We start from the raw sequence: 288,358 nt of genomic DNA, 5'->3' as shown, positions 1-288,358 counted from the left end.
ATTTGCCTCACGAAGTCCTCCTTGTTCGAGCAATAGTACATGAGACAGCCCTCCTTCGGAAGCGTGGCTGGCGCGGGGTCACCCGTCAGGAGCTTAAGTACCGGCGCAACGTCTCGGAAGGAAGCGCATTAACCTGGTGTTGGGGAACATAGTATTTCAAAAAAGAATCTACGATCACACAAGATCTAACTAGGACATGCATAGCAACGAGAGGGGAGAGTGTGATAGAAGGTGTACCCAACAGTTTCTTTTGGTTATCCTATGAAGACGCACTTCTCCGATTTGGGTTCGAGCTTATCAGGCTGAAGCTTTTTCACATAAGCATCACAACCCCACACTTTAAGAAACGACAACTTAGGTTTGTTGCCAAACCACACTACATACGGTGTCATCTCAACGGATTTAGATGGTGCCCTATTTAACGTGAATGCAGTTGTCTCTAATGCATAACCCTAAAACAATAGTGGTAAATCAGTAAGAGACATCATAAATCGCACCATATCTTGTAAAGTACGGTTTCAACGTTCAGACACACAATTACACTGTGGTGTTCCAGGTGGCGTGAGTTGTGAATCTATTCCACATTGTAACTCAAATATTCGCCTCCGCGATCAGATCGTAGAAACTTTATTTTCTTGTTGCGATGATTCTCAACTTCACTCTGAAATTCTTTGAACATTTGACATGTTTCAGACTTGTGTTTCATTAAGTAGATATACCCATATCTGCTCAAATCATTTGTGAAGTTCGGAAAATAATGATACCCGCCACGAGCCTCAACACTCATCGGACTGCATACATCAGTATGTATTATTTCCAATAAGCCAGTCGCTCGCTCCATTGTTCTGGAGAATGGAGTCTTAGTCATCTTGCCCATGAGGCATGGTTTGAAGCATCAAATGATTCATAATCAAGTGGTTCCAAAAGTCCATCCGCATGGAGTTTCTTCATGTGCTTTACTAGTATGTTGCACTATCATTATCAACTTTTGCACCAGGGGGCCTTCATGGAGACTGTGAAGGGATGGCAAAAGGAGTGGTTCTATGTCACAGAACCTCGTGACGCCACATGGGCCGCCACTCCTGAGTTCAAATCTGCGCCTCCAATGCGGCTCACATCGTGGGTTAAAAAGGGCGATTGGGCATCGTCCAATGATGTGATGACGCTGCAAAAGCGCATCAAGGGCATGATATAGAAGAACACGAGCCTCGCCGATGTGATCCAGGTGATGCTTTTTTGTCAGATCCTCCCCTACAACACCAGACCCTCCATATGTGGGAGTTCAATCCGGCCGACCCACGGACCCTGCAGCACTTCTTTGGCATGACGCATGAAGAAATCTGGAAGCTGCTTTTCAAGGCCTAGAAATCATGGTCGGGAACAACCGAAGACCCCGGCCTTGACCACGCTCACTCGTCCATTCCAGTAAGCTTTCAGATTTCCAAACATAACCTCTACTTGTAGATTCGAGGAGTATACTAAGCCTTCCTTTTCTCCTTCAGGTCTGGACGAAGAAAGCAGAGCAGATCAAATGTCCAGCTCCGCTGCCCGAAGACCCAGCTATTCCTCTGCTAACAAAGATGCTGGTTCCAGCGTCGTACCAAGTGCCGAAGAATAAGGCCAATAAGAAGGGCAAGGAGGCCAGAAGTTGCCTCCGCCGTAAAGGTACTTCAGACATCTTGTCAGAAGACACCGAGGTTCTCTCCTCCCACGAAGGAGATGAAGATTAGGAGGAAGAGGAGGAGAGCAATTCTCCCCTCAAGGGAGAGAAGAAAAGGGCGCCGTCCATGGACCTAGAATCGGATGCGTCCAAGAAGGGGAATATTTCTCTTTCAGAAGATTCAGATTCAGACACCGAAGTCATCCCCGAGCGGCGCCTTAGGCCGAAGCCCCTGGCCGAATCGTAAGTATTTAAAGATACTATACCTACATCTGGCCTTTTACAGATCATAGGATAACATTTTAGTTATGTATTTTCAGTCCGACCCGTGATATCCCCCAACAATCGTCGTCTTCAGGAAACTCATTGGCGCTGGAGATGATGGAGAGCGAAACGCCTCCGCGAACCTCTCCGCCACGAGCCGCGGATGACACCGAGGTGTTGTCCCAAAGGACTGCTCCCGGCCACGGGGAGGTGCGGAAGTCTGCTGAAATGGCAATAGATGGTAATGCCTCGGCTGCCGAAAACATGGGGGACACTACCCCCATGGAAACTGATGACGGGGGCCCAGATCAGTTCGGCCCCCAACTGAATACCACTTTGGGGACCCACATGGCTTTGGAGTCGAGCGAGCAGCCCCCTTCAAGCTAAGGGGGAGTGTCGACTCCACCGAAGAACTCTATCCAACCAGAGGCGCCGAATACATTGAGGGAAGCACTTCAACGTGCTTCCCTTGTGGAAGAGCACCGTACCCTGATGGGTACGGTGGTTGAGAAGGTTCAGTCCGCCAAAAGCGGTCTGAACGAAGCTTTCACTAGCATGTTAACAGGTTTTGAGGTAAGTGATGCCTGTATATAGATAGTAGCCCCTGAGACTCTATTTGGGTCTTTGGAAGAAGAGCCGGATAGAGGATCAAATAGTCACCAGAGATAACACATTCATCTATTTTGATAAACAGGCTTCACTATGAGGCCCAAGGTAAGGATGCTGAATTTTCCAAATTCCAGCAGAAACTGAAGCTGGCGGACGATGAGATTGACTGTATTAACAAGCGGTTCGATGAGGCCCAAGGTATGCCCTTTTTTGAAAAGACCCTTTTACATGCCTAAATCATAATGCCAACTCGGAGTTTAAGCTCATGCGCTACTATGTAAATGATTGTAGGCAACGCGACCGAGGTTGAGGCCCTCAAGAGTGCCCTTGCCGAGGACAAGAAGGAGGCGAGGGTGAGTAAAGAAGCCGTAGAGAAAACATCAGTGGATGTAGAGGCCAAAAAGGCCGTCCACATTCAGTATGAGGCAAGGGTGACCGATGTAGAGCAAGCGCTCCAGGAAGCCGCCAACAATTGTGAGTCCTTGGAGAAGAGTAACAAGGCCCAAGTGGCCGAACTCACCAAGGTTCTTCAAGCTGCGAAGGAGGTGCGGTCCGAGTCCCGGGTGGCTCATGAGGAGATCAAGCAAGCCGGACATATAGCGGCTAGTCATCCTTTTCTTTTATAGAGTATATTCGGCGGTCGAAGATATGCTTTGCTAAATCGACTGTGGAGTGCTCCAGATGCTTTTGCGAATCTCCCAAGGAGTGCTGCCGACGCCGCCGAGTATTTCCGGGCCCAAGAAGGGAATGCGATGGAGAAGCTCTTCTGGTCGAAGTATTTGGTGCCGGAGCGACCAGCGCTACTGAACAATCAGATGATGCAGGTGGCGGAGCTACATAGGATGTCGGGTTTGGCCATGAAGGACCCATCCTGAGCAGCTACTTTGGCCTGGTCAAGCGACTCAGCGACACCTTGCCCCAAATAGAGGTAGTGAAGCGCTCGGCGTGCATTGAGGGTGCGCGGATGGACTTTGCCCCTGTCAAAATGCATTGGACCAAGATGAAGGATGCCAGCATGGCCGTCGAAGGTCCTCCCGGTGACAAGGGTCACCGCAAGCCGAAGCGCTACTTCGACGATGTCTTTGAGGGTGCCCGTTTGATAGAGGGTCAGTGCTAGAAGGATATTATGTTTGAGTAACTGTATCCAGGCTACCCAGACATTGTATTATAGATCGAGGTTGTTTGTAATATATTTGTGCATGTTATCTTTAAATTGCTTTTTCTCCTGTGTGGTTTTTCTTCTTCTTAGGGTTTGCTAGTCGTCGGCTTCAACCCCCCACGTAGATACTACGAGGGTGTTCGGGGTAGCACCTAACCACACTTGACCCAACGTCTTGGTCCATAAAGGAGGTGTTAGTGCAGCGAACCAGGCAATCGGACTATGCGGCTTTATCACTCTCACTTAGCCATAGGAGGTTGACTATGGGACTGTAAGATAGCCCGTGGTGTGTCGGAGGCTATCTGAACTAGGTTGCCATGAACGCGTCACTGGGAAAAACCAGTCCTTCGTGTAATACAAAAAAAATCGCTAGAGATTTAATATGTCGCTGACTTGCTGACCAGCTCTCGCCGCATCACGACAGTCAGTTTTCGTCTTTCTCTACTGAGGTGCTTGACCGGGCCAGCTAGAAGCACAACCACAGTAGTTCTCCCTTTACTACCTTAGGCGAAAACGGAATGTAAGGCAGCAAGCACAGGAGCCGGGCAACCCAACTATTGACCAAAGACGTGATTCGGAGCCGATGCATATAATACGGTATTTGGGACACCGAACTCTACTCTGAGAGTGTTTGGACTTTCTATGGCTGAAGATATATAAATGGCTTGAATAGAGCCCCTCGCGATTTAAGTCGTATCAGGGTGTATATGCCAATTTTGGACGTAAACTGGGGAAACAGATTAAGAAGTAAGCCAATACTGAACAAGGTTGGACGAAACTGTTTCCATTACAGTCTGATTGGTACGTCAAAACGTATTTTTACGGAGGATGCCATTAGCAGGAAGGCCATTTGACATGCTGGGAACAAGGGAAAGCTATATACATGCCATTTTTGGACACTCTATCACACGTCTATGTTGCTTTTTCCTGTATTATATGGTGCTTTAAGAGGATCAACGGTTGAGTGTATATGAGGGGCCTAGGAAAGGACCCTGAGTACCATCGAAGGGTGGTGCGGTTTGTAAAGAACCTGAAAAAGAAAAACAAGGGAAAAGGAAGAATATGAGGGTCTGGTTAGGATCGAACCGTATTGTGGACCTTTATTTTCAGTAGGCCTCCATCCTTGCCCTTGGTATTTCTAATGCATAGTTATGTACGGGCGGTATGTATGACGCTATCAGGCTGGGGCATTGGTAGAGGCCGAATTGCTAATCTAGCTCTAGACAAGCCAGACTGACGTTCCGTAGGGTAGATCAGACTCGTTTAACAGTGTCCGGGGGCTTGACTGCTAGTGTGGTTTTCGGCTTAGCGAGGCCACCCTGCACTTTGGCCGCGAGGGCCTCGGTATGCTCCTCTGTACAGAGGGAGCGCTCCATGTTTCCATTGACTATTATAACGCCACGTGGTCCAGGAATCTTAAGCTTGAGATAAGAGTAGTGCAGGACTGCATTGAAACGGGCGAAAGTTGTTCATCTGAGTAGTGCGTGATAGCCACTTCGGAACGGGACAATATCGAAGATTAGGTCTTCGCTCGAAAGTTATTCGATGAGCCGAAGACGACTTCCAGCATTGTGGATCTTGTGCAACATGCCTCTACGCTGGGTATTACCCCTTTAAAGGTGGTTCTAGTGGGCTTGATTCTAGACCGATCAATGCCCATTTTATGAACGGGGTCCTGATAAAGCAGATTAAGACTGCTGCCGCCGTGCATAAGGACTCGCGTGAGGTGGAATCTGTCAATAATTGGATGAAGAACCAATGTGGCCGAACCTCCATGACAGATACTGGTCGGATGGTCTATACGATCGAAACTGATCGGACAAGCTGTCCATGGGTTAAATTTTGGGGCGACTGGCTCTCTGGCGTAGACGTCCCTTAATGCGCGATTGCGCTCCCGTTTGGGGATATGAGTGACGTAGATCATGTTCACCGTTCTTACCTCGGGTGTAACTTTCTTCTATCCCACTGTGTTCTGTGGGCGAGTCTCTTCATCGTCATACTCGCTGGGCGGCCCTTTCTCCTTGTGTTCGGCATTGAGCTTGCCGGCATGTTTAAAGACCCAATAATTTCTGTTGGTATGATTGGAAGGCTTATCGAGGGTGCGTGAATCTAGCAAGGTCGATCGAGTATTCTGTCCAAACTAGATGGACCATCTCTGTTTCCTTTTAATGGCTTCTTTCACTGACCGGGTTTAGAGCCACTGAATCCTGCGTGAGCCGCCGTGTCTTCGGTACCTTGGTTGTTGCTCTGACGCTTGTGCTTGTGGGTTGCCATTTCCATCCCTGGCTTCGGAGGTGCCAGGGTCGCTGGTGCTATTGCTTCTACGAGCTAGCCAGCTATCTTCTCCCGCGCAAAAGTGGGTCATAAGTGCGGTAAGGGCTTCCATGGACTTCGGCTTTTCTTGGTCGAGGTGTTGGGCGAGCCACTCATCTCGGATGCTGTGTTTAAAGACCGCGAGGGCTTCTCGTCCGGACAGTCCACAATTTGGTTCTTTTTAATTAAGAACCTGGTCCAGAGTTTTCGGGCTGACTCTCCGGGTTGCTAGACTATGTGACTGAGGTCATCGGCATCTGGAGGCTGAATATAGGTACCTTGGAAGTTCTCTCTAAAGGCATCCTCCAAGTCTTCCCAGCTGCCGATGGTGTTCTGTGGGAGGCTGTTTAACCAGTGCCGAGCTGGTCCCTTTAATTTGAGCGGGAGGTATTTGATGACGTGGAGCTCATCACCGCGTGCCATGTGGATATGGAGAAGGAAATCTTCGATCCATACTACGGGGTCTGTCATACCATCGTATGATTCAATGTTGACAGGTTTAAACCCTTTTGGGAACTAATGTTCCATCACTTCGCCGGTTAAGCATAGGGGGTGTGCAGCGCCCCTGTACCGGGTGATGTTGCGACGTAGTTTGGATGAAGTCTGAATGTGGTTCTCGGCTCGGGTGAGGTTGTGCTTGTCATGCCAGGCCTGATGGCCGTCCTCTCATGTCGGAGCACTCCCCCTTGACCCATAGATTGATCTTGTCTGACCGGCTCTATTGTTCATGTCCTTGCATAGGTCGTAGGTGTAGCCCGGGGCCGCTGTCTCCCTGCCCCGACAGCGGGGTGGCACGGGATGGTGTTCGGCATGAGTAGACGGTCTATCTCGTCCACGTGGTTGTCGGTTGGGCTCGTCAACAGTTTTGTGCTTTGGCGGTATTGGCTCAAGGTCCTCGTCGTCGTTGTGGTAATAGCTTGCGCTTCGGGTAACTCTTAGTTGTTCATTCGAGGCCATACTCCTTGGCTACCAGGACATTAGTCCATCTATCATTGAGTAAATCCTGATCAGCTTGAACCTGCTACTGCTTCCTTTTCAAGCATCTGGTAGTGGCGATTAGCCGGCGCTTAAAGCACTCTTGTTCGAGGGGTTCCTCCGGCACGATGAAATCTTGGTCGCCGAGGCTCACATCCTCTTTGGAGATCGGTAGGTAGTTACTATCCTCCGAGTCCTCGTTCCCGGCAAGATCGTCAGGGTTAACTTGCCCATACTCCCAATCATCATGTGCGGATGTTGTCTCGACCGGGGCTTCAGCGTCTTCGGCATTCTCCGGAGTGTTATTGTCTTCGGTGCCGGTATTGCTGTCTTTTTGGCGATGCGATTTTGAGCGGCGCCGCTAACGTCGACGCTTTGTAGGTGCTTCGGCAGGCTTGTCCTCAACCGGATCCTTCTTGCCGTTGTCATCATCCTCTTGAGGTGTATCCATGATGTACACGTCGTATGTGGAGGTGGTCGTCCAACGTCAGGTCAGCGGAGGGTTTTGGTCTTGATCGTCTCCGACATCATCGTCCATATCATCGATGTCTTCAGAGGCATAGTCCAACATGTCGGTTAGATCTTCGACAATGGCTATGAAGTGGGTGGTGGGTGGGACGTAAAAATTCCCCGCTCTCAGCCCCTAGTCTGGGCTGGACATAATTCGGAAGCGATTTATCTGTTATGGCGAGGGATCATATTAAGTCCAGAGACTCGTTTAGGAGCGAGGTTTGGTCTATAACACCCTCGATGCGACTATAGCTCCGACGTGTCGAGGCACGACTTAGAGACATAATCGCATTGAAGGCATATGTCGCAAGTTAGGCAATCTTCACAACATCCCATGTAATATGATAATAAAAGGGGAGATAACATAGTTGGCTTACACTCGCCACGTCAATCAAGTACATAAATAACATTACATCATCCAAAACACTCATGGCCCGACTACGGCGCCAAAATAAAGAGAACCCAACATGCGACAACGGTCCCAATCACCCCCAACTGGGCACCACTACTGATCATCGGGAAAGGAAACGTAGTATCGTTGAGAGTCTTCGTCGAACTCCCACTTGAGCTCATACGCGTCTCCTGGAGCGGAATCATCGGGCCCTGCATCTGGTGTAATAGTAATCTGTGAGCCACAGGGACTCAGCAATCTTGCACCCTCGCGATCAAGACTATTTAAGCTTATAGGTGTGGCAAGGTAAAATATGAGTGGAGCTGCAGCAAGCGGCTAGCAAATATGGTGGCTAACTTATTCGCAAAAGAGAGCGAGAAGAGGAGGCAAAGCACGAGCGAGAAACTAGAGAGCAACCTGCGCAAACATTACTCCAACACCGTGTCCACTTCCCGGACTCCGCCGAGAAGAGGCCATCACGGGAACACACTCAGTTGATTCATTTTAATTAATTAAGGTTCAAGTTATCTACAACCGGACATTAACAAATTCCCATCTGCCCATAACCGCGGGCACGCCTTTCGAAAGTTCAATCCCTGCAGGGGAGTCCCAACTTAGCCCATGACAAGGTCTCACGGTCAACGAAGGAATAGACCTCCTCCCAAGACGTTCCGATCAGACTCGGTATCTCGGTAACTCAAGACACTTCAATAGGTTAAAACAAGACCAGCAACACCGCCCGAATGTGCCGACAAATCCCGATAGGAGCTGCACATATCTCGTTCTCAGGGCACACTCAGATGAGACTAGCTACGAGTAAAACCAACCCTCAAGTTTCCCCGAGGTGGCCCCGCAGGCAGCATAGTTCGGACCAACACTCAGAGGGAGCACTGGCCCGGGGGGGATTAAAATAAGATGACCCTTGGGCTCCAGTAACCCAAGGGAAAAATAGGCTAGGTGGCGAATGGTAAATCCAAGGTTGGGCATTGCTGGAAAATCTTTAATCAAGGCGAACTATCAAGGGGTTCCCATTATAACCCAACCGCGTAAGGAACGCAAAATCCGGGAACATAACACCGATATGACGGAAACTAGGGCGGCAAGAGTGGAACAAAACACTAGGCGAGAGGCTGAGCCTTCCACCCTTTACCAAGTATATAGATGCATTTAAGATAACATAGCAATATAATGATAACCCAACAATTAAATAAAAGATGTTCCAAGAAGGAACGGCCTCCAATCTTCACCTGCAACTAGCAACGCTATAAGAGGGGCTGAGCAAAGCGGTAACATAGCCAATCAACGGTTTGCTAGGACAATGGTGGGTTAGAGGTTTGACATGGCAATTTGGGAGGCTTGCAAGCAAGTGGTAGGCATCGTAGCAATGGCATAGCAAAAGAGCGAGCAAACTAGCATAGCAAAGATAGCAGTGATTTCGAGGGTATGATCATCTTGCCTGCACAGTTGTCAGAGCTGGCTGGATCCTCAAAAGCAAACTCAACAGGCTCCTCGTTAGCGAACTCATCTCCCGGCTCTACCCAAACAAGATAAACAAGCAACAAGGATACAATCAACCACGTGCAAGCTCAAACAATAAGATGCAATGATGGTATGCTATGCGGGATGCGATGCGGGATGCAAAATGCAAGATATGACAGGAAATGCATGAACCTGGCCTCAACATGGAAATCCAAGTGTGCCAGTGGAAAGATGAGATGAAATCGCTTGAAAACGATATAAAGAACGCCGGAATCGGAGTTACGGTTTGGAAATGGCAAGCGATTCAAATATGACACAGGTCTGCGATTTACAGCAAGTAGGCATCTAAATGCAATGAAATGAACATGCTACAGCACCCAAACATGACAACAAAATACATGGCAGGGATGCACACAAGATTCTTAACAAAAGTCTAGCACTGATCTACGGCCAAATCATCCATTAATAGGTTCAAACAAGCATGGCAAAAACGCAAATGGTAAAACAGATCTCAAACTTGCTACAGGACCTGAACATGACAAAGAAAGACATGGCATGGAGCTACTCAACAAGCTTAACAAAAGTCCCTTAGTGACCTTGAGCCAAAAGGGATCGCAAAATATACTAACAAGCACACGAACATAGCAAAAACATAATCAGTTTTCAGACTTAGTGAAAACTGAGACATGCTGAAACATAACTCACGAAGGCATGTTTACGAGCTCGATGCACTCACCACGGTGCAAGTCATGGCAAGACAAGCATACATACTTTAAGAAGGCAAAAAATACAAGCTAGACATGGCAAGAACAATGGCATATCATGCACGGATCAACTAAAATAACATCGGCAAAATCGCAAACGAAGCAAAAGTAGAGCTCGATTGACTCAAGCTAGGGTGCTCCATAATTGCAAACAAAGAAATGGATTGATAGAGAACTACAAGATTAACAAAACTCCTTTACTGATCATCCTCAAAAGAGGCACGGATCACTAGGAAACAGCATGAACATATGGCATCATGAACTAAATAATCCCAGACTTAGTGAAAACTACTAAGTCCCTGAAAACAGATTTACCGGGTGCCTCACTTTGCAAGCTTGCACAAGTCACCACACACATCCTAAAAATGCATGGGTTGCACCTCTGGAAAGATAACAAGATGCTTAAGAAAACATATGAAGGACTCATAGGTATACCATGCACACAATAATCATGGCAAAATGACAAAAGTCTAAGATGAACTAGCAGATCTGACAAATAACTCACGAAGCCTCCTTCTAACAGCATTTCGGGCATCAAGATGAACTCAAATGAAAATGATGCAATGGAATGAAATGATGTGCTCATCGAGACGAACATTTTGAGATACTATATGTCCAAATCGGAGCTACGGATGCGGAGATATCACCGGTCAAAGATTGCATAAAAAATTATGGGAGAGGGGGAAAGTCAACCCTAGGGTTTTTTAGATTTGGATCTGGCGCCCGGTACTGTTCACGCACTGTTCACCGGCGGCGTGGAAGCCGAGGACGGCCGGCCGAAATCGAGGTCGCCGGAGCCGTTGGACGTCACCGGAGGAAGCGGGGCTCACCGGAGCTCGAGGAGAGGCCGGGCGGCGCCGGCGTGGAGGAGGAAGACGCGGGGCGGCGCGCTCGAGGCGGCGCGGGACGGCGGCGTGGAGGCGGCGGCGCTTGAGGCGGGGAGGAGCGGGGCGGCTCGGGCGGCCGGAGATGGCAGCGCGGTGGCGCCGGCCACCGGAGCCGAGGGAGGCGGCGGCGCGGTGTGGAGGGAGGCGCGGGGGCGCGCGTGGGCTTGCGAGGGACCCGGATCGGGCTCCGTGGGCTGGCGGCGGTGGGAGGCGGCGCCTGCCATGTGGCAGCTCGGGAGAGGGCGGCGGCGGTGTCCGGCTGGGTCGGACAATGTCCGGCAGGGCGCGGGGGCGATTTCTACGGTTAGAGGAAGGGGAGATCCGCGAATTTTTAGGGGGTGTATATATAGGCATAGAGGGAGCTAGGAGAGTCCAAATGAGGTGCGGTTTTCGGCCACGCGATCGTGATCGAACGCTCTAGAACATGGAGCAGAGTTTGGTGGGCTTTGGGCCAAATTGGAGGGGTGTTGGGCTACAACACACACGAGGCCTTTTCGGTCCCTCGGTTAACCGTTGGAGTATCAAACGAAGTCCAAATGATACGAAACTTGACAGGCGGTCTACCGGTAGTAAACCAAGGCCGCTTGGCAAGTCTCGGTCCAATCCGGAAATGTTTAATCCCCACACACGAAAGAAAGCTAGAAATGGCCACCGGAGGAGAACGAAGCACCGGAATGCAAAACGGACAACGGGGAAAATGCTCGAATGCATGAGACGAACACGTATGCAAATGCAATGCACATGATGACATGATATGAGATGCATGACAAAGACAACAACACACGGAGACAAAAATCGAACCCGAGGAAATAAATATAACTTAATGCCGAAAACGGCAAGAGTTGGAGTACAAATTGGGAAAGTTACATCCGGGGTGTTACATGGTCATAGAGCCGAGAGTCCACTGGGCCGACCGGGTTGAGGGTCTCCTGGCCGTGCCTGCATGTTCCGGCCCTTGAGAGTTCGCATTTAGAGTCCGAGGGAGAGTCTAGCTCTCTAGCCACAAGGGGAGTTCGGTTCGTCTTTGGGTTTGCTGACGACGGCGTCCCCTCTGGATCTCCAGTAGCGAGCTCCATAATTGTAGGGAGTACGGAGGGCTCCAAATCCCCATCTTCTGACCCGGTTTTCTGCTCTGGATCTAAGGCCGGAGCAGCGGTCAGGGATGCGAATCCTTCGAAGATCAAGTCTCCTCGGATATCGGAAACATAGTTTAAGTTCCCGAAACTAATCTGATGACGAGGGGCGTAGCTGTCGATCTGCTCAAGGTGGCCAATTGAGTTGGCACGTAATGTGAAGCCGCCGAATACGAAAATTTGGCCAGGGAGGAAAGTCTCCTCTGAAACAGCATCGTTGCAGATGATCGAACAAGCCATCGAACCTTCCATCGACAACATAGAGGAACTGTCAATGAAAGCACCAATGTCGGTGTCAAAACCGGCCGATCTCTAGTAAGGGGTCCCGAACAGTGCGTCTGAGGATTGAAGGTAACAGGAGGTGGGGGACACAATGTTTACCCAGGTTCGGGCCCTCTTGATGGTGGTAATACCATACTTCCTACTTGATTGACTTTGATGGGTATAGGGGTTACAAGAGTTGATCTACCTCGAGATCGTAATTGCTAAACCCTAGATGTCTAGCATGCATGATTGTGATTGCCATTACGGACTAAACCGTCTGGTTTATAAAGACACGGGAGGGACACAGGATTGTACATAGTCAGTTTATAGAGAAAGGAATCTTCATATCCAAGCGCCAAGCTTGCCATCCACGCAAAGGAGAGTCCTATTTGGACACGGGGGGAAACCTTCTATCTTGTATCTTCACGGCCCACCAGTCCGGCACATGTCATATAAACCGGACGCCCAGGGACCCCCTAATCCAGGACTCCCTCAGCCCCCGCTGCTTTTTAAGGCCCACATTTGTCGAGAATGACACTAAAGCGGAGCGATGCGACACCAAATGAACTCCTTCACCACCATTGTCACCGTCACCCCGAGCATCTTCAACCTGGCCAGTCGGCGCCAGACATGGGCGAGCTGATGGTCAACAAGCTCCACATGCCCACTGCCGGAGCTGGGTACGGCTGGCATTCGTGGAAGAAGGAGAAAGGAGCTTAGCACGCCGGCGTCCATGAACACCCACCGCTTCCGGAATCCACTTACAACTGGCGTGAGATCGAAGTCGATGCCCGAGCCGGCTGTCGCCGCTACGGCCTCAAAGGCCACGCACCCCAAGCGCTGGCGGCCATCGACCAGGTGAAGCAAGAAGAAATTGTGAAACAAGGCCACGGAAGGGGCGATGCCCACCATAGCCTCATAGAGGAAGGCGAAGACGGCAAGGAGGATGATAGATTGAGGATCCATACGCAACGCGTGGACTTGGTAATGTGAGAGTATGGCGTTGAAGAAATCGGAGAAAGGGGGATCAGGCCAGTCGAGAGGGCATGAATATGGATGGGGATCTCAGTGGCTGCCATGTTGACCATGGCCTGGGAAGTAGGCGAAGCCTTCGTCGCCTTACACTCATTGTAATCAGCATCGAGGGCCGGAAAGACCTTGTCCAGCCCCTCTTGGTCGACCACCGTCGACCGCTCGAGGGCAGGCTCGAAGCCTGGCTAGTGCCCGACCGAAGCGCAGGTTTTCCCCCTTCTTCTTCGACCGCGACGCCATAGTGGCAGGGAAGGACCGGCGCCAGTGTGAAATCTAGGAAAAGAACCGCTATTTCTCAGGAAGGTGAAGGAGCCAAGGGTGAGCATGAAAAGCAATGAAGCCAGGGCTGCGTTGGCAACGGACGGCCGCTAAGGCCAGCGAATATCAAGGTTGTGTGGGGAAGTGGGGACGCTCATGTCCCATCGAGCGCCACACGTTTATCAAGGCAGGTGGCAATTGGGCCCGCAGCGCTCCTGACTTGCCCTTTGGCTTCACCTCGAAGCCATGTTCGAGCGTGCCTTGGGCCCGGCGGCTACTGTCGGCGTCCTGGGAACGGGGGTACCAAGATTTGCCTGCCTACGGCCCATGGCATGACTCCATCGACGGCCGGGTATGACCTAGCTTCGACATGAACAATTCAAGACCCTCGCGAAGGGACAAGCCTCACGAGGCAGACGACATCGAGACTACCATGGTATGTGGTCTCCTCATACTAGATCCGGAGGAGTGGAGATTTCTATGCGAGGTTCACCTCACATCGTTCGGATGACATGAGCCATGACGATCAAGGCCAGGCGGGTGCTAGTGGGCGTACTGTACCAGTTTCCTCTTTGGTGCTAAGGAGGCAAGCGGAGGCGCGGAGTCCCGAGGAATCAACCAAAGGTTTCCATTCCGGTGCAACCCTAGAATTGCTTGTAAGTAATTGCATGAAAGCATTCATGTCATCATGTTTAAATTCAAGAAATGAAATTCAAATAGGGATTGATAAACTGTAGCAACAAATGAAATTCAACTAGGTCCAAAATTAAATCTTTTCAATGAACCCAAAATGGCCTTCAGAAAAGTTCATCAATTTTGGAAGGGGTGAAAACTTCTGGAAAAAATGATGCACACAATTTGAGGACATTTCTGGACTTTTGAATTAAACCTTAATGTATTTGAATTGGAGCTATTAATCCCTATAAATATTTGGTGGCTCCAATAATCTTGAAACTTGGTGAGGGCCACTGCAATAATTCAGAGAGTGCCCATAAAAAGTATCAGAGATGATAAAAATGGTTTGGTATTTGACCTAAATCAAAACAAATAACAAAAATAGAAAAATAGAGTAGAATAGGAAAAGAGACTTACCCTAGCCTTACCTGTGGCCCAGCTACTGTGTAGCCTAGCTGGCCCTGGCTGCCAGTCATCCGTGTCCTCGCTCCAGGAGGAAAGGGGAGTGTGGTCGCTATGCGCCGCCACACGCCATGGCCACCTCCTCCCTCACAGCCTACCTGGCTCGTCCTCGACGAGCCCGGACGATGCCACACACACCCTTGGCCGCTCTATCACTCTCCCTTGAGCTCATCCCCTTCCCTGGCTCTCTCCCTCTCCCGCCCCGAGCGCGCTCGCCGTCGCTCGTCGTTACCATAGCCACCACCTCCCCCTCGCTTCTCCGACCGGACCACGCGCTTCGCCGTCGACCTCTATGTCGTCTTCGTCGATACACGCGACTCGAAGACCATCGGAGTGCCGTCTCCGACCTCTTCCAGACCGTCGGCCGCTGCAGATCTCCACCGTTGACTTGCCACCGTCCGAGCTTCCCCGAGCATGCTGGCCATCCCTACGGCACCGCTGTGAGCCCCTGACCGTTTCCCCGTCTCCCCGTGGTCAACCTCTTCCTCAAGCCCGCCTAGCCACTGGAGCCGAGTGCTTCATGCCGCCGGCCATGGCGCCGCCGTGTCCAAACCTCGAACCAGTCGCTCCCGCATGCATCATCGTTCTCCTCGCCTCCCAGGAGCCCATAGCCACCACCAGCTCATCCCCATGTGCCCTACAACCACCCGCCTGAGCTAGCCCGACTTTGCCCGCTGCATGGCTCAACACTAGCGTCATTTCCAGCCACCCCAGCACACCCTGCCTACACCGTTCAACGCGCAACATCATCAGCAGCACGTAGTTGGCCTTGGTGGCCCTTTTTGCAGTGGCTCCCCACCGCGTTTGACCTCACCGGCGGCGAACTGCCGGCGGTTTGGCCCACTTTGAGCCAGGTTGGACCCCACCTGAGTCGATGATAGGTGGGGCCAGCCACTAACTAAAATTAGTTTAGGTTTAATTAGTGTTAATTACCACTGTTAGGGGTTAATCACCTCGCTAACTAAACTCTGTCTCACTGACGTGTGGGCCCCATTGAGGGAGTCCTAGATTAGGGGGTCCCCGGGCGTCTGGGCTATGTGATATGGGCCGGACTAATGAGCCAAGAAGATACAAGATAGAAGGCCTTCCCCCGTGCCTGGATGGGACTATCCTTTGCGTGGATGGCAAGCTTGGCGTTCGGATATGAAGATTCCTTTCTCGGTAAACCGACTCTGTACAAACCTAGACCCCTTCGATGTCTATATAAACCGGAGGGTTTAGTCCGTAGAGGCAATCATAATCATACAGGCTAGACACCTAGGGTTTAGCCATTACGACCTCGAGGTAGATCAACTCTGCTAACACCTATACTCATCAAAGTCAATCAAGTAGGACGTAGGGTATTACCTCGATCAAGAGGACCTCAACCTAGGTAAACATGATGTTCCCTGCCTCCTGTTACCCTCGATCCTTAGATGCATAGTTCAGGACTCCCTACCCGAGATCTGCCAGTTTTGACACCGACATTGGTGCTTTCATTGAGAGCTCCCCGGTGTCATCGACGAAGGATTCAATGACTCGTTCGATCATCCACAATGATGCTGTTTTGGGGGAGATTTCCCCCTGGGCCAAATTTTCGTGTTCGGCGGCTTCGCGCTGCGAGCCAGCTCGATCGGTCGCCTCGAGCAGATTGATAGTTACGCCCCTGGTAATCAGATTAGTTTCAGGAACTTAAACTATGTTGCCGATATCCGAGGAGACTTGATCCTCGAAGGGTTCTCGACCCCGATTATCGCTCTGGCCTTAGATCCAGAGCAAGCCATCAGGTCCGAAGACGGGAATCTAGAGCCCGCCGGACTCTCTGCACTTATGGAGCTTGCAACTGGAAAAATCTCCGGACACTCCGTCGGACTCTAAAGTCCGAACTCTCGAGGTCCATGCCAACTGGGCATCGCTAGGAGGCTCCAACTCCGGATGACCCCACGGACTATCGCTTCTCTGTCCAACCATCGCCTTTACATGAGGCTCTAGATTAACGCGATCACTTGCCATTGCAGAAGGATGACTTCCGAATTATGACCAACCCAGACTAGGGGCTGAGAGCGGGGAATTTTACATCCCACACACCACCCACTTCATATCCATTGTCGAGGAACTAACCGACATGCTGGATTACGCCTCCGAAGACATCGATGGTATGGACGACGACGCTGGAGACGAACAAGGCCAAAACTCTCCGTTTACCGAATGGTGGACGGCCACCTCCACATACGACGTGTACATGGTGGACACACCCAAAGAGGATGGCGATGATGTCAAAGAGAATCCAGTTGAGGACAAGCCAGCCGAAGAACCTCCAGAAGATCGACGTCAGCGGCGCCGCTCAAAATCACGTTGCCAAAAAGACAGCAATACCGGCACCGAAGAGAACAACACTCCGGAGAACGCCGAAGACCATGAAGCCCCTGTAGAGCCAACATCCGAACAGGATGATTGGGAGGATGGGAGGTAAAACCCAACGATCCTGTCGGGAACGAGGACTCGGTGGACAGTAATTACCTACTGATCTCCGAAGAGGATGTGAGCCTCGGCGATGAAGATTTCATCATGCCGGAGGAACCCTCCGAGCAACAGCGCTTTAAGCGCCGGCTAATCGCCACTGCAAGAAGCCTGAAAAAGAGGCAGCAACAACTTCAAGCTGATCAGGATTTTCTCAATGATAGATGGACTAACGTCCTGGCAGCCGAGGAATATATGGCCTCGCACCCCCAAAGAGCTACCCGAAGTGCAAGCTACTGCCAGAATTTAATGACGAGGGCCCGGACCCCATACCACCCGCGCGTAATGCGGCCGATGGACCTGACCGACCACCACGTGGCCGGGACAGAATGGCAACTCAAGCCGAACACCAGCACGCACCACCTCGCTGTAAAAGCATAGAAACAACAGCTCGGGGATACACATATGACCTATGGCAGAACCTGGAAAATAGAGCAGGTCAGACTAGATCAATCTACGGATCTCGGGGGCATGCCCCGGCATGAGAAGATGACTATCAAGCCTGGCGCGACAAGCATAATCATGCCCGGGTCGAAAACCGCATACGGACTTCCTCCGAACTGCGTCGTGACATGGCCTGATACAGAGGCGCCGCACACCCCCTATGCTTCAGCGATGCGGTAATGGAGCACCAGTTCCTAGAAGGGTTTAAACCCGTAAACATCGAATCATACGATGGCACAATAGATCCCACAGTATGGATTGAAGATTTTCTTCTCCACATTCACATGGCACGCTGTGATGATCTACATGCCATCATGTACCTCCGCCTAAAACTCAAAGAGCCCAGCACGACACCGGTTAAATAGCCTCCCAGAAAACTCTATTGGAAGCTGGGAAGACTTGGAGGATGCCTTTAGAGATAACTTCCACGGCACCTATATCCGGCCTCGAGATGCCAATGACCTCAGTCATATTGTCCAGTAGACCGGAGGGTTAGCCAGAAAATTCTGGACTAGGTTCCTCATTAAAGAGAACCAGATTGTCGATTGTCCAGACGCCGAAGCCCTAGCGGCCTTTAAACATAGCATTCGGCTCGGCCAAGAGAAGCCGAACTCCATGGCAGCCCTGACGGCACTCATGACCCTCTTTTGCGCGGGTGAAGACAGCTGGCTCACCCGTAGCGGCAATAGTACAAGTGAACCAGGAACTTCTGAAGCTAGGAATACCAATGGAAGGCCTCGACGCAACAAACACAAGCGCCGAAGCAACAATGAGAATACCAAAGACACGACGGTCAACACCGGATTCAGCGGCTCCAAGTCCGGTTAGCAGAAGAAGCCATTCAATAGAAACAGAGAGGGCTCATCCATCTTGGACAGAATACTCGATCGACCCTTCCAGATTCACGGCACCCCCGCCAAGGCTACCAATCATACCAACAAAAGTTGCTGGGTCTTTAAACAGGCCGGTAAGTTAAATACCAAACATAAGGAGAAAGGGTCGCCCAGCGAGGACGACGACGAGGAGCCTCGTCCACCGAACGCAGGGGGACAGAAGAAATTTCCCCCCGAAGTCAAAACGATGAATATGATATACTTACCCATATCCCCAAGAGGGAGCGCAAGCGCATGCTAAGGGACGTCTACGCGATAGAGCCAGTCGCCCCAAAATTCAACCCATGGTCAGCCTGTCCGATCACCTTTGATCGCAAGGACCATCCGACTAGTATCCATCACGTGGGTTTGGCCGCACTGGTCCTTGATCCAATCATTGATGGATTCCACCTTACGCGAGTCCTCATGGACGGTGGCATCAGCCTTAACCTGCTCTATTAGGACACAGTCCGTAAGATGGGTATTGATCCATCAAGAATCAAGCCCACTAAAACTACCTTTAAAGGAGTAATCCCTAGTGTAGAGGCCCGCTGCACGGGCTTAATCACACTAGAGGTTGTCTTCAGTTCGCCGGACAACTTCCGAAGCGAAGACTAGATCTTCGACATCGTCCCTTTTCACAGTGGCTACCATGCGCCGCTCGGATGAACCGTGTTCGCTCGTTTCAACGCGGTCCCACACTATGCCTATCTCAAACTGAAGACACCCGGACCCTGTGGTGTTATAACAGTCAATGGAAACATGGAACGCTCCCTCCGCACTGAGGAGCACACCGCGGCCCTAGGAGTGGAAGTACAGAGCGGTCTTATCATACCAAAAACATCGGCAGTCAAGCCCCCGGACATTATGAAACGAGTCAGGACTACCTCACAGCGCAACAGCCCAGCTCGTTAGGAGCTCAACTAGCAATTCGGCCTCCATCTCAGTCCCTACCAAATTGTGGCATATGTACCACGCGTACATAATTACGCACTAAAGATACCATGGGAAAGGATGGAGGCATAATAAAGATAAAGTCCACAATACGGCTAGACCCTATCCGGACACTCATATTTCCTTTTTCTCTTACTTTTATTTTTCCAGGTTCCTTACAACCCACATCACCTTTTCAATGGTACCAAGGCCTCTTTTTGAAGCCTATCATGAGAACACCGGTCGATGATCCTCTCGTAGGACAATACACCAAGGAGAAAAGCAGCGTAGATGTGGGGCAGAGTACCTAAAGGGTCTTTAAATATCAGCTCATCTGTTTTCAGGACACATACACAGCTTGCCCTTGTTCTCGGCATGTAAAATAGCCTTGTTGCTTACCGCACTACTTGTACCAATACATTTTGACGTACCAATCACACTATAATGGAAACAGTTTCTAGCCCAACCTATGTGGTACTGGCATACCTATCAATATGTATTTCGCTGTTTTTGTCCAATTGTCATGTACACCTCGGTACGACTTGAATCGTCAGGGGCTCTATTGAGCTACGTACATCTCTTAAATACTAAATAAAGTCTGAACACTTTTATAGTACAATTTGGCGTCCTGAATATAGCATTATATGCATCGGCTCCGAATCATGTCTTTGGTCAATAGTTGGGTTGCCCGGCTCCTGTGGTTATTGCCTTACGTTCCGTTGTTCGGCTAAGGCAGTTAAGGGAAAACTACTACGATTGTGTTTTTGGCTCATCCGGATAAACACCTCAGTAGAGAAAGACGAAAACTGATTGTCATGATGCGGTGAGAGCTGGTCAGCTATTCGGCGACTAACTACAAATCTCTTGCAATTTTGCCTGCATTATGCGAAGGACCAGTCTATGCCCGATCAGGCGTCTACAGCACCCAAGTTCGAATAGTCGAACAACACCAGGGGCTGCGCCTATAACCTCATCGTCAAACTCCTATGGCTAAGTGAGAGTGATAAAGCCACATATTCTGATTTCCTGGTTCGCTGCACTAACACCTCCTTCAAGGACCATGCTGGTTGGGTCAATTATGTCTATGGGCCCTTCCGAACACCCCCGTACTACATACGGGGTGGGGGGCTGAAGCCGACGACTGGCCAACTCTCAGATACCAATGTAAAACAAGCAACACATTATGCATAAGCCTTGTTTTATAATACAAAGTGCGTGCATCACAGGTACATTCATTCAAAGATAATGTCCTTCGAACACTGGCCCTCTACAATGTAGGAACCTTCCAAGAGTTCATCAAAATACCGCTACGGAGTACAGTGCTCCTTGCCTGCAGGTGGTTCCTCGGTTGCGAGCTTGATGGCTTCCATCTTCGCCCACTGCACTTTGACACGGGCGAAGGCCATCCGCGCACCTTTGATGCAGACCGACCGCTTCACGACATCAAGTCAGGGGCAGGCACTAACCAGCCGCTTCACGAGCCCGAAGTAGCTGCTGGGTATGGGTTCAGCAGGCCACAGCCGGATTATAAAATCCCTCATGGCCAATCCGGCCACCCTATGCAGTTTGGTCAACTGGTTAAGCTGATCGCTGAGGGACACGGGATGCCCAGGCGCAAGATACTGCGACCAGAACAGTTTTTCCGTCGAGCTCCCCTCTTTGGCTCGAAAGAACTCCGTAGCATTGGCAACACTCCGGGGTAGGTCCGCAAATGCTCCTGGAGAACTCCAAACCCGGGTCAGTAAGATGTATTCCCTTCTCACAAATTTGCTATGCATATTAAAGGCCTTGCCAACCGCTATCTGCTTCGCCTATTAGATCTCCCGGCAGGCATTTTGGGCTTCAACCCGGGCCTCATGTGCACTTTGGAGGGCCTTAGCAAGTTCAGAATGTCGATCCGCAACCTTGCGCTCCAAGGACTCGCATTTACTTATGGCGTCCTTGAGCTCTTGCTGGACTTCCTCCACCCTTGATTTGTGTTTTTGGCGGGCGGCTTATTCCTCTTCCGCCTTGTTCTCGCTTCGGCTAGCGCATTCTTGAGGGTTTCTACCTCAGACGGGTCGCCTAGGAGCATCATAACAACACGATCAGCAAGATAACACCACAACTCATATCATTTCAGATATGAATAGGTATTGCATACCTTGCTTGTCCCCCAGTTGTTTGTTGGCACGGATGAGCTCTTCATCGGCCCGCTCCAACCTCCGCTTTAGTTCGAAGACTTCGGCGGCATGGGAGGTTGTTGCTAGCATCGAAGCCTGTTTGTTCAAACAGACATATATGTTAGTCTCCTGTGAAAATTATTCGACCCTCTGTCCGGCCTTTCTTCGCGAACACCGAATAGAGTCTTAGGGGCTACTATCTATACACAGGCATTCCTTGTACATAGCTTAGTTATTACATTACACACCTCAAAGCCTCTCAGATAGCTAGTGTAGGCCTCGTTCAATCCGCTTTGAGCGGACCAAACCCTTTCAACCACCGTACAGATAAGGGTACAATGTTCTTCCACAATGGTGGCACTCTGAAGCGCTTCCACCAGAGTATCCAGCGCCTCCGGATTTATAGAGGTCGTCGGTGGGATTGGCGCACCCCCTTCTTTCGAAGGAGGCTGCTCACCTGATTCTGGAATCGTATGGGTCTCCGGAATAATGCTCGGTTGGGGGCCGAATTGGGAATGACCCCCGTCGCCTGTCTCCATGGGAGTCGGTCCTCCCATGTCTCCGACAGCAGAGGTATCGCCCTCTGGCGCCACCTCGACGGCTTCCTGCACCTCTCCTTGGCCCAGAAGGGTCCTTCGGGACAACACTTCGGCATTGTCCGTAGCTTTGGGGGAGGAGGCCGGTAGAGGCAACCCGCTAACCATCACATTCGGATCCAGCGAATTCCCCGAAGATGAGGATTGCTGGGAGAGGACGCGAGCCGGACCGTAGCACGCAATTCAGTATATTAAAATAACAAGACAGAAAACTGGATTGATATATATATATGTACAAGTGCCTTTGGGGTACTTACGATCCGGCCAGGGACTTCGTCCTGGGGCGGCACTCATCGGCGTCCGATTCAAAGTCATCCGTGAGGGAGATTCTCCCTTTCTTGGACGCCTCCGCCTCCAGATCCACGGAAGCCCCCCTTTTCTTCTTTCCCCCTTTAAGGGGAGAATTACTCTCTTCCTCCTCCCCTTCGTCTTCGTCAGGGGAGGAGTGAATCTCGGTGTCTTCAGTCACTACACCCGAAGCACCTTTACGGAGGAGGCCACTTTTGGCCTCCTTGCCCTTCTTCTTGGTCTTCTTTTCCTGTGCCTGATATGGCGCCGGAACCAGCATCCTCGCTAATAGAGGGATGGCTGGGTCTTCGGGTAGCGGAGCCAGACAGTGAATCCGCTGCACCTTCTTCGTCTAGCCCTGTGGGAAGAATGGAAAGCTTAGTATGCCCCTTGGATTTACAAATAGTAAAGTCATCATGAAAACTTATGGGAGATGTTGTGTGAGTACAGTCGAGGCCGATGTCATCGGTCATGTTCGGCCACATCTTTTGGGTCTTGAACAGTAGCTTCCACATGTCTTCGTGCTTCGTGCCGAAGAACCGCTGAAGGGTCCGGGGACCGGCCAGGTCGAACTCCCACATGTGCTAAGTTCGGCCTTGGCAGGGGACAATCCGACGAAAGAGCATTACCTGGATCACACAGGCAAGGTTGGTATTCTTTTCTACCATACTCTTGATGCGCTTCTGCAGCATCATCACCTTGTTGGATGACACCCAGTCTAGCCCCTTGTGGAGCCAGGATGTCAGCCGCAGTGGAGGCCCGGACTTGAACTCGGCAGGAGCGGCCCATGTGGAGTCATGGAGTTCAGTGACGTAGAACCACCCCTGCTGCCACCCCGTCACGGTCTCCATGAAGGTGCCTTTGGGCCAAGTGACGTTGGGAAGATTGCACACCATGGCGCTGCCGCACTTCGCGTGTTGACCTTCTACCACTTTTGGCTTCACATTGAAGACCTTGAGCCATCGGCCGAAGTGGGGAGGGATGAGGTGGAATGCCTCACACATGACGATGAATGCCGAAATGTTGAGAAAGGAATTCGGGGGTACATCATGGAAATCTAGCCCGTAATAAAACATAAGGCCGCTGATGAAAGGATGGAGGGGAAACTCTAATCTGCGAAGGAAATGAGGAATAAATTCAACTCTCTCATGGGCGATTTGGCCGGAAGCCAGTGGGCGATTTCCTTGGCTAAGTACCCTCCTTCCCGGAGCTCCTGGATGTTCTCCTCTGTAACGGAGGAGGCCATCCACTTGCCCTGAGCGCCAGATCCGGACATGGCTGGAGTGTTTCGTGGGGACGGAAGGAATTGAACTCGGGCGCTGGAGCTCAATGGCGGATGGGTTGAGGAAGAAGAAGGTGTGGGGTGAAAAGGTGGATTCTTATCTCCTTCTAAAGGCAGTGAATATCAAGCGCCCCCCACAAGCCTTAAAACTCGCTATTCCCAAGGGGTCGTGCTAACGACACGGTTGGGTTACCCAAACCCGTATTGATGAGAATCCCGTAATAAGGGGACACAATCTCTGTTTTGACAAGACGTGTCAATAAGGACCGCGCCTTAAAATATGAAGCGGGAGGCTAAAAATAGATCGAAATAATAATAAGGCAAGAACATAACGTCTCGCCGAAAAAGCTGTCCATGGACACAACTTATTTTGTTTAAGTGTTTTGCCCTTTTGCTTCAGGATTGGGACTTTTATACGGAGCCGAACATAGTTCTTTTGACTAACTGCTTTGGAGTATTTGGAGGAGGAACCCGCCTTGCAATCCCGAAGACAATCTGCGCGCCGGACACATCGTCATCGAAGCCTGGTTCAGGGGCTACTGAGGGAGTCCTGGATTAGGGGGTCCCCGGGCGTCCGGGCTATGTGATATGGGCCGGACTAATGGGCCAAGAAGATACAAGATAGAAGGCCTTCCCTCGTGTCCGGATGGGACTCTCCTTTGCGTGGATGGCAAGCTTGGTGTTCGGATATGAAGATTCCTTTCTCTGTAAACCGACTCTGTACAACCCTAGCCCACTCTGGTGCCTATATAAACCGGAGGGTTTAGTCCGTAGAGGCAATCATAATCATATAGGCTAGACATCCAGGGTTTAGCAATTACGAACTCGAGGTAGATCAACTCTTGTAACCCCTATACTCATCAAAGTCAATCAAGCAAGACGTAGGTTATTACTTCCATCAAGAGGGCCTGAACCTGGGTAAACATCGTGTCCCCTGCCTCTTCTTACCCTTGATCCTTGGACACACAGTTCAGGACTCCCTACCCGAGATCTGCCGGTTTTGACATCGACACCCATCCCTTAACTAATCTAGTTTAGGATTAAGTTTAGTGTTAACTAACTCTGTTAACTAATCTAGACATTGACATGCAGGTCCCATTGTTCAGGTTTGACCGGGACCGCGCCTGCTGACTTGCTGATGTCACACCAACGTCATGCTGACACAACAATGCTTTTTTGGTCTTTTCAATAAATCATTCAATGATTTATTTATTTCAGAAAATGTTTAAAACTTCTAAAAATCCTAGAAAATAATATATAGCTCAGAATGAAATAATTTATATATGAATAATTATCATAAAAGCACAAAGAATCTGTTTATGGCATTTTCATTCTTGTTTGTGCAACCCAAAGGTATTGTATATGACAATTTGAATTAATGGCATTTGAAACGCCTTATGTGGAGTTTGAATTTGAACCTTTGGTTCAAACCAACTTGACTTAATTGTGTTGCTAGTTGCAGTAGCTCAATCAACAGCATATTGCCATGTCATGATCATGCATCATATTGTTGCATTGCATTGATTCTGTTCCTTCTCTGTTGTTGGTGTTTGTCCCATCTCAGTAGACGTTGTTTCATCGGTGTGATCGATGACCCTGATGAAGACACAATGCTATCTTCAGAAGTGTGAGGCAAGCAACCCCCATTGAACGTTCCGATACAATCCCACTCTCTCACTCTTGCTCCCTTTTACTACATTATGACAACAACGTCTCAACTCCTACATGTTGTGGTAGTTGAACCCCTTTCCTTTGCATGACCTATCTTTGCCATAGTAAATAGTTGAAACCCACTAGCATGAGTAGGAGTTGTTCGAGCCATGATGTGCCTACTCATTCATGCTTGCTTGCTATGCCTGCTATGCTTAGAGTTGTGTTAGGTCTGATTCATCTCGGATGGATTGGAATGGTGTGAACATGTCCTACTGTGTGAGAGCTAAGGGTGTGAACACGATTTGGTAAAGGTGGCGATGAGAGGCCATGTAGGAGTACATGGTGGGTTGTCTCATTGGGACCATCCTCAGGAATTGAGTTATGTGTTTGTGATCCAAGACAGTTACTACCACACATTGGGCTCCGGGCACTCCAAGCTCTCTCGACTTATTAATTGCCTCGACCTCTGTCGAGGAGTTTTGCAACTAGTTTCTGGTATTTGTAGGTAGTGCTAGTAGTCTACCAAGTGGCACCCAGTACAGGTCGGCTTGGGATAGAGTAGGTGCAGTGACACGGTGTACGAAGTGGCACCCGGATGGTGGGTTTGGGAACCCTGCTCACATCATTTGGGGCCGTGATGGAAACCTCGGGCGGACTCCCTTGTGGATGGAAACCGAATAGGCGATAAACCTGGACTAGAGTCTTGCGTGGTTAGTCAGGTCATGGCCAACACCCTCGCTAGGCTTCCGGTTCAAGGTTGTTGAGATACATGACATGTACATGGCAGTAAGTGGCGAGAGCGTGTGTGAAAAAGTACACCGCTGCAAGGTTAACATGATCTATTCGAATAGCCGTGTCCGCGGTAATGGACTACTGGTGTCGTGGGGTTATCATGGCAGATGTGCTCGTGTAAGGACTTAGTCGTGGAGCCATCGCTACGGGTTAGCTTAATGGGGTTAAACCGGACAACGGACACAAGGGTTTTTATACTAGTTCGGCCCCTTCGATGAAGGTAAAAGCCTATGTCTAGTTGTGTTGGTATTGCTAGGGTTTCGATGACCAGGGAGTGAATCCGCTTTGCGTGGCTCTCGAGTTGTTGTCTGTCGTCCCTAAACCGCTATCGGGTCGTCCCTTTATATACATAAGTTGACGCCCGCCGGTTTACAGAGTCCCGAGGCCGGATCATAAACGTGTCCGGCTCGGTCTCTATCCTTCCTATCTTACAATGCAAGTTATATGATAAAGTCGGTTTACATCTACAGGTCTTAACTCGCCTTTGGGCCTTGGGCCTTCGTAAAGCGCCACCATCCTTACGTCTTCATGGGCTTCTGATCTTCTTGGAGTTAATCAGGCTACTCCTGGCCGGTCTACGTCCAGTAGTAATATCCCCAACATTAGGCCCCAGATTGATTTGAACTTGTTCCTGTCAATGTACAACACTTATAAAAAATTATTCCCTTGCATCTTCACCTTCATCTTGTAAACCATCGTGACGTCATACTCTAGGATCGTGCTAAATCGCCATGACGTCATCTTGTTATTTTAAAAATGATACATCTCACCTTTAGTTAACGAACCTCCGACAATCGAGGCGACCGCTCCTGTTAGGTATCCAATATTCTGGCCCCTCGATTCTCGCGCCTCTTACCTCCCCCCTTTACCTTATAAATAGGGCCAAGGGTCATTTCCTTTTTTTGCCTCCGTCTCTTCACTTCTTCTTCCTCCTCGCGATGACCCTGCACCCGAGCGCCGCCACCGTCGCTGAGCTCCGCCTCTGCATCTCCGTTGGCCGTTGCATCGACCTGGTTGCACCAGATAGCCGCGCCGTAACTCCGCTTGCTTCAACAACCACTGTAAGATCTTCTCTTTCCTCCTCTATGGATCTACCTAGGGTTTAAGTGTTCATGAATGTTCATCGAAGCTCCGGCAACTGTTCTTCCCTGTTCCTCCTTAGTCCATAGAAAAACCCTCAAGCTTGATGTATTCCATGTAGTAGCTATAGCGTTCCTTATATTTTGCTATCACAACAAACCCTTATGCATATAAAAACTGATCTGGACCTTTGTGAATTGCTTCGGGACCAACCTTTTTAGGTCTAAATCTTTTGCTTTTCCTGATCCAAAATTTCCATGTAATCTTGTGAAACCTATTTTACCTTACTTAGTCGTTCTTGCCTTAGATCTGTATCTTCTTAATTACATAGGCGGTTTATTTTTTGTAGAAAACAATCTATCACATACCATTAGTCCCCTTGTAAATAGGCAACCCCTTGATCTCCATAGTCATATTCCGGTTTAATAATACGTGTACATCTCTTTTCCCACTTATTGCCTTATCATTCGTAATTATATCATCCTACGGTTTACCAATTTCACATACTTAAATTCCATTGTTCTGTTGCACCTTATGCATCACTATGAATGAATTGTTAAACCGGCATTTCTTTCCAGCCTTTCACTTGCAATGGCCAAGCAGTTTTATTCCTGCAACTAGGCTCCTTCCCGGGTCACAAAGGAGCAACTGAATGGTATGGTTAAAATCGGCACCTTACCAAAGACGAATGAGATCCGTTGTCGAGTTCCTGGGCCGGAAAATCCTCCCACCCCTAAGCAGGGGGAGGTAGTGGTGTTTGTTGATCACATAGGCCGTGGCTTCAAACTCCCCGGGTCAAAGTTTTTCCAGGATGTGCTTGCCAGCTTTCAACACCATCCTCAAGATATTGGACCCAACACGGTATCCAATATATGCAACTTTCAAGTGTTCTGTGAAGTGTACCTACAAGAACAGCCAACTGTGGAGCTGTTCCGGGATTTCTTCCATCTGAACCGGCGCACTGAATTTGTAGACGGACCCAATACTGAACTCGGTGGCATCTTCATTCAAAAAAAGAAACGGGCCCCGTATGCACCTCAACTTGCCAAGCTGAGAGCCTTCTTGGCGAACGGTTTAACAGGTGTAGACTTTGTCCGTTATTGGATATCTTGGAGCATCTTGTTGTTAAGTCGTTGTTCTGGTTTAATGTGCGAATATACTGGTGAAGTAGAAGACTCCCAATGTCATATCAATATTCAGCTAACAGATGAAGAGGTCACTGAGGCCGTCAAGAAGATATTGAACGAATCGGAAGCTGACTGTTGCCAAACCGGTTTAGACCCTTTTTACACGAAAAACAAACCGCCTGATGTAAGTATTGTTCCTCTACTTTACACTTGATATCCTTAGACTGTACAATCCTTGAATACCCTTCTTTTTACCTTAAAACAGGGTGATGATCCGTTTTGGAAGAAGAAACCTCAAGAGAAAGCGGCAAAAACTGCCCGCCCTAAAACCAAAGCCGTCAAGAAAACCACAAAGCGGAAAGCACCTGAACGCATCAGTATGGAACTAGACGACAACCCAGATGAACTGGAAGTTGTGGTAGAACTTGATTCACATGGTTCCCTTTTCATGCATCTCATTGACAATGATACTTATCAGGAGGACGTGGAGGGCAGCCAAGCTGACGATGTAGAGGTAATTATCCTTTCCTCCGGTTCAGACTCTATGCCAACACAAAAAATCCGTCAAGCGGTCCGGAAAGTAAGCTTTTCTCATCCTCTTGCTCACTTGGATCCAACATCTATTTTGAAGACGCAGCAGCACGAGGCTCGATGCACAACCCAGCACAGCGGCCAAAAGGTCACTTCAGCCGGTTTACCTGACACCCCGGTTCGAAAGCGCCGATCTGAGGTCTCACCCACTTCTGACAATTCTTATCCCAAGGCAGGCTATTTCTGACAACCTCTTAATCCGTCCGATTCTAATTATCAGGTGACACCTCCTTCATCCTCTGGCGAGTCAACAGCGACCCAACTTCCCCCTCTCAAAACTGTAGCTGGGTAAGTACTTCAACCCCTTCTTCTGATGTTTTCATATGTTATATACTATGCTTAACTTTCGCATATTTTTCTGTTTTAGAGCCAAAGCCAGACCCAGCAAAAAGGCTTGGGTGAACAATCTGCCCGAAGACCAGGTGGTTCTTGAACCGGAGCAAACGGCTGAACCGAAGGGTCCAAATCCAAATCCTGAAGCTACCTTTGATGAACCACCCCCTCAAGATCACAATACTGATGAACAACCAGAAGTTGACACTGCTGTACCTGATGATGAACCGGCAAATCCCATTCGGGCTGACGATATACCTTCTAGTCCGGTGAAAGCTACTGACACCCCATCAACTCCAGAAAAGACTGCTGGAGACAAAGAAGGCGATGTTATCATTACCGGTATGAGCCACAAATCTCCGGGCCATCCTGTTATATTGGCGAAACATAGTGCCAAGGAAGAGGGTGCTGCCATGGAAAAAGGCAAATGGACCACCGACTTGTCAAGCTACGCCCATCTCAGTGCTCAAGAACTCCACTCCGGTTTTCTAAACCGTCTGCACTCAAACCGTGATTATGAAGCCGGTTTAGTGAACCTGATGAAGGAACGCTATGAGGTATTTTCATCCTAAGTAGCCCCCAAGGGCCGTTTTATGATGGCAATCATAAACCGGGACTTTGTAATATCTTAATCCTTGCATGCTGATCCTCCATATGTCAAGTGATCTTTGGAAACAAATCGGTACTTTATCATTGTATTCTTGTAGTTTTCATCGGTGTAGCCCCCAAGGGCCGGTTTATCTTTAAAAGGTAAACCAGGTCTTGAATCAATGCGTCAACTTTGAACAGATGTACATTAGCCCCCAAGTGTTAAGGATAATGCTTGCATTGTACTTGAGACTTGTGAAAAATATATTGATGATAGAGTAAATAGGCATTAGCCCCCAAGTACAAAGTGCGTAACTTGTTATACGCTTGGTACTTCATAACCTGTTTTTATGATATATCTCACCTTTGTAGGCTGAGCTGAATAAGAAGGATGCTCAAACCGCGGACCTTCAAGAGAATGTTAAATCTCAACAAGCAGAGGCTTCCAAAGCCAATGAAGAGCTGACCAATGCTTAGCAGCTATGGAGAAGCCGAAAGAAACCTTTGACAAAGAGCGTGCAGACTGGGAGACGGAAAGGCCGGTTTAAAAAAGAAGGCCGAGGACGCAAAGGCAGCCCTAAAGCCGGTGGTTGAAGAACTGAACGGCTTAAAGCGGCAGAATAACGCCATGACTTCTGCGGTGTTTGGTAAGTACCCTCTCGTGCAGTTTGTCTAATTCATAAGATCTTATCAATGACCGGTTTATTGATGCTTAACCATGACAGGGACCCGCATTGCTCATCTGGGCTCTGACATGCGGATGAAGCTTAAAGCGGCGTATACCTTGATAGAACAGTTGTTCTCTGGATCCCAGCGAGCCATTTGCACTATAGCGTATAACAAGCCTGCGCCATCGCTGATAAAAGAAACTATTGAAAAGCTGGCCATGCTGCCTGCCCGGATAAATGAACTTTAGAGATCAGCCGCAAGATCAGGAGTGCTGACCGTGCTTATCCGGGCCAAGGCGTGGATACCGGATCTTGAACCAGCAGATATCATCAAAGGGTATCCTGGTGTGAAAGAAGACGGCTCAGACTTCAATAACAACGATCTCCGAAGGCTAACAAAGGAGATGCGACCGATAGCAATCAAACTGGTGGAGGACACAGATCTATCTCATTTTCAACCAGTTTATGATGCTGAGGGAAAAAGACAGCCCGTGTTGATCCATAATGTTGAAGATCTTGTGCCACCAATCCATAAGCATATGTACGCTCCTGACATTGACCCCTCCAACCTTATCCATGAAGAGGCCATTTTTCAAGCCTGAACCGGAATCGATTGGTCAACGGTTGATTTCCAGCGTGTGGGGAGGGATAAAGACAATCTAACCGTGCAAGATGACCCTCAATCCTCAAGCCGTCCTGATGAGGAATCCTAAACCAGTGGCCGGTTTAACAGCTGCAGTCTGCCACTTCTTTGAAAACACTTATTCAATTTTGGGGCATTGAAAACGCCTTGTAATAGGATAGCATGAACACCTTATCTGCCATGCCATCGAGCATGTTTGTTTTGCTTGATACTGAAACCTTGTCCTGCCTTTGGGATCTATTTATGCATAGCCCATTGTGATATATGTTCCTGCATATAAGAACATGAAAATGCCCTAGTGGTTTACCACTGGATGGGTCATGATGCCCAAAAAATATATACATAACTTGGATGGATAACCAAGATTTGTATTAACTAGATATACAATAGATGATATCTGTGACATACCTCATTGGCTGACCAACTATTTGGATGGTAAGGTTACATCTTCATGGGTTTACATCTATTCCTGGCCGGTTTACGTTCAGTAGTAATATCCACAACAACTGGGTTGCTTATACAGTTCAAAGACAAGTGAAAGTGGATACTCTAAAATGCACAAGATAAGCGTGAGTGCTATGGATGGCCATCTCGTAGGGAGACGGGAGTGGATCCATAGTGGTGCATTGATACGGTGAATATGTGGACTCATGTGCGCCACCTCAAAGGAGTTACTTGCAGTCATAGTACAGGATAGCTACTGAGTCAAAGCTGGCTTGCTATAGTTAAACTCCACCACCCCGTTTGTTGACACAGATGCTTATGTAGCTAGTTCTCATGTAAGTCTTGCTGGGTACATTTGTACTCACGTTTACTTAATTTATGTTTTTGCAGAGAGACTTCAGTCTCACAAGTAGTTCCGCGTGGACTTTGACGTCTAGTTTGTTACCTCAGCTATGATCTTGTACCCTTGGGAGGGTCTTGTAGTTAGTTAGGCTTCTCAGACTTTTTCATTTGTAGTTGTCTATACTCAGACATGTTATGCTTCCGTTGCTTGTATGCTCTGTATGTGGGGTCATGTGACCCCTGTTTGTAATAAATGTTATGTGGCTCTTTTGGGCCTTTATCTATATGAGTTGTTGAGTTATGTTGTGATGCCATGGTGTACAACAAACACTTGCATTTTATGCGTACATGTAATGTGTATTGCTATGGGTGGGATCCGACAACATAGTTGTTTATTCTTAGTAGCCTCTCTTATGGGGAAATGTCTCCTAGTGCTTCCACTGATCCATGGTATCTTGCTACTTCTCTGGAACACATGGGATGATCGGCATGTGTCCTTCGTTGCTCCTGTGTATGTCCCTTCGGGGAAATGTCATGCGGTGTCTACTGGAGTCCTGTTAGCTTGCTACAGCCCGGATTCACTCGATGTTGAGCGACACGTGCATTGCTGGGTCATGTAAGCATGTCCCTGTAAGTTAGTGCCACCTTGGGTTTACGACTAGTCATGTCAGCCCGGGTTCTCTATCATACGGATGCTAGCGACACTATCATACACGTGAGCCAAAAGGCGCAAATGGTCCCGGGCCAGATAAGGTGGCACCCATGGGGATACTATGCGTGAGGCCGCAAAGTGATATGATGTGTTACATGCTAGATCGGTGTGAGTTAGGATCGGGGTCCCGATAGCTTTGGTGTCAGAGCCTGACTGCCTGTAGGATTACCAAGCCAAACTGGTCGAAGTCGAGTGTAGAAATGCTCTAGTTATATAAGGGAATTGATTGCGGAAGGAAACATAAGGCTCTTTTTACTCCTTTACCTTATGCCCTTCTGATCTGAGTCACCCTCTTCCTTTCTATGGGGATTAAGAACTAGGATTCCCATCTTTCTAGCAGGATCACGTGTTACTAATCCATGGACTTATAGGATTGATGGATTCAATTCTCGGTTTAGTTTCTACTTACCTCCATGTGTTAGCAGTTAGTCTCGGAACCTTGATATTGTGATGTTGAGTGGTTATGCCACCATTTTGTAGGAACTCTCAAATATATTGAGAATTTACAACCATTATGTTGTATGAGTCATCCCACGTTTCTAACTAGTCTGATGCATTTGAAAATCCCTTCTTCCTGCTCCTAGTGTTCTTTTGTGCCAGATTAACCACACTAATCGCCGAGTTGTGGTACTCCACTGCCTCGACTTATATGTTGAAGCTATTATTACGACACTAGGATATTTTATAGAACCACCTATTACTCTAGCTTGTCTTGTATTCTCAGTGTGATAATTCTGGCTATCATCCTCGAAAGCATACCGTGATGCCATTTATTTAGTAGGTATTCCATCTTTGGGTTCTTGAACCCAAGATTCACTCCACTTACTTCGGGTTGATAGTGTTTGCTTGTTCCTTTAGGATGTTAGTAACCTTTGTGACAATCTTCGAGGTCTGTGATATATCATTCTTTCAGATACCATGAACCATCCTTGGCAGAAGTTTTTAGAACAAAAAGATCACAACAAGATGAGTTATCCATTCTATATTGTGAATCTGCCAGTTCTACTTTTCTTCATGGGTTATCCGGAAGAAATATGTCGAACTCGTTCGACATGCTAATCTATGCATCCACACCTCAGAAAATCATATGTTCCTTTGAGTTGTCCCTCTTCAATTGTATTCTGACCTCCGTCTATCAATTGATAGTCAGGAGTAGCTGCACATTCATGTTCATCGGTGTCTATTATTCCTATGGTCTGTTGATGTCTACTACACAACCTTCTTCTTGTAGACATTGTTGGGCCTCCAAGTGCAGAGGTTTGTAGGACAGTAGCAAATTTCCCTCAAGTGGATGACCTAAGGTTTATCAATCTGCAGGAGGCGTAGGATGAAGATGGTCTCTCTCAAGCAACCCTGCAACCAAATAACAAAGAGTCTCTTGTGTCCCCAACACACCCAATACAATGGTAAATTGTATAGGTGCTCTAGTTCGGCGAAGAGATGGTGATACAAGTGGTATATGAATGGTAGATAAAGGTTTTTGTAATCTCAAAATATAAAAACAGCAAGGTAACTAATGATAAAAGTGAGCTTAAACGGTATTGCAATGCATTGAAACAAGGCCTAGGGTTCATACTTTCACTAGTGCAAGTAATCTCAACAATAATAACATAATTGGATCACATAACTATTCCTCAAAAAGCAACAAAGAGTCACTCCAAATTCACAAATAGCAGAGAACAAACGAAGAGATTATGGTAGGGTACGAAACCACCTCAAAGTTATTCTTTCCAATCAATCCGTTGGGCTATTCCTATAAGTGTCACAAACATCCCTAGAGTTCGTACTAGAATAACACCTTAAGACACAAATCAACCAAAACCCTAATGTAACCTAGATACTCCAATGTCACCTCAAGTATCCCTGGGTATGGTTATACGATATGCATCACACAATCTTAGATTCATCTATTCAAACCAACACAAAGAACTTCAAAGAGTGCCCCAAATATTCTACCATAGAGTCAAGACGAAAATGTGTGCCAACCCCTATGCATAGGTTCATGGGCGGAACCCGCAAGTTGATCACAAAAACATACATCAAGTGGATCAATAGAATACCCCATTGTCACCACAGGTATCCCACGCAAGACATACATCAAGTGTTCTCAAATCCTTAAAGACTCAATCCAATAAGATAACTTCAAAGGGAAAACTCAATCCATTACAAGAGAGTAGAGGGGGAGAAACATCATAAGATCCAACTATAATGGCAAAGCTCGCGATACATCAAGATCGTGCCAAATCAAGAACACGAGAGAGAGAGAGAGATCAAACACATAGCTACTGGTACATACCCTCAGCCCCAAGGGAGAACTACGCCCTCCTCGTCATGGAGATCACCGGGATGATGAAGATGGCCACCGGAGAGGGATTGCCCCCTCCGGCAGGGTGTCGGAACAGGTCTAGATTGGTTTTCGGTGGCTACGGAGTCTTCTGGCGACGTAACTCCTGATCTATTGTGCTCCCCGATCGTTTTAGGGTATATGGGTATATATAGGAGGAAGGTACGTCAGGGGAGCCACAAGGGGCCCACGAGGGTGGAGGGTGCTCCCTAGGGCGGTGGGAGCCCCCCTACCTCGTGGATCCCTCATTTCTTTCGTGACGTGCACTCCAAGTCTATCAGGTTGCTTTCCTTCCAAAATTAAGTTCCGTGAAGTTTCAGGTCAATTGGACTCCATTTGATTTTCCTTTTCTACGATACTCTAAAACAAGGAAAAAACAGAAACTGGCACTGGGCTCTAGGTTAATAGGTTAGTCCGAAAAATCATATAAAATAGCATATAAATGCATATAAAACATCCAGGGTTGATAATATAATAGCATGGAACAATCAAAAATTATAGATACGTTGGAGACGTATCAGCATCCCCAAGCTTAATTCCCGCTCGTCCTCGAGTAGCTAAATGATAAAAACTGAAATTTTGATGTGGAATGCTACCTAACATATTTATCCATGTAATTCTCTTTATTGTAGCAAGAATATTCAGATCCATAAGATTCAAGAGAAAATTTTAATATTGACATAAAAATAATAATACTTCAATCATACTAACAAAGCAATTATGTCTTCTCAAAATAACATGGCCAAAGAAAGCTATCCCTACAAAATCATATAGTTTGGCTATGCTCCATCTTCACCACACAAAAAATTTAAATCATGCACAACCCTGATGACAAGCCAAGCAATTGTTTCATTCTTTTGATGTTCTCGAACTTTTTCAATCTTCACGCAATACATGAGTGTGCCCCATGGACATAACACTATAGGTGGAATAGAATGGTGGTTGTGGAGAAGACAAAAAGGAGAAGATGGTCTCACATCAACTAGGCGTATCAACGGGCTATGGAGATGCCCATCAATAGATATCAATGTGAGTGAGTAGGGATTGCCATGCAATGGATGCACTACAGCCATAAGTGTATGAAATCTCAAAAAGAAACTAAGTGGGTGTGCATCCAACTTGCTTGCTCACGAAGACCTAGGGCATTTTGAGGAAGCCCGTCATTGGAATATAGAAGCCAAGTTCTATAAAGAAAGATTCCTACTAGTATATGAAAGTGACAACATAGGAGACTCTCTATCATGAAGATTATGGTGATACTTTGAAGCACAAGTGTGGTAAAAGTATAGTAGCATTGTTCCTTCTCTCTTTTTATCTTGTTTTTTATTATGTTTTTATTTTTTTATTTGGGCCTTCTCTTTTTTATGGCCTCTTTTTTTTATTTGGGCTTCTTTGGCCTCTTTTTTCGTCCGAAGTCTCATCCCGACTTGTGGGGGGAATCATAGTCTCCATCATCCTTTCCTCACTGGGACAATGCTCTAATAATGATGATCATCACACTTTTATTTTCTGACAACTCAAGAATTACAACTCGATACTTAGAACAAGACATGACTCTATATGAATGCCTCCGGCGGTGTACCGGGATGTGCAATGACTCATGAGTGACATGTATGAAAGAATTATGAATGGTGGCTTTGCCACAAATACGATGTCAACTACATGATCATGCAAAGCAATATGACAATGATGAAGCGTGTCATAATAAACAGAACGGTGGAAAGTTGCATGGCAATATTTCTTGGAATGGCTATGGAAATGCCATAATAGGTAGGTATGGTGGCTGTTTTGAGGAAGGTATATGGCGGGTTTATGGTACCGGCGAAAGTTGCGCGGTACTAGAGAGGCTAGCAATGGTGGAAGGGTGAGAGTGCGTATAATCCATGGACTCAACATTAGTCATAAAGAACTCACATACTTATTGCAAAAATCTATTAGTTATTGAAACAAAGTACTACGCACATGCTCCTAGGGGGATAGATTGGTAGGAAAAGACCATCGCTTGTCCCCGACCGCCACTCATAAGGAAGACAATCAATAAATAAATCATGCTTCGACTTCATCACATAACGGTTCACCATACGTGCATGCTACGGGACTCACAAACTACGACACAAGTATCTCTCAAATTCACAATTACTCAACTAGCATGACTCTAATATCACCATCTCCATATCTCAAAACAATCATCAAGTCTCAAACTTCTCATAGTATTCAATGCACTTTATATGAAAGTTTTTATTATATCCCTCTTGGATGCCCATCATATTAGGACTAAATTCATAACCAAAGCAAATTACCATGCTGTTTAGGACTCTCAAAATATTATAAGTGAAGCATGAGAGTTCATCTATTTCTACAAAATAAAACCACAACCGTGCTCTAAAAAGATATAAGTGAAGCATAAGAGCAAACGACATACTACTCTGAAAGATATAAGTGAAGATCAATGAGTAGTCGAATAATCATGCAACTATATGAAGACTCTCTAATATTTAAGAATTTCAGATCTTGCTATTTAATTCAAGTAGCAAGAAAACAAAATAAAATAAAATGACTGTGAGAGCCTGATTATTGGCCCTTTCTTTTTCTTTTGTTTTTCTGAGGTTTTTGCTTGAGTTTTCTTTTTCCGTGGCTTTGTGGTATGGAAAGTGAAGAAGATGCCTTCTTCTTTTCTTCTAGAATGGCTTGTCATACCCAAATCCTTCCCTAGACCCTGTCATTTTCATCCTAGCCCAAATCTCTATATTCTTTTCCTTGGGAATATTCCTTTTCTATTAAAGGAATAACCCAAATTGCCCTAGGTTGTGGCGCAACCTTAATTTCCATCACTCCTAAAATTCCCAAATAATCCTCATAAATTGTTTGGGTCATATCTTTCTAAAATATGGCAAAATATTTCATTTGTCATGTTTATCATCATGCTCAAATAATTCATTTCCTATTCTGCCCTAAATGGCAGAATGTGAAGCAAGTGCCATTTATCTTTTCCCAATTGACCTCAAACTCCTTGGACACCTTTTCCTGTCCATATCATTGCCACATGCCAAAGTGCAACCTCATTTGCCTAGTAATCATTTAATTATGATTTTCCAAAGTTCCTGTCTGAGGGAACTGGTTGTGAAGGAAGCACAAGCTAGACATATCCAAATGAGTTGCCATTTTGCATGATCTCTCATATCATCATATCATAGCCCTCCAACAAACAATAGCTCATGTCATGGATCCGTGTGAGCTCACCTTCAATTCTTTTATTCTGCCCAAAATTTTAGATTGTGAAGCAAGTATATTTTATCCTGCTCCATTATGGCTGCCAATTTTTCTAGGCCTTATTTTACCCATATAACTTACCTCCACCCATTTTGGGCATGTTTCGTCAAGCCATTTATCCGCTAGAATTTTTGCAAGTTTCTGGTCCGTGAAAATGTTTGTGAAGGAAGTACCATTTTTGTTTATCCAATTGGTATGAAAGCTTTTGTAGCATCTTCATATGGACAAATAAGCCTGTCTTGTCAAAGTTCAGCTCAAGTGGCTTGTCCATTTGAGAGCATCATCATGATCTTCATTCTGGACCAGATTTGGAAGTTGCAAAGCAACTCCATTAATCCTTGATCCAAATCCTCTCCAAGTTACCGGGATGTAAGTCCTTCTTACCCTGAACTTCCAAGACAACTCCATTTGACCCAATCACCTTGGACACCTTTTCCTGTCCATATCATTGCCACATGCCAAAGTGCAACCTCATTTGCCTAGTAATCATTTAATTATGATTTTCCAAAGTTCCTGTCTGAGGGAACTGGTTGTGAAGGAAGCACAAGCTAGACATATCCAAATGAGTTGCCATTTTGCATGATCTCTCATATCATCATATCATAGCCCTCCAACAAACAATAGCTCATGTCATGGCTCCGTGTGAGCTCACCTTCAATTCTTTTATTCTACCCAAAATTTTAGATTGTGAAGCAAGTATATTTTATCCTACTCCATTATGGCTGCCAATTTTTCTAGGCCTTATTTTACCCATATAACTTACCTCCACCCATTTTGGGCATGTTTCATCAAGCCATTTATCCTCTAGAATTTTTGCAAGTTTCTGGTCTGTGAAAATGTTTGTGAAGGAAGTACCATTTTTGTTTATCCAATTGGTATGAAAGCTTTTGCAGCATCTTCATATGGACAAATAAGCCTGTCTTGTCAAAGTTCAGCTCAAGTGGCTTGTCCATTTGAGAGCATCATCATGATCTTCGTTCTGGACCAGATTTGGAAGTTGCAAAGCAACTCCATTAATCCTTGATCGAAATCCTCTCCAAGTTACCGGGATGTAAGTCCTTCTTACCCTGAACTTACAAGACAACTCCATTTGACCCAATCACCTCCTTGTTGAGCAGCAATACACGATCAAGTTTACTGCAGTAAACTTCAGGTGTTAACTGCCATTGAACAGTGTCACTTTTAACCAATCTACCACCACGGTTGCAACCTCCCCATTAAGGACCAACCCCTAGACAGCAATTGCCTTCCATTTGGCTCTTCTTGATGCCAGTCTGTGCGGTGACCACCGTTTTGGCGTGCAATGGCTGCACCCAGAACGCTGTTTGTGCTGGACCCCCTACTCCTGTTGAGGTCTTCGAGCTCGTGAGCATGTCCATTGTCCTCCTCTCGTCGTCGCCGATCCCCTGGACCCCTCTCCCCCTCCGTCTGTTTGCTCACCGACGCAAGCCGCCGCGTGTCCATGAGCGCACAGTGCTGACAATGCATTAATGGCTTTCGGATCCTTCTCTCTGTGCTCCCTTGGTCTCCTCTGCCCCGTGAAGCTCTCCCCTGTGCCTCCCCCGTTGCCTTCCCCCAAGCTCGAGTGCGTGCACACGCGTCCGCGGCACCGGACATACGTCCGCAGCGGTGCCAGCTCGACCTCCTCCCCTGCTGGCTATTTAAGCCGTCCCCGAGCACCTCCGAGCTCAGCACCAGCCTCACAACCCTCCTTCGGTCCCGCCTAGCCATCCCCTCGAGCCCAAGGAGCTATCTAGAGTCCCCATTGCTGCCATGGCCACCGTACGGCCTCGGCTAAATTCGGCCGACCCGAGCCCTCTCCCTTCCTCCTGACCTCACCAGAGGACTGCCCGGACCCCATAGCTCCTCCCCCAACCCTCCATTCATCGCTGGAACCACCATGTCCGCGGGTCTCCTCCTACCCGAGCCCTCGCCCGCGCCCTCTGTTTCTGTGCGTCGCCGCCTCCCTACTCCTCCCCGGCGCCGGCTGACCCTCTAGATGGGTGCGGCAGGCCTCTGCGCACCCGCCGGTGCCATCAGCCAGGCTGGAGATGGCCGGAGTCGGTCGGGCCCTCGCCGGTAGCGCTCTGCCTCGCCTCGCTCCTATCCCCGATCAGGAGGAGGAAGACAGGCGCACGAGGAGAGAGAGATGACCCCGCGGGCCCCGCACGGCAGCCTCAGCAGCGTTGACCCCGGGCAGCCAGCGTGGATAAGTGATGGTCCCCACAGGCCGTGGGACCCGCCCGTCAGCCGCACAGCGCCGTGGCCCCGCCCTGCTGATTGGATAAGTGGAAGCGTACATCCCAGAAGTACGTTTTCATCTTTAGAAAGCGTATTTTCCTGTGAATACGTTTTCTTTTAGCGGAAGCGTATTTCCGTTCTTCTTCAGCCCCGAATGCATTTTCAGTTCAGTGAAAGCGTATTTCGCTGATTGTGCTTTCTGCTTTTCTGTCCAGGCCCAGATTTTGAAGTTTTTCATTACACATGGGTCCCTAGCAGAAAACACCTCATATCTTTTTAACCACAATCCAAATGAGGTGATTCCAAAGCCCATTTCTTCGTCTCGTCGAACCCGTTATGTTGGTTTCATTTTCACTATGGTTTGACACTGTGAAAATGACCTTTTTTCTCTTGCACGTAAACAGCCCCTCCGAGAGAGAACTGTTTCCGGCAAATCTTTCCGCGGCTTCACCGCACTTCTTCCCGGAGTATTCTTCATCCCCAGGCAAGCCACAATACCCACTTGCATGATAGTCATGCAGTAGCCATGGTTTTCAACTTCAATATTTATTAAATGATTGCTTGTTTAAAAGATGGTTATCATTGTTTCGGTAATGTTTCTGGGTTAGTGCTTACTTGTTTGCTATGTTTTTATGCACCTGGTTATCATGCCCTGCTAGTTGTTAGTATTACTTTCATATTGACATCCTTGATAGTAGTACATGTTGGGCTGGTCATGCTCTTCGGTGCATGACTAACGTTGGTTACCGAGTACTGTTAATAGGCATTGTTCCACTGTTGTTAGTTGGTTAAGTGTTACTCGGTGATGTTATTGATAAGTTCTTGCATGTTATTTATGGTTAATGCTAGTGGTCATGTTATGTTATACTATGAGTAGTGTTGCACTTGTAATATTTATGCTCGTCATTATGCCATGTTCAGTTTGAGATTGTTTCATAGTTGATATGATGGACAATTGTGTTGCATCCTGTGCTTCTGTTGATATCATGCTCATGCTTTGTAAATGCATCGTGTTATTTTATCATGGCTCAGTATATTGCATTGAAGTTTAACCAGATTTAATTGAACTTGAACAACTGTTGGCTGAGTCATGGTGCCGCCAGATTGAAACTAACCAGTGCAACCATGCTTACCATATGGGTAAGCTCCTAACTGGGTCTATTGTCATGCATCTCACCGGTGCCTCCAACTAGGGAAGGTTATGGGCGTGGGTACCCTGGCCCGGTAAGCAGACATAACCTTGTGCGCCCGTTGTATTTATAGATCCGGTCCCCGTGAGGGAGTTTGACCACGACGGTGGTCGGGGTGTCTTTGGTAGACACGGGGCCACCCAGGACTAACCCAGTTGGGAGTGGGTCGGAGTGGCCGGGAGAGTGTCATGACAATAGATCGGTTTTGTTGGAATGCCATTGGTCCACCCGAATGGGAGTGCGAGGCCATGGGTTCCGTGGTGTGGGTACAGTGTGCTAACCTCTGCAGAGTGTATATTAATCTATCAATAGCCGCACCCGCGGATAAGGGCCTAGTTCATGTCGGTCCCACCATGAGTCAACAGTATTAATAATAACTTGATTAATAACAACCCCGGTTCGAAGATGAGATACGTTGGTTGTGATCGCCGTAAGGATCACGGGCCAAATATTGGTTGTGGTTGTGATCACCGTAAGGATCACGGGCCAAATATTGGTCATGGTTGTGATCACCATAAGGATCATGGTTTGAGACCAAGTGTTGGTCATGGTTGTGATCGCCGGAAGGATCACGGTGGTATCGAGGATACCGAGTTGTTGGATATTCGTGATGTGCGAGAATCATGGGTAAAGATCAAGCTCCTTGTGGTCATTTAATGATTACTACAGTATTGTTTATACCAAGCTTGATTTGATCCCCAGATGATCGTGTGATGTGCGAGGTTGGTAAGTGCTGCATGTGATGGTTATGAGATTACCCGAGCAGAATAATTGGTGCATGTAGTGTTATCATGTTGCATGCTAGTATCATCAGATTCATATGTTCATGCTATGCTCATATTGTTCTAGCGGTATCATGTTCATGTTGCCTTTGGATTCATAGTGGCTATTATGATTATTTTTATGATGGTAGCTGGTATTATTTTTGGAGTACTACTTTGGATGTCATGTTGTTCATCTCATGTTATTATGAGGATCTCATGTTAATTCCTGCTTAACCTGTAATTTCCATGCTTTTGTTTGTCTTGAATGCTTCTGGTTTATTGTGAGCTTGCAAGTACATTCAATGTACTGACCTAGCGTGTCATGCCAGCTTGTAGGTCATGCCTGGATTGCATGCTTGTTTGCCGTGGATTCTTTGTTTGCGAGCTAGGATAAGCGTTCCAGCCAGAGTTCCTTCGGATTGAAGTTCACCACCGTCGTCGTTCTTCCGCTGCCATTAGTTTTTCCGCTGCTTCGAGTTATTCTGCTGCTTGCATAGAGCAACTGAGGATGGCGTAGTGTCGCCGTGCCGATGTTATTCATTGTAATATCAGAGACCTTGTAATCATATTCGTGTAATAATAGAAAGCTGGTTTCTTCTATGCTAAGCAGTGCCGTATTCCAGAAGACTTCTCCTCGATCTCTGGGCTGGAATACGGGGAGTTCCGGTTTTCTCTGAGCCAGGGTTCCACAATGATGCTCCAAGCAAAACACATATCATGTGGTGAATAAAAATATAGCTCCAATTAAAGTTATGGCAGGGTACGAAACCACCTCAAAGTTATTCTTTCTAATCAATCCGTTGGGCTATTCCTATAAGTGTCACAAACATCCCTAGAGTTCGTACTAGAATAACACCTTAAGACAGAAATCAACCAAAACCCTAATGTCACCTAGATACTCCAATGTCACCTCAAGTATCCGTGGGTATGATTATACGATATGCATCACACAATCTCATTTTCATCTATTCAAACCAACACAAAGAACTTCAAAGAGTGCCCCAAAGATTCTACCAGAGAGTCAAGACGAAAACGTGTGCCAACCCCTATGCATAGGTTCATGGGCGGAACCCGCAAGTTGATCACAAAAACATACATGAAGTGGATCAATAGAATACCCCATTGTCACCACAAGTATCCCACGCAAGACATACATCAGGTGTTCTCAAATCCTTAAAGACTCAATCCGATAAGATAACTTCAAAGGGAAAACTCAATCCATTACAAGAGAGTAGAGGGGGAGAAACATCATAAGATCCAACTATAATAGCAAAGCTCGCGATACATCAAGATCGTGCCAAATCAAGAACACGAGAGATAGAGAGATCAAACACATAGCTACTGGTACATACCCTCAGCCCCAAGGGAGAACTACTCCCTCCTCGTCATGGAGATCACCGAGATGATGAAGATGGCCACGGGAGAGGGATTGCCCCCTCCGGCAGGGAGCCGGAACGGGTCTAGATTGGTTTTCGGTGGCTACGGAGTCTTCTGGCGGCGGAACTCCCGATCTATTGTGCTCCCCGATCGTTTTAGGGTATATGGGTATATATAGGAGGAAGAGGTACATTAGGGGAGCCATGAGGGGCCCATGAGCGTGGAGGGCGCGCCCCCTACCTCGTGGCTCCCTCGTTTCTTTCCTGACGTGCACTCCAAGTCTATCAGGTTGCTTTCCTTCCAAAAATAAGTTTCGTGAAGTTTCAGGTCAATTGGACTCCGTTTGATTTTCCTTTTCTGCGATACTCTAAAACAAGGAAAAAAACAGAAACTGGCACTGGGCTCTAGGATAATAGGTTAGTCCCAAAAATCATATAAAATAGCATATAAATGCATATAAAACATCCAAGGTTGATAATATAATAGCATGGAACAATAAAAAATTATAGATACGTTGGAGACGTATCATCTGTCAAGCCATTCTATTCCGGAATGACTAGGAGAAACAAACTCCAGTACCTCATCCATATCTAGGATTGGGTCAAAGCAGTTGTATCCCGCAGATCAAAATCCCAGTCTAGCTTTTGTTCTGTTCTAACTCGGAGTATCACCCTCTTTCATAACAAGAGTCTCGTGAGAATTTCACACCCTCTTATGAAATTTTGATGTAGTGATACTTCTCTCCATCATCATTCATTTCTTGGCCCTGTGTTGTTGCAACTGGAATGCCGACAAGTGAACTATGATGTGTGAAATCAATACTTCTAGCAACTCCGTTGCTCGGTAGTTAATGGACAATGTTCTCATTCCTAGCATGTTGGTTATTGAATCATCATCCAAAGATTGATCGTGCTACCTAGTCCATATCTCCTAGTGCACTCTTCAATCAATGAGTTAGGATTGTTTCAATCCCTTTCTTATTTGATCATATCAACTAGCCTCGAAAGCAAGATTGTTCTCGAGCTTAATAACATATCGGTGGTTCGCGGTTTTTCAGATATCTTCCCGGAAGTATCATCAGGTTGTCCCTTGACTATTATGTTGAGCTCGTGATCAAGTTGGTTTCTTGTAACCACCCCTTCTCCACGGATCTGTGTTGGATACCCCTGAGCAAGTTGGTTAAGCTAAACAACAACTTGGAGTGTTGGAAGATAAAAGCTTGTCCGACTTAGTTCATCTCTAATGGATATCTTCTTTGTCTGTGTGTGTGTGTGTTGAAGAAAGATGATATCTTCGTCAATTGGTCCTCGTGATTAGTTATTGGATCTATTGTCTTGTCCAAACTTTGATTTGAGTGTGGGCTATCCTCAAATCAAATCATAACCAACAATGTTCATAATGTTATCTTACTTGTGGTTGATCCCTCGAGCATACACCATTACATCTTTTGTTCTGACCAATACTATCACCTTGTTCACATAATGGTGGAATTCCAGTGATATAGAAATTCCGATGAGTTGTTGTTGAGCCCATCAGCAGCATTTTGTCTCCTCCACGATTCATGTGAACATCAAGCTAGTGTTGGAAACTTTTATAAGCATTATCTTCGTGTCCCATTCATCAAGCCTATATTTGGATGAAAGAAGTGACTTCCTCTAATTCACGTGCATTTGGTGCAAGTTGCCGCCATGAATTCGAGAATATTAGTTTTGCTTCCTCTGGAATCCTCCCAAGTCAGTCATGCATGTGCGAAGTATTCCATGGTTTGATAGATTCGCTACCTCCACTCCATGTGTAATCCCTAACACCTCAAGCCACTGATTGATTTGTTCAAGGGAGAAGAAGTTCCTTCTGAAGAGCTAATCATGACTTAAGTAAGAACTTTGCTATCCTCGATGATGGTTCCCAACCTGAACTCGGTAGTGTTTTATTATAAGACTACTATGTGGTCATCCTTTTCTGGGACAGCGTGTTCACATCTGTGTACCATAGTCCATTTCTCAAGAATCTCGCAACATCATCTTGTCGATTTATTTTTCAACCTTTCCTTTTTAGACATGTTGTCTGAAATATCCTGTAACCAACCACATCTGAATCTAGGCATATATGATGGTTGGAACATTCCCAACATTTGCCTTTTGTTCCCAGCTTGCACCTCTATTGTGCATTTCCCATGGGCTACCCCTCTTGGTAATTGCTGTTCAGGATAATCTTCAGAAGTGGTCCTACCACGGGTCCCATCCATTTCCGATGATAAGAAAAAATCATCAATTGCGTTGTCTTCAACAAGGTAGTCCACATCATCCATTCTACTCTGATTATGCCATTTCTTTGAACTCTTTGAAACAATCAATTGTGATTTTCCTTAGGCTGGTATAGAGAGTTTCAATGATCTATGTATCAAAAGTAATTCTTTTTGCCACCTAAGGGAATAATTCTACGAGTCACCTCCCCCGAGGTGTCCCGTTATGGAATCATGGCAATTATCTCCTCGCTACTTTGAAACCATGCACCATCCTACTTCAGCGTGGAATTGTTGCCTACAAAATTGAACCTCCGTCATCTGTTTATTCCATCCCTCCCGATGTGTGTTTTATGTCCTAGCTCAAGAGATGTTTCAACGTCTCTCTCCATGAGTTCATATTGAGTTGCTCGATCTTAAGAAGATCGATTCCTGTAGAGTTTCTTTCTGTTGTCACTGTGTTGGACCAAGATCTCAAAAGCAAGGATGTCAAGATCAACATGATGCAAGTAATCAACATTCTTATGAAGAGCAATCTGGATAGAGAAGATTGTGTTATCCTTGTGTCCCCTATGCCTTCTTACCTCACGTCTTGAATCTCGGGACGAGATTCTTGTTTAGTGGGGGTGAGTTGTCATAGCCCTAGAATTGCTTGTACGTAATTGCATGAAAGCATTCATGTCATCATGTTTAATTCAAGAAATTTGAAACGGGAATTGATAAACCCTACCAGCAAATGAAATTCAACTAGGGTAAAAATTAAATCTTTTCAATGAACCCAAAATGGCCTTTAGAAAAGTTCATCAATTTTGGAAGGGGTGAAAACTTTTGCCAAAACTGATGCACACAATTCTAGGACATTTCTGGATTTTTAAATTAAACCTTAATGTATTTGAATTGGAGCTATTAATCCCTATAAAATATTTGGTGGCTCCAATAATTTTGAAACTTGGTGAGGGCCACTAGAATAATTCAGAGAGTGCCCACAAAATGTTTTAGAGATTATAAAAATGGTTTGGTCTTTGAACTAAATCAAAACAAAATAAAAAATAGAAAAACAGAAACGAATAGGAAAAGAGGCTTACCTGGCCTTACCTGCGGCCCAGCTACTATGCAGCCCAGCTGGGCCAGGCTGCCAGTGATCCCTATCCTCGCGCCAGGAGGACAAGGGAGTGTGGTCGCCATGCGCCGGCACATGCCATGGCCGCCTCCTACCTCCCAGCCTGCCTGGCTCTTCCTTGACGCGCCCGGACGACGCAACGCACACCCCTGGCTGCTCTCCCACTCTCCCTCGAGCTCATCCCCTCCCCTGGCTCTCTCCCTCACCCGCCCCAAGCGCGCTCGCCGTCGCTGCCGCTCGTAGTTACCGTAGTGTAACACCCACAATGCGACTATATCTCCCACGTTTCGGGGAACGACTTAGAGGCATAGCCGCATGGTAGGCATGTCGCAAGAGGGGCAATCTTTACACATCCCATGTACTGAATAAGAAAGGGATAAAGGGTCAGCTTAGAATCACCACTTCACACAATACATAAGTAGTCATACATCATCCAGAATACAATCAAGGTCTGACTACAGAACCAAAATAAAGAAAGACAACCCCAAATGCTAGATCCCCGATCGTCCCAACTGGGCTCCTCTAATGATCATGCGGAAAAGAAACATTGTATCGTCCCGAATCCTCGTTGAACTCCCACTTGAGTTCAGTAGCGTCCCCTCACTGGCATCATCGGCACTTGCATCTATTTGGAAGTATCTGTGAGCCACGGGGACTCAGCAATCTCACACCCTCGCGATCAAGACTATTTAAGCTCATGGGTTGGAAAAAAGGGTAGTGAGGTGGAGCTGCAGCAAGCACTAGCATCTATGGTGGCTAGCATACACAAAAGAGAGCAAGAAGAGAAGCAAAGCACGGTCGAGAAGCTAAAAGTGATCAAGAAGTGATCCTGAAGCTACTTACATTCAAGCATAACACGAGACCGTGTTCTCTTCCCGGACACCGCTGAAAAGAGACCATCACGGCTACACACGCGGTTGATTAATTTTAATTAAGTTAAGTGTCAAGTTCTCTACAACTGGATATTAACAAATTCCCATCTGCCCATAACCGCGGGCACGGCTTTCGAAAGTTCAAAACCCTGCAGGGGTGTCCCAACTTAGCCCATCACAAGCTCTCACGGTCAACGAAGGATATTCCTTCTCCCGGGAAGACCCGATTAGTGTCGGAATCCCAGTTACAAGACAATTCAACAATGGTAAAACAAGACCAGCAAAGCCACCTCATGTGCCGACAAATACCGATAGGAGTCGCACGTATCTCATTCTCAGGGCAACACCGGATGACTAGCTACGAGTAAAACCAACCCTCAAGTTACCCTAAGGTGGCCCCGCAGGCAGCTAGGTTCGGACCAACACTTAGAGGTGCACTGGCTCGGGGGGGTTTAAAATAAAGATGACCCTTGAGTCTGCAGAACCCAAGGGAAAGGTATATGGAGGTAGGTAGGAAAATGGTAAAACCAAGGTTGGGCCTTGCTCGAGGAGTTTTATTCAAAGCAAACTGTCAAGGGGTTCCCATAACACCCAACTGCGTAAGGAACGCAAAATCAAGGAACATAACAATGGTATGACGGAAACTAGGGCGGCAAGAGTGGAACAAAACACCAGGCATAAGGCCGAGCCTTCCACCCTTTACCAAGTATATATATGCATTAAAGTAAATAAGAGATAAGAATGACATCCCAACAATATCCATGTTCCAACATGGAACAAACTTCATCTTCACCTGCAACTAGCAACACTATAAGAGGGGGTGAGCAAAAGCGGTAACATATCAAACAACGGTTTGCTAGGAAAGGTGGGCTAGTGGCTTGACATGGCAATATGGGAGGCATGATATAGCAAGTGGTAGGTAGCGTGGCATAGCAAAAGAGCGAATAACTAGCAAGCAAAGATAGAAGTGATTTCGAGGGTATGGTCATCTTGCCTGCAATGTTCTCAGAGTTGTCGAAAGCTTGATCGTCGTTAGCGTACTCAACAGGTTCCTCGATCAAGTACTCGTCTCCCGGCTCTACCCAAGGCAAGAACACAAGCAAATGACCAACAATCAATCACGGTGCAATGCACAAGCAACATGATGCAAAACATGGCATGATATGCAAGACATGATATGCAATGCATATGCGTGCTCCGGAAGGGAAAGAATGAACAAGGCATCAACTTGGTAAACCAAGTGTTCCGCTGGAAAGATGAGATGATTTCGGTTGAAATCGATATAAAGATCACCGGAAACGGATGCACGGTTTGCAAATGGCAAGCGAAACAAGGATGGCACAATTCTGCGATTAACAGCACGATGCCACTTAGAATGCAACACGAAACTAAGCTATTGCACCCCAACATAACAACAAAATATATGGCAGTGCAGTACACAAGATTCTTGACAAAACATGGACACTGAGCAACGGCTAAATCTTAAAAGAGTAGGTTGAAACAAGCATCGCAAAAGTGCAAAAGATATCAGCTTCACATCAGGAAGCAATGTTTAGAGCAAGCAAACAACATGTTACAGGAACATATCAAAGACATACAAGGCATGGCATGATTCTACTAAATGCATAGATCAAAAGTCCCTTACTGATCATGAGCCAAAAGTGCACAGAAGATATCATGGCACCCATGTAAACATAGCAAGTTTTATTGACAGTTCCAGACTTAGCAGAAAAACAGAGCATGGCATAAACAGATTCATGATAGCAAATTTGCGAGCTCATGCTACTTACCAGAAAGCATTGCATGAAAAAAAATCATACTAATATCAATAAGACATGTTCATGAAGCTAACCCTGGCAAGAGAAAGTTAATAGCATGCATGGATCACTAGCAACAACCATGGCAAAATTGATTAACATGTAAACAGACTGCCAGGAACATTTTATAGCAAATGTAGAGCAAGATTAAGACATGCTAGGGCACTCCATAATTGCAAATAGGGGCATGTATGGATAAAGCATAACCATATGTTCAAAACATCCTTACTGAAGTATCTCAAAACAAGCATGGATCTCACTGTAGCATCATGTTTACATGGCATCAAAATAACAGCAGGAAAATGACAGCAAAATCCTAAGTCCCTGAAATCAGCAATATCACAAAGGCTATTTTGCATGCTTCTGCTAGTCACCACATTGATCACAAAAATGCAAGACATGCACTTCCGTAAATATGGAATGACATAGTTCAAAACACATGTAGAGCTCATGCCCATATGAATCACAAATCAAATGTGACAAAAATGATAAATCACCATAAACTGATAAGTAGCAGCAATAAACAGTTTATAGCACTCTTGCATCAATGATTAGGGCATCAAGATGAACTTAAACAAGCATGCCACAATGGAATTAAAAGAAGAGCATCTCACAATGAACATTTTGATATATCAGATGCATGAAACGTACCTACGGTCACCGAGATACGAGACAATGAATAGGGCATGAAAATGTTAGGGGAAAAGGACTACCTCTCAGATCTTGGGTTCGTCTTCTTGCATGCGAACCGAGGTGGGGCGCGAGCTCGCCAGAATTCCTCGCTGGAGAGGAGGGGGTGGTCGCCGGAGCTCGCAGACGAGGAGGGGGGTTTGCCGGAGGAGAGGAAGTCGCGGCGCGGGATCGACAGCGGATGGCGGCGGGGCACCAGACGCGGCGTGGGGCGGCGACCGGAGCAAGGCGGCGGCCCGAACTCCGGGCGGCGGCGCTGTGGTTGCAGGCGGCGGCGCGGAGCTGGAGCCGGGGCGTGCGGGCGGAGGGCACGGGGCTGGAGCCGGCGGGGACACGCGGGGGCACGGTGGTGGCAATGGGTCGGGCGGGCCCGATCCGGGCTCACCGGGTCGCGGCGGCGGGTGGCGGCGGAGATGCCACCTGGCGGCATGCGATAGGCGCGGGGCGGCGGCGGGGACGCGTCCGGTGTGGCCGGACATGTCCGGTGGCGGCGGGGGAAGTTTTGCTAGTGTTTGGACCCGAATTTGGACGGGGAGAGCACATATTTATAGGTAGGAGGAGGTAGGAGTGTCCAAATAGAGTGTAGTTTTCGGCCACATGATCGTGATCCAATGAAGGAGGACATGGAAGTGGTTTGGATGTGTTATTGGGCTGTTTTGGAGGGGTGTTGGGCTGCAACACAAAAGAGGCCTTTGCGGTTCCCTGGTTAACTGTTGGAGTATCAAACGGACTCCAAATGGAACAAAATTTGACAGGCGGTCTACCGGTGGTGTACCAAGGCCACTTGACAAATCTCGGCCCATTCCGAGAACATTTAACACCCTCTCACGAAAAGAGACAAGGGGGGGGGGGCGCCAGAGCATGTAGGAGTGTCGGATTGCAAAATGGACAATGCTACGTCCACTTTGCATCATGCTTTTATATCTATATTTATTGCATTATGGGCTTTTATTACACATTATGTCACAATACTTATGCATATTCTTTCTTATTTTACAAGGTTTACATAAAGAGGGAGAATGCCCGCAGTTGGGATTCTGGGCTGGAAAAGGAGCAAATATTAGAGACCTATTCTGCACAGCTCCAAAAGTCCTGTAACTTCACGGAAGATGTTTTCCAAATATATAAAAAATATTGAGCGGGAGAAACTCACCAAGGGGGCCACACCCTGCCCATGAGGGTGGGGGCGCGCCCTACCCCCTGGGCGCGCCCCCTACCTCGTGGGCCCCTTGGTGGCCCTCCGGTGGCCATGTTCTGCTATATGGAGTCTTTCGATGGGAAAAACATCATAAGCCATCTTCTCGGACGAAACTCCGCCGCCACGAGGCTGAACCTTGGTAGAACCAATCTAGGGCTCTGGCGGAGCTATTTTGCCGGGGAAACTTCCCTCCCGGAGGGGGAAATCATCGCCATCGTCATCACCAACGCTCCTCTCATCGGGAGAGGGCAATCTCCATCGACATCTTCAACAACACCATCTCATCTCCAAATCCTAGTTCATCTCTTGTATCCACTTCTTGTCTCCAAGTCCGGAATTGGTGCTAGTAGTGTTAATTACTCCTTGTAGTTGATGCTAGTTGGTTTAATTGGTGGAATATCATATGTTTAGATCCTATATGCATATTAATACCCCTCTGATTATGAACATGTTTATGTTTTGTGAGTAGTTACTTTTGTTCCTGAGGACATGGGAGAAGTCTTGCTATTAGTAGTCATGTGAATTTGGTATTCGTTCGATATTTTTATGAGATGTATGTTGTCTCTCCTCTAGTGGTGTTATGTGAACGTCGACTACATGACACTTCACCATTATTTGGGCCTAGAGGAAGGCATTGGGAAGTAATAAGTAGATGATGGGTTGCTAGAGTGACAGGAGCTTAAACCCTAGTTTATGTGTTGCTTCGTAAGGGGCTGATTTGGATCCATATGTTTCATGCTATGGTTAGGTTTACCTTAATACTTTTGTTGTATTTGAGGATGCTTGCAATAGAGGTTAATCATAAGTGGGATGCTTGTCCAAGTAAGGGCAGCACCCAAGCACCGGTCCACCCACATACCAAATTATCAAAGTACCGAACGCGAATCATATGAACGTGATGAAAACTAGCTTGACGATATTCCCATGTGTCCTTGATACGCCTCCGTCGTATCTACTTTTCCAAACACTTTTGCCCTTGTTTTGGACCCTAACTTGTATGATTTGAATGGAACTAACCCGGACTGACGCTGTTTTCAGCAGAATTGCCATGATGTTGTTTTATGTGCAGAAAACAAATATTCTCAGAATGACCTGAAACTCCATGGAACATCTTAGAAAAAATAAAAAAAATCCTCGCCAAAGATGAAGACCAGGGGGCCCACACCCTGTCGACGAGGGTGGGGGGCGCCCCCCCTTAGGGCGCGCCCCCTACCTCGTGGGCCCCCTGGATCCCCTCCGACGCCAACTCCAACTCTATATATTTGCTTTTGGAGAGAAAAAATTAGAGAGAAGAAATCATCAAGTTTTACGATACAGAGCCGCCGCCAAGCCCTAAAACCTCTCGGGAGGGCTGATCTGGAGTCCGTTCGGGGCTCCGGAGAGGTGGATTCGTCGCCGTCATCATCATCAACCATCCTCCATCACCAATTTCATGATGCTCACCGCCGTGCGTGAGTAATTCCATCATAGGCTTGTTGGACGGTGATGGGTTGGATGAGATTTATCATGTAATCGAGTTAGTTTTGTTAGGGTTTGATCCCTAGTATCCACTATGTTCTGAGATTGATGTTGCTATGACTTTGCTATGCTTAATGCCTGTCACTAGGGCCCAAGTGCCATGATTTCAGATCTGAACCTATTATGTTTTCATGAATATATGTGAGTTCTTGATCCTATCTTGCAAGTCTATAGTCACCTACTATGTGTTATGATCCGGCAAGCCCAAAGTGACAATAATTGGGACCACTCCCGGTGATGACCATAGTTTGAGAAGTTCATGTATTCACTATGTGCTAATGCTTTGTTCCGGTTCTCTATTAAAAGGAGTCCTTAATATCCCTTAGTTTCCGATAGGACCCCACTACCACGGGAGGGTAGGACAAAAGATGTCATGCAAGTTCTTTTCCATAAACACGTATGACTATATATGGAATACATGCCTACATTACATTATTGAATTGGAGCTAGTTCTGTGTCACCCTATGTTATGACTGTCACATGATGAACCGCATCCGACATAATTATCCATCACTGATCCGGTGCCTACGAGTTTTCCATATACTAGTTCTCGCTTATTTACTTTCCCGATGCTACTGTTACAATCACTACAAAATACCAAAAATATTACTTTTGCTGTCTTTACTTTTGTTGCTGCTACCACCACTATCATATTACTTTGCTACTAAACACTTTGCTGCAGATACTAAGTTTCTAGGTGTGGTTGAATTGACAACTCAGCTGCTAATACTTGGGAATATTCTTTGGCTCCCCTTGTGTCGAATCAATAAATTTGGGTTGAATACTTTACCCTCAAAAGCTGTTGCGATCCCCTATACTTGTGGGTCATCAAGACTAATTTCTGGCGCCGTTGTCGGGGAGCATAGCTCTATTCTTTGAGTCACTTTGGATTTATATCTGCTGGATACTATGATGAACTTGAAAGACACTAAGACAACAATTTATCCCTCAACTATGAGGGGAGGTAAGGAACTGCCATCTAGCTCTGCACTTGATTCACCTTATGTTATGAGTAAGCTAGCGACACCTAAACCTACTTCTGCTATTCGTTCCGATATGTCGCATGTTATTGATAATGCCACTTCTGCTATGCATGATACTTATGATGAAACCGCTTCTATGCCTGATACTATTGTGCCCCTTAGTGAATTTCTTGATGAACAAATTGCTAGGGCTAGAGAAAAAGAAACTATTGAATCTGAATACGATGATGAAAGTGATGATGAAAATATGCCTGTTATTCCTGAGGGCTATCTTTTTGATATGGAATCCTCTGCCGCTATTTTAGCTTGCAAAGATAGATATGAGAACAAGAGGTTATTCGTTAAATGGAACAAAGAATCACTTAGAGATAAAATGAAACCCGACCCTGATTTTGCTACTTCACCTATTTGTGTTCCTGATAAGGATTATGAATTCTCTGTTGATCCTGATATAATTACTTTGGTTGAATCTGATCCGTTTTATGGCTATGAATTTGAAACTATTGTGGCACATCTTACTAAGTTAAATGATATAGCTGCCCTGTTCACTAATGATGAGAGATCGTGTTACTTCTATATACTCAAAATATTTCCGTTCTCATTAAAGGGTGATGCTAAGATATGGTTTAATTCTCTTGATCCTGGTTGTGTGCGTAGTCCCTAGGATATGATTTATTACTTCTCTGCTAAATATTTCCCTGCTCATAAGAAACAAGCTGCTTTGAGGGAAATATACAACTTTGTGCAAATTAAAGAAGAGAGTCTCCCACAAGCTTGGGGGAGGCTTCTCAAGTTACTTAATGCTTTGCCTGATCATCCTCTTAAGAAACTCGAAATACTTGATATCTGTTATAATGGACTAACCGATGCTTCCAGAGATTACCTGGAAAATTGTGTTGGTTCTCTTTTCAAGGAAAGAACACCGGATGAAGCTGAAATTCTATTGAATAATATGTTAACAAATGAAAATAATTGGGCACCTCCTGAGCGAGCTCCTGCTCCAAATACTGAGCCTATTCTTAAACCAACTCCGAAGAAGAGAGGTGTTCTATTCCTCAGTCCCGAAGATATGCAAGAGGCAAAGAAATCTATGAAAGAAAAAGGTATTAAAGCTAAAGATGTTAAGAATTTACCTCCTATTTAAGAAATACATGGTCTTAATATACCGCCTATTGAAGAAACATATGATCTCAATTCTTTATTTATTGAAGAACCTCCTGATCCCGATATCCCGACACAGGTAGTAAAGGTAAATTCTCTCTATAGATATGATAAACTGAAGTTCCTCGTACTAAAATTGCTAGTCAGTGCATGGATGAGTTTGATAACTTTATGTTTAAGCAAGACGACTTCAATGCTTATTTTTGTAGACAATTAAAAGAAAATGCTTATATTATTAGACGCTTGGGTGATTATATGGCTAATATTAAAGGTGAACTTAAACTTGTTAGCAAACATGCTTCTATGGTTACCACTCAAGTAGAACAAGTGCTTAAAGCTTAAAATTAAGTGCTTGATGAAATGAATAGTAAGAAAAATGATTATGCTGTTAGAGTGGCTACTAGAACTGGTAGAATGACTCAGGAACCTTTGTATCTTGAAGGCCACCCTAAGAGAATCGAGCAAGATTCTCACAGAAATAATATTGATGTTCCTAGTTCTTCTAAAAAGAAGAAAAAGAAAAATGATAGAACTGTGCAAACTTCTAGTGAACCTATTGCTGAACCACCTGATAATCCAAATGATATATCTATGTCTGATGCTGAAACACAATCTGGTAATGAACATGAACCTAGTGAAAATATTAATGATGATGTTCATGATGATGCTCAACCTAGTAATGACAGTGATGTAGAAATTGAACCTGCTGTTGATCTTGATAACCCACAATCAAAGAATCAATGCTATGATAAAAGAGACTTTGTTGCTAGGAAACATGGTAAAGAAAGGGAACCTTGGGTTCAGAAACCCATGCCTTTTCCTCCAAAATCATCCAAGAAAAAGGATGATGAGGATTTTGAGCACTTTGCTGAAATGATTAGGCCTATCTTTTTGCGTATGCGATTAACTAATGTGCTCAAAACAAATCCTTATGCTAAATATATGAAGGATATCATTACTAATAAAAGAAAGATACCAGATGCTGAGATTTCCACCATGCTTGCTAATTATACTTTTAAGAGTGGAATATCAAAGAAACTTGGAGATCCTGGAGTACCTACTATACCTTGCTGCATTAAAAGAAATTATATTAAAACTGCTTTATGTTATCTTGGAGCCGGTGTTAGTGCTATGCCTCTCTCTTTATACCGTAGACTTGACTTGAATAAGCTGACACCTACCGAAATATCTTTGCGAATGGCTGATAAATCAACTGCTATACCTGTCGGTATTTGTGAGGATGTGCCTGTTGTGGTTGCAAACGTTACTATTTTAACGGACTTTGTTATACTTGATATTCCCGAGGATGATAGTATGTCTATTATTCTTGGAAGACCTTTTCTTAATACTCCAGGGGCTGTTATTGATTGCAACAAAGGCAATGTCACTTTTCATGTTAATGGTAATGAGCATACGGTACACTTTCCGAGGAAACAACCTCAAGTTCATAGTATCAACTCCATTGGAAAAATGCCATCGATCATAATTGGAGGTTTTGAATTTCCTCTTCCTACTGTTGAAAAGAAATATGATATACTTATTATTGGGGATGTGCATATCCCCATTGAGGTAACGTAGTGTTATTCGAAATTTCTCCGGTTTCATGATTATCGGAATGAGTTTGTTAACAAGACTTGATCAACCTTGTTAGTGGATTATTTTTGATGAGCATGAGATGGATGAAACTAGATGCACAAACTTCTGTACCCTCTCTATACTTTCTGTTAATTAGTAGAAATAAAGTAAAAATAGTAAAAAAAATTGTCTGTTTCCTGACTTATTCGTGCAATATAAAAATATCCCGAAAATAGAAGTCCTCAGAATGACATGCCAATTTAATATGATTTTTTCGGGAATATTTGAGGATTGACTATGCAAAAATTACCGCGGGAGGAGCTGCCACCTGGCCACGAGGGTGGTGGGCGCCCCCCCTCTAGGGCGCGCCCCTTGCCTCGTGGGCCCACGGTGGCCCTCCTCCACTTATCCCAGCACCCATCTTCTTCCTCTGTCTCACACAAACCTTAAAAACCAACTCAAGCACGAGTTCCAGCCACTTTTGCTGTGATTTTCGATCTCCTTGCTCAAAGCACCTCTCGCAAAACTGCTCGGGGAATTGTTCCTTGGTATGTGACTCCTCCATTGGTCCAATTAGTTTTTGTTCTAGTGCTTTATTCTTTGCAAATTTGTGCTGCATAGGTGACCATGTTCTTGATCTTGCATGTAAAATTTATATGGTTCCAAGTAGTTCTAATGCTTGATATAGGCTCTAGGCACTTGTAGGAGTAGTTGCTATCAGTTTTATTGAAGTTGGTTCACTTTTGTTTGAAGTTACTAAAAATTTCAGAATTTTTTAGAGAAAAAAATATGCTTAGGAAGATGTACCAAGGTGGTTCTTCTAAGTAGCAAGGACCCAGGATTGCTATGCACGATGCTGACGAGGATCCACCAAGAGACGCTCCAGTACGGCCTTGCGAATGGCCGTCGGAAAATTTTATGGACCGTGCGGGAATTATAGAAGAATTCAAAGCATATTTGCGCAATGCCAGTCTTGAGGATTTTGAGGCTAACAAATGCCCCCAGTATCATGATCTCACAAGTTCATTTGTGAGGAGGTTTGATTATTCATCTTCGCGTAATTCTCCTTCAGTCATGTTTGATCTCTATGACAAATCTTATAACTATAGACTTAGAGGATTTCACTTCTGCTTGCAAACTTCCATCATGGGGTAGTGTTAGGGATCCCCCTAAATCTGAATTTAGAAACTTTCTTGCTAGTATAACTGTGGGAGAATCTAGAGATATAACGCAGGCTACCATAGGGAGCATTCACTTTCCTGCTATACATTATTTTGCTCTCTTCATCGGTAGATGCATAAATGCTAAGGATGAAGCATGTCACATGTGTGTCCCTGATCTTAGCATTCTTAGGAGTGCCGTGTTAGGAGACCAATCTTATCATATGGGAGCCATTGTAGCTCGTAGGTTGCATCATAATAAACATAATGGAGATTTCTTTGGAGGAATTTATGAAACCCGCTTAGCTCATTTTCTTGAGATAGACATTCGCGAGGGTGATACGGAGTTGCCTCCTGCATATTTAGATTATAAATCTATGGCTTTGCACCAGTTTTATCCAGAGGCCTGAATCACGTCTCTTATATCATTTAATTTTTGATAAACGACGTGTTTTCCGTATTACTCTCCCTACTCCTGCCTTCTTTGATTCACAGATAAAAAGAAGATATGTTATTACCAGAGAGGAGGCAGAAGAGTACAAGAGGAGAGCGGAGGCAGCTCGACTCCACGCTGCAGCTCAGCAGGCGATAACCGCTGCACATCAGTATGATCCCAACTATTCTTCGTCGCAGTACGACCCCAGCTACACCTACGGGTACCCGCCAGGCTATCCCTGGCAATAGACCAACTTAGGCCAAAAGCCTAAGCTTGGGGGAGTACGTATTTCTCACCGACATTACATTTATGCTAACACACACTCATTACTAGATGTCGGTGCTCATACTCTTTCACTGTAATATCCATGCTAGTTTATTTTCTTTTTCCTGCTTTCTTCTTGTGTGTCTGTTAAACGTTAAGAAAAACAAAAAAATTAGTTGTAGTTTACTTTTCTGCTATAGTAGTAGTAATAAAAAAAAGAAAACCCAAAAATATTTCCCGTTCTTCTTTTGCTTGTTGGGAGCTTTCCCGTGTAAATAGTTTTTATTTCTTCTCTTTCCTTTGGGGGTCAGTAGGAGAAGACCATGATTAAATTGTTGAAGTGGCTCTTATATGCATTATTGTTGATTTAACCCAGAGCCCATATTGCCTTGTCTTCTCCTGTTTATGGAATGCTCGCAGATTCCAGCTTAGTCCAATGCGCCTACACTCTTATTATTATTCACACCCTTCGGTCGTGCAAGTGAAAGGCAATTATGATGATATATAATGGGCTGACTGAGATGAGAAAAGCTGGTATGAACTCGACCTCTTTTGTTTTTGTAAATATGATGAGTCCCTTGTTCTTGATTCAGCTTATTATGAATAAACATGTTTGCAATGACAATTAGAGATCATAGTTGCTTGTGCCATGCTTGATTAGCTATGAGTTATAATGATTTACCTTGTGTTCCAACATGCTATTGTGATGATTATGATGTGGTATGATGGGGTGGTATCCTCCTTTGAATGATTTAAGTGACTTGACTTGGCACATGTTCACGCATGTAGTTGAAACAAATCAACATAGCCTTCACGATGTTTATGTTCATGGTGGATTATATCCTACTCATGCTTGCATCCAATGTTTATTAATTTTAATGCATGTACATGGCTGTTGTCGCTCTCTAGTTGGTCGCTTCCCAGTCTTTTGCTAGCCTTCGCTTGTACTAAGCAGGAATACTGCTTGTGCATCCAATCCCTTAAACGCCAAAGTTATTCCAGATGAGTCCACTATACCTTCCTTTATGCGGTATCTACCTGCCGTTCCAAGTGAATTTGTATGTGCCAAACTCTAAACCTTCAAATAAACATTTTGTTTTGTATGCTCGAATAGCTCATGTATCAACCAAGGCTGTCCTTATCTTCCGTTTTAGGCGGGTTATTCTCAAGAGGAGTGGACTCCGCTCCTCACTCACGAGAAAATGGCTGGTCACCGGGATGCCCAGTCCCATGCTTTATGCAAACTAAATCAAAATTAATTGCCAACAAAACTCCCCCTGGGACCTGATGTATGTTGGAGACACTCGTTGTTTCGAGCAAGTCATGGACTAATGCTTGTTGTTGGAGGGTGAGTATAAACTTTACCATTCCGTTTGGGAACCGCCTATAATGTGTTTAGCATGGAAGATATCGCCATCTCTTAGTTGTTACGTTGACAATGAAAGTATACCGCTCAAAATGCAATTTTTCTCTATTTCAAAACCGAGCTCTGGCACCTCTACAAATCCTTGCTTCCCTCTGCGAAGGGCCTATCCATTTACTTTTATGTTGAGTCATCACCCTCTTATTAAAAAGCACTAGCTGGAGAGCACAACTGTCATTTGCATTCATCACTATTAATTTATATTGGGTGTGACTATGATTGGATCTCTTTTACCATGAATTACAATGTCTAGTCAGTCGTTGATCTTTAAAGGTGCTCTGCATTTATGTTTTGCGGTCTCAGAAAGGGCTAGCGAGATACCATCTTGTTATATCATATTATGATTGTTTTGAGAAAGTGTTGTCATCCGAGATTTATTATTATGGCTTGCTAGTTGATTATACTATTAATATGAGTAATTATGAGACCTAGGAATTATTGCAAATGTGGTTAGTTATGATATATGCTGAAAACTTGAATGCTGGCTTGACATAGTTACAACAACAAGAGCAAACAGAGTTTGTAAAAGTTTTTCTTTCTTTCTTTCAGTTTGTCAACTGAATTGCTTGAGGACAAGTAAGGGTTTAAGCTTGGGGGAGTTGATACGTCTCCGTCGTATCTACTTTTCCAAACACTTTTTGCCCTTGTTTTGGACTCTAACTTGTATGATTTGAATGGAACTAACCCGGACTGACGCTTTTTTCAGCAGAATTGCCATGATGTTGTTTTATGTGCAGAAAACAAATATTCTCGGAATGACCTGAAACTCCACGGAACATCATAGAAAAAATAATAAAAAATCCTTGCCAAAGATGAATACCACAGGGCCCACACCCTGTCCACGAGGGTGGCCCCCCCTCTAGGGCGTGCCCCCTACCTCGTGGGCCCCCTGGATGCCCTCCGACGCCAACTCCAACTCTATATATTTTCTTTTGGAGAGAAAAAAATTAGAGCGAAGAAATCATCACGTTTTACGATACGGAGCCGCCGCCAAGCCCTAAAACCTCTCGGGAGGGCTGATCTGGAGTCCGTTTGGGGCTCCGGAGAGGGGGATTCGTCGCCGTCGTCATCATCAACCATCCTCCATCACCAATTTCATGATGCTCACCGTCGTGCGTAGGTAATTCCATCGTAGGCTTGCTGGACGATGATGGGTTGGATGAGATTTATCATGTAATCGAGTTAGTTTTGTTAGGGTTTGATCCCTAGTATCCACTATGTTCTGAGATTGATGTTGCTATGACTTTGCTATGCTTAATGCTTGTCACTAGGGCCCGAGTGCCATGATTTCAGATCTGAACCTATTATCTTTTCATGAATATATGTGAGTTCTTGATCCAATCTTGCAAGTCTATAGTCACCTACTATGTGTTATGATCCGGCAAGCCCAAAGTGACAATAATTGGGACCACTCCCGGTGATGACCATAGTTTGAGGAGTTCATGTATTCACTATGTGCTAATGCTTTGTTCCAGTTCTCTATTAAAAGGAGGCCTTAATATCCCTTAGTTTCCGATAGGACCCCGCTACCACGGGAGGGTAGGACAAAAGATGTCATGCAAGTTCTTTTCCATAACCACGTATGACTATATACGGAATACATGCCTACATTACATTGATGAATTGGAGCTAGTTCTGTGTCACCCTATGTTATGACTATTACATGATGAACCGCACCGGCATAATTATCCATCACTGATCCGATGCCTACGAGTTTTCCATATACTGTTTCTCGCTTATTTACTTTCCCGCTGCTACTGTTACAATCACTACAAAATACCAAAAATATTACTTTTGCTGTCTTTACTTTTGTTGCCGCTACCACCACTATCATATTACTTTGCTACTAAACACTTTGCTGCAGATACTAAGTTTCTAGGTGTGGTTGAATTGACAACTCAGCTGCTAATACTTGAGAATATTCTTTGGCTCCCCTTGCGTCGAATCAATAAATTTGGGTTGAATACTTTACCCTCGAAAGTTGTTGCGATCCCCTATACTTGTGGGTCATCAGTCCTCGGGAGCGGTTTACAACATATAAGAGTTTGTCCAGGATTGTCCTTTGCTACAAAAAGGATTGGGCCACATTGGTGCACCTTATTTACTTTTGTTACTTGTTGCTCGTTACAAATTATCTTATCACAAAACTATCTGTTACCACTTATTTCAGTACTTGAAGAGAATACCTTGCTGGAAACCGTTTATCATTTCCTTCTGCTCCTCGTTGGGTTCGACACTCTTACTTACCGAAATGACTACTATAGATCCTCTATACTTGTGGGTCATCAAGACTCTTTTCTGGCGCCATTGCCGGGGATTGAAGAGCCTTTTGTAGGTGGAATTTGGTAAGGAAAAATTTATATAGTGTGCTGAAATTTACTGTCACTTATTACTATGGAAAGTAATCCTCTGACGGGCTTGTTCGGGGTATCTTCACTCCGACCAGTAGAGCAAAGAGTTGATCCTCAACCTACTGAACCTACATAAAATGAATATGAAAATGAAAATTCTTGCTTTTAATTTCTTGCGGGTACGATAGAAAAACTGCTAGCTAATCCTTTTTTAAGAGATGTAACAAAACATCCTGATGAACATCTGATATATGTGGATGAAGTTTGTGGATTATTTAAGCTTGCAGGTGTACCCGGAGATGTTGTTAAGAAGAAGGTCTTCCCCTTATCTTTGAGGGGAGATGCATCGACATGGTATAGGCTATGTGATGATATGAGGTCTTGGAATTACAAATGATTGAAATTGGAATTTCATCAGAAGTCAATGTTATAATTTTTGGCCTCGCGAAGGAGAAAGCATCGCTCAAGATTGGGGGAGGCTTAAGACAATGTTATATTCATGCCCCAATCATGAGCTCTCAAGAGAAATGATTATTCAAAAATTTTATGCTCAGCTTTCTGGTAACAATCGCACCATGCTTGATACTTCTTGTGCTGGCTCTTTTATGATGAATACTATTGAATTCAAATTGGATTTATTGGAAAGATTAAACGCAACTCTGAATATTGGGACCTCGACAATGGTAAGGAGTCAGGTATGATACCTAGTTTTGATTGTGTTAAATCTTTTATGGATACCGATATTTTTCGTAAATTTAGCACTAAATATGGACTTGACTCTGAAATAGTAGGTTCTTTCTATGAATCTTTTGCTGCTTATGTTGATCTCCCTAAGGAGAAGTGATTTAAATATCATCCTCCCATAGAAGTAAAAGTAGCTGCACCTATTAAAGTTGAAGAAAATACTATCACTTATAATGATCCCATTGTTCCTACATCTTATGTTGAGAAACCACCTTTCCCTGTTAGGATAAAGGATCATGGTAAAGCTTCAACTGTAGTTCGTAAAAGCAATATTAAAACATATACACCTCCTGAGCAAGTTAAAGTTGAACCTAATATTGCTATTGTTAAAGATCTCTTTCTGATAATATAGATGGGCATGTTATTTATTTCTATAATAAAACTGCTAGAATTGCTAAACCCTGTGATAAAGATAAACCTAGACCTATGGTAGGCATGCGTGTTATTTCTGTTAAAATAGGAGATCATTGTTATCATGGCTTATGTGATATGGGTGCTAGTTCTAGTGCAATACCTTATTCCTTATACAAAGAAGTTATGCATGATATTTGCACCTGCTGAGATGGAAGATATTGATGTCACAATTAAACTTGCCTATAGAGATACTATTTCACCAATGGGAATTGTTGGATATGTTGAGGTCTTGTGTGGGAAAACTAAATATCCTGTTGATTTTCTTGTTCTTGGTTCCCCAGAAGATAGCTTTTGTCCCACTATATTTGGTAGACCCTTCTTGAATACTATTAACGCTACCATAGATTGTAAAAGGGATGTTGTTACTATCGGTTTAGATGATATGACTCATGAATTTAATTTTTCTAAATTTAGTAGACAACACCGTGAAGAAGAATTACCTAGTAAGGATGAAATTATTGGTCTTGCTTCTATTGTCGTACCTCCTAGTGATCCTTTAGAACAATACTTGCTAGACCATGAAAATGAGATGTTTATGAATGAAAGAAGGGAATTAGATGAAGTATTCTTTAAACAGGAACCTATTCTCAAAAACAATTTGCGAGTTGAAATCCTAGGAGATCCTCCTCCACCCAAGGGTGATCCCGTGTTTGAGCTTAAACCGTTAACTGATACTCTTAAATATGCTTATCTTGATGAGAAAAAGATATATCCTATTATTATTAGTGCTAACCTTTCAGAGCATGAAGAAGAGAGATTATTGAAAACTCTGAAGAAGCACCGTGCTGCTATTGGGTATACTCTTGATGATCTTAAGGGCATTAGTCCCACTCTTGTCTACATAAAATTAATTTGGAAGAAGATGCTAAACCAGTTTGTGATCATCAACGCCGGCTGAATCCTAAAATGAAAGAAATGGTAACAAAGGAGATACTAAAGCTCCTTGAGGCATGTATAATTTATCCCGTTGCTGATAGTCAGTGGGTAAGCCCTGTCCATTTTGTCCCTAAGGGAGGTATTATTGTAGTTCCTAATGATAAAGATGAATTGATTCCTAAAATAATTATTACAGGTTATAGGATGGTATTTGATTTCCACAAATTAAATAAGGCTACTAAAAAAGATCATTACCCCTTACCTTTTATCGATCAAATGCTAGAAAGATTGTCCAAACATACACATTTTTGCTTTCTAGATGGTTATTCTGGTTTCTCTCAAATACCTGTGTCAGCCAAAGATTAATCGAAGACTACTTTTACATGCCCTTTTGGTACTTTTGCTTATAGACGTATGCCTTTTGGTTTATGTAATGCACCTGCTACCTTTCAAAGATGCATGATGGCTATATTCTTTGACTTTTGTGAAAAGGTTTGTGAGGTTTTCATGGACGACTTTTCCGTCTATGGATCTTCTTTTGATGATTGCTTGAGCAACCTTGATCGAGTTTTGCAGAGATGTGAAGAAACTAATCTTGTCTTGAATTGGGAAAAGTTCCACTTTATGGTTAATGAAGGTATTGTCTTGGGTCACAAAGATTCTGAAAGAGGTATCGAAGTTGATAAAGCCAAGGTTGATGCTATTGAAAAGATGCCATGTCCCAAGGACATCAAAGGTATAAGAAGTTTCCTTGGTCATGCCGGTTTTTATAGGAGGTTCATTAAGGACTTCTCAAAAATTTCTTGGCCTCTGACTAATTTATTACAAAAAGATATACCATTTGTCTTTGATGATGATTGCGTAGAAGCATTTGAAATACTTAAGAAAGCATTGATTTCTGCACCTATTATTCAGCCACCTGATTGGAATTTACCCTTTTAAATTATGTGTGATGCTAGTGATTATGCTGAAGGTGCTTTTCTAGGATAAAGAGTCGATAAGAAACTAAATGTTATTCAATATGCTAGTAAAACCCTTGACAATGCTCAATGAAATTATGCTACTACTGAAAAAGAATTCTTAGCAGTTGTATTTGGTTGTGATAAGTTTAGACCTTATATTGTTGATTCTAAAGTAACTATTCACATTGATGATGATGCTATTAAATATCTTTTGGAAAAGAAAGATGCTAAACCTAGGCTTATTAGATGGGTTCTCTTGCTACAAGAATTTTATTTGCATATTGTTGATAGAAAAGGAGCTGAGAACCCCGTTGCAGACAACTTGTCCAGGTTAGAAAATGTGCTTGATGACCCACTACCTATTGATGATAGCTTTCCTGATGAGCAATTAAATGTCATAAATGCTTCTCATACTGCTCCATGGTATGCTGATTATGCTAATTACATTTTTGCTATGTTTATACCACCTAGTTTCACATACCAGCAAAAGAAAAAGTTCTTCTATGATTTGAGGCATTACTTTTGAGATGACCCACATCTTTATAAAGAAGGGGTGGATGGTGTTATTAGACGTTGTGTACCTGAGCATGAACAGGAACAGATCCTATGCAAGTGTCACTTCGAAGCTTATGGAGGACACCATGCTGGAGATAGAACTGCACATAAGGTACTGCAATCTGGTTTTTATGGGCCTACTCTCTTCAAGGATGCCCGTAAGTTTGTCTTATCTTGTGATGAATGTCAAAGAATTGTTAATATTAGTAGACGTCAAGAAATGCCTATGAACTATTCACTTGTTATTGAACCATTTGATGTTTGGGGCTTTGACCATATGGGACCTTTCCCTTCCTCTAATGGTTACACACATATATTAGTTGCTGTTGATTACGTTACTAAGTGGGTAGAAGCTATTCCAACTAGTAGTGCTGATCATAACACTTCTATTAAAATGCTTAAAGAAGTTATTTTTCCAAGATTTGGAGTCCCTAGATATTTAATGACTGATGGTGGTTCACATTTTATTCATGGTGCTTTCCGTAAAATGCTTGCTAAATATGATGTTAATCATAGAATTGCATATCCTTATCACCCTCAGTCTAGTGGTCAAGTAGAATTGAGTAATAGAGAAGTCAAATTAATTTTGCAAAAGACTGTTAATAGGTCTAGAAAGAATTGGTCCAAGAAACTTGATTATGCATTATGGGACTATAGAACTGCATATAAAAATCCTATGGGTATGTCTCCGTATAAAATGGTCTTTTGAAAAGCATGTCACTTACCTCTCGAACTAGAACACAAGGCTTATTGGGCTATTAAAGAACTTAATTATGATTTTAAATTTGCCGGTGAGAAGAGGTTATTTGATATTAGCTCACATGATGAATGGAAACCCCAAGCCTACGAAAATGCCAAGTTGTTTAAACAAAAAGTTAAAAGATGGCATGACAAAACGATACAAAAGCGTGAGTTTAATGTAGGTGATTATGTATTGCTATACAACTCTTGTTTAAGATTTTTTATAGGAAAGCTTCTCTCTAAATGGGAAGGTCTTTACATTATCGAGGAGGTCTACCGTTCCGGTGCCATAAAAATCAACAACTTCGAAGGCACAAATCCGAAGGTGGTGAACGGTCAAAGAATCAAACATTATATCTCAGGTAATCCCATAAATGTTGAAACCAATGTTATCAAAACCGTAACCCTGGAGGAATACATAAGGGACACTTTCCGGAATGTTTCAGACTCCGAAAAGGAATAGGTATGTGGTACGGTAAGTAAACCGACTCCAAAACAGTTTTTAAGGCAATATTTCTCTGTTTTGGAATATTTAGAAAAATAGAATAATAAGCAGCAGTCCGGGAAGGACACGAGGGCTCCACGAGGGTGGACGGCGCGCCCTACCCTACTCGGCGTACCCCCCTACCTCGTGGGCACCTTGTGTGCTCTCCGGACTCCGTTTTCATACACGACACGTATTTTGGTCAGTAAAAATTGATTATATAATCTCCCGGGGGTTTTGACTCCCGTATCACGCAAAAATCTCATGTCTTTGTTTCGAGCTGTTTTTCTGACAGATCTAGATTATCAGGGCGTCTCCAAGTACTCCCAAGGACATTGCGCAGGTGCAGCGACACCCTCAAACCATTGAGATGCGTGATGGGTTGCTGCACATCCGTGATGCTGAGGGACCAAAGGGGACCGGAAGCGTGGAGACGAGGCTCGAAGCAATGGAGCAACAAGTTTTCAAGTGTCAGGGGATGGTGGAGCGTGGACTCAACTCCAACCACATGATGATCGTAGAATTCACCAACAAACACAAGCTGGATGCCGACAACATCGGGGAGACCATCTTCAAGCTTCACGGGAAAATTCAGCACCTTCAAGCTCAAATTTATGACCTGCAAAACCAAGACTATGAGTATGAATATAGATTCAAAAGTATAAGTTTGGCTGCAGATTTGAGGATCCCGGAGACTCGGTCATGTTTCTATGATGGTGAGCCTATGCCTTGTAAGAAGAACGACAAGCCTACGCCATCAACAAAATCACCATCGTCTCCATCAACAAAAAAGAATGGAGTATCTGGTATGGGCACTCCACTTGGAAACTGCCAAGCTTGGGGGAGTGCCCTAGTATCGTATCACCATCACTTTTTTCTTTACTGTTTTTCTTAGTTTGATCCTTTTGGTAATATCTTGATCTAGTAGAATAAAAGTTCTTAGTATGATCTAGTTGTGAGTTTTTCTTTATCATCCTTCTATGTAATCGAGTCCATGAGCTATATAATAAAGATTAGTGTTGAGTCAAGGGCTTGATTATTTTTCCATGATCCTAATGGAATAACAGAAAAGGGAAAGAAATAAAAAGAAACAAAGAGATCATGTGAATCCTATGGAGAGTAATGAGCTCACATAGAAAGAGTATGATGAATAAAAGTTGTTGAGAGTTGACAAGCACAGTTTTGGTCATCGTTGCAATTAATAGGAAGTAATAAAGAAAGAGAGGTCTTTACATATAAGTATACTATCTTGGACATCTTTTATGATTGTGAGCACTCATTAAAATATGACATGCTAAATAGTTGACATTGGACAAGGAAGACAACATAATGGGTAATGTTTTCTTACATCTGAGATGAATTATATTTTCTTGGATCTTCCAACATGATGAGCTTGCCTTTCCCCCTCGTGCTAGCCAAATTCATTGCACCAAGTAGAGATACTACTTGTGCTTCCAAATACCCTTAAACCAGTCTTGCCATAAGAGTCCACCATATCTACCTATGGATTGAGCAAGATCCATCAAGTAAGTTGTCATCGGTGCAAGCAATAAAAATTGCTCTCTAAATATGTATGATTGATTGGTGTGGAGGAAATAAGCTTTATACGAGCGTGTGATATGGAAGTAATAAAAGCGACAGACTGCATAATAAAGGTCCATATCACAAGTGGCAATATAAAGTGACGTTCTTTCGCATTAAGATTTTGTGCATCCAACCATAAAATCGCATGACAACCTCTGCTCCCCTCTGCGAAGGGCCTATCTTTTACCTTTATCTCCTACATTGCATAAGAGTCATGGTGATTTTCACTCTTCCTTTTTACACTTTATCCTTTGGCAAGCACAATATGTTGGAAAGATCCTGGTATATATGGCTAATTGGATGTGAGTTTTCATGAACTATTACTGTTGACATTACCCTTGAGGTAAAACATTGGGAGGCAAAACTATAAGCCCCTATCTTTCTCTGTGTCCAATTAAAACTCCATACCCATAAGTATTGCGTGAGTGTCAGCAATTGTGAAAGATTATATGATAGTTGAGTATGTGGACTTGCTGAAAAGCGCTTATACATTGACTCTTTCCTATGTTATAATAAATTGCAATTGCTTCAATGACTGAGATTGTAGCTTGTTAGTTTTCAATGAAGTTTATGATTCATACTTGATATTGTGATTGAATTATTACTCTAGCATCAGAGATTATATGACAAAATTTATACGAGTTTCTGTTCTAAGAATGATCATGATGCCCTCAGGTCTGTATTTTATTTTTATCGACACCTCTATCTCTAACCTTTGGACATATTATTCGATTTTGGCTTTTCGCTTGAGGACAAGCGAGGTCTAAGCTTGGGGGAGTTGATACGTCCATTTTGCATCATGCTTTTATATCCATATTTATTGCATTATGGGCTATTATTACACATTATGTCATAATACTTATGCCTATTCTCTCTTATTTTATAAGGTTTACATAAAGAGGGAGAATGCCGGCAGCTGGGATTCTGGGCTAGAAAAGGAGCAAATATTAGAGACCTATTCTGCACAGCTCCAAAAGTCCTGAAACTTCATGGAAGAAACTCACCAGGGGGGGGGCACACCCTGCCCACGAGGGTGCGGGGCGCGCCCTATCCCCCTGGGCGCGCCCCCTACCTCGTGGGCCCCCTGGTGGCCCTCCGGTGGCCATCTTCTGCTATATGGAGTCTTTCGATGGGAAAAATCATAAGCCATATTCCCGGACGAAACTCCGCCGCCACGAGGCGGAACCTTGGTGGAACAAATCTAGGGCTCTGGCGGAGCTGTTTTGTCGGGGAAACGTCCCTCCCGGAGGGGAAAATCATCGCCGTCGTCATCACCAACGCTCCTCTCATCGGGAGAGGGCAATCTCCATCGACATCTTCATCAGCACCATCTCATCTCAAAACCCTATTTCATCTCTTGTATCCAATTCTTGTCTCCAAGTATGGGATTGGTGCTAGTAGGTTGCTAGTAGTGTTAATTACTCCTTGTAGTTGATGCTAGTTGGTTTAATTGGTGGAAGATCATATGTTCAGATCCTATATGCATATTAATACCCCTCTGATTATGAACATGTTTATGCTTTGTGAGTAGTTACTTTTGTTCCTGAGGACATGGGAGAAGTCTTGCTATTAGTAGTCATGTGAATTTGGTATTGTTCGATATATTGATGAGATGTATGTTGTCTCTCCTCTAGTTGTGTTATGTGAACGTCGACTACATGACACTTCACCATTATTTGGGCCTAGAGGAAGGCATTGGGAAGTAATAAGTAGATGATGGGTTGCTAGAGTGACAGAAGCTTAAACCTTAGTTTATGCGTTGCTTCGTAAGGGGGTGATTTGCATCCATATGTTTCATGCTATGGTTAGGTTTACCTTAATACTTTTGTTGTATTTGCGGATGCTTGCAATAGAGGTTAATCATAAGTGGGATGCTTGTCCAAGTAAGGGCAGCACCCAAGCACCGGTCCACCCACATACCAAATTATCAAAGTACCGAACGCGAATCATATGAACGTGATGAAAACTAGCTTGACGATATTCCCATGTGTCCTCGAGAGCGGTTTACATCATATAAGAGTTTTTACAGGCTTGTCCTTTTCTACAAAAAGGATTGGGCCCCAATGCTACACCTTATTTACTTTTGTTACTTGTTGCTCATTACAAATTATCCTATCACAAAACTATCTGTTACCACTTATTTCAGTACTTGCAGAGAATACCTTGCTGGAAACCGTTTATCATTTCCTTCTGCTCCTAGTTGGGTTCGACACTCTTACTTATCGAAAGAACTACGATAGATCCCCTATACTTGTGGGTCATCAGACAACGGGGAAAATGCTCGGGTGCATGAGACGAACACGAATGCAAATGCGATGCACATGATGAAATGATATGATATGAATGACATGAACAAAATGTAAAACAAAGACAAAACCCAACCACGAAGGGAAATCTCATAAATTAAAGCCGGAAATGGGGTTACAATTATGGCAAGTTACATCTGGGGTGTTACACGTAGCCACCACCCCCCCCCCTCGCTTCTCTGACTGGACCACGATCTTCGGCATTGACCTCTATGCCGTCTCCGTCGATCAACACGACTTGAAGACCATCGGAGCCCCGTCTACCGACCTCTTCTTCACCGTCAGCTGCCGCGGATCTCCACCGTTGACTTGCCGCCGTCCGAGCTTCCTAGAGCACGCTGGCCATCCCTAAGGCATCGCTGTGAGCCCGCGATCGTTTTCCCCCTATCCCCGTGGTCAACATCTTCCTCTAGCCAGCCTAGCCACCGAAGCCAAGACCGTCGTGCCGCCGGCCATGGCACTGCCATGGCTAGAGCTCGAACCAGCCACTCTCGCATGCATCATCGTTCTCCTCGCGTCCCCAGAAGCCCGTTGCCACCACCAGCTCCTCCCCACGTGCCCTATAGCCACCCGCCCGAGCTCTCCTGAACTCCGACCGCCGCCTGGCTCAATGCCGGCGTCATTTCCGGCCACCCCAGCACACCCCGCCTGCACCATTCGGCATGCAAGATCATCAACAGCATGTAGATGGCCTCGGCCGCCCTTTAGGTCATCAGAGTGCGAAACTCGTAGCTACCCACCGTGTTTGACGTCATCGGAGGCGAACTACCAATGGGTTTCACCAACTTTGACTCAGGCTAGACCCCACCTGAGTCCATGACATGTGGGGCCGGCCCCTGACTGAAATTAGTTTATGTTTTAATTAGTGTTAATTACCACTATTAGGGGTTAATCACCTCGCTAACTAAACTCTGTCTCACTGACGTGTGGGCCCCATCCCTTAACTAATCTAGGTTAGGATTAAGTTTGGTGTTAACTAACTCTATTAACAGAAAGCACAAGTGCTCCCTGGGTGATTTTGGTAATTAATGTGAACATATCTCTTGTTGGACTAATGCTTTTACCTAGTATATTTCAAATGAGTTCAATAGTGGAGTGGCGTGGACAAGAGGATGTGGAACCCCTGCAAGATGCTAAGGATAGAAGATTAGCAAAAGCTCAAGACTCTACATTTTCATTTTAGTGATCCAAGATCACAATGAGTCCATAGGAAAGCAAATACAATTAAAAGGGGATGAGGTGTTACTTAATGGCTTGCTTGCTCAAACTGCTTAGTGATATGCTCCAAAGCCCTCAATCACTTTCTCATATTCACATATGTCCCAAACCAAAATTCAAACTCGGCCCACCGGTTTTATCTTTCCGTGCCACTGAGTTCATTAGACGTAGCCACTGCTAGAAACCCTAATCAATTAGGTCTCACCGATGGGACCTCGGTCTCACTGAGATGGATTGCAAACTCTTTGTTACCTGTTGCAATTACTTTTGTCTCACCGAGATATGCAATAGGTCCCACCGAGTTTGCTTGACTAACTCTCTGTTTTGCTTATTACCAAAATCGATCCCATCGAGTTTGTGTAATCAGTCAAACCGAGTTGAGGTTTTACCCTAACCCTAGCACATCGGTCCCACCGAGTTGATCATATCGGTCCCACCGAAATTCCTAACGTTCACATGTTGTACCAAATCGGTCTGACTGAGTTTCTCGATTTGGTCCCACCGAGTTTGTTGAATTGTGTGTAATGGCTAGATTTTGTGTGGAGGCTATTTATACCCCTCCACCCACTCTTCATTCATGAGGAGAACTATCCGAACGTGCCTACACATCCAGCATACATTTTCTGAGAAGAGAACCACCTAGTCATGTGTTGAGACCAAGATAATCCAATCCAACCATAAGAATCTTGATCTCTAGCCTTCCCCAAGTTGCTTTCCACTCAAATCATCTTTCCACCAAATCCAAATCTGTGAGAGGGAGTTGAGTGTTGGGGAGACTATCATTTGAAGCACAAGAGCAAGGAGTTCATAATCAACACACTATCTATTACCTTTTGGAGAGTGGTGTCTCCTAGATTGGTTAGGTGTCACATGGGAGCCTCCGACAAGATTGTGGAGTTGAACCAAGGAGATTGTACAGGCAAGGAGATCGCCTACTTCGTGAAGATCTACCCTAGTGAGGCAAGTCCTTCGTGGGCGATGGCCATGGTGGGATAGACAAGGTTGCTTCTTCATGGACCCTTCATGGGTGGAACCCTCCATGGACTCGCAAAACCGTTAGCCTTCGTGGGTTGAAGTCTCCATCAACGTGGATGTACGATAGCACCACCTATCGGAACCACGCCAAAATCTCCGTGTCTCCAATTGCGTTTGCACACTCCAATTTCATCCCTTTACTTTCTTGCAAGTTGCATGCTTTACTTTCCGCTGCTCATATACTCTTGCCATGCTTGCTTGAAATGTATTGTGAATGTTTAAAATTGTGCTAAAACTCCACCTTAACTTAAACAAATTAAAAACTACTACTTTTCTTTGTTAAGAGTCTATTCACCCTGCTCTAGACGCCTCTTCTCGATCCTACATTAACTAATCTAGACACTGACGTGCGGGTCCCACTGGTCAGGTTTGACCGGGACCGCACCTGCTGCCTTGTTGACATCACACCGACATCATGCGGATGCAGCGATGCTTTTCTGGGGTTTATATAAATCATTTAATGATTTATTTATTTCAAAAAATGTTTAAAACGTCTAAAAATCATAGAAAATAATCCATAGCTCAGAATGAAATAATTTATATATGAAAAATTATCAGAAAAATCCAAAGAATCTGTTTATGGCATTTTCATGCATATTTGGGCAACCCAAAGCTAATATATATGAAAATTTGAATTAATGGCATTTGAAATACCTTATGTGGAATTTGAATTTGATCCTTTGGTTCAAACCAACTTGACTTAATTATTTTACTAGTTGCATTAGCTCAATCAACAACATATGCCATGTCATGATCATGCATCATATTATTGCATTGCATTGATTGTGTTCCTTCTTTGTTGCCGGTGTTTGTCCCATCTCAGTAGACGTTGTTTTGATGACGTGATCGATGACACTTATGAAGACACAATGCTATCTTCAGAAGTGCCAGGCAAGCAACGCCCATTGAAAATTCCTACAATCCCACTCTCTCACTCTTTCTCCCTTTTACTGCATTATGACAACAACGTCTCAACTGTTACATGCTGTGGTAGTTGAACCCCTTTCCTCTGCATGATCAGTCTTTGCCACAGTAAATAGTTGAAACCCACTAGCATGAGTAGGAGTTGTTTGAGCCATGATGTGCCAACTCATTCATGCTTGCTTGCTATGCCTGCTATGCTTAGAGTTGTGCTAGGTCTGATTCATCTGGGATGGATTGGAATGGTGTGAACATGTCCTACTATGTGAGAGCTAAGTGTGTGAACACAATTTGGTAATAGCGATGAGAGGCCATGAAGGAGTACATAGTGGGTTGTCTCATTGGGACCATCCTTAGGAACTGAGTTACGTGTTCGTGATCCATGACAGTTAATACCAAACATTGGGCTCTGGGCACTCCAAGCTCTCTCGACTTATTAATCGCCTCGATCTTTGTCCAAGAGATGCAACTAGTTTCTAGTGTTTGTAGGTAGTTCTAGTGGTCTACCAAGTGGCACCCGGTACACGTGGGCTTGGGACGGACTTGGTGTAGTGGCACGGTGTACCAAGTGGCACCCGAATGACGGGCTTGGGAACCCTGCTCACATTGTTTGGAGCCGTGATGGAAACCTCGGCCAGACTCCCTTGCGGATGGAACCCGAATAGGCTATAAACCTGGACTAGAGTCTTGCGTGGTTAGTCAGGTCGTGGCCAACACCCTCACTTGGATTTCGCTTGATGGTTGTCGAGATACATGACGTGTACATGGTAGTAAGTGGCGAGAGCGTGTGTGAAGAAGTACACCCCTGCAGGGTTAACATGATCTATTCAAATAGCCGCGTCCGTTGTAATGGACTATTGGGTTGCTTATGCAGTTCATACACAAGTGAAAGTGGATACTCTGAAATGCGCAAGATAAGCATGAGTGCTATGGATGGCCATCTTGTAGGGAGACGGGAGTGGATCCATAGTGGTGTATTGATATGGTGAATATGTGGACTCATGCGCACCACCTCAAAAGAGTTACTTGCAGTCGTAGTACAGGATAGCCACTGAGTCAAAGTTGGCTTGCTGCAGTTAAACTCCACCACCCCCTTTGTTGATACTGATGCATATGTAGCTAGTTCTCATGTAAGTCTTCCTGGGTACATTTGTACTCATGTTTGCTTAATTTGTGTTTTTTGCAGAGAGACTTCAGTCTCACTAGTAGTTCCGCGTAGACTTCGATGTTTAGTTTGTTACTTCAGCTATGATCTTGTACCCTTGGGATGTTCTTGTAGATAGTCAGGCTTCTCAGACTTTTTCATTTGTAGTTGTCTGTACTCAGACATGTTATGCTTCCGTTGCTTGTATGCTCTGTATGTGGGGTCATGTGACCCCTGTTTGTAATAAATGATATGTGGCTCTTCTGGGCCTTTAACTATATGAGTTGTTGAGTTATGTTGTGATGCCATGTTGTACAGAACATACTTGCATGTTATGTGTACGTGTAGTGTGTATTGCTATGTGTGGGATCTGACAACCTAGTTGTTTATTCTTGGTAGCCTCTCTTATCGTGAAATGTCTCCTAGTGCTTCCACTGAGCCATGGTAGCTTGCTACTGCTCCGGAACACATGGGATGATCGGCATGTGTCCTTCTTTGCTCCTGTGTCTGTCCCTTCGGGGAAATGTCACGCAGTTTCTACCGGAGTCCTGTTAGCTTGCTACAGCCCGGATTCACTCGTTGACGACCGACATGTGAACTGTTGGGTCATGTATGCCCGTCCCTGTAAGTTAGTGCCGCCTTGGGTTTACGACTAGTCATGTCGGCCCGGGTTCTCTATCATATGGATGCTAGCAGGACTATCATATACGTGAGCCAAAAGGCGCAAACGGTCCTGGGCCAGGTAAGGTGCCACCCATGGGGATACCGTGCGTGAGGCCGCAAAGTGATATGATGTGTGACATGCTAGATCGGTGTAACTTAGGATCGGGGTCCCGACACAACAAGACCAAGACCGCCAGGACAGCAGGACGGAGGTCATCGTCGAGCCCACCACGGCGTCACCACCAGAGGCTTTTGCAGGCGAGGACTGCTTTTCTCAGGATAGCATGTACTAGTTATCTCCCTTCAAATTTGGCTGTTATGGGATCCCTTCCCGCCTTCATTTAGGAAGAGGACCAAGGCCACTATAAATAGGACCTAGACACCACCATAGATGGGACAGATCATTCAGATCATCCTCACAGCCACCAGCACATCGAGCACAAGAACACCTCTCCTCTTGAGGTTGTTCTCCACTATACTAGTTCATCCTCAACCCCTCGAGGCCAATCCACCACAAAGCAGGAGTAGGGTTTTACACCGCAAGGTGGCCCGAACCTGGGTAAACGGCTGTGTCTCTTTCCAATTTGGTTCATCGAGCTAGACCATGTGATTAGCGACGGGCAGACTGGGGAGGACGAGTTCTTCGCATGCACTTGAGAGTTCGAACCTCTCAAGGGTTCGCGGAACCTGAAATCCGACACATATACCCTTGTCTATTTTCCCTGGCATAAGCCCCTGGGCCTGAGCCACACGTGTTGCGTGGCACGTCGGGTTAGGTCCCAAACAGTGCGCGGATACGTGCTAGAGAGGGTTGCGCAAGCCGGTTCGCCATGGCGACTAGTCAATCCAACATCCATTTTACGCAATTACTGTGCGTCGTGGGGTCGTGGGACTGTTGCAGTTATGGTGAAACTGTAACTTTCTGAAGGGTCGCGCCCCTGTTCCGCTTTCCCCCCTTAAGAGCAGGGAAAAGTAGAGCGGCACGGTTCACCTGTTTCTTGCCCTGCTCTCCCATCTTCTTCTTCCACAGGCCAAGCGACAATTCTTCATCTCGCTCTCCCCTCTGCCGTTGCCCTTCCCAGTGAATCCCTCTCCCTTCCGCCTTGCCGCCGCGGAGAAGAGAAAGCCGACGACTGCGGCGAAGGAGGCTCCCGCCAAGAGAAGCAAGAGAGGGGCAGAGCTGAACAAGAAGCGGAGTGAAGATGTCGTCTTCATCCCGTCGAACTTGAGCGGCCCAGTCCTTCAAGCGAGGTACATGTACCTGTGGGGGAGGCCCATCGAAAAAGGGCATGGAGCGCCCATAGTTTATGCAGCGGGGAAGGAAGATCTGCTGGATTCTTATCGATTCTTCTGTGCTTACTTCATATGCGGCCTTTGTCCCCCCTTCTCCGAGTTCTTCGAAGCAATCATGAATATCTATGGATTCCACCTCCTCCATTTCACGCCAAATGCAATGGAGACCGTGGCCATATTCGCGAATTTGTGCGAGAATTTCATCGAAGTTAGGCCCAATGTGGATCTGTTCTGGCATTACTTCATTCCATGAGTGGAGAGCAAAGTTAACCGCTCCGGAATCATTAGCTGGATGCCACGCGTGGCAAGGAAGATCTGGGATTACCTTCCTGGGTACCAGCGTGAGAGGTGGGACGAATGGAGAGGGGATTGGTGCTGGATCCAAGATAAGGAAGCCCCTGAGTTCTACGAAGCACGGAAGGAATGTGTCGAGCACGGCCAGGATTGGAGCGCCAAAGGCCTCAGTGAGGATAGGTTGCGCCCGGCAATTAATAGGATCACCCGTTTGAGGACTCTCAGGTTAACCATCGAGCATGTGGGGGCATACTTTCTTCTCCGCTCCATATCGCCGCTGCTCGAAAGGGATAGACCCGTGTGGTTTTATGGTGACGCTATGGATAGGATGAGGCTGCTCCCAGGGTTGGCCAATAACTTATCAGTTTACGGCCATGGCTGGCTGTACGACCAACTGTTTGGTCGCTTCGAGTTGTTCAAGCTCCCGGAAACCGTCATCCCTCTGAACATCAATTCTGCCCGAGACCAAACATTGAAGTGGATGCCGAACTGCAATGCCGAAGGGGTAGCGAGAACCTGGCAGCTACCCACCATGGATGAAGAGCTCAAGTGGTCGAACACCCTGGTGGACAGGGCCACCAGGACTAGAACTAGAATGTATAAATACACCTCCTCTGCGAAGGTAGCGTATATCTTGAGGAGGGCCGAGGAGGAAAAGGCCGCCCACCTTGTGGAGATGGACAAGGCCACAAAGGCCGGGAAGGACAAGGGGAAAGCTGAGGATGGAAGTTCTTCCCATGGCAGCAGCAAGACGCAAACCACGGAAGGGGCTGCTGTGGAAGAGCTTGTCGGGGATAACTTTTCCGGGCTAGAGGCTCTATCCACGGCAGCGATGGAGCTCCAGGAGGGGGAGGAGGAGGTTGGCATTGTGGCAGCTCTTGCTGAAGAGTGGCTTGCGGCTGGGGCGCAAGCCCCCGAGCCTGATCCAGATCAGCGCACCCGCAGGCGCGCCACTATCCGAGGGGCAGCGACCTCCAACCCGATGCCGGCCACCATGAGGGTGAGGAAGACCACCATGAAGTCTTCAAAGGTTGAGGTGGCATGTTGCCAATCTCCTCGCCTTGCTCAGACCAAGGCCTCCTCTGCCAAGTGGCTGGCAATCATGGAGGTAGAGTCCAGCCCCCACTTCGGCTCGAGCTGCTCGCAAAGCTCGTCTTCCCCGGAGCTCCTGGCGTCGCGGCAAGCACCGCAGTTGCCTGGGAGTTCGGCCCTACCATCTCTAAAGAGAGGACGGGAGTCTCCACCTCCCGTGGAGTTCAACTTGAACTCCATGCTCATCACACAAGAGTAAGGAAGTTTTGTTGGAAATATGCCCTAGAGGCAATAATAAATTAGTTATTATTATATTATATTTCATTGTTCATGATAATTGTTTATTATCCATGCTAGAATTGTATTGATAGGAAACTCAGATACATGTGTGGATACATAGACAACACTATGTCCCTAGTAAGCCTCTAGTTGACTAGCTCGTTGATCAATAGATGGTTACGGTTTCCTGACCATGGACATTGGATGTCGTTGATAACGGGATCACATCATTAGGAGAATGATGTGATGGACAAGACCCAATCCTAAGCCTAGCCCAAGATCGTGTAGTGCGTTTGCTAAAGCTTTTCTAATGTCAAGTATCATTTCCTTAGACCATGAGATTGTGCAACTCCCGGATACCGTAGGAGTGCTTTGGGTGTGCCAAACGTCACAACGTAACTGGGTGGCTATAAAGGTTCACTACAGGTATCTCCGAAAGTGTTTGTTGGGTTGGCACGAATCGAGACTGGGATTTGTCACTCCATGTAAACGAAGAGGTATCTCTGGGCCCACTCGGTAGGACATCATCATAATGTGCACAATGTGACCAAGGAGTTGATCACGGGATGATGTGTTACAGAACGAGTAAAGAGACTTGCCGGTAACGAGATTGAACAAGGTATCGGGATACTGACGATCGAATCTCGGGCAAGTACAATACCGCTGGACAAAGGGAATTGAATACGGGATTGATTGATTCCTCGACATTGTGGTTCATCCGAAGATATCATCATGGAACGTGTGGGAGCCAACATGGGTATCCAGATTCCGCTATTGGTTATTGGCCGTAGAGTTGTCTCGGTCATGTCTGCATGGTTCCCGAACCCATAGGGTCTACACACTTAAGGTTCGATGACGCTAGGGTTATTAGGAAGACTTGTATGTGATTACCGAATGTTGTTCGGAGTCTCGGATGAGATCGCGGACGTCACGAGGAGTTCCGGAATGGTCCGGAGGTGAAGATTTATATATGGAAAGTTGTTGTTCAGGTTCCGGGAAAAGTTCGGTTTTTTCGGTATTGTACCGGGAAGCTTCCGGAAGGTTCCGGAGGATTCCAGAGGGGTCCGGAGGTCCGGAAAATGTTCCACCACGTCCAATACAGCAGCATGGGATGTAGGGGGGCTCCCTAACCTTAATGGGCCAAGGGAACCAGCCCCCCCAAGGCCCATGCGCATGGGAGAGGGGAAACCCTAAGGGGGAGGGCCTCCACTTGACTTGGGAGGCACTCCTCCCCCCTTGGCCGCCGCCCCAACCCTAGATGGGATCTAGGGGGGCCGGCCCCCTCTCTCCCCACCTATAAATAGTGGAGGGGTGGGAGGGCGGCCACACCCTTGAACCTGGCGCAGCCCCTCCCCTCCAATACCTCTCCTCCTCCGCGTGAGCCTGGCGAAGCCCTGCCGAAGAACTACCACTCCATCACCACCACGCCGTCGTGCTGCTGTTGGACTTTCTTCCTCAACCTCTCCCTCCTCCTTGCTGGATCAAGGCGTGGGAGACGTCTCTGTTCCGTACGTGTGTTGAACGCGGAGGTGCCGTCCGTTCGGCGCTAGTATCATCGATGATTTGGATCACGACGAGTACGACTCCATCAACCCCGTTCACTTGAACACTTCCGCTTAGCGATCTACAAGGGTATGTAGATGCACTCTCCTTCCCCTCGTTGCTAGATTACTCCATAGATTGATCTTGGTGATGCGTAGAAAATTTTAATTTTCTCCTACGATCCCCAACAAGTTTCTCCTTGGCGGTGGATATATATATAGGCATACTTGAATGCTTTTGCTGACTAACCTCTTGCTCTTATTGTTGCCAGCAGAGAAGTGGAGGAGGACACGGAAACCCTCATCCATCATTCTCGGAAGAGGCTCTGGCACCTCGGGTCGCTGAAGGGCGTAGAGAGGCCGACCTTGGCGGGGGATGATGCAGAAGACCCCATGCTGAGCCCCCAGTCCAGCCCTCGTCTCTGAGGAGGAGATTAGGTCCCACCCGCTGGAGGTGGTGGAGACGGTCTCCCCATTCCCCTAGTTGGACGGGAGGTGAGGCGGTGCTGGATGAGCCCCTCCCCGAGGGGCACGCTTCTCCCATTGCTCGGGCCGAAGAGACCCCCACAGAACCTTCCATGGAAGAGGTTGCGCGGAAGGGTGCTGATACTATCATGGCAGAGGGTGAAGTTCGTGGCCCGGCAACAGCTGTTGCCAGGGAAATAGAGGTTCCTACCCGACAGACTTCCCCAGGTACCTTACTTATTCTTCTTTTCTTCCTTGCCCTGACTGTTTCTCCTAATTTCTCCATTCGCTTGAGACTTCTGCTTCCTCATCTTTCACTCGCCTTTTCGTGTGCAGCCCGCCAAGCCGAGGAACCAGAACTGCTGAAGGTGGTGCACTACAAAAAAAGACACTTCTGTGTTGATACGTTTTTGTCACAGTAGGTCACGTTTTCTATCATGCATGTACATCCATAATGATTTTATGACAGAATCAAGATAGTCATACTTGTGATGTCGTAGAAGTGTTCCATGACATTACCAAAATTATCATCATGGAATTGTCCACTTTCGTCATGATAAATCGCGCGTCATGGAAGTGCTTTCGTCAAGGGTGACCGACACGTGGCATCCACCGTAACAGGTCGCCGTTAAGCTAATTGGGTCCGGTTTTAGATCCTATAACCAGCTAACAGCCCAGACCAATGAGGATTTTCCACGTGTAAAATTCTCATTGGCCGGAGGAAGCACGTGTTGGCTCACCGTTGGGATAGATGTCATCCATTCATTGGACAGGAGGAGCCTATGATACGTCGACATGTTGCACGGCCCAACAGAGGCCAATTTCGGTGAAAAGGCCAGCCCGTTTGACTTGGTCAAAAGGTAACGGGCCGGCACACAGAAAGCGTTTTCCTATATAGCCCATTTACGGCCCACTAACTCACGGCCCGTTACGGCCTATCAGAATTAAGCCCAATAGCTTCATCTGGGCCATCCAATATGATTCTAGCCCGTTGTAACTTCCGGCCCATGTATGGGCCATGATGTCTTTCGGCCCATACGAGGCCGTTTGTAACTCTTGGCCCATTAACGGCCCATGGTGAATCTGGCCCGCAATGAATAGTGTACCCCTTTATACCCATTAATGGCCCATTATTCATTTGGGCCATTTCCAACCCATGTTATCTTTCCGCCTTCTCAAGGCCCATTTATTCTTGGGCTCATTTCCAGCATTTGGTTACTTAGGGCCCGTTATTGGCCTTTTCTGCTTGTGGGCCAAATTCAGCCCGCGGTTACAATCGGCACATTTACAGCCCGTTAATCCATTGGGCTGTTTTCATAGCATCATCCAATACAGTAGATTAACGACGGCCCATTATTGTTGGCCCATGCACGGACGATTCCAAATATAGCCCGTTTACAGCCCATAATGCTGTCTGTTATTGGCCCATGTTTGGCCTATCGATCATACGGCACGTAGAATGCCCATTGATGCTATGGCCCGTAGAAGGCCCATTGTTTCTACGACCCATAGAAGGCCCGTTGTTTCTACGGCCCATAGGAGGCCCATGGTAACTACAGCCAATATGTAACCCATGGTTATTGTGGCCTAGTTTTAAAAAATAGGTTATTGCAGCCACTAGCAAACCGCGAAAAAAGAACTGCACTGACTACAAGCAAACAAATAAACAAGACAACAAGGAACTAAATAAGCAAGCAACTTACGCTAGGTTATCACGACTATTACACATATTACATCCACTTGGCATCAAAGTTCGCTACTAGTGCAAATATATGGAACAAAGCAGCATATCACATACACTGGTCATTAAAGTTGGCGACCAGTGCAACTAAACGCCGCAAAAAACAAGTCCAGAGCTGAAACTACTTCAGAAGAGCTCAAGAAACAATATCCTGGGTACCCATAATGCTGGCAGGATGCTTAGCAAGGTTATTAACTTTCTCTTTTTTGGCACTTAAATCCTCTAGTGCTTGTTGTTGCGCAAGAAAGTGTGCATCTGAATTCTACAGGGACTTCCTCAGTCCTTTGGCTTCTTGCTGCAGCACAACTGACTAATGCCTTTCAGCTTGTAGCTAAGACTGAAGAAGCCGAAGTGATTCAGGCAGCGAGGTCGAAGAGCTTTTGCTAGCGGTACTAGCCAATAACTCAAACACTACATCAACATGGGACTGGGGGTTTTTCTCACTGTCTACAAAGACCGTTTTTATCACCTTTCTTAGAGACCAACAGGGTTGTCTCACTATCTTGAACCTTATCTGCATTACTTTCTCTAGCATCACATAGTGCAGTTCTCTTCTCCAATATTCTGTTCGCATACTAAGAGAAACAAGCAGACACATCACAGGTTTAGCATGTAGTATACCAAACTCATTTTTGTAGATCGGTTCAGCAGTAAGGTGTATAGGATAACATCATGAAAAAACATATATCTATGTACTATGGTCACTGTATTGTCCATATCATTCTAGTTTATGCTACCAAATCAAGATAGAGACATAGTTCAACTCATATATTTTGAAGACATAGTAGCATAGAAAGAACATAAGTGTGAGAAACTACACAACATTGGCAACACTTGTAATGTGCATCACATGAGAACATAACCATTTATACAACTGAAAGAAAATCAACATAGAGCAAGAAGTTAGAACAGCAATCCAGTCAAAGAAATAGGTTTAAAACATACATGTTGCGCCATTGGAATTTCAATTGGATCCTTCATATTCGAAAGTAGTTGGTATGAGTAAATACGGTGATGCAACAGCAAAGGAGTATGGACCATAGCTACGGAATCTGACATGAGAACAGTTGCTCTTCTACTTTAAACATGGAGTTTGGGTTCGTTGTTGTGGTCTTCGTACTTTGGGCACTCAATTGCTTTACAAACTACTCGTGTGGGGGTACTCTGTGGTGGACATGGTGCTTTGTCACCTAGAAGTGGGTTACTATCCACCGGGGTTGGGGTTAGATGGGTTGTAGTTGGTTCTCTGCCCAACGGTCTAAGTGTGCAATCCGGAAGAGTCTCGATTATGTGTGGTGGGGCAAGTTTGTGGGCCAGTACAACCATGGTTCTATCTGCATCGATGGGTAGCACTGTTGTCACAGCCCCAGTTCAGGCCTTGCCTGCCTTTGCATTAGCCTCCATGCATCATGTCTAAATTTTATTAACTTTGAAATGGGGGCTGATAAACCCTAGCAGCAAATGAAATTCAACTAGGGTCCAAATAAAATATTTTTCAATGAACCTGAAATGTCCTTCTAAAAATGTTCATCATCTTTGCCTTGGTCTAGAACCTATGACAAAAATGGTGCACATATTTCTAGGACATCATAGGGTCACTGAATTAAATCATACTCTATTTGCATTTGGGCATTTAAATGCTATATAATATTTTAAATGCTCAAATAATCATAAACTAAAATGTTTGCTGTTGGTTATATTCCAACCAGTGGCATTGAGTAGTTTCATGATTTTTGGATCTGTTTAAGTATTTTTAATAAAGCCCTAAAGACTACAGAATAATAGAAATCAGAACAAAATAAAACAGAACAGAACTCAAATGACTTACCTGGACAACCCAATATGCAGCCACCTGGCCGGCCCAGCCCACCAGAGGGCAGAGCCATCTTCTTCCTCCTGCCAGTAGGCAGAGGGGAAGCGTGGCGCGCGCGCGTGCGACCCCGGCCACCTCCTGCTTGCCCTCCCTTGACCTAATACGCGTATGGAGACGCTCGAGGCCCCTTCTCACTTTCCCCTCGCTCTCTGCTCTCTCCCTCGGCTTCTAGTCCCCTCTCCCGAGCAGACCCGAATGCGCCGTCGCCACCATCGTTGTTCACCATGGCCACCAGCCCTTCCTCACCCCTCCTCCATGCCCACGAGCTCAGAGACGACCCGATGCTGCTCCAAGATGAAGCACATGAGCTCGGACGAACCACAGCGACGCCAGCGACCCGTCGTCACCGCGCACTGCCGTCGTACATCGCCGGTCGATTCGCGCCGTCGAGGATGCCCCCGAGCCCACTGACCGTCCCTGCATGTTCTTTGTGAGCCTTCGCATCTTTTCCCCTTCCTCCCCTGCTCATGACCGTGTTGTAGCCGCCGTCTCCATGAGCTCCGAAGCTTGCCACTGCCATACCTCATCGCCGCTGTGGGCTGAGCTCGAACCGCTCGCGTGCGTGCACCTAAACGTGCTCCTGGTCCCTCCAGGAGGCCAAAGCAGCCACTAGTTGGCCCCTTAGCGCATCGCAGCCCCGTGCCTGCATGCCTCCGAACTCCGGCCGCTGCCATGAGCTTGATTCTGACGAGCTCGACTGACCTTAGCCCCTCCCACTTGCGTATATGGATGCGGCCGAGCACCCGCAACGCGTAGATGCCCTCGGCCGCACGAATGGTCGTCGGAATGGGGATTCCGACGTGCCACTGCCGTCCTGTGAGGTCGCCGGCGACTTGATCCGGTGGAGCTGATGTGGCAGTAGTCCGATTAGGGCTTAATCACTGCTTAGTTAACCTCTTAGTCAATGACAAGTGGGCCCACGCCCCTGCTAATATAGGTTAAGCGCTAACTAAACTTAATTAGCCCTGTTAAATACTGAGATGTGGGCCTAAGGCCTTAACCAGTCTAGATTAGTATTAGTTTAGAGCTAATTAACTTAGGTTAATTAGTTTGTCACTGACCAGTGGGCCCCACTGGTCAGGTTTGATCTGGACGGCTCCCTGCTGACGTTAGCATGACCCAATGATAATGCAGTACTACATTTTCAGGATTTATTAATAATTAGTAAATTCCAAAAAATATCCAAAACTTTGAAAAATCATAGAAATTAATCTATAGCTCCAAATGAAATAAATTATATATGAAAAATGATCAGAAAAATATGAAGAATCTGTTTATTCCATGATCATGCATGTTTGAACAAGTTAACCTAACTAAATAGGACAAATGGTGATTAGGGCAATTTATGAAATCACATTTGGAGTTGGAATTTGATCTTGTTGAGTTCCACTTAAATTAACTTGGCTAGATATTGCATTAGATGAATTCAGTACCTTAACATGTCATGTCATTCATATGTATGTGCATTGCATTGATTGCGGTTCCTTTTGTGTTTGCCGGTGGTTGTTCCCCCTGAGTAGACGTGCTTCCGACGACGAGTTCGATGACACCGATGAAGAGCTATAATATCTTCAGAAGTGCCAGGCAAGCAAAACCCCCTTGTTCATTCCGATACAATCCCACTCTCTCGCTCCTTCTCTCTTTTACTGCATTAGGACAACAACGTTTCAACTGTTACATGCTGCGATAGTTGAACCCCTTTCCTCTGCATGACCTGTCATTGCCATAGTAAATAAATGAAACCCACTAGCATCAGTAGGAGTTGTTTGAGCCTTGATGTGCCTACTCATTCATGCTTGTTTGTCATGCCTGCTATTGCTTAGAGTTGTGTCAGGTCTGATTCATCGGGGATGAATTGGAAAGTTGTGAACATGTCCTACTGTTGAGAGCTAAGTGTGTGAACACGATTTGGTAAAGGTAGCGGTGAGAGGCCATGTAGGAGTACATGGTGGGTTGTCTCATTGCAGCCGTCCTCAGGAACTGAGTGCTGTGTTTGTGATCCATGAACAGTTACTACCACACATTGGGCTCCGGGCGCTCCAAGCTCCCTCGACTTATTAATCAACCTGGTCTCTGTCCGGGAGTTGCAACTAGTTTCTGGTGTTTGTAGGTAGTGTTAGTAGTATACCAAGTGGCACCTGGTACAGGTGGGCTTGGGACAGACTAGGCACAGTGGCCCGGTGTACAAAGTGGCACCCGGATGGTGGGCTTGGGAACCCTGTACACATCGTTTGGGGCCGTGAGCGACACCCCGGCCGGATCTCCTTGCGTATGGAACCCGAATAGGCGATAAACCTGGACGAGAGACTTGTGTGATTAGTCAGGTCGTGGCCAACTCCCTCACCAGGCTTCCGCTTGAAGGTTGCTGAGATACATGACGTGTACATGGTGGTAAGTGGCGAGAGCGTGTGTGAAGAAGTACACCCCTCCAGGGTTATCATTATCTATTCAAATAGCCGGATTCCTCGGATATGGAAACTTGGACCCCTTGCATAGTTCATAGACAAGTGAAAGTGGATACTCTAAAACTCGCAATATAAGCGTGAGTGCTATGGATGGCGTTCTCGCAGGGAGACGGGAGTGGATCTATAGTGGTGTATTGGTATGGTGAATTTGTGGACTCGTGTGCGCCACCTCAAAAGAGTTACTTGCGGTCGTAGTTCAGGATAGCCACCGAGTCAAAGCTGGCTTGCTGCAGTTAAACTCCACCATCCCTTCATTGATAATGATGCATATGTCGTTAGTTCTGATGTAAGTCTTGTTGGGTACATTTGTACTCACGTTTGCTTAATTTATGTTTTGCAGAGAGACTTCAGTCTCGCTAGTAGTTCCACGTGGACTTCGACGTCTAGCTTGTTACCTCAGCTACAATCTTGTACCTTGGGAGGGTCTTGTAGATAGTCAGGCTTCTCAGCCTTTTTCAATTGTAGATGTCTGTACTCAGACATGTTAAGCTTCCGCATGTGCTTTGACTTGTATGCTCTGAATGTTGGGTCATGAGACCCATGTTTGTAATATCTCGCTCTTCGGAGCCTAATGAATAAATACTTTGAGTCATAGAGTCTTGTTGTGATGCCATGTTGTATTGCACATATTGAGCATATTGTGTGTATGATTGAAATGCTTGGTATGTGTGGGATCCGACAACCTAGTTGTTTATCCTTGGTAGCCTCTCTTATGGGGAAATGTAGTCTTGTGCTTCCATGAGCCATAGTAGTCCGCTACAGCCCGGTTCACCGGAGTCCTGCTAGCCCAACACTACTGCTCCGGAACACTTGACTGGCCGGCATGTGATTCTCTTCGTTCCTGTGTCTGTCCCTTCGGGGAAATGTCACGCGGTGACATCCGGAGTCCTTCCTAGCCTGCTACGGCCTGGTTCATCGAAGTCCTATTAGCCCAGTGCTACAGCCCGGGTTCGCACGCTGCTGACCGACATGCTCGATGCTGATTCATGTATGCCTATCCTTGTAAGTTAGTGCCACTTTGGGTTCACGACTAGTCATGTCGGCCCGAGTTCTCTGTCATATGGATGCTAGCGACACTATCATATATGTGAGCCAAAAGACACAAACGGTCCCGGGCCATAGTAAGGCGACACCCGTGGGAATACCGTGCGTGAGGCCACAAAGCGATATGAGGTGTTACATGCTAGATCAATGTGACTTGGAATCGGGGTCCTGACATCTTTGGTATCAGAGCCTGACTGCCTGTAGGATTACCAAGCCATACTGGTCGAAGTTGAGTCTAGAAATGCTTTAGTTATATAAGGGAATTGATTGTGGAAGGGAACGTAAGGCTCTTTTTACTCCTTTACCTTATGCCCTTCTGATCTAAGTCAACCTATTCTTTTCTACGGGGTTAGGAACTAGGCTTCACTTCTATCTATCAGGATGACGTGTTACTAAACCATAGTTGCCTAGGATTGTTGAGTTCAAGCCTCAGTTCAGTTCCTACTACTTCCATATGTTCATAGCTCGCCTCAGAACCTTGATATTGTGATGTTGAGTGGTTATGCCACCATTTTGCAGGATGTCTCAATTTTTTTTGAGCATTTACAGCCGTTATGCTATCCGAGTCATCCTAGGTTTCTAAACAGTCTGATGTATCTGCAAATCCCTTCATCCCGTTCCTGATGTCCTTTTGGGCCAGATTAAGCACACTAATCGGTGAGTTGAGATACTCTGTTGCCTCGACATATATGTTGGAGCTATTATTATGACCCTAAGCATCCTAGAGAACCACCCATTAATCTAGCAATGCTTTGTATTCCCAGTGTGATGATTCTGGCCATTATTCTCGAAAGCATCCCGTGATGCCATCTAGTAGTAGGTATTCCACTCCTGTGTTCTTGACCCAAGAATCACTCTATTCACTTCCTTTTGGTATTGTTGCTAGTTCCTTTAGGATATTAGTAACCTTTGCGATAGTCCTCGAGGTCTGTGGTATTTTCTTCTTCCAAATACTATGAACTGCTTATGGCATAAGTTCTTTTGAACCAAAAGATCACAACTAGGGTGCTCTTGAGGAGTACTCCATTTATATTGTGACTCTGCCAGTTCTATCATTCTGCATGGGTTATCCGGAAGAAATATGTTAAACTCATTCGACATGCTAATCAATGCATCCACAACTCAGAAAATCATTTGTTCATTTGAGTTGTTCCTCTTTAGTTGTTTTTCGACCATCGTCTATCAATTGATAGTCATGAGTAAATGTGCATTCATGTTCATCGATGCCTTTTACCCTTGTGGTCCGTCAAGCCATTCTACTCCGGAATGACTAGGAGAACAGACTCCAGTGCCCCATCCATATCTAGAATTGGGTCAAAGTAGTTGTATTCCGCAGATCAAATTGCCAATCCAGCTTTTGTTCTATTCTACCTGGAATATTACCCCCTTTATGTCAAGATTGTCATGAGAATTGCACCATATCTTATGAACTCTTGATGCAGTGATACTTCACGCCGTAATTGCTCATTTCCTGGTCTCCATGTTTTTGTAACCGAAATGCCGACAAGTGAATCATGATGTGTGAAATCAATACTCCTAGGAACCCTGTTGCTTTGTAGTTAAAGGACGATAAATTTCATTCTTGGCGTGCTGGTTACGAAATCATCATCCTAAGATTGATCGTGCTACCTAATCCTTATTTCTGGTGCACTCTTCGATCCATGAGTTAGGATTTTTCCAAACCCTTGCTCCTGTGATCATATCGTCTTGCCCTGAAAAGAAAGATTGATCTCGAGATTAGTAACATATCGGTGGTTCGTGATTTTTTGAATATCTTCCCGGAAGTATTACCAGGTTGTCCCCTGACTGTTATGTTGAGCTCATGATCAAGATGGTTTCTTGTGAACCACCCTTTCTCCAAGAATATGTGTTGGATACCCCTGAGCTAGTTGGTTAAGCTAAACAACAACTTGGAGAGTTGGAAGATGGAAGCTTGTCCGACTTAGTTCATCATTAAGGGATATCCTTGTGTTGTGTGTTGAAGAAAGATGATATCTCCATCGATTGGTCCTCGGGATCAGTTGTTGGATCTATTGCCTTGTAAAAACTTTGACTCGAGTATGGGCTATTGTCAAGTCAAACCAGAACCAACGATGTTCATAATGTTGTCTTACTCGTGGTTGATCCCTTGAGCATACACCATTACATCTTTTGGTCTGACCAATGCTATCACCGTGATCACATGAAGGTGGAAGTCCAGTGATATGGAAATTCGGATGAGTTGCTGTTAAGCCCATTAGCAGCATTTTGTCTCCCCCATGATTCATGTTGAACATCAACCTAGTGTTGAAAACTTTGTAAGCAATGCCTTCGTGTTCCGTTCATGAAGCTTATGCTTGGATGGAAGAAGTGACTTCCTTGAATTCATGTGCATTTGGTGCAAGCTGCCGCCATGAGTTCGAGAAAGATTGTTTTTCTTTCCTCTGGAATCACTCCAAGTTAGTCACGCCTATGTGCGAAGTACTCTATGGTTTGATAGGTTGGCTGCCTCCACTCCATATGTGTTTCCTAGCACACCAAGCCACTGATTGATTTGCTCAAGGAAAAGGAGCGTGCTGTGCTAATTCTAGATCATGCATAAGATTCCGTTATCCTCGATGATGGTTCCCAACCAGAACTCGGTAGTATTTTTATTATAAGACTACTATGTGGTCATGCTTGTCTAGGACAGCATGTTCACATGTTGTAGCAAAACCCTCTCATGTTTTGGAGCTTGTTATCGTAGTTCATTTCCTGAGAATCTCGCAACGTTATGTCATCGATTTGTGTTGCAATTCTTCTTTTCAGACATGTCGAGTCTGAAGTATCCTGTTACTAACCAGATCTAAATCTCAGGCAGATATGATGGTTGGAACATTCCAACATTTGCATTTTGTTCCTAGCCTGCACCGTCTTTGTGCCATTACACTATGGGCTGCCTTCTTAGTAATTCTTGTTCAGGGTCATCTTCAAAAGTGGTCCTACCAGGGGTCCCATCCATTTCGATGATAAGAAAAAATCATCCCTTGCGTTGTCTTCAACAAGGTAGTCCACATCATCCACTCTACACTACTAGGAAAAGGCCTACTAATGGCGCACTGGTTTTGCCTACTAATGGCGCATTACCAGTGCGCCATTAGTAGCACGCCACTAGTATATCTTACTAATGGCGCACCACAGGTGCGCCATTAGTATCTGGTATACTAATGGCGCGCCAACTAGTGCGCCATTAGTATGTAACGGCATGCGCCATTAGTGTGCCTCCCGGGGGGCCATACGTAAGCATGGCTTTGTCATACTAATGGCGCATGCTCTGTTGATGCGCCATTAGTAACCTTTGGCATACTAATGGCGCACCTGGTGGTGATGCGCCATTAGTATGAATATTTGGTTTTTTTTCCTTTTCTGATTTTTGCGCAAGTTACAAAATATATTATTAGATAGAATATAAAATATATTATTAGACAGAATATAGACAGCAGCACATAGCAACATCAGATTCATCGAATACAATAGAAGATTAGTCTCCGAATACAATTCATCATATTAGTCTCCGAATTCAAAAGACCGAACAAAGATAAAACATTACAAGTCTCAAGACCGTGAGTATCGAGTTTGTCTTCACATTACAAGTCGATATCAATCATATAAACTACCATCACATAGAAGAGTGCTGTGGTCATCACGATGAGCATCATCGCGATCAAACTGGTCTTCATCCAGTTCCTCCAACGCTCCCTCCTCTCTCCCGCTAGATAGCGGGCGTATCTAGATTCGGCCTCCGCCCTAGTGGTGTACCCTTTGTAACTATTACCGCTGAAACGGTGAACCTGTCTCCGACACTCCTCCCAGTCGTCGTAGACTCTGAGAACCTTACCCTTGTAGACGACATACGACGGCATCTCTATGCACAAGCCAAACAACAGACAGTACATAAGCAATATGTAAGTATGCAACAAAAGGATCGGGAGAGAAAAGCAAGACATTAATAGCATGATTCATGGTCCTACTAATAAATAGCATCGATTACATCTAAGTTGAATGACTGTCCAAACCAAAGAGACATACGAATTCATTAAAGTATAATTACAACATCAGCCAATCAATGTTTCAGAACTACACATCACTACTTTCGACTCGACTCATCGGACAGGAACGTGGATGAAGCCGCCGTCTGTCGTGATGGTCATGAAATCGCGGTTGTTGTCACCCTACGTTTGTAGCATTTCATCTATATCACTATTGGACGGTTGATATCTGAGGAAGAACTGCCCCGAGGTATGAAGGACATCTTGATGGATGATGTCCGCAAACTCTGACTGGATGCGAAAGAATTCTTGTCTTGAGGTCCGCGTCCTGGACTGCCGACAAGATCGCGGCCCAATCTTTGAGATTATCTGGTAGCAGAAGTTGATGATGGTCCCTTACGATCGCCCGCATGTGATGGAGGGCGTAGTAGGCATCCTTCTGACCGCCAGGTGGCTGCTTGACGCAGCAGAACTTCGTATTGTGTGAGAACATGTGCTTGTCGTACTTACAAACTGCCCTGGTGAAGGTGCCTCTAGATTTGGCATAGGCGGGGAGAACATCATCAAGAACTTTCTTGACATTTGTGTAGTCTATCTTGGAGTTACGGTTCGGGTCTAAATACGTGGCCATGGAATATTTCGGGCATAAGAGGATGAGTGTGCAATGTGTGTCACTGCACAGAACACGGAATGTTAGAAAAAAAGAACGATCGAAATCTAAGAAATCATATGTTACGGGGCGGTTAAGGGATGACTTACTCGGGAAAGTAAGCCACAAGGAAGTTATCCTTATCTGGGTTTGCCAGAATGACGCCTTCGAGGTGTGAACTCACAACTTGGCGGTCCCCAGCACTTCTCAAGTGCTTGGCACGCATGTAGAAGGGGTCGACTATCACGATGTCTGGGGTCTTGTCTCTAATGATCCGCATCTCCATACTCAGCGAAAACAGCCGAACGAAGGTGTAGTGCAGTGGATGAAGGTTAAACATAGCAAAGATGTCATCAAACCACAGGACGATCGTACCCCCGATGTCGCCATCCACACAGCCCTTGCCCTCTGGCACCTTGGCCACGAAAACTGGGTATGCCACATCCTTCTCTCTGAGACGCCGCTTCTCCAAAGAAAGAACACTGTCGTGCAGACTCCTCATAGCACCGGTTGCAGCATTCAGCATATTTGGCAGTAGCATCGCCCTACCCGCCACATGCACCCTCCTCGAGATATCCTTCGGTGAAGGTGTCCCGTCCTGAGCACGGATCGAACTCGGTGCCGGCTGGCTCGCACCGGCGCCCTTGTTAGTCTTTCGTTTCCGTCCCTTCTTCTTGATCTCCTGTAATGGGACCGAGTTCTGCTCACAGACCGCCTTCTTGAGTGTGTTGGGGCTGATAATATTTCGCACCTCAGCTATCTGAGGCTTGGTGAAGGCGGGAGCTGGAGGCGTGTCCTGAGAACTGAACGCTAGACGACGCCTGTTGCAATTGGATTTCTCCGCCGTACCAGCTAGATCGCGGTCGTCTTGGTTGGATTCTGGAGAAAGAGGTCCGCAGAACTCGTCAGCGTACCCATGTTCGGCAAAGTACTTATCAACTTTGGTAAATGTACCGTCGTCGTTGTCGTCGCCGTCCGGATCCTGTGGTGTCATCCCCGACGCCACTAGGGGTTGTGTAATCAGGATCGATGTCTTCCGCGGCGTCCTCATAGCGGTGAGGTTGTTCCTCCATCTCCTGGGACAGCTCCCAGAATTGCTTGCCGCCCGAACCACCGGCCTCATCGTTGTGGGCCATGTTTCGCTCTAAATAGGAAAAAAGTTTGGTCAAAAAGTTGGTTATTGTCAAGGAACAAGATCATGGTCTCATCATTTAGGGTTTGTCGACACCGAGGCACCCTAAAAGCCTAAGCTTTCCTCATTTAGGGTTTGTCGACGCCGAGGCACCCTAAAAGCCTAAGCGTACATCATTTAGGTTCTCATCGACACCGAGGCATCCGGGGCAGCCAAGTTAAGTTTTCATCATTTAGGGTTTATCGATGCCGAGGCACCCTAGGTTGGGCCTAATCACTAGGCACTAATCACTTGGCTCTATTGCCACCTATGTTGGGTTTATCATCTAGGGTTTATCGATGCTAAGGACAATTCTAAGTTGGGCCTAATCACTTGGCTCTATTGCCACCTATGGTTTAATGCAGGAAGAATAAAGGGGCAGTTGATCCTACTTAATTAAGTACTAAGATACCCCGGCCCATGCATTATCGCAAGTACCCCATATGTCCTATTTTTAGCAAATTCATGCTAAAATTCACGGAAAATTTCAGCATGACCTTTGCTGAAAATAGGACATATGGAGTACCCGAATTTGCCAGAACGGAAGTTAATCGACATTCCGGCAAACTCAAGGGCCTCTCGGGGTACCTGCAAATTCATCACGACACGATGGTCGGAGATAAAACCCAGCAAACTAGCACTACAATGTGCCTCTACTTTCATATGGATGAAAAGGTCACAGACCATATGGTCCTCTGCTTTCATATGGACAAAAATCAGCTCAACTTATGTGAGCTTCCATTCCAGATCTAATAGCAACAAGTTGTTCACTTGTAGCTCAATTTATGTGAGCTGCCTTCAAGAAAAGAAATCTGCAGTGGCACATCTGCTCTCTGAATACATTGGCAAGAAACAAAACAACACCTAGTACCATCCATCTGCTATGGCCGTATCATGCAGTTTAACTAAGCACTAACAGGTAATTATATAACAGAAAACTTGGCGCGTACGTGTCACTTAGCTTGGGCAAGCAACATACCTCGTCCTCTTGGTTAGTCCAAACAAGCTGTATGCTGAGCCTCAACTCACCACCTGCACATTTTACAGCACCCATGAAATGAAAAACTAAACATAATTGTCAACCAACAAAACCAAAACACAAACAGGACTTCAAATTTTCACGATCAGGAAGAAAAACAGGGTTTTCAACTACTATATTCAGTTTCATGGCATCAGTTGAACAGTTGAAAAAGAGCAAGCTTCATTTAAATATCTTGCTGCTAACAAACATAACTAATGTCAGTACTCAAAAAATAGAGTGACCACACAGGGAACAAAAAAAACTATTCACTTTTTATTTCTTCAGAATTGGACCAGACAGAGAACAACTCCTTGGAAGCAAACTTATATGAAAAGGTTCAGCAACTTGAAATGTAACTCTTATATGAAAATCTTCTGTATGATCAACTAAGTAGAACACATGTATATACCTGTATCACTGTCTTGGAGCCAACAAACGCCTCAATTTTTCTCCAACCGTGATCGAACCTGATCGCCTATGCTTCTTCTTTCACTCTCCTGCATAAAGTTATTGTTACTACCTGGGAGGGATTATATGCTTGTTTACCACTACTAATACCATTTTTTTAATATAATCTTCATTCTCCTGCTATTTCTTTTCTTACAAGTGTTGACGCCATAGTGTCTCAGGTTCTTCCTAGTTAAAACATGTGATTTTTAGAAGGAATTTGCCCAATTTTCGCAGGGAGACAAAACTTAGCTAAAAATTTGATATAACAAGTAGTCCATGAAATTATATTTCCTCTAGGCAAAGTAGAAGATATTATTTTGTTTTTCCTCTAAGGTAAAGGAAATAGCCTTCACTTTGAAGTGTCTAATAGATGAAATAATGCATGAGTTAGAAAGATATGTGCAAGTGTCTGAAGGCATCCTGTGAAGCAGAGCTTCCAAATTGATCTTCTTGAAACATTGTTACTAAGTAAGGCTTAATTTCATATTTCTGCAAACTAGGGTAAACCAATTATTACATGCATAAATTTCTCATTTGGAGAAGCCAAGTATCAAAGGTTTCGAACCATGAGAATTTATTGCATTTTTCGGTGACAACACGGCTAGGAAAAAAAGACTCTGATACAGAGACTAATGACGCGATGCCCCCCCTCCCTTAGAGGAATTATCAGAAACACCTATCAAGCACAATCCTTTCACATGTAAACTTGAGCATGCTCTGGAAAAATCACGCAGCAAGCAAAAAATTGAACAGAGGATGCAAGAGGAAGGAGGGAGGGGGATGAGGGAAGAGGGAGGAAGGACGAAGGAGTGGTGGCTACCTGCCTACGGACTGGTCGCCGGCATAGCTCCGGGCGGCAGCGTTGCTGGGCAGGAGCGCCTGCTCCAGGGAGGGAGCACCGCTGGTGGGAGCGGCTGCTTGATGGGGGGAGGCGCTGCTGGGGTCCTATACCGGAGGCGGGGCAGCGGAGGGTTCGGCCGGCTGGGCGCGCCACGGTGGCGGGCCGGCAGCGGTGGCGGCGGCTAGGAACCCTAGCTGTCATGCTCGGGAGGGAGGTTGACGCAGGCGGGGCCACGGGGGGAGGGGGACGGCTAGGGCGCAGGCGCGGGCGGAGGGGGACGGTGAGGGAGGTGGTCGGGTGCGGCGGGGGAAGCGAGCATGGCCGGGGACGGCGAGCACGGGGGAAGTGGAGGGCGGTGGTGGTCAGGCATGGGTGAGACGAGGCAGGGGAGGGATTAGAGAGAAATGGAGATTGGGGATTTTAGTGTGGGGGGAGGCTTAGCAATGGCGCACCACCCAGGGGTGCGCCATAAGTACATCCATAGCAATGGCGCACCACCGAGGGGTGCGCCATAAGTAATTTAATCTAGCCCGACTTGTCAGGTTATATACAACCTAACCCTATCTATAACAGACCCCGCCCACTAGCCCGACTGGTCAATACGCAGCACACACACCAGGAGTTCCTCGGTCTGATTCCCAGGCTCCCCAATATTTTTTTATGCATTTTAAATCCTGTTTGATATTTATTTGTGTTTAAATATGTTCAAACTTGTTTAAATCATAACAGTAATATTTTTTATAAAAATAGTAATAACCCCCCCAGGGGTGCGGGGGGCTGGGTGCTCGTCGGCAGCGGTGGAGCGGGGGAGGGTTGAGGTGGGTCGTCGGCGGCGGTGGAGCTATATCTCCGTCCATGAAACATGAGTTGTGCTCTTTGAGTATATCTCCGTCCGTCCTCTGTTGGCCTCGGTCATTGTACGTCTTCTCAATAAAGGTTTTGTGCTCTAGCACCCAAGGATCGACCACGTCTATGTGTTGTAGCGCGACTAGGTTTTCTCTTTCAAAGTCGGCGAGTCGACCCTCGAAGTCGACATACATTTCGCGGCGACCCTCACGGTGACCCCATCCAGCGAGCCTGCCGAGGTGCCTGTTGACGGGCAGACCAACGGGGTTCTCGATGCCTAGATAATTCGTGCAGTAGGAGATGCACTCTTCGGTCAGAAAGCCCCTGGCTATACTTCCCTCTGGACGTGACATGTTGCGAACGTATCCTTTGATGACACCATTCATCCTTTCGAACGGCATCATGCTGTGCAGGAACGTCGGCCCGAGTTGGATGATATCCTCCACGACATGGACCAGCAGATGCACCATAACGTCGAAGAATGCGGGCGGGAAGTACATCTCAAGCTCGCATAGTATCACCACGATCTATTCCTGTAGCCTTCTGAGTTGCCTCACGCCAATCGACTTCCGAGAGATGACGTCGAAAAAGTTGCATAGGCCAAATAGCGTTTCACGGACGTGCGCGTCCATGATCCCACGGATTGCAACTAGAAGTATCTGCGTCATCAGCACATGACAGTCGTGAGACTTCATCCCGCTGAACTTCTGCTTCGCTGGGTCTAGGTATCTGCTTATCTTCCCCGCGTAACCATAAGGAAGTTTTACTCGTCGGAGGCAGGTGAAAAACTTCTCGATCTCCTCCTGACTTAGAGTGAAGCACGCGGGAGGGTAGTCATTTCCGGTCTTCTTGGCCTTTTTGCCTTTGCGACAACTTTCTGTGTCCTGCTTCGCCTCATCATCATCATCATTATCATCATTAGCGTGAAGCTCCTACCTGATGCCCATTGATTTCAAGTCTGCCCTTGCTTTCGGCCCATCTTTGGTCCTCTCTGGCATGTTGAGCAGGGTACCAAGTAGACTCTCGCACACGTTCTTCGTGATATGCATGACATCAAGGCTGTGAGGCACACGGTTGATCTTCCAGTACGGCAAGTCCCAGAAAACAGACCTCGTTTTCCATACCTTTAGCAGCGGCTCTGGCACCTTTCGCTTCTTTCCCGGCTCTGGCGCCTTTTGCTTCTTTCTCGGCAGTGGTCAGTCTTTCCAATTTTTCAACAGCTCGTCTATTTCCTCGCCGCTCCTCGTACACGGGCGTTTTCGGGGTTCAGTTTCACCATCGAACAGATCCTTGCGTTTCCTCCATGGGTCATCATCGCGAAGCCACCTTCAATGTCCCACTAACACGGTTTTCAAAGACCCGGGATCTCTATCTAGCTGGGGATACGTTGTGTCATCCATGCACCTTATGCATCCAGAAAATCCGTGGACTACCTGCCCCGCGAGATATCCGTAACCGAGATAGTCGTGCACCATCGTGAGCAGTGCGGCTCTCATAGGGAAATATTCTTTCTCTGCGGTGTCCCACGTATTGGCTGGCGTTTTCCACAGCGTGTCTAGCTCCTCCTTCAGCAGCCCCAGATACAGATTGATGTCGTTCCCTGGTTGTTTCAGCCCTTCAATTAGCATACTCATGTGAATGTACTTCCTCTTCATGCACAACCAGGGGGCAGGTTGTACATCCACACAAACACAGGCCAAGTGCTATGTGTGCTTCTCTGGCTGCCAAACAGATTGACTCCATCGGTGCTCGCGCCCAGCACGATGTTCCTTGGATCCTTCCCAAATTCTGGGTATTCGAAGTTCAACGCTTGCCACTGGCTCGCATCCTTAGTGTGACTCAGCATCTTGTCTTTTTTATTTATCTCCGGATCATTTCCGTCATCTTCCCGCTTCTTCTCCTCCCTATCCGCGTGCCAACGCAGGAGCTTTGCTACCTTAGGGTCCGTGAAATGCCGCTGCAGACAAGGAGTGATTGGAAAGTACCACACCGATTTTCGAGGAGCTTTCTTCCTCTTCTTGTATCGAGTGACGCCGCACACCGGACATATGGTAGCTCCGCGTGCTCGTCCCGATAAATTATACAATTGTTCATGCACACATGGTATTTCACGTGCGGTAAATCCAGAGGACACACGATTTTCTTCTCCTCCTCGAAACTAGTCGGGCACTTGTTCCCCTTGGGAAGACGTTCGTGCCAGAATGACATGTTCTCGTCGAAGCACGCGTCGGTCATTTTGTGTTTTACCTTCATCTCCAGAGCCATGAGCATTACTTTCAGGCGGGTATCATCGGGCCTGCATCCTTCATACAATGGAGTAACCGCGTCTATCTCCAGTTGATCCAGCTTGGCTTTCTCTCGGGCGGCAGCTCTTGCGTTATCCGTCTGCTTGAGAAGCAGCTCTTGAATATGAGGGTCCTGCACCCAGCCTCCATCGTCGTCTGCTCCGGCATCATCATCTTCATGATCATGCCCTTCGTCTTGATCTTCCTCATCATCATGTACGACATCTTCTACATGATGACTGTGTACAGCATCACCGTCGTGATCATGTCCTGGAGATTCTTCGTCTTCTCGCCCGCCCTCGCCGCGGTGGTACTTGTCTTGTTGCCCTTCCTCATTTCTTGCCTGGCCCCGGCCATGGACGACTTCATAGTCATCTTCATCACCTTGCCACCGATAGCCATCCATGAAATCACGCAAGAGCAGGTGGTCCCGCACCTGCCCGGAATTCGGGTCCGCAATAAGGCTCTTCGGCTTGCATCTTCGACACGGACATCTTATCTCCGTCTCGTTCTTTTGAAGCATCTCGGCCTTCGCCGAGCTCAAAAACCTATTCACGATGCCTTCAGTCATGGTGCGGACCATGGTCGCCTGCGGGCTAGAGCAAAACGATATTTTAGAACCAAGAAAAAATTTGGCATGACCTTCCCTAAAAATAGGACCAAAAAGAATTCATAGTGCCAAAATTCTCGCCGAAACGGAAATGAATCAAAACATTCCGGCAAAATATTGGCAACTATCGCATTTCAAATACCGGTACCTTCAAACACAAACATATATGCAACACCACAAACACATGCAACACCACAAACATACATAGATCTAGCTAGGCCACAAAAAGTGCATGTTCACGTTGTTGGAGCGAGCTAGGGAGAAAAAAGTAGATCTACATCATGAAGATAGCTTTCCCCTTACTTACCTATCATAAAAGGTAATTTCACCACTTAATTTTGATGAATCTATGGTGGAAATGAGGTGAGGAGGAGGAGGCAGCCGAAAGCTTGGAGAAGGAGGTGGAGGGAATGAAGTGGGGAAAGTGAGTGGGTAGGTGTGGGGCTGTCCAAAATATCTTGTTGGGGTCCCAGGTTACTAATGGCGCACCACAAGGAAATGCGCCATTAGTAACCCTGGTTACTAATGGCGGACCTGCAGGTGGTGCGCCATTAGAAGTTTTGCAAAAAAGTAAAAAATATAAATATATATACTAATGGCGCATCGTGTAATAGTGCGCTATTACTAGTTTAAACTAGTAATGGCGCACTGTGAAACGGTGCGCCATTAGTAGTTTTGCAAAAAAAGAATAGGAAAAAAATTACAGTAATGGCGCACTCTCTGCCTGGTGCGCCATTACTAGTTAGAACTAGTAATGGCGCATTGTCGACCTGATGCACCATTAGTATGTATGGAAAAATGGAAAAAAATTAATACTAGTGGTACACCCTGTTTCTGGTGCGCCATTAGTCTCTTCCACACTAATGGCGCATCACCAACAGGTGCGCCATTAGTATATAGTAGTGGCGCACTACTTCCCTGGTGCGCCATTACTATCAATCCTATCTATAGCCCTTTTCCTAGTAGTGCTAGTCTGGGTATGCCATCCCTTTTTACTCCGCCAAACGATTGTTGTGAATTTCCTTAGGTTGTTATAGAGAGTTTCAATGATCTATGGATCAAAGTACTTCTTTTTGCCACTTAAGGGAACAATCCAACGAGTCCCTCTTCTAAGGTGCCCCGTTATGGAATCACAACAATTATCTCCTCGCTACTTTTAAACCATGCACCATCTTACTCCAGCGTGGAATTGTTGCCTACCCAATTGAACCTTTGTCATTTACCTCTTTCCATTGCTCCTGATTTGTGTGCTATGTCTCAACACAAGAGATGTTCTTATGTCTCACTCCGTGAGCTGATCTTGAGTTCTTGATCTTCGAGGAGATCGATTCCTGTAGGGTTTTCCTTCTTTTCTGTCGTCATCATGTTGGATGGAGTTCTCGGAGCAAGACGACGAGACAAAGATGGTGATTGAATCAATGCCTTTATGAAGTGCAACCTGGATCGTGAAGATTATGTTAGTTTGTGTTCCCCCTTCATCTTACCCCACACTTGAATCTCTGGGCGAGATTCTTGTTTAGTGGGGGTGAGCTGTCACAGCCCCAGTTCAGGCCTTGCCTGCCTTTGCATTAGCCTGCATGCATCATGTCTAAATTTTATTAACGTTGATATGGGGGCTGATAAACCCTAGCAGTAAATGAAGTTCAACTAGGGTCCAAATAAAATATTTTTCAATGAACATGAAATGCCCTTTTAAAAATGTTCATCATCTTTGCCTTGGTCTAGAACCTCTGACAAAAATGGTCCACATATTTGTAGGACATCACAGGGTCACCGAATTAAATCATACTCTATTTGCATTTGGGCATTTAAATGCTATATAATATTTTAAATGCTCAAATAATCATAAACTAAAATGTTAGCTGTTGGTTATATTCCAACCAGTAGCATTGAGCAGTTTCATGATTTTTGGATCTGTTTAAGTATTTTTAATAAAGCCCTAAATACTACAGAATAATAGAAAACGGAACAAAATAAAACAGAACAGAACTCACCTGACTTACCTAGACAACCCAATATGCACCCACCTGGCCGGCCCAGCCCACCAGAGGGTAGAGCCGTCTTCTTCCTCCTGCCAGTAGGCAGAGGGGAAGTGTGGCGCGCGCTCGTGCATCCCCGGCCACCTCCTGCTTGCCCTCCCTCGACCTGATCCGCATCTGGAGACGCCCGAGGCCCCTTCTCACTTTTCCCTCACTCTCTGCTCTCTCCCTCGGCTTCTAGTCCCCTCTCCCGAGCAGACCCGAACGCGCCGTCGCCACCGTTGTCGTTCACCGTGGCCACCGGCCCTTCCTCACTACTCCTCCATGCCCACGAGCTCAGAGACGACCTGATGCTCCTCCAAGACGAAGCACATGAGCTCGGACGAACCACAGCGACGCCATCGACCCGTCGTCACTGCGCACCGCCGTCGTACATCGCCGGTCGATTCGCGCCGTCGAGGATGCCCCCGAGCCCACTGACCGTCCCTGCATGTTCTTTGTGAGCCTCCGCATCTTTTCCCCTTCCTCTCCTGCTCATGACCGTGTTGTAGCCGCCGCCTCCATGAGCTCCGAAGCTCGCCACCGCCATACCTCATCGCTGCCGTGGGCTGAGCTCGAACCGCTCGCGTGCGTGCACCTAAACGTGCTCCTGGTCCCTCCACGAGGCCAAAGCAGCCACTAGTTGGCCCCTTAGCGCATCGCAGCCCTGTGCATGCATGCCTCCGAACTCCGGGTGCCGTCGTTAGCTTGATTCCGGTGAGCTCGGCTGACCTTAGCCCCTCCCACCTGCGTATATGGATGCGGCCGAGCACCCGCAACGCGTAGATGCCCTCGGCCGCACGAATGGTCGTCGGAATGGGGATTCCGACGTGCCACTGCCGTCCTGTGAGGTCGCCGGCGACTTGATCCGGTGGAGCTGACGTGGCAGTAGTCAGATTAGGGCTTAATCACTGCTTAGTTAACCTCTTAGTCAATGACAACTGGGCCCACGCCCCTGCTAATTTAGGTTAAGCGCTAACTAAACTTAGTTAGCCCTGTTAAATACTGAGATGTGGGCCCAGGGCCTTAACCAGTCTAGATTAGTATTAGTTTAGAGCTAATTAACTTAGGTTAATTAGTTTGTCACTGACCAGTGGGCCCCACTGGTCAGGTTTGACCTGGACGGCTCCCTGCTGATGTTAGCATGACCCAATGCTGATGCAGTACTACTTTTTCTGGATTTATTAATAATTAGTAAATTCCAGAAAATATCCAAAATTTTGAAAAATCATAGAAATTAATCTATAGCTCCAAATGAAATAAATTATATATGAAAAATGATCAGAAAAATATGAAGAATCTGTTTATGCCATGATCATGCATGTTTGAACAAGTTAACCTCACTGAATAGGAAAAATGATGATTAGGGCAATTTATGAAATCACATTTGGAGTTGGAATTTGATCTTGTTGAGTTCCACTTCAATTAACTTGGCTAGATATTGCATTAGGTGAATTCAGTACCTTACCATGTTATGTCATTCATATGTATGTGCATTGCATTGATTGCGGTTCCTTTTGTGTTTGCCGGTGGTTGTTCCCCCTGAGTAGACGTGCTTCCGACGATGAGTTCGATGACACCGATGAAGAGCTATAATATCTTCAGAAGTGCCAGCCAAGCAAAACCCCCTTGTTCATTCTGATACAATCCCACTCTCTCACTCCTGCTCTCTTTTACTGCATTAGGACAACAACGTTTCAACTGTTACATGCTGTGGTAGTTGAACCCCTTTCCTCTGCATGACCTGTCATTGCCACAGTAAATATATGAAACCCACTAGCATGAGTAGGAGTTGTTTGAGCCCTGATGTGCCTACTCATTCATGCTTGTTTGTCATGCCTGCTATTGCTTAGAGTTGTGTCAGGTCTGATTCATCGGGGATGAATTGGAAAGTTGTGAACATGTCCTACTATTGAGAGCTAAGTTTGTGGACACGATTTGGTAAAGGTAGCGGTGAGAGGCCATGTAGGAGTACATGGTGGGTTTTCTCATTGCAGCCATCCAGGAACTGAGTCCTGTGTTTGTGATCCATGAACAGTTACTACCACACATTGGGCTCCGGGCGCTCCAAGCTCCCTCGACTTATTAACCAACCTGATCTCTGTCTAGGAGTTGCAACTAGTTTCTGGTGTTTGTAGGTAATGTTACTAGTCTACCAAGTGGCACCCGGTATAGGTGGGCTTGGGACAGACTAGGCACAGTGGCCCGGTGTACCAAGTGGCACGCGGATGATGGGCTTGGGAACCCTGTACACATCGTTCGGGGCCGTGAGCGACACCCCAGCCGGATCTCCTTACGGATGGAACCCGAATAGGCTATAAACCTAGACGAGAGACTTGTGTGATTACTCAGGTCGTGGCCGACTCCCTCACTAGGCTTCCGCTTGAAGGTTGCCGAGATACACAATGTGTACATGGTGGTAAGTGGCGAGAGCATGTGTGAAGTAGTACACCCCTGCAGGGTTATAATTATCTATTCGAATAGCCGGATTCCTCGGATATGGAAACTTGGACCCCTTGCATAGTTCATAGACAAGTGAAAGTGGATACTCTAAAACTTGCAAGATAAGCATGGCTGCTATGGATGGCGTTCTCGCAGGGAGACGGGAGCAGATCCATAGTGGTGTATTGGTATGGTGAATTTGTGGACTCGTCTGCGCCACCTCAAAAGAGTTACTTGTAGTCGTAGTTCAGGATAGCTACCGAGTCAAAGCTGGGTTGCTGCAGTTAAACTCCACCATCCCTTCGTTGATAATGATGCATATGTAGTTAGTTCTGATGTAAGTCTTGCTGGGTACATTTGTACTCACGTTTGCTTAATTTATGTTTTGTAGAGAGACTTCAGTCTCGCTAGTAGTTCCACGTGGACTTCGACATTTAGCTTGTTACCTCAGCTACGATCTTGTACCTTGGGAGGGTCTTGTAGATAGTCAGGCTTCTCAGCCTTTTTTAGTTGTAGATGTCTGTACTCAGACATGTTAAGCTTCCGCATGTGCTTTGACTTGTATGCTCTGAATGTTGGGTCATGAGACCCATGTTTGTAATATCTCGCTCTTCGGAGCGTAATGAATAAATACTTTGAGTCGTAGAGTCTTGTTGTGATGCCATGTTGTATTGCACATATTGAGCATATTGTGTGTGTGATTGAAATGCTTGGTATGTGTGGGATCCGACAACCTAGTTGTTTATCCTTGGTAGCCTCTCTTATGGGGAAATGTAGTCTTGTACTTCCATGAGCCATAGTAGTCCGCTACAGCCCGGTTCACCGGAGTCCTACTAGCCCAGCACTACTGCTCCGGAACACTGGACTGGCCGGCATGTGATTCACTTTGTTCCTGTGTCTGTCCCTTCGGGGAAATGTCACGCGGTGACATCCGGAGTCCTGCCTAGCCTACTACAGCCCGGTTCACCGGAGTCCTGTTAGCCCAGTGCTATAGCCCAGATTCGCATGCTGCTGACCGACATGCTCGATGTTGATTGATGTATGCCTCTCCCTATAAGTTAGTGGCACATTGGGTTCATGACTAGTCATGTCGGCCCGGGTTCTCTGTCATATGGATGCTAGCGACACTATCATATACGTGAGCCAAAAGACGCAAACAGTCCCGGGCTATAGTAAGGCGACACCCGTGGGAATACCGTGCGTGTGGCCGCAAAGCGATATGAGGTGTTAGATGCTAGATCGATGTGACATGGAATCGGGGTCCTGACAACTGTCTTTTGTGAAGAACGGGTTTTTGCTCCCTTAGATACTTCCATCACCCCCTCCAATTCAAATGGCTGATAAAAAACAAAAGAAATTGAACGTACAAACACTGTATGATAGACAGATGTGGTAATTCACATATATGTTGTCAAGCAAACAGGACAGCATGACACAATTTCACATATATGATGTCTAACTAAACATGATAGCATGACACAGTTTTAGATACATGATGGATAACTTAATAGGATATAATGGCATAATTCAACATATGATGAGTATCTAAACAGGATGACATGACAAAATTATATGATGTCTTTCTAAAATAGGTTGGGATAAAATAATTCACATAAATGTTGTCTAAGTATACAGGATGGCATGATATAATTGACATAATTGATTCATATACTAAGCAGCTAGCACTCGCATGTATGATCTCTAAACTAAGAAAATGGAATTCAATATTGTGCATATGATATCTAAACTAAGCAATGCAAGACACCATATGCATGATATGAGAAATATAAACATTGCAACTTTGAGCATACACCTCAGGTGGGATATTGGACTGGTCATCTGTCTCTGAATCCTCCTCTGAGGAGCTCCCTATAACCATCGAGATATATGCTTTAGTAGGTACCATTGCCTGCTCTGAAGACCTTGTTTTCACTCCTGATTTTTGCATAACCGGCTCAAATGGCTGATACACATGAAGAGTAGTTTAATATACACAGATTGTCGACAAATGCAATACGTAATGAAAAAAAGATGGCATGAGATAATTCACATATATGATGCCTGGCTACATGGCGGTGCATAATTCACATATATGATATCTGGCTGAAAACATGGCATTGCATAATTCCCATATACTCCCTCTTTTCCTAAATATTTGTCTTTTTAGAGATTTCAAATGGACTACTACATACGGTCGTATATAGACATGTTTTAGAGTGTAGATTCACTCATTTTGCTCCGTATGTAGTCACTTGTGGCATCTCTAAAAAGACAAATATTTAGGAACGGTGGAAGTATGACATATTAGATGAATAATGTAAGCAATGCGAGGCGCCATATGCATGATATGACCAACATCAGCATGCCAGGTTAGACTAAACACCTCAGGTGGTAAATAGGAGTGGTCGACTCCCTCTGAATCCCCATCTAAACAGTTATCTTCCTCTGGAATACAATCTGGAATGGCGGCGTCTGCATGACATTGTATTCCCATGCAACGGTCTTCTCCTTTTCTCTACATGTTCAGTATGATTGTGTACAATAACTGACATGGATAATAAAAAATTAGTTAGATTTTGTAAGGCCTAAGGGGTGCATGCAGAAATCAAGACTGATGGTAGAAAACGAGTGGATAGATCCAAAACTAATGATAGCAGGTAGATTATAGCTTCAGTTTGAAAAGATAGACAATGGATCATCTATTGTTTGTTTCCCACCCAACATGAACCACATAGATGACCCTCGATGAACCAGATAGTGGACAGATATTCGTTGCTGCCTCGATATGAGACCCACGTGCATTTTAAAACTCAAGTTTGAACGACAAAGTAGCAGGTAATAATAACCAATGTATAACATAAGCAAACACGAAAGACTGCGACCTCTCTTACGGAACTGTGTAGTTCTCAAGTTCATCTGCTCAGTCCATGATGGAAATGCAATTGGTATGGCTGCTAGCAATGAGGAAGATGATCTGAGGTGGCGAAACAAAGTTTGCAGAGGGGATCTCTGCTGCAGTGAACGCTTCTGTCGAGGGTGCACCTCAGGTGGGGTGGATGACGTCACGGCAGGAGCAGGACATAACACATAGTTTTCTTTGACGCCTATTTGAAAATGAAGTAAATCTGTAAGGGCTCCATAGAATTGGACGATTCTATAAACGCAGGGACAGGAAAAACACAAGAATAGGATAGGAATGCACATTCAAAACAGAGCATTTGGAAACATAGGATTTTTGTGAACCTCGTTGTTTGGTTCACATGAATTTGAAGAATAGAGGAATGGAGAAACATGGTCAAATTAAAGTCAAACCATGTGAAAATGAAAAAAATAAGAATCTTATTATTCCTGTAATGCAATTAGTCTTGTTCTTCATGCATATTAATTTGAAAAGGACGTCCAACTAGATAGTAAAATTCCTACCATTTTTCTTTGAAAGAGACACCAAAGGAAAAAATCCTCCAGTTTTGCTTTCCTCCACTCCTAACCAAATGCACGAATAGTAGTTCCATAGCAATGGATCCCCAAGGGAACGACATGAATGCACTGTAGCAAAGTGATGCAACGAGTGTACAACCTCTTTGGCATAGCGTTGTCGACCTCAGCATCATTGAGTTGGACGTGGAGGGTGGTGATGCTGGTGTGACTGCCGGAGGCGGGGAAGAAGATCTAAGGCCTCTGGAAACGGCGCTGAGGGTACTGCTCCGCTGTGATGGACGGTTCCGTCGTTGGAGTAGCTCCGCTGAGATATACAACATCGAGGACGAAGTAGGACAAGACAGACAATGTTAATCTGAAGTGAGACTCTAATATCACCTGCAACAGATGATGTAAAATACATCACCAAAAAGTGTTAGATGTAAAACGCATCAACCGCGCCACACCCGCTCCGATAGATGTTGTAAATACTGTTTACTCTAAACATAACTGAACAAACTGAACTTAAAGTCGAAACTAAATTTTACTATTGAAACTGATTGAACTAGTAAAAGAGCATTGCAATAGATGTTTTGAGCGTTCGAGCACTAGTAGCAGAGAAGCAGTGATCTAAATCAGCAGATGCTTGAGCAGGGAACACACTAGCAGAGAGAAAGTCGTGCAGCAGAACCGCGAGCGAGTGCTAAAGCAGCAACTCCTATAGCTACTGGAGGTCGTGCAGCAGCAGCAGTGCGAGCGAGAGCAAGAGCAGAGCAGCAGCATGAACGAGAGCAAGAGCGGAGCAGCAACGCGACTGACAGCAATAGCATAGCAGAGCAGTAGCACGAAGTGGCCGCCGAGGAAGCAACGGCATGGGGGAGAGACGGCGTGGATGAAGTGGCCGGCGATGGCGCCGTCGATGGAGACCCGCCATGGCTGCTCGATATTGAGCACCGGCAACCCCGTGAGATCGAATAAATGATAAAATGCAGCGGTGAGTGCAGAACCTCCTTTGTGGCGCCGAGTTGGCCTCGACTTCAGTGGAGGAATTGGTGAGGGTGCTGTGGTTTCGATGGGGCAGGTCAGACAGAGTTGTGGGGATGGAGGTGGCGCGATAGACGAGGTGAACATTGGGGAAACTCCTTGGAGGTGGAGGACGGGGCGGCTGATCCGGCGTGATGCTGAAATTGACGAGGATCCTCATCCGTTGCGGTGGATGAGGGACGGCGAGCTGTTGCGATGGACACGCCGTCGGGGAAGAGTCTCTGGCTCGGCGGCAGTCGGCAGGCTGACCAAGGAGCATGGGGTTTCGTGGGTTTTGGTGGCCTCGGTGTATGAATGGGGGGCGAATGGGAAGGTAGGGGAGCCATGGCTTAGGGACGCGCTTGTCCGAAATGTAGGGTAAGTTACCAGCGTACCCCCACCGGTTTTGACACCGCGACGTCGAGCCGACATTTCCGACTGAGGGGTAGAAGGGGGATTTCGCGTGTTTGGGCTACGGGACCAATTTCGGATGAGGAGGGAGTTTTCGCGCACCTCGAAATTTCGGGATAACAAGGCGCGTCGCGGGTAGAAGAGGCGGGAGTTTCAAAGCAGATGAGAAAAAAGATACTCGAGCTTAAAATTTCGGGATAACAAGGCGCGGATTCCTTGTTCGGCAGAACAAACTTAACGTGTACAGAAAAAACAATTCATACAAGACACAAGAGAGTCATGTCCCCTTTTACTATATTGCTATAAATTTCATTGAAAAAACTAGAAGAAAAATGTAAAACAAATTGTGAGAACAAGATTACCTTGTATAGTACCAAATAGATTCGCACTTCCCTCAACAACAACAAAAAACAAATGAATTCCCACAAAAAGAAGGAGTCATATCCCTTTGTATATGATTACAAATGCCAGGATCTCGAATTTCAATTTTGTAATCCATGTTATGTTGAATTCAAATATATCGTTAGGTGACCTTGCGGTTTATAATGGATGTAGTCCTACATTTTGATCTTCCATCATATATGAGCATTTTACTCCACCCTATGAACATATATATTGTCGTCTACCATATGGACTAAATTTGAATCAATTTTCCTTATTTGAATACGATTGTTGTCAAGTTATACAATCATTTAAATATTATCTTGATAACAAAAAACATGCATATAGCAGTAATCATATTTCACTATAAACTACATGTAACATATGATCTCCAATTCAAATATTTGTATTCATTTTCTATTGAATTCAAATCAAAGTACATTGGTCTAGGTGGCGAGATGTTCGGGATAATCAAAACCCTGTTTTCATATGTATATAATTCTTGGCGAATTGGGACAAGTTTTGGTATAAGCTTCTTGCAAAACCGGAGATTCTCTCAACAAGCCTCGTGGTTCCGAGAGAGAACGTGTCACCATTGTGTGCGAAACAATATACGCTGCCTCCCGCTAGATTTTGTTTACAGAGACAACATAGAAATATATGAGTGCCCTGTTAAATTTAGGAATTATTCCGGGTTCGTTTGGCCTTTTTTATACATTAATTGAGTTTCTGGACATTTAATGTGCATAATCCAAATTTGAACTGCAAGCACGTATTCCGGTGCACCGAAGTTGGTTGAATAATCACATGTGTGTCCTTGGGTGAATTTCTAGGTCCCATGCAAGACATGGGAATGAAATTCAAACATCCGGGCATCGTGACTCGATCGAGAACATCGAGAAACTTGGATTTTAAATTCATGTAAATCCAAAACTCGCCTGGAAATCATGAAACTTGCCATGCTGTCGTGTCATGGCACTAACATGATGTGGTAAAAAATTGGGCCAACTTGGAACAAGATTTGGTATAAGCTTCTTGCAAACGGGAGCTTCTCTTAAGAAGGCTCGTGGTTCTGAGAGGGAACGTGTCACCTTTGAGTGTGAAATGATATATGCTGCCCCCCTTGAGTTTCTTTACAGAGGAAACATAGAACTACATGAGTGTCGTATTAAATTGTGGAATTATTCCAGGTTCGTTTGGCCTTTTTTATACATTAATTGAGTTTCTGGTCACTTAATGTGCATAATTCAAATTTGAACTACAAACACATGCTCCCGTGCATAAAAGTTGGTTGAAAAATCACATGTGTGTCCTCAGGTGAATTTCTTGGTCCCATGCAAGAAATGGGAATGAAATTCAAACATCTGGGCATCGTGGCTCGGCCGATAACATTAAGAAACTTGGTTTTAAAATTCTTGTAAATCCAAAACACGCCTGAAAATCATGAAACTTGGCATGGTGTCATGTCATGGTACTACCATGCCCTGGTAAAGAAATTGCCGAATAGGAACAAATTTTGGTATAAGCTTATTGCAAACCGGAGCTTCTCTCAAGAAGGCTCGTGGTTCTGAGAGGGAACGTGTCACATTTGAGTGCGAAACAATATACGCTGCCCCCCTTGAGTTTTTTACACAGGCAACATAGAACTACATGAGTGCCCTGTTAAATTTTGAAATTATTCCGGGTTCATTTGGCCTTTTTATACATTAATTGAGTTTCTGGTCATTTAATGTTCAAAATTCAATTTTGAACTACAAGCACATGCTCCCGTGCACCAAAGTTGGTTGAAAAATCGCATGTGTGTCCTCGAATGAATTTCTAGGTCCCATGCAAGAAATGGGAATGAAATTCAAACATCTGGGCATCGTGGCTCGGCCAAGAACATTGAGAAGCTTGGTTTTAAAATTCTTGTAAATCCAAAACACGCCGGAAAATCATGAAACTTGGCATGGTGTCATGTCATGGTATTACCATGCTGTGGTAAAAAAATCTGCAGAATAGGAACAAGTTTTGGTATAAGTTTCTTGCAAACCGGAGCTTCTCTCAAGAAGGCTCGTGATTTTGAGAGGGAACGTGTCACCTTTGTGTGCATAATTCAAATTTGAAATAAAAGCACATGCTCCAGTGCACCAAAGCTGGTTGAAAAATCACATGTGTATCCTCGGGTAAATTTCTAGGTCCCATGCAAGAAATAGGAATGAAATTCAAACATCTGGGCATCGTTGCTCGGATGGAAACATTGAGAAACTTGGTTTTTTAATTGATGTAAATCCGAAACACGCATGAAAATCATGAAACTTGGCTTGGTGTCATGACATGGCACCTACATGATGTGGTAATTTTGCTGTCTAATTTGCGAAGGCGCACACATTAACAATCAACAAAGTCATTTTGGAACAAGTGCTGTCACGTTACAATCGGAAACACAAGTATTATTGAAACAGTGGGCGTTCTATTTACCATTTATGTGCCGCCACGTGTCCCCTTTTTTATTAGCTAGGAGGCGCCGTGCAGGGTAGCTATTTGACTATGGGAGGCGTGCGATCAGACCCCTGCACGTGCTTATCAGGAGGAGAGCCCTTTGACCTCCATTTGCCATCCACCTCTCTCCCAATGTCTCCATTAAGGGCGCTCGAGCCTCTGTTTAATGGCGTGGCAATGTCTCACTAGACTGGCAATGTCGTGGTGTAGCATATGCCATGGTACTATTTCTTTTTCTACTTCTGTGTACGCGCAAAAACTGGCACCGTCGGATACATATCTTACGCTTGGCGTTCAACAGGAATAGCCTCGTGGCGAGCTATAGACTAGTCTTTTTTTCAAACACATTACACCTATCTCTCGGGACTTCTCGCATGCACCATCACTACTCCCTAGGTTTATGCCACCCACATACACTAGTACTCTGAGTTTAGTACGTTATACCAGAAGAGAAGAGGTGCACGCACGCACTCGTCCTCTCTCACACAAGCATCTATAGCTACGAATTGTAGTGTTCTCAACCATACGACTGGCTCTATCATAGGTTTCATGTTGCTCCTTGGCCTTGAGATTGAGAAGTTTAAAACACAGAGGCTAAGATGGAGGCGCGAGGTTTTGGTTAATGTGGAGGCCGCACACGGCATCAACACGACACGAGCTTCGTTTGCCTGGTGCGCATGCAGTCGGGTGAGTTGTCCAAGTATAGACACAACCAGGCCCTCGTTGGTACCCGCGCCTCGACTTTGGCTAGTCATAGTGGTGAGTAACATAGACTAGTTACTATTCTATGTTAGTAGCACCTTCATAGTGGGTAGTGTCATATATGTGATAACATAGTACTACATGTCTTCATTTATTACTTTGTAGACTCATTTTGCATTGGAAAGCGCTATGTGATGGTAACATATTAGGCTAGTCATAGTGGGAGTAACTTAACTACTCCCTCCGTCTAGGTGTGTAAGTCACCTTACGAAAATGAAATAAACTCAAAACACTTAGGCATAGTAATTAACTCCCTTCTCGTTTCTTGTTTCATGACGTATCAACCAATACAAGATGTGGGCCATGCATGCTTTTAATGACTTGAGACTAACAAACATGACATGTCGTGGTTAGTTCATTGCATGCAATGCTATTAATTAGTAAAAAGACATTAAGTTCTCTCGTTTTTTCCTCCGCCTTGGTGGCGGTGCACAACCTAAGATGACTTGTACACCTAGACGGAGGGAGTAGTAACATAGCACACTTCGAGAAAATTCTGCTTATGTGGCAAGTAATGAATAAGAGGTGGTAACATAATATGTTACTATAACATAGCATTTTCCAAGACAAGATAAATGAAGCCATCTATGATACTACTATTATGTTACTTTGCATTATGAAGGTAATAACTTAGAATAGTGTCATATGCATAACACTAGTCTAAATTACTCCCCACTCTCTATTTGCCTCTCTCCTTATTAATTACTTGCCACCTCATCATTTTTGCTTATGTGGCATCTATGTTACTACCTATGTTACTCCCACTATGACCAGCCTCATGCGTAGAGAAATTAGGATCAGAGGGAGTACTACTAGTAGTACTACTTTGATGTGTCGTGTCAACTCGCACAAGTATGCAACACTTCCTGAACAAACAAGCATACAAGCTGTTATACATACTTCTTATAAGCAGTTATACTTCTTACCCAAAGGATCTTTATATCCAATATACACAAAATATCCATTCGACTATTGGAAATTACTTTAACTGCTAATCTGATGTCGAAGTAATTGTTGCATCGCCACCAAAGCCCACCATCTCTTAAGCTAAAGTAGGCCAAGCTAACCCCTGTATTAGCATATTACTAAGATAAACAGAAGGCACCATAGAATCATTTAGGACGTGAGCTTGTTAATTTGAATGTGGAGGGACACCAGCTTAGCCCCGGCTAGAATCTTGGGCGGAACTGTGAAGAAGGTCAGCTTGTGCACGGCGACGTCGCCGGGATCCTTGCTGCTTGTCACCTCCATTTCCACCTTGACGGTGTCGGTCCTGCCTTTGGGCTCCCCCGGCGGGCCGTTCGCCCGCAGCTTGGCTACGTAGTGAGGAAGTGGGGATGACCCCACTCTGACGCAGACGACCGACCCGGCGATAGGCGCGCCGATGTCGAGCACGCCGCTGACCAAGAAAAACACGAAGCCGTCCTCCTCCGCGAACAGGAAGAGCTGTGGCTCCGACAGTGGCAGTTGCAGCTAGAGCACCATGTCATACTGGATCCTGTGCATGGGCATGGGATGCACGGTGCTGACATGGTGGGAGAGCACCGGTGGCGGGCCTTCGTAGCCGCAGACGGGGACAGGGCATTTGCAGGGCGCGAGCGGACACATGCTCTGGTGATCAGCGAGCTTGTGGTATGCGACGTAGATCCCACAGCCTTCATGCGAGCACTCCACCCTCACCGAGGAGAGGGCGGCATCCACCCCGTGTTCCGCACGTCGAAGCCACTACCGCATTGACACTTCTGGCACTAGCGCTGGTTCCCGGTGCGCTCGATGCGGCAATCCGCGCAGGCCAGGTGCCCACCCTTGCACTGCACCAATCAATCGGACAACACATCGATCAAGAAACCTGCACCTTGCTTAATCAGCCGAACGGAGGAGGTGTATTCGAACCTCATACACTGGAGGCTTAAAAGGCACAATGGGCAGTGGAGCAAGGTGAGGTCCATCGAGACCATAAAGAGCTCCATCGTCGGGTCCTGTTCCGTCTGCATGATCTCGCCCTCCTCGTGCACAACCATCTCTCACTTTATTAGGGCCGGGGCATTAGAAAGATTTACCATCACATATTCATACTACTTCAAGGTGCATTAAATCAGCACATGCAGGTATCAAATGGAGAGTCACGGCATCCATGCATGCGTTGTAATTAATGCACCAGTAAACGCAAATTATTGAAATTTATCGAGTGCATTGCTTTGATGTGTTGCGTCAACTCGTACAAGACCGAGAAGTTTGATTACTACAACGCCCTCTCACCTTAACCGCACCTACCTTTGGCTACATGACAGGTGGGCCACCCTCCTGTTGGGCCCACCTGTCATACACGCAAAGGTAGGAGAAGTAAGTCAATGATGTTGTGTCCCTCCCTCATCCGTGAGCGTGGTGGCTGGCAGGACTAGGAGAAGCTTTCGTTCGCTACACGCTCTCCCTCCTGCACGCGGTGGACATGCAGCAGTTCAACCGGTGTCAGATGGCCAGAAGCATACTGTAGTACTCCTCCACTGCAGTAGTACTCCATCATTGTTTGACTTCCCGAAGAGGCGAAGAGCCAAGCGCAGCCCGGACGCTCGTGCGGCAGTTTCATGTGTAGAGTAGTCTAGGATAGCGTGTACCGTGCCTGTAAGCTTTAAAATCGTTGGGGTTGGCTCCATGCTTTTTTTATTAAAATAATCTTCTGGCCCTACCTGTCATCCTGGTGATTGTAGTTTGCATGCTCATCTGGTCAAGATAGGAATATGTATTTTAATTTGTGGTGGGGTATGTTAGAGGTTGCAGTAAATGGAGTATTGTACACTGCGGGTATGTCAACTCATACAACGAGGAGAAGCTTGATTTTACTACTCGCCTTCTCCCTCGCTCATGCGCGCGGTGGCTCATAGACGACGACAGGCTTTTTCTTATAGTAGTACTGCAACAAGCTATCCCTCCAGCTCGCGGTGGACGGACATGCAGAAGTGGATTCGATACTATAGAAGCAGTAGTAGTAACATCATTGTTCGTCTTCTCGAAGAGGCGAAGAGCCAAGCGCAACGTGAATGTGGCAATTTCGAACCTTGGAGCACGCATATAGCCAGGCTCTTGCATGAAACAAAATTGCTATCTGAGCCCACTATTACTTGCTAGTATAGCCCTGTAAACCAGGAAGGAGTATTTGCCTTTCTAGAGATTTCAACAAGTGACTAGACTACACCGAGACAGAGTACATATGGAGCAAAATGAGTGAATCTACACCGTAAATAAATACATAGTTCTCTCGTTTTCCTCTCCACCTTGGTCGCGGTGCACAATACGCACCATAGGCGCCTCGTCGTCGATGGGAACGTCTCCTGACACACGATAGACTCGAGCGGCAGTCGCCTCCATAGGTGCTTGAGGCCCTGTTTGGTTCATAAGTCCTAGGACTTTTTCTAGTCCCAACTAAAAAGTCCCTAGTCCCTAGTTTTTTTAGCTGGGTTAGAGCAAACTAGCTCAAATTAACCCCTCCTGTTTGGATAATTTGAGGCTATTTCAACCCAAACTAGCTCTTACTCAGGGATCCAAACAAAGAGGAGTAGTACTATACATGCTACAGTCTAGACCCTGGCACATTGTTTTTTATGGCCATATCAGCACATTGTTTTCTACGTACTTCACCGACATGTGGGAGAGCCAGCATCCGGGTCGACGTGTCATGCACCAGATTAGAGTGCGAAACGGAAGGGGGGCATCACCTAGTCATACCGCCAGTAATTCTTGACTATAGTGAGTAGTCATATGACAAGTCTTTCCAGCAGTAACACGCCGTCAAATCGGACAGCCCGACCTTTCTAGCAGTAAGTAAGTTGAATCCACTACTCCTTCACCGTCCTCGCCTCTCTGTTAAACCGCCTACGTGAAAACTGCCACGCGTATTGCCCAGGAAAAGCCCCGCCCTCAACTTTTAACTACTCGAAAATAGTTCGAGCTTGTTCATTCTATATAAATACCAGTACTATATGTTTATTCACCCATGGGGTTGGTCAATGAATGGAGTGCCGAGGAGCAAAAGTGAACAATACTACTACTACTACCTTTGTCCTAGTTTATTGGTCCCCATTGTATATTGTGTAAAATTTTGACTATAGATTGAACTAACAAAATGTTCATGTGTGTTACCAAAAATTATATCATTGATAACTATGTTGAAATACGAATCCAACGATATAATTTTTGTTGACATGCATGAACATTTTGTTAGCTAAATATTTGGTCAAAATTTGGCACGAACTACAAAGGTAACCTATAAACTAGGACGGAGGTAGTAGTAGTAAGTAGGATTCGTAGAGTTACTCACCTTAAATAGAGAGTTTCTTTTCTTTAATGGCATGTACACAAATTGAAACCCTTGTTGTGTAGAGAAAAAGATAATTACTCCACTATATATGTATGCCAGGGCCTGAGCGCTTGCTTTACTAGGGTTGCTCTCTTTATTCTCTCATCCTCTCCCGATCTAAACAAGACAGCAGTAGCAACATTTTCTCTCTGCTCACCACTGGTCACAGATCCAGCCGGATCCCTTCGGCTGGTGTGTGTAGAGGACTAGGTGCATCGTTCATGTGGTGATCGCCGGTGAGGGAGGAAACCCATAGCTGCCGGAGGCGCCCGATCCTCTGCCCGTGCCGTTCTCTCAGACACAGCGCCGGCTCGGGAGGTCCTCCGAGCCTTCTTCCTACCAACCATATTGTGTGCAGATCCGACCTGCCGCCCCCGACATCCCGACGACCCTCAGGTATAAGTTCTTTGAAAGCGGCCTTGCTCTACTGCCCCAGCTCCCCACATGTCCGCATGTGCATCTTTTTCTACTCCCATCAGCTCTTCCGAAGCCACCTAAATTCTTCCCAGCACTGCCAGGACCGCCTGCTCCAGCCTCCGGCATCTAGTGGCGTTGTTTTGCGCGCCTCGGCGAAATGCTACCCCACCGACGGCCAGGCCATCCCTCCAGTCCACACCTCCTGTTATTCTCTGCTGAGTGTCGGCCCACCCCGCACCCGAACCAGTCATGTTTCCCACTCCTCTCCATCTCTGACTCCACTGCAGCGTCTTCCCCATCTCTGAGTCGTTCCAGTCTGGGGCCTCGTCGTCGTCCATCGCCTCGCTGCAGCGTCAACAAACAAGAGTCATCGGAAGAGGACTGTACTTGGAGGGCCTGATGGCTAGGACCCACGAGGTCCATGGTAGGAAGTGCCTCCTTGTTATGCAAAAAAACCATTCCTCCCGATGACAGCTGTAACCCGGCAGATTTGGTGGCTGACTTGTGGGCCTACTTAGCATACGTGTACGCAGGGCTTTGTCAAGTTAATCAACAAATGATTCTTGTAGCTGGACCATTGTTGTCAATCCAACAGCTGTGCTCCTTCTTCAACCTCTGTTCTTGCTCCTATCTCTTGTGGGCGACAGTGCTCCCGCGCACCCGAACCAGTCAAGTTTCCCACTCCTCTCCATCTGCGACTCCACTGCCGCGTCTTCCCCATCTTCGCGTCGTTCCAGTCTGGAGCTGTCGGATCATGGGTTCCGGCAAACCCTTGAGGTTCGAACACTGGGGTGCGCGTGAAGGTTTTCTCGCTACCGATCCACGCCCTAGCTCTCTAAGTTCACGCAAAAGAACTCAACGAACTCACCACACAGAAAGACACAAGATTTATATTGGTTCGGGCCACCATTGTGTATTAATACCCTACTCTAGTGTGGTGGTGGCGGATTGCCTCTTGGGCTAATGAAGAATAGTTACAAGGGGAAGAACAACCTCCTGAGGTTGGGGTGTTCTTGTGCTTGGTGAACTTGTGTGGGTGAGATGATCTTGGATCTGCTCAGGTCCTCTCTTGTCTGTCTCTCCTCTGCCCCCTTCGCTGTGGTGGCTAGTTCTACTTATATAAGACCTGGTCCTCTCCCCAAATATTGAGCGGGAAGGGAGCCAACAATGGCCGATTCGAAAGGGGAGAGCTAGTACAAGTTATCCTGACAAAAGGAGGTCTTCGCCTGCCAAAGGCTCTGGTGATGACGCTGTCGTGGGATCCATGGTGACCTCCATCCTGCCATCCTTCTGGTCTTGGTCTCGTTGCAACAATATGGAAACCTTTGCTTGATGCCTCGGTACTCCACGCCTGCACTTGCTCCCTTGGCATCAAAGAGGAAACAAGAACACTGTGCGCGCTGGTGCCCGCCTGGCGCCCGCCTGGTCTCGATCATCATGGCTCACGTCACGAGGACCTCATGAGGTTTGCCCTGCCTTCATCTTTCCGCCCCTCATGAGCCTACCTGGTGAGGCCGCTCCTGAGGAGGTCTTGCGTCATCCACCTTGCGAGGCTTGGCCCCTATCGAGTGTCTTGAATGCCTTGTCGATGAAGATGGGCCATACAGACCTGCCAGCCCAGCCATGCCATGGGCCGCTGGCAGGCAGGTCTGGGGACCCCCGTTCCCAGGACGCCGATAGTAGCCCCCGGGCCCAAGGCGCTCAGGCTTGGCTTTGAGGCGAAGCCAAAGGGTCAAGCGCGGAGCGCCGCAGCCCCCCAAAGTCTGCGGCCTTAGTTGACGTCTAGTGGTCGATTGGACGTGGGCATCTCCGCTTCCCCACGCTACCTTTGAACCCGCCTGGCTATGCGGCCCTCGCAACCTACACAGTTATTCTCCCATTGGCCACGCCTTGCTTGCACAGTCCTTCTGCTTCCTCGAGGCTCTACCCCTCCTCTCCAATCTGACCTGCACTCTGCCTACTTCATCGCCATGGCGCCAAAACAAGCTGACAAGGGGAAGAAGCCACTGTCTCCGCCAAGTGCGCCACCATCTGCTGAGCCTGCAGTCAGCCAATCCTTGGTGCTCAACGATGAGGCCATGGAAAAGGTGCGTCCCATGCTCGCCACCAGCTTCAATGAGTGGGGGAGATGGTGGCTTGGCCCACGTCTCGCGCTCGTATCGCTCGGACGGTCACCGAGGTGCCAATCTTCATCGACGCCCTTTGGGCGAGCCTGATTCCCCCTTTCTCTGCATTCTTAAACGCAGTGCTTGAACACTACCAGATCCATATGCTGCATCTCGACCCCCAATCCGTGACTCTCCTTGCCGTCTTCGCCCTTGTGTGTGGGGCCATGGTGGGCATCGCTCCTTCGGTGGCCCTTTTCCGCCATTTCTTCTCATTGCATCTGACCGATCCCCAGCAAAGCTCGGGGTGCGTGAGCTTCCAGGCCACAGCCGCGATGGCGGGCACGGGGATCGACTTCGAGCTTCCTCCAATTACGAGCGAGTTTCGGACACACGGTAGGTATTTGTCGATGCTGGTGTGCTCAGCCCCCTCCTCCACGCCCCGTCAGCGCCTGCCAATCCCCAATCTGGCTGGGGCCATGAGTTGCTCGCGAGCCCCCATCTCATTCCTGTCTGGTTCTGGCTAAGGACGCTGAAGGACTGTGGCATGACCGCGCCGATGGTGCTGAGGGAGTTTATCAGGCGCCGGGTTGCTCCGCTTCAACGCCATTCTCGCCCGATGTGGACCTTGCTCAGCAGTCAGGACCACATAAGGTTTCAGGAGTCCAGGCTCCCCCTTGGGGCACGGCAAACGGTGCTCAAGGTCCTGACAGGTGTCCCTTCGCTGGACGACTTGCCTTGGAAGAACTGTCTGCTATATCGCTACGGGAACAACGCTGGATTCACGGGAAGCATGCCTTCCTTTGACGAGTAGGGGATGCTTCCAGACGGCCTAGTGGGGTCTCACGAGAACCCTGCCAGCGTGGTTCCCCTCTTTGTCGCTGGCACCGATCTCGCCCCGAATGTGGGTGCAGGGGGATGAGCGCCGCCGGAGGCTGGCGGCACGAGTGCTGATGAGAGGACACCGCCTGAGGTTCCCGAGGCGTCGTCCTCAGGATCCTGTGATTCTGGGTCGCCGGTTGCTGAGGCGAGGCAGCACGCGGCTCCCAAGGCTGAAACTCCAGAGGCCTCGGGAGGTCGCGGTGAGACGGCGCCCGACTGTTCTCCACAGCCAGGCACCCCTGAAGTCGTTTTCACGAGAACCTCTCCGGCTTCACCCCGCACTGGTTGGCTTTGCGTGGACTTCGAGGAGCTCCGCAAGAGGAAAAGATCTTCGTCCGGCAGTGGTATCTTCGGGTCATTGAAGCAATGAAAGTACATTGCCGTCGACGAGTAAGTACCTTATCTTGGTGATCTTCTATGAGTTGTCTTCCCTTCTTGACGATTGTTCCCTCAGGACCCCTTCTGTCGAGGCTTTGAAATCTCCTGAGAAGCAGCTCCCTCTCGTCCCGTCGCACTCGCCAAGCACTAGTGTCGTAGGTTCCGGTGCCGCCCACGACGTGGGGTCAGCCGTGGGAGTTGGTCGGTCATCAAGATGACCTGATCTCGCGCCTTCGCCGTCCTTCCTTCGCGGCCTCGCTCGGAGCGCAATGGGCGTGCCAAGGGCTCCCCCCTTAGTCATAGTCGGAATCTGGCTGGCCTTGACCTTGGGGTCTTCTTCAAGCAGCGGGCCTTGTTCGGCTCGGGCCCCTCGCGAGGGCCGGCTGGCACCTGAGGCCGCGCCAGCCCCCAGCCCCCTACTGAGAGGGGGTGCGCCGCGCCGGGCGCGCCCACAGCCCCCGTGGCGAAGGGCGAGATGGGTCGTGTGCTCAAGTTCGAGCGCGAGCAGAGCGTCATTCGTCATGAGCTCTTCCAGGAGGCGATGGACGCAATGAACCCACTCGCCGAAGAACTTGAGGATGTTGATACGCGCCTTGAGGCCAAGGGTCTTCGGTTGGTGGAGGAGTGGCACAAGCTGAAAATGGCCATCAACCTCGGGCGCTGTCGGTGTCAAAACCGGCGGATCTTGGGTAGGTGGTCCCGAACTGTGCGTCTAAGGCGGATAGTAACAAGAGGCAGGGGACACGATGTTTTACCCAGGTTCGGGCCCTCTTGATGGAGGTAAAACCCTACGTCCTGCTTGATTTATTATTGATGATATGAGTACTACAAGAGTTGATCTACCACGAGATCAGAGAGGCTAAACCCTAGAAGCTAGCCTATGGTATGATTGTATGTTGTCCTATGGACTAAAACCCTCCGGTTTGTATAGACACCGGAGGGGGCTAGGGCTACACAAGGTCGGTTACAAAGGAGGAGATATCTATATCCGTACTGCCTAGCTTGCCTTCCACGCCAAGGAGAGTCCTATCCAGACACGGGACGAAGTCTTCAATCTTGCATCTTCATAGTCCAACAGTCTGGTCAAAGGATATAGTCCGACTGTCCGGAGACCCCCTAATCCAGGACTCCCTCAGTAGCCCCTGAACCAGGCTTCAATGATGATGAGTCTGGCGCGCAGTGTTGTCTTCGGCATTGCAAGGCGGGTTCCTCCTCCGTATACACCACTGAATAGTTTGGATAAAAGGATAGTGTCCGACCCTGCAAAATACGTTCCACATACCACCGTAGAGAGATTAATATTTCCACAAATCTAATCTGCTGACACGTTTTGGCAACATGACATCATGCCATGGCTCAGTGATTATTCGAACCGTTTTTTCTTTAACTAGCCCCGCACATAATGCGAGGCAGTTTCCTGACACGTCTTGTCAAAGCAGAGATTGTGTCCCCCTTATTACGGGATTCTCATCAATACGGGCGTGGGTAACCCAACCGTGCCATCAATTACGACGCTTGAGGGATAAGCAAGTTTTACCAGGAGTGGGGGCACATAGTTTCGGCCGCCCTTATAAAGGGATAAGGTTTAACCTTTTTTACACACTCCTTCTTCCTCCTTGCTCATCCGTCCTTGCGCACTCGAGCTCCAACACCCAAGTCCACATCCTTCACCTCAACCTTCTCCAAACATGTCCGGAGCGGGAGGCAAGTGGATGGCTTCCTCCGTCATAGAGGGACACATCCAAAAGCTGCGCGGAGCCGGATACTTATCCGCGAACATCGTGCATCGGCTGCCCGCTACGGGGCAGATCGTCCCCACCCCAGAACCTCATGAGAGGGTAGTCTTCCTCCACCACTTCCTCCGCAGACTGGGGTTTCCCCTCCATCCATCCGTATATGGTCTTATGTTCCTTATAAGGTGCCGGAGAAGACTAAGAAGGCCAAGGGAACACGAAAGAGTTACCAGCGCCAGGTGGTATCGGACTCATCGTCCGATAACTCCGCGACGCACTCCTCCCCCGAAGACGAGGAGGAAGATGAAGATGCTCGCCCTTCAATCGGGGGAGACAAGAAAAGGAAGGCCACCCCGACCGGGGGGGGCGGAGGGTCCAAGAAGGGGAGGCGCCTCTTTCTGGACTACTCCACCACCGCCGCCAAAGGCGAAGATGAGTGGCTGCTCAGGGCCAAGCCCTTGGCAAAGTCGTAAGTATTCGGATACCAGAGTAACTCATATCATACCTTTGTCGCACTGCTTCTCCTAACACCGAATATGATCATGCAGACCGCCCCAAGCCCATATCGACTTGTCTTAATTGGGCAGCTCCTTGGACTCGTCGGATATGGACAGCGATCCACTTCTGACCGCCACCTCCCCTTGCCCTACGGATAATGCCGAGGTATTGTATCAAGAGGCACCGGGTCGAGGGGAATCAATCCCGGAGGCGCTTCAAGGTGACCTACCGTACTCCGGGAGCAGAGGGAGGGAGGCTCCCGAGGGCTCCGAGTTCGGCCTTCAGCCGAACACCGTGCGGGAACCTCCAGTGGTTCTAGACTCAGGCAGGCGGCCTCCTTCCAAAAGGGGCAAGACGCCTGTGCCGGTGACCTCTGTCCATCCAGAGGCACCGGACAATCTGATGGGAGCGCTTCGCAGCGCTTCCATCGACGAACAACACCGCACTATTATGGGTGCGGTGATCAAGAAGGTTCAGTCCACTAAGAGCGGACTGACTGAAGCCTGCGCCAACCTTCTAACAGGCTTTGAGGTAAGTATTTAAAATATAGGAAAAACATTACCGCATAGACAGTAGCCCCTGATGCTCTGTTCGGTGTTCACAAAGAAAAGCTGAATAGAGGATCAAACAATATCGCAGGAGTCTAATATAAGTATGTCTATATGCGTATGCAGGCTTCGCTGCTGACCTCTGCCGCACTGACTGCGGAGGTCGCCGTACTGAAGCAGGACCTCGCAGGGTCCAAGAAAGAGCTTGGCCTTGCCAAGAGGGAGCTCGAGGAGAACAAAGGTAAGTAATACCTAGTCTATAGATGTGTATATATACAAAAAGGATGCGATTGCAAAATGACAGGATCGCTTTAATTTTCCTGGGGCCATGACCGAGGTGGCAACCCTGAAGCAAGCGCTATCTGAGGCTGAAAACAAAGTGGCCCAGGAGCGCACCGAGCGGGAAAAACAAGAGCCACGGGTGGGCGAGGTGCAGCAAGAACTCCATGCTCTTGTGATGAAGCACGAGGCGTTGGAGCTTGATTTGAAGACGCGAGAGTCCGAGCTTGCCCTCCAGGAGATTGATGCGATGAAGAAGATAGCGGCGGGTAAGGCATTCAATATGCAAAGCAAGCATGTGAAAGTAGATTACTTATTACTTACCCGAGTCCGGAGCTCTCCAAGAGCATTCACAGATTTGCCCTGCAGCGTGTCGGATGTCGCACAGTTTTACCAGGCCGAGGAGGGAAGCTCAACGGAGAAGTTGTTCTGGTCTCAGTATACTAGGACCGAACACCCGATGCCTCTGAGCGACCAGCTGAAGCAACGGGTCGAGCTGCACAAGGCGGCCGAACAGGCCATGAAGGGCTTTATAGTCCGGATGTGGCCTGGCGACGCCCTTCCCAACAGCTACTTCAGCCTGGTGAGGCGGCTTGTGGATGCCTGCCCACGGCTGGAAGTCATCAAGCGGTCCGTCTGCATCGAAGGTGCAATGGGCCAAGATGGACGTCGTGAAGCGGGTGAGGGAAGGGCCGCCGCAGGGCAAGGAGCATTGCCACCCCGAGATGTACTATGAGGGTGTGCTGAAGGGTGCCCGTCTCGTAGCGGACGAGTGTACGAAAGATGTAATATTTGGGTAAACTTGCTCGTGTAATCATGTATTATGAAAACTTGTTCATATGCGTTATGCAACGCTTGTTTGAATTTAAAATATTACCTTATGTTCGGCTGTTTATCAAATCTGAGAGATGGCTAGTCGTCGGCTTCTGCCCCCACGCCACGAGTGCTGGGGTGTTCGGGATAAACTTGAGCACTCTTGTTCCTGTTTTTGGGTCCTTCAAGGGAGGTGCTCAGCACAATGAACAAGGCAATCAGACTATAATGCGTTATCACTCTCGCCTTATCATGACAGTCAGTTTTAGCTTTCTCTACCGAGGTGCTTAGCCCAGTAGAACTGGGGCACAATCGTAGTAGTTCTCCCAGAACTACCTTAGCCGATATAGCGGAACGTAAGGTACCAAAACATGAGAGCCAGGCAAACCCAACTATTGACCCAAGACATGATTCGGAGATGATGCATATAATGCTATAAGTTCGGGGTGCCGCACTGTCGAAAGTGTTCGGGCTTCTCACGCCGTATTATGGGGTATGCTTAAGCCCCTAGCGTATTGGCCGTACCAGAGTGTACGGGTGCTAGATGTCATGAATGAACATATATATATATATATATAAAGGAAGAATGCAATAATAGTCTGAATGCTATGCATTGTTTATTCAAAAAGGTGTGTTAAAGCAGAATGATACAAGTAGTGCGATAAGCAAAGAGTAGGACTATTTGACATGTCCCTTCAAAGGGCAAGCCGAGGAATAGTATTAAAGCAAGTATTTCACTCATTATCGTAATCCACCTGGGAGTTCCGTGGTGTGACATAGCTTTCTGCCTCCTTGGTTGCTGCATCATGTTTTCGGCGATCATGCTGCCGGACAGGGTTTCCGGAGATTAAAGTCCTGAAAGAAAAAAATAACGAAGTGGGAAGCCCCTAGTGCAGTTTTAAGCCGCGTCTAGGAGTGTGTCGTAGTCGTGCCCCCTCCCCGCCTGTGCCCATGGTATTTTTAATGCGTAATTATGTACGCATGGCACGGATTTCGCTGTTTGGCTGGGAACGGGGTGGGGGCCGCATTGCTATGCGAGCTCGGAACGTGCCAGGCGGTCCTGTTGCCGATTATTCCGGGAGCGCATGGAGGTGTTTGGGTCCTTAATCACCGAACTAGTGGATTACCTTAAGAGGCTGCTTTGCGCTACTGCCGAGGGCCGTAGTGTGCTCCTCCGTGCGGAGAGACCGCACTGTGTTTCCATTGACTGTGATGACCCCCCGAGGTCTTGGCATCTTGAGCTTGAGATATGCATAATGCGGTACCGCATTGAATCTGGCAAATGCGGTTCTCCCGAGCAGTGCATGGTAGCCACTGCGGAACGGGACTATGTCAAAGATTAGCTATTCGCTTCGTAAGTTATCCGGAGATCCAAAGACCACTTCCAGTGTTACTGAGCCTGTGCAATGGGCCTCTACACCTGGTATAACGCCTTTAAAGGTCGTTTTTGTGGGTTTGATCCTTGAGGGGTCTATAACCATTTTGTGCACTGTGTCCTGATAAAGCAGGTTCAGGCTGCTGCCGCCGTCCATAAGTACTCGGGTGAGGTGCAATCCGTCAATGATTGGGTCTAGGACCAATGCGGCGAATCCGCCATGACGGATACTAGTGGGGTGGTCCCTGCGGTCGAAGGTGATCGGACAGGAAAACCATGGGTTAAACTTTGGGGCGACTGGCTCCAATGCATATACGTCCCTGAGCGCACGCTTCCACTCCTTCTTGGGGATGTGGGTTGCGTATATCATGTTCACCGTCCGCACTTGTGGGGGGAACCTCTTCTGTCCTCCGGTGTTCGGCTGCCGGGGCTCCTCCTCGTCATCGCTATGTGACCCCTTATCTTTGTTTTCGGAATTTATCTTGTCGGCCTGCTTGAACACCCAACAATCCATGTTGGTGTGGTTGGCTGGCTTGTCGGGGGTGTCGTGTATTTGGCACGAGCGATCGAGTATATGGTCCAAACTGGACGGGCCCGGAGTGCTTCTTTTGAATGGCTTTTTCTGCTGACCGGGTTTAGAGGCTTTGAATCCGGCATTGACTGTCATATCCTCGGTATTGTCGCTGTTAATGCGGCGCTTATGTTTGTTGCAACGTGACCTACCATTGCCGTCCTTGGTATCCAAAGTACCATGGTTCTTTGATATGTTATTACTGCAAGCCAGCCAGCTGTCTTCTCCCGCACAAAAGTGGGTCATGAGTATCGTGAGGGCTGCCATAGATTTCGTATTTTCCTGACCAAGGTGCCGGGCGAGCCACTCATCGCGGATGTTGTGCTTGAAAGCTGCTAGGGCCTCTGCATCAGGACAGTCGACGATTTGATTTTTCATTGTTAGGAACCATGTCCAGAATTGCCTGGCCGATTCCTCTGGGTGCTGAATTATGTCGCTCAAGTCATCGGCATCTGGTGGTCGCACATAAGTGCCCTGAAATTTGTCAAGGAATGCGGCTTCCAGATCTTCCCAACATCCAATGGACTCTGCTGGCAAGCTATTGAGCCAATGCCGAGCTGGTCCTTTGAGTTTGAGTGGGAGGTATTTGATGGCGTGTAGGTCATCGCCGCGGTCCATGTGGATGTGCAGGAGGAAATCCTCGATCCATACCGCAGGATCTGTTGTGCCGTCGTATGATTCTATATTTACGTGTTTGAAACCCTTTGGGATTTGATGATCCATTACTTCGTCTGTGAAGCATAAGGGGTGTGCGGCGCCTCTGTACTAGGCTATATCGCGACGCAGCTCAAATGAGTCTTGTCCACTGTGTTTGGCCCGGCCGGACTTACTTTTACTGTATCCGGCGTGACGATTATCATCTCGCATAGTGGCGCGCCCTCGTGATCCATAGATCGATCTTGCATGTTTTGCTTTGTCCTCCAATACGTCTCGCAGGTCTGGCGTATTTCCCCTTGCCTTTTTATTTGAATGGCGTCGGGGTGCGGGCTGAGCTTTCGGCTGGAATGCCTCTCCGTCGCGGTCGCGAGGTGGCCGATTAGCCACGTCATACACCGGGGATGGTGCTTCTTCCTCCAGTCGGGGTAGCAACCTGCACTTTGGGTAACTCTTGGAGGGGCATTCGAGTTTATATTCCTCGGCCACCAGGACCTGAGTCCATCTGTCAGCTAGCAAATCTTGATCAGCTTGAAGCTGCTGCTGCTTTTCTTTAGGCTATTTGCCGTGGCTATAAGTCGGTGCTTGAAGCGCTCTTGTTCGTTGGGATCCTCTGGCACAGCAAATTCGTCATCGTCGAGGCTTGCCTCGTCTTCGGAGGCAGGCATGTAATTGTCAACCTCCGCCTCTCCATCTGCCGCTCTCTCTGGAGGGCCGGCTTCTCCATCGTCCTGCCCCAAATCTTGCTGGAGGGGATTGTTGCCGTCTTCGGCACTGTCCGGAGTGCTATTATCTCCTGTGCCGGTATCACCACGTTTGCCTTGGCGGGACTTAGAGCGGCGCCGCTGACGCCGGCGCTTGGGTTACTTCTTGGAGGGGTCATCCTCTGTTGTCTTGTCGCCATTGCCTTCTTTGGGTGTGTCCACCATGTATATGTCATATGATGAGGTGGCTGTCCAGTGCCCTATGGGCAGTGGTTCCTCTTCGCCTCCTACATCGTCGTCCATACCGTCGGTGTCTTCGGAGTCGAAGTTGAGCATGTCGGTTAATTAATCGACAGTGGCTACTAAGTGGGTGGTGGGTGGGCAGCGAATTTCTTCGTCATCCGCATCCCAATCCTGCTGGACGTAGTTCGGCCAGGACTCTTCTGACAAGGAGAGGGACCTTAATGAGTTCAGTATGTCGCTAAAGGGCGAGTGCCGAAAAATATCCGCGAAGGTAAACTCCATGATCGGCGCCCAATCGGATTCGACAGGAATGGGCGCAGGCTGTTCGGAGTCCGTGGCCGGAGAAGGATCCGGCAATTTGGCAACATGGCTTTCGTGAAGGGTAAGCTCGATATTTGGCTCAATCACCGCAGAGGATACTACCTCCGTGGCAGGGTCTATCCACCCGTCCATGGATGGCGCAACTGGCTCCGAATTGAGGGTCGGAGCGGCTGCCGGTGCGATCTCCTGAACACTGTCCGATGGTAGAGCTAAATCGTACTCATCATGACCGCGTGGCGCACAAGGTAGGGGCTCGAATCCGTCGAAGATCAAGTCTCCGCGGATATCGGCCGTGTAGTTTAAGCTTCCAATTCTGACCTAGTGGCCAGGGGCGTAACTTTCGATCTGCTCCAGATGGCCAAGCGAGTTGGCCTGTAGTGCGAAGCCGCCGAACACAAAGATCTGCCCGAGGAGACAAGTCTCACCCTGGACTGCATCGGTATCGATGATCGTAGGAGCCATCAAGCCTAATGGCGACGACACAGAGAAACTCTCAATGAAAGCACCAATGCTGGTGTCAAAACCGGCGGATCTCGGGTAGGGGGTCCCGAACTGTGCATCTAAGGCGGATGGTAATAGGAGGCGGGGGACACGATGTTTTAACCAGGTTCGAGCCCTCTTGATGGAGGTAAAACCCTACGTCCTTCTTGATTTATTCTTGATGATATGAGTATTACAAGAGTTGATCTACCACTAGATCGGAGAGGCTAAACCCTAGAAGCTAGCCCTATGGTATGATTGTATGTTGTCCTACGGACTAAAACCCTCCGGTTTATATAGACACCGGAGGGGGCTAGGGTTACACAAGGTCGGTTACAAAGGAGGAGATATCCATATCCGTACTGCCAAGCTTGCCTTCCACGCCAAGTAGAGTCCTATCTGGACACGGGACGAAGTCTTCAATCTTGCATCTTCATAGTCCAATAGTCCGGCCAAAGGATATAGTTCGGCTGTCCGGAGACCCCCTAATCCAGGACTCCCTCAGGCGCCACCAGCGCAATCTAGAAAACGTGAAGGCCGAGGCCTCCCTCGCAGCCTCCCGTGAGGCCTGCTCCCGAGCTCTGGTGGAGGCCCGTGAAGCTGACCGCTGTCGCGAGGCTGCGGAGAAGTGCGCGTGGGAGCTCCACGCCTGGAGTGCGTCCCTTGAGCAGCAAATGGAGGCGCGCAAAGACACCCTCTCCACACTAAGGGGAACGCCTGCCGAGGAAGATGAGGTCTGAAAGCGCGAGGAGGCGCTGGCTCTGGAAGCCGTGGAGCGCAGCCTTCAGCTTGAGCAACTAGAGACGAGGGAGCGTCAAGTTGCCCAAACGGAGGATGCCGTCGGGGCTCGCGAGGCCCGAGTCCAGGAGAAAGTCGACTGTCGGGTGGCCGAGGTCCGAGCGGATCTTGAAGGTCAGTATGCCTTGAAGCTAAAGCTTGCGGGAACTAAGGCAGCGGGCAGGACCGCCGCTCTCCGCCCCAGGTCAGATGAGGCGGAGAGGCGTGAGGAGGCCACGGCCGCCGCCCTGGTCACCGCGCAGGCGGACTTGGCCTCCGTTCGCACCGAGCTGATTTCTCTTCAGGGGCGGGTTGATGACACCAAGGCTGTCACGTGGAAGAACAGGGAGGAAGTGCTTCAACGGCGGACGCTGGAGCGCGAGCAGGCCCCCATGCTTCAGGGACTTCGGAGCAGGGCTAATGCCGCCCTGGGCTTCATCTGTGACGAGAATGCACCGCCTCCCCACTCGAATGACTACGCCAGTCACCTGACCTTCTTCACCAAAGTGGTGACGCCCCTAGAAGCCCGGTCTAACATGGCTTGCTAGCTTGTGGAGGAGAGAAGTCGCAGTCTGCTTGGGTGCGCGTTCTCTCGCGTCTTCAGCCACCTCCGGAACATTGATCTCGACTTCAATTTTGACGCCGCTAGCGCTCCCATGCCGGAAGCCATCCGGGGTGACTTGGTGTGGTGGGTTGGAGACCACGTGGATGCGCTGGCCAAGGCCTTCGCCTCTGACGATGACGGGGTTGTGGTTGCGGTGGATGCAGGTGATGTGGTTGATGATGGCGTCATCGACACCGGCGAAGGTGGAGGCAACGCCAACGATGGTGACAGCGACGCTAGCGACGCGTCTGAAGATGACATGGGGGATGCGGCGAGTGATATATCTAGCTGATTCCTTGTTTCCTTGTTATTTATCCTGTAAAAACATGGGTGTTGCCCTAGAAAACTGTAAGAGCATTTTGAGAGGGGGAGCCCCTCATGTAAACAATCGCAGCTTTTATCCTTTCATGCTAAATTGAGTTCGTGTCTACATGAGCTTTAGCACGCCGGGCAAGGGTGTCGTTGCGATTTTACCTTAGCTTGGACAAGCCCAATACTGGCCCGAGAGATTGCGATTTTTGAGGAGCTCCTCATGAATTCATCACCATGCCCGAGAGGGCCATGTGATAAGCGGACGGCCGCCACGGCTCGACACACATGTGGCTCGTGTGCTTCATGCCCAACCCGGCTCGCGAGGGGCCTGCGAGGGGGGAGAGACTAGCGCGAACTCCGAAATAAGGCAAGAACGAGACTGCGAGAAATAACTCGAACGAGAAAAGTCATCCCCCCCGTGCGCATCAAATGAAAATTCGACTTCAACTTAAATCCAAATCCAGAAGGCAAGGTTATAGAAAAGAAATCCAAAGCAAATGGCCGCGTCTGGCGCCTAGTCTAGTCTCCGACGTCTTCTCACCAGCGCGGAGCTAAGTGCTGCCACTAGGAATGGGAGGGAGCCTCCGAGGCCCGAGGGCGGCTCTCCGGATACTCTGGGGCGTGTACAGCCCCACTCATTATTACGTCAGAGTGTCACGGGCGGCGATCTTCATAGGCACTATGCTTTGCTTCACAGGTACCGGCCTTGCTTCATATCGCCAGGCGAGGGGCCTGCCTTGCACCACCCTACCACCGTTGGGACAACCGGAAACCGGGACGGCCCAACAAGGGCAGAGGGGATGCCAGCAGCGCCCTCGGCGACCACGGGTCCTCTGCCAGGGGATGGGTCGCGGTCGCCACCCTAGCAGAGGGCCTACCTCCGGGTGTTGCCTTCCTCCCCACGACATGGGGAGGAGCCATGCTCCTGACCCCTTCCGCGCAGCCCCCATTAGGTCTCTCCTGTCGGGGCGGGCATCGCCGTGCCGGAGCAACCATTCGGCGCCGTGGCCTAGTTCATCTGTGACTCATGGTTAGCGTAAGCTTGCTCCTGAGGGATTAGTGGTACCATGTATCTGTTGTCGACGGCGTGGTTGGCGGGGCTCTCCTGCGGCTCTTGGAAGGCATCAGCTCCCAATGCCTCCTCCTCCCAACCTGGCCCGAGGAACGAGCCGGGATCATCCTCTGGCGTGTACTCCTGGTCCATCTTGCGGGGCACATAGGCTTCCGGGGCTGTCACCCCAAACATCTCGCCGTAGTGCCCCACGCTCCATGTCGCCCGACCCAGCGCGGCGCCTTGAGGATGATAGCGATGGGGCTATGGGGGGCAACGCTCGTGCCCATGCTCATCAGAGGCGACACAGGGGCAACGGGGCCCCCGGCGCTGCCGGCCGTCCTGGTGTTGGTGAAGCCCCCGGGCGCACCCGAGGGAACGCGGTTGCGGCGTGGCCCGTCGTGAGGTCCAGTAGCGGCTCAGGAAGGAACCACATAACAGAAAGACGGCGCTCCTGACGCCACCACATCCAGCAGCTCAGCGACACGTTCCAGCAGTGCATCACATCCGCTCTCCATCTGCCGGCACCGCAGCAACTTCCGCGCCACCGTGAGCGCGGCCCGCATGTTCGCCTGCCCCCTCTGGGTGTGTGGCACCGTAGCTACGGCGTGGCTTGCGGCCCTTGCAGCATCTCGCGCTTGTCGTGGAGTGGGGGTGGATGACGCCTGGCCGCACCGCCCGTGCCCCGCAGCGTTAGGCGGCGCTCGCGCCGCCTGCAGCGCGAGGTCGAGGTCTTCATGGGCAGGTGGTGCTGCCCGGGCTGCGTAGGTTACCCATCGGTTGGAGTCGGCCCTTGGGTCGCCAGACATCGGGGCCACGGCACGTCGACGGTTCGATTGGTGGGGAAGAGACTCAGTCGCACCCCTACCTGGCGCATCAAATGTCGGATCACGGGTTCCGGCAAACCCTTGAGGTTCGAACACTAGGGTGCGCGCGAACGTTTTCTCCCTATCGATCCACGCCCTAGCTCTCCAAGATCACGCAGAAGAACTCAACGAACTCACAACACAGAAAGACATAAGATTTATACTGGTTAGCGCCACCGCCATGGTGTAATACCCTACTCCAGTTTGGTGGTCGTGGATTGCCTCCTGGGCTGATGAAGAACAGTTACAAGGGGAAGAACAGCCTCCTGAGGTTCAGGTGTTCTTGTGCTTGGTGAACTTGTGTGGGTGAGATGATCTTGGATCTGCTCAGGTCCTCTCTTGTCCGTCTCTCCTCTGCCCCCTTCTCTGTGGTGTCTAGTTCTACTTATATAAGCCCTCGTCCTCTCCCCAAATATTGAGCGGGAAGGGAGCCAACAACGGCCGATTCAAAAGGTGAAAACTAGTACAAGTTATCCTGACAAAGGCTCTGGTGATGACGTCGTCTTGGGCTCCATGGTGACCTCCAACCTGCCGTCCTTCTGGTCTTGGTCTCGTTGCACCAATATGGAAACCTTTGCTTGACGCCTCGGTACTCCGCGCCTGCCCTTGCCCCCTTGGCATCAAAGAGGAAACAACAACACTGCGCGCTGGTGCCCGCATGGCGCCCGCCTGGTCTCGATCGTCATGGCTCACGTCATGAGGACCTCGCGAGGTTTGCCCTTCCTTGATCTCTCCGCCCCTCGTGAGCCTACTTGGCGAGGCCACTCCTGAGGAGGTCTTACGTCGTCCGCCTCGCGAGGCTTGGCCCCTCGCGAGGGTCTTGAATGCGTTGTCGACGAAGATGGGCCGTACAGACCTGCCAGCCCAGCTACGCCATGGGCCGCAGGTAGGCAAGTCTGGGGACCCCCGTTCCAAGGACGCCGACAGGGGCCTCGCTATCGTCCACCGGCTTTGCTGCACCCGGCACAGTGTGGTCAACGTGGTCAACAACCAAGAGTCATCAGAAGATGACTGTACGTGAGAGGCTGACAGTGGGGACGCACCACGCCCATGGACGCATGCATGCAACTGCATACTTTTTACCCTGAAAAATAACATTTTCTCCCCTAACTGCTGGGATCCACCAGCTACATCTTTGCATGCAAGGAAGTGCGTCCATATTACGGGCAAAAAAATGATTCGCCCCCTGACTGCTGGGACCCACCAGCTACATCTTCGCACGCAAGGAAGTGCCAGACAGTCAGGACCCACCTGGTCAAAGCGTACGTAGCATAGTCTTTCTGGTCGCGAACATGCACGCACATACGATCGGTCTGTCTGTAGGCTGCAGCGATGAACTGTGGCCGTGTAAGGAACGACACGTGTTGTAGTACAGGTGCGCATGTGTCGTAGTAGAGGCGCGCACGGTGGAAACAGGGTCCTGTTGATTGGGAGGGGCCTCCTTACCTCCCTGACAGCTAGGACCCACCCGGTCGCGAACGTGTACGTATATACTGGTCGATCGGTCTGTCTGTGGGCTGCAGCGGTGAACCGTGGCCGAGTAGGTAGGGCAAGTGTCGTAGTAGAGGCACGGACGTAGCATGTCACGCAGTCCTGTCAATATCGTGTACACGTATGTACAGCCAAGGTGCAAGAGAGTAAATACGGCCACATACGTACATATGGGCGGGGCCTCGAACGCCTACTCGCGCATACGTACGGCCAGGGCTCATGTACATGGAGAGGCAGCAGAGAGTAGCGACATCGTCCTGTTCATCAGCAGCCAACCGGCTGGGTTGGAATGGACAAACCGCGTCGTCATGTTCATCGGGAGGCAATGGAATGCGTCATGTTCATCGGGAGCCAACCGGCTTGGACGGAACAGCCGAAACAAGGCCCAGCGTACTGCAGAACGCAGGAAACAGCCTTCTGTTCGACCGCCTATGGTCGAAACGAGATCCTGTTCACCAGGAGGGGTCTCGTGTACTGCAAAACAGAGGAAACGAACTTCTCTTCGACCTCCTACGGTCCAAATGGGGTCCGGTTGACTGGGAGGGGTGTGGCATACCGCAAACGGAGGGAACAGACTTCTCTTGGACCTCCTACGGTCAAAATTGGGGTCCTGTTCATCGGGAGGTGTGTGGTGTACCGCAAAATGGGACTCCACGGGCTATGGTTCATCCACCATCTACTGCCTCTCTCCAGCCTCCTCGGGCAACTGTTCATCCACCGTCGACCTCCTCCAGCCTCCACCGGCGACTGTTCATCCACGATGTCTCCCTCCCGCCTCCACTAGCTATTGTTCATCCATGGTGTCTCCATCCTGCCTCCACCAGCTACTGTTCATCCGCGGGCTCCTGTTCATCCAGCCCCCACCGACTACTGTTCAACCACCCCTCCACAGGGTACTATTCATCCAGCCCTCCACCAGATATAGTTCAACCAGCCCTCCACAGGGTCCTGTTCATCCACCTCCAACTGGTTCGATCGAGGTCCTGTTCATCCAGCAACAACGGCCTCTACTACCACGGGGTCCTGTTCATCCAACCCCCACCAGGAACTATTCATCCAACCCCCAACAACACTCACTGTTCATCAAGAGGCAGCAGGTTCGATCGGCTTTAGTTAGCATCAGTAGCAAAGGAATCGCTCGATCGGGTTCAGTTAACAGCCAGGGATCGATCGATCGCCAGGTTCAGTAGGCGAACGCCTCGCTCGGGTTCAGTTATAGCCCAACGCCTCGCACCCACGCGCATACGTGTATGAGAGAAACATGCAATCCCTCTGTGCATCACTCGGCCCCGACCGCCCACCGTAGCCGGGAACTCTGATATTTTCCTTGTCCTCGCTTCTACCACAATTTTTCCCGTCATGGACAACCTGAAGAATGTCATGCAACTGCGTTTCTGGCCCACCCAGGACGAAAATCCCATTTTCTGTCATGATTTTTTGTCATAGAAGTAGGAGCCCACCACATCTATGATGATACCAGGTTTGTCACAATTATCGTCATAGAAGTGTCATAAGCATGACAATTTTTTTTCGTTCAGCCCAAAATGTCACGGATGTGTCTTTTTTTGTAGTGTAGATTGGTTAGGTGTTGCTTGGGAGCCTCTATCAAGTTGTGGAGTTGAACCAAGAAGTTTGTAAGGGCAAGGAGATCGCCTACTTCGTGAAGATCTATCCAAGTGAGGCAAGTACTTCGTGGGCGATGGCCATGGTGGGATAGAAAAGGTTGCTTCTTCGTGGGCCCTTCATGGGTGGAGCCCTCCGTGGACTCGCGCAACTGCTACCCTTCGTGGGTTGAAGTCTCCATCAACGTGGATGTACAATAGCACCACCTATGGGAACCACGCCAAAAATCTCCGTGTCTTCATTGTGTTTGCACACTCCAATCCCATCCCTTTACTTTCTTGCAATTAGCATGCTTTACTCTTTCTGCTGCATATACTCTTGCCATGCTTGCTTTAAATGTATTGTGAATGCTTAAACTTGTGCTAAAACTCCACCTTAACTTGAAAAACTTAAAAATTGCCACTTTTACTTGTTGAGGGTCTAATCACCCCCTCTAGACCCCTCTTCTTGATCCTTTCAATCGGTATCAGAGCATTGGTCTCCATTGCTTTGGTTTAATCACTATTGGAGGAAGATGGATGAGTCTACGATCGGAAGTATTAGACATAGAGTGTTTATGCTTTACAGAGAGTTCTATAATTCTTGCAAGAATGAGATGCTTGAGATTTTGAATCAATATGACTTGAACAAGTATATTACTAGCCCTTATGTGTGCCCCATTGATCATTTGCATCCTAACCCCGATGAGTATCTTGACATGACCTACAATCTTAGAACTATCGATCTTATCATTAGAGGATTGCCTAGAAATTTGCTTGTATGCTTGCCTACATTTGAATGTGCTTATACTATATGCAAATATCTTGAGGAGTGCTTTCCAAACTATTCCTTGAAAAATCCAGATGAGATTCTTCAAAAGTCCATTGCTTTTCATAAAATTGATCCCGGTGATCCTAAATTTGATGATTGTCTATTTGAGCTCCATGACCTTATGCATGCCAAAGGAAATGTTGGAGTCATTAGTACCATCATCTCACAAATTATTAGAATTCATAAACATGCACATTGTCAAGGTCATAAATCTAATGAATCACTCTCTCTAGGTGATGACCATTCACATGATGATGTTGAACATGGATATTATGATGAGATGATGATAGTGACTTTGATCTTGACGAGTCGATGAGACACTTCGGTCTTATGGCTAACCTTTGTCGTTACATGGCCGGGGGAAAGGAATGGATTCTTGATAGTGGATGTACTGATCATATGACCAGAGACAAGGACATGTTCCGTGAGCTTGCTAAGAACGATGGTTCACGCAAGTATGTCACTTCTGGAGATAACTCCAAGAGTAAGGTACTTGGCCTTGGTAAGGTGTCCATTTCCAATGATAGCTCTATCCAAAATGTCATGCTCATTGAATCTCCTGGCTACAATTTACTTTCCGTATCTAGACTAGCTGACTTCGGTTTCAATGTTCTATTTACTGAAGTAGATTGCCAAGTGTTTCACAGAGATAATCATAATATGGTCTTTACCGGTATTCATAGAGGTTATCTATACATTGTTGATTTCACTAAGAGACCTCAACCTCGTACGTGCTTAATTGCTAAATCTTCTAAAGGTTGGTTATGTCATAGAAGGTTAGGTCATGTGGGCATGCGAAATCTTGATAAGCTTATTAAAGGTGATCATATCCTTGGTGTTAAAGATGTCATATTTGACAAGGATAGACTTTGCAGTGCTTGTCAAGCAGGAAGACAGGTTGGAGGAAGTCACCCCATGAAGAACATCATGACCACGAGAATACCGCTTGAGCTACTTCATATGGATCTTTTCGGTCCCAACGCCTACAAGAGCCTCGGTGGTAACTCGTTCGGTTTGGTCATTGTTGACGATTTTTCAAGATTTACGTGGGTGTTATTTCTTGATGATAAATTGCAAGTCCAAAAGATCTTCAAGAACATCGCTAGGAAGGCCCAAAACCAATTTGAAGTGAAGATGAAGAAGGTTTGAAGTGACAATGGAATGGCCTTCAAGAATGCCAACATGGATACCTTTCTTGACGAAGAAGGGATTTCACATGAGTTCTCAGCTACCTGCACGCCTCAACAAAATGGAGTTGTTGAGAGGAAGAATTGCACAGTTATTAAGATGGCAAGAATGATGGTTGATGAATACAAGACACTGAGACACTTTTGGGCGGAAGTGGTTGAGACAGCTTGTCATGCTACGAATCGACTATATCTTCACAAGCTTCTCGGCAAAACGGCATACTAGCTTCTCACCGGTAACAAACCCCAAGTTGGATACTTTCGAGTATTTGGCTCAAAGTGTTACATCCTTGATAAGCATCATCGTTCGAAATTTTCTCCTAAATATCATGAGAGTTTCCTACTCAGTTATGGCTCAAACTCTCACACTTACCGTGTCTACAACAATTTCACATGAAAGGTTGAAGAAAAGGTAGATGTGATGTTTGATGAATCTAACGGCTCGCAAGTAGAGCAATTGCCAATTGATGTAAGAAACAAAGATCCTTCGGAAGCAATCCAAGATTTTTCCATTGGGAAGACTCGTCCAACGGAGGTGAAGGAGAGTACGTCGTCCATTCAAGTCGAAGCCTCAACTTCACATCAAGGTGAACCACACGTTTACTTGGAGGTATCCACAAGTGGAACATGACAAGACAGAGGATATGAGGAAGTGCAACAAGATGAACCACTTCGGCCTCCCTCTACACCTCCACAAGAGAACGACAACGCCAACAACAATGAAGGAGGAGAAGAAGAAGACAATGAAGAGGATGTTCCACCTCAACCCAAACAAAAGCTCTTACGAGTTAGAGCAAGACTCACAAGAGATCATCCCGTCCAACTAATCTTGGATGACATTCAAACCGGGAGAATCGCTCGCTCTAAAACTCGTTTGGCTAAGTTTTGTGAACACTGCTCATTCATTTCTAGTGTTGAACCTATGAAGGTAGAAAAAGCTCTTGAGGATCCTAATTGGGTGAATGCTATGCACGAAGAGCTACACAACTTTGAGAGGAATCAAGTGTGGACATTGGTTGAAAAGCTCAACGACAATCACAATGTCATTGGAACCAAATGGGTGTTTCGAAATAAGCGAGATGAAGTTGTACGTAACAAGGCCCATCTTGTCACTCAAGGCTACACACAAGTCGAAGGTATGGACTATGGTGAGACATATGCCCTCGTTGCTAGACTTGAATCCATACGTATCTTACTTACTTATGCCAATCACCATGATATCACTTTATACCAAATGGACATTAAAAGTGTTTTTCTTAATGGAGAAATTGAGGAGGAGGAGGTGTATGTTAAACAACCTCCCGGCTTTGTCAGTCCTAAGAAACCTAATCATGTCTACAAACTTCACAAAGCTCTTTATGGTCTTAAACAAGCTCCTAGAGCATGGTATAAATGCTTGACCAAGTTTCTTATTGAAAAGGGCTTTGAAATTGGGAAGATTGATTCTACACTTTTTACTAAAAGGGTTAATGGTGAATTATTTGTGTGCCAAATTTATGTGGATGATATCATATTTGGATCTACTAACCCCCATTTTAGTGATAAGTTTGGAAGGCTAATTTGGGAGAAGTTTGATATGTCTATGATGAGTGAACTCAAATTTTTCCTTGGTTTGCAAATCAAGCAAACTAAGGAAGGTACCTTTGTCTCTCAAACAAAGTATACCAAAGATATTTTCAAGAAGTTCAACATGCAATAAAGAAAAGGTATGAAAACACCCATGCCTACTAGTGGACATCTTGACTTGACTAAGGATGGCAAACCGGTTGACCAAAAGGTTTACCGCTCTATGATTGGTTCATTGTTATACCTATGTGCCTCCTATCCCAATATCATGCAAAGTGTGTGCACGATATAGAGCGGACCCTAAAGAGTGTCATCTTAATGCTATGAAAAGGATAGTGAGATACTTAATTCATACGCCAAACTTTGGCATTTGGTATCCCAAAAGGTCATCTTTTGATCCTGTTGGCTACTCCGATTCGGACTATGCCGGTGACAAGGTTGATAGAAAGTCCACTTCGGGTACTTGTCAATTTCTAGGTAGATCCCTTGTGTCTTGGTTCTCCAAGAAACAAAACTCGTTATCCTTATGCACCGCCAAAGATGAATACATTGTCGTTGTATCATGTTGTGCTCAATTACTTTGGATGACCAAAACCCTTAAAGATTATGGGATACATGTGAAACATGTTCCATTGCTTTGAGATAATGAAAGATCTATTAAGATTGCTCATAATCCTGTGCTACATTGTCAAACTAAGAACATTGAAGTTTGTCATCATTTCATTCGAGATCATGTTGCTAAAGGAGACATCAATCTTAAGCATGTCCGTACTGATAAGAAATTGGCGGATATATTCACCAAACCGCTTGATGATAAAGTATTTTGTAGTTTGAGAGGTGAATTGAATATCATTGATGCCTCAAACTTGGAGTAGAAACTCCATTTGTATACATGCAAGGCATGAGCATTCTTATGAATAATTCTTGATATTTCTCTTATGATGATCACTGGTACAGCGAGGTGCTATACACATGGTTTTTAACCCCTTTCCGCGACAGGATTTGGAACTGTCGCCAAGTGAGTGTGGCAGATAGGGGGGTCCTTCCCACATGACCCAGAAACCGTCAGGGATAGGCCCTCCTGGCAAACAAGCTGGGGGAAAATGAGCTTGTGTGTGATCAGGCGAGGCATCAAAACCCAATCGTTTCCATTTGTATGTACACCCCTCATGGTGAATCCCAGAAAAACATTTCCGTTCGTATGTATATCACACACAGTCAATCCAAGGAATATGTTTCCGTTCTTATGTACATCCAGAGAGTCAATCCAGGGAAAACATTTCCGTTCGTATGTACATCCCACACACTCAATCCAGTTTATGTATAGGCTAATGTGTGATAGGTGTAGCTATCACACACGCTCTGCCTTGGTTAACCTTTTTCTTTTATCAACTACATCACACGATATGATGAAGAAAACTATGTGGCATTGGGCTATGCATCACAAGCGCTTTTACTGCCAGAACCGTTTGCAAAGTTCCATGACCCATTTAGCAGGTTTATTAGTTTACAATTAATAATTCCAGTATAACGCAAATTCACATTTCATATCGAATAGCTGTTTGCCAATTTCATATCAGGCACATAAATATATTTTAACATCATAGTATGATAGCTACCTGAAAATAGCACAATACATCATATAGATAGTTCAAATTCATAAGAACACACTGGTACGCATCGGTGCTATACAAACGGATTTTAACCCCTTTCTGCGACGACATTTGAAACCGTCGCCAAGTGAGTGTTGGCGATAGGGGGGTTCCTTCCCACACGACCCATAGATCGTCGGGGATAGGCCCTCCTGGCACACAGGCTGGGGCAAAATGATCTCGCGTGCGATCGGGCGAGGCATCGAAACCCCATCGTTTCCATTCGTATGTACATCCCACACGGTGAATCCCAGAAAAACATTTCTGTTCGTATGTATATCACACACAGTCAATCCAAGGAGTACGTTTCCGCTCTTATGTACATCCCACACAGTCAATCCAGGGAAAACGTCTCCATTCATGTGTACATCCCACACTGTTAATCCGTGGAAAACGTTTCCGTTCGTATGTACATCCCACACAGTCAATCCAGGGAAAATGTTTCTTTTCGTATGTACATCCCACACAGGTTTATCAATAGGCTCGTGTGTGATATGTGTAACTATCACACACGCTCTTCCTTGGTTAACCGTTTGCTTTTATCAACTACACACATGATTTGATGAAGAAAACTGTGTGGCATTAGGCTATCCATCACAAGCGCTTTTACTTCTAGAACGGTTTGCAAAGTTCCATGACCCATTTAGCAGGTTTATTAGTTTCAATTAATAATTCTAGTATTATGCAAATTCACATTTCATATCGAACAGTTGTTTACCAATTTCATATCAGGCACATAGATATATTTTAACATCATAGTACGATAGCTACCTGAAAACAACATAGTACAACATATATCTAGTTTAACTTCATAAGAACAATATTGGAACAATATATCATTTCCGTAATCGAGATCATCCAGGATCGTCTTATCCACCTCTACTTTCAGTTCAGTAAGAACCTGTTTTGCAATGGCCAACTGGGAAAGTGCCTCCTCCTTTGCTAACACCATCTTAGCAAAGTCTGATTTAGAAAAATCCGAGCTCATTCTCCACCTTCCTCTTTTTATCCCGCATCTTCAAATATTCTTCAGCGTTGACAACACTTCCTCTAAGCCTACCTCTGTCCTCTTCCTGATACATGCTCCAGAGCTTTGCTAGGCACATCTTAAAAGACCGTGGCCACTCTTGATCAACCCACTCCAAGTAAGAACACTTACATTCATCCTATAATATTTATAAGTAGAACAAAAACAATTGTAGGGAAATGGTTTATAGCAACATAGAAAATCACCAATACTTATTTTGAAAAACTGAAGAAATAAGTTAATTATGACATCTTCTCAAAACGATCAATGTGCAAATGAAATAATTGCTACTAAGACAACAACCAAATTCTGAAACATCAGAAGCTATAATTAACTACAACAACGCTACAAGTTCTTACTCATGTACTATAAGTAACAAATTGAAAATTTTCAGAGGAAGGTAAATATAACTGCAACAGCATAGCGACAGTGTTTGGATGACAACAAATTGATACTAACAGGTGTGTACATGCACAAATTTAATAACATATAACTAATAGCACTAAGGATGTCCACTATGTATGCCAAAACCGGTGTAAAGACAACTATTGCTACATCTCGCACCGGTGCCCTGCACTGGCAAGCCGATGCAGCGGAACAAAATCAGGGACCCGAACTCCGGAGCACCTAGTTGCTCCGATGCCCAGTTCCTTCGTGCCATAAAGATTTAGTATTTTACTGCTTGGCTACTCAGATGTGTGGACAAGTTGGCTGCACAAACTGCTGAAGCGGTGCCAAATAATTTTCTAATGGTACCGCTGATGAGATGGCAACATTTTTAGATACTAGTACAAACTGTGACACTTCCTTAGGATGCGTTTGGTTGAAGGTGTGGTATGAATGGGTTGGGACCATGCTAGTGTTTGAATCACATCTAACCAATGATTTGTAACAACGAAAGAGGGTCTAACCTTCTCTACACATGCCGAAAACTTCCTCCCACTGTCCACAGATTCAAATGCAACTAGCTTCACGCATGGAGATTAATGGTGACAACGAGCAGACAGATCTTCAGCCACCTGCTCCATTCGCTGCAACTGATGGTCCGAGGGAACTACAAGAGGAAGAAATGACTCAAATCGGCCACCGTGTAAAAATCCTTCATTCCAAGTCATAGCCTGAGAGAGAGAAGAGAGGCATACCCGGGTGGTGAAGGATTCATCGTAAGAGGAGGAACCACTTGAGAGGTCTTTGAAGAAGACCATGGCGCCCTCGGCGGCAGGATATGAGATGGCAAGAGCGAGGAAGCAAGCGAGGAAGCGGCTATAGCTTAGGAAGGAAGGAAGGAAGGGGGAAAGAGGGAAATGTGACTTGTGGTCAGGGAGAAAAGGGGGTGGGGAAGGGGGTAGATGTTTTGGTGCTAGGCCAAAAATTTCGAAATGTCGAGGGAAACTTTGCGCGCGGTGTCGCCGGACACCATACACTTTGAACGATAGTGTGCATCGCAAACGATTCTTCTGCTTTACGCGCATGGGATGAGTTTGATAAGTCAAATTTTGGTGAAAATTTCCTTGGGTATGTATGCTCTTGCGTGTGCCCAAATTAGCAAGTCGACCGCGTCCTCGTCCTCGTTATCGTCCTCGTCCTCGGCGTCGCCCTCAAGGTTGTAGTACTCATAGTAGTGGCTGCGCTAGAGCTCATGTTGGTACTCCAGCGCCAATACCTCGACGGAAAGACTCTTCTCTACTTCGACCTGGGCCACGCGCAACTCCTCCTCCCGACACTCCTCGATCTCCGCCGCCTCCTACATTTCCAGCTCCCGCTCGGTGACCTCATGAGGAAGCAGGTGCTCCATGGCGACCGCTGCCTTTTTGGCGTGGGTTGCATGCTGGATTCCGAGGTGGCCTGGAATATCTTGGCATGGATGGCCACGGCCTAGGCCAGGGCGAAATCGGCGGCATGGACGGAAGTTCGAGCGCTCTCGGTGTTTGCGGCCGCCGTCGCAGCAGTAGCTGCAGCCGTATCGGCTGCTGAAGTAGCCCTGTCGGCTGTCGCAGAAGCCCTCTCGGCGGAAGCGGCCGTGCTCAATGCGATGCGGCGACACTCTCGGTGTAGGCAGTGGCGCTCGGGGGGACGCGACCATCATACGTGCCTTCATGAAGCGTTTCCACGGTGTCATCTTTGCAAGAAGGGGGTGCGGGAATGGGGATCCGGATTCATGAATTCGGGGATTGCCAGCACTAGAGAAGACGAGCCAGCGAAGCTTAAGCAGGAAGACTTAAATAGACACAGAAATTTTCATTGCAAACGGTTCCTACAAAACAACTCTATGTGATGTTGTAGATATTTTTTATTAGTTGTGAAAGACGAATTTGGACTAAAGTGGCAACGGATGGTTTTTTAAATGTACGAGAAAATTTGTAGTACTAATACAATTGTCATGTCAAATTTTGGAAAATTTCACGGGTCATTTGACCTTTTAAGACATTTAAGTGATTTTCTAGACATTTAATGAGCGTAATTGAAATTTGATCTACATGTACATGCAACAGCTAACCATAATGGTTTGAAAAGTTTGTTGTACTTGTGTGCGATTTAATTCCATGTGCAGTAAATTGGAAGGAATTTTCAAACATATTGGTCTAATTGCAATGACACAATTAAGCATGGAGTGCCACGGCATTTAAATTCCACAAAATGAAAAAAGATCAGAAACACATGAAACCTTGGTTGATGTAATGTCATGCCACCAAGATGATGTGGTAAAAAAATTGGCATGCTTGACGAAAGTTTGGACACACAACCCTCACAAACCGGAGCAACTCACTAGAAGGCTCGTGGTTTCGAGAGGGAACAATGCATGTTTGATGACGAACGGGAGATAGCTTCCTCTTACGGCCTTCAAATTTTTTCTACGTGTCACTTGCTCTAATACAACTGTCATGTGAAAATTTGGAAAATTTCATGGGTCATTTGACCTTTTAAAGATATTTAAGTGATTTTCTAGCCATTGAAGGACCGTAATTCAAATTAGAACTAGATGTACATGCAACGACTAACCATAACGGTTTGAAAAATCATATTTGTATACTTGTGTGCGAGTTAATTCCATGTGCAGTAAATGAGAAGGAATTTTCAAACATATTAGTCTCACGGCATGGACACATGAATGGAGTGCCATGGCATTTAAATTCCAGAAAATTAAAAAATGATCAGAAACACATGAAACCTTGCTTGATGTAATGTCATGCCACCAAGATGATGTGGTAAAAAAATTGGCATGTTTGACGAAAGTTTGGACACACAACCCTCACAAACCGGAGCAACTCACTAGAAGGCTCATGGTTTCGAGAGGGAACAATGCATGTTTGATGACGAATGGGAGATAGCTTCCTCTTACGGCCTTCAAATTTTTTCTACGGGTCACTTGCTCTAATACAACTGTCATGTGAAAATTTGGAAAATTTCATGGGTCATTTGACCTTTTAAAGATATTTAAGTGATTTTCTAGCCATTGAAGGACCGTAATTCAAATTAGAACTAGATGTACATGCAACGGCTAACCATAACGGTTTGAAAAATCATATTTGTATACTTGTGTGCGAGTTAATTCCATGTGCAGTAAATGAGAAGGAATTTTCAAACATATTAGTCTCACGGCATGGACACATGAATGGAGTGCCATGGCATTTAAATTCCAGAAAATTAAAAAATGATCAGAAACACATGAAACCTTGCTTGATGTAATGTCATGCCACTAGGATGATGTGGTGAAAAAATTGGCCTGGTTGACGAAAGTTTGGACACACACCCCTCACTAACCGGAGCAACTCACTAGAAGGCTCGTGGTTCCGAGAGGGAACAATGCATGTTTGATGATGAACGGATAGCTTCCTCTTATGGCCTTCAAAAATTTTCTACGTGTTACGTGCACTAATACAACTGTCATGTGAAAATTTGGAAAATTTCAAGGGTCATTTGACCTTTTGAAGACATTTAAGTGATTTTCTAGCCATTTAATGACCGTAATTCAAATTAGAACTAGATGTACATGCAATGGCTAACCATAACGGTTTGAAAAATCATATTTGTGTACTTGTGTGTGAGTTAATTCCGTGTGTAGTAAATTAGAAGGAATTTTCAAACATATTGGTCTCAAGGCATGAACACATGCATGGAGTGCCATGGCATTTTAATTCCAAAAAAATAAAAAATGATCAGAAAAACATGAAACCTTGCTTGATGTAATGTCATGCCACAAAGATGATGTGGTAAAAAATTGGCATGTTTGACAAAAGTTTGGAGACACACCCCTCACAAACAGGAGCAACTCACTAGAAGGCTTGTGGTTCCGAGAGGGAACAATGCATGTTTGATGACGAACAGGAGATAGCTTCCTCTTACGGCCTTCAAAATTTTCCTACGTGTAACGTGCACTAATATAACTGTCATATGAGAATTTTCAAAATTTCAAGGGTCGTTTGACCTTTTGTAGACATTTATGTGATTTTCTAGTCATTTAATGACCGTAATTCGAATTAGAACTAGATGTACATGGAATGGCTAACCATAACGGTTTGTAAAATTATATTTGTGTACTTGTGTGCGAGTTAATTCCATGTGCAGTAAATTAGAAGGAATTTTAAACATATTGGTCTCACAGCATGGACACATGCATGGTCTGCCATGGCATTTTAATTCCAAAAAATTTAAAAATGATCAGAAAAACATGAAACCTTGCTTGATGTCATGTCATGCCACCAAGATGATGTGGTAAAAAAATTGGCTTGTTCGACGAAAGTTTGGACACACACCCCTCACAAACCGGAGCAACTCACTAGAAGGCTCGTGGTTCCGAGAGGCAACAATGCATGTTCGATGACGAACCGGAGATAACTTCCTCTTACGACCATCAATTTTTTTCTACATGTAACGTGCACTAATGTCGGCGTCCTTGGAACGGGGGTACCCAGACTTGCGTGCCTGCGGCCCGCAGCATGGCTCCACCAGCGGCCCGGTACGGCCCATCTTCGGCAGCAACAGCTCAAGACCCTCGCGACGGGCCAAGCCTAGTAGGGCGGATGACACCAAGACCTCCCTAGGGGCGGCCACGCTAGGCTGGCTCCTGAGGAGCGGAGATATCTATGCAAGGGGCACCTCATGAGGTTCGCATGATGTGAGCCATGATGACCAAGCCCAGGCGGGCGCCAGCGGGCGTAGTGTACCAGTTTCCTCTTTGGTGCTAAAGAGCCAGGCGTAGGCGAGGAGTCCCGAGGCAGCAGGCAAAGGTTTCCATATTGGTGCAACAAGACCAAGACCACCAGGACGGCAGGACGGAGGTCATCGCGGATCCCATGGCAGCGTCACCACCAGAGCCTTTGGCAGGCGAAGACTACTTTTGTCAGGATAACTTGTACTAGTTGTCCCCCTTCAAACTTGGCCGTTGTGGGATCCCTTCCCGCCTAACATTTGGGAAGAGGACCAGGGCCTCTATAAATACGACTAGCCACCACCAAGGCCATCTCATCTTGGATTGGATCCATTCCACCAAGGCCATCTCATTAGCTCATCAAGCTCAAGAACACCTCTCCTCCTGAGACTGTTCACCCATTGTAGGATATTACACCACACGGTGGCCCAAACCAGTATAAACCCCTGTGTCTCGTGTTCTTTGGGTTCATCGAGCTCGGTCATGAGATCGTTGAGCGAGCGAACTAGGGAGAGGGAATCCTTTGCGCACACTCCACTGTTCGAACCTCAAGGGTTTGCCGGAACCCAGAATCCGACATTTGGCGCGCCAAGTAGGGGTGCGTCGAAGCTTTCCCTTCATCGATCCACGCTCCACCGTTCCACCGCTTCCCTGGCTGATGCTGCCGGGCCCATGCGGAGCACCGAGCCGCTCTCAATACCCGTGTGGCCCAGACGGTGCCCTTCAGCGGGCCTCCCCATCAATCTCCATCACCCGCTGCCAACGCCGCCACCGGCCCAGCAGGGAACGAGCAGCAGGCTTTGTCGTTACACCCCTCCGTGCGGCGGGACAGACGCACCGCCACCCCGTCGCTGACTCTGGCTGGTTCGTCATCCCACGCTCTCCGCAGGCCCGCGGACGCGCAGGCCGTGTTGCTCATGGCACGTGAGCTCCTGCGCTACCGCCCAGCCAACCACCTCTACGAGGACTAGCTGGACCGCGTCGCCGAGCTCGTTGGCACCACTGGGGGCTCTCCTACGCCATCCCTCTCGCTGCCTCCTCTGCCTCCCGCTGCGGGCGACGTGGCCCATGGAGCGCCTCCACCACCTCCACGTCAAGACGGCGCCCTCGCACCAAGACGCGCGGCCCCGCGGTGCGAACCACCATGCAGGGCACCAGCGCATGAATAAGGAAGCTATCAGGAGGTCCCTTGGCCGCAAGAAGATGCTCCTGTACTCCCCGCACCACCGTGTCAAGACCGTGCGCCGACCGCGGTGGCAGCGCGTGGATACCAAGATCAGGCTCCGCCCCCTCGACGGGCTCCAGTGACAACGGCAGGCTGCCGTGCCTTCACTCCTGAGCTGCGTAGTGTCATCTGGCCCGGGATGTTCAAGCCTGACCTTCCTCCACATTACGACGGTACCCTCGACCCTGCTGAGTTCCTGCAGCTCTACGAGCTGAGCATCGAGGCAACCAACAATGAGAAAGTCATGGCGAACTGGATTCCCATGGCCCTTAAAGATGGCGCGCGCTCGTGGCTCCTGAACTTGCCCGTGGGATCGATCTCCTCCTGGGGAGAGATGCGCGATGGTTTCATCGCCAACTTCCAGGGCACTCACGAGCGCCGGCCGGCCGTGGGTGACCTACGGCACATCAAGCAGCAGCCAGGGGAAACCCTGCAAAAGTACGTCCAGCGCTTCAACATTGTTTGCCTCAAGATCCCCAAGATGACGGACGAGGCCATCATCTCCGCATTCTCCGACGGCGTCCTCGACGTCAAGATGAAGGAGGAGCTCGCCATCCACAAAGACCTATGCATGGCTCTGGAGATGTTCAACATGGAAACCAAGTGCGTAAGAGATGAGGAGGGGCGCCTCTCCCTCCTCAAGCTTCCAACTACCGACCCAGAAGACAAGAAGGCCAAGGCCAAGGATGTTAAGCACAAGGGAGCAGCCGTGCTCGCAGCCGAGCCAGAGATGAAGCACGGTTGCGATCACCCGGAGTCGTCCAAGGGAATCCGTCTGTTCTGCGCCTTCCACAACACCAATGACTGTCAGGAGCTCAGGGCCATCCATGATGGGCGCTTCATTCGACGACCCAAGCGCAACGACCGGGGATACGGCCAAGGAGGAGGACAAAGTGGAGGACGCTGGGACGACTGCAGCCCCCGCCAGGAGTGGTGCGACCGGCCTCATGAGGACCGCTGGTAGGACCAGCCTCACATGGGCGCCTGGAGGGAGCAGCCTCATGAGGACCGACCGATGAGGACATAAACTTGGGGTAGGGTAATAGGCCTGACCTATACGTCCTACCTAAGGTCCTTGTCCTAAGAGCAAATGAAAGTGCAACTATCCCTAGGTGGTTTTGGTAATTCATAACAACATATAACTCATTGAGCTAATGCTATTCCAAGATGACTATTTCAGGAAAGCTCAATGATTGGCATGGCATGGATGTGAAAGTGGAACCCTCAAAATGCTAAGGACAAAGGATTGGCTCAAGCTCAAAAGCTCAAGACTCTTCATTTTATATTTTAGTGATCCAAGATCACATTGAGTCTTTAGGAAAAGCCAATACTATCAAGGTGGGATGAGGTGTTGGTTAATGAGCCTTTTGCTTCATGTGCTTAGTGATATGCTCCAAAACCCTGAACTACTTTCCCATATCCACATATGAGCTAAACCCTAAGCCAAACTCGGTCCTATCGATTCTTTCTATCCAGCGCCACCGAGTTTCACTTGTCATAAGCCACTGCCAAACCCTAGCAATTCGGTTCTACCGATAGGGATCTCGGTCTCACCGAGATGGGATTGCAAACTCTCTATTTCCCTTTCGTAACTTTTTGGTCTCACCAAAAGAGCAAATCGGTCCCACCGAGATTGCAATGTAAACTCTCTGTTTCCCTTTTGTAACTTTTCGGTCTCACCGAAAGAGCAAATCGGTCCCACCGAGTTTGCCTGACTAACTCTCTGGTTAGCTTATTACCAAACTCGGTCTCACCGAGTTTGTGTAATCGGTCTCACCGAGATTACGTTATGCCCAAACCCTAACCATATCGGTCCTACCGAGTTGCATGTCAGTCCCACCGAAAATCTCTAATGGTCACTAGGTTTACCTTTTCGGTCCGACCGAGTTTGTTGATTCGGTCCCACCGAGATTGGAAAACTGTGTGTAACGGTTGGATTTTGTGTGGAGGCTATATATACCCCTCCACCTCCTCTTCATTCGTGGAGAGAGCCATCAGAACACATACACAATTCCAACTCATATGTTCTGAGAGAGAACCACCTACTCATGTGTTGAGACCAAGATATTCCATTCCTACCATATGAATCTTGATCTCTAGCCTTCCCCAAGTTGCTTTCCACTCAAATCTTCTTTCCACAAAATCCAAATCCTATGAGAGAGAGTTGAGTGTTGGGGAGACTATCATTTGAAGCACAAGAGCAAGGAGTTCATCATCAACACACCATTTGTTACTTCTTGGAGAGTGGTGTCTCCTAGATTGGCTAGGTGTCACTTGGGAGCCTCCGACAAGATTGTGGAGTTGAACCAAGGAGTTTGTAAGGGCAAGGAGATCGCCTACTTCGTGAAGATCTACCGCTAGTGAGGCAAGTCCTTCGTGGGCGATGGCCATGGTGGGATAGACAAGGTTGCTTCTTCGTGGACCCTTCGTGGGTGGTTGCTTCTTCGTGGACCCTTTGTGGGTGGAGCCCTCCGTGGACTCGCGCAACCATTACCCTTCGTGGGTGGAGCCCTCCATGGACTCGCGCAACCGTTACCCTTCATGGGTTGAAGTCTCCATCAACGTGGATGTAGGATAGCACCACCTATCCGAACCACGGGAAAAACATCCGTGTCTCCAATTGCGTTTGAATTCTCCAAACCCTTCCCTTTACATTCTTGCAAGTTGCATGCTTTACTTTCCGCTGCCAATATACTCTTTGCATGCTTGCTTGAATTGTGTGATGATTGGTTGACTTGTCCTACAATAGCTAAAATCTGCCAAGAACTAAAATTGGGAAAAGGTTAAGTTTTTATTTGGTCAAGTAGTCTAATCACCCCCCCCTCTAGACATACTTTTGATCCTACAAGTGGTATCAGAGCTAAGGACAAATCATGCTAATCAAGATAAAACGAATGACAATGATAAGGAGAAGATTGAGGCTCTAACTAAAGAACTAAACACTCTTAAGTTAGCTCATGAAACTATCTTCGAAGATCATCGAGAACTTTTAAGAGCTCATGAGAAATTGCGCTTTGAGAAGCTCAATCTTGAGCAAGAGCATGAGTTCTTAAAAGCAATCAATGATGATCTCCGCAAGAAAAGTTCTTCTTACATTGCCAAGAGTTTACTCTTATGCACTTACATGCCTCAAGTCAAGTCTAGTAACAAGAACAAGAAAGATTCTTCCTCTAGTAGTAACAATGATCATGCTAAATCCAATATTGTTGCTTCTAGTAGTTCTCTTGATTCCACTAATGATTCTCTTAGCCAAGTTACACTTGTGCAAGGAAATAGCTTATTGAAGGGAATTATAGAGAAAGGAGTGTACAAAAGCCTTGTCGGGAGTAAGCAATTCGAGGAAATTGTGCGCAAGCAAGGAATGCACCGGAAGAATCAAGGTGTTGGTTTTGAACGAAAGTTCAATGCCAATGGAGTTGAGTGGGAAGAGGATCAATACCCCAAGACAAAGTTTGTTCCTCAATAAGAGAAGTATGATACTTCTTTCAAGGGGACACAAGCTCAAGATGATCTTCCACCACAAGACTACAAGCAAAAAGGCAAGGACAAGCTTCAAGAGGAAATTGATGCATTTGAAGAAGCTCCTAAGACCTTAGTCAAGTGGATTCCCAAGACTACTTCAAGTTCCACTTCATCAAGTACGACTACAACTCCAAGGATTCCCATCAAGATGGTGTGGATCCAAAAGAAGAAGAACTAGAGAGTTCTTGAGGGTGACTCCGCCAACATACTTCACTCTTATCATTTTAGCAAGAACAAGTGCAATCAACTTCCACATCTTGCACTAGTTCAAGGAGTCACAAACCCTCTTGTTGGTAAGACAAGGGACAAGGTAACCTAAAAGTTTTCATGGACATCATCTTGTGTGTGCATCACTCTATGTCTATGGATATCCTTGTTTGTTCCTTGTGGGACTAACCCATGTAGGTATTGAAAGTGCAATTCACTCAAATGGATAGCTCCAAGTGATCTACATCAACATTGAGCATCCACATCTTCAACATCTACATGAAGTCATCATCGACAAAACGCGAGGTTAGTTCATCCCTCTAAGGGGGGATATCACATCTAGGGGGAGCTTTACTCTAAGACTTGAGCTAAAGCAACTCTAAAGATGTGAACACAACAATGCTTTATGTAAAAGTGGTAACCCCACTTGAGCTTAAACGATGAGTATGACCAATGATCAAGTGTTCTCACTTGACTCCTAAGTCAATATACTCATATATAGATGACCTTGTCATCGCAAATTGCTTGATAGATGCTAGAATTGGTTGTGCATGCCTTGTCACATATTTCATTTGCCATCTTATTGTGTGAGCATGCTGGTTGCATATTTTACTCATTCGAGGACATCCGCTTGTTGTTTTGATTTTTTGGTTTTATTTCCTTTTGCCATGTGGATGGACAAGAATGCCTAAGAACCTCCTCTAGCTATCTATGCTTTTCTCGTCTCAAACTCTATTCATGCTACATCACAAAATTTGATCAAGTCAGATTCGAACCACTCTGTGTGAGGAGCGCTCGGAGTCCCCGATTCGTCATAGACTTAAACTTCCAAAACCTCTTTATGATTCTTGGTCTGACCGATACCCTACTTTCGGTCCTACCGAGATCATTAAGTTGATCTAGGTTTTCGATCTCGGTGCAACCGATTTGAACCATTCGGTCACACCGAGTTGCAACAACTGTATACAGTTTTGCATCTCGGTGCCACCGAGTTGTTCCACTCGGTCACACCGACAGGGTCGGGCTATATATAGTCACGGGAAAAAGTTTGGAAATTTCTCCGAACCCCTTCGCCCGCGCAATAGCCTGCTCTGCCAACTTGGTCTCCGGATCGTCTCCTCGCCGCCAGCCGCCTCCAGTCGCTGGTCTCCGTCGCCGTTAACGGAAATTCAACCCCGCCGTTGCCGCCGTAGCGAGTCTCCGCCGAACTAGGGTATGGACTCGATCTTTGTGCTATTCCCCAATCCGATTCTTAGCACATTGTTATCATCATGATTCTTGCCACGTTTGTTAAACTTCTATCCAGTCAATGAACTCGTAGATTAGGTTTAATTCGAAAATTTTAGGGTTAGGTTTCCGCCGAAACCATCTCGGACCCACCGAGTTGAAAAACTCGGTCCCACCAATTTGGCTTATGCCATTGCACAAGTGAGACTCAGTCTGACCGAGAATTACTTATCGGTGTGACCGATTTTGGAACTCTGTGAAACCCTAGCAGTCTCGGTGCCACCGAACTGTGACTCGGTCTGACCGAGTTCACTAGTTTAGGTGCCAAAACTACTTCGGTATCACCGAGTTTAGAAATCAGTAGATCCGAGATGCTTTCAGTGGGAAACTAAAACTAAGTTTTTGAATTATTCTTTTGCAAAAATCTCTGCATTTTGTGATGCTTATCCACTCTATCTCATCAATAACCTATTCACAGGGTCAGCAGTCAGAGTTTGCATCATGTCAGACCAAAGTGATAGCCAGAACTTGTCAGAGCAGCAAGTGCAGATGAGTGAGGGCACTAGTCCCTCAAGTTCCTCAGATGATGGCAGCAGGAGCACCCCTAGCAATCTTCCTAAAGCTGCCACAAGACAGAGAAAGAAGAGAGGATCATGGAACAAAATTCTATGATTTGGATGTCAAAGTGATAGAGATTCAGACTGTAGTGGAGCAGCTCCAGGATGACATGCAGGATAGGAGAGGCAAGACTACAACTGATGCCTTTGCCAAAGTGCCACGAGGTCTGAGGTCGTCTGCAATGCCAGTTGCTGACCCCAGAGCCACCACGTCTGCACCAGCTACAGCCTCAGTTCCACCAGCTCCAGCGTCCACTTCAGCCTCGACTCCGACCACGTATACAGAAGGCTTCGTCCTTGGAGTGCTCCGGACTCCACCACCACCTGAAGATCAAGCCTGAGTGTCGACTTAGCACTATGCATTTTCTAGGAACTTTTTGGTAACTTGTTGCCAAAGGGGGAGAAAATGTATAGATCATAGGCTTCGAGAGAGAGTGTTGCTTTTAGTGTTGCTTTTATTCTCTCTTGTTTTATTTGGTGTTTTTTCGAACTTTGTTTGCTTTTGTGTGAGATACTATGTCATTGCTCGTGAGACATTGATGATCATGTGTTTGATCATAAGATACACATAATGTTTGCTTAATATTATCATCTTATCTATCTTATGTGATCATTCACTATTCTTGGTGATCAGTGCATGTATTTCATTCTTATCATTTTAAGCGCTCCACCAAGATGTATGTGACATGGAAGAGTAACCCATGACTCTAACTCCTTGTGCATTTGCAGTCCAAAGCAAATTTTAAATATGCACAAAATTAGGGGGAGCTCTTACTTGTCACATACTTCTCAAATCGACGATATATTTCATGCTTATTATCATTTGTCGAAGCTTTGATATATATGTTGTTATCAATTACCAAAAAGGGGGAGATTGAAAGTGCAACTATCCCTAGGTGGTTTTGGTAATTCATAACAACATATAGCTCATTGAGCTAATGCTATTCCAAGATGACTATTTCAGGAAAGCTCAATGATTGGCATGGCATGGATGTGAAAGTGGAACCCTCAAAATGCTAAGGACAATGGATTGGCTCAAGCTCAAAAGCTCAAGACTCTTCATTTTATATTTTAGTGATCCAAGATCACATTGAGTCTTTAGGAAAAGCCAATACTATCAAGGAGGGACAAGGTGTTGCTTAATGAGCCTTTTGCTTCATGTGCTTAGTGATATGCTCCAAAACCCCCAACTACTTTCCCATATCCACATATGACCTAAACCCTATGCCAAACTCAGTCCTACCGATCCTTTCTATCCAGCGCCACCGAGTTTCACTTGTCATAAGCCACTGCCAAACCCTAGCAATTCGGTTCTACCGATAGGGATCTCGGTCTCACCGAGATGGGATTGCAAACTCTCTGTTTCCCTTTTGTAACTTTTCGGTCTCACCGAAAGAGCGAATCGGTCCCATCGAGATTGCAATGTAAACTCTCTGTTTCCCTTTTGTAACTTTTCGGTCTCACCGAAAGAGCAAATCGGTCCCACCGTGTTTGCCTGACGAACTCTCTGGTTAGCTTATTACCAAACTCGGTCTCACCGAGTTTGTGTAATCGGTCTCACCGAGATTACGTTATGCCCAAACCCTAACCATATCGGTCCTACCGAGTTGCATGTTAGTCCCACCGAAAATCTCAAACGGCCACTAGGTTTACCTTTTTGGTCCAACCGAGTTTGTTGATTCGGTCCCACCGAGATTGGAAAACTGTGTGTAACGGTTGGATTTTGTGTGGAGGCTATATATACCCCTCCACCTCCTCTTCATTCGTGGAGAGAGCCATCAGAACACATACACAATTCCAACTCATATGTTCTGAGAGAGAACCACCTACTCATGTGTTGAGACCAAGATATTCCATTCCTACCATATGAATCTTGATCTCTAGCCTTCCCCAAGTTGCTTTCCACTCAAATCTTCTTTCCACAAAATCCAAATCCTATGAGAGAGAGTTGAGTGTTGGGGAGACTATCATTTGAAGCACAAGAGCAAGGAGTTCATCATCAACACACCATTTGATACTTCTTGGAGAGTGGTGTCTCCTAGATTGGCTAGGTGTCACTTGGGAGCCTCCGACAAGATTGTGAAGTTCAACCAAGGAGTTTGTAAGGGCAAGGAGATCGCCTACTTCGTGAAGATCTACCGCTAGTGAGGCAAGTCCTTCGTGGGCGATGGCCATGGTGGGATACACAAGGTTGCTTCTTCGTGGACCCTTCGTGGGTGGTTGCTTCTTCGTGGACCCTTCGTGGGTGGAGCCCTCCATGGACTCGCGCAACCATTACCCTTCGTGGGTGGAGCCCTCCGTGGACTCGCGCAACCGTTACCCTTCGTGGTTTGAAGTCTCCATCAACGTGGATGTAGGATAGCACCACCTATCCGAACCACGGGAAAAACATCCGTGTCTCCAATTGCGTTTGAATTCTCCAAACCCTTCCCTTTACATTCTTGCAAGTTGCATGCTTTACTTTCCGCTGCCAATATACTCTTTGCATGCTTGCTTGAATTGTGTGATGATTGCTTGACTTGTCCTACAATAGCTAAAATCTGCCAAGAACTAAAATTGGGAAAAGGTTAAGTTTTTATTTGGTCAAGTAGTCTAATCACCCCCCCTCTAGACATACTTTCGATCCTACAACAAAGAAGTTCAAGAATCAATGGAGGGGATCTAGCAAAAGTGTCGAGTGAAATCCACTCGACCTTCCATTCACTCGGAGACCCTTCTTTATCCAGGTCACTCGACTATCAAACCACTCGACGTACAAGAAGACCTAAAGCCGCTCTGCGCAGCAATGGTCGGGCATTTACTCATATATTTAATGATCATTTGTAGCACTTTATTACAAACGTTACCTGTAACGCCCTCTCTTTATGAGTATTGAACTCTGTGTAACGGAGGGGAGCTGGGGTCCTGGCGCACTCTATATAAGCCACCCCCCTCCTCTGGGACAAGGGTTCGCACCCCCTGTAACTCACATGCTTATAATCCAGTCGACCGCCTCCGGGCTCCGAGACGTAGGGCTGTTACTTCCTCCGAGAAGGGCCTGAACTCGTAAAACTTGCGTCTCCAACTCCTCCATAGCTAGGATCTTGCCTCTACATTCCTACCCCCCCCCCATTCTACTGTCAGACTTAGAACCATGACAGTCGGCACCCACCGTGGGGTTGGTGTCTTAGCGACTTGTTGGAGAAGTTGTGATTTTTTCGATCCCCATCGACATGGTTTCAGGCGGAGGTTTGGCCGAGGGCCACGAGATCTGTCTCGGCACGCTCGTGTTCATCACCGACGACTCCGCTTGGCTCCAAGAGGCTCCACTTGACGTCGAGGCGCTCCCCGTCCGCGGGGCAACGCACTTTCACGCGTGCGTCCGCGGCGTCCTCCTATGACAGCCGTCGACTCAGTATCAGTCGGCTCTTGTGGCGTCCTCCCTCCCTGTTGCCCGCCGGCGCAAGCGTTCCGGTCGATCGAGGCTTCAGCGGTGGGTGAGGCACACGGTGGCCCGACAGTCGGCCGTCCCCCAAGTCGCGGCAATCGAGCCCGACGAAACTCTCTACGGCATGTTCGATATGTCGACTGACTCCGTAGAAACTGCATCCGAGTGCGACAACAGTGATCCCGCGGCGAAAGTCCTGATGGTCAATGGACCTCACAGTCCTCCTGGCTTCCCTCGCGCTGACGGTGGAGATGGCGGGGGCGATCCGTCGCATGTTCACAAGGAGTACCGCCCCGAGCCCCTCTCCTTGCAGCAGAGGGAAGAACTTCGCCGCCGGAACATGGATGCCCTTCATACTCCTATCGTTGGAGAAACCCCCAAGGCCCGAGCCTTGGAGGAGGCACGCTTGGCCAACTTGGCTGAGCGCATTCAACTGGAGAACCTCCAGCACGCACTCGACGAGCGTGCTCAAGAGCGTGTTCCAGAATTCAATCAATGACAACTTTTTCCACCTCCAACCCAGGTATATCGAACTCCGATTCATAATCTCATAGCTGCAGCCCGAATAGCAGAGTCAATCCAACCCTCCCGGTCGGAAGCTGGCAGAGGTTTGATGCAGATCAGGGCTTTTACTCCGGGCAGCGGGAGAATAGAATACGGCTGTATCGCTGTCGCGGAATAGGATCCATAGCAGATCCGTTGTTGCAGATACAGTTCAGTTGGCTCACAGCACAAGATCACCCCCGAGGCGTGAGGGACGTGGAGACCGGCGAGACCAGTACAGAAATCGAGAGCAGTATGATCACCGACTCGATCACGATGATCGTCGTCGAGTGCCCACGCCTCCTCCGAGGAGTGGGTCATACGTGCCTCGGCAGCATGATGACAGGCGCCCTCATAGTGGTGGGCGAAGGATTCTGGTCGACCCCAGGGAACCGGGCTTTGGTGCGAGATCTATTCTCGTTCAGGGTCTGGTCAACAAAAACAGAGCTCACAGAGAAGGCCATGATAGAGATTTACCAACCAGCAGCAGAGTGCATGTCTCAGGTCCAGAGTGCTTCAGCAGAGCCATCAGGGCCGCGGTGATTCCTCCCAAGTTCAGGTTGGTGACTGGAGTCAGTAAGTTCACCGGTGAATCCAAGCCTGACACTTGGCTTGAGGACTACCGAGTGGTTGTGTAGATTGGTGGAGGCAATGATGAGGTGGCCATGAAGCATCTTCATTTGATGTTGGAGGGCTCGGCAAGGGCATGGTTAAATCAGTTAGCACCCGGCAACATTTATAGCTGGGAAGAACTTGCCCGAGTGTTTGTCAGAACATTCGAAGGAACATGCAAACGGCTAGCAGGGCTAACAGGGCTGCAATCTTGTGTGCAGAAGCCAAATGAAACTTTGAGGGATTATATCCAGAGATGGATCACGTTGCACCACACGGTGGAGAATGTGTCTGATCACCAAGCAGTTTGTGCTTTCAAGGAAGGTGTCAAATATTGGGAGTTGAATCTGAAGTTCGGTCGGACCGGAGATATGTCTCTAAGCCGAATGATGGAGATTGCCACCAAGTATGCCAATGGTGAGGAGGAGGATCGGCTCCGGAGTGGCAAACACAAAACAATCGCCCATGAAACTGGAGGAGGAAATTCCAGTCGGAAGCAGAAGCGCAAAGCCGAGCCAGCTGCTCCTGGAAAAACCTTAGCCGTGACTCAGGGTAAGTTCAAGGGGAAGCCCAAAGGACCATGGAACCCCATGAAAATAAAAGATCAAGACCGAAATGATGTGTTGGATTTGCCATGCCACATTCACACGAAGAAAGATGATGAGGGTAATCTCATTTACCCGAAGCATACCACTCGACAGTGTCGGCTCCTAATCCAGCAGTTCTGAGAGAAACAGCCCAAGGACAACGAAAAAGAGTCAAACAAAGTTGAAGACAAGGAAGAAAATGATGATGGCTACCCCCACGTCAATTCCACTCTGATGATTTTTGCTGATGTTGAGAGCAAAAGTCGACTGAAAGTCATCAACAGAGAAGTAAACATGGTCGCTCCGGCGACGCCCAGTTATTTGAAATGGTCTCAGACTGCCATTACATTCGACCAGTCTGATCACCCAACACACATAGCCACCCCTGGGAGGCAAGCATTGGTGGTCGACCTAGTCGTCGAAGGCACTCGGTTGACTAAGGTCAGTGGCCTGAATATAATGTATGCAGAGATGTTGAAAGGAATGGGCATTCCGATGTCTAGACTCAGCGAAAGCAATATGACTTTTCATGGAGTTATTCCTGGCAAGACGGCTGAGTCACTCGGCCAGATCGCACTTGATGTGGTTTCCAGTGATTCCAGGAATTACCGCAAAGAAAAGTTGACATTTGAAGTCGTGGATTTCTAGAGTGCTTATCATGCTATTCTGGGCAGGCCAGCTTATGCACGTTTTATGGCTCGACCATGTCACGTGTACCTCAAATTGAAGATGCCTGGCCCTAAAGGAGTGATCACTATCACCGGCAATCGAAAGAAGGCAGAAGAGTGTTTCTAGAAAGGCTCAAAGATCGCCGATGCACAAATGGCAGTAGTGGAATTGCAGGAATATCAGAAAAATGCATATCCAAATGATTTGTTATGAGCTAAGAAGCTAGCCACAGATTCAGCTTTCGAGTCGTCCGGTGAAACGAAGCCGATTCATATTCACCTGACCGATCTCAGTGCTGCTCTGACTCACATTTCAACAACACTCGACTCCAAATAGGAAGAAGCGCTCATCCAGTTCCTCCGTGAGAACTGGGACATCTTTGCATGGAAACCTTCTAACATGCCAGGTGTTCCCAGGGGGCTAGCTGAGCATCGTTTGTTATTCGACCCAAAAGTGAAACCAGTCAAAGAACATCTTCGATGGTCCGCCATACAGAAGATAAAGGCAATCGGTGAAGAAGTGGCTCGGCTTCTAGTAGTTGAGTTTATCCGAGAGATTTACCACTCTAAGTGGCTAGCTAATGTTGTCCTGGTCCCTAAGAAGGACGACTCACTTCACATGTGCATTAACTTCAAGCATATCAATCGGGCCTGCCTGAAAGATCACTTTCCTCTCCCTCGCATCGATCAAATAGTCGACTCGACTGTGGGGTGTGAGCGTTTTTCCTTTTTGGACGCTTATTCCGGTTATCATCAGATCCGTCTGTATGGACCCGATGAGATAAAAACAGCTTTGATTACCCCATTTAGGTGCTTCTGTTATGTCACTATGCCATTCGGCTTGAAGAACGCTGTAGCCACATTCATGCGGATGATTCTGAAGTGCTTACTCACTCAAATCAGTCAGAATGTGGAAGCGTAAATGGATGACATTGTGGTCAAGTCATGTAAAGGTTCTGACCTACTGGCTGACCTTGTTGAAACCTTTGCCAACCTCAGAAGGTATGATATCAAGCTTAATCCATCAAAGTGCACATTCGGAGTTCCAGGAGGAAAATTACTCGGTTTTCTCATTTCCGAACGAGGGATCGACGCTAACCCAGAGAAAGTGGGTGCCATACTCTGGATGAAATGCCCTGTGCGTGTGCATGATGTCCAGAATATTACGGATTTCACCTCACTCGAGTCCTTATGGACGGCGGCAGCAGCCTGAACCTGCTTTATCAGGACACAGTGCGCAAAATGGGTGTAGAACCGTCAAGGATCAAACCCACAAAAACGACCTTTAAAGGCATCATACCAGGTGTAGAGGCCCATTGCACAGGCTCGGTCACACTAGAAGTGGTCTTCGGATCCCCGGATAATTTCTGAAGCGAGGAGTTAATCTTTGATATAGTCCCGTTCCGCAGTGGCTATCATGCACTGCTCGGGCGAACCGCATTCACAAGATTCAATGCGGTACCGCATTATGCATACCTCAAGCTGAAGATGCCAGGACCTCGGGGGTCATCACAGTCAATGGAAACACAAAGCGCTCTCTCCGAACGGAGGAGCACACTGCGGCCCTCCCAGCAGAAGCGCAAACCAGCCTCTCAAGGAAATTCACCAGTTCGGCGATCAAACACCCGGACACCATCAAGCGCGCCCGGAGCAATCTCCAACAAGACCGCCTGGCATCTTCCGAGCTTGCATAGCCATGCGGCCCCCACCCTAGTCCTAGCCAAACGGCGAAATCCATGCCACACGTACATAATACGCATTGAAAATACCATGGGCATAGGTGGGGGGCACGACTACGGCACGCCCCAAAACGCAGCTCAGCTGCACTAGGGGCTTCCCGCTTTGTTATTTTTTCTCTCTTTCAGGAGTCCACTCTCTGGAAACCCTGTCTAGCGGTACAATTGCCGGACACACGATACAACAACCAAGAAGGCAGAAAGCTACGTCGCACCATGGAACTCCCAGGTGGTCTCTGATAATGAGTGAAATACCTGCTTTAAATACCATTCCGCAGCTTGCCCTTGGAGGGGACATGTCAAATAGTCCTGTTTTTTTCTTATCGCACTACTTGTATCATTCTGCTTCAATGCACCTTTTGGAATAAACAATGCATAGCACTAGTCTATTACTAAATTCCTTCTTCTTTCTTATATATATATATATATATATGTTCATTCATGACATTCAGCACCCGTACACTCTGGTACGACCAATACACCGGGGCTTAAGCGTACCCCATAATATGGCGTGAGAAGTCCGAACACTTTCGACAGTGCGGCACCCCGAACTTATAGCATTATATGCATCAGCTCCGAATCATGTCTTGGGTCAATAGTTGGGTTTGCCCGGCTCCCATGTTTTGGTACCTTACGTTCCACTATATCGGCTAAGGTAGCACTGGGAGAACTACTGTGATTGTGCCCCGGTTCATCTGGGCAAGCACCTCAGTAGATAAAGCTAAAACTGACTATCACGATAAGGTGAGAGCTGGTCGCTGTTCGAGAGGTCTCGAGACCCTAAAGACTTATGCCGCTTAGAGCGAGGAGTCGGCTTTGTCCGGCTTAGGCGTGTATAGCGCCCCGAATTCGGCCTTCCGAATAGCAGGGGCTTCGCCAAAATTTAAAATTATGGAATTCTTTGGCTAAGTGAGAGTGATAAAGCATTATAGTCCGATTGCCTTGTTCGTTGAGCTGAGCACCTCCCTCGAAGGACCCAAGAATGGGAAAAAGAGTGCTCAAATTTATCCTGGACACCCCAACACTCGTGGCATGGGGGTGGAAGCCGACGACTCGCCATCTCTCAGATTTGATAAACAGCCGCACAGAAGGTAACATTTTAAATTCCAACAAGCGTTGCATAGCGCATATGAAAAAGTTTTCATAATACAGGATCACACGAGCAAGTTTACTCAAAAATTACATATTTGGAACACTCATCCGCCATAAGGCGGGCACCCTTCAGGACGCCTCATAATAAATTTCAGGGTGGCAATGCTCCTTGCCCTGCGGTGGTCCCTCCTTCACCAGCTTCTCAGCGTCCATCTTGGCCCAGTGGACTTCAACACGGGCAAGCGCCCTGCGGGCGCCCTCAATGCAGACGGACTGCTTGATGACTTCTAACTGAGGGAAGGCATCCACAAGCTGCCTCACCAAGCCGAAGTAGCTATTGGGAAGGGAGTCACCAGGCCACATCCGGACTAGAAGGCCCCTCATGGCCTGTTCGGACGCCTTGTGCAGCTCGACCAGTTGCTTCAGCTGCTCACTCACAAGCATCGGGTGTTCTGTCCCAGTATACTGAGACCAGACCACCTTCTCCATCGAGCTTCCCTCCTCGGCCTGGTAATACCTTGCGGCATCCGACACGCTGCGGGGTAAATCTGTGAATGCTCCTGGAGAGATCCAGACTCGGGTAAGTAACAAGTAATTTACTTTCACATGCTTGCTTTGCATAATGAATGCCTTACCCGCCGCTATCTTCTTCATCGCCTCAATTTCCTAGAGGGCCTGTTGGGCTTCAGCCTTGGCATGCTTTGTGCTCTCGAGGGCTGCGGCAAGCTCGGACTCTCGCGTCTTCGAGTCAAGCTCCAAAGTCTCATGCTTCTTCACGAGAGCCTGGAGCTCTTGCTGCACCTCGCCCACCCGTGCCTCGTGCTTCTCCCGCTCGGTGCGCTCCGTGGCCGCTTTGTTTTCGGCCTCGGACAGCGCTTGCTTCAGGGCCGCCACTTCGGTCGTGGCCCCTGGCACATTCATGATGATCCTATCATTTTGCAACCGCATTTTTTCTTTTTTTTCTTATAAATATAGACAAGGTATTACTTACCTTTGTTTTCCTCGAGCTGCCTCTTGGCAAGGCCGAGATCTTTCTCGGACCGCTCGAGATTCTGCTTCAGTGCGGCGACCTCCGGAGTCAGTGCGGAAGAGATGAGCAGCGAAGCCTGCATACACATACAGACATACTTATATTAGACTCCTGCAGATATTACTCGATACTCTATTCGGCTTTTCTTTGTGAACACCAAACAGAGCATCAGGGGCTACTGTCTATGCAGTAATATTTTCCTCTATTTTAAATACTTACCTCAAAGCCTGTTAGAAGGCTGGCACAGGTTTCAGTCAGTCCGCTCTTGGTGGACTAAACCTTCTTGATCACCGCACTCATAATAGTGTGGTGCTCCTCGTCGATGGAAGCGCCGCTAAGCACTTCCTGCAAATTGTCCGGTGCCTTCGGATGGACGGAGGTCACCGGCACGGGCGGCTTTCCCCTCTTGGCAGGGGGCCGCCTGCCGGAGTCCAGAACCACTGGAGGTTCCAGCGCGGTGTTTGGCTGAGGGCCGAACTTGGAGCCCTTGGGAGCTTTGCTCCCTCTGTGCCTAGAGTCCAGAAGGTCGCCTTGAGGCGCCTCCAGGACTACCTCCCCTCGACTTGGTGCCCATTGAGACAACACCTCGGCTTTGTCCGTCGGGCGAGGGGTGGAGGCGATCGAAAGCGAACTGCTACTCATGGCCGACGGGTCCAAAGAACCGTCCGACGAGGACACGTCGATGCGGGCTCGAGACGGACTGGATAATCATATTCGGCGTTAGGAGAAGCAGTGCGACAAAAGTATGCTATGAGTTACTCTGGTATCCGAAAACTTACGACTTTGCCAGGGGCTTGGCCCTGGGTAACTACTCGTCTCCACTGTCGGCGGCAGTGGTGGAGCAGTCCAGAAGGAGATTCCTTCCCTTCTTGGACCCTTCAGCCTCCCTGGTTGGGGCGGCCTTCCTTTTCTTGTCTTCCTCGGCTGGAGGGGGAGAACCTTTATCTGCCTCCTCCACGTTTTCACGGGAGGAGTGCATCTCGGAGTTATCGGACGATGAGTTCGATACCACCTGGCGCCGGGAACTCTTCCGGGTTCCCGTGGCCTTCTTCTTGATCTTTTTCTCCGGCACCTCATAAGGAGCCGGAGTCAGCATCTCTGTCAGGAGAGCGTCTGCAGGGTCTTCAGGTAGAGGGGTCGGGCAGTCAATCTGCCCCGATGTCTCCACCTAGTCCTGTCAAAGGCATGGGAGCTCAGATCCCGCACGTAGTTAAACTATGGAGAATGAATATCTTATAAGTGATAAAAAAAGCTTACCGCGCCGGCTTGGCGCTATGCGCTGAGTCCGCGATCCTCGGTGAAGGGAGGGGGAACCTCGGCACTCTTAAACAGCACCTTCCAGGCGTCCTCATGCGTCGTGTCGAAGAGCTCGCTTAGAGTCTGGTGCTGGGCCGGGTTGAACTCCCACAAATTGAATGCCCATTGTTCACATGGGAGAATCCGGCGGATGGGCATGACCTGGACTATGTTGACAAGCTTGAGCTTCCTGTTTATCATATTTTGGATGCAGGTCTGGAGTCCGGCCAGCTCTACCGGATTACCCCAGGGCAGGCCCTTCTCTTTCCAGGAGGTGAGCCGCATGGGGATTCCGGATAGGAATTCGGGGGCCGCCACCCATTTGGTGTCGCGCGGCTCGGTGATGTAGAACCACCCCGATTGCCACCCCTTTATGGTCTCCATATAGGATCCCTCAAGCCATGTGACGTTGGGCATCTTTCCCACCATGGCGCCTCCACACTCCTCCTGCTGGCCGCTTACCACCTTTGGTTTGACGTTAAAGGTTTTCAGCCATAGGCCGAAGTGGGGCTTGATACAGATTAAGGCCTCACACATGATGATAAACGCCGAGATGTTGAGGATGAAATTCGGAGCCAGATCATGGAAGTCCAGCCCATAATAGAACATGAGGCCGCGGACGAATGGATGGAGGGGAAACCCCAGTCCGCGGATGAAGTGGGTGAGGAAGACCACCCTTTCGTAAGGTTCCGGGGTAGGGACGATCTACCCTGCGGCTGGCAGCCGGTGCGCGATATCTGCGGCTAAGTATCCGGCCCCGCGCATCTTTTTGATGTGTCCCTCCGTGACGGAGGAGACCATCCACTTGCCTCCCACTCCGGACATGTTTGGAGAGGTTTGAGGAGAAGTATGCGTACTTGGGCGCTGGAGCTCGAGTGCGCGAGAATGGATGAGCAAGGAGGAAGAAGGCGTGGGTAGAAAAAGGTGAATCCTTATCCCTTTATAAGGGCGGACGAAACTATGCGTCCCCACCAGCCTGGTAAGACTCGCTTAACCCCCAAGCGCCGTAATCAATGGCGCGGTTGGGTTACCCACGTTCGTATTGATGGGAATCCCGTAATAAGGGGACACGATCTCTGCTTTGACTAGACGTGCCAAGCAAACCGCCTCACGAAACATGCTGAGGATGGTTGTAAAAAACGATTCGGATGGTGACCTGGCTGTGGTTTGATGACACACTGTGAAATACGTCAGCAGATTAGATTTGTGGAAACATTATTCTCTCTACGGTGGTATGTGGAACTTGTTTTGCAGAGCCGGACACGATCCTCGTGTTCAAAATCTTCTATGAAGTATTCGGAGGAGGAACCCGCCTTGCAATGCCGAAGACAATCTGCGCGCCGGACTCACCGTCATTGAAGCCTAGTTTAGGGGCTACTGAGGGAGTCGCGGATTAGGGGGTATCCGGACAGCCAGACTATAACCTTTGGCTGGACTGTTGTACTATGAAGATACAAGATTGAAGACTTCGTCCCGTGTCTGGATGGGACTCTCCTTGGCGTGGAAGGCAAGCTTGGCAATACAGATATGTAGATCTCCTTCCTTGTAACCGACTCTGTGTAACCCTAGCCCCCTCCGATGTCTATATAAACCGGAGGGTTTAGTCCGTAGGACCAAGAACAACAATCAATACCATAGGCTAGCTTCTAGGGTTTAGCCTCTCCGATCTCGTGGTAGATCAACTCTTGTAATACTCATATCATCAAGATCAATCAAGCAGGAGTAGGGTTTTACCTCCATCGAGAGGGCCCGAACCTGGGTAAAAACATCCCGTCCCTTGTCTCCTGTTACCATCTGCCTAGACGTACAGTTCGGAACCCCCTACCCGAGATCCGCCGGTTTTGACACCGACAACATACATCTGCTCGAGTGGAGTCACTCGGTTCAAAAAAATGGAAAGGAAAAGTGCCAGCATCAGTAAGATAGACAGTTGATGATTGGTTACCTCCCATGGCAGCTACTTCATCACGAGCAGTCCTGAGATTCTTTCTGGCCAGTTCTAGATCAAGGTTGAGGCTGATTTGTTGCTTGTTCAGTGTAGAGAGTTGAGTACCAAGATCACAAGATTTCTGCGGTCAACACATAAGACATGTCAGTCGACTGAAATGAAAGACATCACTGCGATAGTTACTCTAAGACTACCACCGAATCAAACATTCAACGACAGTCTCGGGGACTACACCCAGTGGGTGCACTTCACGTTCCCCAACTGGTTCAAAAAAAAGGTTTAGATTCTCAGACCATAGTCGACTGCCCGCAGTCAACTATGATCTCGGGGACTACACCCAGTGGGTGCACTTAGCGTGCCCCCACTGGTTTTGGTTCCACTCGGCATGGTCTGCCCAGCGCGAGTTGTAAAAAAAAGAGGTTCAGATTCTCAGACCACAGTCGACTGCCCGCACTCAATTATGGTCTTGGGGACTGCACCCAGTGGGTGCACTTAGCATGCCCCCACTGGTTTTGGTTCCACTCGGCATGGTCTGCCCAACGCGAGTTGTAAAAAAAAGTTCACATTCTCAGACCACAGTCGACTGCCCGCAGTCAACTATGGTCTCGGGGACTACACCCAGTGGGTGCACTCAGCATGCCCCACACTAGTTCAAAGATTCAGCTCGAATTGACCCAAAGAGACATACAATTTCATAACAGCCACACCCAAGTGGGCGATCAGACAAGAAATATGATCGATCAGAAATCAACTAACCTGGACATTGGTTTGCAGAGAAGCTCCGGCATTGAAGGCCACCTGACTAGCCTCATGCACCACTTTCATTTACCCCATCACAAGATTCAACTGAAGAAGAGCTTCCTTGGCAGCAGTCGGTGGGTCGTCCAGAGTTTGATACACAGTGAAAAGTGATGCTGGCAGAGCAATCGAAGAAGCCACCAGATCTGAAGCGTGGAGTTGTATTGTTGCAGCAGAAGTCTGAGCAGCTAATCCTGATGTGCAATCAGTCGGCAGCGGGACATCAAATGTGACGTTGGGTCGAGCCGGATCTGTCGATCGCTCGACTGCCAACCCAGGCGTCACGGTCGACTAAGGAACCTGGACTTCAGGTGCTTTCCCGCCCAATTCCTTGTCTTTCCTCCTCCTCCCTCTCAGCGGTACTTCTTCTTCATCGTCCGGGAGCACAACAACGTCTCGTGGAGCTGCAATAAACAAAGAAAGTCATAAGGATAGCTGAAAAACAATCCAGTCGACCAAATAAATTCGAATCGGGCAAATTTACTGGCTTTGGAGGTAGCGGCGTTGTCGGTTACCTCGTCGTCTGGGGTCTTGTCAATGTCCATATCAGTCGCAGCTGAGGTCGGGCTGTAAAGGTTCATCATCCACCCGGTCAGAACAAGAAAATCGGTCGGAACAAGAAAATACGAGAAGAACGTTTACCCAGAAGCAACAGGAACGTCCATCTTAATTCTAGGCAAGGTCTTTCGAGCCTTCGAAGGATTGATTTTGGGCTGCTTGGCGACCTTCTCAGCCAATTCTGGAGTCGAAGACCGAGCGCGCTTTTGAGATGGAGTACTCGACGCCACAGCTTTGCTGCGCCTGCCCGCAGGATCATGGTGCAGCTTGGATCGACGTTCGGAACAAGGCGGTGAGTCAGCTACCTCCTCATCGCCCGACTTGTTGCTCTTATCTTCATCATCGTCGGCTGGTGACTCCCACTCGCCGCTCTCCTCCGCACTGTCCTCGCCCTCTTGGTCTTGCTCCAGAGCTTGTTCACCATTGGGCATTGAATACATCTCCGTGTAGATCTGCAAAACATCGGGCCAAATATAAGTCAGTCGGATCAACAAACAGTCGGAAAACACATCCAAAAACTCAGTTGTAATGGCCAAACCTTGTCTGGCTAGTTGTTGTCACTGAACGGGTTGACTCTCCTGGCACCCCTGGGGTTGTCCTTGTTCTCGGAGATACCCCTTAGCCACTGGGCCACTGTTTTAGCCGCCACCTCCTCTGGATGAACCTGAGCAGTGTCACCAGCCCCGGAGTACATCCACATGGAGTGGTCATGAGCTTGGAGTGGTTGAATTCGCCGACTGAGGAACACCTCGAGCAGATCCATGCCGATGACACCTTGGTTGATCAGTTGGACTACTCTCTCGCCTAGCATGCCCGTCTCTGCCTTCTCCACGGCAGTCACTTTCAACGAAGATGGAGCTTGAACACGATCAAAAGAGAAAGGGGAAAGCCCAGTCGACTGGCCTGGGGTCATGATATCCAGGCAGTAGAACCAGGTCGACTCCCAGCCCCTGACCGACTCCGGAAGAGTCATCGAAGGGAAGGAACTCCTCTTCCTCTTCTGAATACCCAGACCCCCACACATCTGAACAACGTGGGTTTTCTCATCGTTCGAGTTCGCTTTGTTCGCAGTTTGGGAGCGGATGGTAAAGATGTGCTTGAAAAGACCCTAGTGCGGTCGACACCTCAGGAAATTCTCGCACACGGGTACGAATGCAGCAAGATATATGATGGTGTTGGGGGTGAACTGATGGAGTTGGGCCCCAAAGAAATTCAGGAAACCTCGAAAGAAGGGATGTGGTGGAAGCGAGAAGCCGCGGTCGACATGAGTGGCGAGCAGAACACACTCACACAGTCGCAGCTGCGGTTCCGATTCCCCCTCCGACAACCGCGCAGACTCATGGACGATCAGCCCTAACTCGGCCATATCGTCCAAGTCTTCCTGCTGAAGCGAAGATCGGATCCAGTCTCCCTAGATCCAACCTGACGGCAGCCCCGAGCACGATGAAGACCCCAGATTCATCTTCTTGCTCTAGCACTGCCGTTTTCTCCTTCCCCATGGCGACGGAGCAGCAGCATCGAGAGTGGAGAAGCTGGACAAGGTGGAGGTGCGAGAGGAAGAAGAAGGGAAATGGACGCGCACAGTGCACGCGCCTCGGCCTCGCCGCTTTTAAAGGCCTGCTTCGGAGTGGCTGACGTGTGGGCCCGAGCGATCCTGTTAAACCCCCCAACAGTCGCACATGGGATACGTGGCAAAAAAGATGGCGTAGAAATTGAAACGTCCTATTTATCTACTCCACTTACCTCGGCGCGCTCCGCCTGGCGCGCTTCCACCAAAATTTCGAATCCCGCGAAATCCGGGATCCTTTACAACCGATCATGTCAAAGATTCTATGTCAAGGATATCACTCCATGGATGACATTATATAAACCAGTCAGCAATTTTTGAATCGATCAAGGCAACTGAAATGAAGCTGAAGTTCTAACAATTGGCCTCCAATTGGAGATGAAGACGAGTCAAAGCAAGAGTAAAGGCAAGGTCAACTTCATCCTTATTTTTCACTCAAACCTCAATCCATTCGGGGGCTAATGATGAGGACATAAACCTGGGGTAGGGTAATAGGCCTGACCTATACGTCCTACCTAAGGTCCTTGTCCTAAGAGCAAAGAAGTTCAAGAATCAATGGAGGGGATCTGGCAAAGGTACCGAGTGAAATCCACTCGACCTTCCATTCAATCGGAGACCCCTCTTTATCCAGGTCACTCGACCATCAAACCACTCGACGTATAAGAAGACCTAAAGCCGCTCTGTGGAGAAACGGTCGGGCATTTACTCGTATATTTAATGATCATTTGTAGCACTTTATTACAGACGTTACCTGTAACGCCCTCTCTTTATGAGTATTGAACTCTGTGTAACGGAGGGGGGCTGGGGTCCTGGCGCACTCTATATAAGCCACCCCTCCTCTGGGATAAGGGTTCGCACCCCCTGTAACTCACACGCTTATAATCCAGTCGACCGCCTCCGGGCTCCGAGATGTAGGGCTGTTACTTCCTCCGAGAATGGCCTGAACTTGTAAAACTTGCGTGTACAACTCCTCCATAGCTAGGATCTTGTCTCTACATTCCTACCCCCCCATTCTACTGTCAGACTTAGAACCACGACACCGACCTCAGGGCAAGGCAGGCCTCCCTCCGCTGTCGCCACCGTCAAGGAGGAACGACGACCATCACCAGGATGACGGGGCTGGGGGCTTCCAGGAGCCGAGCGCCATCACCTGCATCTTGAGTGGTGGTCAGGCCCCAGCCTCCCAGCGCATCTTCAAGCAGTTTTCTTGTGAGGTGAACGCGGCTCTCCCCAGGCTTGAGGCCACGCGCCTGCTCTGGTGGTCCAAGTGCACCATCACTTTCAGCTCATCATATCAACTCAAGTGCGCGGCAACTGCCGGCACCCTCCCAATGCTCTGCTCGCCCATCATCAGCAACGTCCTTGTCACCAAGACCCTCATCAATGGCGGTGCACGGCTCAACGTCCTCTCCGTTGATACGTTCGACCGTCTCCAAGTGCCATATGATCAACTGCAGCCAACCAAGCCCTTCTCAGGAGTAATCGACGGCTCCACCACCCCGACAAGGCAGATCCACCTCCATGTCACCTTCAACAAGAGCGAAAACTACCGCACTGAGCTCATCGACTTTCACGTCGCCCACATTTGCCTTCCATACAATGCCATCCTCGGGTATCCGGCCCTGGCCAAGTTCATGGTGGTGACTCATCATGGCTACAACGTCCTCAAGATGCCAGGGAGTTGCAGTGTCATCACGGTCGCCTGCGAAGAGAAGGACGGTGTGCTCTCTCGAGCGCGCTTACCAAGCTGCGGCGGTCGAAGACCTAGACAACGAAGGCACCATCTGCCCCCCTGAGGCCGTCCCCAAGAAGAAAAAGCAGCTGCTGCACCAAGGGCCTCAGGTGAGCGGCGTTTCCAGTGGCACCACCTCAAGACCTGCGCCCGCAGATGGGGCGCCTCCCTGCCTCGCATAGGAAGGCGCGCCTGACGCCCTCCTCACGCCGGGCTTAGGGGCTCTCTTCTATAGGGCCTCAGACCTGACCAATGTCACCAGGGACGCGCTCGGGCAACACGTGGAGGCATGCTTCACCGCACGCTTCCCTCATCAGGGAACAAGGCACGAGGTGCCTGGTGCTCAGGAGTTCATCCCCAAGACCACCAAGGAGCTTCAAGAGGCAAGAGCCATGCGCGGCGACCGCCGCCCACCACCTGGTGTAGCTCCTTGTCTTGGCAGGGACGACGAGCTGCGCGCCTGCGTCGACGTTCGAGGGGTCAACAAGGCCGCATCTCAGAGCATTTCTGGCCATCGAGCATTTGTCAGTGCAAAGGTCCCCCTCACAGCTACGTTCGCATGCCTTTTGGCCTGCCGAACATGGCTGTCACCTTCCATCGACTCATGCAGAGCGCCCTGGCGGCTCGCGAGGCCAAGTCCCAGGGGGTCCTAGGGGAGGAGGAGCAGGAACCTTCAGGGTCCCCTAGGAACCGTCCACCGGACGGCTCATGAGGAGCGACTTCTTCAACACGCGTCTTCAGCTACCCCAACACCTCTTCAGCAACAGTTCTAGGTGACATTTTCTGGTTTCTTCAGCTGGGAGCACCCCTCGGGCTGCATCATTCCTAGGTCGCACCGGCCTGTCCTTGCGACATGTATCCTTTTGCATCTTTAGCTTACTCTGTTGGGGGCGCCCCTCGGGCATGTGGTCCGTCCCTGTGGCATGTATCGTTCTTGCTTCTATCTGAACTAGCGTCGCTTGCCCCTCCTGAGATGATTTTATACTTGCCTGATTACACTTCACGACATCTCACGTTGCCGATCGACCTTCTGCTCATCCCATGAAAAGGACTCCATATGTCGGCATGGTGCTCGTGCTCGGGTCCGTCCCTACAATGCTGATAAACCTGAGAGATTGAGCTCTGGCTCACGACCTGCCCCGTGCATGTCATTGTCGGCGTCCTGGGAACGGGGGTCCCCAGACTTGCCTGCCTGCGGTCCATGGTGTGGCTCCACCAGTGGCCCTACACGGCCCATCTTCACCAGCCAACACTCAAGACCCTCGCGAGGGGCCAAGCCTCACGAGGTGGATGATGCAAGACCTCCTCGGGGGCGGCCTCACCAGGCTGGCTCACGAGGGGCGGAGAGATCAAGGCAAGGGGCACCTCGCGAGGTTCCTGTGATGTAAGCCACGACGACCGGGGCCAGGCGGGCGCCAGCGCGCACATTGTCCTTGTTTCCTCTTTGGTGCTAAATAGGCAAGCGCAGGCGAGGAGTCCCGAGGCATCAGGCAAAGATTTCCATATCAGTGCAACGAGACCAAGACCAGCAGGATGACAGGATGGAGGTCACCATGGAACCCAAGATGGTGTCACCACCAGAGCCTTTGACAGGCGAAGACCACCTTTAGTCAGGAAGATGACTAGGTTGTGGCATCCCTTCCCGCCAGCATTTGGGAAGAGGACTAGGGCCTCTATAAATAGGACTAGCCACCACATCGGAAGAGGGATCATTCAGATCATCCTCATCTACACAAGCTCACCGAGCACAAGAGCACCTCTCCTCAGGAGGATGTTCTTCCCTTGTAACTGTTCATCCTCAGCCCAAGAGGCAATCCACCACAGCTAACTTGAGTAGAGTATTACACCACATCCGTGGCCCGAACCAGTATAAATCTTGTGTCCCTTTGTTCTGCGAGTTCGACGCGCTAAGCCTTGAGATCACGGTGAGGGCGTGAGCTAGGGAGAGGAGAGATCTTCGTGCACACCCCGGTGTTCAAACCTCAAGGGTTTTGCCGGAACCAGAAATCCGACATTTGGCGCGCCAGGTAGGAGTGCTCCGAAGCCTTCCTTCCGTTGCTCCACGCTCCGCCATCACCGCGCCTTGCCCCATGGCCGGCGTTGCTCTTCCAGCTGCAATGACGGACGCCCATGGCGGGGCCCCAGGGCTCCAAGCCTTAGCCCCCGCCTTGCGGCGGGTGCAGTGGCCACCCAAGTTCAAGCCAGAGATGCCGCCGTGCTACGACGGTGCGGCGGACCCGTCAGCCTTCCTGCTTGCATATGAAGAGGTTGTCCTAAAGGCTGGGGGCAACTACAAGGTCATGGCCAACTGGCTTCCCATGGCCCTCACTGGTGCACCGCGCGACTGGCTGCTCAACCTCCCAGGATCCACGGTGGCATCTTGGGAGGAGCTGTGCGGTCTCTTCGCTGCGCGCGGTGCGGCGCTAGTGCCCCTCGCTGTCGCGGCCCTCCTCGGCAGCTCGCACACGCCGCCCTCGGACCGTAACACCAAGCCGTTCTTTCGCCAAATCGGCGTCGCCTCCGCAGGGCAGGGGGCTCCCCGGGTTGGGTGGCGCCCAAGGCCGACCTGACCTTCGACTCGGGGGATCACCCTGTCACAGCCGTCGGCTCGAGCGTGCTCCAAATGCTTTGCACGCCCAACATCTGCAGTATAGCCATCACCAAGACCCTCATCGACGGTGGTGCCGACCTCAACATGCTCTCTGTGGAGGCTTTTAGCCTCCTTCACATACCGCTCGAGCGGCTCCGACCCAGCAAGCCCTTTTCCGGGGTCGGAGGAGGCTTCTCCAGCCCCCTGGGGCAGATCCGTCTTCCCGTGACCTTCGGCACCTGATACGTCTCCAACGTATCTATAATTTATGAATTATTCATGCTATTATACTATCCTTCTAGGATGTTTTATATGCATTTATATGATATTTTATATGATTTTTGGGACTAACCTATTAACCTACAGCCCAGTGCCAGTTTCTGTTTTCTTCTTTTTTTAGAGTATCACAGAAAAAGGAAAACTAAACGGAGTCCAATTGACGTGCCACTTGACGGAGATCATTTTTGGACCCGAAGAAGCCCACGGAGTACCAGAAGTAGGCCAAAAGAGTATCGGGCTGCCCACGAGGGTGCGGGGTGCGCCCCCTGCCTCGTGGACAACCCGGAGACCCCCCTGACGTGAAATCAACCCAAACTTCAAGAAAGAAACCTAGATCAGAAGTTGCGCCGCCGCAAGCCTCTGTAGCCATGAGAAGTCAATCTAGGACCTCTCCGGCACCCTGCCGGAGGGGGCCATCATCATCGGTGGCCATGGAGGAGTATCCCAGAGGGGACATCATCACCATGAAGGCCAAGGACCAGAAGTTGGAGGCCATGGAGGAGGAAGCACAAGGGGGAGAACCTCTCCTCCTCTCTTCCGGTGGCGCGGAAGTGCCATCGGGAGGGGAATCATCACCACGGTGATCGTCTTCATCAACATGACCATCATCATCACCATCCTCATAGCTTTTACGTGGTCAACTCTCCCGCACCCCACTGTAATCCCTACTTGAACATGGTGCTTCATGCCACATATTATGATCCAATGATATGTTTCCATCCTATGATGTTTTGAGTACATATATTTTGTCTTTGGGTCGATTGATGATCTAGATTGGTATGGGTTGTATGTTTTATTTTCGTGCTGTCCCATGGTGCCCTCCGTGTTGCGCAAGCGTGAGGGATTCCCGCTGTAGGTGTTGCAATACGTTGATGATTCGCTTATAGTGGGTTGGTGAGTGATTGAAACACAAACCCAAGTAAGAGGGATTGTTGCGTATGGGAATAAAGAGAACTTGATGCTTTAATGCTATGGTTGGGTTTTACCTTAATGATCTTTGGTAGTTGCGGATGCTTGCTAGAGTTCCAATCATAAGTGCATATGATCCAAGTAGAGAAAGTATGTTAGCTTATGCCTCTCCCTCATATGAAACTGCGATAGTGATTACCGGTCTTGTTAATGATTGCCTAGGACAATTCCGCACACCGATCCACCATTAGTCCACACTCTCTATTTATAATATTTAGTAATATATTCTAACTTTATGATAACAACACCTACTTTTATATTTTAGCTCTCTGATACCATGCAAAGTTTTCCTCTTCATACCCACAACGTAGTTTTATTTCTCGTTTCTAGTTGGAAGCAAATGTTCGGTGTACGTAGTGTCGTATCAGTGGTAGATAGGGCTTGAGAGAATATTGATCTTACCTTTAGCTCCTTGTGGGTTCGACACTCCATACTTAACACTTCCACCTTTGGAAATTCCTACGATGATTCCCTTCACTTGGGGATTATCAAGCTCTTTTCTGGCGCCGTTGCCGGGGAGCAATAGCGTGGGGTTGATATTCTCGTGTGTGCTTGTTTGCTTTCTTCACTAAGTAGATTTTGTTTTTTCCTTTTTGTTTCTATTTAGTTGTGGGTGAAACATACAAAAAAATTAAAAGAATGAAAATACAAAAAAATTACTTGCCTTTCATGCTTAAAAAGTTTTTCAAAAAGAGAAGTGATTGGAAAGTTATGCATTGAAGAAGTGAGGGTCGACCTTAAGCACTTGTGTTCATGCTCACAGAAACAATGTAGAATTTTTCATGGAAGTTTCTCTGTAAATAATTATCCCCTTGTATATATCCATTGTATCATAAAAATAATGTGCCAAGCTTTGGTTTTAGGATGATCAGATTGCTTGTTTAGTACGTGCAGAACAAAAACAGAAACTTTGGCTGTAGTCCATGAATTTACATTTTTTACTGGAAATTCAAATTGGTCTGAAACTTTTTTCACATTACTTCTCTACAAATTTTTCAAATTTTCATATTTATTTCATAATTTTAGGAGTTACAGAAGTTTACCAAAATTCCAGATTACTGCAGACTGTCCTGTTTAAGACAGATTCTGTTTTTGATGCATTGATTGCTTGTTTTGATGAAACTATTGATTACTATCAGTGGATTAAGCCATGGAAAAGTTATATTGCATTAGCTACAATGCAAAAAGAAAATATGAATTGGTTTGCAACAGTACTTATAGTAGTGATTTGCTTTGTTACACTAACGGATCTCACAAAGTTTTTTGTTAAGTTTTTGTGGATGAAGTGTCCGAAGGTCGAGGAGCCATCAATATGAGAAGAATAAAGAGAGGCAAGAGTTCAAGCTTGGGGATGCCCAAGGCACCCCAAGTAAATATTTAAAAGGATACTCAAGCATGTAAGCTTGGGGATGCCCCGGTTGGCATCCCATCTTTCTTCTGCAACAAATATCAATATACCTCGGTTTTTGTTTTGTTCACATGATTTGTGTCCTTTGTGTTTTTGTTTTTCCTTTAAGAACCATGAAAGTATGAGATATCTCTTCATCGATTTATAGAACGATCCATGTGCTTCACTTATACCTTTTAAGAATGATCTTATAGAATTGCTCTTTGTGCTTCACTTATACATTTTGAGCTTGGTTAGTCTATGTTAATTGTAGAATGCTCCATGAACTTTACTTATATCTTTTGGAGTATGAATAATACTATCATTGAAAGTGGTTTGGAAGAGTGTAAACTTTAGGAATTAGTGATCCCACTATTTTGGAGGGTGTTGAATCTTAGTGTGATATTTATGAAAGTGGATTTGGAAGAGTGTCAACTTTAGCTAGTAATGATTCCACTATTTCGGAAGAGGTTCCAATTGAGTATGAGAACAAAGTTGCTATCCATGATGCTATTGAAAATTATTATGAGGGAGGAATACATGTTTGTAGGATTTGCAATAATATCAAGTTTCCTCTCTATGTGCATAAGGTTTTGAAGTTATACTTGTTTTGCCTTCCTATGCTAGTTGATTGTTGTTCTTATAAATTGTGTGCTCACAAAATCCCTAGGCATAGGAAGTGGGTTAGATTTAAATGTGCTAGTCATATTCTTCAAGATGCTCTCTTTGTGCTTCAATTCCTATATTTTATGTGAGCATCATTGAAATCATCATGCCTAGCTAAAAGGAATTAAAGAAAAGCGCTTGTTGGGAGACAACCAAATCTTTACCCTTACTGTTTTTGTGTCTTTAAATGATTAAACTAATGTATTAATCATGTTTTATAGCTTTTGTTTCAATAAAGTGCCAAGTAAGACCTTTGGGAAGACTTGAGAGAAAGTCAATGTGATCTTGCTGTAAAAAACAGAAACTTTGCGTTCACGAGATTAGCTGTCATTTTTTACAGAAGAGTGATTTTGAGTTGATTCTTTTTGCAGAAGATTAATAGACAAATTCCTCACGTCCACCAATTTATTTCATAATATTTGGAGTAGCATAAGTATGGTTTATGTTCAGATCATTACATACTATTCTATTTCTGACAGATTCTGTCTTCATTCCATAGCTTGCTTGTTTTCTAGTTTCCATGGCTTATATTTCTCAATATAAATTGTAGAAATGATATGGTAGAGTTGAAATTGTGTGGTAGCAATAATGAACCTTGTCTTTGACAGTACCAAAGTGAATGGTTTAACTTTTATCATACTAACCTATCCCACAAAGTTTCGCTAAGTTTTGTGTGATTGGAGTTTTCAAGCTTTGGGTGAGATATCGATATGAGGAAAATAAGGAGTGAAAAGACCCTAAGCTTTGGGATGCCCAAGGCACCCCAAGGTAATATTCAAGGAAGACTCAAGCGCCTAAGCTTGGGGATGCCCCGGAAGGCATCCCCTCTTTCGTCTTCAAAACTATTGGTATACCTTACTAGGAGCTATATTTTTATTCATCACATGATATGTGTTTTGCTTGGAGCGTATTTTCAATTTTACTTCTTGTTTGAATAAAATCATTGGATCTGAAATATTGAATGAAAAAGAATCCTCCCATGGCTAGTTAATTATTTGACTACTCAATTGTTCTTCACTCATATCTTTTGGAGTAGTTTGGCATTTGCTCATGTGCTTCATGTATATACTATGAGTAAATGGTTGAATAAATTGAATGTCATAAATCTGAATTTTTATATGTTTCGTATGCTTATAACATGGGGAGTAATGACTTCACACATAATAAGTATAGGTAGTAAACTTATTGAAAGTTAGCAAACGTAGAATTGGTCACTTGAACAATTCATTAAAGAATATTGAAGGGAGAGGGATTTCACATATAAATATACTATCTTGGACATCTTTTGAAATTGTGAGCACTCATTAAAATATGACATGCTAAAAGGTTGATGTTGGACAAGGAAGACAATGTAATGGGTTATGTTTTCTTATATCTGAAATAAAGTATATTGTCATGGATTGCCCAACACGTTGAGCTTGCCTTTACCCCTCATGCTAGCCAAATTATTTGCACTAAGTAGAGATACTACTTGTGCTTCCAAATATCCTTAAACCGAGTTTTGCCATGAGAGTCCACCATACCTACCTATGGATTGAATAAGATCCTTCAAGTAAGTTGTCATCGGTGCAAGCAATAAAAATTGCCCTCTAAATATGTATGATTGACTAGTGTGGAGGAAATAAGCTTTATACGATCTTGTGATGTGGAAGAAATAAAAGCGACGAACTGCATAATAAAGGTACATATAAGAAGTGGCAATATAAAGTGATGTTCTTTCGCATTAAGATTTTGTGCATCCAACCCTGAAAGTGCATGGCAACCTCTGCTTCCCTCTGCGAAGGGCCAATCTTTTACTTTTATCTCTTACCCTTATGCAAGAGTCATGGTGATTTTCACCTTTCCTTTTTACATTTTATCCTTTGGAAAGAACCTTGTGTTGGAAAGATTCTGATATATATATATCCAATTGGATGTAAGGCATCATGAACTATTATTGTTGACATTACCCTTGAGGTAAAAGATTGGGAGGCGAATCTATAAGCCCCTATCTTTCTCTGTGTCTGATTAAAACTTTGAAGCCATAAATATCGCGTGAGTGTTAGCAATTGTGAAAGACTAAATGATAGTTGAGTATGTGGAGTTTGCTAAATCAAAGCTCTGGCATAGACTCTTCCTGAAAATAAGATGAATTGCAATTGTTTGATGAGTGAGAATATTATTTGTTAGTTTTCAAGAAAGTTTATGATCTATACTTTAAACTTGTGATTTGCTTGTTAGTTGATCATGAAAAGTTTTATGAGATAAGCTATTGTTATGACATATAATGATGCTAGAAAAGGTGATTGGAATTATCATTGATCAAACTTATGCACTTGCTAGCATTCACACTTCACAAATTATTTCTTTTATCATTTACCTACTCGAGGACGAGCAGGAATTAAGCTTGGGGATGCTGATACGTCTCTAATGTATCTATAATTTATGAAGTATTCATGCTATTATACTATCCTTCTAGGATGTTTTATATGCATTTATATGATATTTTATATGATTTACAGGACTAACTTATTAACCTAGAGCCTAGTGCCAGTTTCTGTTTTCTCCTTGTTTTAAAGTGTCACAGAAAAGGAAAACTAAACAGAGTCCAATTGACGTTCCACTTGACGGAGATCATTTTTGGACCAGAAGAAGCTCATGGAGTACAAGAAGCAGGCCAGAAGAGTCCCGGGCTGCCCACAAGGGTGGGGAGCGCGCCCACCCCCCTAGAGCGCGCCCCCTGCCTCATGGACAGCCCGGAGACCCCCCTGACGTGAAATCAACGCAAAACTCTTATATATATACCCAAACTTCCAGAAAGAAACCTAGATCGGAAGTTCCGCCGCCGCAAGCCTCTGTAGCCACGAGAAGTCAATCTAGGCCCTCTCCGGTACCCTGCCGGAGGGGGCCATCATCATCGGTGGCCATGGAGGAGTATCCCGGAGGGGACATCATCACCGTGAAGGGCAAGGACCAGAAGGTGGAGGCCATGGAGGAGGAAGCACAAGGGGGAGAACCTCTCCTCCTCTCTTCCAGTGGCGCCAAAGTGCCATCGGGAGGGGAATCATCGCCACGGTGATCGTCTTCATCAACATGACCATCATCATCACCATCCTCATATCTTTTACGTGGTCCACTCTCCCGCACCCCGCTGTAATCCCTACTTGAACATGGTGCTTCATGCCACATATTATGATCCAATGATATGTTTCCATCCTATGATGTTTTGAGTACATATATTTTGTCTTTGGGCTGATTGATGATCTAGATTGGTATGAGTTGTATGTTTTATTTTCATGCTGTGCTATGGTGCCCTCAGTGTCGCGCAAGCGTGAGGGATTCCCGCTGTAGGTGTTGCAATACGTTCATGATTCCCTTACAGTGGGTTGGTGAGTGACTGAAACACAAACCCGAGTAAGAGGGATTGTTGCGTACGGGAATAAAGAGAACTTGATGCTTTAATGCTATGGTTGGGTTTTACCTGAATGATCTTTAGTAGTTGTGGATGCTTGCTAGAGTTCCAATCATAAGTGCATATGATCCAAGTAGAGAAAGTATGTTAGCTTATGCCTCTCCCTCATATGAAACTGCAATAGTGATTGCCGGTCTTGTTAACGATTTCCTAGGACAATTCTGCACACCGATCCACCATTATTCCACACTCGCTCTTTGTAATATTTAGTAATATATTCTAACTTTATGATAAGAACACCCACTTTTATATTTTAGCTCTCTGATACCATGCAAAGTTTTCCTCTTCATACCCACAACATAGTTTTATTTCTCGTTTCTAGTTGGAAGCAAATGTTCGGTGTACGTAGAGTCGTATCAGTGGTAGATAGGGCTTGAGAGAATATTGATCTTACCTTTAGCTCCTTGTGGGTTCGACACTCCATACTTAACACTTACACCTTTGCAAATTGCTACGATGATTCCCTTCACTTGGGGATTATCAAGCTATTTTCTGGCGCCGTCTTCCCATGACCTTTGGCACCTGATACGTCTCAAACGTATCTATAATTTATGAAGTATTCATGCTATTATACTATCCTTCTAGGATGTTTTATATGCATTTATATGATATTTTATATGATTTTTGGGACTAACCTATTTACCTACAGCCCTATGCCAGTTTCTGTTTTCTCCTTGTTTTAGAGTATCGCAGAAAAGGAAAACTAAACGGAGTCCAATTGACGTGCCACTTGACGGAGATCATTTTTGGACCAGAAGAAGCCCACGGAGTACCAGAAGCAGGCCAGAAGAGTCTCAGGCTGCCCACGAGGGTGGGGGGCGCGCCCACCCCCCTAGGGCGCGCCCCCTAACTCGTGGACAGCCCGGAGACCCCCCTGACATGAAATCAATGCAAAACTCTTCTATATATACCCAAACTTCCATAAAGAAACCTAGATCGGAAGTTCCGCCGCCGCAAGCCTCTGTAGCCACGAGAAGTCAATCTAGGCCCTCTCCGGCACCCTGCCAGAGGGGGCCATCATCATCGGTGTCCATGGAGGAGTATCCCAGAGGGGACATCATCACCATGAAGGCCAAGGACCAGAAGGTGGAGGCCATGGAGGAGGAAGCACAAGGGGGAGAACCTCTCCTCCTCTCTTCCGGTGGCGCCGGAGTGCCATCGGGAGGGGAATCATCACCATGGTGATCGTCTTCATCAATATCACCATCATCATCATCATCATCATCACCATCCTCATCTCTTTTACGTGGTCCACTCTCCCGCACCCCGCTGTAATCCCTACCTGAACATGGTGCTTTATGCCACATATTATGATCCAATGATGTGTTGCCATCCTATGATGTTTTGAGTAGATATCTTTTGTCTTTGGGTTGATTGATTATCTAGATTGGTATGAGTTTATTTTGGTGCTATCCTATGGTGCCCTCCGTGTCGCGCAAGCGTGAGGGATTCCCGCTATAGGGTGTTGCAATACGTTCATGATTCGCTTATAGTGGGTTGGTGAGTGACTGAAACACAAACCCGAGTAAGAGGGATTGTTTCATATGGGAATGAAGAGAACTTCGTGCTTTAATGCTATGGTTGTGTTTTACCTTAATGATCTTTAGTAATTTCGGATGCTTGCTAGAGTTCCAATCATAAGTGCATATGATCCAAGTAGAGAAAGTATGTTAGCTTATGCCTCTCCCTCATATGAAACTGCAATAGTGATTACCGGTCTTGTTAACGATTGCCTAGGACAATTCCGCACACCGATCCACCATTATTCCACACTCACTATTTATAATATTTAGTAATATATTCTAACTTTATGATAACAACACCTACTTTTATATTTTTGCTCTCCGATACCATGCAAAGTTTTACTCTTCATACCCACAACGTAGTTTTATTTCTCGTTTCTAGTTGGAAGAAAACGTTCGGTGTACGTAGAGTCGTATCAGTGGCAGATAGGGCTTGAGAGAATATTGATCTTACCTTTAGCTCCTTGTGGGTTTGACACTCCATACTTAACACTTCCACCTTTGGAAAATGCTACGATGATTCCCTTCACTTGGGGATTATCAGCACTTGCGACAACTATCGCACTGAGCTGATCGACTTAGACATCGCCCGCATTGGCCTCCCGTACAACGCCATCCTTGGGTACCTGGTTCCGGCTCACTTTATGGCGGCAACCTATCTGGCGTACAACCTCATGAAGATGCCCGGGATCAAGGACGTCCTCACCGTAGTTGCAGATACCAAGGAAGCTCTGGTAGCGCTCAAGCTTGCCCTCAAAACTGCTGCGGCAGCGCGACCGGCTGACGAGGTCATCTCTGGAATTAAGGAGGCCGCACCAGCTAAGAAGAAGCAGTTGTTCACTCAAGATCGGGCAGAAACCAAGCAAGTGCCAGTCGAGGAAGATGGGTCCTCTTGAGCCACCTTCACCATAGGTGCCAACCATGACCTGGATCAAGAGGAGGCATTGGTGAAGTTCTTGCGTGCAAACAAGGAAGTATTCGCCTGGGAGCCCAAACAACTGGTAGGGGTCCCAAGAGGGGTGATCGAGCATCACTTGAGGCTGTGCCCCAATGTGCGCCCTGTGAAGCAGAAGGCGCAGCGACAGTCCACAGAGAAGCAGACCTTCATCGTCCAGGAAACCCGCAAGCTGGTGGCAGCAGGTGTCATTCGCGAGGTTCGGTACCCCGAGTGGCTAGCGAACCCCATCGTTGTGCCAACGAAAGGCGGGAAGGAGCGCATGTCTGTCGACTTCACCAACCTCAACAAGGCCGGTCCCCAAGATCCATTCCCGCTTCCATGTATCGACTAGATCGTTGACTCCACCGCCGAGTGCGACCTGCTATGCTGCCTAGATGCGTTTTCAGGCTATCACCAGATCAAGATGGCGGTAGATGATGTGGAGAATACGGCCTTCCTGACCCCATGTGGGGTGTACTGCTACACTTGCATGCCATTCGGGCTGCGCAACGCAGGCGCGACCTTCCAACGGCTGGTGCACATCACCCTGGGTCAGTAGCTCGGGAGGAACGCCGAAGCCTACGTCGACGACATTGTGGTAAAGTCTTGGGAGGCGAGGACTTTGATTTAGGACCTAGAGGAGACCTTCCTGACACTACAAAAAAATACACTTCTGTGATGTTACGTGTTTGTCACAGTAGGTCGTGTTTTTTGTCATGCATGTACATCCATGACGATTTTATGACAGAATCAAGATAGTCATACCTGTGCTATCGTAGAAGTGTTCCATGACATTACCAAAATTATCATCACAGAAGTGTCCACTTCCATAACGATAAATCGCGCATCACAAAAGTGCTTTCGTTAAGGGTGACCGACACATGGCCTCCACCATAAAGGAACGCCGTTAAGCTATCGAGTCGAGTTTTGGATCCAATACCCGTTAACAGCCCCAACCAATGGGGATTTTCCACGTGTAAAATCATCATTGGCTGGAGGAAACACGTGTCGGCTCATCGTTGGGACAGATGTCAGCCACTCATTGGACGGAAGGCGCCTATGATACATCGACACGTGGCATGGCCCAATAGAGGCCCATTCCTGTGAAAAGGTCGGCCCGTTTGACTTGGTCAAAAGGTGGTGGGCCGGCCCATGGAAAGCCTGTTAACGGCCTGTTCGCATATAGCCCATTTACAGCCCGCTAACCCAAGGCCTGTTACGCCCTATCTGAATTAGGCCCAGTAGCATCATCTGGGCCATCCAATATGATTCCAGCCTGTTTTCACTTCTGGCGCATGTATGGCCCATGACGTCTTTCGGCCCATATGAGGCCCTATGTAACTCTTGGCCTATTAACGGCCCGTGGTGAAACTGGCCCGTAATGAACAGTGTATCACTTTATACCCATTAACGGCCCGTTATTCCGTTGGGCCGTTTCTAGCCATGTTATCTTTCGGCCTTCTTAGAGCCCAATTATTCTTGGGCTCATTTTCAGCATTCGTTTACTTACGGCCCGGTACTGTCATTTTCTGCTTGTGGGCCAAATTCAGCCCGTGGTTACTGTCGGCCCGTTTGTGGTCCGTTAATACGCTAGGCCGTTTTCATAGCGTCATCAAATACGGCCTATTAACGGTGGCCCGTTATGGTCTGCCCATGAACGGACGATTCGAACTCTAGCCCGTTTACGGCCATAATGCGGTCTGTTTGGCCCATGTTTGGCCAATCGATCATACGGCCCGTATAAGGCCCATTGATGATACGGCTCGCAGAAGGCCCATTGTTTCTACGGCCCGTAGAAGGCCCACTGTTTCTGCGACCAGTAGGAGGCCCAGTGTCACTACAGTAAATATTAGCCCATGATTATTGTGGCCTAGTTTTAAAAAATAGGTTATTGCAGCCACTAGCTAACCGCGGAAAAAGAACTGCAATGACTACAAGCAAACAAATAAACAAGACAACAAGGAAATAAATAAGCAAGAAACTAACGCTAGGCTATCACAGCAATTACACATATTACATCCACTGGGCATCAATGTTCGCCACCAGTGCAAATATAGGGAACAAAGCAGCATATCATATACACTGGTTATCAAAGTTAGCGACCAGGGCAAATAAACGCCGCAACAAAACAAATCTAGAACTGAAACCACTTCAGAAGATCTCAAGAAACAATATCCTGGGTACCAATAATGCTGGCAAGATGCTTAGCAAGCTTATTAACTTTCTCTTGTTTGGTGCTTAAATCCTCCAGTGCTTGTTGTTGCACCAGAAAATATGCATCTGAATTCTGCAAGGACTTCCTTAGTCCTTCAGCTTCCTGTTGCAGCACATCAGATCGATGTCGTTCAACTTGAAGTTGAGACTCATGAAGAAGAACAGATTCAGGCAGCGAGTTCGAAGAGCTTGTGCCAGCAGTAGTGGCCAGTAACTCGAACACTACATCAAGACAGGACTTTTGGGTTCCCTCACTGTCGTCAAGATAGTTTTTATCAGCTTTCTTGGAGACCAACAAGGATGTCTCACTATCTTGAACCTTATCTCCATTACTTCCTTTACCACTGGATAACGCGGTACTGTTCTCCAATATTTTGTCCGCATTCTAAAAGAGAAACAAGCAAACACATCACATGTTTACCATGTTGTATATGAAACTCATTTTGGTAAATGAGTTCAGTAGTAAAGTGGACAGGATAACAGCATGAAACAAACATATATCTATGTACCATGGTAACTTTATGGTCTATATCATTCTAGTTTTTGTTGCCAAATCAAGATAGAGACACAGTTCAAATAATATTTGTTCAAGACAAAGCAGAATAGACAGAATATAAGTGTGGGTAACTATAGAGCAATAACAACACTTGTAATGTGCATGACATGAGAACATAACTATTTATTCAATTGAAACTGAAATCAACATAGAGCAGGTTAGAACAGCAAACCAGTTAAAGAAACAGGTTTAAAACATACCTGTTGCGCCATTGGAGTTTCAATTCCATCCTTCAAATTTGAAAATAGTTGGTATGAGTAAATACAGTAATGCAAGAGCAGAGGAGTATGAACCATAGCTACAGAACCTGACCTGAGAACAAATCTTCTTCTCCTTTAAGCGTTGAGTTGGGATTCGTAGTGGTGGTCCTCGTGCTTTGGGCACTGCAGTTCCCTTACTAACTACTCGTGTTTGGGTGCTCTTTGGTGGAGACGGTGATGTGTCAACAGCAACTGGGTTACTATCTACCTGGGTTGGGGTTAAAAGGGGAATAGCTGGTTCTCTGTCCAACTGGGTAGGGGTACAATCTGCGAGATTCTCGGTTATGTGTGGTGGATCTGGTCCTTGGGCAAGTACAACCGTGGTTCTATCTGCATCAACTGGTAGCACTATCTTTTCTGAAGACCGTGTTGTTACTCCCTTAGATATCGCCATCACACTCTCCAATTCAAATGGCTGATAAACAAGAAAAGTAATTGAAAGTATAGACATTGTATGATAGACAGGTGCAATGGATAGTGGGGAATAAAAGAGGGCATGAAACAATTCATATTTATGTTGTGTAACCAAACAGGATAGCATGACACAATTTCACATATATGATGGCTAACTAAACAGGATAGCATGACACAATTTCACATTATGATGGCTAACTAAAAAAGATGGAAAGACATAGTTCAAAATATGAGACCATGTAAACAGGATGACATGACATAACTATATAATGTGTTTATTAAATAGGTTGGCATGCCATAATTCACATACATTCACGGATAGAATGCCATAATTCAAAATATGATGACTGTAAACACTAAACAGGATGAGATGATATAACTATATGATGTCTTTATTAAATGGGTTGCCATGCCATAATTCAGATAGATGATGTGTATGTACTATGTAAACATGATGACATGATATAATTCAAATATATGATTTATATAGTAAGCAAGTAAGCAGATCACAATCCATATATGATGTAAAAACTAAGCAATGCAAAACAACATGCATGACATGGGTAATATAACCTTGCCAAGTTTGAGCATAGACCTCAGGGGGGAAATAGGACTGGTCATCAGTCTTTGAATCTTCCTCCGAGGAGCTCTCGGTAACCAGCAAGATGTCTGCTTCAGCAGGTAGCATTGTCTGCTTTGAATACCTTGTTTTCACTCCAGATACTTCCATCACCGCTTCAAATGGCTGATGCATAGGAAGAGTAGTTGAATATACAAACGTTGTCGACAAATGGAACACGTAATACAAAAAAATGATAGCATGATATAATTCACATACATGATGATTCCCTAAACAGCATTGGCATTACATAATTCACATATATAATGCCTTGGCAACATAGCATTGTATAATTCACATATATAATATCTTGCAACAAGATGGCAATGCATAATTCACATATATGGTAATTAGACACTGAACAGGTGGCATTCACACAAAGCATGTCTAAACTAATCAAATGACATAGGAATGCGAGACACCATATGCACGATATGAGCAACATAACCCTGCCAAGTTAGAGCATACACCTCGGGGGGGAATAGGACTGGTCATCTGTCTCTGAATCGTCCTCTAAGGAGCTATCAGTAACCAGCAAGATATGCGCTTCATCAGATAGAATAGTCTGCTCTGAAGAGCAGTTGAATGTACTAACATTGTTGACAAATGTAATATGTAACGAAAAAAGGATGGCCTAATATAATTTACATATAAGATGACTGGCTAAGCAGGATGGCATTGCAAAATTCACATATATGATGCCTGGCTAAACAAGATGGCGTTGTATAATTCACATAAACGATGAATAAACTAAACAGATGGCATTCACACAAAGGATGTCTAAACTAAGCAGATGACATATTTGATGTATAAAGTAAGCAATGCAAGACACCATATGCATGATATAACCAACATCAGCATGCCAAGTTAGAGCGAAGACCTCAGGGGGTAAATAGGAGTTGTCTTCTCCTTCTGAATCCCCCTCAGAATAGATATCTTCCTCTCGATTACAATCCAAAATGCGTGGAGGGGGGCTGCCTTTGCACCTACCAGGAGCGACGTCTGCATGAAATTTTATTGCCACGCAAGGCTCGTCTCTTTTGCTCTACATGTTCAGTTCCATTGTTTACAATAACTGTCATGCATAGGAATAAAACATAGTGAGATTATGTAAGGAGTGCATGCAGAAATCCAGAGTGATGGTAGCAACCTGTGGATAGACCCAAAACCAATAATAGCAGGCAGATAATGGCTTTAGTTAAAAAATACAGATAATGGCTTCTTTATTGTTTGTTTCCCACCCAACATGAAACTCATAGTAGACACCGGAGATTAACCAGATAGTAGATAGATACTATTGATAGCGGCCCCGATATGTACCCCACAACCATTTAAAAACTCAAGTTTGACCATTAGTTTGGAGCTGACTCAGAGTCTAATCAGTGAACATGACGATAAAGTAGCATGTAATATTAAGTGATGCATAACGTAAGCAGACACGAAATAGTGCGACTTCTCTTGCAGACCCATGTAGTCCTCGAGGTCATGTGCTCGGTTGATGATGGTAATGCAGTTTTCATGGCTGCCAGTGGTGGGGAAGAAGATCTGAGGCGGCGAAGGACAGTCTGGAGGCCGGATCCCTGCTGTGCTGGACCCTTCTGTCGTTGGAGCAGCTGAGCTGGGGTGGACAACGGCGTAGCAGGAGCGGGACAAACCACGCAAGGTTTTCTTTGACAACTATCTGTAAGAGAAGTAATTCTGTAAGGGCTCATTTGAATTGGAGGATTACAACAGTGCATGGATAGGAAATAGATAGGAATATGATAGGAATGCATGTGCAAAATAGAGAATTTAAAAACATAGGATTTCTGCCAATCTGGGTGTTTGATTCACAACAATTGGAAGATCACATGATACAAAGAAGCATGGTGAGATTAAGTCAAACCACAAGAAAATGTACGGTTATAATGCTATTATGCTACTATCTCTTAGTCTTGTGCTTCATGAATAGGAATTTGAAAAGGAGGAAAAGTGAAAATTAAAATTCCTACGTTTTTCTTTCAAGGAGAGACTAAAGGAACAAATCCGTGTGCTCAGTGGATAATATATATAACATGTAGAGTAAAAAAGAGATGCAACAAGTGTACAACCTCTTTGGCGAAGCCATGTCGATCTTAGCGTGATTGGGTTGGCCGGTGAGGATGCTCCGGCTGACTTTGCTGTCGGAGGAGGGGAAGAAGATCTTATGCGTCTGGAGATGGAGCCCGAGGTACTGCTCCGCTGTGATGGAGGGTTTCATCATTGGAGCAGCTCCGGTGAGTTGTACGACACCGAGGCTGAAGCAGGACAAAGAGACAACGAACAACGTTAACCTGAGTGGAATTCTAATAGCATCTCCAATACATGACGTAAAATACATAACCGCAAAGTGCTAGATGTAAAATACATCAGCCGCTCATATCTGAACTTAATGGTCAAAACTGAATTTAACTGTCGAAACTGAACTTAACTGTCGAAACTGAACTTAACTATCAAAACTGAATTTTGCTGTCGAAACTGAATTTTGCTGTCGAAACTGCATTTTGCTGTCAAAACTGAACGCACTAGCAAGGTGAGGCTACACATCGGTCGACTGACTTTTTTATCTCTGGTAAGTCGATTTTGCAGCCATTGTATACGAAATCAAGGGCCTGCCGTTCATCTTCAACCTCCACCCCCTGAGCCATCAGCCACCACCGGCCAAACAGCAGCCCCCCCAACGCCCGCGGCCGGCGGTGCGCCGCCCCGCCCGCCCCGAAAACACTCCCCACCACCGGTCCGCCACCGCCCCGGCCATCCCTCTAGCCCCCCCACCCCCGTGCCGAGATTTTTCTCCGGTGATCCCCCCGCCACCGCCCCGCCACCACGGCGACCACCGCCCCCATCCTGAACCCTAAGATAGATAGTGGGGTAACTCTCTAGCGAGCCCCCCTCCCTACTGCGGCTGATTCTTCCTTCACCCCGGCGAGCCCCCCCCCACCCCTTGAAAATCGACTGACCCAAAAGTCGATTTAGTCGACTGAAGTGTAGCTAAATCGAGAAGCATCGCAAGCAAGAGCAAGAGCGAGAGCAGCAGCGCGAGCAAGAGCAATAGCAAGAGCAGACTAGGCAGGGGACTGAGAGCAAGAGCAGAGCAGCAACGCGAGCGAGAGCTAAAGCAGCAGCAGCTCCTACTGATGTGGACATCGCCACCGAGGGAGCGACGCCGTGGAGGAAGTGGCCGTTGACGCCGCCGTGGATGGAACCGCGCCGTGTCGGCTCGGGACAGAGCGCCGGCAGCACCGTGAGATCTAATCAAGAAGAAAATGCGGCGATTAGTGTACAACCTCTTTGGTGGCGCCGATTAGGCCGCAGCTTCATCCGAGGAAACGGTGATGATGATGCTCTTCCGGTGGTGCAGGTGAAGACGGCGGTGTGGGAATGGAGGTGGCGCGAAAGATGAGGGGAACGTCGGGGCAGCTCCTTGGAGGTGGAGGACGGGGTGGCTGAACCGGCGGGACGATGAGATCGACGATGGATCCTCATCCGGTACGATGGATGAGGGACGTCGAGGTGTTGCTGTGGACGACATCGTCGGGGAAGACGCTCCTGCTGGGTGGCGGACGGAGCAGGGTGTGGGGTTTCATCGCGGGTTTTCGCGGCCTCGGTGTATGAATGGGTGGGCGGATGGGATGGCAGTGCAGAACCATGGCTTAGACACGCGCTTGTCCGAAATGTGGGGTTAGTTACGAAAGTATACCCACCGATTTGAGGCGGTTCTTTCGGTTCAGGGGTACCACGGGCATTTCACGTGTCGGGATTTCACAGGAGGTGGGAGTTTTCGCGCGCGTTGTAATTTTGGAATAGCAAGGCGCGGGTTGAGATGGAGGGAGTTGTCGGAGCACAACGAGACAAAGATATATCTTAAATATTTTGGGCTAACAAGGCACGGGTTGAAATTTCCGGACAAGCCTAACATGTACTGTACCAAATCAATGCGCACTACAAATGTCATTCAAAACTTTGAATTCATATTATGTTCAATTAAAATATTTCAGTACGTGTATAATGCATGCCCTACTACTCAAATGAATGTTTTAGTGCATTCCAAACGTATACACTAGCGCTTCAATATGAACTAAATTTGAATTTGTTTCTCTATTTGAATAAGATCTACAGTAATGATTGTTGTGAATTCAAAGTATTTGAATTTGTTTCTCTGTTTTAATAAGATCTACAATCATCATTATTGTCAAGTTAAACCATTGTTTGTGTATTATCTTCACAGCACACCACATGATTAGTCTTGAGTTACATATGAACTATGTGTACTATATGAACTCGAACTAGATTTTTTGAATCCACTTTATTTTGATTTCAAATCACACTACATTTCTAGATCTAGCTAGATAATCATAATCTAAACCATGTCTCATATGTATAATGTGTTTATCACATTATGTATGGTGCCCCGCCCCCTACGCCTACAAGTATTTAGATGTGAGTTGCAAACACCACACATTACCACAAATTCAAATAAAATGTGAGAATGTTTGATATATAGTATTGTTTAGATTGTTCGATATTTAGTTGTAAGCAGCAAACGCCACACATTATCACAAATAACTAACTTTCTCTCGTGCATGCACACGCCCTCCTCGCCCTCCCCCTCTCTCGGCATTCTATCCACCGGGCACATTCATTTTTTTCTTTAGGTCGTTCTCCCAGAGTCTCCACAACTCCTTTCCGACACACACCGATCGATAAACGTCTCCAGCGATGCCTGCCTACAACATACACACACACCTTCAATCTCCTCCTTTATGTGTCCTTGCCTCGTGTCTCTCATACGGTCAGACACATGTGTAAACTCTCGCCCCTCTTTTCATCGATCTCACAACCGCACACTCCTCCCCCTGTCAACTAGTAGTTGGGCCTCTCGCACCACCTCCTAGCTCCATTCTCTCAGTCTATCCGTCTCGCTGGGCCTTATTTGCCTCTAACAAATGGACATACACCGACCGATCTCTCGCTATACATATAGCTAGCTAGGTCTTTATAACTCGTTTTTACCCACATGTCAATCGATCTACCTCATTAGTTGTGTCTCTCCCGTCCTCTGACAAACAACTATTGATCTATTGATCTAGTTAGGTTTGCTTACCAAACACATGGTTCCCCTTCATCATCCATGGATGCGTCCCGACAGATCTATCACGCATAGGCACACACAGAAACACATCCCCACTCTTATTGATAACATTGTAGTTCCACCCTCAGTTTGTCTAATAGGCCTCTCCCACCATCTTCGAGAAGCAACTCCATCACCCATCCAGCACTCTACCCCTCTCCCTCCCTCTCCCTCCCTCTCTCTCTCTCTCTCTGTCCCATCATATTTCCCGCCCTTCAGTTATGTATGGATGCCGACCGATCTCCCTCAAGACATTGTTGGGTCTCTCCTTCTCAACACATATACGAGTCGTTCTACCTCTATAGTTAGGCCTCTCACTACTAGGAAAAGGCCTACTAGTGGCGCACCAGTTTTGCCTACTAATGGCGCACTACTGGTGCGCCACTAGTACCACGCCACTAGTATTTTTTTACTAATGGTGCACCACTGGTGCGCCATTAGTATCTGGTATACTAATGGTGCACCACACCGTGCGCCATTAGTATAGACCAACATGTGCCATTAGTATGCCTCCCAGGGGGCTATATTCACCCATGTGCTTTGGCATACTAATGGAGCACTATGGTTTGATGCGCCATTAGTACCCTTTGGCACACTAATGGCGCACTGTGTAGTGATGCGTCATTAGTATCCTTTGTCATACTAATGGCGCACTGTGCAGTGATGCGCCATTAGTATCCTTTGGCATACTAATGGCGCACTTTGAGGTGATGTGCCATTAGTATGACTATTAAGTTTTAATTTTTTTTACTTTTCTGATTTTTGCACGGGTTACAAAATATATTATTGGACAAAATATAGACAGCACCACACAGCAACAGCAGATTCATCGAATACAATAGAAGATTAGTCTCCGAATACAATCCATCATAGTAGTCTCCGAATTCAAAAGACCGAACAAAGATAGAACATTACAAGTCTCGAGACCGCGAGTAGCGAGTTTGTCTTCACATTACAAGTCGATATTGATCATCTAAACTACCATCACATAGAAGAGAGCTGCGGTCATCACGATGAGCATTATCGCGATGAAACTGGTCTTCATCCGGTTCCTCCAACGCTCCCTCCTCTCTCCCGCTAGATAGCGGGCGTATCTAGATTCCGCCTCCGCCCTAGTGGTGTACCCTTTGTAAATGTTACCGCTGAAACGGTGAACCTGTCTCCGACACTCCTCCCAGTCGTCGTAGACTCCGGGAACCTTACCCTTGTACACGACATACGACGACATCTCTATGCACAAGCCAAACAACAGATAATACATAAGCAATATATAAGTATGCAACAAAAGGATTGGAAGAGAAAAGCAAGACATTAATAGCATGATTCATGGTCCTACTAATAAATAGCATCGATTACATCTAAGTTGAACGACTGTCCAAATCAAAGAGACATACAAGTTCATTAAAGTTTAATTACAACAGGAGCCAATCAATGTTTCAGGACTACACATAGCATCACTACTTTCGACTCGACTCATGGGACTGGAGCGTGGATGAAGCCGCCGTTTGTCGTGATGGTCATGAAATCGCGGGCATTGTCAGCCTGCATTTGTAGCGTTGTGTCTATCTCACTATTGGACGGTTGATGTCTGAGGTAGAACTGCCCCAAGGTGCGAAGGACATCTTGATGGATGATTTCGGCCGACTCCGACTGGATGCGAAAGAATTCTTGTCTGATGTCCGTTTCCTGGATTGACGACAAGCTCGCGGCCCAATCTTTGAGATTATTTGGTAGCAGAAGGTGATTATGGTCCCGTACGATCGCCCGTATGTGATGGAGGGCGTAGTAGGCATCCTTCTGACCGCTGGGCGGCTGCTTAATGCAGCAGAACATCGTATTGTGGGCGAACACGTGCTTGCCGTAACTACGAACTGGCCTGGTGAAGGTGCCGCCAGATTGGGCGTAGCCGGGGAGAACATCATCAAGAACTTTCTTGATATTTGTGTAGTCTATCTACGACTCATGGTCCGGGTCGAAATATGTGGCCATGGAATATTTTGGGCTTAAGAGGATGAGTGTGCAATGTGTGTCACTACACAGAACACGGAATGTTAGAAAAAAAGAACGATCGAAATCTAAGAAATCATATGTTACGGGGCGGTGAGGGGATGACTTACTCGGGAAAGTAAGGCACGAGGAAGTTATCCTTATCTGGGTTTGCCGGAATGACGCCTTCGAGGTAAGAACTCGCAACTTGCCGGTCCCCAGCGCTGCCCAAGATCTTGGCATGCATGTAGAAGGGGTCGACTATCACGATGTCCGGGGTCTTGTCTATAATGATCCGCATCTCCATACTCAGCGAAAACAGCCGAACGAAGGTGTAGTGCAGCGGATGAAGGTTAAACATAGCAAAGATGTCATCAAACCGCAGGACGATCGTACCCCCAATGACGCCATCCACAAAGCCCTTGCCCTCTGGCACCTTGGCCACGAAAACCGGGTATGCCACATCATTCTCTCTGAGACGCCGCTTCTCCAAAGAAAGAACACTGTCATGCATTCTTCGCATAGCACCGGTTGCAGCATTGAGCATATTTGTCGGTAGCATCGCCCTACCCGCCACATGCACCCTCCTCGAGATATCCTTAGGTGAAGGTGGCCCGTCCTAAGCACGGATCGTACTCAGTGCCGGCTGGCTCGCATCGGCGCCCTTTTTAGTCTTTCGTTTCCGTCCCTTCTTCTTGATCTGCTGTAATGGGACCGAGTTCTGCTCATAGACCGCCTTCTTGAGCGTGTTGGGGCTGATAATATTTCGCACCTCAGCTATCTGAGGCTCGGTGAAGGCGGCAGCTGGAGGCGTCTCCTGAGAACTAAACGCCATATGACGCCTGTTGCAATTTGGATTCTCCGCCGTACCAGCTAGATCGCGGTCGTCTTGGTTGGGTTCTTGAGAAGGAGGCCCGTGGAACTCATCACCGTACCCATGTTTGGCAAAGTACTTATCGACGTTGGTAAATGTACCGTCATCGTTGTCGTCGTCGTCTGGATCTTGTGCCATATGCATGTCCGGATCCTGTGCCATAGGGATGTCTAGCATGTCCGGTAGCGTTGCGGCGTTCTTGCCATGGCTTGGCGCCGGCACGACTGGCGGTCCTGTCTGTGGGGTGGTGTCCCCCGCCCCCAAACAAATCTGGCTCTTCGGCCAAAGCAGGGGCCAGTTTACGCAGGCGCTGAGGGTCATCTCATCTTCTTCGTCGGCCCCAGCGGGTCGAATCGGAGGTAACAGCTCGTCGCAGCCTGGCAGTAGCCGAACCAGTTCAACCCTATACACTGTGGGTGGCATCGGATTACCGTGGAACACGGGGTTGCCCGGTTGAATGATTATGCCCTTGGCAACATCGACCAACTCGCCGCCCACGAAGTCCAGGAGAGTGCAAGGAACGTCAGCGGTGCCCTGCGAAAACATGTAGGGCGTCAGGGATGCCCAGTCAAAGGCAAGGAGATGAAGTCATCAGCCGAGAGGCTTAGTTACCGTGATGCCGTCGAGCTCGGCTAATGTCGAGGCACCGCCAACGGCGGGCGTGCAACTGACGGAGGGGCCGCTTGCTGGCGAGGTGCCGGCCGGCGTACACCCGGGGGCATTAAGCTCCAATGCCCGTGCTGGCGCCGGAGACACGAATACCACCTCCGCCGGAGACACCAATGGCGCCGCCTCCGCGCTATGCGAGTTGCTTGCCGTGAAGCTGGGAACCGGGGGAGGACCCTGTTGGCCGCCCGCAATCCACGTCGTCAGCCCATGAATCAACGTAGGCACCATGGCGTTGAGCGTCATTCCCAGTTGTTGTTGCACTTGCTCTTGGACAATCTCCGGAATCCACTCCACTTGTGCCTTGAGTGCTTCAACCTCGCACGACTGGCTTTCCGAGCTGGTCTTTTTCTCCTTTCGCCCACCAGCGGTATAGTATGACGACCATTTTGTGGACAAGCCTCTACCGGCCACACGACTAGCTGACGACGGCTTAGTGAGCTTGTCCTTGTTTTTCATTACGTTCAACACCCTATTTAAAGGGGTGTCGGAAGGGGAGCTCTGAGACGACCCCACGCTATTGCTTTCATTGTCCTGCGGAAGGAACGTGAACCATTTAGAAATATTGGGGATTAATTAGAATGCAACCATATGGAGCTAATTACGTGGGGGTGTATTCCTTACCAGAACAAGCTCAAGCGCCCTGGTCTTCGGATCTGTGGTAAGCTGCTTTGTTACCGGGTCCTCCTTGTACTGGGCCCTGAAAAAGTTCCTGGTCTGCTTGTCAAGGTATTTCTCGAAGCGGGGCGGTAGGCCTTGCTCGGCACGCTCCGCGTCCTCCTTGTCCCATATAGGCTCCACCAGTCTGTAACCGCCGGGACCGAGTTGGTGGACCCCTAAGTTCAACTCCCGCATTTCTTTCCCCCACTGACTTGATTCAGAGGTTGCGCTGCTCTCGCACTTGATCTTGAACTCCTTGTAGTCATCTTCGCTCATCAAAGGATATTTCGCCTTGACCTTCTCATAACTATCACCTTTTTCAATAATTGCCTTCAGCGTGCTTCTCCAAGTGGATAGGGCCGTGCTCATCCTCGTGAGGGCGGCACTATTCACTTTATTCCCTGAGAGGCGTGTGTTTACAAACTCAGCGGGGAACTTGTATCGTTCGTGCAGCTTCGTGAAGAGGAGGTTGCGCAAATTCCCTCAGTACTTATGCCTTAGGTTCTCGGTGTTGATCGAGATGGTGCTCCAGAGAATGCACCCGAGCTGAACCGAGTACCCCTTGACTACTTCTTTGGGCGCTGTCGGATGCCCGTTAGAGTTCACTTCAGTAAATTCCTCCTTGACGGTGCCGAGCATGCTCGGGCGCCGGTCCTTCCGTTGCCTCTTTGGTTGGCTGCCATCTGTGCGTGCGCCGCCATCATCAGTGGTGGCATCCTCGGCAGCACCATCAATGGTGTCATCCCCGATGCCACTAGGGGTTGTGTAGTAAGGATCAGTGTCTTCCGCGGCGTCCTCATAGCGGTGAGGTTCTTCCTCCAACTCCTGGGACAGCTCCCAGAATTGCTTGCCGCCCGAACCGCCGGCCTCATCGTTGTGGGCCATGTTTCGCTCTAAATAGGAAAAAAGTTTGGTCAAAAAGTTGGTTATTGTCAAGGAACAAGATCATGGTCTCATCATTTAGGGTTTGTCGACACCGAGGCATCCTAAAAGCTAAGCTTTTATCATTTAGGGTTTGTCGACGCCGAGGCACCCTAAAAGCCTAAGAGTACATCATTTAGGTTCTCATCGACGCCGAGGCACCCTATAGAAGCCAAGGTTTCATCATTTAGGGTTTGTCGACGCGGAGGCACCTTAAATGCTAAGTTAAGTTTTCATCATTTAGGGTTTATCGATGCCGAGGCACCCTAGGTTGGGCCTAATCACTTGGCACTAATCACTTGGCTCTATTGCCACCTATGTTGGTTTTATCATCTAGGGTTTACCGATGCTAAGGAGAATTCTAAGTTGGGCCTAATCACTTGGCTCTATTGCCACCTATGGTTTAATGCAGCAAGAATGGCGGGGCAGTTGATCCTACTTAACTAAGTACTAAGATACCCCGGCCCACGCATTAGTCGCAAGTACCCCATATGTCCTATTTTTAGCAAAGTCATGCTAAAATTCATGGAAAATTTCAGCATGACCTTTGCTGAAAATAGGACATATGGAGTACCCGAATTTGCCGGAACGGAAGTTAATCGACATTCTGGCAAACTCAAGGGCCTCTCGGGGTACCTGCAAAATCATCACGACACGATGGTCGGAGACAAAACCTAGCAAACTAGCAAAGTTACTGACATGTTTACAGAAATTGTTTTCTGTAAAAGATGATCATCATATTTACAAGTCTTTCTCAATGTGATCAATTGATGGATCAACACGTAAAACATGTCCAATAAGAGCATATAATTCAACAACTCCACCGAAAATGAGAGCTGAAAGATGCAGGGAGCACAAACAGCTCAGAAAAATCAATCCATCTAGCATTTCAGGTTTTGCTAGAAATACCTTTAACGAGGGATACAAATAATTTTCATTTTCATATTTTAAGAACTATAAATAAACCATCCAGTAAGTATAATCAAGGTAATCAACCATTCCCATAAAACAAGAGAAATTTTATTCAGTACTGCTAATATGGTTGGAGATTACTATGAACATGTGGCAAGACTACTTTGATAACAATGGCCACTAGTTGGCCAGTAGTTGAACTAGCAGCTTGGCCATCACTGACGCCACGCACTGTTGTGACAGCTCTCAGCAGTAACCTCCAATGCTCCGACAACTGACACAAATAACCTGTCTCAAAGATGAGCCTCAAGACATGCTTGTTATTTCTTTTTCACAGATTTGTTTGCAAGTTCTAATATGTAATAAAGATGAGCCTCAAAGATGAGCCTCCAATGCTGATTTGTTTGCCTCAAGACAAGATGAACCTCCAATGCAACAAGTAATAAAATGTTTGCAAGTTCTGATATGTAACTGGTCTTAGTAATCATGGATACTTGTAGGTGTTCTCCTGAGTATTGAGTTTTGGTTTCTGTCAAACACAAAATTGTAGGGTGAATCTTTTTTGTATTGTTTGATCATGAACACTTCACTACTCTATTAATATGTTCAGTTGGAGCATTACTATGATGTCAAGTGGTTATGAATTGTCTTCCTAACAAACAATAAGCATGTCTTCACTCACTCAAATAAGTTCTCATGTTCCAAAAAGTTAACGCCAAATCCATTGAATTCTTATAGTTCACAGAGAAACTCCCGGATTACATAGGTGTGTATATGATGACACATGAATATCTAACATGCTGACAGTCTTAGACATTAGGACACTATAGTGATCTACAACCTTATGTAAAGTGCCAACTCCACAGATTTCTTTTTCACAGCTTTTATATTATTTCTAGAAGCAACACAACAGGGTTAAACACCAGAATCTTGAGTTTAATTTTTTCCAGAATTTTAGAGGCCCCACCAATTCAGTTCAGGTATTTTATACCATGTTAAAGATAGTAAAGTACAGAGGTTTAGCCCTTGTCCTTAGATTCATTTTCCTAATCTTTTTGTTTTCTACAAAGATATTCCCAACCTTCATGATGCTGGTAAGAAAAGAGCTACTCTCTGAATCTTTTATCTATTTATACCTGTAAATTAGCACTCTGATGCTGGCCTTGACAAATGATCCCACTATGTTGTTTGTTGTAATCTGCAAAATGATCCCACTATGTTGACAAGTGATCCCACTATGTTGTTATACTTGAGAACACTGTAACAAAATCAAAACCACAATAAAGAGTTGTCAGATATAACAGGTACAATTACACAAAGCATCTGAATACACACATACTTCATCTATCAAGGGAAAATAAGCAGTTCATGTATGTATGTATGTATGTATGTATGTATGTATGTATGTATGTACGTATGTATGTATGTATGTATGTATGTATGTATGTATGTATGTATGTATGTATGCGGTCTCAGATTCTCTACATTAACATGGAGCAGTGGGTAAATCAGATTTCGAATTATTTGTCGCCCCGAGCAAACAATGATGTAAACAAATTTCAAATGCATGATGAGTAGTGAAAATGCGGTCTCAGACTCTAGTATGGTGGTGGTGCCAAGAAACAGAGAATACAACACTCATCATGGTGTTTTTGCATCACATTCCTGCCTGCACAAATGGTCCATAGTACTAGTACCATACACTAGCTGTTGTACCCACCACTACAAGATGTGGAGACTTTTTACCAGAGCATAACCTGACAATACTTTCATCTGCAGTAGAAGAATGTTGATTTCTACTGAAGTGCAGGTGCAGAGCAACTTTATCTACCACAGAACCTACTGAGCAGATCATTATGGATGAATGGAGCAAGAGGTGCTAAGAAACTTCCAGTTTTTGAGCATCTGGAGCACTGAGCCATATTGCTTGGTAGTAGTAGAGTAGTGATAAACTCGGCATTTCATGGCCATGTGGTGGGCTAAAACTATGGTTTTCCATGGGAGTATGTAGCATGAAAACTATGGTTTTCCAGGGGGTGAGCGCGCATGGATGCTGTAGTCGCCGGCGTGAGCTCACCGGAGATGGCCGGCTGCAACGGGCCATGCATGTATATCCGTCGAGACTCGGAGCATCGGTTGAGGAAGAAGAAGGAAGGGGAAGGGGAGGAGAGGGGAGGGGCTCACCTACGAATATGTAGTCGAGGTCATACACGGCGCCGGGGTTGCGCCGGTGTAACACCGCGGATGTAATTTACCTAATAGGTAATCCAACTCTTGCCGTTTCCGGCACTAAGTTATTTTATTTCCTCAGGTTTGGGTTTTTGTCTCTGTGTGTTGTTGTCGTTGTCATGCATCTCATATCATGTCATCATGTGCATTGCATTTGCATACGTGTTCGTCTCATGCATCCGAGCATTTTCCCCGTTGTCCATTTTGCATTCCGGCGCTTCTATCTCCTCCGGTGGTCCTTTCTACCTTCTTTTCATGTGTGGGGATTAAATATTTCCGGATTGGACCAAGACTTGCCAAGCGGCCTTGGGTTACTACCGTAGACCGCCTGTCAAGTTTCGTACCATTTGGACTTCGTTTGATGCTCCAATGGTTAACCGAGGGACCGAAAAGGCCTCGTGTGTGTTGCAGCCCAACACCCCTCCAATTTGGCCCAAAACCCACCAAAACCCTCTCCATCATCTAGAGCGTTCGATCACAATCGCGTGGCCGAAAACCGCACCTCATTTGGACTCTCCTAGCTCCTCCTATGCCTATATATAGGTTCCCCTCCGAAATTCACGGGTCTCTCCTCCCCCCTAAACCCTAGATCCATTTCCCCGCCGCCGCCGGACAATGTCCGCCTCCACGCTGGACACTGATCCGCGCCAATAGACGGGCGCCACGTGGCGGCTCCTGCCCCCGCCGCCGCCGAGGCCCGCCGGCCCGAAGCCGGCCCTCTCCTGCCTCCGCCCGGGCCAGAGGACCCGCGCCCCGCCGCCTCTCCTCCTACCTCGCGCCGCCGCCACATCGCCGCCTCCTTCAACAACTCCAGAGGGCAGAGCTTCCTCGCCGCCCGACGCTCCGGCCACCACGGCTATCGCCGGTCGCCGCCCGACGCCACCTCATCGCCCCGGCGCCGCCCCACCGCGCCGCATCCGCCCCACCGCGCCGCGTCTCCGGCCACCACCTACTTCGGCGAGCTCCGGCCTCCTCCCCCTCGAACTCTAGCGAACGTCCTCCCCCGGCGAACCTCGAAGTCCATGCACCACTACAGTAACTGCTACAGTGATCCCAGATCCAGAACTGAGATCCCCTCCTCGGTTGACTTTTATCCCTCAAACCCTAATTATTTTGCAATGTTCATCATGCCGTAACTCCGCATCCGTAGCTCTGTTTTGGGTGTGTAGCATATCAAAATGTTCATCTCAGAGAGCACATCATTTCATCTCATTTCATAATTTTCATTCGAGCTCATCTTGATGCCCGAAGTGCTGTTGGAAGAGTGCTATTTGAGTTAATTGTCAGATCTGCTGCACCAAATAGCTATTTGTCATTTTTTTCCATGATTATTGTGTGCATGATATGCCCCTGAGCTCTACATGAGTGTTGTTATATGCTTTGCCATCTTTACAGAGGTGCTATCCATGTATTTTTGTGATGTGTGAGGTGACTAGCACAAGCTTGCAAAGTGGTGCACTCGTTAATGCTGATTTCAGGTACTTAGCAATTTCACTAAGTCCTTGATCTGTTTTTATCAATATGCCATATGTTCATGTTGTTTCCTAGTGATCCGTGCCTCTTTTGAGGATGATCAGTAAGGATGATTTGTTAATCTTGTAGTGCTCTATCCATACGTGTCTTTGTTTGCAATTATGGAGCAGCCTAGCTTGAGTCAAACGAGCTCTACTTTTGCTATTTCGTGAATCTGGGCAGATTGTCTACTTGTTAGCGATTTTGCCGAGGATGTTGTGGTTGATCCGTGCATGATATATTGTTTTTCTTGCCATGTCTAGCTTATATAATGTGTATTATTAATGGGTGTATGCTTAGATTGTCATGCCATGCTCTGTAGTGAGTGCATCGAGCTCGTAAACATGCCTACTCGCTAAGATATTTGCATGCTCCAGTTTTTCACTAAGTCTGTAATCTGATTATGTTTTTGCCATGTTCACATGCTTGCAATTGTATTTTCTGATCCCTTTTGTCTCAAGGTCACTAAGGGACTTTTGTTAAGCTCTTTGAGCAGCTCCATGCCATGCCTTGCTTTGCCATGTTAAGTTCCTGTAGCACATAGTTTTCTTGCTCCAAAGTGTGCTACTTGATCTGAAATTCCAGACAAGTGTTAATTTCACTAAGTCTGAAACCTGTTTATCAATTGCACTTTTGCCATGCTTGTTTGAACCTGTTAATGGATGAATTGGCCGTAGCTCAGTGTTCATCTTTTGGCAAAAATTATGAGTGGATCCCTGCCATGTATTTTGTTGCCATGTTTGAGTGCTGTAACATGTTTATCTTGATGCTTTTAGATGGCTACTTGCTGTTTATCGCAGACCGGTGCCATATTTGTTTTGCTTGCCATTTCCAAACCGTGCATCCGATTCCGGTGTTCTTTATATCGATTTCAACCGAAATCACCTCACCTTTCCAGTGGCACTCTTGGATTTCCATGTTGAGGCCAGGTTCATTCATTCCTTGTCAAATCTTGCATATGCATCACATATCGCATCCCGCATCGCATACCATGTTTGCATCATGTTGTTTGAGTTTTGCACGTGGTTGATTGTGTCCTTTTTGTTTGTTTGCCTTGTTTGGGTAGAGCCGGGAGACGAGTTCGCTAACACGGAGCCCGTTGAGTTTTCTTTTGAGGATCCAGTCAACTCTGACAACTTTGCAGGCAAGATGATCATACCCTCGAAATCACTTCTATCTTTGCTTGCTAGATGCTCGCTCTTCTGCTATGCCTATGCTACGATGCCTACCACTTTCTTTTCATGCCTCCCAAATTGCCATGTCAAACCCTTAACCCACCATGTCCTAGCAAACCGTTGATTGGCTATGTTACCGCTTTGCTCAGCCCCTCTTATAGCGTTGATAGTTGCAGGTGAAGATTGAAGATCGTTCCTTGTTGGAACATTATTTTCTTGTTGGGATATCATTATATTATCTTGTTATCTTAATGCATCTATATACTTTGTAAAGGGTGGAAGGCTCGGCCTTTTTTCCTAGTGTTTTGTTCCACTCTTGCCGCCCTAGTTTCCGTCATATCGGTGTTATGTTCCCGGATTTTGCGTTCCTTACACGGTTGGGTGATAATGGGAAACCCTTGACAGTTCGCCTTGAATAAAACTCTTCCAGCAATACCCAACTTTGGTTTTACTATTTGCCACCTAGCCTTTTTCCCTTGGGTTTCGCGGACTCAAGGGTCATCTTTATTTTAACCCGCCCCCCGGGCCAGTGCTTCTCTAAGTGTTGGTCCAACCGAGCGATGTCCGGGGCTACCAGGGGCAACTCTGGGCTGGCCTACCCGACGTCTTGCTCATCCGGTGTGCCCTGAGAACGAGATATGTGCAGCTCCTATCGAGATTTGTCGGCACATCTGGGTGGTGTTGCTGGTTTAGTTTTAACTTGTCGAAGTGTCTTGTAGAACCGGGATGCCGAGTCTGATCGGAATGTCTCGGGAGAAGGTATATCCTTCGTTGACCGTGAGAGCTTTTCATGGGCTAAGTTGGGACTCCCCTCCAGGGATTTGAACTTTTGAAAGCCGTGCCCGTGGTTATGGGCAAATGGGAATTTGTTAATGTCCGGTTGTAGATAACTTGAACTTTAACTTAATTAAAATGAATCAACTGTGTGTGTTACCGTGATGGTCTCTTCTCGGCAGAGTCCGGGAAGTGAACACGATGTTGGAGTAATGATTGCCGCAGGATGATCTATAGTTCTTCGTTCGTGCTTTGCCTTCTCTTCTCGCTCTCTTTTGCGAATAGGCTAGCCACCACATATGCTAGTCGCTTGCTGCAGCTCCACATATTACCTTGCCTTACCTATAAGCTTAAATAGTCTTGATCATGAGGGTGTGAGATTGTTGAGTCCCTGTGGATCACAGATTACTTCCAAACCAGATGCAGGGCCCGATGACTTTGTTCCAGATGATGCACTTGAGCTCAAGTGGGAGTTAGATGAAGCTTCCCGTCGTTACTATGTGTCTTTCCCTGATGATCAGTAGTGGTGCCCAATTGGGGCGATCGGGACCATGTCGCTTGTTGGGGTTGATCTTTTATTTTGGTACCGTAGTCGGACCATGAGTGTTTGGATGTTGTAATGCTATTTATGTACTTTGTTTGACGTGGTGAGTGTAAGCCAACTATGTTACCTTTCCCCTTATTATCTATTTACATGGGTTATTGTGAAGATTACCTTACTTGCGACATTGCTTTCAATGCGGTTATGCCTCTAAGTCGTGATTCGACACGTAGGAGATATAGCCGCATCGAGGGCGTTACAGCTAGCGAGCTTGCCACCCACCTTGGAGTCGGAACCCTAGAGCTCGGGGCCTGCGCAAGACCACAGCCAGGAGGCGCAGCCGCGCGCAGACGGCAAGGTCGGTGAAGAGAACGGCGACGGTGCCGCAACGAAGCCGCGTGGGATAGCGTTAGTCAGCCGCGGGTGGTGGGGGCGCGGGGGCGGCGGCGCGGGGGAGCTGCAGTGGTGGGGGGCGCGGGGGCGGCCGCTCGGGGGAGCTGCGGTGGTGGGGGCGCGGGGGCGGCGGGGGTGGAGTCCGGCGGGGGTCAGGGCGGCGGCGTCGAGGCAGCGCGCGGGTGGATTTGGCGAGGGAGAGGGACGAAGGGGATCTGGCGAGAGGGAGAGGGAGGAATTAGCTAGGGGGGAATCTTACTAATGGCGCACCCCGCAGCGGTATGCCATTAGTATGTTTTTTTAAGATAGCAATGGCGCACCCGCGGTCGGTGCGCCATTAGTAATCTTTTTTTATATAGCAATGGCGCACCAGCCAAAGGTGCGCCATTAGTAATCTTTTTTTATATAGCAATGGCGCACCAGCCAGAGGTGCGCCATTAGTAATCTTTTTTTATATAGCAATGGCGCACCAGCCAGAGGTGCGCCATAAGTAATTTTTTTATTTTTTGTTGCATCTAATAATTTTTCATTATGAAACAGTAATAATTTTTAATAAAAACAGTAATATTTGTTTGAAAAATATCATCAATTTTAGTTGCATTCATTTGTGACGGTGGAGCGGGTCGGGGAGGGTGCGGGGGAGGGTGCCGGGGGTCATCGGTGGTAGTGGAGCGGGGGAGGTGCGTTGGGTCGTTGGCAGCGGTGGAACGGGGGAGGGTGGGGGGTTGGCGGCGGCGGCCGGTGGAGCGGGGGAGAGGGTGCGGGGGGTGCTCGGCGGCGAGGGGGACCGGATCTAGCGAGGTGGGATAGCGATCGAGATGGAGGGGGATCGAGATCGAGTGTCCATGAAATTTAAAAACATTCATGCGTTCAAAAAGTACCCATGAAATACAATCGAGAAATGAAGGCTACAATTTAAATACAATCGACCTTCGCTAGCTATCTGTTCACAATCTGCTTGCCCTTATTTTTCGTAAATGGAGTTCTTCTCTTGAACGGACGTCCTTTAGGTAGGGAGGTCTTGCTTCTTCTTGTCGTGTATGCTACTACTTCATCGTCGTCATCATGTTCCATCTTCGGGTCGCCGTACTTGTCAAAGTCTTGCTCATTGGCTACTCCATCCATTCCGATGATCTTCCTTTTGCCTCTCCTCACGACAACATGACAGGGCTTTGGTGGGTCGGTAATGAAGAAGCATTGGTCCACTTGGGAAGCCAGTACCCATGGCTCATTTTTCGCGGTGACGTTTGCGCCCACGGTCTTGGATTTGGCTTCGGGTATAACCATGGTGGTGAAATACCGGTCTTCTTTTATGACATTCTTGGCCCATCTGACACGGAACATCGGGACCTTCTCTCCAGCGTAGCTCAGCTCCCAGATCTCCTCGATCCTTCCATAGTATCTGTCCTTGTCGTTACCAGTGTAGGATTCCATCGTTACCCCGGAGTTCTGATAACCATCGCTCTTCATGTCCTTCCCCTCGGTGTAGAATGTGTAGCCGTTGATATCGTACGCCTCATACGTCATCAGGTTGTGCTCGGCGCCCTGTGACAAGGTGAATATGAGTTGCTCTTCCACGGAAAAATCCTCATGTAAAGGGTACGACAGAAGCTTCTGCTTGAACCAACGCGTGAAACATGATTTGTGCTCTTTGATTATATCTCCGTCTGTCCTCTGTTGGCCTCGGTCATTGCACGTCTTCTTAATAAAGGTTTTGTGCTCTACCACCCAAGGATCGACCACGTCTATGTGTTGTAGCGCGACTAGGTTTGCTCTTTCAAAGTCGGCGAGTCGACCCTCGAAGTCGACATGCATTTCGCGGCGACCCTCGCGGTGACCCCATCCAGCGAGCCTGCCGAGGTGCCTGTTGACGGGCAGACCAACGGGGTTCTCGATGCCTAGATAATTCATGCAGTAGGAGATGCACTCTTTGGTCAGAAAGCCCCTAGCTATGCTTCCCTCTGGACGTGACATGTTGCGAACGTATCCTTTGATGACACCATTCATCCTTTCGAACGGCATCATGCTGTGCAGGAACGTCGGCCCGAGTTGGATGATATCCTCCATGATATGGACTAGCAGATGCACCATAACGTCGAAGAATGCGGGCGGGAAGTACATCTCAAGCTCGCATAGTATCACCATGATCTCTTCCTGTAGCCTTCTGAGTTGCCTCACGCCAACCGACTTCCGAGAGATGACGTCGAAAAAGTTGCATAGGCCAAATAGCGTTTCACGGACGTACGCGTCCATGATCCCACGGATTGCAATTGGAAGTATCTGCGGCATCAGCACGTGACAGTCATGAGACTTCATCCCGCTGAACTTCTGCTTCGCTGGGTCTAGGTAACTACTTATCTTCCCCGCATAACCGTAAGGAAGTTTTACTCCTACGAGGCAGGTGAAAAACTGATCAATCTCCTCCTGACTTAGAGTGAAGCATGCGGGAGGGTAGTCATTTCCAGTCTTCTTGGCCTTTTTTGCCTTTGCGACGACTTTCTGTGTCCTGCTTCGCCTCATCATCATCATCATCATTAGCGTGAAGCTCCTGCCTGATGCCCATTTATTTCAAGTCTGCCCTTGATTTCGGCCCATCTTTGGTCCTCTCTGGCATGTTGAGCAGGGTACCAAGCAGACTCTCGAACACGTTCTTCGTGATATGCATGACATCAAGGCTGTGAGGCACATAGTGGATCTTCCAGTACGGCAAGTCCCAGAAAACAGAACTCGTTTTCCATACCTTCAGCAGCGGCTCTGGCACCTTTCGCTTCTTTCCCGGCTTTGGCGCCTTTTGCTTTTTTCCCGGCAGTGGGCAATCTTTCCAAATTTTCAACAGCTCGTCTATTTCCTCGCCGCTCCTCGTACGCGGGCGTCTTCGGGGTTCGGTTTCAACATCGAACAGATCCTTGCATTTCCTCCATGGGTCATCGTCGCGAAGCCACCTTCGATGTCCCATGAACACAGTTTTCGAAGACCCGAGATCTCTATCTAGCTGGCGATACATTGTGTCATCCATGCACCTGACGCATCCAGAAAATCCATGGACCACCTGCCCCACGAGATATCCGTAACCGAGATAGTCGAGCACCGTCATGAGCAGTGCGGCTCTCATAGGGAAATATTCCTTCTCTGCGGCGTCCCACGTATTGGCTGGCGTTTTCCACTGCGTGTCTAGCTCCTCTTTCAGCAGCCCCAGATACAGATTGATGTCGTTCCCTGGTTGTTTCGGCCCTTAAATTAGCATACTCATGTGAATGTACTTCCTCTTCATGCACAACCAGGGGGGAAGGTTGTACATCCACACAAACACAGGCCAGGTGCTATGTGTGCTTCTCTGGCTACCAAACGGATTGAATCCATTGGTGCTCGCGCCCGGCATGATGTTCCTTGGATCCTTCCCAAATTCTGGGTGTTCGAAGTTCAACGCTTGCCGCTGGCTCCCATCCTTAGGGTGACTCAGCATCTTGTCTTTTTTATTTATCTCCGGATCATTTGCGTCATCTTCTTGCTTCTTCTCCTCCCTATCCGCATGCCAACGCAGGACCTTTGCTACCTTAGGGTCCGCGAAATACAGCTGTAGACGAGGAGTGATCGGAAAGTACCACATGGATTTTCGAGGAGCTTTCTTCCTCTTCTTGTATCGAGTGACGTCGCACACCAGACATATGGTAGACTCCGCGTGCTCGTCCTGATAAATGATGCAATTGTTCATGCACACATGGTATTTCACGTGCGGTAAATCCAGAGGACACACAATTTTCTTCGCCTCCTCGAAACTGGTCGGGCACTTGTTCCCCTTGGGAAGACGTTCGTGCCAGAATGACATGTTCTCATCAAAGCATGCATCGGTCATTTTGTGTTTTCCCTTCATCTCCAGAGCCATGAGCGTTACTTTCAGGCGGGTATCCTCGGGCCTGCATCCTTCATACAATGGAGTAACCGCGTCTATCTCCAGTTGATCCAGCTTGGCTTTCTCTCGGGCGGCAGCTCTTGCGTTATCCGTCTGCTTGAGAAGCAGCTCTTGAATATGAGGGTCCTGCACCCAGCCCATCGATGGTCGATCATCGTCTGCTCCGCCGGCATCTTCATCTTCATGATCACGCCCTTCGTCGGCTCCGGCATCTTCCACATAATCATGTCCGGCATCTTCTACATGATGACTGTGTACAACATCACCGTCGTGATCATGTCCTGGAGATTCTTCGTCTTCTCGCCCGCCCGAGCCGCAGTGGTTGTCTTGCTGCCCTTCCTCATTTCTTGCCCGGCCCCCATGGATGACTTCATAGTCATCTTCATCACCTTGCCACCGATAGCCATCCATGAAACCACGCAAGAGCAGGTGGTCCCGCACCTGCCCAGAATCCGGGTCCGCAATAAGGCTCTTCAGCTTGCATCTTCGACACGGACATCTTATCTCTGTCTCGTTCATTTGAAGCATCTCAACCTTCGCGCAGCTCAAAAACCTATTCACGATTCCTTCGGTCATCATGCGGACCATGGTCGCCTGCGGGGTAGAGCAAAATGATATTTTAGAACCAAGAAAAAATTTGGCATGACTTGCCCTAAAAATAGGACCAAAAAGAATGCATAGTGCCAAAATTCTCGCCGAACCGGAAATGAATCAACATTCCGGCAAAATGTTGGCAATTATCGCATTTCAAATACCGGTACCTGCAAACACAAACATATATGTAACACCACAAACATATGCAACACCACAAAAATGCATAGATCTAGCTAGGCCACAAAAAGTGCATGTGCATGTTGTTGGAGCGAGCTAGGGAGAAAAAAGTAGATCTACAACATAAAGATAGCTTTCCCCTTACTTACCTATCAAAAAAGGTAATTTAACCACTTTATTTTGATGAATCTATGGTGCAAATGAGGTGAGGAGAAGGAGGCAGCTGACACAAGCTTGGAGAAGGAGGTGGAGGGATGAAGTTGGGAAAGTGAGTGTGTAGGTGTGGCTGTCCAAAATATCTAGCTGGTCCCAGGTTACTACTGGCGCACCTGCTGGTGGTGCGCCATTAGTGGTTTTGCAATATATATATATATATATATACTAATGGTGCACCGTGGCATAGTGCGCCATTACTAGTTTAAACTAGTAATGGCGCACTATGCCACGGTGCGCCATTAGTAGTTTTGCAAAAAAGGAATAAAAAAATATAGTAGTGGTGCACTGTGTGGCTGGTGCGCCATTACTAGTTAGAACTAGTAATGGCGCACTGTGCTTGGATGCGCCACTAGTATGTTTGGATAAATCAAAAAAATTGGTTACTAGTGGCGCACTGTCTGTCTGGTGCGCCATTAGTGTCTTCCACACTAATGGCGCACCTGCACATGGTGTGCCACTGGTATATACTAGTGGCGCACCACATGTCAGGTGCGCCATTAGTATCCATTTCATCTATAGCCCTTTTCCTAGTAGTGTCTGCCTACCCCTCCCCCCACCCCCTCCCCCCCACACACACACCGATACATTGAGCGCTCTAGTCATGTCTCCCTGCCACACACAAACTTGACATGTGCCCTCTAACGTTCCGGTAGGCCAGTCGCCCTATATCTTTGACTTGCACACACACACAATTTCGATGGCTCTCTTCATCGATCTCGCACCCACCCACTTGATCCTCTCTTCAACTCAATCGATACCTATGACCCCTCCCTCTCTTCTTGTGGATTGCCCGACCCTCCATGTATGATATGGATAGGCCTCCATTTCACACACATTGCATGCAAAATTTTGTTTGAGATGTCATCGACACATATTCCCACAAATAATTCACGAAATCAACCCCCACCCCAAAACAAAAAACACTCACGAAGGCGGTTTGTATCTCTCACACACACCCACGTAGGTGGGGGACGTGCACGAAGAGAAGAGGTGCATGCACGGCGCACATACTCCCGCTCTTTCCCCCGGCCACACCCGCGCGGGTACACGGTGGAGCACATTTCTGTATGAAAAAGGCAGCCCACGTGGTAATTTGGCACATGTACTGGTTGTCCACTTGGTGGAGGGAGGATCATCTACCACGGGTGAACAAACAAATTGCGACTTGACGTGTTATGTTAAAAAAAGAGGCAAACCATGTGGGGCCTACCTTAGAGGCAAGGCTCTATACACTGGAGTACTTTTGATGTGTCCCATCAACTCGCAGAACGAGGAGAAGCTTGCTTAGTACGTCGTCTCCCCCGCCCACGGGCGCGGTGGCTCGTAGGATGAGGTGAAGCTTGCTCCGCCTTACGCCCGCTCCCTCGCCCATGCGCGCGGTGGCTCACAGGACGAGGAGAAAAATTTACTACTCCCTTTGTTTACTCCTCGTCCCTACTACCTTGGTTACAGAGATTATATCATATTGTTTGGAATATATATGTCCTTTAGTAGATTTCAATATGAACTACTAGTACATACTCCAAACACTAATGTATATAGACGTATTTTAGAGTGTAGATTCACTCATTTTGCTCCGTATGTAGCACTCTCCCTCGCCCCTCGACCCTCGCCCACGTGGTGGACGTGCAGCAATTCATTCGGTCTCATATAGCCAGAACGATATATACTGCACTACCATTATTGCTCGACTTCCCGAAGAGGCGAAGAGCCAATCGCAAGGTCAATATTTTGGAGATGCCAAGCGCAAGGTTATAGGATAACGAGTAGTAGGTGTCGCGTCATTTATAAAGAAAGTTTTTTTCTTCAGTGGCACGTACGCAATATGATAGGTTCATCTGGAGAGAAAAGGAAACTGCTCCACTATATACATAGTCAGGACGGGCCAGCCTACACGGTTGCTTGCTGGGGTTGCTCTCTTCACACTCTCTCGCACAAGACAATTGTGGCCACATCTTTAACATCCCGGCGGATCACGTCCGCTTGGGGAAGGGGTGCATGCATAGTGTAGATGCGGTGGCCATCGCCGACGGTGAAAACCCACTGTTGGCACGTCCCGATCAGGGGTCCCCGCCGTTCTCTCTCACAAAGCCGGTGAGGTTGCCTTCGTCCCTTGCTCAGTATCGCGACGTGGGCAGTTGCTGCCTCCCACCGCCCTCCTCAAGGTTGAGCTACGTCCCTCAGGTACAACTCCCTTTACAGCCGGCTTGCACCACTGCTCCAGCTGCCCACATCACTCCCTGTGGATATTTCTCCACTTCTTTTCCCCGCACATACCTCTACTGGCTTCTACGTATTGTATTTGTGATGAGTTTATGTCTCATCAACTAGTCCCAGTAATCTTATTCTAATCATGCTTCTTCAATTTCTTTGCCACAGAGATGCTCATCTCGATTTTGGTGAAACTGCACAAAATGATCCGATGGTCAAAAGGTTGCAAACTTCATTTATTAGGAAGCTCAAACGTTGCCTGCAAATTGAGGCCTGGTCTGGGTTCACGGTTCAAGGGCTAGGGACTGCATGGATCGTTTTTTTCTTTAGCTGCCCCTGTTCCAAAATAAGTGTCAACTTTAGTAGTAGTACAACTTTGTACTAAAGTTTGCACAAAGCTGAGACACTTATTTTGGAACGGAGGGAGTACATATTTGCTATGATCTGTCAATCATTGAGATGCAATAGCATACATGTTAGTCTCCTTTGTATTAGATGAAATGTTGCAACGGGCAACCTTGGTCGCAAGATACATGTAACAGAAGCTGGAAGCTTCATAGCATTGTACAAATTTATCTCGCTGATAAATTACAATACGTACAATACTAGTACTTCCTCCGTTCCTAAATATAAATCTTTGTAGAGATTTCACCATGAACCACATGCGGATGTATATAGATGCATTATAAGTGTAGATTCATTCATTTTGTTCCATATGTAGTGGAATATCTACAAAGACTTATCTACTAGTAATAGCTAGCCCCCACTACTAGGAATTCTCTATCCTCTCCTTGAGCCACATCATCAAAATTGATGTAGCCGTTAGATGAAGTAAATTAGTCCATAATAGCCGTCTGATCTAGACGTTGAGAGGCTCCGCACTAAGCCACATGCAAGCATGCAGAAATACCGTGGCACATGCATGTGAGTGGGTTTTAAATCACATCATCATGTCTACATGCAAGCATGCACCGGTAGCATGCATGTAAGTGAGCTTTTAAGTCCCATTAACATGTCAAAAAGAAAAATATAATCCCATTGTGCAGTAGGAGTTGGCTAATCTTTTTTCCTTATGTGGGATGATCTAAATGATGATGGGAGTTCATTTAGTTTGGCTACCACATTTGTCATGCGGTTATAGAGTTTTTTTTAGTTCTATGAAATCGATAATTTTGCGCAGAGAGATATACCGCTGTTCCGCAGCAACGCCTGGGGACTCATCTAGTAATATTTAGGAATGGAGGGAGTACTACAATGTAAAGAGTTAGATGTCGCACGGTGATAGTGTGAGGTGGGCCATGTAATCACCGAGCCTCTGTGTTTTCACTGCTCTTGCACGCCTTCGCTGTAAGAATGGAGAAAATTGTAATCTAGTAGTAGTACCTGCTTTTGCCGAAAGAGTGGGACATCCAGCAGTCCTACCACCTCAGTAATAAAGACCAATGAGCCGTCAAATCACATAGACCCAGCAGTAAGTTGGACGGACGAAGCAACCATCACTCTTGCGCCAGTGAGAGATCACATCCGCTTTGCCCGGGCATGAATGCGGCACCGATTCTTTGGAGCGGCGCTGACCGTTTCAGGCGGGAAGCGCGCGCGGGCGATGAAGGGGCTTTGGGTGGGCCAGGCTGGTCAGGAGCGGGCGTGGCAGCTGTCCGCATGTCCCTATCGGACATGCCCGGAAACGAGAGGATGCACCGACTCTCACGACTAAAATCGTACACTACACAACATCTCTCTATAGGAGTAGGTCGATCTGTCGCTCTCTCTAACACACACATGCTGTTAAACACACACACACACACACACACACGCACACACACGCACCTTGGCCCCGTTGCACCTTCTAACGTGACTTATTACACCTAGACGGAGGGAGTAGTAAGTATACGAGATACGATGGCACACTGACTTAAGTCGAATACAAGTGCCCAAAATTTGTGTGCATGTTATAATAAGGATTCACATAAAATAGTACATGAGCGAACAGAACGATCAATTGGACAGTGTTCCCAAGCAGTAGTGAGATGTGTGAGGTAATATACACCGCTGGCGCTTTTAATTTTTCTTATTAATTTTTTTGTTTCACCCTCTGACTGGTGGGACCCAACGTACTACGTGGAGAGAGGTAAGGTGACTAAGGCTGCATTATTTCTACACCACTGTGGATAGTCTTACCACCAAAGCCACATGACACGATTATGATTGAAATCCCAATGACTCCCACACACACACAAAAAAACACGGCATGCTTGTCACACGAATGCGGGAATGTATAAAAGATTATTTCCCTCTCAGTGAACATAACGGGAGGGTTGTGTAGCTGGTTAGCCTGTTCGCTCATCAAACTTGAGGTCTCGGGTTCGATAACTACACTTGAGCATAATTTGTGCCAAGAGGATTCTTTGACTGGTCAAAATGTTTTCTAGGGTTTGCACGCTTCACACTCTCTCTCCAGTATATATATACACGCTGGAGCTTTAGCGCTTGTAGTTTCTTTCTTCACACTCTCTCACCCTCTCCCGCTGGAGCCTCAGCACTTGTAGTTGCTCTCCTCAAACTCTCTTGCCCTCTCCAGATATAAATAAGACTTCGTTGGCCTCTCTCTCCCCTCACTGCTGCTCAAAGAGTCGGCATGATCCGTCCGCCGGGAAGGGAAGGCAGGCTTAATGCTTTCGCCGTCGGCGAGGGACTACCGGCGCAGCTGGTCACGTTCCAACCAGCGGCGGCGCGGGAGGGCCTCTGACCCCTTCTTCTTCACTGTCGTCCCGTCGCCCACCGAACCACGCCCCAAGAACCTTAAGGTATAATTTAGTTACTCCACATGCATTGCTCTAGCTGCATGTATACCATGAATCTATGACATGGTTCAAAGAGGAAAGGAGTGGGGAAAGTAGTGGGAAACGTTGTATATAGCATGAATCTAGGACATGGTTCAAAGAGGAAATGAAGGGGGAAAGTTGTATAGCATGAATCTAGGACGTGGTTCAAAGAGGAAGGAATGGGGGAAAGTAGTGGGGAAAGTTGTATCGCATAAATCTAGGACGTGGTTCAAAGAGGAAAGGAAGGGGCGAAAGTACTAGTTCAAAAAGGAAAGGAAGGGACAAGGCTGTAGAGTTTGAGCAGGACTAGATTTGCTGCGCTCACATAGGGAAAGGTGTCTAAAGATAACAAAACTGGGACCAAGACAAATATGCTCCTTGGTTGTTTGTTCTTTGTTGCAATAGACTGTGCATGACCACAGTACATCGGTAGATGCACATGGTGCTGGTGCGTCCACTGTCCCGTGCAACTCATTAGCTATTGTTAATCTAAGGCCCTGTTTGGTTAAAAACTCCCTAGTCCCTACCTGCTTGGTTCCGGGGACTAAACATGGACTAAAGGTTATTAAATGGCATACTAAAAGACCATGGTACCCCTAGTAATGAACTAATAGAGACAAGGTGCAATGCGTAGCAAGGGCAATTGTTGGAAAAAGTCCCAAAAAGACTCCCTCGGGGTCTTCTTTCTTTAGTCCCAAATGACCACTTTTAGTCCCTAAAAGTCCCTCCTGCTTGGTTTAGATGGGACTAACACGGAGTTTTTTAGTCCCTACACCAAAATGTCCCTGTAAACAAACACCCTCTAATAATGCCGCTGGAAAATTGATGCAATGCCACAGTTAAAAGCAAATTACATGTATAATGAATTTTATTGTTAATATAATCTCTATGTTAATATTAATCAATGCCACCATTTGAGAAATGCTACTGTCGTGCTTTCTTTCCCATTTAGATAAGGTAGATGCTTATTTTCGTTGGCTTCTGTGTCATCCATCGTTATTGACCGCTAAATGTTTCCTTTGCACCTCTGTGTAAATAGGGTTATCTACTTCACCTCGTTGCCATTGTGACCTTTTGTTGCACTGCACAAAACACTTTTGTATTAAGAGTGTTTTGTGCAGTTCAACCAAAATGTCACACTGACAACATTGCTTGATTTCTTGATCTTAGTGGAACTTCACAAGAGGAGATCTTACTTCCTATCCGTTAAGGCGAATTTGGTTCAGATCTTCTTCTTGTGAGTTGTTCGAATTCCGCATCATGAGGGGTCAGTACTAGCCTTCTTTCACATGATTCTACAGTGTGCTTTCATATGTTGTGCTACTTGTATGATAATGTTGCTTGATTTTAGTGAACTGCACAAATGGAGACAAGACTTCCAATCTGTATGTGCACTGTAATATCCCATTGAGGTAAGATAAGGATATTTCACAAATGTTGGCTTGTATTTTGCCACTTTCATCAGAAAATTAAGTTTAGTACTATACTTGTGCTCCCTAATTGACATGCCAAATCTTACGTTGAAGGCGAAGCTTGTTTGTTATTGAACCAAGTGATGAAGGGGAAGAACAAGTGGAAGAAAAACAAAAATCAACACCCGGTGCTGTAATGAAGCACTGGAACTGTGATGACACAAGTAATGATATAGTTTTGCATCTTAATTTATTGCTATGGCTAGAACGAGCAATTGTTTTGCCATTGATTTGATGCCACTCTTAATGTAATATGTAATTATCTCTACTTGTGCAAACAGGGATCTTCTTTGAAGATACCATATATTTTAGTGGAACTACACAAGAAGATGTTGGAAATATTAAACTAATCGAGGAGTATATAGTAAGCATGGCCACCACCATCGATAGCAACAGATGGTTTCGGAGAAGTGCTTCATCTGTATGCTCTACACAATAAGCCTCCTGACAAAGGTTGGTACTCGCCCACTGATTTCATCCATATGATTGAGCTTTGTCATCTCTATTGTTGTTGTGCTACTGTTTAGATACTGTCATGAAAAAGTGGTATTGTCCTTGAGAAGTGCTTCATCTGAGCTGTTGTAAATATTTCCTTTCCTTTTTTCCGAGAAAATAGGGATGCTAGCATTTAGTAGTCCTCTTGTCTTTGCACAATAGGATCATCTTCCTTTGAAGAAGAATATGGAGTACGTGAAGTGACGTTTCGATTATGCCAGGATGAAGAAGCCCTGTCTATCTTCTTATCAGAAGGAGCAGTTGAAGGATGGTTACATTACTCCCCACAAGACCAAACTAACTTCAGCTCAGAAGGACTGACAAATCTCCATTTTTTTTGCTGTGATGCACGAGTACAATGTTGTTCTAGGATTCTTTCTGGTGAGTTCCATTTTTCTAAAAGTGTGCTCTACATGGACCATGTATGTGCCGGTTGAAACTATCAATTCATAGTACAGTTTGCTTTATACTAATCACTTTTTTGTATTTGTGCAAACAGGGGTGCTCAGCTTGATTTCAATGGGAACTGCACAAAATTCTCATGAATACATCGAATCATTAATTTCCACCACAAGAAAGGAGGTGCCGATAAGTTCAAGGCGCTGCAACATATAAGGGCGAAATCATACAAGCTACGCGCGAATTTGGTTGATTTTGGTGGAACTGCACAAAAAGAACACCTAGTTTATTTAGCACGAAGTGCCATGTCAATGTCCGAACTGATGGCAAACCTTGCCCGTTCCACAATCGTAGGCATTTGATATTTTGGAATGGGACAACCTTTTCAAATTTTGCTCATTGATTTTAGCAAGACATGCGTTTAATATTTTCGAATGGGACGCCCTTTGCTGTCAGCAACATCAATCAATTTTTTCTTTATTCTTTAGTTGTGAAGTAAATATTTCCTCTGACATGTGAGTCGCTGAGATGCATAATCATCGATTGTTTTGAATGTTCTCTATGAATTGCTAGGCCTGTGTGTTTGATTGCAATGTACAGAAATGCTAAAACACTGCTCAAACTCTTTGTACTCCTTCTGTTCCTTTTTACTTCGCACATTGTGAAAGTGCATACTTTTTGTATAAGATTGGTCAAAGTAGAGATACGTTGACTGCAGACAAAACTTGTATGCATACTAGAAAGGACCGGAGGGAGTACATGTCAAACTGCCACAAACGAGGTGATCACCCTGGGAATAATGCTAGTACGTATTGTTTTGCATGTTCATCCAATGGCAGTGATACAGGAATTCAAACTAATCGAAATAAATTCATTCATACACGGTAGGATTTCATATAAACATGCCGGATTTTATTATATTTCATACATTCTTCAACTAAAAAGGGGTGCCCTGGAGGTATAATTAATTAACCGAAGCTGCCCACCTGTGTCCCGCTGAGCCGAACAAAAGCTTCAGTGACTAAACTGCAGGTGCAGTTGCGTAACTGACATGTGGCCTGTTGGGCTCACATGACCGTCAGCCAACTGCACCAGCAGTTAAGTAGAAGTAGTGTTCTTCTCCAGCGCAACTCTCCGACTCCACGTCGCAGCCAAGAAGCTAACTGGCCATCAATGGTCAACCCGCCTAGCTTGGCTTCATCCGGAGGGTAGCAGCGGTGGCTTTACTTGGACCCGAGCGGCGGCGACCTACCGTGTTCTACTCTTCCTCGTTTTCTGTGTGGCGCGGCCTCATTGGCAGCAGGGCGGGGCCTCGGCGGAGCCGGCGATATCCTCTGTCTCGTTGCCGACGGGCCGCGCCTCAGCGGAGCGATGGAAATCCTCCCCCACGTTGCCGGCACGGTGGGGCCTCGGCTGAGTCGGCGATGTCCTCTGCCTCGTTGTTGGTGGGGCGGGGCCTCGGCGGAGCCGACGGTGTCCTCTGCCTCGTTGTTGGCGCCGCGGGGCCTCGGCAGAGCAGGGCCTCGTCGACGCCAGTGGAGCGGGGACTCATCGAAGCCGGCATTGTCCTCTGCCTCGTCCTCGGTCTCGCCAAACAGCACCTCGCCCGCTTCATCGCCCTCTTTGCTAGCCTCTTTGTAGGCGGCCGCAGCCTCCGCTACCCGCATGCGGTACCGCCAGCGCTCGACGCGGCCCTTGCGGGCGGAGCGGTATGAGTCGAGCAGAGCCTCCTGCTCCGCCCGCTCCGCAGCGATCTGCTCCTCCGGCTGCAGGTGCTCCTGGAGGAGATGGTGGTTGTAGGCGGCGTCGGCCTGCGCCTCCCGAAACTGCTCCTCACGCATCTGCCTCACCCTATCCATATATTGGGCACGGGCCTTGCCGTTGGTCATGGTGCAATGCACCGGCAAGGATGGCGTGGAGGAGGGGGTTGGTGCCGGATCATCGACTACCATGTTCTCCATTGGGACATCGTCGTCCTCCGGCTGCCTGCCGGCCAGCCGGTCGGCAACAATGGCTGCCATCTCCTTGTGGTCCGTTGTCCGCCTGTCCCGAAGAGCGCTGGAGCACGAGAAAGCCATGGTGGGCAGTAGTGGTGAGGAGAAAGGGAATGGATGCGGATGACTGCGGCTATGGCCGGCGTAGCAGTTTATATAGCAATGGTGGGTGGGCAGAGGGACGGACTTGTGGCGCCGGAGTAGCCGCCTCGGCAAACGCATATCATTAATGTGGGCGGCAGATGGACGGACGGAACTTGTGTCATTTGAAGGCGGAGCAATCGCCTGCACCGGGAAGCGGGGCGGGCGGCGCTGACTGTTTCGGGCGAAAAGCGCGCGCGGGCGAGGAGATGACTTTACTTAGAGAGGATGACAATGGGGACCCACCAGGTCCATAGCCTCACGTACGCAAGTGCCTCCTTATTATATATATATAACTATAATTTATTTTGCTTCCTCCTGGTTTCCTGACATCACGGTCCCACACCATTGTCAACCTATGTAGTAGTCAATAAACGAGAGAATTGCACAAGAAGCGGCCGACAGCTGGGACCAAGCAGCTCGAGCAGTATTTGTGTTTTTGAGGTGTGAGCACTGCCGAGTTTTTCGATGTTTAGCCCAGATATTAATTTTTCTCCTCTGAACAACAACGAAAACATCGCTGCAGGTATTAACTGGGCGGGCTGTGGCCCGTCTAGCCCAGGCCAGACATCCAGCCTAGAAATTAATTTTTTTCAAGCTGAAAATGGCAAGCCCAACTATACTTTTTTTAGGAATACCCACGCAAGGTCAAGTTGTTATTCTCCGCCCCGCTGGGCTGCAAATCTTTCCTAGGAGGTATGCATTAGGCTTAACAAGAAAATGGGATTTAAGAAATAATAAATGGGATGTAATTATAAAAACTAGGCAGTAACTATAAAAAAATGCACCAAACACATGATTACTTTATAAAATATTATTTTTGGATATTGGAAATTTTAATTTCATTAATTGTTGCGAGCGCAATGTTTCGTTGGATTTTTATGTAATATAAATTTATATTGAAAATGTATTTAATCTGACTAGAAATTTCGGGATAAAAATATTTCGGATCCCATCAAAATGTGGGAAATTTTATTGAATTCTGTTTTGAACGGTTGGTTGAAATGGGCTGTACTTTTAACAAACTGTAAATGGGCTGTAGTAAATTCCATTAGAATTCAAAAATTGGCTACACATTCTTACAAATCTCAAATGGCCTATAAGTTCTCTGCCACACACTTCTGGCCTTAGTAAGTTGATGCGTCGCCTAAAAAAATAGAGTTGACGCGTATGCAAGGCTTTGTCAACTTATAGTCAACACATGGTTTTAGCAGCAGTGGCCGTTGGATGTCCATCCAACGGATGCCGTGCTTCTTCAATCTCGGATATTCTAGCTTCACCCGCCCAAAAAATGATTCCTCCCCCTAACATCTGGGGCCGTTTTGGAAGCTGACCTGTGGGCCTACTAAGTTGACGTACCAAGGGCTTTGTCAACTTAGTCAATATAAACGATTCTAGCTGTAGTGATCGTATGATGTCCATCCAATGGCAGTAGTGCTTCTTCAACCTTTAGTCTTCTTGCACCAGCCGGCCAATGCAGCGCCGGTCGTGTCGCATGGTCCTGTCTCCCATGGCCGGCTGTGCTGCCGCGGAGGCCTCACCACCCCCTACTATTCCCACCGTTGGCCAGGCCCTGCGGCGACGGCAGCCTCGCACCGCAGCCGAACCAATGAACCCTTGTACTACTCTCCGTGCGGGCTTCCACTGCTGCGTCTTCCCCGGCTCCATGTCGTCCCCTTCATAGGCCTCGCCGTCGTCCACCGCCGTGGTGCTCTCCGTGCGGCGTGGTCAACATGGTCAAGGAACGACTTCCATCAGAGGATTACTGTACATGGAGAGACTGACAGCTGGGTCCACGGCCACAGCCCAGTTTTTTTGTGATTTGCCAAGTAACTCGCTTTGTCAGGCTTGTTGGGCTGCAAATCTTTCAAGACGAGGAGAGCTTTCATTCGTCTGGACGAGAAAATGGCCCATCAGTAATGAGAAATGGGTTGTACATTTTTAAAACACATCAAACCGGCAATTAGTTTCAAATATCTTTTTTTTTCATTTTGAGATTTTAAATTACATTAACTTTTATGCATGGAGAATTTGTTGGATTTTATATTGATATACATTTATTTTAAAAATCAGTTTGAATGTGAGTCGAAATTTCGGGATTAAAAACAGTTCGGACCGCACCGAAATATGCAAAATTTCGTATAATTTTTTAACCGTGGCCACAATATGGGTTGTAATGCTAACAAACAGAATATGGGCTCCAAAAAATCCTTAATAATTAGCAAATGGGCTGTAAATTATTAGAAATAATGGCAGATGGGTTGTATGTTGTATTCCACAGATTTGAGGCTTTCCTAAAAAAAGGTTGACGCACAAGTAGTGACTGTTGGATGACCATCCAACGGCCATCGTGCTTCTTCAATCTCTGCTCCAGCCGCTCAAACAAGCGCCGACGGGACTGCCTGCTCCCTCCTCCCCGCGGCCGACTCTGCTGCCGCGCAGGCCTCACCACCCCACCGTACTCCCATCGCTGGCCTAACCATCCCTCTACTCACTCACACCTGATGTTATTCTCCGGTGACGGCAGACGAACCAGTAAACCCTCGTAAAGTCGTACTCTCCTCTGTGTGGGAAACAACTGCCGAGTTTTTCCTGCCTCCGTGTCGTTCCCTTCCTAGGCCTCGCCGTCGTCCACCGCCCTGGTGCTCTCGGCGCGGCCTGGTCAACGTGGTCAACGACCGACATGCATCTGAAGTGGACTGTACGTGGAGAGGCCGACAGCTGGGTCCACGGCCGCACGCAAGGAAATATCTCCTTATTACGCGCAAAATAATGATTCCTCCACCTGACATCAGGGACCCACCGAAAGGGCCTCTGTATTTCGCAAAAAAATGTTACCGCCGCTGACAGCTCGGACCCACCAGTTATATCTTCGCATGCAAGGAAGTGCCTCCTTATTACAAAAAAAATGAATACTCCCACTGTTAGCTGGGACCCAGTATAGTGGCAGGCTGACTTGTGGGCCTACTAAGTTGACGGGGACGGAGGGCTTTGTCAACTTAGTCAATATGCACGATTCTAGCTCCAGCGACCGTACGATGTCCATCCAACGGCCTTAGTGCTTCTTCAACCTCTGGTCTTCTTGCTCCAGCCGCCCAAACCAGCGCCGATCGTGCCTCGTGCTCCTGCCTCCCGTGGCCGGCTGTGATGCGGCGGAGGCCTCACCGCCCCCTCCTACTCCCACCGTTGGCCAGGTCATCCCTCTACTCACCCTCACCCCCTTTTATTCTGCGGCGACAGCAGCCTCACACTGCAGCGAACCAGTGAACCCTCGTACTCCTCTATGCGTGGGCATCCACTGCCGCGTCTTCCCCGGCTCTGCGTCGTCCCCTTCCTAGGCCTCTCCGTCGTCCACCGCCCTGGTGCTCTCATCGCGGCGTGGTCAACGTGGTCAAGGAACAGCTTCCATCAGACGTGGACTGCACGTGGAGAGGCTGATAGCTGGGTCCACGGCCGCAGCAAGGAAGTGCCTCCTTATTACGTGAAAAATAATTATTCCTCCACCTGACAGCGGGGACCCACCGTACGGGCCACCGTATTTCGTGAAAAAAACCTTTGCCCCTGACTGCTGGGACCCAGCAGCTACATCTTCGTACGCAAGGAAGTGCGTCCGGGCAAAAAAATCGATTCGTCCCCCTGACTGCTGGGACCCACCAGCTACATCTTCGCACGCAAGGAAGTGCGTCCGGGCAAAAAAAATCAAAATGATTTGCCCCCCTGACTGCTGGGACCCACCAGCTACATCTTCACAGGCATGGAAGTGCTTGACAGTCGAGACCCACTTGGTCGAAGCGTACGTAGCGTTGTCATTCTGGTCACGAACGTGTACGTACATATATACTGGTCGATGTAGAGGCACATACGTGTTATAGTAGAGGCACGTACGTGTCGTAGTAGAGGCGCGCATGTAGCATGTACATGTACGTACAACGGCCAGGGTGCAAGAAAGAAAATACGGCCACGTACGTACATACGGGCAGGGTCTCGAACGCCTACTCACGCATACGTACGGCCAGGGCTCGTGTACATGGCTGGGTCGGAACGGAGAAACATCGTCATCGTCGTGTCCATGGGGAGGAAACGGAATGCTTCGTGTTCATGGGGAGGCAACGGAATGCGTAGTGTTCATCGGGAGGCAACGGAACGCGTGGGAGCCAACTGGCTGGGTCGGAACGGAATGCGTGGTCGTGTTCATCGAGAGGGCTTGGACGGAATAGGCGATGGAAACGAGGCCTGGCGTACCGCAAAACGGAGGAAATGGCCTTGTTTTCGAACGGCCACGTTCGAAATGGGATCCTGTTCATCGGGAGGGGTCTGGCGTACCGCAAAACTGAGGAAACGGACTTCCTACGGTCGAAAAGGGGATCCTGTTGATCGGGAGGGGTGTGGCGTACCGCAAAATGGACGAAACGGACATGTGTTGGAGCGCTACGGTCGAAACGGGGGTCCTGTTCATCGGGAGGGGTGTGGCGTACCGCAAAACGGGACTCCACGGGATACTTTTCATCACCACCATCGACCTCCTCCAGCCTCCACGGGCTCCTGTTCATCCAGCCTCCACCGCGCGCTACTCCACCGGCTACTGTTCAACCACCCCTCCACCGTCTACTATTCATCCAGCCCTCCACACCACGGGGTCCTGTTCAACCACCCCTCCACGGGCACCCCTCCACCATGTACTGTTCATCCAGCCCTCCACGACACCACGGGGTCCTGTTTATCCAGAGGCAACGCCATCGCTCACTCTTCATCCACCCCCCCTGCAACGCTCACTGTTCATCCCAGAGGCAGCATAGACCGGCTTCAGTTAACAGCAGTAGCAAAGGAATCACTCGATCGGGTTCAGTTAACAGCCATCGATCGATCGCTCAGGTTCAGTAACACGTAGCCTGCTGTGCAATCGCTCGGGTTCAGTTAGAGCCCAACGCCTCACTCGGGTTCAGTTAGAGCCAACGCCTCTCACACACACGCGTACGTGTACGAGAGAAACGCGCATCGCTCGGCCCCCGACCTCCCACCGTAACCGGGAACTCCCGGAAATTTTTCTCGCCCTCGCTTCTACCATGGTTTTTTCCGTCATGGACGGCCCAAGAATGTCATGCAGCTGCGTCTCCGGCCCGCCCAGGATGAAAAGCCCATTTTCTGTCACGATTTTTTGTCATAGAAGTAGGAGCCCACCACATCAATGATGGTATCGGGTTTTGTCACAATTATCGTCATAGAAGTGTCATATGTATGACAAAAAAAATTCGTTCGGCCCAAAATGTCACGGATGTGTCTTTTTTTGTAGTGCTAGCCTGCGCAAGGTGGACTTGCGGCTCAACCCAGAGAAGTGCGTATTTGGTGTCCCCTCCGGAGAGCTGCTGGGCTTCCTTGTGTCCCTCAGGGGGATCGATGCCAACCTGGAGAAGGTCAAGGCGATCGAAGACATGAGCCCACCACAAACCCTCAAGGAGATGCAGAAGCTTGTCGGCTATGTGACTTCGCTGGGGCACTTCATCTCCAAGCTGGGAGAGCGTGCCCTACCGTTCTTCAAGATGATGAAGAAGAAGGGCCCATTTGAGTGGACCCCGGAGGCTGACCGAGCTTTTCAACACCTCAAGAGATACCTGACAAGCCCTCCAGTGATGGTGGCGCCCCGCCCTCTCGAGCCCATGGTGCTTTACATTGCCGCCACTCCTTACTCCGCCAGCGCAGCTCTGGTGGCGGTCCGGGAAGAGCGCCAGGCCAAGCATGCATCGCGCCGAGCCACGCCCCCAGTCGGGGCGATACAAGACCTGGAGGGCACCACAAGGGCTGCAGTAACGCCAACAGATGACTAGGCTCAGCAAGACGGCACCCTTGGGCTTGCAGAGGCCCCAATAAGCGACCAGGCTCCAGGGGTTCCATCGCCTCAGGAGGCGCCTCAACCTCCGACAGATGTAGGCCCCGTCGACGCGCCCGCCCTCATCGAGCACCCAGTGTATTTCGTCAGCACAGTGCTGTGGGATGCAAGGGCACGGTACCCTATGGCTCAGAAGCTCTTGCTCGTGCTCTTGGTGGCCTCGCATAAGCTATATCACTACTTTCAAGGTCACGCAATAGAGGTAGTCTCGTCCTATCCACTGGAGAGGGTACTCAGGAGCCCCAACGCTGTTAGAAGGGTCGCCGAGTGGAATATCGAGCTGCAGGCATGCCAGCTGGAGTTCAGCACAACCAGGATCATCAAGGGACCCGCGCTCGCCGACTTTGTGGCAGAATGGACGGACGCACCGGAGCTTGAAGCAGGCGAGGATCGATCCCTCTCGCTGGGAAGTGAAGCGCCAGACGGCTGGGTTATGTATTTCGATGGCGCATTTGCGCGCCAGGGCGCGGGGGCTGGAGCAGTGCTCATCTCGCCCACTCAGGACAAGCTCTACCATGTCGTGCAGCTCTGTTTCTAGCGGGACGAGAAGGTCTCCAACAGCTTAGCAGAGTACGAAGGACTCATAGCTGGCCTTAAGGTTGCGGTGGCCCTGGGAGTGAAGCGCCTCACCATCAGGGGCGACTCGCAGCTTCTCGTCAACTTCTCCAACAAGGTATACAAGCCAAGGGACAAGCACATGGAGGCATACCTCGCGGAGGTACGCAAAATGGAAAGGCAGTTCTTGAGCCTAGAATTGCAGCATGTGCCCCGTGGCACCAACAAGGAGGCCGACGACATCACCAAGAGAGCATCCAAGCGACTACCCCAAGAGCCTGACGTCTTCGAGGAGCGGCTCTTCAAGCCGTCGGCAGCACCTCCGCTTTCGAGGCCAGCGCTGCCTCGGGAGGAGCTCCCCCAACCACCTGCTTCAGGAGCCCCGGCCTGCGGCCCGACCTCGGGAGCGCGCCTACTCTTGGCGCTCGAACCTCAGGAGGGGTGCTGGACCAAGGAGTTCAAGGAATACCTAACACAAGGGACGCTGCAGGAGAAAGAGGAGGACGCGGAGCGCGTGGCCCGACAGGCCACGGCGTGCTCCATCCAGGACGGTGAGTTATACAGGAAGCGGCCGAATGACATTTCCCTGCGTTGTATCTCCAGGGAATAGGGGAAAGAGTTGCTAGCTGACATACACGGCGGAGAATGCGGGCACCACTCATCGTCACGAACCCTCGTCGACAAGGCGTTCCGCAGCGGGTTCTACTGGCCTACGGCGCTCAACGACGCGACTGAGCTGGTGAAGTCTTGTGAGGCCTGTCAATTCCACGCCAAGCAGATCCATCAGCCAGCTATGGGCCTCTAGACCATCTCGCTCTTGTGGCCATTCGCAGTCTAGGGGCTGGATATCTCGGGCCCGTTCCCTCGAGTGCCTGGGGGCTACCGCTACCTCTACGTCGCCATCGACAAATTCACCAAATGGGCGGAGGTAGAAGCTGTCCGCACCATCCCGGCCGGATCTGCGGTCAAGTTCATCAAGGGTCTCATAAGCCGGTTCGGGGTCCCTAATCGCATCATCACCGACAAAGGCTCGCAGTTCACTAGCAATCTCTTTAAGACATATTTGTGCTAACCTTGGAACGCAGATCTGCTATGCTTCGGTGGAACACCCTAGGAGCAAAGGTCAAGCCGAACGCGCCAACGCGGAGGTCCTAAGAGGTCTCAAGACCAGGACCTTCAAGAAGAAGCTCGAGGCCTGCGGCAGGGGCTGGCACGACGAGCTCCAGTCTATGTTGTGGTCCATCCGCCCCACCGCCACCAAGCCAATGGGCGAGACCCCGTTCTTCCTCATCTATGGAGCAGAAGCGGTTCTCCCACACGAGGTCAGGCATCACTCCGCGCGGGTCCTGGCATTTTATGAGACGCAGCAGGACGCCATGTGGGGGATGGACCTTGTGCTGGGGGAGGAACGCCGCCGCGAAGCCACGCTTCGAGCAGCAAGATATCAGCAGGCACTACGGCGGTATCACTGCCACAACATCCGCTCCAGGACTCTAGAGGTGGGTGACCTCGTCCTAAGGCGGGTGCTCTCCACGGAAGGGATGCACAAGCTCTAGCCCATGTGGGGGGCCCGTTTAGGGTCACCCACGTCTCCAGGCCTGGCGCCGTGCGCCTGGAGATGCAGGACGGGGTCCCCATCCAGAACGCATGGAACATCCAGCACCTACGGAAGTTCTACCCATGAAGCAAGGGCCAGCGCCTGTGAAGCAAGGCCCAATGCCTGTGAAGGTCTCCGCTTGTGACGCTCTCACATAATAATGAGTGGGGCTGTACACGCCCCGGAGTCTCAGGAGTGCCGCCCTCGGGCCTCGGGGGCTCCCTCCCACGTCCTAGTGCTAGCACTTAGCTCCGCGCTGGTGAGAAGACTAGACTAGGTGCCGGACGCGGCTTTTCATTTGCTTTCCTAAGTTGGCTTGCTCCTCTTTGATGAAAATTTGCTTTCTGGTGTTCCTTGTCGGATTGGTTCCATCTCCTTTTGCCTCCGTTTTTGCTCTCGATTCCTTATTTGGACCCGTACTCTCCCTCGCATGCCTCGCGAGGGGGCTAGACAGGTGCCCTCATGAGCGTTTTTCCTGTTCTTCACGAGGCACCCTTGCTCGAGCTCGCAAGCTGACGCACCTCTCTCAATCCGTGCCCTTGGGTACCGTGATGCGAAGCGCTGCATCGTGGCTAACTGCGCCTGCGACCAGGGCTCGGAAGGGCTCATAAGAGTTTCCTAACGAATTTTTGCAGTTCCTAGGCGCCTCCCAAGCCAAGGAGGCCTCGCTAGGTACGGGAAATGCGCGCCTCACGAGGCGGAAACTACTTCGAGCGCGTCAAGCTAAGTTATTCCTACGCGCCTACATAAAACATCGATGCTGCAACATGACACAGGAACGATAAACGTAGCATAGCAACTTGGAAATCATAGTTCGTTGCACGCCCCTGCGGGGCCCCATACTCGTCTCTCTCTTAATGCACGAAGAAAAGGAAGAATGAAACAAAAGCGGAATGCGCCCCCGCAGCGGTCCGCGAGGGTAGGCCCTTGGTGCCGTCCCGGGCTCAGCCAGACCCCTCCTCGCGTTTCATTGGGGCGCGGCGACGAGATGACCTGCTGCCAACCTCAAAGCGGGCGCGGCGGCTGGTCATAGCCGCCGCTGCTGGAGTTGTCGCCGGAGGAAGAATCGCCGTAGCTGGAAGAGCAGCAGCCAGCGCCAAGGGCAAGACCATCCATACCCTCGTCACGACCGTCGCCTAGGCCGAGCACCTCACCGCCGCCATTGTCCTTAGGGCAGCACCCGACGCGGCGGCTGTCTTCTCCAAATACCCTCACGTAGAGGGTCGCGTTGCCGTCGTACTTGAAGTGGAGGGTGCACCGCTTGCCCAGGCCGCGCGCGCGGGCAAATGTCTGCCAGCCGTGGGCCAAGGCTGTGCTGCCCGCGACGGAGACCTCGACCGCGACCCATGAAGCCTTACTGCAGCAGCCGTCCGCCTGCAGCCAGAGACCACCCGGACCCGTGGCTGGCAGCTCGCCGGCAAAGAAGCGCGGGAGCTGAAGCCAGGTGCCGGCTGGGTTCTCTGACCACACGAAAAACTCCAGCAGCACCTCCGCCAATTGGAAGCATGGCCGGGGAGGCCGCACGACCATGGCGCGCCTTCCCTCATCGACGGGGCTGCCATGACCAGGATGACCCCCACCGCGTGAAGAGGCGTCGCCGCGGACGCGAAGGGCCATGGCGGGGGCCGCGATGTGCTTGTGGGGACGGCCACACCCCCTCTTAGGCGGCGGTGAGCTGGGGCCCTCCTGGCGGGCCATCCCCTTTTCTGCAGCCGAGAACTTCTTCGCAAGCACCATGAGTGTCGTTACTAGCAATGAAGCAAGGGAGAAGAAGCGAGCGGAGTAGGAAGAGATGAGCGACGGGGGCTCCGCCCGCCTCCTCATTTATAGCGGAAGAAGGTCAACCGGCGATCCCCATGATCACCGGTAATGATGATTTTTCTCTGCATGCAGCAGGGACTCGTCAGGTCAGGCAGTTGCCAAGGCAGCATGGGGAAGCGGAGACGCCCACGTCCAATCAATCGCCACGCATCAAGCGAGGCCGTAGGCTATTGGGGCCCGCGGATCTCTGCACTTGCCCCTTGGCTTCGCCTCGAAGCCAAGTCCGAGCGCGCCTTGGGCCCAGGGGCTACTATCGGCATCCTGGGAACGGGGGTCCCCAGACTTGCCTGCGTGTGGCCCACAGCGTGGCTCCACCAGCGGCCCTGCATAGCCCATCTTCAGAAGCAAACACTCAAGACCCTCGCGACATGCCAAGCCTCGCGAGGCAGACGACGTAAGATATCCTCGGAGGCGGCCTCACCAGGCTGGCTCACGAGGGGCGGAGAGATCAAGGAAAGGGGCACCTCGTGAGGTTCCTGTGACGTAAGCGGGCCAGGCGGGCGCAGCGCGCACAGTATCCTCGTTTCCTCTTTGGTGCTAAAGAGGCAAGAACAGGCGAGGAGTCCCGAGGCATCAGGCAAATGTTTCCATATCAGTGCAGCAAGACCAAGACCAGCAAGACGGCAGGACAGAGGTCACCATGGAGCCCAAGACGACGTCACCACCAGAGCCTTTGCCAGGCAAAGACCACCTTTAGTCAGGATAACTTGTACTAGTTGTCTCCCTTCAAATTTGGCCGTTGTGGCATCCCTTCCTGCCAGCATTTGGGAAGAGGAGGGATCATTCAGATCATCCTCATCCACACACCTCACTGAGCACAAGAGCACCTCTCCTCAGGAGGCTGTTCTTCCCTTGTAACTGTTCATCCTCAGCCCAAGAGGCAATCCACCACACCACACTGGAGTAGGGTATTACACCACATCGGTGGCCCGAACCAGTATAAATCTTGTGTCCCTTTGTTTTGCGAGTTCACCGCGCCAAGCCTTGAGATCGCGGTGAGGGCGTGAGCTAGGGAGAGGAGAGATCTTCGTGCGCACCTCAGTGTTCGAACCTCAAGTGTTTTGCCAGAACCCAAAATCCGACAGTCATCTCACCAGATGCTCAGTGCTTTCATCTTCTTGCGGAACGATCAGTGGAAGGATAGCAAACGTGAATACAAGCTATACTCCCTCACGGACTAACCCGTAGGAATCTCCAGGGCTTAGCTACGGGTAGCCTTGTCGGCTGCTCCTTTTCATGCGATTTGCTTGCGCGTTAAAGGTAGGGCTCCTGAGCATCGCGCCTTAGGATCCCTTACTGACTCTCCAGTCCTCACCCCCTGTCCTTGACCACGGCATCGCGACCTGGCATACCAGTGGCGGCTGAGCCTCGCTCGAGGGTCGGGACTTGACGACACAGAGCACTCAGAAGAGCGTGAAAGGGGGAAGCTGACGCGGATCTAACCTTGTAGTACCATCATCATTGACGCAAAAATCGGGCGCTGCGCAAGGAATCGCTAAGATAAGTCACGCATTCAAGTTAGCCCAACACTCCGGCTTGGGATTTTCGACTCTTCCAGCCTTGCTCTGGTAATGCCGCCTTCCTTTTCTGCCTTCAGGAAGCTGCTTGCACGCCAAGGGGGGCCACTTGAGCATCGTGCCTCAAGAGCTTTTACCGGACCATGGGTCGCTCACCTCCTGGCCTTGATCACGGCATCGCGACCTGCCATACCAGCGACGGCTGAAGCCTGCCGAGGGACTGGGACTTGTCAGCGTAGAGCACTAGGCTACCGTGGGACAATGCCAAAGCAAGACGCGTAGTCACGAATTTCATAATGGGAATAACATTGATGCAAAAGCACTACAGATTCTTAACACACCCCCGTAGGGTTCATCTCCATTCCTTGCAGGGAACAAAAGAAGAAAGCTTCCAGGAGTTGTATCTACATACATTGCCGCCGACGCCATCGTCAATAGTGGGCCACGGGGGGTGACGCTAATCCCATCCAGATCAACGACGAAGACGAGCGGACGCCATCGCTGCGCACCGGGCACGGCGAGAGCTCCGGGCATGTTGCTGTCGTCGTTCGTTTCCAGAGTCTTGTCGGGCTCAGGAGAGTCGCTAGACTCCCAGGCACCGTCGCTGCTGCTGGAGGAGCTGTTGGTAGGACCGAGGGCGGGCCCGGCGCTTGCCGCTGCGCCAACCTGGCGACCCCCTCCAGGGCAGCACTCCAGGCAGCGGCCTTCCTTGTCGAAGACCTTGAAGAACAGCGTGGAGGCACCGTCGTACTCGAAATGGATGGCGAGGGCCCCCTCCACGCGGGAGGCGCGGTCGACCTCGCCACATCCATGTGTCAGGAAGATCTTGCCCGGGGAGATGACCTCGACCTCGGCTCCCATTGCCGGGGTGCTGCACTCGGCATGCTGCAACCACAGCTCGAGCGGCCCCCTCAGCGGCATCTCTTCGGCGAAGAACCGCGGGAATCTGATCCACGTGCATGGTGGCACTGCCGCCCACACCACCAGCTCACGCGAGGAGCCCTCGGCATGAGTTCGTGGGCCGGCAGCACGTGCCACCACGGCCTTGCCGCCGCGGCCGTGGCACGAATGGCGCTAGGCACCGCCTCCACCTCCGGAGCCTTGCGCTTGGGCATACAAGGGCAACGCGTAGCCAGGGGGAGGCCGCTCGTACCAAGGCCTCGTCACCTCCTAGCTCATGATGACGTTGCGGGAGCGGGCCAACCTCTTCTTCGGCAGGAGAGGACCCTACTCTTCATGGGGGTTTTTCCTTTCTCAGCAGCGGAAAATCTCCTTATTGGCGCCATGGGTGTTGCAGCAAGACAGCGGAGCAAGGAGGAAGAAGAAGGAACGTGCAACGAGAAGAAGGAGATGAGCAACGGGGGCTCCGCCCCTCTCTTCATTTATAGCCAGTGGGAGGCCAACTGCTGGCCTCCACGATCACATGCAATGATGGTTCCTCTACATGCAGCAGGGTCTCGTCTAGTCGGACGGTTGCGGAGGCAGCGGGGGGAAGCGGAGGCACCCATGTCATGTCAATCGCCACGCGTCGACTGAGGCCGCAGGCGGTTGGGGCCCGCGGTGCTCCGCACTTGCCCTTTGGCTTTGCCTCGAAGCCAAGTTCAAGCGCGCCTTGGGCCCGGGGGCTACTGTTGGCGTCCTAGGAACGTGGGTACCCAGACTTTCCTGCCTGCGGCCCACGGTGTTGCTCCACCAACGGCCCGGTACGGCCCAACTTCGGCAGTAATAGCTCAAGACCCTCGCGAGGAGCCAAGCCTCACGAGGCGGACGACACCAAGACCTCCCTGGGGGCGGCCACGCTAGGCTGGCTCCTGAGGAGCGGAGATATCTAGGCAAGGGGCACCTCACGAGGTTCGTGTGACATGAGCCATGACGACCAAGGCCAGGTGGGCGCCAGCGGGCACAGTGTACCATTTTCCTCTTTGGTGCTAAAGAGGCAGTCGCAGGCGAGGAGTCCCGACGCAGCAGGCAAAGGTTTCCATATCGGTGCAACAAGACCAAGACGAGCAGGATGACGGGACGGAGGTCATCGCGGAGCCCACGATAGCGGCACCACTAGAGCCTTTGGCAGGCGAAGAATACTTTTGTCAGGATAACTTGTACTAATTGTCCCCCTTCAAACTTGGCCGTTGTGGGATCCCTTCCCGCCTAACATTTGGGAAGAGGACCAGGGCCTCTATAAATAGGACTAGCCACCACCATAGGAGGCAAGTCATCTTGGATTGGATCCATTCCACCAAGGCCATCTCATTAGCTCATCGAGCTCAAGAAAACCACTCCTCCTGAGGCTGTTCACCCATTGTACTAGTTCATCCTTATCCCTCGAGGCAATCCACCACCACCACACTGGAGTAGGGTATTCCACCACACGATGGCCCAAACCAGTATAAACCCCTATGTCTCGTGTTCTTTGGGTTCGTCGAACTAGGTCGTGACATCGTTGAGCGAGCGAACTAGGGAGAGAGAATCCTTCGCACGCACCCTAGTGTTCGAACCTCAAGGGTTTGCCGGAACCCAGAATCCGACATTTGGCGTGCCGGGTAGGGGTGCGCCGAAGCTTTCCCTCCATCGATCCACGCTCCACCATTCCACCGCTTCCATGGCTGATGCTCACGGGCCCATGCGGAACGCCGAGCCGATCTCAATGCCCACGTAGCCCAGACGGCGCCCGTCAGCGGGCCTCCCCATCGCTCTCCATCACCCGCTGCCAACGCTGCCACCGGCCAGGCAGGGAACGAGGAGCATGCTTCGTCGCTCCACCCCTCCGTGCGGCGGGACGGACGCACCGTCACGCCGTCGCTGACTTTGGACACATGCATGGAGTTCCATGTCATTTTAATTCCAAAAAATAAAAAATGATCAGAAAAACATGAAACCTTGCTTGATATAATGTCATGCCACCAAGATGATGTGGTAAAAAATTGGCCTGTTTGAAGAAAGTTTGGACACACACCCCTCACAAACCGGAGCAACTCACTAGAAGGCTCGCGGTTCCGAGAGGGAACAATGCATGTTTGATGACGAATGGGAGATAGCTTGCTCTTACGGCCTTCAATTTTTTTCTACATGTGACGTGCACTAATACAACTGTCATGTGAAAATTTGAAAAATTTCAGGGGTGATTTGACCTTTTGAAGACATTTAAGTGATTTTCTAGCCATTTAATGACCGTAATTCAAATTAGAACTACATATACATGCAACGGCTAACCGTAACGGTTTGAAAAATCATATTTGTGTACTTGTGTGAGAGTTAATTCCATGTGCAGTAAATTAGAAGGAATTTTTAAACATATTGGTATCACGGCTTGGACACGTGCATGGAGTGCCATGGCATTTTAATTCCAAAAAATTAAAAAATATCAGAAAAAGATGAAAACTTGCTTGATGTAATGTCATGCCACCAAGATGATGTGGTAAAAAATTTGGCATGTTTGACGGAAGTATGGACACACACACACCCCTCACAAACCAGAGCAACTCACTAGAAGGCTCAGGGTTCCGAGAGGGAACAATAAATGTATGATGACGAACGGGAGATATCTTCCTCTTACAGCCTTCAAAAATTTTCTACGTGTAACATACACTAATACAACTGTCATGTGAAAATTTGAAAAAATTCAGGGGTCATTTGAACTTTTGAACACATTTAAGTGATTTTCTAGCCATTTAATGATCGTAATTCAAATTTGAATTACATCTACATGTGATAACCCACAAGTATATGGGATTGCAACGGTTTTCGAGGGTAGAGTATTGAACCCAAATTTATAGATTCGACACAAGGGGAGCTAAAGAATATTTGCAAGTATTAGCAGCTGAGTTGTCAATTCAACCCCACCTGGAGATTAATTATCTGCAGCAAAGTGATCAATAGCACCGTAATATGATAGTTTTGATAGTAGTAGCAATAGCAATAGTAACGGTAGTAGTGATAGCTGTGATTTTGTAGCCGTAACGATAACAGTAGAAGCTTTAGTAACTTAGCAGAAACAATATAAGGTAAATTCGTAGGCATTGGATCGGTGATTTGTTGGATGATATTCATCATGAGACAGTCATAACCTATGGCGATATGGCACTAGCTCCAGTTCATAAATATAATGTGGGCATGTATTCCGTAAATAGTCATACGTGCTTATGGAAAGAACTTGCATGTCCTCTTTTGTCCTGCCCTCCCATGGCAGCGGGGTCCTATTGGAAACTAAGGGATATTAAGGCCTCCTTTTAATAGAGAACCGGAACAAATCATTAACACACACGGTGAATACATGAACTCCTCAAACTACGGTCATAACCGGGGGTGGTCCCAACTATTGTCACTCCGGGGTTGCCGGATCATGACACATAGTAGGTGACTATAACTTGCAAGATCGGATCTAAAACATGGATATTATGGTGATAACATAAAAGGTTCAGATCTGAAATCATGGCACCTAGGACCAAAGTGACAAGCATTAATCATGGCAAAGTCATAGCAACATCAATCTCAGAACATAGTGGATACTAGGGATCATGCCCTAACAAAACTAGCTCGATTACATGATGAATCTCATCCAACTCCACACCGACCAGGGAGCCTACGAAGGAATTAGTCACAGCCGGTGGGGAGCATCATGGAATTGGCGATGGAGATGTGTTGGTGATGACGAAGATCGAAGATCCCCCTCTCCGGAGCCCCAAGCGGACTCCAGATCTGGCATCCCAATGAAGAACAGGAGACAGCGGCGACTCCATCTCGTGAAACGCGATAATTCTTTCTCCCTGATTTTTTTTCTGGAAATATGTGATTTTATAGCATTGGTTTCAGGGTCATCGAGGCCACCAGGTGGGGACAACCCACATGGGCGCGCCTAGACGGGGTGGCGCGCCCTAGTGGGTTGTGCCCACCCAGGTGCCCCCCCTCTGGTGGTTCTTGGCTCCAGATATTTTATTTTATTGTATAAAAAATCCCCGCAAATTTTAGTTCCATTCCGAGAACTTCTATTTCTGCACAAAAACAACACCATGGTAGTTCTGCTGAAAGCAGCGTCAGCCCGGGTTAGTTTCATTCAAATCATGCAAATTAGACTCCAAAACAAGAGGAAAAGCATTAGGAAAAGTAGATACGATGGAGACGTATCAACTCCCCCAAGCTTAAACCTTTGCTTGTCCTCAAGAAATTCAGTTGATAAACTGAAAGTGAAAAAGAAAAACTTATAAGAACTCTTTTGCTCTTGTTTCATAAATAAGCTTAAACGGCACCCAGGTTTTCAGCAAGGGTTATAACTAACCATGTTGACAATAACTCTTAAAAATTATATTAACTCATATCAATGACATAATCAACGAGAGAGCAATAATAAGATATCTTGAACAACAACATGTTGTCGAAAAAACCATGATACATTATGACAATAGTGGTATCTCGCAAGCCCTTTCTGAGACCGCAAAACATAAATGTACAGCACCCCAAAAGTTCAAGCAGCGACTAAACATTGTAATTCATTGTAGAAAAGATCCAGTCATGATGCACCCAACATTTGCTATACACAATGCAACTACATGACAGCAGCACTCTCAGGTTCTGGCGCTTATTTGAGAAGGTGACGACACACCATAAAAGTAAATAGATAGTCCCTTTGCAGAGGGAAGCAGTGATTTGCAGAGGTGCCAGAGCTCAAGTATTTAAAATAGAGGTAACTGAAATTTTGAGACATGCACCCTTCTCATTTACTTCACGACTATCAGTTATCAATATCTTCCATGCTAAACACGCTTGTGGCGGTTCCCAAGCGATAAAGTAAATGTTATGACTCCATTGGGACTTTTTGTTTGATTTTTTGAGAGATCAATTATTTTTGCAGTTTGGGACTGGGAATCCCTATTACTTCCCTTTTCTCGTGCAATGGCGAGTGAATAAACACTCGACCTGAGAATAACCCGCTTAGCATGGAAGATGCCGACTACCTCCTGTCATTCCATGAACGATCCAGGCACACAAAAAGGATATTTATTTGAAGTTTTTAGAGGTGGCACATGCAAATTTACTTAGGACGGTAGGGTAATACCGCATATAGGTAGGTATGGTGGACTCACCTGGAATAACTTGGGTTCAAGGTTTTTGATATACAAGCAAAATTCCCACTTAGTACAGGCGAAGGCTAGCAAACAGGTTGAGAAGCGGCCAGCTAGAGAGCAACAACGGGCATGAACATGCATCATGCATAAGTAACATTGGATACTAGCATGAGTAGGATATGAACACCATGAACATAAATATCATAGAGGCTATGTTGGTTTTGATTCAACTACATGCATGAACATGTGCCAAGTCAAACCACTCGAACATTCAGAGTAGGATACCATATCATCATACCACATCACAATCATTTTAACGCAATGTTGACATCCAAGATAAATCATTATTCACTCCTAGCTACTTATGCATGGCATGAGAAACTATAATCTCTAATTGTCATTGCAAACATGTTTGATCCTAATAGGCTGAATCATGGATACTAGGTTAAACATATTTACAAAAACAGAACAAGTCGAGTTCATACCCGTTTCTCTCACTACTGCAGGATGCTGCTAACGCGGCACTACGATCAGAGACCCTTTGACGAAACTATGTGCGATGCCACAATCGCAAACGGTGGTGCAAAATAACCGTAAAAAATGTGCAAAACATTTGCGATGGAGGATGCATCAAACATAGTTCAGATTTTAGTTGCATGTGCGATGCAGGGCATACGGTTCAGATCAATTAACTATTTGCGATGAAGAGGAGCAAAAAAACAGGCAGCCAGATGAAGGCATGTGCGATATATAGCATACAGTTCACTGGGATGAACTGTGTGTGATTAGGCAACACAAAAGAAACGGTCAGTCCGATCAAGGTGTGTGCGATGTACAACATACGGTTCACTTGGATGAACTGTTTGTGATTAGGCAAGAGAACAGAAACGGTTAAATATAACAAGATGTGTGTGATACACGGCAAATAGGTTTGTAATCAGAAATGTGTGCGAAGACCGATAATAACACAGACGATTGCCTCTAATAAGACGTATGTGATATGCTCTGTCTACACAACATCTATTGGCCATTGTGGGATGGGCGGTCATCTGGGTACGCCATAAGGATGTGAAGAGGCATTTCTATCAGCAAGGACTAGCTGTTCCACAAGTAGCTCATGTAGGAAAACTATCAAGTTAAGTGTGCTCAGGCTGGAGCAGCCATCGGATGGGTGACTGGATGGGAAGTTGTGTCGATGTATTAGGTGATGGGATGGGTCATTTCGGTAAAATGACTGAAATGCCCCATTCCCTCAGCTAATTTAACCTCAAGGTCCTTGTTATTTTTATTTTTTTATTTTTTAACACATGTTAAAGAAGGTCTATCGCATTACTTTTTGACAATGTGCAATACATGGCATACAGTTGATCCATTCGACCTATTTGTGATGGAATAGGCCGTGTGTGTTGTGGGCAAACGCTTGCTAGTATTCAACTGTTTGGGATTGATGAATTCATCACCGACAGGTTCCCTAGTGTGGTCCATGTTCATCTGATCATCATCTACTTCTTATGCTAGCTCGATGCTAAGTTTCCATTAAGTGATGGCGTTTTATGAACACGCCACCATTTCCCGCCATTTCCACACATGTTTCCTGCCACCCTGCTATATTGCGCATAGGGGGCACGCGACGCACGGAGGCGACAAGCGCAACATGTAGCACATCCACCCTTTCAAAGCATGCCAACCCACCAAAGCGCCCCCTCTGCCATCAACCTCGTCGATGAGGGAAACGAGCAGGCGCCATGGCTCGTCGAGGCTGAGGCGCTCCCCGGCAACGCGATGAACAACGTCGTGATGTGCGTCATCACCAGGGTTGAGTAGACCTTTGTCACATGGCGCTTGAGTGTCGCAGATCAAGATAGACATGTCAGCACCGACAGGCTGCAGCTCGCCGCACAACATGATCGATGGCGCGCCGCAGAGCAAGCTAGGCGCGTCCGCGCCGATAGGCTGTGGCTTGCCGCACAGCGAGATCATTGGAGCACCACAGAGCGAGAGGCGCGGTGCGCCACACAGCAAGAGCGGATCAAGTGGCGCTTGCCTGCTGTCGACATGGCGTCGCAGCTGGGTACATGTCCCGTCAGTACCCCCATTCCTCGCCAGGAGTGGGCAGAGGCCCTCAGCGCCATACTTGCACTAGAGGCCGGCCGCGCCGTACTTGCATCGGATGCCCGCTGTGCCGTTCGCGTGGGTGCCGCCGTTTGCCTTGTCCGCGGCCCGCTGGATGCCAACGCGCTGGTCCGTAAGCTCGACCGCCTACTTGGCCTAGGTGTCCACCTGGGCGCAGTAGAGGAACATGGCCATCGCATCCTCGAGCTGGCGATCTCTGATGAAATAGCCAACTTGGAGCTCGAGGCAGACCGCTTGGACGAACGCCTGCACGAGTTCAGGCAGAGCCAAGAGCTACCCTAGGCAAGGGCTGCTAGTCCTGGTCTCATGGACGCGTTTTATTTTGAAAAGTCATTTCGACGTGGATAGCTATGTATTCACAACAATCATAGTATTGCTCTGTTTCAATGTGTGTACTCTGTTTTCCATTCTGTATATGTGGATGATAACAACTAGATTCAAATTAGTACACAAAAAATTAGAAAATGGAATTCATAATATATATATATATATTAATTGTTCATTAGGTCATCACAGAATATATATATATATATATATATTTAATATCATCACATATACGTGATGATACTTAACTACTAGGTACAATGCATAAAATTGAAAACGAACAATACTAAAACTAATAATCCCTCCTGGGCCAGTATTCCGGCAGCCCCTCTCCAGCAGCTCCCTGGTGCGCAACGTCTTCCCAGTGCGGAGGCAGTACTCCGACTCCTCCGCCTCATAGTGCTTGACGTACCGATCTACCTCTTGCAAGCGGACGTGCGCGGCCGATCTTCCCATCTCGTTGGGCGCCCACCGGAGCTCCTCGTCACTGGCACGCTGGAGCTTATTGACCCACCTCCACGCAGCAACGAGGCGCCCAGTGCCTATGACCTTCCTCGTGAAGTACCCGTCTTTGTACACCTCCTCGGCATGACAACGCGCCCGCCCCCAAAGCTGCGCTGCCTCCTTTTTCCAGGCGGCATCACGGGCTTCACAAGCCGCCTGGTACCTAGCTTCCTCCTCCGACATCTCCTTCTTGAATGCCACTTGCCTCGCTTTCTCAGCCGGCGGCAGCGACTTCCACAAACAAAGATTGTACTGGCCCCAAAACCAATTCAAAGTTGGGGGTTCATGCACAACCTCGTCAGACGGCGCGTAGGGGTCCTCATCACTGCTAATCAAGTGAGCGTTCTCGGGGGGGTGGCGACTCCTTGTTAGCGCGTGGGCAGACCGGCGGCGGCATGGCAGAGATTTGAGAGAGAGAGAGAGAGACAGAGGGCGAGCGAGGGGAGGATGTAGATGAGAATGCAGGTGGGACGACGTGAGCAAGGTAGTATTTATTGGCGGCCGGAATCTAGATCGACGGCGACAGTACACACGCCGGTCACCGGAATTTACGAGTACTGTAGTTTGAATTAGACACAATTCCTGTAGCAAATCCGTGTTTGAGCATAATAGCTGATGGTTTCCAATACAGAACCGTGTCTGAATAATGATCCCCGCCAATCACCTACCAAACCTCGAGCCGCGAGATAGAGTGCCAATCATGTGGGGGCCGGTTGTCTTGCCAGATCTTTACATTTTCTTTTTTGAACACCAGATATTTACATCATCTGATGATTTTTTAACTCGCACACAAGTACACAAAAATATGATTTTTCAAACAGTTTTGGTTAGGCGTTGCATGTAGATGTAGTTCAAATTTGAATTACGGTCATTAAATGGTTAGACAATCACTTAAATGTCTTTAAAAGGTCAAATGACCCCTGAAAATTTCCAAAATTTCACATGACTATTGTATTAGTGCACGTTAAACAAAGGAAAAAAATTGAAGGCCGTAAGAGGAAGCTATCTCCCGTCCGTCAGCAAACATGCATTGTTCCCTCTCGGAACCACAAACCTTCTAGTGAGTTGCTCCAGTTTGTGAGGGGTGTGTGTCCAAACTTTCGTCAAACAGGCCAATTTTTTTACCACATCATCTTGGTGGCATGACATTAAATCAAGCAAGGTTTCATGTTTTTCTGATCATTTTTTAATTTTTTTTTTGAATTAAAATGCCATGCCATGCACTCCATGTATGTGCCCATGCCTAGACACCAATATGTTTGAAATTCCCTTATAATTTAATGCACATGGAATTAATTCGCACATAAGTACACAAAAATATGATTTTTTTGAACCGTTTTGGTTAGGCGTTGCATGTAGATGTAGTTCGAATTTGAATTCTGGTCATTAAATGGTTAGAAAATCACATGAATGTCTTTAGAAGGTCAAATGACCCCTGAAATTTACCAAATTTTCACATGACAGTTGCACATTAAATGTAGGAAAAAATTTGAAGGCCGTAATAGGAAGCTATCTCCCGTTCGTCATCAAACATGTATTGTTCCCTCTCTGAAACACGAACCTTCTAGCGAGTTGCTCCGGTTTGTGAGGGGCATGTGTACAAACATTCATCAAACATGCCAATCTCTTCACCACATCATCTTGGTGGCATGACATTACATCAACCAAGGTTTCATGTGTTTCAAATCATTTTTCTATTTTTTGAATTAAAATTCCATGTCACTCCATGCATACGTATGCATGTGTCTATGTCGTGGGACCAGTAGGTTTGAAAATTCCTTCCAATTTACTGCACATGGTATTAACTCGCACACAAGTACACATATATGATTTTTCAAACCGTTTTGGTTTGGCGTTGCATGTAGTTGTAGTTCAAATTTGAATTACGGTCATTAAATGGTTAGAAAATAACATAAATGTGTTTAAAAGGTCAAATGACCCATAGAATTTTTGAAAAATTCACATTACAGTTGTAGTAGTGCATGTTAGACGTAGAAAAAAATTTGAAGGCCGTAAGAGGAAGCTATCTCCCGTTCGTCATCAAACATGCAGTGTTCCCTCTCGGAACCATGAACCATCTAGCGAGTTGCTCCGGTTTGTGAGGGGTGTGTGTCCAAACTTTCGTCAAACATGCCAATTTCTTTACCCCATCATCTTGGTGGATGACATTAAATCAAGCAAGGTTTCATGTTTTTCTGATCATTTTTTAATTTTTTGGAATTAAAATGCCATGGCATGCACTCCATGCATGTGCCCATGCCTTGACACCAATATGTTGGAAAATTCCTTCTAATTTACTGCACATGGAATTAACTCACGCACAAGTACACAAAAATTTGATTTTTCAAACCGTTATGGTTAGGCATTGCATGTAGATGAAGTTCAAATTTGAATTACGGTCATTAAATGGTTAGAGAATCACTTAAATGTCTTTAAAAGGTCAAATGACCCCTGAAATTTACAAAAATTTCACATGATAGTTGTATTAGTGCACGTTAAACGTAGGAAAAAAATTTGAAGGCCATAAGTGGAAGCTATCTCTCGTTCATCATCAAACATGCATTGTTCCCTCTAGGAACCACGAACCTTCTAGCGAGTTGCCTCCGGTTTGTGAGGGGTGTGTTTCCAAAGGTTTGTCAAACTTGCCAATTTCTTTACCACATCATCTTGGTGGCATGACATTACATCAACCAAGGTTTCATGTGTTTCTGATCATTTTTCTATTTTTTTTGAATTAAAATGCCATGTCACTCCATGCATACGTATGCATGTGTCCATGTTGTGAGACCAATATGTTTCAAAATTCCTTCTAATTTACTGCACATGGAATTAACTCGCACACAAGTACACATATATGATTTTTGAAACCGTTTTGGTTAGGCGTTGCATGTAGATGTAGTTCAAATTTGAATTACGGTCATTAAATGGTTAAAAAATCACTTAAATGTCTTTAAAAGGTCAAATAACCCCTAGAATTTTCCAAAATTTCACATTATAGTTGTAGTAGTGAACGTGAGACGTAGAAAAAATTTGAAGGCCGTAAGAGGAAGCTATCTCCCGTTCGTCATAAAACATGCATTGTTCCCTCTCGGAACCACGAACCTTCTAGCGAGTTGCTCCGGTTTGTGAGGGGTGTGTCCAAACTTTCGTCAAACATGCCAATTTCTTTACGACATAATCTTGGTGGCATGACATTACATCAGCCAAGGTTTCATGTGTTTTTGATTTTTTTGGAATTAAAATGCCATGCCACTCCATGCATACATATTCATGCATATGTGTCCATGTCATGATACAAATATGTTTGAAAATTCCTTCTAGTTTACTGCATATGGAATTTACTAGCACACAAGTACACAAATATGATTTTTCAAACCGTTTTGGTTAGGCGTTGCATGTAGATGTAGTTCAAATTTGAATTACGGTCCTTAAATGGCTAGAAAATCACTTAAATGTCTTTAAAAGGTCAAATGACCCCTAGAATTTTCAAAAATTTCACATTACAGTTGTAGTAGTGCACGTTTGACGTAGAAAAAATTTGATGGCCGTAAGAGGAAGCTATCTCCCGTTCGTCATCAAACATGCATTGTTCCCTCTCGGAACCACGAGCCTTCTAGTGAATTGCTCCGGTTTGTGAGGGGTGTGTGTCCAAACTTTGGTCAAACATGCCAATATTTTTACCACATCATCTTGGTGGCATGACATTACATCAACCAAGGTTTCATGTGTTTCTAATTTTTTTGGAATTAAAATGCCATGTCACACCTTGCTTAATTGTGTCATAGCCGTTAGACCAATATGTTTGAAAATTCCTTCCAATTTACTGCACATGGAATTAAATTGCACACAAGTGCGCAATATATGAGTTTTCAAACCGTTATGGTTTGCTGTTGCATGTACATGTAGTTCAAATTTCAATTATGGTCATTAAATGGCTAGAAAATCACTTAAATGTCTTAGAAGGTTAAATGACCCCTGAAATTTTGCAAAATTTGACATGACAGTTGTATTAGTACTACCAAATTTCTCGTTCATTTAAAACACCATCCGTTGGCACTTTATTCCAAATTCATCTTTCATAGCTAATAAAAAATATCGACAACATCACACACAGTTTTTTTCTAGGAACCGTTTGCGATGAAAATATCTGGGTCTATTTAAGTCTCCCTCCTTAAGCTTCGCCTTATCATCTGCTCTAGTGCCGAAAACCCCCGAATCCACGAATCCTGATCCCCATTCCCGCACTCCCTTCTTGCAAAGATGACGCCGTGGAAACGCTTCATGAAGTCCCATACGATGGCTGCCCCCCCCCCCCCGAGCATGGATGCCTACGCCGAGAGCGTGGCCGCCTACACTAATAGTGTCTCCGCATCCGCATTGAGCGCGGCCGCTTCCGCCAAGAGGGCGTCTGCGGCAGCCGATCGGGCAGCTGCAGCAGCCGAGATGGCTGCAGCTGCTGCTGCGATGGTGGCTGAAAACGCCGAGAGTGCTCGAGCTGCCGTCCATGTCGCTGATGTCGCCCTGGCCTGGGTCGAGGTCATCCACAGCAAGATCGAGGATGCACATGCCAAGATATTCCAGGCCACCTCGGACTCCAGCATGCAACCCACATCTCAAAAGGCGGCGGTGGTCATGGAGCACCTGCTTCCTCATGAGGTCGCCGAGCGGGAGCTGGAGATGCAGGAGGCGGCGGAGATCGAGGAGCGCCGGGAGGAGGAGTTGCGCGTGGCCGAGGTCGAGGTAGAGAAGAGTCTCCGTCGAGGAATCGATGGTGGAGTATCAACGAGAGCTCTGTTGCAACCACTACTATGAGTACTACAACCTTGAGGGCGGCACAGAGGATGAGGACGAGGACGCGGTCGACTTCAGCAGGGGGACGCGGAGTCCACCAATGGCGGCATGTCGCCAGGACAAGTCATCGACGTCTCATCTCACACCGGCAATGCATAGGCCGGCACGGCGACGGATTTTTAATTATGCGTACTTAGGCTTTGTTTTTAATGCTGGTCTTTTGTTCGAGCAATGTTTAGGTCAACTGGCTCTATATTACTAAAATTGCTCGATTCAGTAAGTGTGGTCTGTCTGCTGTACACTCTTTTGTGTTCCAAAATTATCAAGCGATGTTAAATTATGCAATGACATACCCGGGGAAATTTCCACCAAAATTTGAATTATCAAACTCATCCCATGCGTGTAAAGCAGAAGAATCATTTGTGGTGCACACAATCGTTCAAAGTGAATGGTCTGGCGGCACCGCGCGCGTTGAAGGTGAATGTGTCCATGCCCTGAGACAAAATTTGAATTATCAAACTCATCCCATGCGCGTAAAGCAGAAGAATAATTTGCGATGCACACAATCATTCAAAGTGAATGGTCCAGCGGCACCGCGCGCAAAGTTTCCCTCCACATTTCCAAAATTTTTGCCTACTGCCAAAATATCTACCCCCGCCCCCTTCCCCACCCCCTTTTCTCCCCAACCACAAGTCACATTTACCCTGTTTACTCCTTCCTTCCTTGCTAAGCTATAGCCGCTTCCTCACTCTCGCTGTCTCGCATCCTACCATCGGGGTCGCCATGGTCTTCTTCAAAGACATCTCCAGCGGTTCCTCCTCCGGCGACTACTCCTTCACCACCCGGGTATGCCTCTCTTCTCTCTCTCGGGCTATGACTTGGAATGAAGGATTTTTATCTGGAGGTCAATTTGAGTCGCTTCTTCCTCGTGTAGCTCCCTAAGACCATCAGTGGCAACGAATGGAGCGGGGTGAATGAAGATCTATCTGCTTGTTGCCACCATCAATCTCCATGCGTGAAGCTAGTTGCGTTTGATTCTGTGGATAGTGGGAGGAAGTTTCTGGCATGTGTAGGGAAGGTTAGACCCTCTTTCATTGTTACAAATCATTTGTTAGATGTGATTCAGATACTGTCACGTTCCCAACCCATTCATACCACTGATAACCCACAAGTATAGGGGATCGCAGCAGTTTTCGAGGGTAGAGTATTCAACCCAAATTTATTGATTAGACACAAGGGGAGCCAAAGAATATTCTCAAGTATTAGAAGTTGAGTTGTCAATTCAACCACACCTTGATAACTTAATATCTGCAGCAAAGTATTTAGTAGCAAAGTAGTATGATAGTAACGGTAACAGTGGCAAAAATAAAAGTAACTAAGCAGAGATCAATATGTGAAAAGCTCGTAGGCATTGGATCGGTGATGGATAATTATGCCGGATGCGATCATTCATGTAACGGTTATAACATAGGGTGACACAGAACTAGCCCCAATTCATCAATGTAATGTAGGCATGTATTCCGAATATAGTCATACGTGCTTATGGAAAAGAACTTGTATGACATCTTTTGTCCTACCCTCCCGTGGCAGCAGGGTCCTAGCGGAAACTAAGGGATATTAAGGCCTCCTTTTAATAGAGTACAGGACAAAAGCATTAACACATAGTGAATACATGGACTCCTCAAACTACGGTCATCACCGGGAGTGGTCCCGATTATTGTCACTTCGGTGTTGCGAGATCATAACACATAGTACGTGACTATAACTTGCAATATCGGATCAAGAACACAAATATATTGATGAAAACATAAAGGGTTCAGACCTGAGTTCATGGCACTCGGGCCCTAGTGACAAGCATTAAGCATAGGAAAGTCATAGCAACATCAATCTCAGAACAAAGTGGATACTAGGGATCAAACCCTAACAACACTAACTCGATTACATGATAAATCTCATCCAACCCATCACCGTCTAGCAAGCCTACGATGGAATTACTCATGCATGGCGCTGAGCATCATGAAATTGGTGATGGAGGATGGTTCATGATGACGACGACGACGGATTCCCCTCTCTGAAGCCCCGAACGGACTCCAGATCAGCCCTCCCGAGAGAGTTTAGGGCTTGGCGGCGGCTCTATATCGTAAAACGTGATGAATCCTTCTCTTTGATTTTTTTCTCCCCGATCGTGAATATATGGAGTTAGAGTTGAGGTCGGTGGAGCACCAGGAGCCCACAAGGCAGGGGGCTCGCCCCAGGGGGGTGGGTGCGCCCCCCACCCTCGTGGACAGGGTGTGGGCCTTTGGCCTTGATTCTTTCGCTAGTATTTTTTATAGTTTCCAAAATAATTCTCCATCAATTTTCAGGTCATTCCGAGAACTTTTATTTCTGCACAAAAATGACACCATGGCAATTCTGCTGAAAACAGCGTCAGTCCGGGTTAGTTCCATTCAAATCATGCAAGTTAGAGTCCAAAACAAGGGCAAAAGTGTTTGGAAAAGTAGATACAACGGAGACGTATCAACTCCCCCAAGCGTAAACCTTTACTTGTCCTCAAGAAATTCAGTTGACAAACTGAAAGTGATAAAGAACAACTTTTACAAACTCTGTTTGCTCTTGTTGTTGTAAATATGTAAAGCCAGCATTCAAGTTTTCAGCAAAGATTATGAACTAACCATATTCACAATGACACTTAGGTCTCAAGTTCACTCATATCAATGGCATAATCAACTAGAAAGCAATAATAATAAGTCTCGGATGACAACACTTTCTCAAAACAATCATAATATGATATAACAAGATGGTATCTCGCTAACCCTTTTTGAGACCGCAAAACATAAATGCAGAGCACCTTTAAAGATCAAGGACTGACTAAACATTGTAATTCATGGTAAAAAAGATCCAGTCATACCCAATATAAATTAATAGTAATGGACGCAAATGATAGTGGTGCTCTCCAGCTGGTGCTTTTTAATAAGAGGGTGATGACTCAACATAAAAGTAAATAGATAGGCCCTTCGCAGAGGGAAGCAGGGATTTGTAGAGGTGCCAGAGCTCGGTTTTGAAATAGAGATAAATAATGTTTTGAGCAGCATACTTTCATTGTCAACATAACAACCGAGAGATCTCGATATCTTCCATGCTAGACACATTATAGGCGGTTCCCAAGCAGAATGGTAAAGTTTATACTCCCCCACCACCAACAAGCATCAATCCATGGCTTGCTCGAAACAACGAGTGCCTTCAACTAACAACAGCCCTGGGGGAGTTTTGTTTGCAATTATTTTGATTTGATTTGCTTCAAGCACGGGATTGGGCATCCCGGTGACCAGCCATTTTCTCGTGAGTGAGGAGCGGAGTCCACTCCTCTTGAGAATAACCCGCCTAACATGGAAGATACAGACAGCCCTAGTTGATACATGAGCTATTCGAGTATACAAAACATAATTTCATTTGAAGGTTTAGAGTTTGGCACATACAAATTTACTTGGAACGGCAGGTAGATACCGCATATAGGAATGTATGGTGGACTCATATGGAATAACTTTGGGGTTTAAGGGATTGGATGCACAAGCAGTATTCCCGCGTAGTACAAGTGAAGGCTAGCAAAAGACTGGGAAGTGACCAGAGCGACAACAGTCATGAACATGTATTAAAATTAATCAACATTAAGTGCAAGCATGAGTAGGATATAATTCACCATGAACATAAATATCGTGAAGGCTATGTTGATTTGTTTCAACTACATGCGTGAACATGTGCCAAGTCAAGCCACTCGAATCATTCAAAGGAGGCCACCCTATTATTACACATCACAACCATTTTAATAGCATGTTGGCACGCAAGATAGACCATTATAAGCTCCTAGAAAATTAAGCATGGCATAAGTGAAATCACAAGTGCTCCCTAGGTGGTTTTGGTAATTAATGTCAACATATCTCTTGTTGGACTAACACTTTTACCTAGTATGTTTCAGATAAGTTCAACAATGAAGTGGCGTGGACTAGAGGATGTGGAACCCCTTCAAGATGCTAAGGACAAAGGATTGGCTCAAGCTCAAAGCTCAAGACTCTACATTTCCTATTTTAGTGATCCAAAATCACACTGAGTCTATAGGAAAAGCCAATACTATCAAGGAGGGATGAGGTGTTGCTTAATGAGGCTCTTGCTGAAAATGCTTAGTGATATGCTCCAAAGCCCTCAACTACTTTCTCACATCCACATATGACCTGAACCAAAAGTCAAACTCGGCCCCACCGATTCTTTCCATCCGGCGCCACCGAGTTCAGATGTCATAGCCACTGCCACAAACCCTAGGCAAATCGGTCTCATCGATAGGGATCTCGGTCTCATCGAGATGGGATTGCAATCTCTCTGTATGAATCTATTACCAAAATCAGTCTCACCGAGTTTGCGTAATCGGTCCTACCAAGATTGCAATGTAAACTCTCTGTTTCCTTTTCATAACATACCGGTCTCACCGAGATGAGCGAATCGGTCCCGCCGAGTTTACCTGACCAACCCTCTGGTTAGCTTATTACCAAAATCGGTCTCACCGAGTTTGTGTGATCGGTCTCACCGAGATTACGTTATACCCTAACCCTAACCATATCGGTCCTACCGAGTTGCATGTCGGTCCCGCCGAAAATCCTAACGGTCACTAGATTTGCTGAATCAGTCCGACCGAGTTTACCAATTCGGTCCCACCAAGATTGGCAAGTTGTGTGTAATGGTTAGATTTTGTGTGGAGGCTATATATACCCCTCCACCTCATCTTCATTCGTGGAGAGAGCCATCAAAACGAACCTACACTTCCAACTTGCATTTTCTGAGAGAGAACCACCTACACTTGTGTTGAGGCCAAGATATTCCATTCCTACCATATGAATCTTGATCTCTAGCCTTCCCCAAGTTGCTTTCCACTCAAATCTTCTTTCCACCAAATCCAAATCCTATGAGAGAGAGAGTTGAGTTTTGGGGAGACTATCATTTGAAGCACAAGAGCAAGGAGTTCATCATCAACACACCATTTGCTACTTCTTGGAGAGTGGTGTCTCCTAGATTGGCTAGGTGTCACTTGGGAGCCTCCAACAAGATTGTGGAGTTGAACCAAGGAGTTTGTAAGGGCAAGGAGATCGCCTACTTCGTGAAGATCTACCGCTAGTGAGGCAAGTCCTTCATGGGCGACGGCCATGGTGGGATAGACAAGGTTGCTTCTTCGTGGACCCTTCGTGGGTGGAGCCCTTCGTGGACTAGTGCAGCCGTTACCCTTCGTGGGTTGAAGTCTCCATCAACGTGGATGTACGATAGCACCACCTATCGGAACCACGACAAAAACATCTATGTCTCCTATTGCGTTTGAATCCTCCAAACCCTTTCCTTTACATTCTTGCAAGTTGCATGCTTTACTTTCCGCTGCTCATATACTCTTTGCATGCTTGCTTGATATGTATTGTGTTTGTTAAACTTGTGCCAAAACTCCACTTCAACTTAAAGAAATTAAAAATTGTAACCTTTGGCACTTAGTGTCTAATCCCCCCCCCCTCTAGACACCTCTTCTCGATCCTTTCAATAAGCAACTATAATCTCTAATTGTCATTGCAAGCATGTTTATTCATAATAGGCCGAATCAGGAACGATGAACTAATCATATTTACAAAAACAAGAGAGGTCGAGTTCATACCAGCTTTTCCCATCTCAATCAGTCCATCATATATCGTCATTATTGTGTTTCACTTGCACAACCGAACAATGTGAATAATAATAATTGTGCGCGTGCATTGGACTAAGTTGGAATCTGTAAGCATTCAATAAATAGGAGAAGACAAGGAAATATGGGATCTTGGTTAAATCAACAATAGTGCATATAAGAGCCACTTCAACACTTTCATCATGGTCTTCTCCTATCAACCCCCAAAGAAAAGAAAAGAAATAAAACTATTTACACGGGAAAGCTCCCAACAAGCAAAAGAATAACAAGAAATATTTTTGGGTTTTCTTTTTAATTACTACTACAAGCATGAAAAGTAAACTAGCAAAAATCTACAACTATTTTTTGGGGTTTTTCTTAAGGTTTTTCAGACACACAAGAAGAAAGCAGGAAAAAGAAAATAAACTAGCACGGATATTACAATGAAAAAGTATGAGCACTGATAACTAGCATGATTGTGTGAACATAAATGTAATGTCGGTGAGAAATACGTACTCCCCCAAGCTTAGGCTTTTGGCCTAAGTTGGTCTACTGCCACGGCTGGCCTGGCGGATATCCAAAGTTGCAATTGGGGTCGTACTGAGATGCAGCAGCTATTGCATCGTGGGCTGCATCTTGGAGGCGAGCTGCCCTCGTCCTCCTATCGTACTCATTTGCCTCCTCCTTGGTTATGACATATCTCCCCTTTGCCTAAAAATCAAAGAGAGTAGGAGCAGGGAGAACAATATTGACAGCGTGATGCCTGTCAAAGATTAGTCGATACTGGAGGGGCGGTTCATTCCTCTCAACAAACTGATGGCGAACCATGGCATTAAAATCTAGATAAGCATGAGGCAATTCCATATCATAATCACGAATAGGTATCTCAAGATAATTAGCTAAGCGGGTTGCATAAATTCCACCAAAGAAATCTCCATTAATACTATTATTATGCAACCTACGCGCAACAATGGCTCACAGGATATATTGTTTATCTTCTAACACAGCACTCCTGAGAACATTGAGGTCAGGAACACACATGCGACATGCTTCTTCCTTATCATTTATGCATCTACCTACGAAGAGAGCAAAATAATGTATAGCAGGAAAATGGATGCTCCATGTAGTAGCTTGTGTTATGTCTCTAGATTCCCCCATTGTGATACTAGAAAGAAAATCTCTAAACTTAGATTTGCGAGGTTCACTAGGACTACCCCATTGCGGGAGTTTACAAGCAATACTAAAATCCTCTAAGTCCATGGTATAGGATTTATCATAAAGATCAAACAGGACCGTGTGCGAGTTGCGTGAAGATGAGAATCTAAATCTTCTCACAAAGGAATCAGTAAGGTAATAGTGTTGGAGGCACTTATCTGATCCGAAGGCCTCCAAATCAGCGTTACACACATATCCCTCAAATTCCTCTTTAATTCCTGCTTGGACCATGAAATCTTCTGATGGCCATTCACAAGGCCGCACTTGAGCGTCCCTCGGTGGTTCATCGTTCGGCTCATGTATTGCGGGCCTGGGTCCTTGCTTCCTTGAAGAACCACCTTGGTAAATTTTCCTAAACATATTTCTCTGAAAAAATTCTAAAATTTTTAGTAACTTAAAATAAAAGTGAACCAAACTCAACAAAATTGATAGCAACTACTCCCACAAGTGCCTAGAGACTAAATCATGCATTAAAACTACTTGGGACCATATAAATTTGACATGCAAGCTCAAGAACAGGGTCACCTAGGCAGCAAAAATTTGCAATGAGTACAACACTAGAACAAAAACTAATTGGACCATTGGAGGAGTCACATACTGAAGAACAATCCCCCAAAGCAGTTTTGTGAGTGGAGCTTTGAGCTAGGAGATCGAACATCGCAGCAAGATGAGCTAGAACTCGTGCTTGAGCTGGTTGGTGATTTTTTGGGAGGAAGAAGAAGTGTGTGGGTGCTGGAATAAGTGGAGGGGAGCCACCATGGGCCCACGAGGCAAGGGGGCGCGCCCAGGGGGGTGGGCATGCCCTGGACCCTCGTGGCCAGGTGCTTGCTCCCCCTGCTGTGTTCTCAGTGCCAGATATTCTTAAATATTCCAGAAAAAATCATATTCCAATTTCGGGGCATTTTGAGAACTTTTATTTTTGGGGTATTTTTATTGCACAGATAAATCAGAAAACAGACAAAAAATAGTATTTTTGCTTTATTTCAACTAAATAACGGAACGTAAAAGGAGGGTACGGAGAGTTGTGCTTTCTAACTTCATCCATCTCATGCTCATCAAAAGGAATCCACTAACAAGGTTGATCAGGTCTTGTTAACAAACTCATTCCGAATTGCATGAAACCGGAGAATTTTCGAAAAGCACTAAGTTACCTCAACGGGGATATGCACGTCCCCAATAATAAGAATGTCATATCTCTTTTTGACAGTAGGAAGAGGAAATTCAAAACCTCCAATAATAATCGATGGAATTTTTCCAATAGAGTTGATACTATGAACTTGAGGTTGTTTCCTCGGAAAGTGTACCATATGCTCATTACCATTAACATGAAAAGTGGCATTGCCTTTGTTGCAATCAATAACAGCCCCTGCAGTATTCAAAAAGGGTCTTCCAAGAATAATAGACATACTATCATCCTCAGAAATATCAAGAATAACAAAGTCCGTTAAAATAGTAACGTTTGCAACCACAACAGGCACATCCTCACAAATGCCGACAGGTATAGCAGTTGATTTATCGGCCATTTGCAAAGATATTTCAGTAGGTGTCAACTTATTCAAATCAAGTCTACGATATAAAGAGAGAGGCATAACACTAACATCGGCTCCAAGATCACATAAAGCAGTTTTAACATAGTTTCTTTTAATGGAGCATGGTATAGTGGGTACTCCTGGATCTCCTAGTTTCTTAGGTATTCCACCCTTAAAAGTATAATTAGCAAGGATGGTGGAAATCTCAGCTTCAGGTATCTTTCTTTTATTTGTAACAATTTCTTTCATGTACTTAGCATAAGGATTCATTTTGAGCATATCAGTTGAACGCATACGTAAAAAGATAGGTCTAATCATTTCAGCAAAGCGCTCAAAATCCTCATCATCCTTTTTCTTGGATGGTTTTTGAACTCATGGTTATCTTTCCTTGCCTTGCTTCCTAGCAACAAAGTCTCTCTTATCATAACGTTGATTCTTTGATTGTGGATTATCAAGATCAACAGCAGGTTCAATCTCTACATCATTATCATTGCTAGGTTGAGCATCAACATGAACATCATCATTAACATTATCACTAGGTTCATGTTCATTACCAGATTGTGTTTCAGCATCAGAAATAGATATATCATTTGGATTCTCAGCTGTTTCAACAACAGGTTCACTAGAAGCATGCAAAGTCCTATCATTTTTCTTTTTCTTCCTTTTTGAAGGACTAGGTGCATCAACATTATTTCTTTGAGAATCCTCCTCAATTCTCTTAGGATGGCCCTCAGGATACAAAGGTTCCTGAGTCATTTTACCTCCCCTAGTTGCAACTCTAATAGCAAAATCGTTGTTCTTACTATTTAATTCATTGAGCAAATCATTATGAGCTTTAAGTACTTGTTCTACTTGAGTGGTAACCATAGAAGCATGTTTACTAATGAGTTTAATTTCACCTTTAACTCTAGACATATAATCACTCAAGTGTTCAATCATATAAGCATTGCATTTTAATTCTCTACCAAAATAGAAATTGAAGTTTTCTTGCTTAACCATAAAGTCATCAAACTCATCTAAGCATTGGCTAGAAAATTTGGTAGGCGGGATTTCAACTTTATCATATCTGTAGAGAGAATTTACCTTTACTACCTGTATCGGGTTATCAAGACCATGTGTTTCTTCAACAGGCGGTAGATTAAAACCATGTATTTCTTCAACAGGAGGTAAATTCTTAACGTCTTCAGCTTTTATACCTTTTTCTTTCATAGATTTATTTGCCTCTTGCATATCTTCGGGACTAAGAAATAGAATACCCCTTTTATTTGGAGTTGGCTTAGGAGTTGGTTCAGGAAGTGTCCAACTATTTTCATTGGTCAACATATTATTCAATAGAATTTCAGCTTCCTCAGCTGTTCTTTCCCTGAAAACACAACAAGCATAACTATCCAGGTGGTCTCTGGAAGCATCAATTAGTCCATTGTAAAAGATTTCAAGTATTTCATTTTTCTTAAGAGGAAGATCAGGCAAAGCATTAAGTAATTGGAGAAGCCTCCCCCAAGCTTTTGGGAGACTCTCTTCTTCAATTTGCACCAAATTATATATATCCCTTAAAGCAGCTTATTTCTTATGAGCGGGTAAATATTTAGCAGAGAAGTAATAAATCATATTCTGGGGACTACGCACACAACCAGGATCAATAGAATTAAACCAAGTCTTAGCATCACCCTTTAATTATAATGGAAATAATTTAAGGATATAATAGTAGCGAGTTTTCTCATCATTAGTGAACAGGGTGGCTATATCATTTAATTTAGTAAGATGTGCCACAACAGTTTCAGATTCATAGCCATAGAAAGGGTCAGATTCAACCAAAGTAATTATCTTAGGATTGACAGAGAAATCATAATCCTTATCAGTAACAAAGATAGGTGAAGTAGCATAAGCAGGGTAATATTTCATTCTAGCATTCAAAGATTTTTCTTTCAGTTTAACTAATAATTTCTTAAGATCGCTCCTATCATTGCAAGCAAGAAAATCTCTAGCAGTTTCTTCATCCATAACATAACCCTCAGGCACAAAAGGCAATTCATATCTAGGGGGAGAATCTTCATCATCACTTTCATCAATATTACCAGTTTCAATAATTTCATTCTCTCTAGCCCTAGCAAGTTGTTCATCAAGAAATTCACCTAGTGGCACAATATTATCAAGCGTAGAAGTAGTTTCATCATAAGTATCATGCATAGCAAAAGTAGCATCACCAATAACATGCGACATATCAGAATTAATAGCAGAAGCAGGTTTGAGTGTCGCAAGTTTACTCAAAATAGAAGGTGAATCAAGTGCAGAGCTAGATGGCAGTTCCTTACCTCCCCTCGTAGTTGAGGGATAAATTTTAGTTTTCTCGTCTTTCAGGTTCCTCATAGTGACCAGTAGATATAAATCCCAAGTGACTCAAAGAATAGAGCTATGCTCCCCGGCAACAGCACCAGAAAATAGTCTTGATAACCCACAAGTATAAGGGATCGCAACAGTTTTCGAGGGTAGAGTATTGAACCCAAATTTATTGATTCGACACAAGGGGGCCAAAGAATAATCTCAAGTATTAGCATCTGAGTTGTCAATTCAACCACACCTTGATAACTTAATATCTGCAGCAAAGTAGTATGACAGTAACGGTAACAGTGGCAAAAATAACGATAGCAGTTTTATAGTGATTGTAACAGTGGCAACGGTAAATTAACTAACCAGAGATCAATATGCATAAAGCTCGTAGGCATTGGATCGGTGATGGGTAATTATGCCGGATGAGATCATTCATGTAACGGTTATAACATAGGGTGACACAGAACTAGCCCCAATTCATCAATGTAATATAGGCATGTATTCCGAATATAGTCATACGTGCTTATGGAAAAGAAATTGTATGACATCTTTTGTCCTACCCTCAAGTGGCAGCGGGGTCCTAGCGGAAACTAAGGGATATTAAGGCCTCCTTTTAATAGAGTACCAGACCAAAGCATTAACACATAGTGAATACATGGACTCCTCAAACTACGGTCATCACCGGGAGTGGTCCCGATTATTGTCACTTCCACTACAAAAAAAATTTACTTCCGTGATGATACGTGTTTGTTATAGTAGGTCACATTTTTTGTCATGCATGTACATCCATGAAAATTTTATGACAGAATCAAGATAGTCATACCTATGCTGTCGTAGAAGTGTTCCATGACATTACCAAAATTATCATCACGGAAGTGTCCACTTCCATGATGATAAATCGCGCGTCACAGAAGTGCTTTCTTCAAGGGTGACCGACACGTGGCATCCACCGTAATGGAACACCGTTAAGCTATCGGGTCCGGTTTTGGATCCGATATCCCGCTAACAACCCCGGCCAATGGGGATTTTCCACGTGTAAAATCATCATTGGCTGGAGGAAACACGTGTCGGCTCACCGTTGGGACAGATGTCATGCACTCATTGGACAGAAGGCGCCTATGATATGTTGACACGTGGCATGGCCTAACAGAGGCACATTCCTGTGAAAAGGACAGCCCGTTTGGCTTGGTCAAAAGGTGGCGGGCCGGCCCATGGAAAGCCTATTAACGGCCTGTTTGCATATAGCCCATTTACAGCCTGCTAACCGAGGGCCCGTTAGGACCTAAACGAATTAGGCCCAGTAACGTCATTTGGGCCATCCAATATGATTCCAGCCCATTTTAAGTTCCGACCCATGTATGGCCCATGACGTCTTTCGGCCCAGATGAGGCCCTTTGTAACTCTTGGCCCATTAACGGCCCGTGGTGAAACTGGCCCATAATGAACAGTGTATCACTTTATAGCCATTAATGCCCCATTAATCCATTGGGCCGTTTGCAACCATGTTATCTTTCGGCCTTCTCAGGGCCTATTTATTCTTGGGCTCGTTTCCAGCATTCAGTTACTTACGGCCCGTTACTGCCATTTTCTGCTTGTGGGCCAAATTCAGCCCGTGTTTACAGTCGGCCCATTTGTGGCCCGTTAATACGTTGGGCCATTTTCATAGCGTCATCAAATACGGCCTATTAACAACAGCCTGTTATGGTCGGCCCATGAACGGACGACTCCAACTCTAGCCCGTTTACGGCCATAATGTGGTCGTTTTTTGGCCCATGTTTGGCCAATCGATCATACAGCCCGTCTAAGGCCCATTGATGATACGGCCCATAGAAGGCCCATTGTTTCTACGGCCCGTAGAAGGCCCATTATTTCTATGGACCGTAGAAGGCACATTGTTTCTACGGCCCGTAGGAACCCCAGTGTCACTACAGTAAATATGTAGCCCATGGCCTATTAAAGGCGGGAAACTACTATAGGTTTAGACCTGCTAATGGCCCAAGATGATTATAGGCCCATGTTTTAGCCCATATGAGTAACGAGACAGCATGAAGACCGACAACACTGAGATCCACTGAACCTTCCAGCCTAAATTACAGCATACCGACCAAAGAATAAACCTAGACTATACAACAAAGAAATTACAGCATATTAGGAATCAAAGTTCGCTACCCGGTGATAATAAAGCGCAACATGACCGCGGATTACATACACTGGGCATCAAAGGTCGCCGCCAGTGCATATAAACGTGCCAACAAAAGAATATACAAAACTGAGAGCACTTCAGAAGGCACTAGACCTAGCAAGCTCGGCCCCCCGCAAGCAGCCGAACAAGCTGATTAGACCTCAGTTGTGTCAATGATAGATGCTTCATCCCTAACTGTATGGCACCATAGTGCGCAAGGTAGTGCCCTGACATCTTCATTACATCTTGGACTTAAAGTCGGAGCTGAGCTGAAGCAAGCCTTTCCGCTTTAAGTTGAGACTAAAGAAGTCGAATTGATTGAGGCAGCGACTGCACAGAGGTTCTCTCACACCTGCTGGTGAGTAGCTTCAACTCACTGTCTTCATCAAGACAGGACCTTGGGGTCATCTCGCTGTCCTCAAGATGGTTTGGCTCACTATCTTTCCTAAAGTTCTGCCTGGAATAAGAGATACGACTCTGAAAGAGAAACACGGAGACACGTAATAGGTTTCACAATTATATAAGCAAATAAATGGATCTCTTCTGCATAAGGAACATGTTTTTACAACTACAATTTAAAACTGGTAGTTGTTGCAAACATCCAATCAGATGTAAACAGCAGTGGAGGAAATGATGCCTTTCCAAATCTATAATAGAACAAAGTTTGAAGGCTTGAGAAGGACGAACTTACATTACATGTTAATACGGGCTAGAAAAAGCCCTTCTCTATGTTGATGGAAAGATAATTCAATAAATTCCCCAGAGAAAATTCTTTATAAGCGTTGCCATTATTCTACACTTTGCAAAGAGTAAATATAGATCAAATAATATTGGAAGAAATAGAGGATAATGAAGCTCAGGTGCAGACTGATGATACATAATCAAATAGCAATTAATTAAGTACATCGTTACAAGGCAAAAAGTATTGATAAGAGGAATGCAAACATCAACGTGTGCAGTGGCATTGGCTTTATTCAACATTTTGGTAAGAGTTAATGTAGATATGATAATTTGGAGAAAGTGGAGGGCAGGGCAGATAAGATGTAGAGTAATGCAAGACAATCAACTATCTCGCGATGCAGGTACAGTAATACCACCACCGTCCATTATTAGTTGTCGCTCAAATGGATGTATCTAACACTATTAAGTTCTAAATACATCCAATTGATCAACAATTAATTTGATACAGAGGGAGTACATGACAACAGGTACTTACATGAGAAATCCAAAACTTCATAACCATTGTGTTAGTTCTACATTTATCTAAGAGTAAATATAGATCTTATAATTTCAAGCAAAGGAAGGATAAATAAGCGAACATTTACAGTGATGCTACATAATCAAACAGCAATGAGTGTAAGTATGGTGACAAAGGGCAAGAGGTACTGACAAGAGCAATGCAGAGCCCGGTATTGTCGTGAGATCCTATGATCCTTTGAGCAAGTAGATTCATCTGAAATTAGTTTTCATACAAGAGAGAAGGTAAGGCACATGCAGAAATTTAGGAGTTCAAATTTTGAATTGATATCATAGACAATACCTGACGCTGGGCTATCAGCAGTTCTAATAGGGGTTTGGCCACTGGAGTAGGGGTAAAGTCTGTTACAGTTGGGCCTGTGTTTTCTGTGGCTGCTAATCTATCTGATTTAACAGGTATCACTACCTTTTCCAAATACCTAGTTTGTACTCCTTGAGGATCTGCAATCACCCTCTTCCTTTTGGACATCTATTACGAAAGAACAACATTTGACTGGAAAAACATAGTATGACGACACATGGAATAGGTACAGAAAATGGATAGGTATGGCATATGCTCATATATGATGCTTAAACTAAGCAGACGGTGTAACAAAGTAGAAGTAATGCAAGAGGTCAGATGCAAAATATGTGCGACCAATACAACCATGCCAAGTTAGAGCATGCACCTTGATGGGTGAATAAGATAGGCCATCCTCCACCATGCCAAGTTTGTTAGCCAGTGGATTGTTCCGCAATATTCCTCTCGTGCGCCCTTTCTGATTTTCATTTTGATAATGTTCAATACCTAACATGCATGAAAATATAAAAACAAGTGAGATTATCTTTGTAATGCAGAAGTGATTCTAATCCAATACTTCCTCCCTGTAAACCCCTTTGTGCTATCTCTGCAATTCTTCTAAGAGGTGTCATGCATGTTGTAATTTGGTGTGTACGTTAATATAATGTGGCCTACTACTCAAAATATGAGAGCTCCAGAAGTGTTGATACTTCGCAGATGACAGCTTCAACATATAGTAAAGAAGAACAAGTCAACCTGACCTGATAGATTCAAAATATACTAAGGGAGAATAACTCGACCTGACCAGTCAACCACAAGAGAAGAGGATCATCTTAAAGAAGAGCAAAAGAGCAAGCAGATTGAAGATATTACAAGTCTTTCTATACAATGTCGGTTGGCCACCCATCATGAACCAGAGCGCACAGAGAAATACTATTCCTTCCGGTCTCTCCATATGTGGCTCACATGCATTTCAAAACTAAAGTAGGAACATTTAGCAGACCAATTAAACATCTCTCAGTTTTACTAATATTAGCATAATATCATATTTGAATTTGTACAACTAAGCTTGTTTAGCTCGATGGGTGGAGCAGTGCTATTTCGACACGAACCACGTAGGTTGATCGTGGTCATCATAAAATGGGGAAACCGTAAGCATGATGAGTATAGTGTTGACTGTGGCAGTTGGATGGAAGATCTGAAGCTGCAAACCGCGCAAAGGGTAGTTTGCGACCGATATTTGCTTTGAAATAACAAGTAAGATTTCGTATGAACAAGAAAGTAAAGTCAACAAGTGACAAAGAAATGCAATTCTACTGTCTCTCCATATGTCGCGACATGCATTTGGAAACTCAAGTGGGACCTTTAGCTAACCAATTAAATGTGTCTGTTAACTAATATCAGTATCATATCACAAACATATTTGAACAACTAAGCTTTGGAATTTTGAGTGTTGTGTTGTTTAGCTTGAAGGGTGGAGTAATGCTAGTATGACAGAAAGCACCTACGCAGATCATAGTAGAGTAGATAAAAGGGGAAAACCTAAGCATCAAGAGTAAAATCAGGAAAATGGAACTAGCTGGACTAGTGGGTGGCGCACATGCTTTTCGAAACGAATATAGGAACATTAGGTGACCAATTAAACGTTCTCTGTTGTTAGTAATATGAGCATCATATCAGATTCGTATTTCAACACGTAAGCTTTGGAATTATGAGTGGCATGTTGTTTCGCTTGATGGGTTGAGGTCTTGAGGAGCAGTGCTAGCACAACACGAAGCAGGGAAGCACCTACGATGATGGTAGTGAATATAAAGGGCGGAAACCATAAGATTTACGAGTATAGTGACCGTGACATGGCGGATCTGAAGGTGCAAACCGGACAAAGCTACTTCGCAACCAATGTTTCCATTCAACTAGCCACTACGATTTGGTACGGACAAGAAAAGTATAGTAAACAATTTAAGATCTATTTTCCGGGTGAGATCAATAACTTAAGCACATATGGAAGAGTACCACCTCTCTTGCGACTCCATGTAGGCCCCTGCTGATATGTTGAGGGTGTTGTGGGTGCGATGGTTGTCGGCAGCGGGGAAGAAGACTTTAGATGGCAGATGCTGGGTTGGGGGATAAATCATGTTGCTATGGACGAGGCGGTCGTAGGAGCGGCAGCGGCAAAGTGGATGACAGCGCTGATGAAGCGAGACGACGCGATGAAAGGATCCTGGTCCGGTGCCATGGATGAGAGACGTCCATCTCTTGCAGTGGACGACGGGGTAGGGGTAGCGACTCCAGCAAGGTGGAGGATGGGGTGGCGGACGGAGGAGGCTGGCCGCAGTGGGGAGGTTGTTGTGGCGCTGACGGTGTATGAATGGGGAAATGGAGGGGGAGGGGATCTCAAACTTTGGGACGCGCTTGTTTGAAATGTGGGAAAGTTACGAACTTATCCCCCGTTTAAAATTTCGAACATCACGTCGGTTGGGGATAGGACGGTAATCTCGCATCTCCCAAATATTTGCCGGTAACGATTTCAGGAGAGGAGAGGGTGTTTTTCCGCCCATGGTTGGCGCCCACAGTGTATGAACGGGGCTGACAGGTAGGGCGGTTGTGTCACATCTGAGGGAAGTTACACATCTGCCCCTATTTAAAATATTAGCCTACATCGATTTTGGACGAGCTGAGTTTGTTTTGCCGCCCACCGTGGATGAATGGGAAAATGGAGGGAGAGACACATGTCTTTCGGACGAGCTTGAATCAAATGTGTTTTTCCGCCCATGTTTGGCACCCCCCGTGTCTGAATGGGCTCAGAGGCCATCGTGTCATGTCTGATTGAAGTTACTAGTCTACCCCTATTGACAGCAGTGTAAATCCGATCAATAAGGATGTCAAGTGTCAGGGGTAGACAGTAATTTCCATCTCGCAAACACTTGCTTCGGCCAGCCCACAAATGATAGTGGGTGTTTAGCCGCTTCGTTCAAAACTTGGGAGAATTAGCATTCATGTTTACCCTGGGCGCTGGCAACTAAATCCAAATCCAATTTTTATTCGACTACGAATATCCAGAGATAATTCTATGTTTTGTTATTTGTTTCTTCAAAACCACAACAAAGATTTATTCCACCTTTATATATGATTATGATTTAGAAATGTCATGATCTTCGAATTCAATAGGTTGTATACACTTTGAGTCAAACAGTTATTTCATCCAATACAATATGCTCACACGAAAAAGAGTTCACCTTATGTCAATCATACAAGTAGTGAGGATTACCTTGCCTAAAAAATTCGGATCATTACAACACATGGACAACATAGGGGGTCTTACAACGTAATCCATTCAGAGACATGACACAAAATGCAAGTACAATAATCTAATGACAATTTCAACTGCTATCTAAATAAGAACTTGGATTACCCTGGGCTTTAGATAGCAAAAGCAGCAGGACCTCCTCCGTCTTCAAATGCAACATTCTTACTTCCTCCAATTCTTGGGTTGCTTGCATAATGTGTGCAGCTAATTGCACAATTTCCAGCTTCAAGATCGAGATTACCTCATTGATGGCAGCCACACCATCTCTTTCTGCCTCTAATAGAGCCTCAAGAACTATAATATATGTGCTCAGACTGCTCTCCGGCGGTGTTGCCTCCGAACTATTACCATCTGGTAACATGCATGGCGCACTGCTTCCACAAATAGATTCTGGGGTTGTACATTGTGTCATAGTGTGAACGGCATCCTAAAAGGTTTCCGCTGGACATAATTAAGAGATAGTTATCACATGATACAGGCAGTAAGCTTACAAGGTAAACGACATACGAATTATTGCCGAGCATGGCAAGCTATATTTAAATGGTTCGTAGCAGCATCAGCCGAAAAGAAATTAAAATGGTAAGATGAAACTAGGGATGTAAGTGGCAAATAAACGACATCCGCCAGTCCCATCTAGTTAGTTTTTGCTAGCTCCCTGGTTCATTTTCCTCAAAAAACAAAAACTCTTTTGAACTATCATACCACTAGTGGACTTTAATCGGGATTAAACGGGACCTAGTAGACATCCCTAGTTGAAAGGGAGTGTACCACCGCTATATTTAAGTTGCCAAGGCATCTAAGCAGTTAAAATAATCTGAGAAAGCACTTAACAATGTGACCTCATATAAACTACGAAGACAGTCTTGTGATGAAGTTCAGAGGAAAAGTTAAGGACTCAAATGAACTAGGCATGCATTTCTTTACGATAATACAGCAGGCACTGCTGACATATTGGCCAACTCAGGTATAGCATAACAAGTAACAAACAAGCATTCGAATCAAGCAATACAGCAAAGCAGACAACTGAACTATTTGTTATTCTGTAGGATTACAGGTTGAGGGCACAAGACAAGAAAGCAGCCCACACGCATTACATTTCATATGTACTAAAACACACTGGCTTACCATATGTTGCTGTGAATCCTCGCTGTTGTTGCAATGTTCTTTGAAGATATCGTCAGCATCCCGTAGTTGCAAATCTACTTGTTGTAGTTTATTATGCACCCTCTATTTAGATAAAATTAATTTTAATCGCATGCACTGGTTCGAATTGATCATCAATGGTTCATCTAAACTAATGAAAGAAGGGTGTGTGCATACACGACAATATATCTCCTTCCCTCTATTTTTATGCTTGTTCGAGGTGCCAGCCCCAAAAGAACAAATATTTTGCTTGATGGGGTTGGCAGCTCCATAATTAATAGAAGCATCAAATTAGTCATGCAACTTGGGAAGATCAAGAACACACAAAAAAGTAATGAACAGAGGCTCATAGTAGTGATGTAATAGCTAGCACCAGAAAATGTAGGGTAAAACGAACAAAAACTAGCGGAACCACATGCTAGTTTGCTGATGTGTAATTAAGCATAGAGAACATGAAGCAGTCTGATGGAACCAACAAGCGGCATCAGAACAACACCATTATCATAAATATAGCATGCAAGAAGTAAAATAGTAGGCAGTGATATCTAGTAAGTACAGTAATACTTAGGACAAAACAAAAGCATATTAACTATATGTGCACTGGTATGTAATTTAGCACATGTAACATGTTCACTGCCAGAAGTATGGCCCTACAGGTGCAAGCAGAATAACGCGTCTCATGAAAAACTGAATGATGCCCTGAAGAAATTCAAAGGTGCGGTGCTTATGCTAAGAAAGTGAACGTAGGCGCCGGCCATTGGATAATAGTACCTGATTCTTGGCGGCGTATGGGTATCGTTGGCATACTTGATAGCTAAGGATCGTCGATGGTGCTCGTGTTGCGGTTGAGTTTGGGCCGACTGTCGCCGTCGCTGAAGCGGCTCTGGTGCTATGGTTGCGGCGCCTGTCGACATACAAGAAAGCTCATCTGTGGTAAGTGAGCAGTTGCACGATAAAGAGAAAAACCAAAGGAGTACAGATCAAAATAACCTGATGAGGCTGCGGCGTCGGTAAAGCAGGGCCGATGGAGTTGAATTTGGCGTCAGTGGAGCGGGTACGGTGTAGTGGACGAAGGCTTCGGCGGGCGCGTTGTACAGTGCTTTCGGTGAGGTGGATCTGTTGCGGCAGACGAGGGCTTGTATGAAGGGCCAGCGATGGGAGGGACGAGGGAGTCACTGAAGGGCCTACACTGTGGTGGACGATGGCGCCGGTTAAGCAGATCCGGTGCGGTGGACCATGATGGCGGTCAAGGAGATCTGGAGCGGTGTACATGCCAGTCGCTGAAGCGGCTCCGGTGAAGTGGTGAGTTGGTAGTTGGGGGTTCCAAGGTGCGGAAGGTAGATCCGTCAGGGTGTGAGGTCCATCGCTGCAGCGGAGGACTAGATTCGGCGACTTGCTGTGGTTGGGGGTCAGGGAGGGGAAGGGGAGGGGCTCTGGGGAAGAACGTTGGGGGCAAAGAGGGGAAAACAATGGAGTTACCAAACCAACCCTTTTTCGTTCATGTGGCAGGGGTAAACAGGAATATCACAGGGCTAAACTTTCGGGCGCGAGATATTTCGGTGTGAGCAGGAAGTTTGAAAGCTTTTTGTGCCTGAAATTATATTCTGCTCTTGTACGGCCGACTATGATATCATGGATGAGAATTTGTTTGTTTCGCATGCAAAAAAAGTGCAAGTTTTGAAAATCAATGTCTCCAACTCGAAACTTAGATTGTCCATTTAATTCAAATATGGTTCATTGAGCTACTACAAGCAAATACCATCATATGGTCCAATTCAAATGAAATTCCAAATGTGTTTATCCTAAATATGATGACAAAAGCAAAAATGTGTATGTGTATGAATAAAGTGGATGATTATAAAGTTTGAACATGCTCGTATGTGTAATTCTCTAGGTCTGATATATGAATTTGAAATCACAAAATCCTGGCTTAAAAATGTACCTCAGTTTAAATGAATTACAAAAGCTAATGATGGAGTCGAATTCAAAAATTCCAATCTTAGGTTTGTAATTCTGGTACATCAAAGTATATCACGCATGTTCAAAAGTATCGTTATCTCATAGTCCAAACTGTGAAACAAATTGATCAACCTTGAGTGCACACACTATTGACCATGTATATCTCAATTACGCTAAAGTTCCTCAAATATAGACACCTCACTCTATATCTGAAGCAACCCCCCCCCTCGCCGCCCCCCACACACACACAGAGAAGTCGTTCTCTCCCCCAAACACCAACACACGATCACATTAACACCCCTCTCTCTTCTAAAGTCCGGACCCCAATATAGGTCTCTATCACTTTATCTCTTGGGCATGCACACATCTCTTCCCCCACTCTCTAGCTAGGTCTCCCGGCATCTCTCTTTCCCAAGCACATGCACTATGTAGAGTGTATCTTTCCCATACACACAAAAAGTCGCCCCCAAACATCTATCTCCCTAGTTATGTGGTTCTCGCACACTCACCTCACACACCACCCCCACTTCAAAACAAGCACACTTTGTCTCCTTGTGCACCACTCTCCTATTTCTATCTCTCCCACATGCGGACCCGCCCCAGCTCCTCACTGTATACATATATGTCGTGACTCTTTCCATAGCTCCCTAATGTATCATCGTTCTCAATCTCGCACATTGTTCTCTACACTATCTATTCTAGATCTCTCATGAAGTCCCTATCACACACACGATGACTCGCTTCCCTTGCGTCTCCGTACATAGGCCAATTTCAAACAACATCAACATTGTATCCCTATCTATACGCCATTTATGGACACAAACGCCCCCTCTCTCGCCCCCTCTCTTCCTCTCTCTCTCTCTCTCTCTCTCTCTCTCTCTCTCTCTCTCTCTCCGTCGCTAGCTCTCTCTCTCACCCCTCTCCCACACACAATCAATGTCTCTTCCAAATAGTCTGCTCCCCCCGCCCGCACCCATGCTATCCCGCTACTACACATGTCACACAATTCCCCCTTTCCTTATACTAGGTTTACATCATTAGTGGTCTCTCTAATCCACATACACACACTCACTGTCGCGCACAAACACGCACACAAACACACACAGACACACACAAACACCCATTAATCTGGATCCTCATCTCTCCCCATGTCCGCATGTGTATCTCGCACAATCACTCTCTAATTATGTATATGTGTCTCCATGTTACACAACACAAAGCCCCATGTACATGTCTCTCTCTATCCTCCACACACATAGACACAAAGAATCTGTTATCATTGCCTCAGTCTCTAGACATATCACACACGCACACTGTCTCTCTCTCTCGGAAACACGCTCAACAAGGGTTTCCCCGTGAATAACTTACCATCTATTCATCAACAGTCGTGGCAGTACGGCGAACACGAGACGTGAAAAAGAATAAATCTACACGTGCTTAGACCACCTAGTATGACTACTAGGACTAGAGCAAGCCAAAAAGCGCGTCGCCATCACCCCCTCCTTATCGGCAACGGGAAAACCTTTGTTTTACATAGTCGAGAAGTCATTGTGCTAAGGCCTCACATGTTGAGGCATTGAATAGAATGTAGATCCTAGTTTACAGAAACAAGTATCGATAATACATTTGTATCTCCATACTTATATTTCTTCTCTTATAAAAAACTGAGTTGGTGATGATGGTACGCATGCCATCTTGCAATATAGATCGTCCGATCTATATATGACTGATGGAAATTAAACTAAAAGATACATGCACCCCTCTCCACATTTGTAGACAAGGCCTTCCCTTGTTCATCCTTATCTCCAACAACCTCATTGCTGAGCAATTAAGAAAGGAAGCCTCTGGAACAAACTGGCCTGGTGGCCGCTGCAATCACCACCACGCCCCACTCCTCTTCACCTTATCTCCTATTTCTCGAGATATCATTAGTTTTTACACATGGGATTACTCCCGCATGGGTCAATCACAACGAGTGTTTTTATAAAAAATGCATCTTGATGTTCCGTGCAATGCATGGATCTTGCTAGTGCTCCTACAGAAGACTAAGTTGGTGATGATGGTGTGTCTGCCATTCGTCATTTGTGAGCATTAGATCTACATCTAACGACTATGAGGTAAGTTGTTGCCTTTTCTCACAAACATCCCACTTGTCTACCAATTTGCAGAAAAACCCATAATTAGTATCTTAAAACCAACCACATCCCTCGCTGACCTCACCAAAAGCGCCTCAGGAATATATTCTAATTGAAACATAATATATCTCTAGTGATATATGTATATCAAAATTAGAGTGTTTTGTATCAAGTTTGTGAATAAGTATTATTCTAATTATGATTCGTTGCAACGCACACGAACATTGCTAGTATTTCCAACCATGCAAAAAAATTTCCCTAGTATTCCATAGTTTCGAGTTTTCCATCAAGATATTAGTTACTCATGGTTGATATTTACTTTCAATCATGTACACATATGCACTATGTAACTAGCCTTGCTTATTGGGTTCCAAAGGTTAACTTTCACTCCTACTTACAATATGTAGAGTATTTAAAAAAACTACCACTTTCAACCAGCCCTAGGAAGAATATATTGTACAAAAAATAGCAAAAACATACCCAAAATTTCTTAATCCACGTCAAAAACTACTACCTACCGATTAGGTTAGTTTAAACCCATTTATGACAGGGTTGGCCCACACATCCGTGCTGACGAGGCAGCTTAAACCAACACATTTTGTTTGACCATTGACACGAGGGACCCACATCTGACCTTCTATCATGTTATACCCCCTCAAATCATTATTTTTCCTGAACATTACTTCAAATAGTGCTGATGCGTGTTCGTCGGTGGCGCCGGTGATGAGCGAGTTGGCCGCCGCTCCGCCGGACGGGCCGGACGCCGCGCTGGCCTCCGCACGGGTTGGCAAGCTGGCCTGAGCTTGACTCACAAGCGAGCAAGCCGCCACACTGGTCTTCGCTCGAGCCAGATGGTTGGCCTTAGCGCGGCGCGTGCGAGCAAGCCGCCGCGTCGCCGTGCCAATCTAGCTAGCAAACCTTGCAGACAAGCAGCTGGATGGAGCTATCTTGGCTAGCTAGTGGCCGCGAGCGCCGGACGGAGCTGGCATCCGGGCTGCCGCAAGATGGGCTCCGCACCGCCGGTGGTTTTGACCTCGCCTTCTGCCAGCGGTGGTAGCTGCGTCCCATGGCCGAGGATGACTAGGTGCACAGGCCGGAGGTAGGAGGTCACTCGGGGATTTTTGTGCAGACTGACATGTAGGTCCCACAAGTCATAACGCCCGGTCGAATAGAAGGCGTTGACTTAATGGGAGACACGGGCCCTGTTTGGATACTCTAAGTCAGAGGTTAGATTCTAACCCTGAACTAACTCTAACCAAAGTGGTTTTTGGATGGTAGGTTTAGATTGACAACAAATGTATCCAAACAGGGCCATGGGTTGAAATGTTCCTATAACGGCACTTTGTAGAGTAGTCGTTTCTTGGTAGGGCTGGTTGGTAAGAGCATGTACAATGGTTGATAAGGTAGTCTTATCTTAAGTCTGCACGTATGCAAGTGGTAGTAGTTTCTTGGCATTATTAGTGGTTTCTTGCATTATTAGGGGTTTCTTGTAAGGAACAATGCACTACTAGCGACAAAAGGCGACTTTAGGTTGCGTTGTACTCCAACGAGTACTAAACTACAAAAAAAGACACATCCATGACATTTTGGGCCGAACGAATTTTTTTTCTGTCATACATATAACACTTCTATGACGATAATTGTGACAAAACCCGGTATCATCATAGATGTGGTGGGCTCCTACTTCTATGACAAAAATCATGACAGAAAATGGGCTTTTCGTCCTGGGCGGGCCGGAGACGCAGCTGCATGACACTCTTTGGGCCGTCCATGACGGAAAAAACCGTGGTAGAAGCGAGGGGGAGGAAAATTTCAGGGAGTTCCCGGTTACGGTGGGAGGTCGGGGGTCGAGCGATGTGCGTTTCTCTCGTACACGTAAGCGCGTGTGTGCGAGGCATTGGCTCTAACTGAACCCGAGCGAGGCGTTGGGCTCTAACTGAACCCGAGCGATTGCACTGCAGGCCACGCGTTACTGAACCCGAGCGATCGATCGATGGCTATTAATTGAACCCGATCGAGCGATTCCTTCGCTACTGCTGCTAACTGAAGCCGATCGATGGGATGAACAGTGAGCGTTGCGGGGGGGGGGGGGGGGTTGGATGAACAGTGAGCGGTGGCGTTGCCTCTGGATGAACATGACACCCCGTGGTGTGGTGGAGGGCTGGATGAACAGTAGACGGTGGTGGGGTGCCCGTGGAGGGGTGGATGAACAGGACCCTGTGGTGTGGAGGGCTGGATGAACAGTAGACGGTGGAGGGGTGGTTGAACAGGACCCCGTGGTGTGGAGGGCTGGATGAACAGTAGACGGTGGAGGGGTGGTTGAACAGGACCCCGTGGAGTAGCATGCGGTGGGGGCTGGATGAGAAGGAGCCCGTGGAGGCTGGGTGAACAGGAGCCCGTGGAGGCTGGATGAACAGGAGACCGTGGAGGCTGGAGGAGGTCGACGGTGGAGATGAACAATATCCCGTGGAGTCCCGTTTTGCGGTACGCCACACCCCTCCCGATGAACAGGACCCTTGTTTCGACCATAGCGCTCCAACACAAGTCTGTTTCCTCCATTTTGCGGTACGCCACACCCCTCCCGATCAACAGGACCCCTGTTTCAACCGTAGGAGGTCCGTTTCCTCCGTTTTGGGGTATGCCAGACCCCTCCTGATGAACAGGATCCCGTTTCGAACGTGGCCGGTCGAACACAAGCCTGTTTCCTCCGTTCTGCGGTACGCCAGGCCTCGTTTACATCGCCGGTTCCGTCCAAGCCCTCCCGATGAACACGACCACGCATTCCGTTGCCTCCCCATGAACACGACGACGACGCTGTTTCTTCGTTCTGACACAGCCATGTACACGAGCCCTTGCCGTACGTATGCGCGAGTAGGCGTTTGAGACCCCGCCCGTATGTACACATACATGGCCGTATTTTCTTTCTTGCGCCCTGGCCACTGTACGTACGTGTACATGCTACATGCGCGCCTCTACTACGACACGTGCACGCCTCTACATCGACCAGTATGTACGTACACGTTCGCGACCAGAATGGCAACGCTACGTACGCCTCGACCAGGTGGGTCCCGACTGTCAGGCACTTCCATGCCTGCGAAGATGTAGCTGGTGGGTCCCAGTAGTCAGGTGGCGAATCATTTTTTTCCCAGACCCACTTCCTTGCGTGCGAAGATGTAGCTAGTGGGTCCCAACAGTCGAGGGGCTGCTGGGTCCCAGTAGTCAGGGGGCGAATCGTTTTGATTTTTTTTGCCCGGACGCACTTCCTTGCGTGCGAAGATGTAGCTGGTGGGTCCCAGCAGTCAGGGGGGCGAATCGTTTTTTTTTTGCCCAGACGCACTTCCTTGCGTGCGAAGGTGTAGCTGGTGGGTCCCAGCAGTCACGGGGGAAACGTTTTTTTTGTGAAATACGGAGGCCCGTACGGTGGGTCCCTGCTGTCAGGTGGAGGAATCATTATTTTCCGCGTAATAAGGAGGCACTTCCTTGCTGCCGCCATGGACCCAGCTGTGAGCCTCTCCACGTACAGTCCACGTCCGATGGAAGTCGTTCCTTGACCACATTGACCACGCCGCGCCGAGAGCACTAGGGCGGTGGACGACGGCGAGGCCTAGGAAGGGGACGACACGGAGCCGGTGAAGACGCGACAGTGGATGCCCACGCGGAGATGAGTGTGAGGATTCACTCGTTCGGCTGCGGTGTGAGGCTGCCGTCGCCGCAGGGCCTGGCCAGCAGTCGGAATAGTAGGGGGCGGTGAGGCCTCCGCGGCAGCACAGCCGGCGACGGGAGGCAGGAGCAGGCGGCACGACCGGCGCTGCTTTGGGCGGCTAGAGCATGAAGACCAGAGGTTGAAGAAGCACTACGGCCGTTGGATGGACATCGTACGGTCACTGTAGCTAGAATCATTTATATTGACTAAGTTGACAAAGCCCTTGGTACGTCAACTTAGTAGGCCCACAGGTCAGCTTCCGAAACGGTGCGCCCCAGATGTCAGGGGGAGGAATCATTTTTTGGGCGGGTGAAGCTAGAATATCTGAGATTGAAGAAGAAGCACGACATCTGTTGGATGGACATCCAACGGCCACTACTGCTAGAACCGTGTGTTGACTATAAGTTGACAAAGCCTTGCATACACGTCAACTCTATTTTTTTAGGGGACGCGTCAACTTAGTAAGGCCAGAAGTGTGTGGCAGAGAACTTATAGCCCATTTGAGATTTGTAAGAATGTGTAGCCCTTTTTTGAATTCTAATGGAATTTACTACAGCCCATTTACAGTTTGTTAAAAGTACAGCCCATTTCAACCAACCGTTCAAAACAGAATTCGATAAAATTTCCCACATTTTGATGGGATCCGAAATATTTTTATCCCGAAATTTCTAGTCAGATTAAATAAATTTATATTACGTAAAAATCCAACAAAACATTGCGCTCGCAACAATTAATGAAATTAAAATTTTCAATATCCAAAAATAATATTTTATAAAGTAATCACGTGTTTGGCGCATTTTTTTATAGTTACTGCCCAGTTTTTATAATTACATCCCATTTATTATTTCTTAAAGCCCATTTTCTTGTTAAGCCTAATGCATCCCTCCTAGGAAAGATTTGCAGCCCAGCGGGGCGGAGAATAACAACTTGACCTTGCCTGGGTATTCCTAAAAAAAGTATACCTAGGCTAGCCATTTTCAGCTTGAAAAAAATTAATATATGGGCTGGATATCTGGCCTGGGCTAGACGGGCCACAGCCCGCCCAGTTAATACTTGTAGCGATGTATTCGTTGTTGTTCAGAGGAGAAAAATTAATATCTGGGCTAAACATCGAAAAATTCTGCAGTGCTCACACCTCAAAAACACAAATACTGCTCGAGCTGCCTGGTCCCAGTTGTCGGCCGCTTCTTGTGCAATTCTCTTGTTTATTGACTACTACATAGGTTGACAATGGTGTGGGACCGTGATGTCAGGAAAGAAGGGGGAAGCAAAATAATTTACTCAAGCGAGCGCTTCCACCTCTGCCTCGTTGTCTCCCGTGGAAACCCCTTTCCTCCCTTTTTTTGCTCGGGCAAGGACCAATGCATGCACCACGTCCATGCGATTATTAGGCAAGAAATAAAAGCGCTTTGCATGCTATGAATGACGATGGCCTGCATGGGTAGCTAATAAGGCATCCTCTTAACTGCTGTGATTAAATGTTGTGTTTAGAAGAGAGAAATATTCTTCTTTTCCACCAATCTGCTTGCACCTAGGTCGTCATGCACCTTCTAATACGACTTATTCACCTAGACGGAGGGAGTATGGTTTTATACATATATATATATATATATATATATATATATAATAAGGAGGCACTTGCGTACGTGAGGCTGTGGACCTGGTGGGTCCCCATTGTCATTCTCTCCAAGTAAAGTCATCTCCTCGCCCGCGCGCGCTTTCCGCCCGAAACAGTCAGCGCCGCCCGCCCCGCTTCCCGGTGCAGGCGATTGCTCCGCCTTCAAACGACACAAGTGTCGTCCGTCCGTCCATCTGCCGCCCACATTAATGATATGCGGTTGCCGAGGCGCCTACTCTGGCGCCACATGTCCGTCCCTCCGCCCGCCCACCATTGCTATATAAACTGCTGCTCCGGCCATAGCCGCAGTCATCCGCATTCGTTCCCTTTCTCCTGTCCACACCACTACTGCCCACCATGGCTTCCTCGCGCTCCAGCGCTCTTCGGGACAGGCGGACGATGGACCACAAGGAGACGGCAGCCATTACTGCCGACCGGCTGGTTGGCAGGCAGCCGGAGGACGACGACGTCCCAATGGAGAACATGGTAGTCGACGATCCAGCGCCAACCCCCTCCTCCGCACCATCCTCGCCGGTGCATTGCACCATGACCATCGGCGAGGCACGTGCCCAATATATGGACAGTCTGAGGCAGATGCGTCAGGAGCAGTTCCGGGAGGCGCAGGCCGACGCCGCCTACAACCACCATCTCCTCCAAGAGCACCTGCAGGCGGAGGAGTAGATCGCCATGGAGCGAGCGGAGAAGGAGGCGCTGCTCGACTCGTACCGCTCCGCCCGAAAGGGCCGCCTCGAGCGCTGGCGGTACCGCATGCGGCTGGTGGAGGCTGCGGCCACCTACAAAGAGGCTAGCAAAGAGGGCGATGAAGCGGGCGAGGCGCTGTTTGGCGAGACCGAGGACGAGGCAAAGGACAATGCCAGCTCCGACGAGTCCCCGCTCCGCTGGTGTCGACGAGGCCCTACTTCACCGAGGCCCCGCAGCGCCAACAACGAGGCAGAGGACACCGCCGGCTCTACCGAGGCCCCGCCCCGCCAACAACGAGGCAGAGGACATCGCCGGCTCAGCCGAGGCCCCACCCTGCCAGCAACGCGGGGGAGGATTTCCACCGCTCCGCTGAGGCGCCGCCCGCCGGCAACGAGACAGAGGACATCGCCGACTCCGCCGAGGCCCCGCCCCACTACCAACGAGGCCGCGCCACACAGAAAACGAGGAAGAGTAGAACACGGTAGGTCACCGCCGCTCGGGTCCAAGTAAGGCCACCGCTGCTACCCTCCTGTTGAAGCCAAGCTAGGCGGGTTGACCATTGACGGCCGGTTAGTTTCTTGGCGGCGACGTGGAGTCGGGAGTTCTGCTGGAGAATAACGCTGCTTCTACTTAACTGCTGGTGCAGTTGGCTGACATGTCAGTTACGCAACTACACCTGCAGTTTAGTCACTGAAGCTTCTATTCGGCACAGCGGGACACAGGTGGGTAGCTTCAGTTAATTAATTATACCTCCTTCGTCACCAAGCTTCCTCCTTTGTGGATCTCATTGGCACTCTTGATGTGGGAGAAAAGGCAAGAGCAAAGGACACACATGCTTGAGGAATTGAGGGAGGATCTAGTGCCAATATGGTACAGAAGAATTTCCAGCCCCACAAGTTCAAGAACAAGGGCAAGTTTGATGGTAAAGCAAAGTTTGATGGGAAGAACAAGGCTATGCAACACACGAACTTTAAGAAGAAGAATGACAAGAAGAAAGGTGTTTGTCATGTGGTGATCCTGATCATTGGGCTCCTAGTTGCCCTAATCGCTATGACAAGCTAGGCGGGTTGACCACTAACGGCCGGTTAGCTTCTTGGCGGCGACGTGGAGTCGGAGAGCTATGTTGGAGAAGGACGCTACTTCTACTTAACTGCTGGTGCAGTTGGCTAACTGACACGTGGGCCCAACACGCATCTGGGCCACATGTCAGTTACACAACCGCACCTGCAGTTAAGTCACTGAAGCTTCTGTTCGGCTCAGCGAGACACAGGTGGGTAGCTTCGGTTAATTAATTATACCTCCAGCGCACCCCTTTTTAGTTGAAGAATGTATGAAATGTAATGAAATCCGGCATGTTTATATGAAATCCGACCATGTATGAATGAATTTATTTCGATTAGTTCGAATTCCTGTATCACTGGCATTGGATGAACATGCAAAACAATACGTACTGGCATTATTCCCAGGGTGATCACCTCGTTTGCAGCAGTTTCACATGTACTCCCTCCGGTCCTTTCTAGTCTGCATATAAGTTTTGTCTGCAGTCAAAGTATCACTACTTTGACCAATCTTATACAAAAAAGTATGCATTTTCACAATGTGCGAAGTAAAAAGGAACAGAAGGAGTACAAAGAGTTTGAGCAGCTTTTTAGCGTTTCTGTACATTGCAATCAAACACACAGGCCTGTCAATCCATAGAGAACATTCAAAACAATTGATGATTATGCATCTCAGCGACTCACATGTCATAAGCAATATTTACTTCACAACTAAAGAATAAAGAAAAAATTGATCGACGCTGCTGACAGCAAAGGGCGTCCCATTCGAAAATATCAAATGCATGTCTTGCTAAAATCAATGAGCAAAATTTGACAAGGTTGTCCCATTCCAAAATATCAAATGCCTGCGAATGTGGAATGGGCAGAGTTTTCCATTATTTCGGACATTGACATGGCACCTCGTGCTAAATAAACCAGCTATTCTTTTTGTGCAGTTCCACCAAAATTAACCAAATTCGCGTGTAGCTTGTATGATTTCACCCTTATATGTTGCAACGCCTTGAACTTATCGGCACCTCCTTTCTTGTGGTGGAAATGAATGATTCGATGTATTCATGAACATTTTGTGCAGTTCCCATTGAAATCAAGCTGAGCACCCCTGTTTGCACAAATACAAAAAAGTGATTAGTATAGAGCAAAGTGTACTATGAATTGACAGTTTCAACAGGCACATACATGGTCCATGTAGAGCTCACTTTTAGAAAAATGGAACTCACCAGAAAGAATCCTATAACAACATTGTACTCGCGCATCACAGCAAAAAAATGGAGATTTTGTCAGTCCTTCTAAGCTGAAGTTAGTTTGGTCTTGTGGGGAGTAATGTAACCATCCTTCAACTGCTCCTTCTGATGATAAGATAGACAGGGCTTCTTCATCCTGGCATAATCGGAACTAGTCACTTCACGTACTCCATATTCTTCTTCAGAGGAAGATGATCCTGTTGTGCAAAGACAAGAGGACTACTAAATGCTAGCATCACTGTTTGCTCAAAAAAAGGAAAGGAAATATTTAAAACAGCACAGATGAAGCACTTCTCAAGGACAATACCACTTTTTCATCACAGTATCTAAACAGTAACACAACACCAATAGAGATGACAAAGCTCAATCATATAGATGAAATCAGTGGGCAAGTACCAACCTTTGTCAGGAGGCTTATTATGTAGAGCATACAGATGAAGCATTTCTCCGGAACCATCTGTTGCTATCTACGAGGGTAGCCAAGCTTACTATATACTCCTCGATTAGTTTAATGTTTCCAACATCTTCTTGTGCAGTTCCACTAAAATATATGGTATCTTCAAACAAGATCCCTGTTTGCACAAGTAGAGATAATTACATATTACATTAAGAGTGGCATCAAATCAGTGGCAAAACAATTGCTCGTTCCAGCCATTGCAATAAATTAAGATGCAAAACTATATCATTACTTGTGCCATCACAGTTCAGTGCTTCATTACAGCACCGAGAGTTGATTTTTGTTTTTCTTCCCCTTGTTCTTCCCCTTCATCACTTGGTTCAATAACAAACAAGCTTCGCCTTCAACGTAAGATTTGGCATGTCAATTAGGGAGCACAAGTATAGTACTAAACTTAATTTTCTGATGAAAGTGGAAAAATACAGGCAAGCAGTTGTGAAATATCCTTATCTTACCTCAATGGGATATTACGGTGCACATACAGATTGGAAGTCTTGTCTCCATTTGTGCAGTTCACTAAAATCAAGCAACATTATCATACAAGTAGCACAACATATGAATGCACACTATAGAATCATGTGAAAGAAGGCTAGTAGTGACCTCTCATGATGCCGAATTCAAACAACTCACAAGAAGAAGATCTGAACCAAATTCGCCTTAACGGATAGGAAGTAAGATATCCTCTAGTGCAGTTCCACTAAGATCAAGCAATCAAGCAACGTTGTCGGTGTGACATTTTGGTTGAACTGCACAAAACACTCTTAAAACAAAAGTGTTTTGTGCAGTGCAACAAAAGGTCACAATGGCAACGAGGTGAAGCAGATAACCCTATTTACACAGAGGTGCAAAGGAAACAATTAGTGGTCAATAATGGTGGATGACACAGATGCCAACAAAAAGAAGCATCTACCTTATCTAAATGGGAAAGAAAGCAAGACAGTAGCATTTCTCAAACGATGGCATTGATTAATATTAACATAGAGATTATGTTAACAATAAAATTCGTTAAACATGTAATTTGCTTTTAACTGTGGCATTGCATCAATTTTCTAGCGGCATTATTAGAGGATGTTTGTTTACAGGGACATTTTGGTGTAGGGACTAGAAAAACTCCGTGTCAGTCCATGTTGGTCCCAGTTTTGTTATCTTTAGACGTCTTTCCCTATGTGAGCGCAGCAAATCTAGTCCTGCTCAAACTCTACAGCCTTGTCCCTTCCTTTCCTTTTTGAACTAGCACTTTCGCCCCTTCCTTTCCTTTTTGAACCACGTCCTAGATTTATGCGATACAACTTTCCCCACTACTTTCCCCCATTCCTTTCCTCTTTGAACCACATCCTAGATTAATGCTATACAACTTTCCCCCTTCATTTCCTCTTTGAACCAGGTCCTAGATTCATGCTATATACAACTTTTCCCACTACTTTCCCCCACTCCTTTCCTCTTTGAACCACGTCCTAGATTCATGGTATACATGCAGCTAGAGCAATGCATGTGGAGTAAGTAAATTATACCTTAAGGTTCTTGGGGCGTGGTTCGGCGGGCGATGGGACGGTGGCGAAGAAGAAGGGGTCGGAGGCCCTCCCGCGCCGCCGCTGGGTGGAAAGTGAACAGCTGCGCCAGTAGTCCATCGCCGACGGCGACAGCGTTAAGCCTCCTTCCCTTCTTGGCGGACGGATCCTGCTGGCCCTTTGAGCATCAGTGAGGGGAGAGAGAGGCCAACGAAGTCTCGTTTAGATCTGGAGAGGGCGAGAGAGTGTGAAGAGAGCAACTACAAGCGCTGAGGCTCCAGCGGGAGAGGGCGAGAGAGTGTGAAGAGAGAGCAACTACAAGCGCTGAGGCTCCAGCGTGTATATATATACTGGAGAGAGAGTGTGAAGCGTGCAAACCCTAGAAAACATTTTAACCAGTCAAAGAATCCTCTTGGCACAAATTATGCTCAAGTGTAGTTATCGAACCCGAGACCTCAAGTTTGATGAGCGAACATGCTAACCAGCTACACAACCCTCCCGTATGTTTAACGAGAAGGAAATAACCTTTTATACATTCCTGCATTCGTGTGACAAGCATGCCGTGTTTTTTTGTGTGTGGGAGTCATTGGGTTTTCAATCATAATCGTGTCATGTGGCTTTGGTGGTAAGACTATCCACAGTGGTGCAGAAATCACCTTACCTCTCTCCACGTAGTACGTTGGGTCCCACCAGTCAGAGGGTGAAACAAACAAATTAATAAGAAAAATTAAAAGCGCCAGTGGTGTATCTTACCTCACACATCTCGCTACTGCTCGGGACACTGTCCAATTGATCCCTCTGTTCGCTCACGTACTATTTTAAGTGAATCCTTATTATAACATGCACACAAATTTTGGGCACTTGTATTCGACTTAAGTCAGTGTGCCACCATATCTCGTATACTTACTACTCCCTCCGTCTAGGTGTAATAAGTCACGTTAGAAGGTGCAACGGGACCAAGGTGCGTGCGTGTGCGTGTGCGTGTGTGTGTGTGTGTGTGTTTAACACCATGTGTGTGTTAGAGAGAGCGACAGATCGACCTACTCCTACAGAGAGATGTTGTGTAGTGTACGATTTTAGCCGCGAGAGTCGGTGCATCCTCTTGTTTCCGGGCGTGTCCGGTAGGGACATGCGGACAGCTGCCACGCCCGCTCCTGACCAGCCTGGCCCACCCAAAGCCCCTCCATCGGGCGCACTTCCCGCCCGAAACGGTCAGCGCCGCTTCAAAGAATCGGTGCCGCATTCATGCTCGGGCATAGCGGACGCGACCTCTCACTGGCGCAAGAGTGATGGTTGCTTCGTCCGTCCAACTTACTGCTGGGTCTATGTGATTTGACGACTCATTGGTCTTTATTACTGAGGTGGTAGGATTGCTGGATGTCTCACGCTTTCGGCGAAAGGAGGTATACTACTAGTACTAGATTACAATTTTGTCCATTCTTACAACGAAGGCGTGCAAGAGCTGTGAAAACACGCAGGCTCAGTGATTACATGGCCCACCTCACACTATCACCGTGCGACACCTAACTCTTTACATAGTACTCCCTCCGTTCCTAAATATTACTACTAGATAAGTCCCTGCGCGTTGGCGCGTAACAGCGGTATATCTCTCTACGCAAAATTATCGATTTCATAGAACAAAAAAACTATATAACCGCATGACAAATGTGGTAGCCAAACTAAATAAACTCCCATCATCATTTAGATCATCCCACGTAAGGAAAAAAGATCAGCCAACTCCTACTGCATAATGGGATTATGTTTTTCTTTTTGACATGTTAATGGGACTTAAAAGCTCACTTACATGCATGCTACCGGTGCATGCTTGCATGCAGACATGTTGATGTGATTTAAAACCCAGTTACATGGATGTGGCACGGTATTTCTGCATGCTTGCATGTGGCTTAGTGCGGAGCCTCCCAACGTCTAGATCAGACGGCTATTATGGACTGATTTACTTCATCTAACGGCTACATCAATTTTGATGACGTGGCTCGAGGAGAGGATAGAGAATTCCTAGTAGTGGGGGCTAGATATTACTACTCCCTCCGTCCGAAAATACTTGTCCTAGAAATGGTTGACAATGGATATATCCATAACTAAAATAAGTCTAGATACAACCATTTCTAAGACAAGTATTTCCGGACAGAGGGAGTAGTAGATAGTAAGTCTTTGTAGAGATTCCACTACATACGGAACAAAATGAATGAATCTACACTTAAAATGCATCTATATACATTCGCATGTGTTTCATGGTGAAATCTCTACAAAGACTTATATTTAGGAATGGAGGAAGTACTAGTATAGTACGTACTGTAATTTATCAGCGAGATAAATTTGTACAATGCTATGAAGCTTCCAGGTTCTGTTACATGTATCTTGCGTCCAAGGTTGCCCGTTGCAACAATTTATCAAATACAAAGGAGACTAACATGCATGCTATTGCATCTCAATGATTGACAGATCCTAGCAAATGTGTACTCCCTCCGTTCGAAAATAAGTTTCTCAACTTTGTGCGAACTTTAGTATACAAAGTTGTACTACTACTAAAGTTGACACTTATTTTGGAACAGAGGCAGCTAAAGAAAAAAATGATCCATGCAGTCCCTAGCCCTTGAACCGTGAACCCTGACCAGGCTTCAATTTGCCAGCAATGTTCGAGCTTCCTAATAAATGAAGTTTGCAACCTTTTGACCATCGGATCATTTTGTGCAGTTTCACAAAAATCGAGATGAGCATCCCTGTGGCAAAGAAATTGAACAAGCGTGATTAGAATAAGATTATTGGGACTAGTTGATGAGACATAAACTCATCACAAATACAGTACGTAAAAGCAAGTAGAGGTATGTGCGGGGCAAAGAAGTATAGAGAAATATCCACAGGGAGTGATGTGGGCAGCTGGAGCAATGGTGCAAGCCGGCTGTAAAGGGAGTTGTAACTGAGGGACGTAGCTCAACCTTGACGAGGGCGGCGGGAGGCGGCAACTGCCCACGTCGCGGCAGTGAGCAAGGGACGAAGGCAACCTCACCGGCTTTGTGAGAGAGAACGGCGGGGACACCTGATCGGGACATGCCGACAGTGGGTTTTCGCCGTCGGCGATGGCCACCGCATCTACACTAAGCATCCACCCATTCCCCAAGCGGATGTGATCCGCCGGGATGTTAGAGATGTGGCCACAGTCGTTTTGTGTGAGAGAGTGTGAAGAGAGCAACCCCAGCAAGCAACCGTGTAGGCTGGCCCGTCCTGATTATGTATACAGTGGAGCGGTTTCCTTTTCTCTCCATATGAACCTATCATATTGCGTACGTGCCACTGAAGAAAAAAAACTTTATTTATAAATGACGCGGCACCTGCTACTCGTTCTCCTATAACCTTGCGCTTGGTATCTCCAACATATTAACCTTGCGATTGGCTCTTCGCCTCTTCGGGAAGTCGAGCAATAATGGTAGTGCAGTATATATCGTTCTGGCTATATGAGACCGAATGAATTGTTGCACGTCCACCACGTGGGCGAGGGTCGAGGGGCGAGGGAGAGTGCTACATACAGAGCAAAATGAGTGAATCTACACTCTAAAATACGTCTATATACATCAGTTTTGGAGTATGTGCTAGTAGTTCATATTGAAATCTACTAAAGGAGATATATATTCCAAACAATATGATAGTATAATCTCTATAACCAAGGTAGTAGGGACGAGGAGTAAACGGAGGGAGTAGTAAATTTTCTCCTCGTCCTACGAGCCACCGCGCGCATGGGCGAGGGAGCGGGCGTAAGGCGTAGTAAGCAAGCTTCACCTCATCCTGTGAGCCACCGCGCCCGTGGGCGGGGATACGACATACTAAGCAAGCTTCTCCTTGTTCTGCGAGTTGACGCGACACATCAAAAGTACTCCAGTGTATAGAGCCTGGCCTCTAAGGTAGGCCCAACATGGTTTGCCTCTTTTTTAACATAACATGTCAAGTCGCAATTTGTTTGTTCACCCGTGGTAGACGATCCTCCCTCCACCAAGTGGACAACCAGTACACGTGTCAAATTACCACGTGGCTGCCTTTTTCGTACAGAAATGAGCTCCATCGTGTACCCGCGCGGGTGTGGTTGGGAAAGAGACGGGAGTACGTGCGCCATGCATGCACCTCTTCTCTTCGTGCACGTCCCCCACCTACGTGGGTGTGTGTGAGAGATATAAACCGTGTTTGTGAGTGTTTTTTGTTTTGGGGTGGGGGTGGGGTGGTGGTTGATTTCATGAATTATTTGTGGGAATATGTGTCGATGACATCTCAAACAAAATTTTGCATGCAATGTGTGTGAAATGGAGGCCTATCCATATCATACATAGAGGGTCGGGCAATCCACGAGAAGAGAGGGAGGGGTCATAGCTATCGATAGAGTCTAAGAGAGGATCAAGTGGGTGGGTGCGAGATCGATGAAGAGAGCCATCAAAATTGTGTGTGTGTACAAGTCAAAGATATAGGGCGACTGGCCTACCGGAACGTTAGAGGTCACACGTCAAGTTTGTGTGTGGCAGGGAGACATGACTAGAGCGCTCGATGTATCGGTGTGTGTGGGGGGGAGGGGGTGGTGGGAGGGGTAGGCAGAGGCCTAACTATAGAGGTAGAACGACTCGTATATGTGTTGAGAACGAGAGACCCAGCTATGTCTTGAGGGAGATTGGTCGACATCCATACATAACTGAAGGATGGGAAATATGATGGGACATAGAGAGAGAGGAGAGAGAGAGGGAGGGAGAGGGAGGGAGAGGGGTAGAGTGCTGGATGGGTGATGGAGTTGCTTCTCGAAGATGGTGGGAGAGGCCTACTAGACAAAATGAGGGTGGAACTACAATGTTATAAATAATAGTGGGGATGTGTTTCTGTGTGTGCCTATGTGTGATAGATCTGTCGGGACGCATCCATCGACGATGAAGGGGAACCATGTGTTTGGTAAGCAAACCTAACTAGATCGGTAGATCAATTGTTGTTTGTCAGAGGAAGGGAGAGACACAACTAATGAGGTAGATCGATTGACGTGTGGGTAAAAACGAGTTATAAGGACCTAGCTACCTATATGTATAGCGAGAGATCGGTCGGTGTACGTCCATTTGTTAGAGGCAAATAAGGCCCAGCGAGATGGATAGACAGAGAGAATGGAGCTAGGAGGTGGTGCGAGAGGCCCAACTACTAGCTAGATAGGGGGAGGAGTGTGCGGTTGTGAGAGCGATGAAAAGAGGGGCGAGAGTTTACACGTGTGTCTGACCGTATGAGAGACACGAGGCAAGGACACATAAAGGAGGAGATTGAAGGTGTGTTTGTATGTTGTATGCAGGCATCGCTGGAGAGGTTTATCGATCGGTGTGTGTCGGAAAGGAGTTGTGGAGACTCTGGGAGAATGACCTAAAGAAAAAAATGAATGTGCCCGGTGGATAGAATGCCGAGAGAGGGGGAGGGCGAGGAGGGCGTGTGCATGCACGAGAGAAAGTTAGTGGTAGCTACAAAGGTTAGAGGATTGTGTGGGTGTAAGAGACTAACAAAGATCATAATTTGATATGAAAGCAGATTCATATATTTGAATAGGAGATCATAGTGTTTTAAACATTGCATGCATGAATATAGCGGTGATACACGTGCTGTGCACATGTTATACCATAATGTGATAATGCATGGCGTTTGCAACTCACAGCTAAATGCCGAACAATCTAAACCATACTATACATCAAACAATCTCACATTTTATTTGAATTTGTGATAATGTGTGGCGTTTGCAGCTTACAACTAAATATCGAACAATCTAAACAATACTATATATCGAACATTCTCACATTTTATTTGAATTTGTGGTAATGTGTGTGGTGTTTGCAACTCACATCTAAATACTTGTAGGCGTAGGGGGCGGGGCACCATACATAATGTGATAAACACATTATACATTTGAGACATGGTTTAGATTATGAATATCTAGCTAGATCTAGAAATGTAATGTGATTTGAAATCAAAATAAAGTGGATTCAAAAAATCTAGTTCGAGTTCATATTGTACACATAGTTCATATGTAGCTCGAGACTAATCATGTGGTGTGCTGTGAAGATAATACACAAACGATGGTTTAACTTGATAATAATCATGATTGTAGATCTTATTAAAATAGAGAAACGAATTCAAATGCTTTGACTTCACAACAATCATTATTGTAGATCTTATTCAAATAGAGAAACGAATTCAAATTTAGTTCATATTGAAGCGGTAGTATATACGTTTGGAATGCACTAAAACGTTCATTTGAGTAGTAGGTTGCATGCATTATACACGTAGCAAAAAAATTTAATTGAACATAACATGAATTCAAAGTTTTGAATGACATTTGTAGGGCGCATTGATTTGGGATAGTACACGTTAGGCTTGTCCGGAAATTTCAACCCGCGCCTTGTTAGCCCGAAATATTTAAGATATATCTTTGTCTCGTTGTGCTCCGACAACTCCCTCCATCTCAACCCGCGCCTTGTTATTCCGAAATTACAACGCGCGCGAAAACTCCCACCTCCTGTAAAATCCCAACACACGAAATGCCCATGGTACCCCTGAACCGAAAGAACTGCCTCAAATCGGTGGGGGTACTTTCGTAACTTACCCCGCATTTCGGACAAGCGCGTCTCTAAGCCATGGTTCCCCACTGCCATCCCATCTGCCCACCCATTCATACACCGAGGCTGCAAAAACCCATGACGAAACCCCACACCCTGCTCCGTCCGCCACCCAGCCGGAGCCTCTTCCCCGACGACGTCGTCCACAGCAACACCTCGACGTCCCTCATCCACCGTACCGGATGAGGATCCGTCGTCGATCTCATCGTCCCGCCGGTTTAGCCACCCCGTCCTCCACCTCCAAGGAGCTTCCCCGACGTTCCCCTCGTCTTCCGCGCCACCTCCATTCCCACACCACCGTCTTCACCTGCACCACCGGAAGAGCATCATCATCCCCGTTTCCTCGGATGAAGCTGCGGCCTAATCGGCGCCACCAAAGAGGTTGTACACTAATCACCGCATTTTCTTTTTGATTCGATCTCATGGTTCTGCCGGCGCTCGGTCCCGAGCCGACACAGCGCGGCTCCATCCATGGCAGCGTCGCCGGCCACTTCCTCCATGGCGTCGCTCCCTCGGCGGCGACGTCCACATCAGTAGGACCTGCTGATGCTTTAGCTCTCGCTCGCGCAACTGCTCTCCTCTTGCTCTCAGTCCCCTGCCTGGTCTGCTCTTACTATTGCTCTTGCTCGCGCTGCTGCTCTCGCTCTTGCTCTTGCTTGCGATGCTGCTCCGATTTAGCTACACTTCACTCCGATGCCGCCGGGGTGAAGGAAGAACCAGCCGCAGCGGGGAGGGGGGTTCGCCGGAGAGGTACCCCACTATCTATCTTAGGGTTCGGGATGGGAGCGGTGGTCGCCGGCGGTGGCGGGGCGTTGGCGGGGCGGTGGCGTGGGGATCGCCGGAGAAAAAGCTCGGCATGGGGGGCCTAGAGGGATGGCCGGGGCGGCGGCGGACCGGCGGTGGGGAGTGTTTTCGGGGCGGGCGGGGCGGCGCACCACCGGCCGCGGGGGGCGGGGGGCTGCTGTTTGGCCGGCTCAGGGGTGGTGGTTGAAGATGAACCGTAGGCCCTTGATTTCATATCCAACGGCTGCAAAATCAACTGACCAGAGATGAAAAAGTCAGTCAACCGATGTGTAGCCTCACCTTGCTAGTGCGTTCAGTTTCGACAGCAAAATTCAGTTTCGACAGTTAAGTTCAGTTTCGACAGTTAAGTTCAGAGATGAGCGGCTGATGTATTTTACATCTAGCACTTTGTGGTTATGTATTTTACGTCATGTATTGGAGATGCTATTAGAATTCCACTCAGGTTAACGTTGTTCGTTGTCTCTCTTGTCATGCTTCAGCCTCGGCGTTGTACAAGTCACCGGAGCTGCTCCAACGACGAAACCCTCCATCACAGCGGAGCAGTACCTCGGGCTCCATCTACGGACGCCTAAGATCTTCTTCCCCTCCTCTGACAGCCAAGTCAGCCGGAGCATCCTCACCGGCCAACCCATTCACGCTGAGATCGACATGGCTTCACCAAAGAGGTTGTACACTTGTTGCATCTCTTTTTTACTCTACATGTTATATATATTGTCCACTGAGTACACGGATTTGTTCCTTTAGTGTCTCCTTGAAAGAAAAAACGTAGGAATTTTAATTTTCACTTGTCCTCCTTTTCAAATTCCTATTCATGAAGCACAAGACTAAGAGATAGTAGCATAATAGCATTATAACCGTACATTTTCTTGTGGTTTCACTTAATCTCACCATGCTTCTTTGCATCCTGTGATCTTCCAATTGTTGTGAATCAAACACCCAGATTGGCAGAAATCATGTGTTTTTAAATTCTCTGTTTTGCACGTGCATTCCTATCCTATTCCTGTCTATTTCCTATCCCTGCATTGTTGGAATCCTCCAATTCAAATGAGCCCTTACAGAATTACTTCTCTTATACATAGTTGTCAAAGAAAACATTGCATAGTTTGTCCCGCTCCTGATGCGCCGTCGTCCACCCCAGCTCAGCTGCTCCAATGATAGAAGGGTCCAGCACAGCAGGGATCCGGCCTCCAGACTGTCTTTCACCACCTCAGATCTTCTTCCCCGCCACTGGCAGCCATGAAAACTGCACTACCATCATCAACCGAGCAGATGACCTCGAGGACTACACGATTCCGCAAGAGAGGTCGCACTCTTTCGTGTCTACTTACGTTATGCATCGCTTAATATTACATGCTACTTTATCGTCCTGTTCACCGATTAGACTCTGAGTCAGCTCCAAACTAATGGTGAAACTTGAGTTTTTAAATGGTTGTGGGGTACATATCGGGGCTGCTATCTATAGTATCTATCTACTATCTGGTTAATCTCCAGTGTCTACTATGAGTTCCATGTTGGGTGGGAAACAAACAGTAAAGAAGCCATTATCTGCCTGCTATTATTGGTTTGGGTCTATCCACAGGTTGCTACCATCACTCTGGATTTCTGCATGCACTCCTTACATAATCTCACTATGTTTTATTCCTATGCATGACTGTTATTGTAAACAATGGAACTGAACATGTAGAGCAAAAGAGACGAGCCTTGCGTGGCAATAAAATTTCATGCAGACGTCGCTCCATGGTAGGCACAAAGGCAGCCTCCCCTCCACGCATTTCGGATTGTAATCGAGAGGAAGATATCTATTCTGAGGGGGATTCAGAAGGAGAAGACAACTCCTATTTACCCCCTGAGGTCTTCGCTCTAACTTGGCATGCTGATGTTGGTTATATCATCCATATGGTGTCTTGCATTGCTTAATTTATACATCAAATATGTCATCTACTTAGTTTAGACATCCTTTGTGCGAATGCCATCTGTTTAGTTTATTCATCATTTATGTGAATTATGCAACGCCATCTTGTTTAGCCAGGCATCATATATGTGAATTTTGCAATGCCATCCTGCTTAGCCAGTCATCTTATATGTAAATTATATCAGGCCATCCTTT

This window comes from Triticum urartu, chromosome 7A (assembly GCF_056163025.1).
Source record: "Triticum urartu cultivar PI428250 chromosome 7A, HENAU_Tu73, whole genome shotgun sequence".
In the NCBI taxonomy this organism is placed as follows: domain Eukaryota; kingdom Viridiplantae; phylum Streptophyta; class Magnoliopsida; order Poales; family Poaceae; genus Triticum; species Triticum urartu.
The sequence above is the reverse complement of the archived record's forward strand: the minus strand, read 5'-3'. Positions refer to the sequence as shown.